This window comes from Filicampus tigris, chromosome 12 (genome assembly GCF_054856515.1).
Source record: "Filicampus tigris isolate MCC_2025a chromosome 12, RoL_Ftig_1.0, whole genome shotgun sequence".
Lineage (NCBI taxonomy): Eukaryota > Metazoa > Chordata > Actinopteri > Syngnathiformes > Syngnathidae > Filicampus > Filicampus tigris.
Genome location: NC_141228.1, coordinates 1,651,374 through 1,939,731, shown reverse-complemented (window position 1 = coordinate 1,939,731; position 288,358 = coordinate 1,651,374). Strand labels below are relative to the sequence as shown.

General features: G+C 41.4%; 3 protein-coding genes, 2 long non-coding RNA genes and 1 pseudogene across 32 annotated transcripts in view; 2 read left to right on the top strand and 4 right to left on the bottom strand.

Annotated features, from left to right (window-relative positions):
- Window positions 1-30,201, bottom strand: part of LOC147138033 (discs large homolog 1-like protein) — a 184,438-nt gene extending 154,237 nt beyond the window's left edge. The window contains exons 1-4 of one of the 3 annotated variants that reach the window (XM_086048009.1): window positions 29,861-30,201; window positions 18,293-18,457; window positions 13,899-14,742; window positions 13,226-13,307 (exon numbers count right to left, since the gene is read on the bottom strand). In XM_086048009.1, the coding sequence (XP_085904135.1) occupies window positions 13,226-13,307; window positions 13,899-14,742; window positions 18,293-18,457; window positions 29,861-29,879 (1,110 nt within the window). In that variant the 5' untranslated portion in view covers window positions 29,880-30,201. Of the gene's footprint in view, window positions 1-7,346; window positions 7,626-13,225; window positions 13,308-13,898; window positions 14,743-18,292; window positions 18,458-29,860 lie in introns of those variants that run through there. The other 2 variants (XM_086048014.1, XM_086048017.1) reach the window with 2 other exon arrangements.
- Window positions 30,202-47,963: 17,762 nt separating this feature from the next.
- On the bottom strand, window positions 47,964-265,895 carry lrrc7 (leucine rich repeat containing 7). Of its 24 annotated transcripts, none has more exons than XM_086047837.1 (38): window positions 265,507-265,895; window positions 249,902-250,168; window positions 176,047-176,098; window positions 175,897-175,947; window positions 175,762-175,820; window positions 175,347-175,412; window positions 171,151-171,296; window positions 166,854-167,056; window positions 134,884-135,001; window positions 131,580-131,658; window positions 131,263-131,352; window positions 129,500-129,556; window positions 127,890-127,953; window positions 125,461-125,535; window positions 125,225-125,369; window positions 124,894-124,966; window positions 115,892-116,021; window positions 115,664-115,779; window positions 115,397-115,466; window positions 113,043-113,142; window positions 112,493-112,617; window positions 105,886-106,104; window positions 105,683-105,805; window positions 102,780-102,891; window positions 93,437-93,650; window positions 91,047-91,553; window positions 89,964-90,188; window positions 89,643-89,871; window positions 88,919-89,269; window positions 88,581-88,826; window positions 87,220-87,432; window positions 78,240-78,407; window positions 77,054-77,173; window positions 76,792-76,978; window positions 66,852-67,120; window positions 65,197-65,289; window positions 57,550-57,624; window positions 47,964-50,847 (listed from the first exon to the last, which is right to left on the bottom strand). In XM_086047837.1, the coding sequence occupies exons 8-38, from the start codon at window positions 167,040-167,042 to the stop codon at window positions 50,737-50,739; spliced, it is 4,893 nt and encodes a 1,630-aa protein (XP_085903963.1). In that variant the 5' UTR covers window positions 167,043-167,056; window positions 171,151-171,296; window positions 175,347-175,412; window positions 175,762-175,820; window positions 175,897-175,947; window positions 176,047-176,098; window positions 249,902-250,168; window positions 265,507-265,895; the 3' UTR covers window positions 47,964-50,736. The 24 variants fall into 24 exon arrangements, with proteins under 24 accessions (XP_085903963.1, XP_085903966.1, XP_085903964.1 ...); XM_086047840.1 differs by lacking the exon at window positions 265,507-265,895 and adding an exon at window positions 264,504-264,520; XM_086047838.1 differs by having other exon boundaries at window positions 175,762-175,947.
- LOC147138032 (uncharacterized) lies at window positions 94,282-100,507 on the bottom strand (annotated as a pseudogene).
- LOC147138031 (uncharacterized) lies at window positions 210,716-212,039 on the top strand. The gene is made up of 2 exons (XR_015089050.1): window positions 210,716-211,033; window positions 211,801-212,039. It is a non-coding gene; the product is annotated as an uncharacterized LOC147138031 (long non-coding RNA).
- Window positions 265,896-275,623: 9,728 nt separating the features above from the next.
- Window positions 275,624-280,113, bottom strand: LOC147138029 (uncharacterized). Of its 3 annotated transcripts, XR_015088985.1 has the most exons (8): window positions 279,288-280,113; window positions 276,846-276,888; window positions 276,732-276,761; window positions 276,590-276,638; window positions 276,471-276,500; window positions 276,134-276,176; window positions 276,017-276,046; window positions 275,624-275,927 (listed from the first exon to the last, which is right to left on the bottom strand). It is a non-coding gene; the product is annotated as an uncharacterized LOC147138029 (long non-coding RNA). The 3 variants fall into 3 exon arrangements; XR_015088984.1 differs by having other exon boundaries at window positions 276,590-276,888; XR_015088983.1 differs by having other exon boundaries at window positions 276,590-280,113.
- Window positions 280,114-287,421: 7,308 nt separating this feature from the next.
- gpx7 (glutathione peroxidase 7) overlaps window positions 287,422-288,358 on the top strand; it is an 11,474-nt gene continuing 10,537 nt past the window's right edge. The window contains exon 1 of the mRNA XM_086047413.1: window positions 287,422-287,634. Within this exon, the coding sequence (XP_085903539.1) occupies window positions 287,503-287,634 (132 nt within the window). The 5' untranslated portion in view covers window positions 287,422-287,502. The remainder of the gene's footprint in view (window positions 287,635-288,358) is intronic.

Here is a 288,358-nt window from a genome sequence, read left to right as displayed (position 1 = left end):
CGGTCAGTCATGATAGCCTCTACTTCGCATAAGGCTGTCTGTAGGGTCTCATCGTCTTTTAAGACTGCGTACAGGATTTTTTTGACAAGCCTGATCAGCCTTTCTGAAACCCCACCATGATGTGCTGCAAATGGGGGATTGAATGTCCATTTAACCTCATCCTTCAGAAGTTCGTTTTGGATCCTTGTATGGTCCAAGTCTTTCAGAGCCTCACTGAGCTCCTTCTGTTATGGGACAAAGTTTGTCCCATTATCCGTCCGGATGCTCTTCACCGGTCCCTGCCGACACATGAAGTGACGCAGGGCATTGATGCAGGAGTTTGTGTCCAAATGGTTTGCCACTTCCAGGTGGATGGCTCTGCTCACCAAGCAGGTGAAAATCACTCCCCATCGTTTCACGTGAGAACGCCCTCGTTTCACATCAATTGGGCCGAAATAATCAATACCCACATGCGTGAAGGTTGGGAGATCAGGTGAGAGACGGTCTTCTGCAAGGTCAGACACTTTCTGCTCCTCTACTTTTGCTTGCATGCGCCTGCAGAAAACGCAGCTCCTGATTATCCTTCTGGCAAGACAGCCAGAATCTCTCTTGTAATTTTGAAATCATGTGACCTCAGGAAATTCCTGAGTGTCCAACCTGTTGGTGGATCTTTTGCAGGATCAGTTAAGAGATGCAAGAACCTTTGGGCAGGATAATTGGATTATTTTGCTCCGCTGGCATTGCCATATTACTGATTCGCCTTCCCACTCTCAGGAGGCCATGATCCACAATAGGATCCAGTTTACAAATAGGGCTGTTTTGTTTGACGGCCTTTCCCATCATCAAGAGGTCCAATTCGGGTCCAAAGTGTTGTCTCTGTTCGAATTGGATGATGGCCTTTTCTGCCTCTTTCATGTCTTCTACTAACAGACATTTTTCTTCCTGTGTCAATCCTGAAGCAGGTTTGGATCCTGGATCAGCCTTTGCGAGATCTTTTCTCTTCTCACCGAGCACAAGAAGTCGTGCCTTTGCGAGATCTTTCCTCTTCTAACCGAGCACAAGAAGTCGTGCTTTCAGCTTCAAAAGCCAGGCCACAGCTCTCCTCAGCCCATCCCAAGAGGAATAGTACTCCATTAATCTGATGATTGGATTATTTTCTTTCACATGTGTGATGTTCACGGTAATGTCATTTTTCACCTCTAGGTCATCAGAGGGGATCGATCCCAGGTCATCTGGGATTTTTGGCCCTGTATCCCTTCTCTTCAGGAAATCCGACCTCTTTACCCACCGTGAAGATTTCAGGAATGCATCCATATGCAGCTCACGTAAAGCATCATCTGCCAGGTTGACTTGTGAGCTTACATGTCGCCACTGCTTCTCTTGGGTAAGGTCAAGAATCACTGCCACTCTGTTGGCTACATACGTGTGCTATCTCTTGGTTTGGTCACAAATGTATTTCAGTGCAGACGTACTATCTGTCCAGAAAGTAGAGTCCGTAGTGCAAGCTGGAGCATTCTGTCCACCCTCGCGGCAAGTGTTGCTGCTGCCAACTCGAGCCTGGGAATAGTCATCTGTTTTAGTGGAGCTACTCTAGACTTTCCCAGGACAAATGCCACATGAACTTTTCCCATGCTGTCGGTATATCTTAGGTACCTCACGGTGCCGTAACCCAGCTCACTTGCATCACTAAAGTGTAGTTCCACAGCTACTACCTCCCCAAAGTCTTTTGGCTTCATACACCGGTCAACTTGGAATGAACCCAGTTGCTCCAACTCAGTAACTCATCTCTGCCATACCTTGGAGAACTCCCCTGGGATAGCTTCATTCCAGCCCAGCCTTGCTCTACAGAGTTCTTGTAGGATTCGTTTGGCTTGCAGGATGAACAGGCAAAGGAATCCAAATGGGTCGTAGACTGAGCTGACTGCTGAGAGAATACCTCTCCGAGTTGGTGGTCTGGTCCTGGTGGTGGCCTTAAAGGTGAATACGTCACTTTCGACGTTCCACTGTATCCCAAGCGCCCTCTCGAGGGGCAGCTTCTCCCTGTCCAGGTCTAGGTCTTTGATTAGCTTTGCTCTGTGCTCCTCAGGGATGGACGCCAGTACCTTGCAGCTCTTACTAACAAGTTTGGTCAGTGTGCAGCCTACATGTGAGCAAGCATCCTGGAGGTCCATGGTAAGCTTGATAGCTTATTCCACTGTTGGGACAGACTTAAGGCAATCATCAACATAAAAGTTGGATTTGATGGTCTCAGTCACGTCCTCCTCATATCTCTTGATGTTATCCTCAGCAGTTCGCTTTAAAGCAAAGTTTGCAATACTGGGTGATGACACCGCACCGAAGAGATGGACTGTCATGCGGTACACCTCCAAGGGCTGGCTGGTGTCACCGCCTGGCCACCAGAGGAATCTCAGCAGGTATTTGTGTTCCTTGTGAACTCGTACCTGATAGAACATTGCCTCTATGTCTCCCATAACCGCAATTGGTTCTTGAGGGAACCTGAGCAAAACACCCCTCAACGTCTTTGTCAGATCGGGGCCTTGGAGGAGTTCCTTGTTGAGAGATGTGCCTTTTTATGTTGATGTACAATCAAACCCCCCTCGAAGTTTGCTTTCCTGCTTATGATGGACCCCATGATGAGGTATATACCAAACTTTGCCATCTTCTCGGTGAAACTGTTCCTGTGGCACTTTCTCTGCATACTCCTTCCTGATTACATCATGCATGAAGTTTGTGTACTCCAATGCGTAGTTTGGATCTCTTTTGAACTTCCTTTTTAGGTTCTTGACTCGCTGCTCTACCATTTGGTAGTTGTCTGGCATGACAATATCCTTACTGCGCAAAGGCAGAGGTAAGGAGTAGTGACCATCTTGGAGGTTAACCGAATTTGAAGCGATATCCATGAACCTCCTGTCCTCCACTGACAACTCACTTTTGTCTTCATACTCCTTTTCAGAGAAGTCCTGATTATATTTTCTGATGAGGGGTTCCTCCAAAGTAGCAAGAAAGAAAGTAGCAGATATACGGTTGGCTTTTACTGCAGGAGGTCCAAATCCTTCCATAGCGGTGCAAGATTTGAGTGGACTGTTAACCACCCATCCTAACAATGTCTTAACCGCATATGGTCCATTGGCTATTGATGATGTCCCAGGGTTCCAGTGCTTTGGGAACATTGATGCCAATGAGAAGTTCGATATCTGCATCAATTTTCTTCCACTTTAGATTCTTGAGATTCGGCCATCTTCTCAAATCCTTTTGAGTGGGCAGGTGCTGCTTTGAGACTGGTATCTTGTCCTGGGTGTAGAACCTAGGTAGTTCAAGGTAAGTGCCACCTTCCAGATTGCCTACTTCCAACCCTATGAGCGCATGACTTGGGACCAGGTTTTCCTGTCCCATTGTTTGCAGGAGGATTTCAGTCTTCCGTCCTATAGCTTTCAGTCGCTTCATTAGGTTCTCCGTGCAGAATGTTGCGGAGTGGCCTGGATCAAGGAATGCATAGGTGGAGATGGATTCATTCCCTTTTGCCATTTTAACTTGAACTGGCACTATTGCCAGAGTGCAATCCTTTCCGGCCCCAATTGCACCTCCAGTTGAGACAAGATTGGCACTGATCACCGATGTTCCCTCTGTCGATTTTGCTTCCTTATCATTTTTATCCACGGCTGTGGTCTTTTGTCGAGGTTCCTCTGTTTCCACATTTGTGTTCTCGTCAGTCACTATGTGAAGCAGTGTTGGGTGCCTCCTTTGACATTTCCCACATGTCAGCTTCCGTTTGCAGTCGCGGCTTATTTGTCCTTTGACTAGGCATCCAAAGCAGTGACCATTTACCTTCAGAACTTTTGACTTGTGTGACAGAGATTTAAACTTTCTGCAGTCATTAAGTCCATGCTTGCCTTTACAAAATCCACATGAAGCAGTGCTTGCTGGCATGGCTGAGTGACCTGTAACTTTGCCCTCTACTACTACTACTGTTGTTACAAAGCTGTTTCCTTTACGCTTTTGTAGTCTGTGATCAGTTGTCTTGGTCTTTGGCGAAACCTTATGGCTAGGGAGAGAATCATGTAAGTCCCCAAACAATTCAGATTGTTGACAAGATTTTAGCTTGTTTCTCTATGAATTCCACAAGGTGTTGAAATCGAGTTCGCCTGTTTGTTCTTTGATAGATGTCATAGGCTACTCCTCTCCATTTTTCCCGTAGCTTGTATGGAAGTTTAGATGAAATGAGCTTGAGATTGGAGGGAACGTCGAGCTCATCCATATCCAAATCCTCCATGGTGTTATGACATCCTCTAAGATAAAGTCCATAAGCCTGCTGTCCTTTTCCATCATCCACTTTGATAGATGCCCATTTCAGTGCTTTATTGAGGTATGCACTACTGACTTTAATTTCACTTTCAAATTGTTTCTCCAAAAGCCTCTTGGCTTCGATATAACCTCGCTGTGCATTCATGTGCAGGCAACTGCGTACAAGATCCCTGGCTTGGCCAGAGGTGTACTGTTCAAGAAAGTAGAGCCTGTCTGCGCTGCTACTAGTCTTGTCCTCAATTAAATACTCAAATGCATGGATGAAAGAATGATATGCCAGTGGATCACCATGATACACAGTGACCTCCCTCGCAGGTAGTAAAGCCAGCTTCTGCTGCATTAAGATGAGTTCAGCGATATCACCACGCGTGCCAGTGGTGACACCACCACTGCTGCTTGAAAGAGCAGGGCCGTGACTTTCAGAAGGTGTGCGAGCTCTGGATTGACCACGCCCTCTGGCCTCTCTCAAGAAGTAATTGAGAGTTGTCATTCTGGGTTTATACCATTCACTTAAATCAGACTCCTGTTCTCCCTTTGTTAGGAGATCATGCACAGATTGATGCACCTCATTGAATTCATGTATGGCAACCTTATAGGATTCCTGTTCCTGTTCAAATCTCTCCATATCAAAGGCTTCACTAGCAACATTCATCCATTTATTTAAGCAATTCGTTTTTCTGTCTCTGAGGCACTCATGGTCAGTTATTGCTTATCACTTTGAAACAATCTGTTTTTCTTGCACACTACAATTCGTTTTTAAATGTCAATTCAGTTATTTTGGTGGTTCCTGGTTGGTGTATGTCCTTCCTTTATTTAAGGTGCTATTTTTATATCCATTAATCCATCCATTAGTTTTTTATTTTTTGTTTTATTCATGTGATCCTTGTTTTTAATCCAGAAATCGTCCATTCGCAGATAGTGCAACGCAGCCTTTCTTAACACAGTTCAGAAAGTCACACGCTGGCTTTGTCACATTTGCAAGGTTCCTCCAATCGTTTTATATGTATCACATTTCGTTCACAGATCAATTATCATAGTGCTTTCAGGGAAACATTTCGAAGCATCTCCGAATGCAATCAACACAGCATCAGCAGTCCATTAATGAATGCGGGTTACTCACGACCGACCCATCAATCCACCTCAGTTCTGCTGTCCTTTCATGGAAATCCGTTGTTCAGACGAAGTGTTTGACTTTGGCGGAAAAAAGAGTTTGACTTGTGTAGTGGCATTCTATCAATTAAAAAAAATAAGCCACTTGAGCAGGGTGTTGACGCAGTAATCACAGTGGAACAAATGGCGATCCAAAACATTAACAAAAACTCAAAACCTTCCCCATCGTCCTACGAACCAAACAATAAAGATATAAAGCCGAAACTTCAATCTGTTGTCACAATTTACTATGGTTCGGTCATTTGTGTTTGTATGTGTGGTCAAACACTTTTTCCGCCTGGCTTCCTGTCTCAAACACCCTTAGGTGCTGGTAATTATCTAATTTATAGATCCCAGGCCGCACTACCACTTCCGGTCTATAGAGGGAAGGATCTATACAAATATGCTGCTCAGGAAGGCGTACTGTGACGAATGAGAATATTGGACACCACCAACCATAGTAAACCATGCAGCACAGACAATTCAAAAACAACAACAATAATAATGCAGCACAATTGTACAACAAAAAAACATAACCAGAATCAAATTAACATGTTCACATTATTTTCTATGTCCAGAACAACATGTTTATTTTTGTTTTTTTTATGTAATGACCACAAATGTAAATCTAGGTTTTCACAGTCCTGACTGATGCAAGTTTCAAAATGCAGAAGCAGACTTACTCTTCGTAAAGTTAAGATGAAAAAATGGCCAGGTAAGATATGAATCTTATGCTTATGTTGGCGTCAGCTTTGAATAATAGATAGCACTGTACAAGTTTAGATTTTCACAAAGTGGATGTTGTTAATGCATTCATTTTGTAGTATACAGTAATTAGTAATCAGTAATTAATAGTCTGATGGTGACTTGAACTACATAATTTTGATCTACCTGCTCCGTCAATTAGACTGTGTTCAGCATTGTTGCTAGGTTTTCAGTAAAACCATGTCATAACTAATTTAAGTTTAGATGGAAGTGATAGCAGAGAGACAACATTTAATCCTCTTGCTTTCTGATTCGGGGGGGGTAAAGAGAGAGGGGAAAGGAGGGTTGGGGGGCCTGGGGGGCGCGTAGGGCAAGGACAGAGACAGATATTAAGAGTGATTCTACAGCATGTCGGCATGGCAAACTATTTTACAGAAACAAACTCCAAGCCAAAAGAACCAAGCTCACCAGTGGCCCCCTCATAAAGTTTGACAATTCATTTACATGCAATGCTAAGATAGCCCTGAAAACTACAGTCTCCAAATCAAATTTGATCGCAGCTCAGGGTGATAGCCTCAAAAGGAGGGATCCTGCACATGACAAATATCCAGAACTAAATTGTCTTGCATGCATCATCTTTGGGGATTTTTGGGGTATAGTATGTTCCAAGTTTCATGTTAGACAGTTGTCATCATTCAAAATTAAACCTGCAACGTGCCTCTTGCCTTGTAGCTCATAATTACAGAGCTCTTCTAGACCAGGGAATCGCATGACTCCAGGCATCACTAATTACAATCGGGGATCAGGAATTGGATGCTGCTTAACTGACATACATCTTGCTCCATGGTAATTTAGGAGGCATGTAGGACAAAGTCCATGTAAAAGTCAGTACTGTAGCTAAGCAATAATGGCTAAAATAAATCTGAATAAAATATGACAATAAGAATCTTCCTGTTTGCTATACTGTATTTAAAAAAATGTTTCTACAGTGTATGATTGCATATTTTAGAAGGACTGAAGACATCCCTTTGTGCATCTGCACATAGGGTACATGTAACGATACTGTAACATGTCAGGCCTTAAAATGCTAATTTGGTATTGTTGTTTTTGACAGTGAAATGACAAGGGTGTTACTGATCGAATCAAGCTAAATAGCCCACGAATATCTTCTATCTTACTGTATCTACTTTAAATACATGAAGGTACATTACATTGACTGAAGATGTCGACTTTGGTTGGTCCAACTTGACATGGAGCACTTGTGGCTTCTGAAGCCCAATAGCTGTCAGCCTTACAACAGGAAGGGTCATCCCAACACCTAGTGACTCGGTCCTGTTCTTCACAACTTCTGCAGAGCCTGCAGAGTCATACGTATTTGGACGAAGATACTGTAGCCCCGCTGCAGATGTAATCTACAATCTTAAAGCTTATTGGGAAGTTCTCTCATGCCGTCTCCTTGTCAGTGCGCCTCCTCTTCCCAGTGACAACATAAGATTGTACCAGCAGTTTAGAAGTGTGTCGAAGGATCAGCCTTAGTGAATCCCACTCTCGTTTTTTTTCTCTCTTTGTCTGTCCTAAAATAGCTCCAACTCACTAAAGTCTATAAGCAGCCTATACTAAGCTTCTTATGAGAGATTCTTGCTCTCTTGGGACACGGGAGGCCAGCGACAACAACACATAGATGACATACAATTACAATAGGATAAAAAGAAGGACAATAGAATCAAAATATTGGATTAGTAAAAGAAAGATGATAATCTTCGATGTTAAATAACATTCGCAAATGAATGTCAATTTCAACAATTTACAGAAGATTTGACAGAGTACATTTGAAATAAATGTGTAGTTACAGTATATGAATTTTGAAATGTGGTGGTCAAAACCACAGTATACGGTGAGAGGTTAGACAAGGTGATGAGTCGGGGAAAGGAATCAAGCAGATGAAGAGCCGATGTAGTTAAATATTCCCAATCAGTAACCTACCTGTCTTCAGCAGGAAACACTATGTGTTTTGAATCCATTATATTATATAGTGCAGAGAGGAGGTGGAGAAAAAGTAATCTTACAGTACACTACGAAATATTATGTGAACAACTAAAATCCTACAATAAAACAGTCAAACGGGCAAGAACTTCCTATTTCTCAAACCTCATTACTGTTAATAAAAACAACCCCAGAGTTCTCTTCTCCACCTTTGAACTTTTAACTAGCTCTGATTTTAACAAAGTCCTCACAGAGACCAACAGACACTCTCTGTGAGGACTTCGCAGACCACTTCAGAAGTAAAATTGATGACATAAGGTCGAGTCTTTTAGCCCATCAAAATGCAAGTTTTAATAAACCTGGACAATCATATTTACATGAGGAAACACTGGAAAGTTTTGCCCTGGTTGATACAAGGACACTTGGTCAAGTTTTCTCCCAGGTAAATCCTCCAACCTGCCTTCTGGATCCAATTCCCACATTTCTTTTTAAGACATTTTATGGATTCTTTGAGGAACAGACATTAAATATAGTCAATTGCTCTCTTCAGACGGGCGTCTTCCCCACTGCCTTTAAAACGGCGGTGGTGGGGCCCCTTCTGAAGAAGAGCAATTTTGACCCCAGAGGTTTTAATAATTACAGACCTGTATCCAACTTACCGTTTTTAAGTAAGATTTTAGAAAAACGGGTTTTCCTCCAGTTAAATCATTTTTTAAAAACAAATAATATTTTAGAGAAATATCAATCTGGTTTAAGGATGAACCACAGTACACAGACTGCTCTTTTAAATGATATTAGGTGCACTGCAGATGTGAGGAAACTCACAGTCTTGGTGCTACTGGATCTAAGCGCTGCTTTTGATACAGTAGATCACCAAATTTTATTTAATAGACTTAAAAATCTAGTGGGCATCTCCGGTACTGTTTTTAACTGGTTTTATTCCTATCTCACAGACCGATCTTTCTTTGTAAGTCAAACTTGTTCCTCCAGAACCCATGAAATTAAATGTGGGGTTCCCCAAGGTTCGATTTTTGACCCCCTACTTTTTAATCTTTAGATGTTTCCCCTTGGGGATGTCATCAGGGGACACGGCATCAGCTTTCACAGCTATGCTGATGATACAGCTGCATATTGCCGTGTCCACTGATGACTCAGGACCAATTGATACCCTTTTAAATTGAATTTTGGATATTAAGTCATGGATGGCAGATAATTTCCTCCAGCTCAATCAGGACAAAACTGAGGTTTTAGTTATCGGTCCTGAAGGTCAAAGTTTTTAATCCCTCACATTGTGTGAAGAACATTTTTGACTCTGAGCTCAGTTTTATTCCTCGTATCGTATGTAACTAAGATTGTTTTTTATCACCTTAAGAATATCGCCAGAGTCTGCCCATTTCTCTCTCAGGCTAACACGGAAGTGCTGATGCATGCTTTTATTTCCTGTCGTTTGGATTACTGTAATGCCCTGCTCTCTGGCCTCCCCAAAAAGAGCATTTCACCATTACAACTACTGCAGAATTCAGATGCTCGGGTGCTGACGAGATTCAGAGGGCGGGAGCACATTACACCAGTTTTACAATTGCTGCATTGGTTTCAGGATCGATTTTAAGGTACTTTTATTAGTTTATAAATGTGTTAATGGTCTTGGGCCATCTTATTGATCTGATTTGCTTTTATCATACCAACCCTCACGGATCCTGAGGCCCTCTGGCGCCGGCCTTTTAATTATTCCAAGAATGAGGACCAGAACGCATTGCGAGGCTGCATTCAGCCATTTTGTTCCTCAACTTTGGAATAGCCTGCCAGAGGACGTCAGGAGACTGTTGATATTTTTAAGAGGAAGCTCAAGACACACGTTTTTAGTTTGGATTTTAACTCATTTTAAGTAATTTATCTTTTCTTTTGACTGAGGATTATTATTTTCTTATCTTACTGATAGCTCCAGTGTTTCCTCGGGAGGGGGTAGGGGGGCGCCGCATGGGGGGCGTGGCTGCCCTTCCCGCAGGGGCTGTCATTGCAGGGGATCCTTGGGTCCCGGTGGCCGGGGGCCTCTACACTTTGTGTGGGGTCCACCCGGCTGATCTGGGCTGGGGGTCTCTGTGGCGGTGGCACCCCTGTGGCCGTGGGCTGTCATTCCCCTCAGCGTGAAATGAGCTTCCCTTGGGTAGCCTTTCCTCATATGGTTTCTCTGTGCCTTGTCATGTCTTTCTAACACATCTTATCAGGTTGTGTGCTTTGTGTGTGTGTGTGGGGGGGGGGGGGGTATGTAGGTGTGTGTGTGTGTGTGAGTGCTGATGTACTGGTGGAAATATGGCTTCGGGTTTGTTGGGAGGGCGGGCGCTAACAGGTCTTCTTTTTATATCGTGTTTTGGATGTTTTACAGCACTTTGAGTTGCATTTTTATGTATGAAAAGTGCTATATAACTAAAATGTGATTGATTGATTGATTGATTGATTGATTGATTGATTGATTGATTGATTGATTGATTGATTGATTGATTGATTGATTGATTGATTGATTGATTGATATTCATGTGAAGACAAATGTGATTAACTAGATGGATGTAGGGCTTAAACCTTATAGTCTATTTTTATGATTGCATGATTGCCAACAGTATGTGTGTATGTGTGTGAGTGAGTGCGTGTGCCCACATGCATGCGTGTGTGTGCGTAAGTGGATTGACGAGGTCGTTAATACTGTACAACTGAACTGTAAGATAATGCTCTATGACATCAGTCAGTAAGTTAAGCTTAAGTCTAGAAAACACGAACCCATGATATTGGCTCCTGTCAATATCATCGATTACTCATGATACAGTAATTCCTGTGAACCCATTGCTGAAGGGTTGATAAAATTAACTGAAGCACTTTTAAGATGACACTTTTGAGAGAAAATGTCAATATTTTTCAGTATCAGCTAAGGTAATAAAGAATTAGAGACAGGAATTTGCTACAAAACGTTTCATAATACCAGACAGAGCAGATAATAGATGAGGACAACAAATAGATGAAGAATTCATGTACAGGAATTTCAAGTACGTATTCAACAACGCTTCGTAAAGTGCACTGAGTATCGTTGGAGAGAAAAAAATAATAATTCAACTGTAACAAAATCAGCATTAACAATAATAATAATAATAATAATAATAATAATAATAATAATAATAATAATAATAATAATAATAATAATAATGTTTGTCTATGTGTGCCCTGTGATTGGCTGGCAACCAATTTAGGGTTTATCCCGCCTATTGCCCAAAGACAGCTGGGATTGGCGCCGACATGCCTGCGAACCTCGTGAGGACAAGCGGGCTCGGATAATGGATGTAGGTAAGTTAGCAATAACAATAATAACAATAATAATAATTATTATTTTGTGCAAAAGGTGGAGTTCTCCCTGAATAGCCGGGTTTACATTGAGCCATGTATTCCGATTACAAAGGATCCAAATGACCAATCAGAATGAAAACGCTCCATATAAACACCCCAATCGTAATAAAAATGGAAGAATCCAAATGTAATTTCATTGGGATTCACAGGGGTGGTATATTCCTTTTGCCAATCCGAAAAAGCGTCATGTAAACAGTTCAATCGGACTGGTCAGGCTGCATCTGGTCTGCGCACGCTCTGTCTTGACGTAAATGTATAGTAGCGTCGTTGTATACGCACTTTAAAATGGCAGCGTAGGGCTGCTTGATTAAGCGATTTTGAACCGTAACCGAAGTTTCTGGATAAAATGATGTTAAAAACGTTCAAATCGGCACGTTCGATTTGGTTATTTTTGGTGTAGCCCAGTTGTACTTTCTGTATTGTGATCTGTTTGTACATTCTCTTCATATTTGTACTTTCTGTTACTCTTCTCTTCGTAAGATCTCTGTTTTCTGGTGGTTACTTCTGTGTTTGTCATGCACTCATGTGAGTAGCGTGTTCAGTCCAATTGCTTAAATGCGGAAGCGATTGTCCGCTGTCCGAGGAGAAAGTGACACATGTGGGGAATTGTTTGCTGCAGGAGCCGACTATTTGAGCCGCCTGCCGAGTGAGTGAGGAAGTCAAGTGGAGCGTATGCTCAACTGACGGAATTGGCCAGGTCGATGGTGAGCTCGGAGCCCAGGATTGAAACTTGGAAATTGCCTGGAATAGAACTGAACCAAGTAAAATGCTGTTAATCCCAATGGATTGTTCCGTGTGTATTAAGTTAAATTGACTAGCATTTTGAGTTCAAAGAAAGAAAAATTAAGTTTAAATAAAAGACATTCAAAATACTTTATTTTTCATTTTACAAAGAAATCGTAATCGTAAAATCGTGTTTGAGAGAAAATAATCGGGATTTTCTCATTAGGCAAAATCGAACAGCCCTATGGCAGCGTCTTACCATAGCTCGTCTGCAATGCAAGAACTTGTTTTAAAGTACTGGTAACTTGTTTTTAATCAAGATGCTGCTTTAATAAAAGTGTTAAAACAATTTTTGTGCGAAATAGATGAATTAACTCCATCTTGATAGATCACGATCTCCGCGTGTCACACGGCTGTAACACGACTGATCTGATTAACAGTGTGGAGCAAGTAAACGGACGATCGGAATAGATTACGTCACATGTAAACAGGTGACTAGAGATCTTGAATGATTTCATTCCGAATTACTTAAACGTCTCCATGTAAACCCGGCTACTGTTTGCCAGGCAATCGCAGAGTTGCCAACAAGTGAGTCACAAAACCATTGTCAATAGACAGACAGATACCAATAGGTAGGTAGGTAGGTAGGTAGATACTTCATTCTTCCTGTGAATGTGTTGCTTTGTGCAGCAAGCCTTTAAAAATTCAGTTGAGTAAAATACAAGCCCAGCACATAGAGATGCAAACCACGCACACAGGCATGCAAGGAGTCATCGAGTGCACAAATAGTGACTGCACCACTGAGCTACGTTTCAAGGGGGTTATCCGCCTCACTCAACGGCACCTCAACAGTAGTCAGGGTGCAGACCAGCATCTTTTGAACAACTAGCTACAATTTATATTGTCCGCAGCGGGACCTAAACCAAAGACCAAGATCTTATGAATGAGCTAGTGGCTCTCCATGAACAGCCAAATTGCAACAGAGATGTCTTACCTTGACCCCTGGGCTTGCAGCAGCTTTGGGGCTGGCTGGACCAGGGCTAGTGGGAGAGGGGATGACTTTCAGTGGCCCAGGGCTGGTTACATTATGTAGAAAGTTCAGAGGAAGAGAGTGGGTGTAGGAAGGTGGAATTGGAAAAATCCCAGCTATTAATTTATAAAATGTTCAGCATATAAATTAAGATTTTAGATTGCGATTAGGGATGGACCGATTATCGGCTGTGCCGATTATTGGCACCGATATATGGCTTTTTGACGAATATCGGCATAAATCAATTTAAAACTGTGGAAATCAAAACAAAGATATGTTTCATATAACCTTTTTAAGACATGGTGACAACCCCGGGTGCTCCCTGAACTGTTTGTTAGAATTTTATACCAGAGATGTTATTGTCAGAAAATTCTTGAAATAATAATTTAAAAAATCAACATTATGCAAACCTGAAAGATTGTTCAATAAACATTCTTAAAGACGTTGCAACAAAGTTAAGAGTCATTTTCCTTTAGAGTTTGATGCCAATATTTTCCTTTTTACTGAAAATGAATATCGGCTCCAAATATTGGTTATCGCCCTCCTTGACTACTAATAATCGGCATCGGTATCGGCCCTGAAAAAAGCATATCGGTCTATCTCTAATTACGATATGTAAGTTCAACTGTTTCATTACCTCTTATGGGATCCTTTGCTTTGTGGGTCTGAAGGACTGATGGGACTCTGGGGACCAAATGCAATTTTTAGGTGGCTATGAGTTGCAGGACTTGATATTGGCGTATTTTTGCCTGATCCTTGATCCTCATTGGCTGTAACAGTCGAAGCACAGATGGTAGAATCCGTGACTGCGTTAGTAGCTGGGCTGATGTGAGGAGTGGTGCTGGGTTGGGAGAGTTTGTCTGGTGCAGAGTGAGACTTTAAGCCTTGGATGGTTCCCAAGACGAGGCTTGAAACAGTCACTTGATCAGTCGGACTGGTAGGACTTCTTTGTTGTTCAGGAGTAGTGGAGGAGCATTCTGAAGGTAAATTGTTGGTGGCATGAAAAAGTGTGTTTGTACCATTTTGTGGTAAGGGATTCGGTGTTATTGATGGAGGCTCTGTGCAGGATGCCGCACCTTTCTTCGTAACTACAGTGGTTGCTGAGGGGGACGATGGCTTCGAAATGTCTGCTACAGTAGACGTCAAGGCCACATCCTGGATTGGAGGAGGCGGGGCAGGGTACTTGACCTTGGATGGTTGTGACTGAGAAATACAAGGCTGTGATGCTGGTTGTTTTGTGGGTATCACAGATGGGATTGGAGGAGCAAGGGACTTGGTTGACTTAGGTTTTGGAGACATGTATTTTGGCTGGCATGGTCCTCCTGAAGCTGGGCTGCAGAGCTGACGAGAGGTGGGTTCCGGCGGCGCCGTAAATTCTGCTGGTATGTTGACGGAGGAGGGAGGTGTCACTGTGTCCGCTATCAGTTTGGTTGAAGTTTGGCTGTCAGTGAGGATAGTTAACTCATAGTACTCCTGAATGTCTGCAGGAAAAGAAGAAACATTTAAACCAAGTTCAATACCGAACAACTGTCTGATTTGACAATTACAGCAGTTCATATGTTTATGGTGCAGAAAAATATTCTGTGAGGAAACAAACGGGAAAACGAAAATCATGGTCCTGCATAAGACATGTCCAATGTCCAAACTGCAACATACCAAGTACTGAAAATAAAATTTAACAGACCCACATTAATTACTGATCTATGCTAGACTAAAAGCAGTGGTATGGTGTCACTGGTGAAAAATTTGCAGTAAAGTAAAAAGCAATAATGTTTTTTCTCAACAAAAGTTCATGCAAGTGTGTTATTGCAGAAGATTTAAAAAATGCAAAGTGCACAAGTGAAGCACACTGTATGTTCATTATTTAGTAATGTTTTTCCAACAGTATTAGTTTTTTTTTCTTCTATTTTTGATTTGATATTATTTGTCATTAAGTCATCACCAGATGATAAGTGATGCTGAAATTGGTTAATATATCAGAATGGTCAAATTCACTCGTTCCTGCTCAGCTGAAGAAATGTTAGGTCAATTTTGAGCTCACTGGATGGATGGATGGATGGATGGATGGATCGATGGATGGATGATACGTATATATTTTTTTATTCCTCACTTATAATCAGAGCTGAGCATTCCGCCTATGTGACGGACCAGTCCGTCTATCTGCCTATGACGGACACCCATTTTGTAGGCGATAAACAATAAAATTGAATCTTAAAAAAATAGTCGGACTAAGCAGAGTCGTAAGACCATTTTTTTCCCATCTGTAATCGTCTATTTTCGCGGTGAGACGAGGTTTATGTAATAGTATTGTTGTTTGCAGAGGAAGTGACGTTTTCCCTATGTTTCGAGGCTGAGGGCCGGTGTGGGTGCCAGATGAGATCGGGTCCAAAATTGTAACTGTGGCCTCCCTGCGTGCTGATGACGTCACGCTCTATAACGTATTTCTACAATATATAATTCTTTGCCACAATGTTTGTTACCCATAGCTGTTGTATTTTTATATTCTGTGTTACTAAAATAAAAAAATTAAAAAATTACAAAATTGCTTCGTGCCACATTAGCGAGGCAGCTCCTACGTCACTTCCGCTTATGCCCCGGGAAGAAGCCGCTGCCTGTTTAATGAAATGTTTGCATTTCTCCTGCCAAACTGGCAACGATTTTGTGGTTGACTCAGGCTGCAAGATTCTACGTATGTAATGTGAATTATTTCTTAACAAAATGTGTTTTCCCTCCGAATAACCGTGAACCACAATCTGATTCCCAAGGCCACAAATTGACGTGATGTCATCAGTAGGCCACCGTAGGACGATCCTCGCAAAAGTGGCAGTAAAGTACTTTATTTTATTTTATTTTTTATTTAGTAACCCAGAACATACAAACACAACAACTAGAGGAGTGACAAACATAGAGGCAAATGAATATATTACGGAAATACATTACAAACTGTGACCTCATCAGCACGCGCACAAGCCACCAAAGGACCGCGGGACAATTTTGCAGCCCGATCACATATGGTACCGACAGCGGAATAAATATGTCTTCTTTAAATGCTGCAAGACACAAGGTCCTTAAAGGTATATAAAGTTCATATAAGGTCCTCAATGTTGCTAAAAGGAGAAGTATTTAGTCTGGCCGTGGCGTGGTGGGTTTGCAAATCCACAGTTTTTTTTTTTGTCATCAATATCGAATTACTTTTTAGCCTTAGCGAAGCGGTTAGCCACCAAGTATGATGCTGTCGAGACACATTTGTTGACAAATCAGTTGTGATTTGAGTCTGCATTGACAGCACATATTGTTATGCAGAGCGGGTTCCTGCATGAGAATCACTTGTCGCCGTGAATCCATATTTCAAGTAGGTCTTCTGGTATTGTCTATGGAATGTGCCCTTCTTTTTCTTCTTGGGCATAAGTTCTTGAGTTGAATTCTCACTGGTCCTTTTCCCCATTGCAAAGAAACTTTTCAAATACGTCTATTTATTTTAATTATTTGCTAGCTTGGGCATTTAATATTCGGAGCTGGGCATCGCCTATTTCCCATCTACATATTTAATCAACCCATGTGGTCCCAGTCGGTCCGCGTCAGCCAAACGACGTTGAGAACGGAAATAATCAGTGCCGCACTCCTGACACGTGGCCGAGCAAGGAAAAAAATAAAAATAAAAGTGTTATTATTATTATTTTATTATTATATATTATTTTTTATATATAAAAAGTGGCGGTTAGGCGATGCAAGCTCAGTTAATATTAGTGTTACGTGATGGAGACAACTTGACACGTGTTAAGAGTCAGTCATAGATGGTGGTAACAGAGAGAATCCAGTCACTTTTCAAAATAAAATATTTTTCACCTTGGGATAATAAATAAAACAGAAGTACTGTATGTTTTTTAAAAAAATTATTTCATCTTTGCAGCCTGCCGCGGCCTGGTCCGAAGTGGCCAGCGGCCCGGTGGTTGGCAAACACTGCATTATTGCACACACTTTCACTTTATGCTCACCGAGTATGTTTGTATTTGACGCATGCATTACACCCGAAGTGCCCAACCACTGGTCCGCAGTCATACAGATGTAATTTTATTTTATTTTGGAGGGCAACATGTCAGCCACCCTACAACTCAGCCCTCCCCAACTATATAAAAATAGCTCCGCTTCATATTGAACAGTCACACAGAGAAATACATTAATTCCATTTTATTTATATTTACAGTGTTTTGTGGTTAAACAAAGAGGTAAAGTGACCGGCTGGCATGCGGGTGCGCACGCACACACGGACGGATGGACGCAGAAGTAATAGAATATATATTTTGTACGCTGATCAAAAGTAAAAGACTGGTCTGATAACATTGGGATATATAAATTCTGATGGTTTGGTTTGCTTTCGTACTGTATTTGAAACTAAACTCCGCTATGCAGGTCATTATTCTCAGTGCACTTAAAATGGTTGCATATGCTACATTCATATTTGACTTACCGGTGTCTTTGTTTACAAATATCATAAAACCACACTGGGCAATAAACTGAGCTGGTAAAGCAGATAAATGTGTCCATAAGAGCTACAGGAAGCATTCAAAGCCGTGACATGTCTTGTGTTTTTGCTAATGGGCAACAGTTTAACTCAGGTAGTGCCTGACTTATTACAGATTTTTACATGACAACAAAAAAAAGTTCACATTTTGATGCCATCTTTGGGGCTATATTTCAGTGAACAGTCACGTAACAAACTCAATTGATCTTCTTCTCTCCTCACTTCACTTGTTTTTGTGCAAAACACACAATTACCATGCCTTCATCTAGAGCTCCAAAAACACCTTGCCAACCCCAATAGAGTATTATTAAGATGAAAGAACCTTAAACAGTACCTACCTCATAACCTACCTCATAAACAATAGCTTAACAATTACTGGTACAGCCACACCTAGATCCAATACTGACTCAGTTCTACTAGCTACATATTAACTGCTATTTGAAGTACTGTATATTGCACTGTGGTTGCAGTGACTTGCAGAGTTGCTAAACAGATGAAGAAATACTTACCAAGCAGGGCACTGAAGAGCTGACTTTGGAACACATTAATGACTCTGTCCAGGGACTGTTGTAGTTGGTGATCTTCCTCAATAGAACCGTGTTTTATCTGGCTCTGCTGCCTCTGATCTAATTTGGCCCGGTACTGCTGGAGAAGCTCGAGGGCTCGTTGAGCATCTGAATAAAACACAGACAAATTAAATAAACAACCTATTTTTTTCCTGGTACTATTCATCGAAGGAAGTAATAATATGTATGGTTCAGACTGGCTAAACATGGGGACGTTTACATAGAACACAACGTAACCCACATCAAAATCATAACTTTTTTCATCAACTCACTGCATTAACCTTTCCAAAGACATTGAAGTGACAATCTAAATTGCAGGGGCAAGAAAGAAATACCAACATCAATTAGCAATGAATTCATTCTTTGTGAATATGTGACAGAAGCGTAATCTGGACAGCTGTGGATAATTGACTCAAGCCCCGTCAGAGATATCAAGCCAAATGTTGGATCTAAATTTAAAAAAAATAAAATCCTTTACAAAGGCAATAATGCTCCATGATTATAGTCTGCTATATGACCACGATGACAAAATTTCAGTTAAAATGTGTTTTCACCATACCATAATCATCAGTAAAAAGCAGTGAAGTAATAGCTGAAAGCTAAACAACTTTAAATTTGTATATTTTGTATTGATTCATAGAAATAATATATGGATACTAATTAGAATATTTTTCATGAAATAAAACATTTTTAAACACTTTAGAAAAATTACGAGATATTGAACATTTTTGCACATGACCAATATATTTACATTTATCCAATACACGAAAGGATTTGTTGTTTATTATTTAAGCCTTCAGGCAGTATAAACTCTCATTGAATATTTCATGTTTGACACCCCAACCACGAATACTAGGAAAACTTGCAGAATGCAAGATCAAAGCCCATTGATTTGATTATGAATTTTAACACAAGTGACTAGATCAGGCATCCAAACTCCGGCCCGGGGGCCAAATGCGGCCCATTGTCAAATTTTATCCGGCCCGCAGCCTCTGTTATAAAATTAATCAAGTCTGGCCCGTTGCCCCGTTGACAAGGGTATTAAATACACTCTAAATGCAATTTCACATTTACACACAAGAAGGCAGCAGAACTCTGTCCAACTACATAATCCTGTGTGACCCTTTCCTGACAGTTTCTATGCTGCATTCACACCAAATCCATTGAGAGAGTTTCTGGTGGCGTGATTCAATTGAAGTCAATATAGTTCGCGTGGGTGGGCACGGTTGCTGCAGTGCGCCGCAGATCATGCATTTGGAGTGGTGGGACGCGGAGCGAAGCATCAAAAACCCGTCCATTCATCCATTCGCCGCATATAAAACAACTGAACTTTTTTCCCTCTTTGCCTCGCGGCAGCCAATCAGCGTCAGGACATACTACGTCACACCGTGCGTCATGTACATTCAGCGGAGAGCGCAAAATGGAGGAAAAGATTGTTTGTGGACACCTCGAGCTATATAAGACGGACAGTTAAAAAAAAAAAAAAAAAAAAGGAACCAGGTTTGGAGAACCGTGAGTGAGCTTTGTATACCTGGTATGTTTTTACTTTCTTTCTCTTGTTTTTTACAGCTGTTGAACTTTATCAAGACAGCAGTATTGTTTGCATTTGCACAGTGTCGGCCACTTGATTGTGATGTCGAAATGCTGTCGTCGTACACTACCGAGCTAAACACCTCCCCTCTCCGCTGTGCGTGAATGAGCGCCTGCGGGTAGAATGGCGACAATGAATACAAAAGGAATGTTGACAGCGAGGGCCCACAATTTACGAAAAGGGGGATATTGGACTGTTTTTTCCCCCACTGAAATACGCAACAACTGTGTCTCCCTCATTTGCAAGGAGACTGTTACTTATGTCCCTGTTTTTAAATCTAAAAGTTCAGTGAACATTTATTTTCAACAACATGCCATTTTTCAAATTAACTATTACCTGTACTGGTGAATATAATATATATGATATGTATATTTTATTTGTTATTTAATTAAAAAGTTCAGAGAACATTTAATTACCAGTTGTTATTCATGTTTGAAATGTAATTTGCACTGGTGAATACTGTTACTTATTTCCATGTTTTTAAATCTAAAGGTTCAGTGAACATTTAATTTCCAGTGATGTTTCAAATGGACCAAAAGACATGTTTAAGAATCTTGAAATTTAAATTAAAAAGTCAAAAACGAAAGGCAACACTGGTTTGCTAAAATGTGACTGGATTTATTGGTGTTCCATGTAAAAAAAGAATGTCAGGCTAAATGGTTGGCCCCCGACATTTTCACCTCAGCAAATCTGGCCCTCTTTGCAAAAGGTTTGGACACCCCTGGACTAGATGGACCATTTAACGTATTGGCCTGAATATAAGATGTTGTTTTTTGCATTGAAATAAGACTGAAAAAGTGGGGGTAGTCTTATATTTGGGGTCTAGACATTATACCCAATCACGACGCTTGATGGCGCCAGATATCATTGAAGCGAATGCTGAACTTGCATTCAACTTGCAAAGCAACCCCTGTCACGTGAGGATGACATGTTATGGGAGGAGCCAGAGGATGGGATTAAGGACAGCAACACTGAGCACAGCGAGGCAGTTAATTGTTTGTGAGGAGTAATGTTCTGTCATGATAGAGCTCAGCTACTCTCAAGTTAAACCAGTTTGCATTATTTTAGTGCAATGTTTTTCCTTATTCAGATTTGTTTCAAGACTACAGTTACAGTTAGACTTCACTTTGATGGTTAATGCAGTTATTGCAATTTTGTTGTTTGATCACAATAGATTGGTTCTTTACATTTCAAAAACCAGAAGCCCTTCATTTACGAATGTGATTGCACTTTAGTTAACATAAGATAATAAGAGAAGATAAGAATGCCTTTATTGATCCCACAGTGGGGAAATTTTCATTGTTACAGTAGCAAAGATATAGGTCACACAGGGGCGGCGGCATAATGTGGCCATTAATGTATAACATTGATGGCAAACATTTAGGATCAAACCTATGTAGATATACGCAGTAATATGTTTAAATGTTGAGATATTAAGATTTGAATGAGGCAAAATAACATGCCTTTTCTCTCAAATATATTGTTATAATCATTTGTTTCAGATGTACTGTAATTATTTTCTGTATAAAAATTAATTTGGTGTTCAAAAAAACTTTTTTCAAACTTAAGTCTTGAAAAAGAGGGGGTCGTCTTATAATCAGGGCCGTCTTATATTCGGACCAATACAGCATTGTAATAAAGTAAAGTGATTCTACTGACCCTGGGCACACTCTGCACTTTTTGTTTTTGTTTGTAATCATACAAAGATAAGTGAAATTTTAAAATTTCTGTCATTTTGAAATTTTGGAGGACTTTATTTACAGTAGAGAACTGTATGGACCTATTGTTTAAGGTTTCGTTTAACTTTTGAAGGCATGCTGATGACGCTCGTAACTCCCTTTTTGTTAGACTTTTACAACAAACATGTATATTGGCAAACATTAACAATAATAATAATGAAAAAAATCAACATTATGCAAATCTAAAAAATGTTTCAATAAACATATGCTCAAAGATGTTTCAACAAAATTAAGAGTTTTATTTATTTTTTATGCCAATATTTTAGTTTTTTCTGAAAATGAATATCGACTCCTTGACTACTACCGTATTTTCGGATTATAAATCGCAGTTTTTAGTTTGGCCGGGGCGGTTTATACTCCGGAGCGATTTATGTGTGAAATTATTAACATATTATTAACTGTATATCATTTCACATAAAGATAAATCCTTAAAGCTATTAAAATGCATGGATAATTTAAACATTTAAATCCTAATATTTTGTTAAATGAGTAATTAAAAGTATGATAAAAAGGCAATTTGACTGTCTATCAATAAATCCACTTGCCGTGCCTGTGGTCTTACACACACATACGGAGCGGAGAAAACAACAGAGAGATAATTACGACCGAATACATAAATACTTTTGGAGACTTGGAAATATTCTACATGGTCGGCGATAAAAAAAAAGACTTATTTAATCGATCTACGATCGTTTAGGTGAATTTAAAGTTATCTTACCTTGTAATGTTGTCCACATTAATTGGACAACACTACCCGGCTACCCGTGTGTTTCAGGATCGATTTTAAGGTACTTTTATTAGTTTATAAATGTCTTAATGGTCTTGGGCCATCTTATTTATCCGATTTGCTTTTATCATACCAACCCTCGCGGATCCTGACGTCCTCTGGCGCCGGCCTTTTAATTATTCCAAGGGTGAGGACCAAAATGCATGGCGAGGCAGCATTCAGCCATTTTGGTTCTCAACTTTGGAATAGCCTGCCAGAGGACGTCAGGTCCGCGGAGACTGTTGATATTTTTAAGAGGAAGCTCAAGACACACGTTTTTAGTTTGGATTTTAACTCATTTTAAGTAATTTATCTTTTCTTTTGACTGAGGATTATTCTTTTATTTTACTGATTTTAGTTCTTAAATTACATTACTGTTTTGATTTTTAGTTTTTTTTTGTTCTCTGTTGTTGTTAGCTTTTAGCTCCAGTGTTTCCTCATGGGGGGGCCTCCGCGTTGGGGGGGTGGCTGTCCTTCCCGCAGGGGCCGTCATCGCAGGGGCTCCTTGGGTCCGGGTGGCCGGGGGCCTCTACACTTTGTGTGGAGTCCACCCGGCTGATCCGGGCCGGGGGTCTCTGTGATGGCGGCACTCCCTGTGGCCCATGGGCTGTCATTCCCCTCAACGTGAACGAGCCCCCTTTGAGTACCCTTTCCTCATATGCGAGAGGTTCCTCTGTGCCTTGTCATGTCTTTTTTAACAATGTTTATCAGGTTGTGTGCTTTGTGTTTATATGTGGTGTGTGTGTGTGTGTGTGTGTGTGTGCGTGCGTGTGTGTGGGGGTGTGTGCGTGTGTGTGTGTGTGTATGTGTAGGTTCGAGTGCTGATGTACTGGCGAATATATATCTTTGGGTTTGTTGGGGGTGAGGGCGGGTGCGGGTCTTCCTTTTCATGTTGTGTTTTGGACATTTTTACTGGACAGCACTTTGAGTTGCATTCTTTTTGTATGAAAAGTGCTATAAAAATAAATTTGATTTAATTTAGAGAATTTTTCACTGGCTGAAGCGGGTAGTATAGACCATTGATTCCGGTCAGAGAATCAGGAGGAGACACGGAAGAAACGCACCAAGGCGGAACTAAACTTTGGTTCCCCCCAGTCTTTCTGACATACCTGTTGTAAATTCCTCATTAGTGCTTCCTTTATACAGGCATTGGTTTACTGTTTAACTTGTGTGTTTTACACCAGACATGCAGCTAATGCGTCCTTTCTGTATGTTGATTTATGTCGGGCATATTGTTGGACAGGTAAGGGGTCCTACCAAGAGACGTTTGGAGTCTGTTAGCAGTTAGCGGTAGCCACGTTGTTCGCTATCACTGTGTCCCGTCACGCTCTTTGAATAGAGTGACTGTTTGGATGAGGCGCCCTGGTGAATCCCCCCCAAATTAACATACAGGCCTAACTCTGCGTCTGTTAGCCGTTAGCGGCTAGTGGCAGATGCGTGCCGCCTTCGTGGTCGGGTACGCGCCGGGATTGAGCGAGTTGTTGAGCTCTGTGGAATGGATTGAAGTGCTACTGAAGCCACGTTGTTCCCTATCACTGTGTCAGGCCACGCTCTTTGAATCGAGTGACTGTTTGGATGAGGCGGTCCGGTGAATCCCCCTAAAATTCCCCTACAGTCCTAACATTAGTCCTAACGTAACTTTCTTGTAATTCTACATGTGTGAATGTAAGCTAATTGTTACCATCGTAGCTCGGTGGAAATTATGTGTACTAAGCGCACAATTGTATTATTTTGATTTATATGGACACATTTATCAGCGTTACGCGACGGAGGCAACTTGGCTTCCGGGTGGTGGAGGGGGGCGTTGTGTAATGTAACGTAAGAATACCGTTCAGCCTGTTCTTGTCTGTATTCTATTTTTATTTTAAATTGTTCGTCATTTAAATTTCAAATGACATGTCTGTTCTTGGTGTTGGATTTTATCGAATGAATTTCCTTAAAAAATGTGACGTATACTCCAGTACGACTTATATATGTTTTTTTCTACTTTATTACGCATTTTATGGCTGGTGCGACTTATAGTCCAGAAAATCCAGCAATAATCGGTAGCGGTAAAAACATATCGGTTTATCTCTACTTAAAAGGCACATTAATTAATCCACCAGGATTGTACCTTTAGCTAAAATGCGATGCGGGACAACAATTGGAACGTATCAACCGCGAGAAGTGATGGAAAACAGTACTCTTCTTTACTTTCTTACTAGGGCTGCACAATATCGAAGCAATATGCATATCGCAAAGACATGCAATAATTTTCTTATGGAATTGTAAGCTTTTATCTGAATTTTACCAGTCAGATGCAAAGCCAAATGTGCATTGCCACCCAATGGTTGGACATTATCTAGTGGAATTACAATTAGTTAGTTAAGAACACATTGAGCTAGCTTATTTTGTCGCATGAAAAAAAAGTACCGTATTTTTCAGATTTTGAACCATGAGGCTATTATAAAGGTCCGACTATTCTGTGGATTTTTCTTGCACCGCTAGGGGCGCTCTAACCGGAATTAGAATCAAAAATAAGAAAAAAAATCCATGCAAAGAAGAATACGCTACTTTTTCTTTAGCAGATAGAACACGGACGACAAATTACAAACAGTTGATTATTGTATTTTCAAATTCTGGCCCTTCATCATGGAACCTGTTATGTACTGATAAAATTAACAAGATTTGATTGCAGGTGGCGGCACGGTGGTCGACTGGTTAGCACGTCCGCCTCACAGTTCAGAGGTCGTGGGTTCGATCCGGCTCCGGCCACCCTGTGTGGAGTTTGCATGTTCTCCCTGTGCCTGCGTGGGTGTCCTCCGGGTACTCCGGTCTCCTCCCACATTCCAAAAACATGCATGGTAAGTTGATTGGACTGTCTAAATTGCCCCTAGGTGTGATTGTGAGTGCGGATGTTTGTCTCTGTGTGCCCTCCGATTGGCTGGCAACCAATTCAGGGTGTCCCCCGCCCACTGCCCAAAGACAGCTGGGATAGGCTCCAGCACGCCCGCGACCCTTGTGAGGATAAGCGGTATGGATAATGAATGAATGAATGAATGAATGATTGCAGGTGGGGGAGTTAAACAGGCGAGGGCGCTATGCATGAGGTTAAGCACTAGGCGTTGCATTGGGTGGTATGTGGAAGGTAAAGCAATAAAAGGTGGATGTTAACTGACAAACTGGAGTGTGTTCAGTCATTACCGGTACAGGTGGGTCAAAATCCAACAGAGCCCACATGAAGACGTTTGTATGATTTAAGTTTTAGGTTGAAGGCCATCTTGCTATCCAGGAAGAAAACTGCGCTGTTGCACACAAGATTAGCATCAATGAATCTATGGTGAGACGTTGGAGGCAGCAGCGGGAATTGAAATGAACATAAGTTTCAATCGTCAAAGTTGTTGCTGTGTTAAAAGACACTGTTAGGAAATAATCTGTTCAGGTACATACATTTATCGGTCAAAATTGTTCTGTAAATGCAGAAAATATCTAACTTTTCAACATAGGTAGGTGCGCCTTATAACCCTGTGCTGCTTATGTATTGTTTATTTCTTTTTTAAATAGAGTGGGTGCGGCTTTTATAATGGTGCTTTTATAATATAGTCCAGATAATATGGTACTACTTTCAATAGAATAATAAAAATCTTATTTCCTTAGGTACATATCACTTTAGTCATCGATATTGCTTTAGTCAACATCCATATCGCATGTTTTTCCAATATCGTGCAGCCCTAGTTCTTACTCATTTATTTTCTCATTGTCCTTTCAAGTTGTATTTAAAACTGAGTGCTCAAGGCTTCAATGAATTTTCCTTTCCTCAGAATTCAAGAGTACAAAGAACCGAGGAATTTATTTGTCATACCAACTAGGGCTGTCATGATTAGTCGACTAATCACGACGAAATCACCAATCAAAATCGTCAACAATTAATTTTAATCGTCGACGCGTCATTTATTTATATATTTATTTATTTGGCACATTATTTTTCTCGCGAGACTGCCGCAGCTCGCTCTTCTCCCGCTGCAACGCACATGCGCAGTGGTGGTAATCCGGGTGATGTAAACAGAGGCATTGTGGGTAAAGTAGTGTAAGCCTTACACTGTAAGGGCTAATTCGTGTTGGCAACAGAGTCCTGAAAGTTACGGCGCATTTCACCAAATATACTCAATACATGCAAACCTGCCTTTCATGGCAGCACGATGAGGATGCCCCATCATTTAAAAAAAGGACGCAAGTTTGTGCTTATGCCTGATTTCATGTATGCACAGTTGTTTCTAGAAGCTTGCTGCAGTTAGCATACGTACGTTAAGGTATGTGTTTGATGTAACGCTGTAACACAATGTCCTATTTGGTACGCTAACACGTCTTAGCATCTTCTATGGGTTAAGCAGCCATTATTCAGTAAACTTGCGTTTATTAACAACCAAAACTCTGTGTGTTTATGCCCGTGGTGGACATCGAAGCAGGAAGCGCATGCTTGCTTGCTTGCTCGCTCTCTCTCTCTTTCTTTCTCACTCGCGAACGGAGTGATGTGTTCATGAACTGGGAAATATCAGCACTCAACACAAAAACGACATATGTTCCACTCGTTGGCATCACATAACAATGAAACCCATAATTAAGTTTGTTGTAATATAGTACGTTATAGTGAGAAAAAAAAAGTCTTACTTTTTTTTGTTACAGGTGCATACCACATTTTGATTGTGTGGATCAATTTACTACTTTTAAATTATCCATCCTAGTGAAGAAAAACAAAACCTTTTTGATAAAGTTTAAATTAACACAAAATTAAAAACCAATGAATGATATCAAGATCCATCAGGTGTCCATATTAAGCAACAGAGTGTCAGTACCCGCAAAGCATCAATAGCTGGCCAATGGGCCGCAACGCTCGAGTCATACTCATTTTGATTAGTACTCACAGGGAAACAATTAAAACACACAAATTATTACTATTACGGATATGACCAGTTTTTTTTCTTTTTTTTCCTGAAATTTAAAATTTAATTAAAAAAAAAAAAAAACAATACTACCAAAAGGAGAAACACAAGACGGTACTCAAAGGGGGCAGGTAGAAGTTCATGACCTTGTAACAGTCCTACCCCTTGTTTTACACCACATATGTCAAAGTCAAGGCCAGCGGGTCACATCCATCCCGCTAGAAGGTTTCTACGGCCCCTGGGATGATATTGCTTTATTATTAGATCTGCCCGCAGCAAGCCGGTGTGGGTAGCAGATCTGATCGGGTCCTTCGCGCCTGCCGCTTTAAAATATATTGTAGCGACTTCAAAGAACACGCCGTCAGACGTAGTTTAATCATCATGTTTTTATTAGTCCGACTGGCTAATAAGGGCCGCAGCCGACGCCAATACAGTACGACAACCGTTCAGTCAAAAAAGAGCAACGGCTCTCCTGTTCGTCCTCCGCTACTGTCGCTCGCATGCCCCCCCATCCAGCGAGCCGTACGATGCATTTATTAACCTCGGAAACAAAACAACTTGGCAAGACACAAATTCGACCACAACACAGATAACCCGATTCGTTACACTATTTCTGTAATATATTTCTTTGCATCAATGTTTGCCACCCCATGGCTGTTGTACATGCTGACTGAAGACTTCACCACGTTTGTTGTTGTGTGTACATGTTAAAAGGTGAGTTTAATCATTTAAGTTCGTGTCAGGTAACTGCTGTACATAATAGCCTAGATATGTTCTTGTGAGTGATGTCACGTTGATGAACACTAGTTAGTTATTTTGGCTCATATGCTAACTATTCTAGTGATGAAACTTGTGAATGCGTATTGTATGTATTGTTTGGCTGATTAATTTCTTAATAGAGTGAATTGTAATGTTTAGGCATATTGTTAACAAATGGATATGCATTGGATAATGTTGCTAGGTTATTCTTTGTCTCTGTTGTTGTAGACCACAATAAATAGACGTGTCAAGTGGAATACGGGCCTGTGTTTTCTGACATGATCACCCACATTCATACCTTGCCACTCTAAAATAGGGTCCGCTGGAGACATCATACCAATCATATGATCCTCTCCGTTTTACTTCACATTATGTACAGTTCATACAATCTTGCAGGCCGAGTCAATCAGAAAATTGTTTCAAGATTAGCAACAGAAAGGCAAACGGAAGTGACGTACAAGCTGCCTCGCAAAAGTAGCAGTAATGTACTTTTTTTTATTTTTTTTATTTAGTAACTCCGAAGATAAAAACACAACAGCCATGGGGGTGACAAACATAGATGCAAAGAAATATATTACAGATATATAAAGCGTGGCATTATCTGCAGGCGCGAAGGACCCGATCCAATCTGGACATTTAAAAAAATTCAATGAACATTCTATCAGTACGGCCCTCGGCTTGTCGCAAAATTTTGTATTTGGTCCATTTGACTTTGGCACCCCTGAACAATATCTCATTTTGTGTACTAGTTTATGGTTGTACAGTTTAAGAATAACTGAAACAAAGTCATAACGTACTCTTGTATTAACTGAGAACAATATCACACTTATAGTCATATAATTTAAGGATATTGAAAACAAAAGTCATGATGGCATGTCATGAGAAAAATGGCGAAAATAGTGTACTCGTTTAAAAATGAGCAGCACAGTTTGAGTTGTTTCTAATTGTATAAAATAAATACAATTGAACGAAGTAGCGAACACTGTTTTGATTGTTGATGCACGCTTTTGATGCAAATTCTACATGACGTGAAGTTAATCAAGTCTAGGTCTTTTGACAGTTATCTTACGCCATAGATGCGTAACTTTGCACATCACTGCAAACGTCAACCACAATAACACATATTTTTGTAAACCTCCTTGATTGTCTATTCTTCTGTTTCCTATACCACTTGTCCCCAAGCTCTATACAGCTCTTGTAATGGATCTAACAATGCACATAAACTTATGTTATGTCCTAGCCTGTACTGTAGCCTATAACTATGTAGCCTAAAGTTGGATGATGACCAGTGTGATACATTGTGGTAATCTTCGACCATGCATTTCTGCTAATTTTTGATAGAGCTTTTGGATTGTGGCATATATACAAAATAAAAAACAAATTCAAATGGGGCTCTTAGGGTAGATCGCATACATGACGGTAGGTGCAACAAATTGAATTTGAAGCCTGAAAAATGCGATGATATCGCCACCATCACTGCTATTCAACTACAATAGTATCCCGTAGTCGTAGGGACAAATTAAGTTTCATGTGTGAGCAAAACAAAAACAATCCACGAAGGCTTGTTATTTGCGTGTGAGTAAATAATCAGGGTCGCCAAACGAAGTGGAACTTCACAAAATCAGCCGGCACATTTACAGAGTTTAAAACTAACTTGTTGTAAAATGCAGTCGATTACTCTGGCAGGCGGAGTGAAACAAATAAACTATTTATAAATCATGACAACATTTTCTTTACCTTTCTGTCGCACAGGCATGGTGCTGTTCCCTGAGGCTGGAGTGAGTCGATGAGCGTCTGTGTTCGTCTAAATGTCAACGTCCGTACTGGCTGCCGCCTCCAAACCGGGACACCACACAGACACACGCGAATGTCTCAGTGGGGTGCTTGGCTGTTCAGCAACGCGAAAATTAGTCAAAAGTTCACATATAGGGTAAAACACAGACATACACACGCACACGCGCAAGCTCGAATCGAAAGGGTTGACGTCAAACGTCTAGCATGGGGACTTTGAGCTCGTGCAGTGCACTTCTTCACATTAATGTCCACATCTGTTGTAAATAAATTCAGCTAGCTGTAGAGTACTTCTGTTTTTCCTCTCAGGTGAATCGACACTGTTAGACCGGTTTCAAGGTGGTGTGGAGGCAATTTTTTTTTTTTACTCGCTCTCACACACGCACACGCACACACACACACACACATGCCTCCCCGCACACACCTTGATCACTCAGCTCCAAATGCTGTTAAAGCTGGTTTTATTTGACAGTATTGTTGTGTTGCACCAGGGGATAAAAGGCTTTGGATCCACACCCAGTCAATCCCCAGAGATTTATTTATGTAATTATTTATAACTATATACTGTATACATATACAATACATATATTAAGGGTGTAACAGCCGGTACGCTAAATCACATTTCGGTTCGGTTCGGTTACTTGGAAATTTCGGTTGGGTATATTTTAGGTATGTTTATTTTGAAAAGGTGACAAGTAAACGGTGCATTTTTTAGAAAAAATGAATAAAAATGAACCATTTGGGTGATATTCTAAAAAATTACACCAGAATAAAAAAATACACTAACAATAAAGAACACTTAATTTTGTAACTGGCAGCACTGAAATCTTTAAACACTCAGCAGCAACAGCCTCTGACTATGACACATTATTCAAGTTAAAGACAAGTTGTCATTACAGAACATGTATACACTTTTTGTGATGAAAAAAAATACATAGAATAACAGTTACAATTATTGCTAACTATATTAAAACTCTTTTTATAATGAAATACAGTAACTTTAAAGTCTTTATGAAATTATTTACACGTTTTAGGCATTAAAATCTTTGAATGTTCAACAGCATATTGTAACGGATTGGGTTATCTGTGGTGTGGTCGGATTTGTGTTTTGCTGAATTGGGATGTTTCCGAGGTTCATGAATGCATCGTATGGCTAGTGAGAAGAGCAGCGGAGAACGAAGAACAGAGCTGTTGTACTTTGTTTTTGGCTAAAAAAGACTGCTTGCTATTTTGGCAAAGTGCCAATGGCAGCATTTGTTGTAACAAATGTCTGTAACATCTCCTATAACAAAAAAATAACAAAACATATTTAAACTTAATCTGATTTAGCGTAACCTGTATTTTAATACTTTAAGTGCAATATGCATCGTCTGATTGACATTACTGTGCAACTTAGCAATGGACGCTGCTTTTATTTAACCTAATGTAGCACCCGGTGTAGTATATTTTCTTTTAAATTATATTGCAATTCGCCCTGCGATTGGCTGGCAACCAGTTCAGGTTGTACCCCGCTTTTTTTCCATGTTGTAGAAAAATTGACTTTTTAACCGTGTAAAAATTGTTGGATCTCAAGAGTTCCTTCAAGCCCAACAAGTGTGAAATTAATTGCCAACTGTATCTTTTGTTATATGCCTATTTCTGAACTTGTGTCTGTGAGCAAGCCGTTCTGCATTCCTGCCCGACTGGTACATACCAGTGGGACTGTGAGCAAGCCATTCTGCATTTCTGCCCCACTGGTACATGCCAGTGGAACTGATTTACATAATAACTGACCCCACACGGAGTTACACCGCCCCTACAGGGCACGAGACTGCAATCACAATGATCACATACTGTATGCAACCTTTTCTCACAATGTATGAGTAATTATTTCATCTAGCTGTGTTTGCCTCCCCCACCAGATATTGAGTGTTTGGCACCCATGTGACAAGTGGATATTAAGTGCCATGTGATTGTTTACTCTTTGTTTTTTTTTGTTTTTGTTTTTTTGCTATTGTACAGGGGTGTGGTGGACATCAGGAATTTCACGAGATTTTCAAACAGCCTGTCCTTTGAAGGCCGCAATTGGCGTGCGTCAGGGACGGTCCAGCCCCCCAACTCCCACCTTCGCTGAATTGGTGTTGGTTTATGTTGGCCGCTGACAAAAGATTAACAACAAGATTTCAACTTTTAATCAAAGATATCTAAAAAGATATTTACATCTGGATCTGATATGCTATTTAGAACATTGCATAATTTTTAACAATATCGTCAGACACACGGCACATTAATAAAAACTACCATTCACACTCTGAGAAGATAGAAAGTCTATTCTGTATTTAATTCATCTAACATGCATATTTTTGGAACGTGTGAGGAAGCCGGTCAGCACAAGTAGAATGCCCATGCAAGCACACGGAGAACCCTACTACTACTAATATTCGAATACAGACCCTCTTGACTTCGAGGACATGCTTACCACCAGAATATTAAGTCGCAATTTTTTTTGTGAGCCACTGACATCACCAAACTTGAATTCTTCTTTTGTGATGCTTTTCCACGCTTTTATTGCATCCTCTTTTCGTTGTTTGTTTTGGAGAGTTATTCCCCTCAGTCTCTTCTGTCGCAGGTGAAAATGTGCTCTATCGGGTTTAAGTCTGGAGAATGACCTGGCCAGTCTCAAGCTTCCAAATGTATTCCCACGATGACATTTTGACAGTTTTTTGGGGTCATTATCTTGCTCCCTGATGAAGAATCGCCCAATCAGTCAGATTCAGGGCCAAGGGCCATTCGGGGAAATGTCGTGATTTTCCCGAGCAGCCAGTGTATTTTCGGGATGATTGAACCGTCTGACGGCCACCCCTGTTGTCGATTAACTTTCATAGTGTGACGTCCGCCGCACGAACCCCACTTCGCTATTAACTTTAGGCATGTGACACCTGACATTCGCACCTCCCAAAACGATGCCATACACACCCCTACCGGTCATCTATTATGATTAGGTGTGTGACAGACACCGTAAGGCCTGCGCTCTCCCCCCAACACCCAACCAAATCACACCCCCCAACCGCCCCCGTCGACGATTACGTGTCATTGCATGACAGCCGTATATATTAGTCTGGGGCCTCAGTAAACCAGTCAGTATCTGGTGTGACCACCATTTGCCTCATGCAGTGCAACACATCTCCTTCACATAGAGTTGATCGTGTTATCGATTGTGGCCTGTGTAATGTTGGTCCACTCCTTTTCAATGGCTGTGCGAAGTTGCTGGATACACGCTGTCGTATACGTCGATCCAGAGCACCCCAAACATGCTCAATGGGTGACATGTCCGGTGAGTATGCTGGCCATGCAAGAACTGGGACGTTTTCAGCTTCTAATAATTGTCTACAGATCCTTGCAATATTAAGTCGTGCATTATCCTGCTGCAACCTGAGGTGATGTTCTTGGATGTATGGCATAACAATGGGCCTCAGGATCTTGCCACGCTATCTCTGTGCATTCAAAATGCCATCATTGAAATGCACGTGTGTTCTTCGTCCATAACAGACGCTCGCTCAAACCATAACCCCACCACCACCATGTGCCACTCGATCCACAACATTGACATCAGAAAACAAGCTCACCCAAACGACGCCACACACTGTCTGCCATCTGCCCTGAACAGTGTAAACTGGGATTCATTCGTGAAGAGAACACCTCTCCAACGTGCCAGACACCATTGAATGTGAGCATTTGCCCACTCAAGTTGGTTATGACGATGAACTGGAGTCAGGTCGAGACCCTGATGAGAACGCAAGCATGCAGATGAGCTTCCCTGAGATGGTTTCTGACAGTCTGTGCAGAAATACTTTGGTTATGCAAACCTATTCTTTCAGCAGCTGTCCAAGTGGCTGGTCTCAGACGATCTTGGAGGTGAACATGCTGGATGTGGAGGTCTTGGGTTGGTGTGGTTACAAGTGGTCTGTGGTTGTGACGCTGGTTGGATGTACTGCCAAATTCTCAGAAACGCCTTTGGAGATGGCTTATGGTACGGAAATGAACATTCAATACACGAGCAATAGCTCTGGTTGGCATTCCTGCTGTCAGTGTGCCAATCGAATGTTCCCTCAAATTTGGCAACATCTGTGGCATTGTGCTGTGTGATAAAACTGCACCTTTCAGAGTGGCCTTTTATTGTGGGCAGTCTAAGGCACATCTGTGCACTAATCATGGTGTCTAAGTCAGCATCTTGATATGGCACACCTGTGAGGTGGGAGGGATCATCTCGGCAAAGGAGAAGTGCTCACTATCACAGATTTAGACTGGTTTGTGAACAATATTTGAGAGAAATTGACATATTGTGTATGTGTAAAAAGTTTGTGACCTTTGAGTTAATCTCATAAAAATGGGAGCAAAAACAAGAATGTTGTGTTTACATTTTTGTTGAGTGTGCATATGTATATACCCAACGTTGGGTAAAAGTAACCCAATCCACTCCCAGAGAGTGGGTTAGGAAAACAAACCAACATTTTTAAGTTTGCATTATTATTATCTATCCATCCATTATCCTTATGCATTATTCTTATCCATTTATCCTCACGAGGGTCGCAGTTGTGCTGAAGCCTATCCCAACGGTCTGTCTTCGGGCAGTTGAGAGGGTACATCCTGAACTGGTTGCCAGCCAATTGCAGGGCACACAACGACAAACAACCATTCACAGTCACAGTCACACCTAGGGACAATTTAGAATGTTCCATTAAACCTCTTCTAAAGCCTTTGGAATGGAGGAAGAAATCAGAGTACCCAGAGAAAACCCACGCAGGCATGGGGAGAACATGCAAACTTCGACACAGGAAGGCCAGAGACAGGATTTAAACCCTGAACCTCTGCACTGTGAGAAGGATGTGCTAACCAGTCCACCACTGTGCCGCCATAACTATTATTATTATTATTATAATTATTATTATTACGACTACTGTTGCTGTTATTGATACTTCTTTAAGACAAAAGGTTGTTGTTTGTTTATTGTTGTTTTGCATTATTGTTCTCAAAACAAAAATGGTAGTTGTGCTGGCTATTACCAATGTTTGCGCAATAGCTCTGATTGATCGTTTCCATGTTGATTACATCCCTTACTGTAATTAAGCTTCACAGGCAAAACCCAAACTCAACATAGACATTGAGAATTATCTATTGTGTGAATAATTAATGTTAGACGCCATGGGCAATAAAACACGTAAGTCACATGTTCTGAAATTTTTGCTGATATGAAAAATAGATGTGTTCAAACAAAGGTGCAATCATCTAAAATGTGCATTAGATACAGCTGTAAGTACCTGGAATTGAATGAAATGTTCATCTAAATGTTTTCAGTAGAATGCGGTTGAGGTGAGTTCATATAGTAAAATGGCACCACTACACTACTAATCTAACTAATCTAAAATACACTAATCGCTTCTCGGCTTTCATTTGTGTCTCTCTATTATGACATGTAAACCTCACCTGTTGTAACCTACATTTTTTTGATAGACCCCAAGTAATTACTGTATATAGTTCGAAGAGATGAAATGTTAGGCCCAGGTAGGGCTGATCGATTGCGAAAAAAATATGAATCACGATTATTTTGGTAAGGATTGAAATCACGATTATTTAAACGATTATTTATTTTTTGCAACAAAGCAAAAACAGGTTTTAACATGTAAAAAGTATTAAGACAAAATTCTTTGAAACGCTATAATAATTAATTTATTTTGGACCCAACAACATTTATTAAATTATTTATTTATTTATTTTTAATTGAAGTGCAAATGTATAAATTAAAGTATGGCTTCCTTGTATAAACAAACTAGTTAACTTGCTATGCACTTATAAATTGCCAAAGTAGTAAACTGCTTGGAGTAAAATGCCAATTTTGACAAAATAACATACATGCTATTCATCTATACATTTAGACCTTTGTCTGGAGCCTTTTTTGTTTTGTTTTTAAAGTAATATTTACATACAGTAAACAAAGTTAAAGTAATTTACTTCTGATAAATTATAAATTTAATATATTGATTGGGTTCAAACTAATTTAAATGTTGACTGTTACATACTAGTACGTAATCTATACAATACTTATAATTTACAGTAGGCCATATGTAAACTGTATTACAATACAATGACCAATAATATGTTTGCAAATTGCATTTGAAGCAATTTGAAACAAAATGAACACAAAAAAATTTGACTTCATATTTTAGAAGAAATTTAACTTAAGTCACAGTAATAATGTTTAGCATGGTTTCTATTTTTGTGCTAATAAAAGTAGTGTATATTTGCACAAAATATGTTATTTAAAATATGTGCCGATTGCGATGTGGAGTCTGCGCCCTAAACATTTGGAAGCCTTGTATAGATTCTGTTATCTTTTTGTGTCTCTCCGATGTTGATGGGTGGGAGTTGATGCGTACAGTGATTCAACGACTAAGATTTGCGTTGCGGACGACGCCAAATCTAACTCGGTGTTTTCTTGCTTTGGTGTATCATAACATCATCGTAAACCAAACGATGGTTGACTAGATTCGTTGTGTTGCCGGTGGATGCAGAGACAAGTTGCACTTATTAGGTCTTTGCTCGCCATCTTCCACGGCAAACCCAAAATGTAACCAAATAAGCGATTTTGACTTTCCTTGCTTGTTTACAAGTCGTTCCTGTGGCGGGTCTTGTGACATTTTTAGGTTGGGTAGGAGCGTGTGCAGTGTGACTTGCGGAGTGCGGCATGCGGGCTGGCTGGCTGGCTAACTAGCTAGCTTGGAGAGGGCAGCGTGGCGGAGTAACTCGTGTGCGCATGCCTCAACTCAAAATTAGTATTAACAATTGTTTTTTTTTTACAATTATGCCAATTTCGTAATTGTGGAGTGTAATCGTAATTGAATTTAAATTAATTGCACAGCCCTAGGCCCAGGATTATTTTGTTTTACTTAATTGATCTCATAAAGACAGAAAAAAGACAACAACAAAAAAAGTTTAAAGTTTGATGGAAATTTGAATCCCCCCTCCAGTCACAAGTGTGCTTTTATAACCTTTTCCCTCAATTTCCAGTCATTGTGCCAAAGACAGCTGTCAATCTACATTGTCGGTGCAATGGATGCACACAGTGGATGTTTTTATGAGAGAATGATTACACCTATTTACTGGCAACTTAGTTGCAGGCATATTTGATATTGCAGACAGTTAATGTCTACCGAGTCACTGTAGGTCACAGATTAGTGCAGTGGGCTGTAAGCAATATAGGCTATCATGTCTGGTTGTGCACTAGAGGAGTGACCACGGGAACCTAACAGAGAGAAGTAGACATGCACACACGCAAACACACCCCCACACACCACCACATGCACACGCACACTCACACACAGCAGTTGAATGCAGGTCATGGGCATAGGCTTTGGTATTGTTATTGATTAGGTCACAGTAGCATATTGACCACCTCTGTGGGATTTGTATGGAGTAAGATCGCTGTCAAAAGGGCATATCCGTGATTTAAAGATTTGTATCCGTAATAGTAAAAGGAATGTCTGTAATTAAAGATTTGTATCCGTAATACTAATAATTTGTGAGTACAAATCAAAATTTTGAGGGTTTGACTTCTTTTCTTGAGAGTACGAATCAAAATTGTGAGTGTTTTACTTCTTGTGAGTACGAAAAAAAAACTGTGAAAACTGCCATTGTTTTGTGAATACAACTCTCGCTTCTATGACTACGAATCTTCACTACGCACAAATTGCCAGTTTAGGACAAACAAATCACTTTTGTGAGGACGAATCTATACAACATGCAAATTAGGATGACGTCACAGAACACAGGCAGGTCTGAAGGGGAGTTAATTGATCCGCGATTCCTCTCCCCGCGCATGCGTAGAGAAGAAAAAAAAGATGGTGAACGCGAGCGAATCGGACGGAATTTTTGAATTTTTTAAAATTTTCATGTTAATGCGATGTCTGTAAAGCGGAAACACTATTCACGTAAAAATAATACAATTTTAAAAAATGGAGATACGTGTTTTTCACATGGCAGCGACGATATGCAGCTGACAATATCCATCCATCCATTATCTCCCGCTTATCCGAAGTCGGGTCGCGGAGGCAGCAGCTTCAGCAGGGAAGCCCAGACTTCCCTCTCCCCAACAACATCTTCCAGCTCTTCCGGAAGGATCCCAAGGCGTTCCCAGGCAAGCCGGGAGACATAGTCTCTCCAGCGTGCTCTGGGTCGTCCTCAGGGTATCCTGCCAGTGGGACACCTCACCAGGGAGGCGTCCAGGGGGCATCCTTATCAGATGCCTGAGCCACCTCAACTGGCTCCTCTCAATGTGGAGGAGCAGCGGCTCGACTCTGAGTCCCTCCCGGATGGCCGAACTTCTCACCCTATCTCTAAGGGAGAGCCCGGACACCCTGCGAAGGAAACCCATTTCGGCCGCTTGTATCCGAGATCTTGTTCTTTCGGTCATGACCCATAGCTCATGACCATAGGTGAGAGTAGGAACGTAGATCGACCGGTAAATTGAGAGCTTCGCTTTTCGGCTGAGCTCCTTCTTCACCACGACAGGCCGATACAGGGTCCGCATCACAGCAGACGCTGCACCGATCCGCCTGTCGATCTCCCGTTCCATCTTACCCTCACTCGTGAACAAGACCCCAAGATACTTGAACTCCTCCACTTGGGGCAGAATCCCATCCCCGACCCGGAGAGGGCACGCCACCCTTTTCCGACTGAAGACCATGGTCTCAGATTTGGAGGTGCTGATTTTCATTCCGACCGTTTCACACTCGGTTGCGAACCGCTCCAGCGAGGGTTGGAGATCGCGGCTTGAAGAAGCCAACAGTACCACATCATCTGCAAAAAGCAGAGATGCAATACTGAGGCCACCAAACCGGACCCCCTCGACACCTCGGCCGCATCTAGAAATTCTGTCCATAAAAGTTATGAACAGAATCGGTGACAAAGGGCAGCCTTGGCGGAGTCCAACCCTCACTGGAAACGAATCCGACTGACTGCCGGCAATGCGGACCAAACTCTGACTACGGTGGTACAGGGACCGGACAGCCCTTATCAGGGGGCTCGGCACCCCGTACTCCCGAAGCACCCCCCACAGAACTCCCCGAGGGACACGGTCGAACGCCTTCTCCAAGTCCACAAAACACATGTAGACTGGTTGGGCGAACTCCCATGCACCCTGACTGTTGTTTGGGCTTATGCACCAAACAGCAGTGCAGAGTACCCACCCTTTTTGGAGTCCTTGGAGGGTGTGGTGGAGGGCACTCCACCTGGGGACTCCATCGTTCTGCAGGGGAACTTCAATGCTCACGTGGGCAATGACAGTGAGACCTGGAGAGGTGTGATTAGGAGGAACAGCCCCCCGAAATGAACCCGAGCGGTGTTCGGTTACTGGACTTCTGTGCCTATCACGGATTGTCCATAATGAACACCATGTTCAAACAAAAGAGTGTCCATATGTGCACTTGGCACCAGGATACCCTAGGCCGAAGTAAGATGATCGACTTTGTAGTCGTATCATCGGACTTGCAGCCGCATGTTTTGGACACTCGGGTGAAGAGAGGGGCGGAGCTGTCAACTGATCACCATCTGGTGGTGAGTTGGCTCCGATGGTGGGGGAAGATGCCGGTCCGACCTGGCAGACCCGAACGTATTGTGAGGGTTTGCTGGGAACGTCTGGCAGAATCCCCTGTCAGAAGGAGTTTCAACTCCCACCTCCGGCAGAACTTTTCCCACGTCCCGGCGGAGGCGGGCGACATCGAGTGCGAGTGGACCATGTTTCGTGCCTCCATTGTTGAGGCGGCCGATCGGAGCTGTGGCCGCAAGGTGGTCGGTGCCTGTCGTGGCGGCAATCCCCGAACCCGCTGGTGGACACCAGCGGTAAGGGATGCTGTCCAGCTGAAGAAGGAGTCCTATCGGGCCTTTTTGGCCTGCGGGACCCCGGACGCAGCTGACAGGTACTGGCTGGCCAAGCGGAATGTAGCTCTGGCGGTTTCTGAGGCAAAAACTCAGGTGTGGGAGGAATTCGGGGAGGCCATGGAAAATGACTTCCGGACGGCTTCGAGGAAATTCTGGTCCACCATCCGACGTCTCAGGAGAGGGAAGCAGTGCACCATTAACACTGTTTATAGTGGAAATGGGGTGCTGCTGACCTCAACTCTGGACATTGTGGGTCGGTGGGGAGAATACTTCGAAGACCTCCTCAATTCCACCGACACGCCTTCCACTGAGGAAGCAGAGCCTGGAGACTCTGAGGTGGGCTCTCCTATCTCTGGGGTTGAAGTAACCGAGGTAGTCAAAAAGCTCCTCGGTGGCAAAGCCCTGGGGGTGGATGAGATCCGCCCGGAGTTCATAAAGGCTCTGGATGTTGAGGGGCTGTCATGGTTGACACGTCTCTACAACATCGCGTGGACATCGGGGACAGTGCCTCTGGATTGGCAGACCGGGGTGGTGGTCCCCCTTTTTAAGAAGGGGGACCGGAGGGTGTGCTCCAATTACAGAGGGATCACACTCCTCAGCCTCCCCAGTAAGGTCTATTCAGGGGTGCTGGAGGGGAGGGTCCGTCGGAAGGTCGAATCTCGGATTCAGAAGGAGCAGCTAACAATATATATTTCTAATTCAGAGACACATTTATCGATGTTATCATTTAGTTGATTAATTTATTTTGATTACATATCGAAGTTCCCATCATCTCAAACAGTATACTTCGTCTGATAAATATTTGTATGTAATTACCCATCCATTATATATACCGCTTATCCTCACAAGGGTCGCGGGGCGTGCCGGAGCCTATCCCAGCTGTCTTCGGGCAGTAAGCGGGTGACACCCTGAATTGGTTGCCAGCCATTCGCAGGGCACACAGAGACAAACTATCACACACACTCACAATCACAACATTTCATATATTTATCTAGGAATACACAATCACAAGTTTGCTCCATGGGGCAGATTCGTAATTTGCTCTTATTATGCATACTAGATGTTGTATAGAGACTCAACTGTTCTACAACTAGGTACCAATAAAGGCTGCCGGTGGATATGCCAGAGATACCGAGGAGACGTAGCGTGAACTCCCAGTCAGCCCTGTTTTAATGTTAAGTCACCTGCATTAAAGCCAACTCCGACGAAGCTGATGTGTGTGCATATATTTATTAATATCCAAAGACACTACACGACCAACACATAAAAAAAGAATGACAACACACACTATCTCAGTGTCTACAAACACGGTATACTGTACTTATGAATATGTAATATTTTTACCAAAAAACATGTAAGGACGACAACAACACTCAGTAAGATGTTAAAGCAGATAAACCTCACTTGTGTCACTACATTTCAGTTTAAACTAGTTCGCAGAATAACAAAATAGCCCTTTGTGATATGTCTTCACTATACAAGAAAATGATGCGCAACATTTTTTCTTTTGCATTAAATACTACTTGTTTTTTTTTTTTAGTTCATAAAAACGGAGCAACCAAATTAGCAAGAGCTATTAACAATATCCATACAATACATTTTTGTAGACGTGATAAATTGTTGGGTACAGAGACACGTTGAAAACAGAGCTCCATTAGCCAAGTACTAATGCTAACAGTGAAACGCATCATTAGATTGCAATCTATCGCCGTAAGCCTGAGTCCAAAGCTATTATTTGAGACAGAACAACGTTATGAAATACATACAGTATTAATAAATTGGATATACACGTTGCTGACTTTACCTGCTGTGAAGATGGGTCTCCTGAGCCGCTGGAAGCGCCGTCCGATCCGCTCGCCATCTTTTTTTTCTTCTCTACGCATGCGCGGGGAGAGGAATCGCGGATCAATTAACTCCCCTTCAGACCTGCCTGTGTTCTGTGACGTCATCCTAATTTGCATGTTGTACAGATTCGTCCTCACAAAAGTGATTTGTTTGTCCTAAACTGGCAATTTGTGCGTAGTGAAGATTCGTAGTCATAGAAGCGAGAGTTGTATTCACAAAACAATGGCAGTTTTCACAGTTTTTTTTTCGTACTCACAAGAAGTCAAACACTCACAATTTTGATTCGTACTCTCAAGAAAAGAAGTCAAACCCTCACAATTTTGATTTGTACTCACAAATGATTACTATTATGGATACGAATCTTTAATCACGGATATGCCTTTTACTATTACGGATACAAATCTTTAAATCACGGATATGCCTTTTTGACAGCGATCTTACTCCATAGATTTGGGGGTTTACATGGTCAGTGTGGAGAGAAATGTATGCAGGATTACTTAAGTGAGTTTAATCAAGGAACAAAAGTAACATTGAGTCCAGAGTTCACACAAGCATGTGCAAGATGGGGAACAAAGGACGCTACTTTCATCAACGTTTGTGCGCGTGTGTCCATTGTTGATTGTTGGACTCCACAAAGGGACGTCAGTAAAATACCAGAGAATAGTACAACATATACAGAACTACACTTTAGTAAAGAATAAATTCACCAAAGGTTTTTGTACTCCATGTTTGTAAGCAAAATGTAACCAAATTTAAATGCTCCTAAATCCACAATTTTGGGGAAAATGTGCCTCAAGAATCAAAATTTCAAAGGACATACACTTCGTCTCATGAGACCCGGCATGCCACATTCGTGTTCGGTTCAAATTTTCTTTGTTCTGCTTTTTGCTTATTCCTAAAGAGGGACCAGTTGCAACAAGGCATCTTACAAGGAGAATAATAGACAGGAAGTTCTTAATTTACTGTACGGAGGGGCACTCACATTTAAAGTAGATAACACACATTTGTTTTATTTAGATTAGAGCCCTGCACACCACATACTGCTGCATCACATAGCAATATAGTTTCTACTGAGGTGGTGCCATATGATAATAATAGTACTGTACTCAAGAGCCGATAACTAACTACCACATTCCTACAGTCATACCCTCCCGCCGCGCTTATAGTTGTCATAGTACAATACAGGACACAGACAACACAATCTTAATAATATTATGATTAAGAATCCTGTTATGGGCAATAATTCGAATAAGCCTATTTTATTGAAACTCGGTCTGTTTAATATTAGATCACGCTCTTCGAAAGCCCTGCTAGTTAATGACCTCATAAGAGATCATAATCTTAACATGATTGGCCTTTGCGAGACCTGGTTAAAACGTGATCATTTTATACCGCTAAATGAGGCCTCGCTTCCAAATTTCATTAGTTCACATGTTGCACTCCCTCATAAGAGAGGTGGGGCTGTAGCCCTTATTTATTAATCTGATCTCAAACTTAGTCCGCATTCGAGCGACGCCTTTAAAACATTTGAAGTTTCATTATGCAATCTACAGCCTCATTGCTGGTTTTTTTTTTCAGTTATTTACCGTCCCCCCGGCTCGTATGATGGATTTTTAGATGAGTTCTCTGAATTTGTTGGCTGATTATGGGTGACTTTAACATTCATATAAATCTCCCGTCGGAACCACTTGGCGTTTCAGACAATAACTGATAGTTTTGTTTTCACGCAGATAATTGACGAAGCGACGCATTAAAATGGTAATACTTTAGATTTGTTTCTAACCTGAGGTTTAGCATTCTCATATGTAATGGTATTCCCATATACTAGTGTTATCCATCCATCCATCCATTATCTCCCGCTTATCCGAAGTTGGGTCGCGGTGGCAGCAGCTTCAGCAGGGAAGCCCAGACTTCCCTCTCCCCAGCAACATCCTCCAGCTCTTCCGGAAGGATCCCAAGGCGTTCCCAGGCAAGCCGGGAGACATAGTCTCTCCAGCGTGTTCTGGGTCGTCCTCGGGGTCTCCTGCCGGTGGGACATGCCCGGAACACCTCACCAGGGAGGCGTCCAGGAGTGTTATGTCTGACCATTACTTTATAAAATTTGAAGTCTGGACTCATTACCATTGTCCTGACCACAATCAAACCTATAGCACCCTAAATATTAGTTCTCCAACCACCGCTGCGCTTTCTGAGCTACTGCCTCTGGCAACTGCTTCCTTTCCGAGCTATATTGGTTCGATTGACAGTCTCACAAATGATTTTAATGCTGCTCTGTTAAATGCGCTTGACTCCATAGCACCATTAAGACCTAAAACCCGTCCTACGCGGCCTACTCCGTGACTGAGGAAACCCACTCACTTAAACAATCATGTAGGAAGATAGAGCGCAAATGGCGTGCGACTAAACTTGAGGTCTTCCATCAGGCATGGTGTGATAGCTTACTATTATACAATGAAGCACTCGCTTTAGCCAAAACTAATTATTTCTCCAGATTAATTTTTCTAAATAAAAAAATCCTAAATATCTATTTGATACAGTTGGCAATGCTAACGCAACAGCTGCCGACCTCCAATAACTCCTCCCATTCATCTCATGACTTCAAGCAATTCTTTACGCAGAAGATTGAGCGCATTCAGGACGAGATTAAGGGCACCGTTCCTAAAACGCTGTTGAATTTCGCGGATACTGATGTTAGCAGGGCTATCTCTTTTTAAAATAGTATCTCTTGAAAGCCTAACAAAATTAATTGGTGCGGCAAAACAGACGACTGTGTGCTCGACCTGTTTCCTGGTAAACTCTTCAAAGAATTGTTTACAACCCTAGGATCCTCCGTTTTAAATATCATTCATCACTCACCTCGGGCACTGTACCAGCAGGTTTTAAGACCGCTGTTATTTGACCCGTGCTTAAGCGGCCAAAGCTCGATCCGGAGAACCTCAGTAATTATAGGCCGTTTTCAAATCTCACATTTATTGAGAAAATTCTCGAAAAAGACAGCTTAGTGACCATATGGCCTCTAATAATCAATTTGAAATTATTCAGTCAGGTTTTAAAGCCCATCACTCTGCTGAGACGACTCTCGCTAAAGTGACTAATGATCTTCTCCTTGCTATGGACTCCGACATCTCATCAATACTACTCTTACTCGATCTTAGTGCTGCTTTTGACACCGTCGATCATAACATACTATTAGAACGCCTTGAAGTATGTGTTGGTATCTCAGGCTCAGCACTTTCTTGGTTTAATTCTTACCTCTCAGTGGACGCACGGTTTAATTCAATGGCAATGCGACTTCTGAGTTTTGTAGAGTTACATGTGGAGACCTGCAGGGATCCGTACTAGGTCCTCTATTGTTTAGCATCTACATGCTTCCGCTTGGTGATATTATACGTAAATATAACATTTTATAACTTTTCACTGTTATGCTGATGATAACCAATTATATATGCCGCTCGAGATAACAAACCCGGCTAATTGCTGTAATTTAGAGGCGTGCCTTGCCGAGATTAAACAATGGATGTCTCTCAATTTTTTTGCTTTTAAACTCAGATAAAACCGAGATGTTGATTATTGGCCCTGCTCATCATCGGCACCTATTTAAGAACACCACTCTGAGGCTCTATAAATGTAGTATTACCCAAAATGATTCAACAAAATATCTTGGTGTTATATTCGACTCAACTCTGTCATTTTAAATGCACATTAAGAATTGTAGAAACTTGTCCATTTCGATGTGCAAGTCAAGGATGATACTCTTGATGAACAGAACACAAATTTATTGTAAACGACATAAAACTGAGAGAGAGCAATGATGCTGCATACGTGCTTCTGTAATAACAATAATTTCGGCCAGTCCCCGCCCCAAATACAGTATTAGTGATTCACTTGACCATCGAACACGTCAAGACAACGGTGGCTTATGTGTGACAAACAACAATTAACCAAATAATCTACAAGAATATTACTAGAACTGCATTTTTTCATCTCCGTAATATTGCTAAAATTCGTCCAATTCTATCGAATAGTGACGCAGAAATTTTAATCCGTTACGTCGTTACATTATTGTACCATTTTTTTCTCTGGTCTTCTCATGTCTAGTATCAAAAGTCTGCAGTTAGTCCAAAATGCGGTCTTGACAAGGACAAGAAAGTTCGATGATATTACTCCGATATTAGCCAATTTGCATTGGCTCCCAGTCCACTTGAGATGCGATTTCAAGGTTTTGCTACTTACCTACAAAATATTGCACGGCTTAGCACCTTCCTATCTCGTCGACTTAGTGATACCATATGTTCCGATCCGAAACCCTCGGTCACAAAATGCCGGCCTTTTAGTGATCCCGAGAGCCAAAAAGAAGTCCGCAGGTTCTAGAGCATTTTCTATTCGGGCACCAGTGCTTTGGAATGCCTTACCCGCGGATATTAGAGGCGCTACCTCAGTTGAAATGTTTAAAACACGACTAAAGACTTATTTGTACACTTCTGCAGTTAGTTGAACTGTTTGTTTTGGCCTCTTTACTGACGCTTCTATTCTTGGCTCTGCCCCCTTTTCCCAAGCTTGGGAATTAGGTGATGACAACCGAATTGGAGGTTGCTGTTTCGATAGCACAGCAACTGACCGCTACAAGATTGGAGGCTGACCACATCCTCGGTGGCGCTGCTATGGAGATCTCTCCATTGACCATTGGGCCCCTGCTCACTTCACCGATGTCATCTTCCTGCAGCACTTCATTTGATTAACTTTCACATTATTTTAACAAACACTGTATAGTACCATAATGTGTTGAATGTTGCCCACTCTGCATCCATTGCAGCCTGATAATCCTCCATAATTCCTCCATCTGTGGTACCATCTCAAGGTTTCTCATTTTTCCCCAGATGTTTTTTTTTTTAGTTTTTCCTTGCCCTTCTGGGGGTTAAGGTCAGGGGATGTCGTGTATATGATCTGGTGCATATGTGAAGCCCTTTGAGGCTTTCCTGTGATTAAGGGCTACATAAATAAATTTGACTTGACTTGACTAGACTAGATAAGTATTTACTCACACCTTGTCAATGAGACCTTTTTGTAGGCCATCTATTAGGTACTGAATCAACTGATATTCATTTGCACAGACAAGGGAATCTATTGCTGTTTGATTGTTGATAAATTCTAGGTGTTGTCTTGGCTTTCCATTACTTTTTGCCCCTCCCTTTCTTCATGTGTTCAATACTTTTTCCCTGTGTCATTTCACCATATTACACACAACTTCTAAGGCAAGTTGCTCTGCTTTCTTTGCATGTATGGATTATTTGGGTTGTTCCTAACATCTGGGGAAAATTTCATGTCAATTGCACCCTTGGAAAGATATTTAGTGTAATAACAAATGTGACATGTTAAATACGTATTTCAGGCGGTGTATTATAGCTAATATGATATAACAATATGAAACGTACTTCAGTGCAATTTTCTATGTTTCAGTAATTTTATGCTGTAATATTCTGACATTTGTGTATATTGATGGTCGTGTGTAAGACCTTCCTTTAGAATTTATAGGGCAATAACATGAGGAGCCACACAATCTGTTTTGTGACACAAAGCTCAGCCAAACATCAATACATCCAATAATCGTGGATGGATACAGACAGATGAAGGCTGTTACACTAATGGAAAGCTAGACAAGGGAGCATCTGTTGAAATGATGAAAGCCACTCCACTAATTTAAATCCACCACGAAAAAGTCAACATAATCTTTTTCTTTTTCACGCAATTATATTTTCTTCTTCCTAACTCGTCATTGTCCTGAATTCTTGCACCTAATGTATGCATTCTTAATAGCGTCACCCACTGACCTGCTCTATTTCTTAAGCATCTTTTAATTTTTATTTCAAGATGGTGAAAAAAAACCCCACAAAAGTAAATGAGCAGAGCAGAAAGAAAACATCTGACTGCATTACAATGTAAAGAGCCCAGATTACCAATAGTGACATTTTTTATTTGTACAATAGAGACTTTAATACATTATTCAAAACACTTCTTATATATTGAAAAAAACTTTACGTTCCAAAGCCCAAAATAGCTTCAGAATAATTGCTGCACAGCATGTTTTCAATATTATACATATAATATTTTTGGGGTAGAAACTGTATCTTAAATAGTATGTACAGGTAGCATCTGCAAAATGCACTCTAAACACATGATACATTATATATATATATATATATATATATATATATATATATATATATATATATATATATATATATATACATATATATATACACACGTATATATATATATATATATATATATATATATACACACACATATATATATATATATATATATATATACACACACACACACTTCGGCTGTTACAATTCGCTTTATAAATATTCAAAATTAAAAGTGGAAGGATTTCAACTTGCATTTGCAAATAAACAACTAAATAAATAAATAAATAGATAACCCAAAAAAACAAACAAACACATAGTGCTGTAAACTGTCACTAAAACTGTCCAACTTTAAGAGCATATTTCTCTCGCCAGAGGTCAAAGTACTTTTTGTCACACAACAGAAGAAGCAGCATTCAAGTCGAGTAAGTGTATACTGCAGAAAGCATGAGTACATTCACAATTAGTAGGAGTCATTTCAAATTTGATATCTTTCACAGCTATTGTATGTACAGTGAAACCGTCTCAGCTCTTATGTATGCTTATCACATAAAAAAAAGACTTTTTATAGCCATATACATATATATATATACATATTTGTATGACATAAATGACAATTCCAGTAGAAATACATTTGGTACACTTTTGGATAGTTCATGTTTAAGTTTCCAAGTCATACTATGCATACCTTCATCTGCAACATTGTTATAAGAGTCATTAGAAAATATCACAACTTTTGAGACAATGCTAAGGTATAGCAGTATATTTAGAAATAATTACCTGAAACATGTAGTAAAAATAATTTAATTATCAAACCTTTTCTGTCTTTGCATCATAATACCGCTCATATTTTTAGACTTTTTTAGAATTACCGGTAGGTGGTGTTGGCGGCTGTCACTACAGCCATATAACTAAACTGTGCCATTTCGTGCCACAAACTCCATTAAATGGCTGGAAACATATTGAAACATAATGGTCACTGCATGACACTCATAATAAAAGAAATGTGGTTGTCAGAGTTTATAAAGTACATAGACGACCTGTGACCATACATGAAATGTCTTCTTTTTTTTTTTTTTCCATTTCTGAAATCTGAAGTGCACTCAGTCATGTTAGTTTGTCCTCTGTGTGGACGTGTGTGTTGTATTACTAATACAGTATTTCTTAAAAGACCGGTGTGGAGCATCTACTTGCAGCTGACATTTAAATCTTCCCCCAAGTTCAGTGGTCCTTAGCCATTATCACAGTGTAATGGAAGTCATTGCCTGGGCAATGACGTGATCTGAAGCTGTCTAGGACCACAAGGGTTGCTATGTTGTTGGCTGGGCAGCCATCAGAGCTTGGTGATGGCCTATTTCGAGTTGGTAAAGCATTTGTTTATGTATGTCTCGTCGGAGGGATTTGTGGAGGACCACTTTATATGTGAAATGACCATTTCAGTTAGTCTTCATATCACTAAATGATCACAAATAACTAACAATGCATATTATAACAGTTATTCCAATAGATCACATTGGAATACTGCACACTGGTCTTGGAAGCAGAGAGGGGCCATCATTCTGTAGAATACTGCATGCAGAGAGTAGCCCCACCCACAGAAGCCATGCAGCCTCTGGTGCTGTGGGTAGACCAGATGTGGGCCGCAAAAATGTAAGTTCTGGTATTTTGGGCCTGTGTAAATATCAGTGGGGAGGATGTAAGGGACCAAATATAGAAGATAACTCTTTTCAGTACACTACAGAGCTGAGATGCCGCAATGCAAATGTATCCAGTTAACAATAAAAAGTGATTTGAGCGCATGCTGTGTTCATCATATAACTTAAAACAAAAGGCTGTGATGTTGGGAAAACTATAGCAAACATTAAAAATGTTCAAAACGTGACACAAACATTATGCATAATACGCAGCTGTATATGAGCATCTAGCTTATTTTAAATGCATCTAAATTCAGAAATGTATAGTACGGATGCAGCATTGCATATACTTTGTTATGCATTTTTTTTGTGTGTAAACATTCGCTGAAGTTGCTCATTAGATGGCACTGTAGGACAAGTTGGATTCTGCTGGAAAACTCAATGGACAACAGCTCAAAAAACATGACTATTGCTTTAGCTATCTTCTAGCACAGCAGGCAGTTCTTTAAACAGAAAAAAATGTTGCAGTGAAAGCTCAAATGGGAAAACACAATCCTTTTCATAAAGAAAATGATCATCGTACAGTCCAAGACATAACTGAACTTGTGGTTTCAAAAACAATGCAAAAAAAATTACTTCAGGCTCAGAGGGAATACTCCAGAAAGCTGCCGCTCAATGTATGTACACAAGCCAGACCTTTTCTCTTTTTAAATGTTAATTTCAGTATACTAGAGCCACAACTCTAAAATGGACAACAGCAGTACAGAATAAATGAGGAAAAAGATTTGAAACAAAAGGACAGGGTGCATGTTTGAAAGAATTAAAACATCAAAATGAAAAGCAATAAAGTGTATCGATTTTTTTTTTCAAATTTAAGTCACAGATCTCTAGTTACCAACCAAACAAAGGAGACTGACCAATTAGTTGCCTAATTAATAATCCAAACACAAAATCCAAATTGCAGCAGCCCTGTGGTGACTCAAGGAGTATCATCCTTTGGGGATCCTTCAGGGCTTAACCAGGTCCCCTCGTCTCTGGAGAGATAGCCGATATGCTTGTACGATTTGGCACACGTAATTGCCTATAGTCCAGCAATAGGCAAAAAAAAAAAAAAGTCTGCTGTCCTCTAAAAATATTTGTTTTCTTCTTCCTCTTTTTTTTTTCCAAAATCGGCTCTTTTTTCCAGTTCCACCAGCCTCCAGAAGAGGGCAGGTGGGGTGGTGAAGAGTGATGACGAGCACACAAGTGATGGTGTGTTTGCTCATTTGTTTTTAAGGTATTTTTAGGGGGTGCTGCTGTCTCTCAGAACCACCAAGTCCACCGTCCTTTGGAAACTCTTCAGAAGAGAGACGGCTGTCTCATGTTCCATGTGTAAAAAATTATGTCCATTAGCCTGCAAGGCAAACACGCAGCACAGTAAGCAGCATGTGTGTGCGCATGCATGGTAAGATATGTGCATTGCAGTTTTCCTTATGTCAATTTGTGAGTTTGTGGAACGATGGAGGGCCACTGCCATCATTAGCTCAGTAAACATCACTGTTGGGGAAAAGAGAGAAAAGTGGAGGATCTACACACATGCTGTTGAAAGAGAAGGGGTAAAGACAAAAAAAGGACATTTAAGATGAATTCAACAATTGAGAAGGAGGGTGGGGAGGAAAGGGATTGAACACAGATAGCGGTCGTTTTTTTTTCTTACTCTGTAACAGAAACACTATCGTTAAAAAAATAATAAAAAAAACTCTTAGACCCGTATTCAATATTTGCATTTTTAAACTCCAAATATGTTTTTTTTAATCTGCATTCTATTGAAAATGGCATCATGTAAGTCATCTAAAATTCTCCTAACCTTGTTTTACTGTGACTGCCGCCCACCCCCCCCCACCCCCCGCAAACAGTTCACACTGCTTTCACATGTTCAAAATGATCTATGACAGCCCTTGTTAAATGCAATGCCAACTTTTCACACTGTTGTCCGAAATGGGTTATCTGTTTTTCTGACACCTTCAACAACACATGGCTTTACCGGAGCGGATGTACTGTATAAACTTGCCTAATCAGAGCCCACACCAAAAATCCATTTGAAGATCTGTGCTGATCTGAAGAGGGTTGTGTGCAGGAGATGCCAAGAACAGTGGGCAAATATTCCGAGTCAAGATGTGTCATGCTGATAAGATTCCTTCTCGAAGTACAAGCAAATGTCTTCAAGATCTAAAGATTTAGGCTGTGCACATTTACAGTATGTAGCCACAATATTGTATGAATTCATGTTTTTCATTCACTTGAACTGTGAAGATCATAGATTTTTAATAGCTTAATAAATTACATTATACAAACTGCAATTCCAATGACGTTGGAACATTGCGAAAAACTTAAATTAAAAACAGAATGTTTTACAAATCCTTTTCAACCTATAAATGCGCTTTTTGGGCTCCGGATGACATCAATGTCGGATATGTCTGTTCAGACCGCGGCCGCATTGAAAAAAATGGATATTATCCGATTTAGGACCACATATGAAAGCGACCCATGTCGGACTTGAAAAAAATCGGAATTGAGACGTTCAGACTGTCATTAAAAAATCAGATTCAGGTCACATATGGGCAAAAAAATCCAATCTGCGTCACATTTGCCTGCGGTGTGAACCTAGCCTTATATCCAGCAATGTCTGGATTTTGCATGCAAGCAAAACAACCACGCGAGTGATGTAGCTAACGAAGATGTCGGCTGTGTAAGGAATCCTTTACAGGGCTCTATAATGCGCCCAATTTTCACTATGTGGGAACTGAAAAGAATTATAAATTGTACAAGTACAACCAGCCGAAGTCTGAAAAATCTTGAAGCTTGCGGTAAAAAAATAAAACAACAACAAAAAACACACTAATGGCATTAACTTGGGTGGCAGCTGGGAGTGTGATGATGACTGAGCCGTTTCTTTTTCTTTATTAATTGTACTTTTACATTCGCTACTGGATACTATAATTGTGTGGATAAATTGATGAGTTCTAGGGATTTTCACCGCACTTTCACATCCCGGACAAGATAGCACGACCAACGGGAGCGAGGTATTGGTGCATCAATCCTTTGATATCGATATATCGATACTCCCAAGCTACTCATTTGGCAACGATTTCCTTAAACAAGTATCGATAGCAACTTTAAAAAAAAAATGAGAGCGCACACATCATTTTCAACAGTTTTTGGTAGTTTACTACGCAATTGCGCAGAAACCCACGTATGCATGGGAGGATTGGACCAGTCCGTGTCACATGACCAGGAAACGAGACGTGACGTGAGAGTCAAACACGCGGTGTCATATACGGGGAAGAGATGTGTAAGGCATGACAAAGGGAAATCTAAGTGTGGTGTGATTTTTCACCCGTCTATAAAGATAGTGCAAGCTGCCAACATGTGATAAACATGTTGTTTCCTGCGGCAAGCATTTGCATTTTGCAAGCATCTAAAGACAGCACATACCGAGACCCAGAGTGAGCTTGAAGAAAGACCAGTCTCCTGCACCATCCGCTGTGCGGCAAAAGACCCTGTTTGAGAGTTTGTAAAAGTCTAGGTACAAACTGTTACCTTATCTTTGCCAGTGTAGTGATATGGACAATGCCTGTATTGTGTCAGTTCCTGAGTGCTTAAATACTATGACCACAATCTAATTTTAACATGTCACACAAACACACAGGTATAAAGGATAATAGTTGATGCAAAATTTACAGTGTTGAGTATGCATATCTTTTCAAGCATCTTAAAGCCTGATTAAATCAGCTTAAACAAAAAAACAAAACATGTTATTATGTGGATAAGTAAGCAGCAAAGCTACAGAAGCAATTTGTGTCTAAAATATGTCATGTCATGTCATCTTCCAAACCGCTTATCCAATATAGGGTCGCGGGGAGTTGCTGGAGCCTATCCCAGCCGTCAATGGGCGAAGGCAGACTACACCCCGAACTGGGCGCCAGCCAGTCGCAGGGCACACATAGACACTGTCACTGAGCGGGAATCGATCCCACGCTGCCCGCACACAACTCAGGCGTGTGTACCACTACACTATCAGCGGACGTGTCTAAAATATGAGATATAGAATTATGTGGATTTTGCATGACATTTTATTTTTCCACTGAAAAGAGAATATTTAAATTGTGTTGTTTTGATTGGTATTCATCTGCAACATGTTTTCTTACATTTACATGATGATTTTCACATTTGCTTAATTACAAGCTAAAACTAGGAACATGCAAATGTGCATTATTTTGTTCACATGTATTTATTATTAAATTAGTTTGTTTATTTGTTTATTTTATATATATATACTTTAGTTTTATTATATATTGTACATCATCTGCACAAAATAATATTTATTATAGTATTTGCCATGCGAATTGCCTGTGTAAAATTAATTTCATTGAATAACATACCAAGAAAATGGTTATCGGTATTGATTATATTGCAAGAAAAAGTATTGAATCTGTAAAGTTTGGTATCGTCCATCCCTAGCAGTATCTCTGTGGATTGTCGCCGGGTCTGGCAGGCTCTCTAAGTGGCGCAAGTAATGTAAACAAAAGTGGGGCTACAGAGCTGGGATAATTGGCTCAGCTAAAGACTAGCTATGCAAGCCTCCACTGTCGAGCCTCTGTAACTCTCTAATGCCAGACCCATAACACAGAAAAGCGAAAATCTTGAACTACAACAGGTTCAACAACAAGTTGAAAACAACCAAAAAGCATGAATAACTAATTGAGATGAGCAATATGATTGACAATATGCCAATTGCAGACACGGCATCGTTCCACTGGTAGGTAGGGCCACCCTTACCAACGGGCTTACCTGGGTTTCAACCAAGAGGTAATAGAAAAGTATGACAAAGGGATGTTAATCTCGCCAAAGAATATGACCGTAATGTATCAACAGCTGCCATGTTATTAAATCAGTTATTTACAAAACGCCAGGCAAGAACCACTTCTGAGAGAGAACATGAACCAAAGAGGGCAAAAAACGATGAGGACAGCAATTAAAAGGTAAGCGACCATCATTTTTATTCTTTACTCTATTCTGAGTTTTTTACATTATGCACAACTCTCATTTATTGTGAAATAATCTAATTGTAACATGAATTTGTTACATTTTTTTATGCATTTTTATGCTTTATAAAACATTTATCTCTGAATATTGGGGGCTTGGAACAGATTAGAGCATTTACATGGAAAACACGTTTCTACTTACAACATTTTCTACTTAAGAAATTTCTTCCAGAACCAATTAATTTCGTAAGTAGAGGTACCACACTGTATTATAATGCATCTCTGGTATTGTTCAGGGGGCTGGCCCAAATGTGAAGAAGGTGGGCCGTATCCATATGGTTTTTTAAGAATGAATGAGTTGAATATGTAGGAAGTAGGAATTTTGGGGGTGTTTAAAAGCTGAATGTGAGTTGAATGAGTTGAATGACTTGAATTTGTGGAAATTGGAATGGTGTTACTGTGAAAAGTTGAATGTGCCAATGGAAACTAATGGTGAATTGGTAATTTTGGGTTTTTTTTTTTAAGGATGAATTAGTTGAATGTGTGGGAATTAGGAATTTGGGGGGGTGTTTAAAAGCTGAATGTGAGTTGAATGACTTGAATTAGTGGAAATCGGGAAGGCGTAAATGTGATAAGTTGAATGTTCTAATGGAAATGAATGGTTAATAGTGGAATTTTTGTGGGGGTTTTTAAGGGTGAATGAGTTGAATGTGTGGGAAGTAGGAATTTTGGGGGTGTTGAAAAGCTGAATGTGAGCTTAATGTGGTGAATGACTTGAATTTGTGGAAATTGGAATGGTGTAAATGTGAAAAGTTAAATGTGTCAATGGAAATGAGTGATGAATAATTGTTTTTTTGTGTTTTTTTTGAGGGTGAATGACTTGAATGTGTGGGAAGTCGGAATTTTGGGGGTGTTGAAAAGCTGAATGTGGGTTGAATGAGTTCAATGACTTGAATTTGTGGAAATTGAGAACGTGTAAATGTGAAAAGTTGAATGTTCCAATGGAAATGAATGGTTAGTGATGGAATTTTTGTGGGTTTTTAAGTGTGAATGAGTAGAAAATGTAGTAAGCAGGAATTTGGGGGGTGTTGAAACGTTGAATGTGACCTGAATGAGTTGAATGACTTGAATTTGTGGAAATTGGAATGGTGTAAATGTGAAAAGTTGAATGTGTCAATGGAAATGAATGGTGAATAGTTGAATTTTGGTGTTTTTTTTCAGGGTGAATGACTTCAATGTGTGGGAAAAAGGAATTTGGGGTGTGTTGAAAAGCTTGACCAATACGAGTTGAATGAGATGAATGCGAATTTCAAATTGGAATGATGTAAATGTGAATTGTTGAATATGGCAATGGGAATGAATGGTGGAATTTTGTGGTTTTTTTACGGGTGATTAAGTTGAATTTTTGGGAAGTAGGAATTGTGGGTGTGTTGAAAAGCTTTACCAATGTGAGTTGAATCTTGTGAATTTTAAATTGTAATGGTGGAAATGGGAAATGTTGAAAGTGCCATTGGAAATGAATGGGTTTTTTTGGGGGGTAAAAAATGGGAAATATTGGGGAGACTGTAAATTTGGGGAATGAAAAAAAATAATACCCCGGAAGGCATGAATTTTCTGAATGTTTTGAAACTTGAATGAAGTGAATCGGGTCAAAAATGTGGAAGGATTCGCACACCAAAAGAAGTGTTAAAAAGCGGAATAATAATAATAATAAACTATAGGAATAACATATGTGTGAAGGCCTTCGCCTTCACACAATAAAGAATAGGAGTAACATATGTGTGAAGGCGAAGGCCTTCACACAATTAGTAAAATGTCAATGCCTTGATGCATAAGTACAGTCAGAGCCATAAACATAATTGTATTAATAATTTAGTTTCATTTATTTGGTCATGCAGTTGTTCACAAAGTGCTGAATCTTGCCCCATCCTTGCTAGTGAACAGCTGAGCTATTCGGGGATGCTCCTTTTACACCCAACCATGACACTCACTTGTTTTCCAATAAACCTGTTCACCTGTGAAATGTTCCAAACAGGGTTTTTTTTTAGCATTCCTCAACTTTCTCAGTCTTGTGTAGCCACTCTCCCAGCTTTTTGGAGAACAAGTTGCGGGCATCAAATTAAAAATGAGAGAATATTTGCCAAAAAATAAAATAAATAAAAATACTGTTCACCATGCAGTTTGAACATTAAATAGGTTGCCTTTGTTGTGTATTCAACTGAATATAGGTTGAAAAGGATTTGCAAATCGTTGAATTCTGTTTTGATTTACATTTTACAAAACATCGCTAGTAGGTGGAATAGGTTTGTATACTATTACATTTTGTTTGAATTTTTATGATTTATTGTGATCTTTTTTTTTGATATCATAAAAACATGTAAAATATTTTACCAACTATGTTTTTACTTTTTAGAGCAATTGTATGTTTGCAATAATAATAATAATAATAATTATAATAATGCACTACCTAATGTCCACATTTTCCTGTCTTTACATGTGTTTCTTAGTTTTGTACTGAAATGCTAAGTGCGTGAATATTGTTTGTTTTCAATGTTATATTTTATTTCTATGCATGTGTCAGGTTGCAATCTGTTGAGTTTGAATAAATATCAAACATTCTAAAATACATTGTGTTTTATTCTTCATTGAGCAACTGAGTTACTAACTCAATTACTTTTTGGAAGAAGTCATTTGTAACTATAACTAATTACCCTTTAACAACACGCCCAACACTGATGATAATTACTTGCCAGCGGTCGTCGCAAAGGGCACCACTCAAGAGTTTTGACCAGGACCGGCGGTGCTGGGTGAATATATCCAAATATATGGAGGAAAGTAAGTGCGGTCTTTCGGGTATTTATCATAATTTATCCACCCAACCTTAAGGCTGGGCTCTGGTGATGGGTCTGCATGTCAGTTACATGAAACCTAAACATGACCTGTCGCCCGTGTGAAGGAAAAGGAAAGAGTTGGAGGAGAGAGGCGGGGTGGGGGGGTGGGGGGGGGCAGTATGAGAGGGAAGAAGAACATGGTTGTTACTGGTCCATCTATTGATGAGTGAGAGGTGTTACCTGTAGTATCTTGTCTCCAGGCTGCAGAGAAGATGCAGCGGGCCCGTCATGCTGTACCCTAGTAACAAAGATACCCTATAAGTCAAAATGATACAAGGTTAGGACAACACAGGGACACGATGGTTTAGAATCTTTGCCTTTCTTATTTTCATCTTAATATCCACTCCCTCCCCTATAAAATATTGTGTCTGCCAAAAATGAAAGGGCATTCTCTTCATTCAGATTCTAGCGATGCATACAACTTCATCCATTGTTTGAAATTGAGACAATTAATCCCAGTTATTTGAGTCGTTAAGTTTCTTACAATTTACTGCAAAAAGCAACTCAGCACCAAAATGTTTTTCTGATTAAACAGACAAAGACTTAAGAGGAGATGTCAAAATAATTAAGAGATGCATCAAATATACAGTAGAATGAGGAGAGAACAATAGGTGTGAAATGGGTACTATATTGGGCAAATAAGGTAGTGGGAGGGCAGAAGATACACAGTCCCATATTTTCTTTAAACAACCCAAGGCAGAGATTATAAAAACACCAACATCTTTTCACATCTTGGTGAAAGATGTTTATGAACACAGTGCGAGACAATGTGGCAGTATCAGCTCAATGAGTTTCAACAGGTTGTGCACCTGTTGAACATATGACATATGAGAGATGGGCCACATAGGGGGGATGCCAGATGATAAAGAACTATACTCCGTAATAACGACAGTACTGTAGCACCAACAAAGAAAGTAAACATGTACAGATACACTGCACAAAGGTGCACATTTCGGAAGTATTAGTTCACTTATATCACTGGCATTTAAACAGTGAGCCTCATAAATGTTTTTCTCTAAAGTGTTCTAAATTTGATATTGATGTCATTTGCGATAAACTGTGAAAACAGAAGAAAAGGGTATTATGTGATCAATTTTAGTTCACATTTAAGCCTAAAGAGAGGGAACTGAAAGACCTTTCCTCATAGTGTCATATGGAGCTCACTGTACCTTACAAATTTACAAATGCGCTTATTAACAGGTGAAGCTGTGAAGCGTTAGTCACACATGTTGGCATAGAAGGCACAAAGCTTGCCAAAGCGTTAACATTAACATCAATAGTCTGTTTTAAAACAAAGAACATGATAGATGGTCAGCTCCTGAAAAAGGATGTAGTTTAGGAATAACATAATCACAGGAGACAGCTTGAAACCCGCTCAATCTATCAAGGCAGCAAAGTAAAAAAAATAATAAAATAAATAAGAGAAAAAAAGTGTTGCTGTAGAAAAATCCATGACCCAGAGTTGACTGGGAAATGTAGCACATTAACAATTACACTCACACCTTGATTTTAATGTAATGTAGGAAAAGTTATTAAAATAGTGCGTCAAAAATGTCTCTTCAGTTGTCAATATCATAATAAACAGCAACAAAATCTGTCAAATGTGTAGTCCACAGACTGTCAACAAGCAACCACACTTTGCCTGCCTGAATGGAGCCCACTTGTCGACTCTCAAAGCAGAAAAGTAGAAAAAATTGATTATGTTTAAATGACACGGCATAAAGTGTGCTTTGAAAATATAGATACAATAAAAATAAGCAACTTTAAATGACAATAATCAGTTAATCAATCAATCACATTTTATTTATATTGCACTTTTCATATATAAAAATGCAACTCAAAGTGCTGTAAAACATCCAAAACACAACATAAAAAGAAGACCCGTTCCCGGTGCAGTGCTTAACATATTTATCAGACCACCACTCATGAAAAGCTTATGCCACCGCTTCCCTAGTTTTTTGATAGCAAAAGCACATTTTGCTGTAACTATATACTACTGACTTCCAGTCCCGTCTCGGTGGCGCCCTCCATTCCCGTTCCGACGGCGGCCAGCCTGCGGCCGTCCTCCATTCCCCTTCCGGCGGCACCCGCCCTCCATTCTTGTCCCGGCAGCGCCAGCGCTGTTAGTTCTCCGCTTTCTTTCAGTCTTTGTTGGTTCGTTTTTGTTTGTCTTGTCTTGTCAAAGTCAAGTCCAGGGGTCTCACTTATCAAAAAGTGCGTTAGCACAAAAGTTGGAATTGGCGTAAGGAAAAATCAGACCGATTAAACTGTTCGTATGCACACCTGTATGACGTTTTCCCTTAATCAGACTCCCATTTGCAAATGAGCACATAGGTGGAACACGTCCTATCAACCATATATGGTCAATAGGAAGCAGGAAAATTAGTAAAAATTAGCGTTGTAGGCAGATGTTTCATTGAGCGAGGAGCATGGCAACTGCAGGAAAGGTGACGAGGAAACGTAATTTCACAAAGTGTGAAATGGACAAACTAGTCGGAGAAGTGCAGGAGGCAAGGAAGGGTGTGCTGTTTGGTGGCTTTGAAAGCGACACTCCCTAAAAACTCTCTCCTTCCTGATACTTGCTTGATCAACATCGTGTAGCAGTGCCAGCAGTGCCATTTTTCAATATGCACAGATGTCACTGGCTCACCGCAGCATTTATATGCTTGTATGGCAATCACGCTGATGATTCACAGCTTGACACCACGTCAGTCATCCAACCATCCATTATCGATACCGCTTATCCTCACAAGGGTCGCGGGCGTGCTGGAGCCTATCCCAGCTGTGTTCGGGCAGTAGGCGGGGGACACCCTGAATTGGTTGCCAGCCAATCGCAGGGCACACAGAGACAAACATCCGCACTCACAATCACACCTAGGGGCAATTTAGAGAGTCCAATCAACTTACCATGCATGTTTTTGGAATGTGGGAGGAAACCGGAGTACCGAGAGAAAACCCACGCAGGCACGGGGAGAACATGCAAACTCCACACAGGGAGGCCGGGGCCGGGATCGAGCCCACGACCTCTGAACTGTGAGGCGGACGTGCTAACCAGTCGACCAACGCGCCGCCCACGTCAGTCATATTCATCCAAATTTAAAAATCCATTGGAATTGACTGAGTCCAAAAAATAAAACACATACACGTGTTATTTTGTATGTTGTTTTTTCCCAGCGTAAGCATCGTATATTGTAGACGAATTTGAATACATCTCCTCCGTGTCGTGTATCGCACAGGATGCTAAGGCTTACATTTAATTTAGTGACGTGTATGACGAAGAGGAGGACAAAGGTGTCAATACTGTATAGGATAATGATCACTTGGCAACCATGGAATTAAACTTCAGCGAGCTGCGCAACACCCGGGGCACTCTCATGCTTGTTTTTTTATTTTTCGAATTTAATGGCATGATAATAATAAAAGTATACTTCTGTTTCATATATATAAATTTATATATATATATATAGAGAGAGAGAGAGAGAGAGAGAGAGAGAGAGAGAGAGAGAGAGAGAGAGAGAGAGAGAGAGAGAGAGAGAGAGAGAGAGAGAGAGAGATACTTTCTTATTATCATTATTGTTGATCCTAATACTGTTATTACCTGATAACAAGACAACTGTGAAAACCTTTTTAACCCCTCCTGTCATGTTGTATCAAATTAACCCGTTTAGAAAATCTAAGGAGACAAAAATGATAACTATTTGTGCTAGCCGTTTTTAAATATTTTACTAATATAAAAATATTATGTGATATTTTTGATGATTAAACATAAGTGAACACATTTGTTTGAATATATGAAGTGAAACGGTATGTGTGGGAGGAATGATCCTATGATATGATTTCAAATTCTCACCAACTGTGTCTGCCAAAACTGCGTACGGATGGTTAAGAGCTGCCGTAAATGTGCGCATTTCCTTCCGTCAAGTTGTTTTCGGGGTGGCTGACTTATGAAGCAGGTATCTGCATGCGCAGCTTTCAGGCCCTGTTTTTGGCACATGCAGTGTTGATAAGTCCAGTCGCAGTACACTTGCGCAAATTTCCCGTTTTTTTGAAAGGTCACATACTTTGCGTAGAAAGTTGCGTACGCATCTTTCTGGCCCCGTTTTGTGGTACGTAGCGTTGATAAGTGAGGCCACTGTCCAGTCATAGTCATAGTCATAGTTCTAGTCCTAGTCCTAGTGTTTGTTTGTTTGTTTTTGGTCCTTCTTGGTTTTTTTGGACTTCAACATTTTTTGGTTTGGTATTATCCCAGCACCTTGTTTGCTTTTTGTTTTAAATTACAGACTTTATATTGCACACCATTTTTCCTCCTGCGTTTGCGTCCTCCTCCACGAAAACCTGACAAATATGAATAGTTTTAGAAATAGTGCTACAAGAATCAATGTTAGAGTTTAAGCCACATATGTCAAAGTCAAGGCCCGCGGGCCACATCCGGCCCGCGAGAAGGTTTTCTACGGCCCCTGGGATGATATTGCTTTATTATTAGATCTGGCCCACAGCAAGCCGGTGTGGGTAGCAGAAGTGATCGGGTCCTTCGCGCCCGCTGTTGACGTCACGCTTTAACATATATTGTAGTGTCTTCCAAGAACACAGGCGTAGTTTAATATATATTTTATTAGTCCAACCGGCTACTGCGGGCCGCAGCCGACGCCAATACAGTACGACAACCGTTTAGTCAACCTCTCCCCTTTGTCCTCCGCTACTCTCGCTCGCATGCCCTCCCATCAAGCGAGCCGCACGATGCATTCATTAACCTCGGAAACAACACAACTTGGCAAGGCACAAATTCGACCACAACACAGTTAACCCAATTCGTTACACTATTTCTGTAACATATTTCTTTGCATCTATGTTTGCCACCCCCTGACTGTTGTTATAACGAACATTACCGCTACTTTTGCGAGGATCGTCCTTCGGTCGTCTACCTGACGATTCAAGACTTCACGTCACTTTTCGTGGATTTCAGAATCGGATTGTGGTGAAGGTATTCTGAGTAAAACACGCTTTATTAAGAAATACTTCATGTTAGAAAAGCTCACGTTGTTTTACTATTAGTAATTGTTGGCATTTGATAGATTCATGGAGTTTTTGCGTAGTACTGAGATGTCCCACACATGGGGGCAGGCATTGAACGCTACTCGAGCGCAAAGTGTTGATAGCGAGTGACCTTTTTTCTTTACATTTTTCCTCCTACGACACAGCTCGTAGTTTGTTCGTGCCAGCAAACTCAGTAGTTGAGAGTTTGTGTTGTGAGTTTAATCATTTAGGTTCGTGTCAGGTAACTGCTGTACATAATAACCTAGATATATGTTCTCGTGAGTGATGTCACGTTGATGAACACTAGTTAGTTATTTCGGCTAGTATGCTTACTATTTTAGTGATGAAGCGTGTGAATGTGTATTGTCTGTACAGTATTGTTTGGCTGTTTGAGATGCTTAATACAGTGAATGGTAATGTTTAGGCATATCGTTAACTAATGGATATGCATTGGATGATGTTGCTAGGTTATTCGTTGTCTGTGTTGTTGCAGACCACAGTAAATAGACGTAGAATACGGGCCTGTGTTCTCTGACAGGAGAATCCACATCTATACCTTGCCCCGTAAATAGAATCAGCTGGAGACATCATATCAATCGTATGATCCTCTCTGTTTTACTTCACATTATGTACAGTTCATACAATCTTGCAGCCCGAGTCAACCAGAAAATTGTTTCCAGTTTGGCAGGAGAAATGCAAATGTTCCACTGATCTTGTTTCACAAGACGGGCAGCGGCTTCTTCTCGGGTCATAAGCGGAAGTGACGCACGAGCTGCCTCGCAGAAGTAGCAGTAATGTACTTTATTTTATTTTTTATTTAGTAACTCCGAACATAAAAACACAACCAAGGGGGTGACAAACATAGAGGCAAAGAAATATAGAACAGAAATATAAAGTGTGACATCATCAGCGGACATTTAAAATAAAAATCAATTAACATTCTATTAGTCCGGCCCTCGGCTTGTCGAAATTTTTTTTATTTGGCCCTCCGTCCATTTGACTTTGACACCCCTGGTTTAAACATTCAGAAAAAAAACTAACAACATTGGTCACTACTATGGTCATTTTACTTCAAGTGGAAGTCAACCCAAACATGTTTTTTTCAAGAATAGGCATTCTGATAAATACAGGAAACCCTCAATTTACGAACGCTCCTACACTGGCGATATAACCTAAATTTCAGCGTATGTCGGATTTCACCGTTAAAGTTGAAATTGACAGCAAAATGCTTGGTATAAAAAAACAAAAATACATTGAAATAAAAACATAAGATGTTGTACTTAGCATTACTACTGAGAGGTGGATGGAGAAGGAGAGGAGGGCAAAAAAGGCAAAGATACTGCCGCCGTGTACAGACACGATCGAGACACTGCGCATGCACAACCGCAAGGAATGTTGGTTTTTGTAGTACAGGAAGTGCTTGTATGCGGAAGTGTGGTGTTTGTGCGCAACCACCGTAAATACACAAGCAGAGGTGAACAAGCTCAGAGACACAGCACAAAAGCACACTTTTGAAGCAAGGAGGAAACCGGCTGCTTCATTCCTGTGGTGAGTGACATGAATATCAAGTGTTTTATTGACAGTTGAAAGTAACACGTGGAAATTACGTCCATTTGAGTCACAACGCCGTGCGTCGCCGTCACAGTGGCTTATTCAAATGACAGAGCAACTCTGTCCACTCATTCATCCATCCATCCATTATCGATACCGCTTATCCTCACAAGGGTCGCGGGGCGTGCTGGAACCTATCCCAGCTGTCTTTGGGCAGTAGGCGGGGGACACCCTGAATTGGCTGCCAGCCAATTGCAGGGCACACAGAGACAAACATCCGCACTCACAATCACACCTAGGGGCAATTTAGAGAGTCCAATCAACTTACCCTGCATGTTTTTTTTTGGAATGTGGGAGGAAACCGGAGTACCCGGAGAAAACCCACGCAGGCACGGGGAGAACATGCAAACTCCACACAGGGAGGCCGGGGCCGTGATCGATCCTCTGAACTGTGAGGCGGACGTGCTAACCAGTTGGCCACCGTGCCGCAACCACTCATTCATGTAAACGGTATATTAAGAATGTTTCAGGAATCAGAATTTTGACCTTAACTCGAATATTGAATGCATGTAAACGTAGTCGCTATGGTGCTGTTGACAAAAGAGAAGAGGAGGAGTCATGGGCGTCGTAAAGTCGAAATTCATGGCCGTGATTGGTCGTTACCTGAGCCCTGATGTCATTTTCAGTCGACAGAAGTGACAAAATGGCCGCCCCCTGAGATGACTAAAAAGGGGTGCATTTTGCTGCTTAACTCATATTCCACAAACGCAATATTAATCAAAATGCCGTGTTTCAACTAGTGGGCCTGCTGGGAACATATTCTTGAAAAAAATGTTTGGGTTGATTCCCCACTTTAATCTTTAAAACACCACTATATGTAGAAGCTTTTTAACTGAAATATTTCTAATGCTAAAATGTTATTAATTTTGTTAACCATGAATTTTCAAGTCAATTGTTGTTAGTTGTCTAAAATAAATAAATAAAATGTAAAACAGTTCTTTATCAAGATATGAATAAATGATACTGTAGACGAGTGCAACCGAAACTTACCCTAACACTGGAAAGTTCTAAGTAACAACATGACACCTTGAGATTTTACATGAGCATGATCAACATCAGCTGCCCAAACACAGACAGAACAAGCAAAAGGTGCTATAAAACATATTCGGCATCGTTTCTATTGCAACTCTTGGGCAAATCTGGGGAGATTGTGGTTGCCTGGCAGGCTGGGTTGAGTCGTACCATGTCGGAGGGTTTGAAGGGATTCCCCTGTCCGCTGATGCCACCAGAGATACTAAAACCAAGACCAGGGTTCTTCTCTATTCTCATACACAACTAGAAAGAAAGAAGAAACACAGACTATTGGAAGTAAACTGCAAGCAACAAAGTTGGAATTCAATGGACACTGACAGATTATATGTTCTCGTAGCACTATTACAGGATCTTGAGCTTCAGCAAAATCATTGCCAAAAATATTCAAATGACAGATTGGCAAAATGAAATGTATTATACGGTATAATTGGGATACAAAACTCGGACATTCAGGAATAATAAATACTGTGTGGTTTACTGGGCATGGGCTGATATAAATTGTGAATTGTGACGGTATGATAACCAAGAGAAAGAATATCACAGTATCATGGTCTTAAAATTATAACCCTAAAAGGACCTTTTTTGAAATATTTGGAAAATATTTAAAAAAAAAAAAAAAATTCCCCCCATTGAACACAATCATTTTATTTTTTTAAACAAAATATAGAACATTTGGTACATTAGAAACATGTGCCATGTTCAATTTGAATAAATAAACACATGTTAACCTTCTTCTGATTTAATTCTTCTTAGTAAATCACAATGTCCAAGCGCTGGTGAGCTATTTTCAGGACAAACCCGTGGGCTACTCATGTTGTCCTTGGGGCTAAGTGGTACCCGATGCCACAATTTTTTTAAGACAATGCACATTAAAAGAGCAAAAAGGCATCCTTTGCAGTGTCTCTTTCATCTTGTTCCCGCCATCCTCCTCCGTGTTTAACTCACCCCTCTCCTCCCCCTCTCTACTCTCTGAGAAACAGGGAAAAAAAGTTAATTGGAGGCAATTAACTGCAAAGAGGCGGCTTGTTTACTCAACACTGCAAGCAGCCAATCATAATGAACCCTTTATAGACATCCCCTCAAAATGAAAAGAAGAGCTCATTAGCAGCGACAGTGAGTACTAGCGGTTATTGAAACCTTGACTTTTTCAAACCACTCTACACGGTCAAACCGTGGCTCAGAGGTATGAGGGGGTCATCCAGTAACTGGAGGGTCCACTGTTCGGTTCCCGCTTTGCCCGAGTAATGTGTCATTGTGTCCTTGGACAAGGCACTTCAGCCACCTTGCCTCCAGTGCCATTCACACTGGTGTACGGTTGGGTGTGAATGTCTGGTGATAGTCGGAGCCGTTGGTGCACAATGATAACCATGATTTCGTCAGCCTGCCCCTGAGCAGCTGTTGCTACATCGGTAGTTTACTGCCACAAGAGGGTGAATGCGAGAGTGCATAAATAATGTATCCATTGTGAACGCTTTGAGTTGTCCAGAAAAGCGCCACATACAGTAATTCTGATACATTATATTATTATTGTCAAACCCTAACCCTAACCCTAAACAGGCCAATGCCTAATGCTTACTTCAACTGTTTGAGAAAAGAAAGTAAACTAATCTTTTAGACTTGCGTTACTGTCAAAAAATTGCATTTCCGGATAGACGTCCTTTACTAAGAGAAAACAAACATTCTTTCTAACCTAATAACAATAATAACAACAGCATTCTCACCCATCGACCTTCAAAATTGACCTTTGAAACTGTAGCAGATGAGTCTGCTTTAGACAGACTGATGAGAAGAAAAGGGAAATATACCTGTTCCTGGAAACCATCAGTGCTCTTTTGGCCTTTAGTTTGGAGCAGACAGCGGGCACTCTGAGGCCGCGGGTTCGTGTGGGTCGTCACGACAACCTGGTTGGTATGGACCATTCCCTGGTTGCTGTGGTACTGGGGGTTGTTGGGAGGGTGTGAAGGCTGATGTGATGTGTGGGATGTATGCAGGTTGTATTGGGGTTGGTTTCCGGATGAGGATAGGGCCATGGGCAGGCCAGCACTTGAGTAGACTTGGCCAGAAGTGTTAAGCGCTAGATGGGAAAAACAAAGGATGATTGCACAACAATTCAACTTTCTTAGGAAAGGTTAACAAATACGGTCATTCCATGTCAATTCACACAAATCCCCAGAACTTCCCCAGTGACACCTCTTCAATTTGCCTGATGTTTATTAGTTATTTATTATATTGGTGCCTTAATGTGGCAAATTAAAGAATCCGAAATTTTCGAGTTACGGCACGTCCAAGTTTGAGTGCCACACCCACTTTTGATATCCAGGAATTGCACACTAAATTTCAGAGCTGGGCATTTTACAAAAAATTGAGCATCCATTATTCATCATCCGTATGAAGCATGGGTAGTAGTGTTGTTTTTGGCAGGCATTTCAGATTTGTTCTTCTTCTTAGTCTTTTGGATGAAAATGCTTATTAGTTTTCGTCACATTTAGTCATTCCTATTAGTGTCAGTTTAAGTCAAGTTTTAGTCAACGAAAACCCAAAAAGGTTTTAGTCTAGTTTTCGTAAATTTAGTTGACGAAAATTCAAAAAGGCTTTAGTCCGTTTTAGTTAAAAATGGGCATACAAGGTTTCGTACATACATTCCGTACATACAGGCATACATTTTTTAACTGATTCGGCAAAAAATGTAAGTACTTTGGCGGCTAACCGCATTGCTAAGTCAGACAATATTGGTGAAATAAAAAAACCAGTGGATTTGCGTTTATTATTGTACACACACACACACACACACCCCAACGCGGACCAGCCGGTCCGTGGTAAAAAATGGTTGGGGACCACTGCTTTAATCTACTTTTAATATTTGATTTTACACACAACAAGCGAATGAATTGATGTTAGCCTTGACGTTATCCATCCATCCATCCATTATCCTCACAAGGGTCGCGGGCGTGCAGGAGCCTATGGTAGTAGGCGGGGGACACCCTGAATTGGTTGCCAGCCAATCGCAGGGCACACAGAGACAAACAAATAACCACACTCACAATCACACCTAGGGGCAATTTAGAGTGTCCAATCAACTTATCATGCATGTTTTTGGAATATGGGAGGAAACCAGAGTACCTGGAGAAAACCCACGCAGGCACGGGGAGAACATGCAAACTCCACTCAGGGAGGCCGGAGCCGGGATCGAACCCACGACCTCTGAACTGTGAGGCAGACGTGCTAACCAGTCGACCACCGTGGCGCCCCGCCTTGACGTTAGCTCAACCAAAATAACTTATGCCTTAACTCAGTCTATTTGCGCCACGAGTTACGTGGAAAACTTTAAGCACAATGAAATTGATCACAAGCCGATTTCTGAATAACAGAGTGCAAGTAAATATACAGTATATGTTAACAGGACGAGTTGGGACAAAATATCAGCGTGGTGAGCCCTCAGATGTCGCTTGAGATTTGTCATTCTTTCCACCTAATTTGTGGCCACATGCACCGTTACCGCAGTCTACAAAGCATCGTGTTGTTCTTTCTGCTGGGTTGTACATAAAGTATGTCCATATCTTTCCATCGTTTCCGACCACCAAGCCCATTTGGTGTCACTGTCGCCATGGTCCATCAAAGGAAAGCGTGTCAGAATGACCGCAGACCTGTTTGTGTTTTGTTGTGCTGGTGTGGGCAGCGGTGTTTGTGACGGTGTGTGCGATGCGTGCGCCCTGCGTGCGCCCTGCGTGCTGTCCCGGCGGTGGTCGTTTCCAAACGAGGACAGGTTGCACCAGCATTGCAATTTTTTGAAAGACAGATTAGGTGTACAATTGGAAGGGATGTCATAAATGTTGAACGTCTGACGGACCACACGCTATATATAGCGCATTTCATAACAGCTATAGCCACGTTTAGCTCGTCATCGTCTCGTTATCGTCATTAAAAAAAGGGGCGTTAACGAAATATTTTCGTCATCGTCATTGTTGATGAAAACAACACTGATGGGTAGCCTTCTGTTGTCCGTCACTCGCCTTTTTTTCCGGGGGCAAAAACAAATAGTTGCTGTCTATAGGCCGGTCTGCCTCTACTTTTAAACGGGCATCCGTCGGCGAGTCCGATTAAAATTTCACTAGCGTGTGCTCAAAAACTATACAGTGGCTGACATAAGTATCCAGCACGTCACCGTTTTTTATCACTAAATATATTTCCAAAGGTGCTTATTGACATGAGATTTTCAACAGACGTTGGAAACAACCCAAGTAATCCATACATACTGTAAATCCAAAGAAAGCAGAACAAATATGATCAGAAATTAAGTTGTATGTAATAAGGTGAAATGACACAGGGACAAAGTATTGAATACGCTAATTGATATGTATTGAATACTTTGTACAAAAGCCTTTGTTTTCAACAACAGCTTCAAGACGCCTCTTGTATGAAGAAACTAGACGCATGATTGCTTTGATGTTATTTTGGCCCATCCCACCAAACAAGCAGTCTTCAAATCTTGAAGGTTCCGTTGGGTTCTTATATGGACTTTGAGTTTCAGTTCTTTCCATAGATTTTCAATTGGATTCAAATCAGGTGATTGGCTGGGCCATTCGAGCAGCTTTATTTTTTTCTTTGCAACCAATTGAGAGTTTCCTTGGCAATATGTTTTGGATCATTATCCCGCTGGAATGTCCACCGTTGTTCCATTTTCATAGTGTGTCTTTACTCATACCTTGGCAATAACTTATATAAGAACTTTTTGTAGGCCATCAATTAGGACTGAACGTGCTGATATTCATTTGCACAAGGATAAATTCTAGGTGTTGTCTTGGTTTTCCATGCCTTTTTGCACATCCCTTCATGTGTTCAATACTTTTTTCCTGTGTCATTGCACATTATTACACACAACTTCATTTCTGAGTAGATTTGTTTTGCTTTCTTTGGATGAATGGGTTACTTGGGTTGTTACCAACATCTGATGAAAATTTCATTTCAATAGCACCTTTGGAAATATATGTAGTGATAAAAATGGTGATGTGTTAAATACTTATTTCCAGAGCTGGGCAATGTGACGGAGCGGTATATTATATATATATACATATTTGGAACCCTTCTGTACCCCAACCAAAGGCCTGAATGCCTTGAAAAGGCCGAGATAGACCAAACCGACGTCGGAGGTCGTGAAGCGTCGTGGTGTCTGAATGCGGCGTCTGATTGGTGTAGTGACCACCGTCGTAGTGTCGTAACTCATCAGTAAGCGTCTGAGGGGCGTTCACGCATGTTGAATCGGCGTCTGCAGTCGTGACATTTGTTCACTCTGATTGGCTATTAGCTAGCAAATCAGTGCTCGGAGCACCAACGGGAACTGACAAATGCTTTTGCTGCCTTAATCTTCTTACAAGTACAAGAGCGAGGGTTGACAATTTCAGTATTTCACAATACCGTGTCAAGAACGTGATGTTTTACTTCGCGTGGGAGTTCATCATGAGCAAAGAATATAGCTGAATGCATTGTTTATGTTTTTATAATCTGCCCCCAGCCAACAGCTTTCCGGTTGGATTTTTCTAACAATGAGAAATAGTGACTACCAATGTAGCCACAAGAGGACACAAGCCAGTGTCTTATTGTGCCGGTCCCAAGCCCGGATAAATACAGAGGGTTGCGTCAGGAAGGGCATCTGGCGTAAAACTTTTGGTAAATCAAAGATGCAAATCAAACATATGACTTCTATACCAGATCAGTCGAGGCCCGGGTTAACAACGACTGCCATCGGCGTTGTTGACCTACAGGGCGACGGTGGGAATTGGACTACTGTTGGTCGAAGAAGGAGAGGAGGAAAGTGTGTTTGTAGGAAGAGAGAGAAGAGGAGCGCTAAGAGTATGGGACTGAGCGTAGGGACATTGAATGTTGGAACTATGACAGGAAAAGGTAGAGAATTGGTGGACATGATGCAGAGGAGGAAGGTAGACATACTGTGTGTCCAGGAGACCAGGTGGAAAGGTAGCAAGGCTCGAAGTTTAGGAGCAGGGTTTAAGTTGTTCTATCATGGTGTAGATGGAAAGAGAAATGGAGTAGGAGTTATCTTGAAGGAGGAGTTTGTTAGGAATGTCCTGGAGGTAAAAAGAGTGTCAGATAGAGTGATGAGTCTGAAGCTAGAAATCGAAGGTGTGATGTTCAATGTTGTTAGTGGATATGCTCCCCAGGTAGGATGTGAGCTGGAGGAGAAGGAGAAATTGTGGCTGGACTTTGATGAATGATGCAGAGCATACCTAGAAGTGAGAGAGTTGTCATTGGTGCGGACTTCAATGAACATGTTGGTGCAGGAAACAGAGGGGATGAGGAGGTGATGGGCAGGTTTGATATCCAGGAGAGGCACACAGAAGGACAGATGGTAGTTGACTTTGCAAAAGGGATGGAAATGGCTATAGTGAATACTTTCTACCAGAAGAGGCAGAAACATAGGGTGACCTATAAGAGTGGTGGTAGGAGCACACAGGTAGACTACATCTTGTGTAGACGCTGTAAGCTGAAGGAGATCAGTGACTACAAAGTAGTGGTAGGCGAGAGTGTAGCCAAACAGCATAGGATGGTGGGATGTAGGGTGAGTCTGGTAGTGAGGATGATGAAGAGGGCAAAGGCAGAGGAGAAGACGAAATGGTGGAAGCTGAAAAAGGTAGAGTGTTGCATGACTTTTAGAAAGGAGTTAAAACAGGCTCTGGGTGGACAGGAGGCGCTTCCAGATGACTGGAAAACTACAGCTAAAGTGATCAGGGAGACAGGTAGGAGAGTACTTGGTGTGTCATCTGGAAGGAAAGTCGATAAGGAGACTTGGTGATGAAATGAGGAGGTACAGGAGTGTATACAGAGAATGAAGTTAGCTAAGAAGAAGTGGGACACTGAGAGGAATGAGGAGAGTAGACAGGAGTACATGGAGCGTAAGGTGAAGGTAGAGGTAGCAAAGGCCAAAGAGTACTTTGAAGAGCTGATGAACGTGGAAAATGAGAGAGAACAAAGACTAGAAGAGGTGACTGCTGTGGACCAGGAACAAGCAAAGATTAGTCAGGATGAAGTGAGGAGGGCACTGAAGAGGATGAAGAGAGGAAAAGCAGTCGGTCCTGATGATATACCTGTAGAGGTTTGGAAGTGTCTAGGAGAGGTGGCAGTAGTTTCTGACTGGGTTATTCAACAGGATCTTAGATAGTGAGAAGATGCCTGAGGAGTGGAGGACAAATGTGCTGGTTCCCACTTTTAAGAACAAGGGAGACGTACAGAGTTGTGGCAACTACAGAGGAATAAAGCTGATGAGCCATACAATGAAGTTATGGGAAAGAGTAGTGGAAGCTAGACTAAGGGCAGAAGTGAGCATTTGTGAGCAGCAGTATGGTTTCATGCCAAAAACGAGTACTACAGATGCAGTATTTGCTATGAGGATGTTGATAGAGAAGTACAGAGAAGGCCAAACGGAGCTGCATTGTGTTTTTGTAGATCTGGAGAAAGCTTATGACAGGGTGCCCAGAGTGGTATTGTATGAGGAAGTCTCGAATGGCAGAGAAGTATGTGAGAGCGGTGCAGGACATGTATGAGGACTGTAAGACAGTGGTGAGGTGTGCTGTAGGTGTGACAGAGGAGTTCAAGATGGAGGTGGGACTGCATCAGTGATGAGCTCTGAGCCCCTTCTTGTTTGCTACGGTGATGGACAGGCTGACAGACGAGGTCAGGCAGGAATCTCCATGGACTATATGTTTGCAGATGACATTGTGATCTGCAGTGAGAGCAGGGAACAGGTAGAGGAGAAGCTAGAGAGGTGGAGGTTTGTCCTGGAAAGGAGAGGAATGAAGGTTGGCTGCAGTAAGACAGAATACATGTGTGTGAATGAGAGGGACCCAAGTGGAAGAGTGAGGTTACAGGGTGAAGAGATCAAGAAGGTGGATGATTTTGAGTACTTAGGGTCAACAGTCCAGAGCAATGGAAAGTTTGGAAAAGAGGTGAAGAAGCGTGTACAGGCAGGTTGGAACGGGTGGAGAAAAGTGTCAGGTGTGATGTGTGATAGAAGAGTTTCAGCTAAAATGAAAGGAAAGGTGTACAAAACTGTGGTGAAACCAGTGATGTTGTTTGGTCTTGAGACAGTGTCAATGAGGAAAAGACAGGAGGCAGAGCTGGAGGTGGCAGAGATGAAGATGCTGAGGTTCTCTCTGGGAGTGACCAGGAAGGATAGGATCAGGAATGAGTACATCAGAGGGAAAGCACATGTTAGAGGTTTTGGAGATAAGGTCAGAGAGGCCAGACTGAGATGGTTTGGACATGTCCAGAGGAGAGATAGTGAATATATTGGTAGAAGGATGCTGAGTTTTGAATTGCCAGGCAGGAGGCCTAGGGGAAGACCAAGGAGGAGGTTTATGGATGTAATGAGGGAGGACATGAAGGTAGTTGGTGTGAAAGAAGAGGATGCAGAGGACAGGATTAGATGGAGGCAATTGATTTGCAGTGGCGACCCCTGAAGGGAAAAGCCGAAAGGAAAAGAAGAAGAAATAGTAACTACTGCCGCCGATGGTATGGAAGGGTATTACATCTTATGCATGCGCAGAAAGTACTTTAATGGTCAGCGTTGCTGTCTGTCATTGCGGTGTATTTTTCCAGCGTGATGTGCCGACAGCCGGCAGGGCGCCACAGGGGGTAAGCGTCTGTCACTGTTGGCCAACGTTGTTTTGGTCTATGTCGGCCTAAACTCTCTATAGTGGAGTTCCCAAATATCAGAGCTGGGCAGTCCGTCCCGGGGGCGGAATGGTCCGGGCTGGACGGATGCCCATTTTTGAAGGGGAGGGTGACATGTTTTAAAAAACGGGTGGATTAAGCAAGGGCGGAGGTGGATTGTAGTCTGGCCCACTAATCGGCCCGCATGCGTGTGAAGTGGTCGAGAGGTGACCAAAGTTCATATCAACCTACTCAGCGATATGGGCAAACAACAAAACTTACTTTCGAACACTTCAAAGGCACCACTAGATATCGAACTTCGCAGGAAATGATAAAGGACATAGAGTCTAGGCGTCATTTGTCGTGCTAACATTCAGACTTGAAGATAACATTCAAGCTTCTTCACAACATGACAACGGCTTTGCCTTTACACCATAATGTGTATGTAAACATGGCAGGGAGATCATTGTCTGTTGTGCGGTCCTCAGTCATGATTTCATAAAGTAGAATGCGTGTCCAGCATTATGCTCAGCACATTCATAGTGGAAGTGGTAACAAATCTAAATTAAAAAGTAGTGAATTACAATTGTGGCAAATCATACATTTTTTTTTGTCATTGTGCTCTTTGGATATGAATTGAATGAATAAGCCACCAACGTCAGTCTGCAAAATGGTGTCAGTGACAATCACTCTGATTGGCTGCCAGAAATGCAAATCAGTGCATGAGATAGATGAATTTGTAAAATGGTATACAATTTATTTACGTTCTTTTAACCAAGCTTGGTCTCTGTTTTTCTTGTCCCGGTACTTGTAGCTGGCCGTATCATATGTAGCCCAGTAAATATTTTGCTTTATATTTTGCTATTTAAATTTTGTGAACAGTCTCAAAACTCAACATATTCTGTTTAAACATCCAAGGGTTATTTCTGTGCATTATTAATCAACATTGACCATTTGTAAATATGCTTGTTGGTTCTCATTGTCTGTTGTAGGAAGGGGGGCATTTATTAATGAGACACACAGGGGCACTTGTGTGACGTAGCTGCGCTTTCCCTGCAAAGCAGAGACAGCTTCTGTACAGGGGAGATTGCTCCGTTACCTGTGTGAATGTGACATGCTTTCTCTTACTCCATCACAGAATAAAAAGTTGTTTGTCCTGACTCCTGGGCAACTACATCACCCATAATGCATAGTGCTATTGGCTCATGCACACAAAAAAGAATAGCAAACAAATGAAGTGTAAAGGTGGGAGACTTAAAGAAACCATTGATCGCGTTTATGATACATCAAATTATTGGCCAACAGCTACATAAATTTGTCCATTAATTCAGAAGTGTAACACTGACCTATTTCACATCCGCTGCATTGACATATAAATAATGGCCGCTGTTAAATGAAGCAAGCAGTTACATTACAACTCTCGACTCGCTCACTTCCTCTCCTTACACACATACAATAATCTCTCCCGCGGCATCATGAGCAACCACCCCCCCATGTGGCTTTCTGTTAAGGTGGATAACCTGCGGAATTTGAGGAGTGTGGGAGAGGGGGAGGTGGGGGTGGACAATTACAATGCAAAGCATGGGGGTGGCTTCTAGTGCTAATATACCAGAGCTGCGCAGTCCTTCCCTGGGCCGGACCGGTCGGACCCTCCAGCCCGGGAGGATGCCCATTTTTGGGGCGGAGGGGTGGGGGGTGACAAATTAAAAAAAATGGCTGGACTAAGCATGGCCGGAAGTGGATTTTAGTCCGGCCCACTAATCGGCCCTCATGCATGTGACGTGCTTGCGAGGCGGCCAAATTTCATCTCAGCCTACTCGGTGAAAGGCTTCTTTTTAGGCTTCTTTCAAAACCAATTGTGTCCGGGGGGAAAATCAAGCGGTGCGCAGCACTCAAGTATGACACTGGTACATCATAAACTTGCTGTGTAGTGGTTTGCTGGCTTGCTTTTATTTTGAAGGCAAAGAAGTGTGAAGGAGGGGAGTGTGGAAAATAGGTAACTTGTTGCTTGCAGACTTGTCGTCTGTTGGACAAATAAATTATACAATACGACAAAACCAACCCCATGGCTCGCAATGGAAGTAAGTACACACAGCTGGGTTGCTGTGTCTTTCACAACTTTATAACTTGGAGAAGTCTTGGAGCTCAGCTTCTTTTTATTGCCTAAACGGCATTCATTCACAGACGAGTTGAATCACTGATAACAACTTGAAATTATATCACTCCGCGCACGTCGCGATGCACTGAGGAAATCACAGGGCGAATAACTACGCCTGGAAAAGTAGATTCATACACTACATGGGTAAGTACGTCAGTAAGTGCCGCGTTAGAAGCGCGTCCGCAGCGGCTTCGAATCGTAAGTTAGCCAGCTAATTGTCTTTAAATAAACCTCTTCCGTTAGCATCTCTCCTGTGGGGCATCGTGCATGTTTTTTTTTGGGGGGGGCGGGAGTCTTTGGTCGGAACGGGGCGGGGGCCGACAATGTTTACGAATATTACGGCCGGAAGCGTCCTGAGGGTGGAGGGTTGCGGCCGGTCGGGCAAAAAAGGGTCAAGTGCCCAGCTCTGTAAAATTACTTTAACATAACAATAGCTCGGCTTATCCCCCAACACACCCCTCCCTTCCTGGTGAAATGACCAGGCCATAGGAGTTCTAGGTAGGCTGTTCAAATGACCAGGCCATGGGAGTTCTAATAGGGTTAACATCTCTAAAAATAGTACACTCGGGCCAATTTTAAATAGCGATTCTGATAGATAGGGTCAGAATACATACATATAGAAATTCACAGGTCTGTACCTACCTTAAAACAAAAGATGAGGGCCTCCAAATATGGTACAAAATTTTGCGTACAATTCCTGGATCCCAAAAGCTCTCAAAGTTAGACGGGCCATAACTTGAAAACAGTTTGAGCTAGGAGGCTCAAATTTCAGATTCGTTCATTTTAGATCATAAGGCACTAATAGAATAAACATCAGGCAAATTGAAGAGGTGTCACTGGGGAGGGTGTGTGACTAATGTGGAACGATCTAATAGTTTAATTCTCCACGTACTCCAAACCAATTTCCCATAATGTATACCATTTACCTTGAGGCATGTTTCCTTGATACTGCCCCCCAGAAGGAACGACTGATAAAGGCATTCCTGGCTGATACTGGACCCCCTTATTCATCATTCCACCATCATAACCCTGTTGGCCACCCATACGATGAGGTGTTGTGGCTGAGGAAGAGGATGACGAAGTGACGATCATGGTGTTGTGAGAGTGGCCTCCCTATGCAAATAGGAAAGAGACTTTAGGGAAACATATTATTTTTACTTCCTTCCATACATTTATACCAGCTCTGACCTTATTCATGAGGTTGTCAGGTGGGACGTCTCTCCTGCCGAGTGAGTAGGGAGTCCATTGATTGCTTCCTGACACACCTTCTTGGTCATTATCCAACATGGCGGCCTGCTGGGAGGGGGTCTAGAAGACAGGAAAAGGGACAGAATAACATTTGGCAAGACTTTAATTATGGCAACAATGTGCCTAAACACAGAAATAACAGCATCCTCTTGATTTTGCCTGTATGTCTTAATATGGAATTTTTGCTTCCCCCTGCTTAAATGTTCGAGAAACTCACACTGGAAGGTTTCCCCATATACTGTAAGTTTTTGTTATTATCATTGATAAACCTGCAGTCACCTTTTCACCCGTGCTTGTGTTTCTCGCAGGTCTCTGTTTTAGAATCATCATCTGCTTCACAATGACTATGAATGTTCATGTTTAAACAAGTTGTTGTGATAATTACATGACTATTATCCACACCCTGGCCAAACTTATAGTTAATCAGTACCAGACATTTTCAGACCCTCTTTTAACCTCACGTTTGAAAAAAAATGAAAAAAGTATAAATCAATTCCTGGGATTGAATGGCTGGACTGTGAAAAGACTGGTTTTGGGATTGAACGAGTTAAAGTAAATTTTTATTTGTTGATGTTGTCTGGAGATGTGCAAAATATTGCAAGAAGTTGTGCTGCAGATGAAAACATTTTCATGATTATGAATATTATTCATACTGCTGATCACAGTTGTTCACAACTAAAATATATACATAATGACAAATCAAAAATGCATTTTAGCTTAAAGTTTAGGTTTAAATGTTGTAGTATTAGTCATAATGTTGTCGCGCCTAGGTTAGGGTCCCATCAGTGAGTCACTTGCATGAAAGTGGGATGTGATACAGCATTTAAAGAGTAAATTCTTTTACAACATTGAGTCAAGACTCCACATAGACTGAATGAAATACTGAATGAAATACAGATCCACAACTCACAAACATAGCTGACTATGACATGCCAGTGCTTTTAGTGTCTGCTTGTATGTTTACCTCTTTCTACTTCCTTTCTTGTAGTAGTAAAAGTGTATTCAAACCTTATTTGGAGTTTGTCTGTACAATATTATGCGGCATCAGGCATTCCTTAATGCAGCAATTCTTAAAGATTTAACATATATCCGTAAAATACAGTGGGCTCACTCATTGGGTACTCACAGCAACAGCAGAAGGACGAGGAGGTAGTGGCAGCCAGTGGCCAGCAGGGGGCTCATGCTTAGTGTTATTGTAAACGTTAAAGTTCAAAGTGCTGCTGCGCCCCTGGCCGTGACCCCCGCCCTGACAGAGCATGCCCAGCGTGAGCGTATTGTGCTTTTGGACACCACTCTGATTGGAGAAGACAACATCACATGACATGGGTGAATGGAGAGAGATGGGAGGTGTAGCCAACACAAGAGGGGGCTGCAGCATCGGGAAAACAAACTGAACTCCACACACGTATCAATAACACTGATAAGAAACACAAAAATAGTGCAGAGTTGCTGAAAGCACAGAAAAATGTTAGCTAGTGTTTGATCATATACACAGTGAATATTGTGCCATACAAGCAACAATTGGTGGACAATGTCATTACAAGAAGCACGTTTGTTCGTGAGACTTAAAAGTTGTTAGCATGAAATACTCATCCTCCTATCAAGTACCTTACTGCAAATGTCTCCCATTCTCTTGTTGTCCAATGAGTTGTGTTGAAGAAAGTACTAATATTTGGAAATGCCTGGTCCAATCAACAGCATTTTAGAGCATCAGCTAAGCAAGGTACACACATACATCCTGTATAATCGGGCTGAACTTGAGCATCCCCCTTTTAGATCAAAGTCAGCAAAGGCCCTATTGTCGGGTATATCCAGGAGATTATCCTGAGCGATTACCCTGTGGTGTGGGGTATGTTATGAATTATTTTTCCGCCCTGATTTGAAAAAAAAAAGACCAAAAATCAGATATGTTTTACCAGGTGAATATTAGGGGTGTAACTGTACGCTAAATCACGTTTCTGTTCGGTTTTTTGGAAACTCTGGTTCGGCATATTTTCGGTACAAAAAAACGTTTTTTTTAAAAAATATGTTAATTTTGAAAAGATGACAAGTACACTTTACTTTTTTCGAAAAAAATAAATAAAAGCGAACCATTCAGGTGATATTCTAAGAAATTACACCAGAATAAAAAATACACTAACAATAAAGATCTCTTAATTTTGTAAATTATTAAGACACTGAAATCTTTAAACACTCAGCAGCAACAGCCTATGACACATCTAAGTATTCAAGTTAAAGCCAAGTTGTCATTACAGTACAAATATACACTTTTTGTGATGAAAAAAATACATACAATAATAGTTTCAATTATTGCTAACTATATTAAAACTATTTTTATTCATTCATTATCCATACCGCTTATCCTCACAAGGGTCGCGGGCGTGCTGGAGCCTATCCCAGCTGTCTTTGGGCAGTAGGCAGGGGACACCCTGAATTGGTTGCCAGCCAATCGCAGGGCACACAGAGACAAACATCCGCACTCACAATCGCACCTTGGGGCAATTTAGAGAGTCCAATCAACTTACCATGCATGTTTTTTGGAATGTGGGAGGAAACCGGAGTGCCCGGAGGAAACCCACGCAGGCAAGGGGAGAACATGCAAACTCCACACAGGGAGGCCGGGGCCGGGATCGAACCCACGACCTCTGAACTGTGAGGCAGACGTGCTAACCAGTTGGCCACCGTGCCGCCCAACTATTTTTATAATGAAAAAAATACAGTAACTTTAAAACTTCTTTATGAAATTGTATACACTTTTTAAGCATTGAAATGTTTGAATGTTCAACAGCATATTGTAATGAATTGGGTTATCTGTGTTGTGATCGGATTTGTGTGTTGCTGAGTTGTGATGTTCCCGAGGTTCATGACTGCATTGTACGGCAAATGAGTTGAGCATCGGAGAAAGAAAAGCGCGAGCAGTTGTACTTGGATTAATAAAAACGTGATAATTAAACTACGTCTGATGGCGTGTTAATGGAAGACGCTACCTGCCGCCCATCTCATGTAGCAATGTCGGCACACAACTTTCGGACTTAACCACGTACCTTTCCCCATCGGCGATTTTAACAGGACAGCCAGAATGTTCCCAAACAGGAGACCGCAGTGTATGGGGGGACCTTCGAGCTCTGGCTCTTTTCTGGCTCTCACTGTTGTGCCGCCACTCTCCTGTCCCGCGTGCAACAATCAATAGCGTCCGTGCATAAGCTCGCGTTAATAAGTCGACTGAACCAAACATGCCACGCCAAAATGTATTAATACACCCACGTGTACCGTTACACCCCTAGTGAATATTAACGATTGCTAATTTTTGTGTGAGTTGTTGGGACAGTTCAGCCAATTCACAGACTGTGATTATGACGTGAAATGAAACAATAGCCAATTGGGAGGTGATGACCGAGATTTAGCAAGTTTTGGGCACAAATAGAGGAGCAACTGGTTGTGTTGACTCTTTGTATAACATGTTTCACAAGTCATTCACCACAATGAAAATGTCAAGAAAACTTTCCAAATGCCATTCAGTTATCAGATTATTAGCTGCTTTTATTTCTTCTTTTAATACTTTTCTTTGCATTTGCTGGCAGTCTGCCTGCCCTGTGGCACCATGCTGCCTCTCAATCAGTCTTGGGGGAGGAGACTCATGATTGTGGTTAAAATACGGTTGTGTGTGTGGTGCACTGCGTTGATCATATCCAGTATACCGCACACTATTGGAGCTAAAAGTAAACAATTGACTTTTTTTTGTCTGGTCATGTGTGCAGTCTCTCACAGTTTAAAAATCAGTTAGGATGTTAAAAAGCAGTATCTGTGTACCCTGCTTAAAACCTTTCAAATGCAGATACCTGTGTCCCAATAATAAAAAAATATAGCAATCTTAACCCTTATAACATGTTAGATGTTAAAGTACGTAGGTATCAAGGTATTGTTGTTATAAGGCTTCATGATACTGTATGTTTCAATACTGCCATTTAATTATATATATATATATATATATATATATATATATATATATATATATATATATATATATATATATATATATATATATATATATATATATATATATATATATATATATATATATATATATATATATATATATATATATATATATATATATATACTGTATACGAGCCATTCTACCGAATTGGTTGAAATTGCTGTCCCAAAATGAAAATCAAATTTTAAAAAACAATGAAGTGTTCAGACCTTGCATATTTAGTCATATCTTTTTATGATCTATTTTACCACAAGGCATTTATTGAGATACTATAAGACTGAATGTATAAAAAGTCTTCTTTTCTGTGTCACTTCCTATTGGGAGGGGGCTGTCCCAATCTCTAACTCCTGAATTTCATCCATGCATCCATTATCTATACCGCTTCTTCTCACAAGGGTCACGGGGCGTGCTGGAGCCTATCCCAGCTGTCTTCGGGCAGTTGCCAGCCAATCGCTGGGCACACAGAGACAAACAACCACACTCACAATCACACCTAGGGGCAATTTAGAGAGTCCAATCAACTTACCATGCATGTTTTTGGAATGTGGGAGGAAACCGGAGTAGCCGGAGAAAACCCACGCAGGCACGGGGAGAACATGCAAACTCCACACAGGGAGGCCGGGGCCGGGATCGAAACCACGACCTCTGAACTGTGAGGTGGACATGCTAACCCTCCTGAATTTCAATTCATGGAAAAAAAGGCAGAAGATTTTTTGCCAATTACAAAATAATTTACTTAAATAGAACATTTTGTTTGCTTTTAAATGTATTGTGAAAGATTTACATTGATTTTGTAGATTTTTTTCAAATTAGAAGTTTTTATGTAAAAAAAACCTGCCCCAACTTTTCATGTCACTACCGAAACGCAAAGAATATTTGTCTGTAGGCGGGGCTTGGTTTTAGCCACATCCCCAGAAATGTCATCAGTAAGAGATGTTCATCACTGGCCACATGGGGAGTAATTAGTTGACAGCATTATTAATTTATGTGCCCTCCAAAGTCTGAAAATCAGCATGTGGTTTTTAGGACCGTCACTACCGAACACGTCATTTCGGCAATACAATGAGCACTTTTGATTTTAATGCTAAATGTACTGTTTTCTATCTCAGTACACATGCTCAAAACTGTCTGTGGCGTCCACATTGTGCCTAGCATTGTTGAGTATTGTTAACAACTAGCATAAAAAGTCACTTCCGAACCGGTCACTTCCGAAACGGTCACTACCGTAACGTTTTGGTAGTAACATAATTTCGGTAATGTTTCTTTTTGAAAAAATAAGTTTTGAATAATATAATACATAGATACATATGTCGGTGGCACGGTGGTCGACTGGTTAGCACGTCCGCCTCACAGTTCAGAGGTCATGGGTTCGATCCCGGCTACGGGTTAGTGTGGAGTTTGCATGTTCTTCCCGTGCCTGCGTGGGTTTTCTCCGGGTACTCCGGTTTCCTCCCACATTCCAAAAATATGCATGGTAAGTTGATTGGACTGTATAAATTGCCCCTAGGTGTGATTGTGAGTGCGGATGTTTGTCTTTGTGTGCCCTGCGATTGGCTGGCAACCAATTCAGGGTGTCCCCGCCTACTGCCCGAAGACTGGTGGGATAGGTTCCAGCACGCCCCGCGACCCTTGTGAGGATAAGCGGTATCGATAATGGATGGATAGATACATATGTCATATATAGTCTTTCTGACTTTAACAATATTTTATTACATATTTTATATTAATTTGAAGGAAAAAATAAAACCGAGACAGTCACTACCGAAACATAAAGAATGGTTTCGGTTGTGACATAATGGTTTCTTTAATGCATATAAGATGTTTATTTTTGAATAAAGTAAGTTTTACATATATAATACATAGATACACATGTCTTTCTGATTTTAACAATCTACTATTTCATATTTTATCTTAATTGGAAGGGAAAAATCAAACCGAAACAGGTTTCAGTAGTGACATAAGGGTTTCGGTAGTGACAATATGATGTTTCTTTTTGAATAAAGTAAGTTTTAAATAATATAATACATAGATAAATATGTCATACATAGATCTTTCTGATTTTAACAATATTCAATTTCATATTTTATCTTAATTTGAAGGGAAAAACACCAAAATGCCAAAAAGCCTAGCAGAGACAGAGCACAGGTGAAGGGTTAGAATGACCCAGTGAAATCCAAAGAATATTTAATAAAGGAAAGAGAAAGAAATAAGAGATGGAAGGAAGAATGAAAGCTGAAGTCTCCAGCAGAGAGCAAAGGAAAGTCAGAAGAGCATGGAGGAAAAGACAAGACCACCGGATGTCTCTCAAAAAACAGAGAGAGAGGGAACATACATGCAGGGTATGTATGTTTCAAAAATGTTTGTCATTCCAACAAAATTTTCATTTGGAAGGTGAAACCACAGTTTTTCAATGATGAAGAGCCCTGAGATGGACAGGTGACCGGTCCAGCATGTACCCTGCTTTTGCCCTAAGTCAGCTGCGATCAACTCCAACCCCCCGCAACCCTGAGTACAGCGCAAAGCACTAGAAAATGGGAAAAAATAATGTTTCATTAGTTATAATACACGTTAAAAGTTAAATTATAGCAAAAGTAGTTAAGTGATTACAATGCTACCCTCACACAAAGTATTACTGCAACAGCAGCAACAATATGGTCACATCTGAAATTTTGCAGTCACTACCGAAAAAAATCAGGTTTTAATAAAAATAAAAAGTATTCAATTATCAACCGACATTTTTTTGATAATAATTGTTTAAGGGTATGTTTGTTTTAATTAATGATGACTTTTGAAGTCAATATAATCAACTTTCTACATTTTACAAGGAAAAATAGCATATACATTTTGATTTGTTTCGGAATAACTAATATTAAATTCTGTTAAAAATGCATTTAGATTGATTTTGATGTCAAAACCATGTATATTTATAAAAATACTCTGTAGAGGGGGAATGGAAAAAAATATGAATCGGCTAGTAGAATTATTTTTATTCTTCTGTAATTGTGTGTTTCGGTAGTGACACATTTTAGGGACAGGCAAGATATTTGGGAAAAGCAAGAAAATAATACTTGAAAATTGACTGTACTTTTACTATATTTGTCCCCCTTAGATATGGTGCAACATGAATACAATAAAAGTTTTTCTGGAATAAAATACAAATTTCACACATTTTCCAACTCTGAATTTGAACCAATTAAGTAGAATGGCCCATATACAGTGCTCAGCTCAGCATAAATGAGTACACCCCCTTCAAAAAAGAACACAACAGATCATATACAAATGTAGTCTTGTCAACATTTTGGAAATATTTTTGTTTATTGACATATTGTTTAAATTTATAACATGAAAGTAAGGTTAATAATATGACTTACAGAACAACCTTTTCAGCTTTATTCAAATTACGGTGACGCAAAAAGGAGTACACCCAATCAAAGACTCTGGAGCGAAGCTAGATTTTTGACTACAAATGTCCACAGATGAGTCTAATTATTCATTACACAGGTGTCAAGCAGACGGTTGACTATAAAAGGGTGCTCCTTAAAGCGGAAGTCAACACATACTTATTTTTTTCAAGAATATGTTCCCAACAAGTCCACTAGTTGAAACACAGCAGTCTGATTAATTTTGCGTTTGTGGAATAAAAAATTTAGCAGCAAAATGTACTCGTTTTAGCCATCTCGGGGGGGCGGCCATTTTGTCTTCTGTCGATTGAAAATGACATCACAACTGCTCACAACGACCAATCACGGTTGACCTGTTTTCTGAATCTGAGCCGCGATTGGTCATTGTGACCAGTTGTGATGTCATTTTCAGTCGACAGAAGACAAAATGGCCGCCCCCAAAGATGGCTAAAAACAAGTGGATTAACACTTATTCCACAAACACAATATTTATTAGAATGCCTTGTTTCAACTAGTGGGCTTGCATAGAACTTAGTCTTGAAAAAAATATGTTTGCGTTGACTTCCGCTTTAAAGAAAACCTTTTCCCATTTCATGTTAGCAATGGCACCACATGGAAGGGAAATGTCAATGTCAAGGCCTGTGAAAGAAAATAATTTCTTTTGTCCGAAAAGTTGGAGGCTAAAAGATCAACAAAGATTTACCTATTAGTCAGAATACTGTAGTAAAAGTTATAGAAACATTTTAAAAAGATAAAACTGCTAACATCTCAGAGAGACATCAAGGTCATCAACGGAAGTTAACACCACGACAGTAATGTCTTCTGATGAAAAGGGTTGAAGAAAATTGACATGCAAGTTCACTGCAGTCAAGTAGAAAGCCAAACCGGGATGACTGTTTCCCGTGAGACAATATGGCATACACTAGAGAGGAACGGCATGCATGGGTACAATGAACCAAGGAAGTCTCTTCTAAAGCCCAGGCATAAAAAAGTGCGCCAAGAGTTTGCCAGGGAACATGTTGACAAAGATGAAGACCGTTGGGACTCTATACTCTGGAGTCATGAGACCAAGATAATTGTTTTCGGAACCGATGGCTTCAAAACTGTATGGCGTCGCAAAGGTAAGGAATACAAGGAAAAATGCATGGTGCCTACAGTGAAACATGGTGGTGGCAGTGTCTTGAACTGGGTTTGAAAGAGTACTGCGAGTGTTGGGGAGCTGCATTTCATTGATGGCATCAGGAATTCACAGATGCATTGCTCCGTACTGAAAGAGAAGATGCTGCCATCACTCTGTGCCCTTGGTCGTCGCGCACTTTTCCAACCTGACAATGATCCTAAGCACAAATCTAAGGCCACTGAAGAAGAACGGGTTGAATGTGACTCAGTGGCCAAGTATGTCTCCTGATGTGCACCCAATTAAACACCTAGTGGGACTTCTGAGGAGACAAGTTGAGCATCACTCTCCATCTAGCATCAAGTCTCTAAAAGAGGTCATTCTTGAATAACGGAAAACAACTGATGGAACAAAATGTTGCCAGTATGTTCATTCCATGCCGAGAAGACTTGGTGCTGTCATTAAAAATCATGGAGGCTATACAAAGTACTTGATGTAGAGGTTTTTGTTGTGGGTGTACTCATTTCTGCATCACCCTTATTTGAGTAAACCTGAAAAAATGTGTCATCTAATGTACAATAATAACTTTACTTTTTTAAGTATATAAACAGATGTATTAAACATGGTCTTGGCAAAATTTTGCAAATTGTTTTTGTGTTGAGATATTGTTTAAAATGTTACTTATCAAAGGGGGTGTACTCATTTACACTGAGCACTATATACAGTATACATATATATATATATATATATATATATATATATATATATATATATATATATATACATATATATACACACATATATATAAACACATACATATATATATATATATATATATATATATATATATATATATATATATATATATATATATATATATATAGCAGCAGAGTACTATATGTACGATTCATTATTTAATTTTACAGCTTTCAAAAGTAGGTGTCAGACGAGCAACAACTTTCATCAGTTACTGGATGGCGTTGGCCTCACTGCACAAACTCTGAAGCCACCTAACTCTAGTTGTGTGTAGCTTTGTAAACACACTTGTACAGTGATGTACAGTATGAGCATCATAATGGTGATATATTGACATACAGTAGCTCTGGGTTGTCTCTCTGCTTTTGTGAAACCAAACTGGTGTTTGGAGGTGCATACGTTGAACCAAATTGAACACTAGCTGGTTTAATTTGAAATTTGCACTTACTAGTCCAAGTAACATAAATTTGGTTTTATGAAAAACAAAGGACATTCTACCACAGATGTCACTCTATAATGAAATATTCTTAAAATACCCTAAAAAAACCACAAGCAATTTATTCTGGAGCTGTAGTTGTAGTGTTGTCTCATAAATGTTAGCTTGTGCCATTTCACGACGTGATTTCTTCTGCACTTGCCCACAGTAGTAGTGTGCAGTAAGTTGACTGACAATAAGTGACAGTGTGGAGTGGACACGCACATGCAGCCAGATGCATATCTGGTCAACTATATAACACAAACTTACATAGATACAGACAGGGAGGGCCTCCATACGTTGTATATAATGCATGTATGTGTGAGCGTGACCTCTCCCGTGCCTATCCTTTCAACATACCCTATCCAAGCGTTTGGCCTCGATATGCCTCAGCAGCTGTTGCCTCCAATCGGCGGGCATTTTGGAGGTGATGTCTTCAGGCTTCTGCGGTACCACAGGTCGGACCTTGATGGTGTCATCGGAAGTTTTCTCTGGGCAGGTTGCCAGAGTGTAGTCGGGAGGCATCTTCTCCAGGAGAGCCGCCATGGTGGGACGAGCTGACACTGGACGTGCCTGATGGGCAAATAACAGTCAATTGGACTGACATTATAATACTGCACATTTTAAATATTACTCTTGCAGACAAAGACAAGGAAAAAGCTGACATATACAGGGAATAGACGGATGATGTAACAGAACATGAGTTTTGTTTGCACAAAGACTTGAGTGGGGCAGACCCCTAAGCCGCGTAAAACTGTGATCTGACCAGGTGCAATTTGGGGTGTTTGTGGTGATCCAGCCTGTAACTTTAAGCTTTACATACATATACTTTCAAACACTGAAAGAAGAAGACATCTGTTACAAGGGTTCTGTTAGTTTTCCAGCACAGTTGCTTTACTTTGTCTTGCATGTTTGTTTCATCATAAATTTGTGTAGCCCTAGGTAAGACCCTCCAGCATTTTATTTTATGTTCAAAAATATATTTATATATTATTTTCTCAGACCCCCAATATGTATCGGTCAAGCACCCCTTAGCCCCAGGACAGAAAAAATCCTGCAGTCGTTCCTGCTGCTCAGCAAGACAAAACTGACAAAATTATTGAAAATCATGAGACATTGTGATTGTAGCACAATATACATTTAGATTTACCTGGAATTGACTGAAGATTGAATTAATATCAACAGAGGTGAGAATTCTGTCAGAATGACAGAATCAGTCTGTCACTGACAGACGCCCGTTTTGCTGACAATTGACGGGACGACTTATAAAAAGACGGACCGACGAATGACGGAAGATCTTTTTTAGCCGTCAGTGTAATCGTCATTCGTCACAGAAGGACCGTTAGCCTGTCACTGGTGGGCACCGTTTTTTTGGGGAGACCGACGAATGGACCAACGGACTTCTGACGGACTAACTGACGGTCTGAACTGACGGACTACAATTCAGCTCGTCACGAAAAATGACGGACGGGTACCCTGGCCGCTGACGGATGGCGAATGATGGACCAGCACAATTTAGTAAAATGCCCACCTCTGCATATCAATGACATGACACTCTCGAGAGATTAATATGCAGGCAAATATACTGAGCTAATTTGATTTCACCACCAAAACTGTTAGGGCCTTACATGTTCTTGCAATGTATAAGATGAATACATATCAAAGAAACACCAGCATATTCAGTGGCGCTAACATTTATGTTATTTACTGAGGTTAAACACCTGTGATGCTCCATAGGTTTCTGTGCTGTAGCTTCTAGCAGACAGGGGGCGACGTTGAGTCAAGCTCTTGGTTGGATAACCAATCATGGGCTTCTTTTGTTCCTGGTAGCTGGGATAATCGTCATCGTAGCGTCCATTTCTCTTGTTGTGCATCATTTGACTCTGGTTGTCTACCATGTTGGCAGAATGGTCCATGGGGGTGGAATAAGCCAGTGCCCGACTATAGAGAGGAGGGTCCCCCTGATGCTGCACAAGATAAATGAATATATTAGTTTCAGTAAGAAATGACATTGCTTTTGTATAAGCATAATAAAGAATAATCAGTTCTTATTACATACTTGCTGTCTGTACTGAGCTTCTTGCAGGGCCTCCTGCTGGGCCTCGTGGACTCGACGGAACAAAGCGAGTTCGGTAGAGCTTACTAGTGAGTCTGCTCTCCTCAAAAACCCTGGTCTAGAACGCTGCGATGTGATTGGTTGCTGCTGCTGACTGGTGGAACCATCCTGACTGATTGGTGATTGGGGGAAAGAAAACATCTCCAGTGGCGGGTAAGCACGGTATCGAGGGCTCACCAACTCCTTAGGTAATGTTTTTCCAGGTTGATTCATGTACTCCAACGCTTTTGATGAGTGGTTGACATAATCTGGTGTATTGGGGAAAGGGGCAGGGGCCCGTCTGTCCATGCTCACCTAATTGGTTACAATTGTTGACAGTGAGAAAAATTACATAGAATATTTAAGTTATTGGACAAAAATGTAATGCATCTTAAAAATTAGTTACAATATTCCTAAAGGTGGTATCTGAGTGGTGAAGGTTTGCGAGTGTTCGGGAACCTAGCAAATGTTTTGTCAGGATTCATTAAAGGTTGCAAAAGGTTACAAAGCCGTTTGCCAGATTTCGTAAACAGCTTTAATGGTGTCAAACTATTTTTCTTGTCGTCAAATTTTGAACATGTACAACATGTCTATGTGCCAAGAAGAAGTGTAAACACTTGCAAGTATTCCCCGCTCAGTCAGATATGGGTTTTTAAACATCCATCTACAGTAAATGCAAATTGCTGACCTGGGGATTATAGTTTTGGTCAAAGTGGTAGGCTTTATGTGGGACTGCAGGTTTTTGGTTGTGCCCCTGCTGGTTCTGGTTGCCATGCGCTGGGAATCCAAGTTCCTCATCTAACATAGGTGCAGACTGAGACCGAGCCATGTTGGTTTGCTCCATGGAACCTGGAAGCTCTTGACGGTCCAAACTACTCTGCTGCTCAATGGACGAGCTGTAGCTGTCCATGGGAATACTGTTGATAAAGAAGTAGTGTAGAAAAAAGTGCTGTACATGTATGACATCCCTATGGGCGTAATGCAAGTACTGTAATACATAAAAATATACCTGTATACTTTATAGGAACCAATATCGATCTCATCGATGCTCTGGGATTTCTTAAACTTGGACCTTGTTTCTTTCATCATCGGAGACAGTCGGTCAGAAGTTTTACTCATTACCACGGTTACCTTGTTGCCCCCAGTGACAGTGAGGTGGTCCTTTCTGTTATGCTCCCCCTGATTGTTGTGATATGACCAGCTACCAGGAAGAGGCCCTGATGATTGCTCCCGCCTTGGGGCAATAAGGAAAAAGAGGTAAGAACTATGCAGACCCAATTGTCAGGATTACAACAGAAGCAGAGTAATACAAGTCTGAATGTGTGCCATGATTAATGAATAGAGAATGGCGTACTTCGACTATTTCCCACATTCCAAAAACTAGCATTAAGCGTTAAAGATTCTACATTGCACATACTGTAGGTATGAATATGAGTGTGGATGGTTGTTTGTCTAAATGTGCCCTGGGGTTGACTAGTGGCCAGTCCAGAGTGTATCCCGCCTCCTGCCCAAGTTTGTCTGGGATTTGAAGGGGGAAGAAAAGTGAGTGATAGAATACAGATTTATGGAGGAACTGAAATTAAACATTTGAATTTCCTTTCCTTTTCTGTGAGTGTATTGAAAAATTCTGTACAAAATACAAAAGAAGAAAATTGATTGATATCTGTAAAACTGGTTGATACATGTCATTGAAAGCCCCAGACACAGTACCAACCAAATATGTTGCCCAGGAACTATGAGCCATTGCAGTGATTAATACTGTAGTGTTTGGATCTTTAGCATGTGCCTTAAGTGCCATCACAATCACATCATCACTTTTCTGCCCTTGATCTTGGATCTTCTTACAGAAAATATTGAGTCCTTTTGGACGGGTTTGTATTAAAGCAAGAAGAGCACAGTGTTACTTTTTTTTGCTCTTTCACAAAATCAGAATCTATAGAGCAATGCTGTGTGAATGCTTGTCTCAAAACATTTTTGTTTTCTTGCACAGTAACATTAGGTTGAGTTCAACAATAATCCAATGCCAAAACACATACAACAGTAAGTGACAAACTACTGAGGGGTAAAAATGATGATCCCCTGCTTCAGTTACCTTTGGTCTGCCACCTTGCGGTCTGGGTTGGGACTTGACGTTGGTGTAAGGTCCAATTTGGAGGGAAAAGCTGTCCTGTCTTCTAAGGGGCTTGGGGTGCGAGTCCAATTTTGCCAAGGATTCTGGGAAGCTTGTGCAGAAGCCTGGTGTTCATTGTCATGTGTTGAGCGTTGATTGCTGTGAAAGGGGAGTGTCTGTGTGTCCAGCTCTAACGGGACGCCTACAATTCGTTCTTGTCTTAAGAGAGGACGGCGGCCATGTGATGACTGGCTCCGAGGTTTGGAACCCAGTGGCGGGTTACCCTGACTCGTATTAGATGATGAAGGGTCTAGGGGAGACTCCTCGGCATCAAATCCGGTGTTGTCATAGTGAGGGGCCTCGGCCCAGTCGAAAGGCTCACTCAGTGGACGTCTATCTCCACGCTGCTGCATGGTCCCTGATGGAGGAGTTTCTCTTTGCGACAGTAGGGGCTTGGAGTCAATAGGTTTAGGAAAAGACTGGGCCAGCCTAAATTAAGACCAAGGATGACAGTGAAACAAACTCTGTGCAACAAAAATGTATGTTGTTGTTTCTCATTTACACACACATATATATATATATATATATATATATATATATATATATATATATATATATATATATATATATATATATATATATATATATATATATATATATATATATATATATATATATATATATATATATAACAAAGGATAGCATTCCTTCCTTCTAGTTGTCTCTCAAAGAGCCCTGCAATATATGACAATATATGTCTGGCGCAAAGAACAATAATGGATGGATGGATGGCAAATGGTGACAGGCCTGAGCTAGAACACTCTTTCTGGCAACAAGTGGTCAGCCATACAGTACATGTTATGTGACCTGGAAAAGGAAATCTGTTGCTGTACCTGCATATAGTTTTATTTTATTTATGGAATATCAATTAAAGTTTGAATTAGGCTGGCCACGATGTACGAATTAGAAACTGTGGCACTGGAGAAGTGGCAGGAAGAGAGCTGGATGTGGTGGAAATGAAGATGTTGAGGTTTCCTTTAGGAGTCACCAGGATGGCTAGGATTAGACATGAACTCGTTAGAGGGACGGCCAAGTTTAGATGTTTTGGGGGAAAAGTGAGAGAGATTTAGATGGTTTGTACATGGTTTGTAGTTAGGGAAGACAGCTAGTGTTAGAGAGGAGGATGCAGAAGATATAATTTGATTTTAAAAGGATGACAAGCCCTGATTGGACAAGCCAAAGGAAAAGAAATAGAATTAACGTTTTCAATTGTAAACTATGTGTGTTGTCTGTTTCATATAATGTTGTCGAAAGATAATTAAAAGCATAAATAATATTGTTTTTCTCATTTGTAGCCTACCTAAGTGATTGTGGCCACCTGCATTTCAGTTATTGTGTCCTTCCTTGCAAGGTTCTCTCATGAGAATTTATAACAAATTGGGCTGAAAAGTTTTGTCGTATAATATTTTGAAAAGAGATGCATTTTCCAGAAAAACGAGTGCCACAGCAACTGCGGGTGTCCTACTACAACAAACATAACGACCATGGTGGTGGTGCTATTGTCACGCTGCATGGAAAATATTATTTGTTTCCCTAATTTCATAGCAGTTTGTTTTTGTGTTAAGAGGAATGCATAGTAGTACATCTAGAAGCTACCTACTTACCTACATAAATTTTTTAAACAGCACTGCATTCCTGGATGCACCTGCTGATTTTGATTTTGACTGGTTTAACCCATTTTGTGCAGTAAAGGCCTACTTATAAACATGTGACCTGTTTACTGGCTTTTCAGGCACTCTCAATGCTAAACAAATTTGTTATATATAGGTTATAGTTTAGTTTATAAAGCAAATGGTCCAGTTTCAACACTATGCCAATAATTTACCTTTATTATGGTATGGAATTCACACATTTTACTGTCTTGAGCACTTAAAACGGTGGGTTTATGCTACAGTGCATGCGGAATCTTCACCTAATTGTGGAGCCACTACAAACCTTGTGTTAAGTGGTAATCCTAAAGACCTCAACACACTTACAGTATGCTGATGTTTGGACTGGTAAACTTTAAGGCAGTGGAGGAAGGAGATGAGAGAGAAACAGAGTGAATTGTGACCCGTCTGCAGCATCCTAATGAGCTTCTCTGACTTTGACAGAGCAAGCAGAGAGTGGGAAAGACAGAGAGGCATGCAGGTTTGGAGAGGTGTTAGACAGAATGGATAAAGCAAAGTGACAAGATGGAAGATATATGAGGGTGATAGATGAAGGAGATTGAAGTTGAGAAGATGGAGTTGAATGAAAAGAGGATAGTTGGCTGTGAAGAAGCAACAGAGATGGCACTGAACATGAGTCATTTATTGTACATTTATGGGTACCTGTTGGCCCAGTGTGTTTGAGGAGCCTGGTCCTTGTTGGGTGCCGGCAGGGCAGGGTTGTGTCGGTGCGCGTGAGAGTGAGGGTGTGAGTGAGTGTTAGCGGGTGGGTTTGAGGAACCAGAGGAGCCGACCGAGGGAGAGTAATCAGAGTAGGTGGCCGAGGACCCACTGTGGTTCAGACAGTGGAGCTTATCCACCTCCTCGTCTGTAGACTCTAGAGAGGGAGGGAGAGAGAGAGAGAGAGAGAGAGGGAGAAAGAGAGAGTGAGAGAAGGAAAGAGAGAGGAGAGAAGAGAGAGAGAGAGAGACAGACACACACACACACACATCACAAGAAATTATCTCAAATACAAATTTACAAACAGTGGTGAATGTAATGAAGTACAAGTACTTTGTTACTGCACTAATGTTGTTTTTTTTCAGGTATCTTTACTGGAGTATTTATTTTTCTGCTGACTTTTTCTCCCTTGGGAATTTTCTACTCCTTTGTCAAAAACGTCTTGATACCTTTTTCAACCTCCACAGATGACGACACTTAAAGAAGGTTTAAGTCGAGGAAGGACAGCAGTCAACTAGAGGAATGTGCAGAGGTGGGCATTTTACAAAATTTTATGTTTAAATTTTACGTCATTCTTCATCCGGCAGCTTCGTGGGTACTTGTCCGTCATTCGCCAGTCCGTCAATTTTTCAAGCCGAACCGACCTGTAATCATCAGTTGGTCAGTCACTCCGCCAGTTAGTCCGTCAGAAGAAAACATGTCAACTTCCAAAACATCCATCCACATTCAAATTGAACAAGAAATAACTACAGGTTCAGTTTTCAAACATCAGCAATAGGAAGTTACCATCACAGCTGGAGCTGGATGAGGTACAATGGTCTTCTTCTGCTGTACAAAGATGCTACGGCAAGGGAGAGCCAAGACACAAGGTCATTAGGGCGATGGTTTTACCATCACCTTCAAACATCGAGAGTGGGTTCCTATCCCCACAAGCAGAACAGCTCAACACAAGAGCGATTGACCTGAGATTGAATATCATTAAGTCCTGGGTGAATTCAAGTACTTTCTGCTAGCCAAAGCTAAAGAAAGAAGTGCCACCAGAATCATTACAGAATGATGTCAACACAGCACTGATAAGTATTCCTATCGAGCACATCATTGAGACCAATCGGCTTATCTATGCAGCTGTATAAGTTATCTTAGGGATGCTTGGCTATGAGACGAACAACCCGAAGGAACATGGGCCACCTCCATGGAAGAGAAGGCTAGAGGCAAAAGCAAGGGCAACTTGGAGAGAAGTTAGCCTCCTAACAGAGCAAAACAAAGATATGAAGCTTAAGAACTGCCCAAGAAATACAGCAAGATGTCCACAGATGAGGCACTTGAGACTGCCAATCAAAGACTCACAGCCTTGTCTACTCGGCTGAAGAGATACCCAAGAGGGGTAAGAGCCAACACAACAATGTTCCCCAACAACCCAGCTATGATCTACTCTCAGTGGCAAGGTAGCAAGACCAAAACAGACCCACCCAAGGCTGACACAGAGCAATACAGGAAGAGTATCTGGGAGCAGGAAGCGTCACACAATACCAATGCCCAATGGCCACCAGATTTACAAACAGAGCACAGCAATGTCCAGAACAATAACCAGTCATCATAACAGTGGCAGATATCCAAGCAAGAGTGTTGAAGATGAAGAGCTGGACAGCACCATGGCCCAACATGATTCATGGCTACTGGCAAAACAAGCTAACTGCTCTCCATGAACGCCTGGTAGCACAAATGAACCAGCTACTGACACTAGGCGGCCACTGCCAAATACCTAAGGAGAGTGGGGCAGATTCTGAATAGTCAGCTGGATGGCAGGAATAAGATCCAGGCCGAAACCCCTATGGCGTGCCAGTTATCTGATACCCATCCATCCATCCATTATCTCCCGCTTATCCGAAGTCGGGTCGCGGAGGCAGCAGCTTCAGCAGGGAAGCCCAGACTTCCCTCTCCCCAGCAACATCCTCCAGCTCTTCCGGAAGGATCCCAAGGCGTTCCCAGGCAAGCCGGGAGACATAGTCTCTCCAGCGTGTTCTGGGTCGTCCTCGGGGTCTCCTGCCAGTGGGACATGCCCGGAACACCTCACCAGGGAGGCGTCCAGGAGGCATCCTAATCAGGTGCCCGAGCCACCTCAACTGGCTCCTCTCGACGCGGAGGAGCAGCGGCTCGACTCTGAGTCCCTCCCGGATGGCCGAACTTCTCACCCTATCTCTAAGGGAGAGCCCGGACACCCTGCGAAGGAAACCCATTTCGGCCGCTTGTATCCGAGATCTTGTTCTTTCGGTCATGACCCACAGCTCATGACCATAGGTGAGAGTAGGAACGTAGATCGACCGTTTCACACTCGGCTGCGAACCACTCCAGCGAGAGTTGGAGATCGCGGCTTGAAGAAGCCAACAGTACCACATCATCTGCAAAAAGCAGAGATGCAATACTGAGGCCACCAAACCGGACCCCCTCGACACCTCGGCTGCGCCTAGAAATTCTGTCCATAAAGGTTATGAACAGAATCGGTGACAAAGGGCAGCCTTGGCGGAGTCCAACCCCCACAGGAAACGAATCCGAGTTACTGCCGGCAATTCGGACCACACTCTGGCATCGGTGGTACAGGGACCGGACAGCCCTTATCAGGGGGCTCGGTACACCGTACTCCCGAAGCACCCCCCACAGAACTCCCCGAGGGACACGGTCGAATGCCTTCTCCAAGTCCACAAAACACATGTAGACCGGTTGGGCAAACTCCCATGCACCCTCGAGGACCCTGCTGAGGGTGTAGAGCTGGTCCACTGTTCCACGGCCAGGACGAAAACCACATTGCTCCTCCTGAATCCGGGATTCGACCTTCCGACGGACCCTCCTCTCCAGCACCCCTGAATAGACCTTGCCGGGGAGGCTGAGGAGTGTGATCCCTCTGTAATTGGAGCACACCCTCCGGTCCCCCTTCTTAAAAAGGGGGACCACCACCCCGGTCTGCCAATCCAGAGGCACTGTCCCCGATGTCCACGCGATGCTGAAGAGACGTGTCAACCATGACAGCCCCTCAACATCCAGAGCCTTTATGAACTCCGGGCGGATCTCATCCACCCCCGGGGCTCTGCCACCGAGGAGCTTTTTGACTACCTCGGTGACTTCAACCCCAGAGATAGGAGAGCCCACCTCAGAGTCTCCAGGCTCTCCTTCCTCAGCGGAAGGCGTGTCGGTGGAATTGAGGAGGTCTTCGAAGTACTCTCCCCACCGACCCACAACGTCCCGAGTTGAGGTCAGCAGCACCCCATCTCCACTATCAACAGTGTTAATGGTGCACTGCTTCCCCCTCCTGAGACGCCGGATGGTGGACCAGAATTTCCTCGAAGCCGTCCGGAAGTCATTTTCCATGGCCTCCCCGAACTCCTCCCACACCCGGGTTTTTGCCTCAGCAACCGCCAGGGCTGCATTCCGCTTGGCCAGCCGGTACCCGTCAGCTGCCTCCGGGGTCCCGCAGGCCAAAAAGGCCCGATAGGACTCCTTCTTCAGCTGGACAGCATCCCTTACCGCTGGTTATCTGATACCCTGCTGGCATAATTCCCTGGCCACTGAAAGATGCAAGCCACTGATAAAGACAGCAAGAAAGCTTCTCACAATGCACGGTTGGTTCCACCCCAAGTTCAGCAGACACAAAGCGGTGGGGCCGTGGACTACTGACACTATTGGGCACTATCCAGGAGGAAACAACAGGCCTCCAAGAATACATTAAGATGATGGCCCCCAGGGACAACCTGGTTAGTGAATGCCTCAGGCAACAGAAGCCGATTAAGGAGAAGGGGCCAAATGGACTGCCATGGAAAGACAAGACCCTGCATGGCATGTACCGTCAAACTGAAAAAGCGGCTGACATAGAGAAAACATATCAGTGGCTGGAAAAGGCTGGACTGAAAGTCAGCATGAACGTGCTAATCATGGCAGCACAAGAACAGGCCCGAAACACAAGATCAAGAGAGGCCGGGGTCTACCACATCAGACAGGATCCCAGTTGTAGGCTCTGCAAAGAAGCTTGAGAGACGGTGCAGCATACCACAGCAGGATGTAAGATGCCGGTTGACTGGCAAGGCATACATGGAGTGGCAAAACGAGGTAGCAGGAATAGTGTACCAAAATATCTGTAAATATGGATTAGAGATACCAGCATCAAGATGGCAGACACCTGTAAAGGTGGTTGAGGACAACCAGGCCAAGATCCTGTGAGACTTTAAGATCCAGACTGACAAACTGGTGATAGCCAACCAGCCTGACATAGTGGAGGTGGATAAACATCAGAAGACAGCAGTCATGATAGATGTAGTGGGATTGCTACAATGATAGCAACAGTCGGAAAAAGGAACATGAGAAGCTGGTGAAATACCAAGGTTTGAAGGATGAACTAGAGAAAATGTGGAGGGGAAAGGTAACAGTGGTGCCTCTACTGATCGGGGCACTGGTGGTAGTTACCCCCAAGCTGGATGGATGGTTCCAGCAGATAGAAGGAACAACATCTGACATCTCAGTGCAGAAGAGTGCAATAAGGGGAACAGCTAAAATCCTGCGGAGAACCTTCAACCTCCCAGGCCTCTGGTAAAGGACCAAGGGCTTGAAGTATATACCACCCAGGTGGGCAAGGAAATGATGAAACCTTGTTCTGACCGTATTTTCCAAGAAATATCCATCATAATACAAATAAACACAAGAGTGTCGTGATCATGTGATTCTGTTTAGTTGCTGTGTTGTTGTTTTTTTCGCACACCGGTTCTGCATGATAATCACTCAGGTTCAGTTAAATCTGGTTCACACGGCAGGATAATCGGCACAACACGACCTGAAACCCTTCTGCCTTTTCATCTGTCATATTTTTTCACTCAGAAATCTCGTTTAATCTTGAGGGGTTTTATGAGATTTTCCGTCTAATGCGAGAATATCTGTGAATGAATGTGGTTGTAGTGTGATGTGTTGAGCTTGCTGTGTGGTTGCACACCACACAGCAAAACTGTAATACGCATGATTTTTTTCTAGTCACGTGTGGGGTCTCTCAGAGTTTGGAAGTCGGCCGACAATTTTAATATCCTGCTGTACCAGGCTTTGCGTGCACAAACAGGAGTTAGTAGGGGCATTTCTTTTGATCATTTTTATATTTTTTTATTGCATCACTCACGCTATCACCAACAAGTGCATTCTCATTTTTCTGTCTAGTAAAAATCCCAACAACAACACAAACATAGCCTGGTTACAAAACGTGACAGGAAGAGTACAAATCTTTCTGCTCCTTTATAACAAACACCTTTTAATAAGTTGTATGGGGGAATTCGGGAACCAGTCTTCTGTTATTCACTGAAAAACTCAACAACTGGCAGTTTTTGTGCAGAGGCCATTGAGATATCCAAGAGAAAAAAAAGAGTTTTGCACTTGACCCTTTTATATATATATATATATATACATACATATATATGCATATATATTCTTCTTTCTTCTTTTCCTTTCGGCTTTTCCCTTCAGGGGTCGCCACAGCGAATCAATTGCCTCCATCTAACCCTGTCCTCTGCATCCTCTTCTCTCACACCAACTACCTTCATGTCCTCCCTCATTACATCCATAAACCTCCTCCTTGGTCTTCTCTTAGGCCTCCTGCCTGGCAATTCAAAACTCAGCATCCTTCTACCAATATATTCACTATCTCTCCTCTGGACATGTCCAAACCATCTCAGTCTGGCCTCTCTGACCTTACCTCCAAAACCTCTAACATGTGCTTTCCCTCTGATGTACTCATTCCTGATCCTATCCTTCCTGGTCACTCCCAGAGAGAACCTCAGCATCTTCATATCCGCCACCTCCAGCTCTGCCTCCTGTGTTTTCCTTAGTGACACTGTCTCAAGACCAAACATCGCTAGTCTCACCAGAGTTTTGTACTCCTTTCCTTTCATTTTAGCTGAAACTCTTCTGTCACACATCACACCTGACACTTTTCATCATCCATTCCAACCTGCCTGTACACGCTTCTTCACCTCTTTTCCACACTCTATCAACATCCCCAAAGCAAATACTGCATCTGTAGTACTCTTTTTTGGCATGAAACCATACTGCTGCTCACAAATGCTCACTTCTGGCCTTAGTCTAGCTTCCACTACGCTTTCCCATAACTTCATTGTATGGCTCATCAGCTTTATTCCTCTGTAGTTGCCACAACTCTGTATATCTCCCTTGTTCTTAAAAATGGGAACCAGCATACCTCTCCTCCATTCCTCAGGCATCTTCTCACTATCTAAGATCCTGTTGAACAATCCAGTCAGAAACTCTACCGCCACCTCTCCTCGACACTTCCAAACCTCTGCTGGTATATCATCAGGACCTACTGCCTTTCCACTCTTCATCCTCTTCAGTGCCCTCCTCACTTCATCCTGACTAATCTTTGCTAGTTCCTGGTCCACAGCATTCACCTCTTCTAGTCTTTGTTCTCTCTCATTTTCCACGTTCATCAGCTCTTCAAAGTACTCTTTCCATCTTCCCATCGCACTACTGGCACCTGTCAATAGACTTCCGTCCCTATCCTTAATCACCCTAACCTGCTGCACGTCCTTCCCATCTCTGTCTTGCCAACTGGTATAGATCAGTCTCCCCCTCCTTACTGTCCAACCTAGCATACAAGTCATCATAAGGTCCCTGTTTGGACTTTGCTACCTCTACCTTCACCTTACGATGCATCTCCCTTTACTCCTGCCTACTCTCCTCGGTCCTCTCAGTGTCCCACTTCTTCTTAGCTAACCTCTTTCTCTGTATTCAATTCTGTATCTCCTCATCCCACCACCAAGTCTCCTTATCTACTTTCCTTCCAGATGACAGACCAACTACTCTCCTACCTGTCTCCTTGATCACTTTAGCTGTAGTGTTCCAGTCATTTGGAAGCAACTCCTGACCACCCAGAGCATGTTTCAACTCCTTCCTAAAAGTCATGCAACAGACTTCCTTTTTCAGCTTCCACCATTTTGTCTTCTCTGCATTTGCCCTCTTCATCTTCCTCACCATGTCCGCTGATAGTGTAGTGGTACACACGCCTGAGTTGTGTGCGGGCAGCGTGGGATCGATTCCCGCTCAGTGACAGTGTCTATGTGTGCCCTGCGACTGGCTGGCGACCAGTTCGGGGTGTAGTCTGCCTTCGCCCATTGACGGCTGGGATAGGCTCCAGCAACTCCCCGCGACCCTATATAGGATAAGCGGTTTGGAAGATGCACGCCTGAGTTGTGTGCGGGCAGCGTGGGATCGATTCCCGCTCAGTGACAGTGTCTATGTGTGCCCTGCGACTGACTGGCGACCAGTTCGGGGTGTAGTCTGCCTTCGCCCATTGACGGCTGGGATAGGCTCCAGCAACTCCCCGCGACCCTATATAGGATAAGCGGTTTGGAAGATGACATGATGACATGACATGACATGACATGACATGACATCTTCCTCACCACCAGAGTCACCCTACACACCACCATCCTATGCTGTTTGGCTACACTCTCGCCTACCAGTACATTGCACTCTCTGATCTCCTTCAGGTTACAGTGTCTACACAAGATGTAGTCTACCTGTGTGCTCCTACCACCACTCTTATAGGTCACCCTATGTCCCTGCCTCTTAGATTTTATATATATATATATATATATATATATATATATGTATATATATATATATATATATATATATATATATATATATATATATATATATACATTATACATTATACATTACATATTATATATATTATATATATATATTACATATATATAATATATATTATATATTACATTGGTCAATAATGTGTAAAAATAACACCCACACTGACCTGACTTGAAAAAATATGAAATTCACCAAAATGTGACTAATGAGGTTTTGGCCCGATGCCAGCGATATGTTGGTTTACCAATGCAGACACTAGTGGTAGATCAGGGTTGCTCAAGTCCGGTCCTCAAGAGCCCCTATCCAGCCTGTTTTCCATTGCTCCGTACCTGAACACACTTGATACAAATTATCACAATCATTATCAGGCTTGTGTAAAGCTTGGTGATGAGTGGATCATTTGAATCAGGTGTGTTGCAGGCAGGGAGAGATGGAAAACAGGCTGGATAAGGGCTCTTGAGGACCGGACTTGAGCACCCCTGGCCTAGATAGACCAATCCAACGTCGTTTCAGCATATTGAATCGGCGTCATAAATCGTGACATTTGGTCACTCTGATTGGCTGCTAGCTAACAAATCAGCACACGGGGCAAGAACAGAAAGTGGCGATGGCAGATATACAGTACGCGATGGAAAGCCTTGAGAATTTCCATCATTTTGCACATCATCACCCTCCGCATTTCGACGTACAATGTCTGTCAGGACAGAAGAACTAGAAGATAATTTCATCACTGTGGTGCAAGAGAAACATTTTGTGTGGTTTCTCTTGCAAGAGAAACATTTTGTGTGGTTTCTCTTGCACCTTTGCTGCCTTAATCTTCGTACAAGTCAGTCCCTCCAGGATTTTGCAAAGTTTCGATCGTAACTATTTATGCAAAATCAAGAAATCCAGCAAAATCGCACTTTCCCACGACTTTGGTTAAACACTGCAACTTTTCTGCATCAACTACGTTTTAAAAATGAACATTTCACGTAACTTTGGGTTTATTTTGCCTAAAATGGCTCCGCGGGCGCACTACTGGAAATACCAGCGGTCGCTGAAGTCACAGCGAAGAAAATCAGTACATCACATCCTGTTTCAGACGATGGAGCCCATTGATGGCAGAGAGACGTGGAGCAAAGAAACGCAAAGCATTTACCAACTAAAGAAATAGCATCGGACCATGCAAATCAATATCCGGACCTCCTGCACAAAAGCAGGGGTATACAATTTTGTTCTGAATGCGTTTCCGGTTATCTTTTTCTAACCATGAGGAATAGTGACTACCGCTGTCAATGGTATGGAGGGGTATTACATCTCACCATGCGCACAAGGTACTTTAATGGTCAGCGTCGCTGTCTGTCGTTACGGTGTATTTTATATATAATGCCACATGGGGTAAGCGACGGAGGCCTTTAAAAAACAAATTTACAAATGTCAAAATAACAACTGGTCATATCTGACTAGAGTTCACTCAATTACAGAAGCATTATAGTATTCCCTCACTCTCAATGTTCAACTCTGAAATTAATCTGTGTGGCATTATTACAGTACTAATTAATGGACAATATTACAAGCAAGCCCCAAGCGTTTCATCATAGACCAGATTAAATGTGTTTAAGCCTGTATGCCTTTGTGTTTCAGTGTAAAATGTCACCTTTCTTCTCCTTGCCAAGCAGCACCACTTTTGGTTTGTACATCGGTGGCTCCACTAGGGTGGGCCTCATGTCTGAGATGCGGATGTCATTTGGTGAGCCGCCCATTGAGTCCTGTTGGAAGGCAATCATTAGTCATTCTGTTACATTGGGGAAAAGCATCTTTGGAGAGTTGGTCTTAGAATAGAATGAGTTAGACCCTCATTGAGTTAGTGCCTTTTTTAAAAAAAAATGTCAAAGAACCTGTCTTCTCGATCTACATCTTAAAATTGGATCTCCAGCAGCACCAAAAATGTGGGCTGAGGGGCTCTCATCCAACTCATACAATACATATCGTGTCATACATTGAAAAACAGACCAACAGAAGCAATTAATGGTTGCCATTCTAACACTGTGGGGAGGGTTAGGCTTAAACTGATAGGGTATATCTTTTGTATCTTAAAAAAGAGGTCCCCAACCACCGGGCTGTGGACCGGTACCGGGCCGCGGTGGGCTGCACAAATGAAAGAAAAACAGAAGTACAGTACTTCCAGTTTATTTATCATCCATCCATTATCGATACCGCTTATCTTCACAAGGTTCGCGGGCGTGCTGGAGCCTATCCCATCTGTCTTAGGGCAGTAGGCGGGGGACACCCTGAATTGGTTGCCAGCCAATCGTAGGGCACACAGAGACAAACAATCATCCGCACTCCTAATCACACCTACGGGCAATTTAGAGCATCCAATCAACTTACCATCCATGTTATTGGAATGTGGGAGGAAACCGGAGTTCCCGGAGAGAACCCACGCAGGCACGGGGAGAACATGCAAACTCCACACAGGGAGGCCGGGGCCGGGATCGAACCCACGACCTCTGAACTGTGAGGCGGACGTGCTAACCAGTCGACCACCGCCCTTTATTTATTATCCGAGGCTGAAAAATATTTTTTATTGAAAGGTGACCGGATTCTCTCCGTTACATCTATCTATGACTGACTCTTAATGCATGTCAAGTTGTCTCCGTCATGTAATGCACAAGCTAGTAAAATGAGTAAAATAAAAAAACATATTTGGAAAGTTTCTTTACAATGGGGAAAAGGCCCAGTGAGAATTCAACACAAGTCTAAAGAAGAAAAAGAACGGTACATTCACATACAATAACAGAAGACCTACCGTATTTTCCGGACTATAAGCCGCTACTTTTTTTCTAGGTTTTGAACCATGCAGCTAATACAGGTTTTCTTCCACCTGTAACCGGAATTACAATACAATATAATACAATTGCCATTAACAGGTTGTGACCGCAGGTGGAGGAGTTCAACGGGCAAGGGCGCGGAAGTAGATCTGACAAACTGGAGTGGCAGCGGAACGTTAAAGGCTGTGTATTTGTTTGATTGAAAAACATGTTAAAATGCAATAAATTGGCATGGCTCTACAAGAATGAATTAGACATTGAAGCCACAGAACTATAAACATTATAACTCATTATAAGAATAGACATTATAAATGGTTTGGATCACTACAGAATTCCCAATACTGAGTGGAGCTACAAACCGGACCTACTTCCTTCTTTGTGTGCACCGGATGTTTTTGCGTACATTGTGTGTAGTGTGAGTGCGTACACTTCAGAGCATTTTAAACATAAATCTTTAGCCACTCATGTGCAATTTACAAACAGGTAGGTGCAGGACCTGCAGATGATGAAGGCTCAAACAATAACAACACCGTCATTTGGACTAAGGAATGTGTTGTGTGTTTGCTTGTGAACCGTCCACTTAAGCTACACAAAAGAACGTACTTATTTCCTTTTTAACAGTGTATGTGATCCTTGATCATTCTTTCTTTCCTTTTACCTCACTTACTGATTGCATGCACGCATTTGAATAAAAGAGAGAAAGCAAAAGGATTCTAAACTTTATTTTTAACTTACCGCTATGAAAATGTACGTAGCATACTCTTGCCCAAGACAGAAAATTGTTTATGGTGAAATACTTTCATCTTACAGCCAATAACCAAGCCATCTGACTTTGTTTTGACATGTCCGAAACGAGGGTTTCCTCTGTCTTCCGCCATGCAGGAAACCTATCAAAACTCAATCCGTTGTTAAATGTTCTTCCTTTGCGATCGTGGGTGGCATTGCTGTACCCCCTAACACAGCAACGGTTCACCGTGTTTATATATTTCAGCCGTCCAAGCCAAGAGAGAAACACAGCGAGTTCGTCTCGCGTGTAACAACAGTAGTCATGTCGCCTCCCGTGCGCTCTCAATATACTACCCCGGTAGCGACATCAGCGATGACGCGCTGTGCATGGGACCTATTTTTCAACATAGATAGATAGATAGATTATATAAAGGTGCTGCTTGTATATGGATTTTTCATTTTTATTATTATTTTTTTAATAGAGTGGGTGCGGCTCATATAAGGGTTTGTCTTATAGTCCGGAAAATACGATACTTGAAATATAGATTTACGACGACAAGTGATTCCCACGCACAAAGTATGTCGGCTCTGCACAAAATGAGCAGAGTCAATGGAGACTTCAGAACTCATTCATCAACGAATGTAAGTGCCTTGAGAGCGTCATACTTGGTGGTTAACCACATTGCTAAGGCTAAAATGTCATTCAATATTGGTGGGAAAAAAACCCTGTGAATTCGCCTTGATTATTGTCGCGTTACACTCGTCAAGCCCCCACCCCACGCCCACGAGCCACAAACTGTATGGACTAGTATGAACCGGTCTGCGGCAGAAAAAAGAATGGGGACCACTGTTTTAAAATATTTCAAGACAGTACCAATAAATATAGAGAAGTGGCATAAGTGTGCAATATGGTTATTTGTTGGTTACTTGTGTTAGTGGTCTAAAAACTCACCATCCAATTTGGTTAAATTCAAGCGTTTTACCAAAAGTTTTCAATACAGACCTCTGAGCTCTCTGTCAGGTCCTCTTTGTCCTTCCTCTTTGGAATGTCAATGGCAGAGTTATGCATTGATCCCTGATCCATTAGCTGAGTCTGAGAGAAGTCCTGCATCTCTCTGTCTGTTACCTTGTAAGCACAGATGAAAGCGAACAATAAATTAATTCATGTTTGATGATGCAGTGTGTGTCGAAGTGTGTGTTTTTTACCTCTTTGGGGGGCAGGGGCCATGGTGGTTCATACGCCTCTTTACTATGGTGTGTAAGTTCCATGTTGGTTCCTGCTGAGGTGGCAGTGCCTGTGCTGAGATGGTGCTGGTGCCCATGGCCTGTGTGAACATTTTTACCCACGAGGCTTTGTACTGACTTGACCATGTTCTTCAGGTCTTCGGGGTATGGTGTTGGATAGCGTTTTAGGTTTATCTCCACCTGTTGAAAAAGATCAGGGCGATTTTCAACTTGCAAAATGTTAAATCAACCTTGAGCTTCTTTCATTTGTACTGTTCAGATTATTTAGTAGTATGCCATTGAAAAATTTAAACAAGAAAGTAACACTAAACCACAGTTTGGTTAAAAAAAAAAAAACTGCACTATGGCGTTTGTAGCATTGAAGAATAAAAGCCAATGTAGTCAATACATAATGTAATAATGTGAAAGAAATCATGGCTTTTCACGAGTTAATTCAAGTCAAATGTATTTAATAAGCCCTTAATCACAAAATCGTCTCAAAGGGCTTCACATGCCCACAGTGGAGAAATATTAACGACATCCCCTGATCTTAACCCAGAGGAAGGCAAGGGAAAAACTTAAAAAATAAATAAATAAGGGGAACAATAAGAAGGGGCCTTAAGGGGCCGCAGATAGGTGAATCCCCCTTTCAGGTTGAGCGGGCTGCAATGGATAGAGAATGGGCAACATTTAACACAATATGGTCCTATACAATATGACAATACATGAGAATTTCTCAAGTAGTATTAGCAACACGGTTGTCGACTGGTTATCATGTCCGCCTCACAGTTCAGAGGTCGTGGGTTTGATTTTGGCCTTCCTGTGTGGAGTTTGCATGTTCTCCCCGTGCCTGCATGGGTTTTCTCCAGGTACTCTGGTTTCCTCCCACATTCCAAAAAACATGCATGGTAGGTTAATTGTTCCCTCTAAATTGCCTCAAGGTGTGATTGTGAGTGCGGTTGTTTGTTAGTCTCTGTGCGCCCTGCGATTGGCTGGCATCTAGTTCAGGGTGTCCCCTGCCTACTGCCCGATGACAGCTGGGAAAGGCTCCAGCACGCCTGCGACCCTTTTGAGGATAAGTGGTATTGATAATGGATGGTTGAATGAATGGATGGTAATAGTATTGGGTTGGCAATATTAAAGTGTTCAGGGGAGTTGGAAAAAACAAAAATGGTTCCAACTCTCGCTGGAGTGGTTCAAAGCCAAGTGTGAAGCGATTGTGATGAAAATAGCACCTCCAAATCTGAGACTATGGTTCCCAGTCAGAAAAGGGTAGAGTGCCCTCTCGGGTCGGGGATGAGATCCTACCCCAAGTGGAGGAATTCAAGTATCTTGGGGTTTTGCTTGGGATGGAGCAGGAGATCGACAGGTGGATCGGTGCAGTGTCTGCTGTAATGTGGATTCTGTATCGGTCTGTTGTGGTGAAAAATGTTTACCGGTCAATCTACGTTCCTATCCTCACCTATGGGTCGAGACTGAAAGAACAAGATCCTGTATATAAACTAAGAGAAAGGGTGAGGAGCTTGGTCAGATAAGGTGGCTCACGCCTCTCTGGTGTGGTGTTTCGGGCATGTCCCACCAGCAGGAGGCCCCCGGGGTGACCAAGGACACAATGAAGAGACTATGTCTTAGCAGAAATGTGTAATTTCCCTGAGGGAGTCACCCCGACGGGTCAATAAAGTGAAGTCTAAGTCCCGACTAGCCTGGGGATGCCTTGGGATCCGTGGAGGAGTTGAAAGAAGTGGCTGGGCAGAGGGAAGTCTGGGCTTCTCTCCTGAAGCTGCTACCCCCGTGACCCGACCATGGATAAGCGGAAGAAAATGGATGGGTGGATGGATGGGTTCCAAAGACAAGTTGATGTCAATTCTAAATGAATATCTAAAAGTGTACAATGTTATACTCTTGAAATTGGGAGTGTGCAATACTAACTGAGAGTTTGGTGCATTTGAATGTGGACCTATTTGAAACTGAGAGCTTCTTCTTGGGCACTTATTAATGCAAAGGGCTACTGGTTTGATACATACATCTGAAATAACAATAATAAAATAAAATTTGCTTACATTACCTTTAATAATGTTATTGTTTGTTATTACTGACTAATGATATTCATTTATGTGAAAACACTGATCGTGTTAAGGATTTTGCACAATATTTAGGAAACAGGTACATTTCAATATGCAATACTTGATTTCTATAAATCTTCACCAATTTTTACATTTTCAAATGATCACTTTTACAACAGTCCTAGAAAATCATAATGTCCCATCACTGGTCATCAATTTTTAAAAGTATCCCAAAGGCTACTCTTTCGGTCTTTCTTTCGGGCTACCTGGTGATAGTTTAGCCTAGTTCACGGGTGTGGTGTCACTTCCGGTTCATTTCCGGGTCATTTGGGTCACTTCCGGTTCATTTTCGGATCATTCTGGTCACTTCCGGGTCATTTGGGTCACTTGCGGATAATTTCCGGGTCATTTGGGTCACTTGCGAATAATTTCCGGGTCATTTGGGTCACTTCCGGTCCATTTCCGGGTCATTTGGGTCACTTCCGGTTCATTTCTGGGTCATTTGGGTCACTTCCGGTTTATTTCCGGGTAATTTGGGTCACTTTCGGTTAATTTCCGGGTCATTTAGCTCACTCTGGTCCATTTCCGGGTCATTTGGGTCATTTCCTGTTGATTTTGGGTCCTCCCCCATGATGGCCGCCGCATTGGGGAGACCTCTGGGTGAGTATCCCCAGTCTAGCTAATGTCCCTGACCAAGATGGCCGCCGCACTGGGGAGACAATGGCGTGAGTATCCCCAGTCTAGCTAATGTCCCTGCCCAAGATGGCAGAATGACATGAATTTGTGGAAATTGGGAAGGTGTAAATGTGAAAAGTTAAATGTGTCATCTTCCAAAACCGTTTATCCTATACAGGGTAGTGGGGAGGTGCCGGAGCCTTTCCCAGCCGTCAATGGGCGAAGGAAGACTACACCCCGAACTGGTCGCCAGCCACTCGCAGGGCACACACAGACACCGTCACTGAGCGGGAATCGATCCCATGCTGCCCGCACACAACCCAGGCGTGTGTACCACTACACTATCAGTGACCTGCTGAAAAGGTAAATGTTCCAATGGAAATGAATGGTCATATCATGTCATCTTCCAAACCGCTTATCCTATATAGGGTCGCGGGGAGTTGCTGGAGCCTATCCCAGCCGTCAATGGGCGAAGGCAGACTACACCCCGAACTGGTCGCCAGCCAGTCGCAGGGCACACACAGACACCGTCACTGAGCGGGAATCGATCCCACGCTGCCCGCACACAACTCAGGCGTGTGTACCACTACACTATCAGGGACCCTGAAATGAATGGTGAATACTTGAATTTTTGTGGGTTTTTCTTAAGTATGAATGAATGTGTGGGAAGTAGGAATTTTGAGGGTGTTGAAAAGCTGAATGTGATCTGAATGAGTTGAATGACTTGAATTTGTGGAAGTTGGAATGGTGTGAATGCTAAAAGTTACATCTGCCAATGGAAATGAATGGTGAGTGGTGAAATTGTAAGGCTTTTTTAAGGGTGAATGAGTTGAATGTGTGGGAAATAGGAATTTGGGGTGTGTTGAAAAGCTTGACCAATATGAGTCGAATGAGATGAATGTTGTGAATTTCAAATTGGAATGATGTAAATGTGAATTGTTAAATATGGCAATGGGAATGAATGGTGGAGTTTTGTGGGGTTTTTAAGGGTGAATAAGTTGAATTTTTGGGAAGTAGGAATTATGGGTGTGTTGAAAAGCTTTCCCAATGTGAGTTGAATGAGTTAAATCTTGTGAAATTGAAATTGGAATGGTGGAAATTGGCAAATGTTGAAAAGTGCCATTGGAAATGAATGTTTTTTTGGGGGGCGAAAAATGGGAAATATTGGGGAAACGGTAAATTTGGGGAACGTAAAAAAATACTACCCCGGAAGGCATGAATTTTCTGAATGTTTTTAAACTTGAATGAAGTGAATCGGGTGAAAACTGTCGAAGGAGTCGCACGCCAAAAAAGTGGAGTGGAATACTAATAATAAACTGTAGGAATAACATATGTGTGAAGGCCTTCGCCTTCACACAATGAGAATATAACTAGACAGTATTTCCCATAATATAACCAGTATTTCTACAACTCATTATCAAGCCCCTCTTCATCTTTGTATTTTTCTAAAATACATATTTGGTATATATTTTTTGAACTGGTGTATGTTTGGGCATTGTTGTAGGTCAGTATTCAGTCTGTTATGTTTTATTCCACATAGAGAAATACAAAAACTTTTCATTGTTGTCCGTAAGTACTTTATATTTAAATTATATATTCCCCTTAGATTATAGCCAGCTTCACTTTCTGAAAACATATTTCGAATATTACCCAGCAGTAGATTGTTTTGTTTTATAGATTAGTTGTATAGTTTCATATTCTACAAGAACAAACCATTTTAAACTTTGAGAACGTAGAAACAGTGCATTTTTGTGGTAGAGATAACTGACATTGTAGAATGCGCTCATTGTTCTTTTTTGCAGGACAAACAGAGGCTATAAGGAGTTCTTGTAGGTGTTTCCCCAGACCTCTGAACCAGGCCTTTAAATATGTTAACACAAGTGAGCAGTATAGAATGTGCAAAGATCTCTGGTTGAGAAAATATTTTACTTTAGACAGGATAGAAATACATTTTGAAAGTTTCGATTTTATATATCCAATGTGAGGTTTCCCCACATATGTTTACAGTCAATAATTAACCCAATGAATTTATCTCCCCCAATGTCTCCATGTTTACACCTTCAATTTCTACTTTTGGTTTTTTGCTTTAACTTTTCCAAATACCATTAGTTTCGTCTTATTTAAGTTTATTGATAACTTGTTTTTATCAAAACATATTTTTTAACTCTGAGGTAATCATATCCAAAATATGTTGGATTTTTTTCCACCAGAAACCAACATATTTGTGTCATCAGCAAACAAAACTAATTTCAATAATTGGGAAACTTTACATACATCATTAATATATAATGGAAACAATTTTGGTCCTAACACTCCCTTTGGGCACCAACACTGCAATGCCACAAATTGAAAATAGTATTTTCTAGGACCCCTATCATTTATGGACCCTTAGCTTCTCCCCCTTAATGGCGCACACGCTTATGGCTGTTATTGGAACAGGCTCGTTGGTGTTTATTGACTTGTCTGAAGTATGAAGATGAAGGTGTGCTCTGCTTACATTCTGCCAAATGCTATAAAACTGGTTGGAAGATTTCAGATTAATATTGACCCTAGGGCTGCTCGATTATAAAAAAAAATATTAATCACCATTATTTTAGTAATAATTGAAATCACGATTATCCAAACAATTATTTATTTTTTGCTACAAAACAAGAACAGGTTTTAACATGTAAAAAATATTGAGACAAAATACTTTGAAACTTTGAATGCCTCAAAACAACTCAAAATTAGTATTAATAATCTTTTTTTACGATTATGCCAATTTTGTATTCGTGGAGTGTAATAATCGAAATCGTAATTGAATTTCGATTAATTGCACAGCACTAATTGACCCTAAATACACTGAGTGAAAAAAATAGAATATTTTCAATGGGCAAGTCGGTGACCTAATATCAGCAACAACAGAAAAAATAGTTTTTACTAACACTGAAGACAAAAGTTAAGGCAATAAGGCCCACAAACAAACAACAAGTAAAGGGGGTGGTACAGTGAAGGACTGTCAAAGCATCTTTCAGGGACAAATCTCAGAATGTGATGACCATGCTCTCCAGCCTTCAGGCAATTAATTCAGGTATTAAAAATTATGTTTATACAGTATTTACAATTATTCCAAATATTCAAATGTCTTGAATCTTGAATCCCTAAAATTGCTATATTCTATATAAAATGGCTGTAATTAAGAAAATGCGGTAAATGCAATATTTTTATAAAGCCTCATCACGTATGCAAAGTTTAATTTAAAATCCATTGTGGTAGTAAATCAAGAAAAGCATATAAATCATTCTACTTCTGGACGACCAATTATGGCTTAGCTTCAGAAAACAGGTTAGCCGTGATTGGTCGTTACCTGAGCCCTGAGCAGTTGTGATGTCATTTTCAGTCAATGGAAGTGACAAAATGGCAGCCCCCTGAACCGTGATTGGTCATTACCTGAGCCCTGAGTAGTTGTGATGTCATTTTCAGTCGACGGAAGTGACAAAAGGGCCGTCCCAGAGATGGCTAAAAACGGGTGGATTAACTCTTATTCCACAAACGCAATAGTTATCAGAATGTCTCGTTTCAACTAGTGGGCTTGCATAGAACATATTCTTGAAAAAATTATGTTTGGGTTGACTTCCACTTTAACTTTCGGATGCACATGATTAAAATATGGTCAAGTGACGTAATATTCTACTCTTTTCCAACAAAATATTAAAATTATATGCAGTATGTTAAACACATTTTAATCATGCACAATGTGTGTACATGACTGAATTAAGTAAATCCAGTGGAACTAAAAGATTTCCTTCAGTTTGCATAGACAAATAGGTAAATACTGTACATACAGACATAGAGACAGATAAAGGGCAGACCTTGACCTTCCCGGCGTTGTCTTCCTCTTCTTTCTTGTCTTCAAAATCAAAGGCCACAGTCATCCTCTGCTGTCTCTGCTCCTCCCACAGAGTAGGATTAAAGCTGTCACTGTCCGACTGATAATCTGTACACCAACCGTAAAATAAAACATGGCGTTATAAAACTGCCAATGAACTCCCAAGAGAATTTCATAGGCAGATATGCTGTGTTTAAAATACTATATTAAGCCATCAGAGATGGTGAGAGGGGGAGTAAATCATTATATTGAAGTTTTCATTTCATTACTATCATTCATTAAAACATCTTCTTTTTAAAAGTAATCCCAGAGATAAAGATTATTTGTATTAATTCAATTTTGCATTACTCCTTGTATGAAATTGGTAAGAAAGTTCCCACACGACACGTGGCTCAGACTCCACATTCCTGCCATCATATTTTCATTCATACACACATGCACATCTGCGCACACACACACCCATGCACACCCGCACCCCCCCCACCCCCCATCACACACACGCACACACCCACACACACACACACAGCTTGTACCCTCATCATGACGAGGTTGTTGAGGAAACATGTAGTTGGTCAAAACCTTCTGTTTGGTGTCGGGGTGAGCTTCTGTCTGCAAGGGTATCAGAGCCTTGGACTGCAATGATAGACATATTCATATCAGCTTTCAAGCAATGGCATGTGTAAATTAAGAAAAAAAATACTTATGCCATCGTCACTTTAGGTCAGAGGTAGGGAACTCCGGTTCCTCGAGAGCCATACCCTGCCTGTTTTGGATCTCTCCCTACTACAACACACCTGATTCAAATGATCAGCTCATCAGCATGCTCGGTAGGAGTCTGAAATGATCCTGATCATTTGAGTCTGGTGTGTTGTAGTAGGGAGAAATCCAAAACAGGCAGGATATGGCTTTCGAGGTACCGGAGTTCCCTACCCCTGCTTTAGGTGCTCATTAACACTCAGCTGCCAGCATTCATGCTGCATTGCCTTTCCATGTGGAGAATTCTTCGAATCATTAATATACTTAAATATACAGACTCAAAATGTACACATTGACTGATAAATAACGGTTAAGTAAATGATTAAATGAACCTATTTTTCCTAACCACACTCATATGTGTATTGAGACTATTACAGATCTTACAGTATATGATAAAGTTAGATATTGTCACGGTCCTGTGAAAAACATTTATGTCCATTTTTTTAAATTTCCTTATTTTTACGTAAATGGTGTTTCTGCGTTACATTGCATTAATGGGAAAATTTTTAAAAAATGCCCAAAATTGGACATAGGTGTTTTTCACAGGACAGTGACAATATGATAAAATACACCAACGCATTCAACCTGTGAACAGAAAAGAAGATTAACATGGTAAATGTTGAAACAGATGTGATTTTATTTTTCAAAGAAAGAAAGTATTTAAAACTTACAAGATATCCATCTATACCGCTTCTCCTCACCAGGGTTGCGGGCGTGCTGGAGCCTATCCCAGCTGTCTTCGGGCAGTGGGCGGGGGACACCCTGAATTGGTTGCCAGCCAATCGCAGGGCACACAGAAACAAACAAACATCCGCACTCACAATCACAACTAGGGGCAATTTAGAGTGTCCAATCAATCTACCAAGCATGTTTTTGGAATGTGGGAGGAAACTGACGCAGGCACGGGGAGAACATGCAAACTCCACACAGGGAGGCCGGAGCCGGGATCAAACCCACGACCTCTGAACTGTGAGGCGGACGTGCTAACCAGTCTCCCACCCTGCCGGCCCACTTACAAGGTATCAACGGCCAAAATGCAAATCTCCCGATCTGACAGAGATGTCAATCCCTGTCCAGAAAATAAACCTTGCCACAGTTTGTCTTGAGCCACAGGTGCTTCTACTCAACCGGCAGGTAAACAAGCTCTTGAGTAGAAGGTCAGAGGATTTGGATTTTGGCTGTATGTATTATTGCTCTCCAGCACTGTAATTCAAACATGGATGCCAAAATAGCATAATAAAACTTATTAAAACACATACTTGAGCCACTGCCCAAACTTTTGCTTGTAGGCCAGACGTTCTAATATTTTTGTCCGTATAGTGGAGAAGTACAGTATTTCGGAAAAGGTTGGCGTATTTCTAGTATTGCAAACTAAAGTCAAAGGCACACTCTGCTGATAGCTGACTAAAGGTTTTGTGCAATTCTTCCGTTCAAAAGGCGTAAGAGGGAAGTTAACCCTGTTAATGTTGCTGCTTAATTCAACAAATGTCTCTTCATGACAATTCAGTTGCATTTCTGGTTTGCGTAGGTTAATATAAAAGGAATGCAGGTCTGAGTGTAATAACGACTGCATCTATTTTTATGATGATGATTGTAATAGCGTCTGACTTCACAGAAGTGTGATTACAATTCTGCAATCAAACTGACCCAACAATTAAGAGGAGGTCAGAATCCCCACTTGTGTACCGTCACCTGGTTAATGGTACTGCATTCATTTACCATCCATCCATCCATTATCTATACCGCCTATCCTCACAAGGGTCGCGGGCATGCTGGAGCCTATCCCAGCTGTCTTCAGGCTACAGTAGGTGGGGGACACCCTGATTTAGTTGCTAGCCAATCGCAGGGCACACAGAGACAAACATCCGCACTCAGAATCACACCTAGGGGAAATTTAGAGTGTCCAATCAATTTACCAGGCGTGTTTTGGGAATTTGGGAGGAAACTGGAATACCCGGAGAAAACGCACGCAGGCATGTGGAGAACATGCAAACTCCACACAGGGAGGCCGGAGCTGGGATCGAACTCACGACCTCTGAACTGTGAGGCGGACGTGCTAACCAGTTAACCACCGTGCTTGCCTTCTACCAGTTAAAGGAAAAATATTTTGCGTGAGACAAGAGAGAGCTACCTGATTATCAGAGAGCCAGAGAGCTGCCAGGTCCTTCAGCTTAGTAAAGGTGAATGGTAAATTCTTTAACCTGACAATGAGAGACAAGGGAGGGGAGCCAGAATAAGACAAAGATGTTTTCTCTGCCCACATACTGTACAGCCCGCAGAGCATGTAGCCATAGCAACACACTTGCCAGTTGGGAACTGTGGGCAGAAAGGGCAACTACAAAATCATTGATGAAGAGTTTTATTTACAGTATAGGTGTGTGTGCGTGTGCGTGTGTACCTATTATCACTAAGGTTTAGGACCCGTAGTTTGGTCATCTGTCCTATCTCATCAGGCAGGAACTCAAGTTTGTTGGAGCGCAGTGACATCACCGTCACATTCTTACAGTTACCGATCTGAACACATTAACATACATTTAAGGGTCAGGCCAGGCATCAAATTGCATGGACGATGTATTTTCTCAGTAGGTCAGGAAGAAAAGTGTAAATGGTGCAATTGGATTGTCACCTCTCGGGGAAGTTCTATGAGGAAGTTCTCATCAGCAGCAAAGGTCCTAAGACTGTGCAGGTAGCCTATGGTTGGAGGCAGTGACTCCAACTCATTACAGCTACAGTCCAATTCCTCCAACAGACAAAGACTGAGTGGAAGACATATTGAGAAACGGGGAGACGAAGAGTAAATAACAAGAAGAAATCATTTAAAAAGAGATATAATATATGATAACTCAAGATGATTAGATATTATATGTTAAATGTTATATGTTAAATGCTGTAACACACCTGATTCAAATGATCAGATCATCAGCAAGCTCATGAGAAGCCTGATAGCGATCCTGATCATTTTAACAGGTGTGTTACAGCAGGGAGTGATTGAAAACCTGCAGGACAGGTGCCGGAGTTGGTGACCCCTGTGCTAGTGCAACGAAACCTTTTGTAAGCTTATTTAAGTAACCAGGCCCATATACAACATCCATCCATCCATTATCTATACCGCTTATCCTCACAAGGGTCGCGGGCATGTTGGAGCCTATTCCAGATGTCTTCGGGCAGTAGACGGGGTACACCCTGAATTGGTTGCCAGCCAATTGCTGGGCACACAGAGACAAACATCCACACTCACAATCACCCCAAGGGGCAATTTTGAGTGTCCAATCAACTTATCATGCATGTTTTTGGAATGTGGGAGGAAACCGGAGTACCCGGAGAAAACCCACGCAGGCACCATATACAACATGAAACTACTAAAATATTGATTTATGTACTGGAACCGACTCTATCCTTAAACTTATTGTTATATGAAGACAATGAGGAGAGTTAATTTGCAAAGACATGGAAAAGCCATTCTTTAGATGTATAACACTGATAATAAACTGCATTTTGAGTCCAAATACAGGATAGTCTCTCGAAAACCTTTTTTTTTCATTCTTTATGCATTTATTTCCAGTATCTGTTTTGGAAAATGAGCTCTTCATTTGCCTTCAGAGCAGCAGCTAGGATCGTCAAGAAAAGTAAAAGATCAGCACATTTAAGAATCAATAAATCATCCCATTAATATACTCATTAACAATCATTACAGAGATCTTCTATGACTTTATTACAATATGGTTCAATTTTGATCCTCCATCATACATTTGAAATGTGTGTGTCAATGTGAAGCTGAACGTGTTCACAGTAATATCCATGGGCCTTAACAAGGCCCTCTGACCTGCATGTCTTTGACCATCACTGGCCTGGCGAACAGCAGACTAATGCTAATGAGCCAACAATTTTACATTCAACTACAGTTATTGTTAACTTTGCAAGAGTCTGCCATTATTATTCCCACCAGCCTGGACCATCTGGGCCACCATACGGCTGGAGGAGAGGAAAGAGGAGAGGGGGGAGGGGGTTTCTTATCCTTTATTTAGATATTTTAGCAGCCTAGAAATCCTCTAAGCAGTGCCAGGTGTCACACTGAAGCAAAGAAGGCCATGCAATGTTTTCCCCTGCTGCAGAATAGTTCTATAGGTGCTACAATAGCTCATTAACAAGAGTCGTGCTTAGTCAATAATGTATATCTCCTCAGGCTAAGAGGAATGAGCATACAGTACATGATGTTCTTTTTGAAAAAACAATACAAAATTAGTCGGGTTAAGTAAATTGGACATTTTTGTTGGAATCAAAGCTGACAAACTCAGCAATTTGTCATACATGTGCATGCAGAATACAATATATTTTGGAGGCACAAGTAGATGGCTCCTTATATCTATGCTGTTAGTCTGTTAATCTATGTAAAGTACTTATTATTTATTAAAGGTGAAGTCAACCCAAACATATTTTTTCAAGAATATGTTTATGCAGACCCAATTGAAACACGGCATTCTGATAAAAAATGCGTTTGTGGAATAAGAGTTAATTCACCCGTTTTTAACCATTGCTACGATGGCAACGATGAGAAAACAGCTCATCTGTTTTCTGAAGCTGAGCCATGATTGGTCGTTATCTGAGCCATGAGCAGCTGTGATGTCATTTTCAGTCAACAGAAGTGACAAAATGGCCGCCCCCTAAAATGGCTTAACTCATATTCCACAAACTCAATATTAATCACAATGCCTTGTTTCAACTAGTGGGCCTGCACAGAACATCCATCCATCCATCCATCCATCCATCCATCCATCCATCCATCCATCCATCCAATCCGCTTATCCTCACAAGGGTCGCGGGCGTGGTGGAGCCTATCCCAGCTATCTTCAGGCAGTAGGTACGGTACACCCTGAACTGGTTGCCAGCCAATCGCAGGGCACACAGAGACAAACACACATACTCACAATCTATAGGGGAAATTTTGAGTGTCCAATCAACCTACCATGCATGTTTTTGGAATGCGGGAGGAATACCCGGAGAAAACCCGTGCAGGCTCGGAGAGAACATGTGGGAGGAATACCCGGAGAAAACCCATGCAGGCACGGAGAGAACATGCAAACTCTACACAGGAAGGCTGGGGCTGGATTCGAACCCACGACGTCTGCACTGAGGCGGACGTGCTAACCTGCTGCCCACTGTGCCGCCCTGCATAGAACATGTACTTGAAAAAAATATATGTTTGGGTTGACTTAGCCTTGAACACAGTTTTCCCAGTTTGGTCAAGCCACTGTCAAGTGGATCTGCTAAAGTTTATGTCCCTGAATTGGAACAATTCAGAATTGAACTGAAATGTTTCAGAAGCAATGCCCTTCTCTGAAGTGGCATGCAATTTCAGAGTGTGAACCAGCATGACATCAGGACAAGACTTATTTCATTTAATTTCGCAAGTGTCAGAGTACAAACTAAATGTCCCTGTTTTGTCTATGTTTTGCTTTTCCTTTGGCTTTGCGTGGTGTGTCTTCAACATTCATTTCCGGTTCCGGCACTGCGCGAGTGGCAGCCCGCTGCAGCAGCTACGGCTCACCGGTGAGCCTTGTCGTGTGCTTTTGTTCCTTACTATTACTCTACCTCATGCCTTTTTCATATAGTTGATAGTCATAAACTTGCGTAGCAATGGACACCCAAACTGCGGTATTCTTACTGCTGCTGGTGGCTATTTTTTGCGCGATCGTGTCCGGCGACTTGTCTCGGAGCTGCGCCCCCATTGTTTACAGCCGGAATTAGCTGTTAGCACTCCGTTCTAACCCTGCGCCGGCTCCCGGGGCGAGACCCGATATCCCCCGTGAGCTGAGGAGGAAGAGACGGGGATCTCGTGCGGGGGTTAAACGCCGGGAAAGGAGGAGACAATACCATCCCGTCCTCCTGTCTGTTATCATGGGGAATGTTAGATCTCTCCCCAACAAGATGGACGAGCTTGCGGCGCTTACCCGGCATAAGAGGGACTTCCGGGAGGCTAGCCTGATGCTATTCACGGAGTCGTGGCTAACAGCGCTAACGCCGAACGCGGTCGTAGAATTGGACGGCTTCCAAATCATATGCGCAGACAGGACGCTGGAGAGTGGAAAGAAGAAAGGAGGAGGGCTGGCTGTGTTTGTGAACAATAAATGGTGTAATCCTGGGCACATCACGATTAAGGAGCAGTTTTGCAGCAGGGATATTGAGCTGCTAGCTGTTGGCATGAGGCCATTCTGCATCCCGCGAGAGTTTAGTCATGTGATCGCGGTGACCGTCTACGTCCCCCCTGCTGCCAGCGGCGACACAGCCTGAGATGTCTTGACTGCAGCAGTGAGCAGGCTACAAACACAGCACCCAAATGCCCTGATACTCATCTCTGGTGACTTCAATCATGCCTCCCCGTCCTCCTCCCTGCCTTCATTCACACAGTATGTCACCTGCCACACCAGAGACAATAAAACACGAGACCTTTTCCATGCCAACACCAAGGAGGCATACACATCACTGCCCCTCCCTCCGCTGGGCAAAGCTGATCACAACCTGGTAGCTCTCCAGTCTGTGTACAAACCTGTGGTCCGCAGGCAGCCAGCTGTGACCCGCACAGTTCAGAGATGGTCTGGAGAGGCCGAGGAGGCCTTAAAGGACTGCCTCAGCACAACTGTGTGGGAAGTATTCAGCGATGCTCACGGGGAAGACATTAGTAGTCTAACGGACACTGTTACAGACTATATAAATTTCTGCATGGAGAACACCATACCCACCAGGACAGTAAGGTGTTTCTCCAACAACAAAGCCTGGATCACACCAGACATAAAAGCACTCCTGAAGGAGAAGAGGAGGGCTTTTGCGTCAGGCAACATAGAGGAGCGGAAGACTGTGCAGCGCCAGCTGAGGAGGAGGATCAGAGAGGGGAAAAGGACCTACAGGAAAAGGATGGAGGAGCAGCTGCTGCAGAATAATGCCAGGGGAGTCTGGAGGGGCCTGAAGACCATCTCAGGCCACGGACAACCCAAGACCCGGACTGGGGGGGACCTGCAGTGGGCAAATGAACTGAATCTCTTTTTCAATAGGTTCGATCAGATGCCTGCCCCCACTCAGTCTCTCGTGCTGCAGCCTCCACCTACGCCTCCTGCTGGGTGTGTCACCCCCTACCCCCTTTTCTTCACAGTCTCCAGCTCCCAGCTACACCAGATAGCCACCACTACCTCCTGCCCAGCCTTGGCCTACACAACATCTCAGGTGAAGAACCAGCTGAAGAAGATGAAGGCAGCGGGTCCAGATGGCATCAGCCCCCAGCTCCTCAAATCCTGCGCAGACCAGCTGTGTGGAATTGTCCAGCACATGTTCAACCTGAGCCTGAAGCTGGGCAGAGTCCCCCAGCTATGGAAAACATCCTGCCTGGTCCCGGTGCCAAAGACCCCCCACCCGGAGCTCAACAGCTTCAGACCAGTGGCGCTGACATCTCACCTGATGAAGACCCTAGAGAGACTGGTCCTTGTCCACCTGCACCCCCTGGTGAGCTCCTCAATGGACCCACTCCAGTTCGCATATCAGCCTGGCAGCAGTGTGGATGATGCCATCATCTACCTCCTCCACACTTCACTCTCCCACCTGGAGAAGGCGGGGAGCACTGTGAGGATCATGTTCTTTGATTTCTCCAGTGCTTTCAACACCATCCAGCCCACCCTATTGGGAGACAAGCTGGAGCGGGCGGGGGTGGCCCACCACCTCACCACATGGATCCAGGACTACCTCATAAACCAGCCACAGTATGTGAGGACACAGGGCTGTGTGTCTGACGTGCTCCTCTGTGGCACGGGGGACCCACAGGGAACTGTCTTGGCTCCCTTCCTGTTCACCCTCTACACCTCGGACTTCAACTACAACACCCCTACCTGTCACCTGCAGAAGTTCTCTGACGATTCTGCGATTGTCGGCCTCATCACAAGTGGAGATGATCGGGAGTACAGAGAACTTACTCAGGGTTTTGTGGACTGGTGCCAGCAGAACCGCCTCCTGATCAATGCGGGGAAATTCAAAGAAATGGTGGTGGATTTCGGTAGGCGCCAGCACTCTTCACCTTCACCAGTGAATATCCGGGGAACAGATGTTGAGAGAGTCTCAACTTACAAGTACCTGGCTGTTCATCTGAACAATAACCTGGACTGGAGCGACAACACAGACGCCCTCTATAGGAAGAGTCAGAGCAGACTCTTCCTACTCAGGAGACTGAGGTCTTTTGGGGTTCAGGGGGCACTCCTCTGGAACTTTTATGACTCTGTGGTTGCATCGGTCATCTTTCAGGGAGTGGTCACCTGGGCAGGCGGCGTCTCAGCCCGGGACAAGAAGCGGCTGGACAAACTGGTCAGGAGGGCCGGGCTCTGTCCTGGGCTGCTCCCTGGACTCTGTGGACTCAGTGGGGGACAGGAGGATGATGGCCAAGCTGTCATCAATGCTGGACAACCCGGGCCACCCCCTCCAGGGCAACCTAACAGCACTCCACAGCTCCTTCAGTGACAGACTGTTACACCCTCACTGTGCAAAGGAGAGATTCCGCCGTTCCTTCTTGCCTGCTGCTGTCAGACTCTTTAACAAGAACATTGTGTAGTCTCTACAAACTGGACATTAGTGCAATTGTGCAGTCCTGCACCTGAGCTCATATCGTGCAATACCCAACATTCCCCACTACTGTAATACCGTGCAATACTCAACATTCCCCACTACTGTTAGTCTACTTTTATTTTTATCCAATGCTGTTCCTTACATTTCACTGCAATACTGCAGCACTGTCACTTGTATTTTTCCTCTGTACTATGTACAGGCGAAAATGAGTGTTCCTCATACTTTTTATGTAGATGTATGTTGGTGTGTATATACATGTGTATATACACATGTTACTGTGTATATTTACATAGGTTTGATCCTGAATGTTTGCCGTTAATGTTATACATTAATGGCTACATTATGCCGCCATCCCCGTGTGACCTATATCTTTGCTGCTGTAACGCTGAAAATTTCCCCACTGTGGGATCAATAAAGTCCTTCTTATCTTATCTAACCTAAATGCCAAAACAGGGAATCACATGCAGGATGTCATGTGAAATATTAACTTTATCAGAAATACCTTAGTTCAGAGAATAACAAAGGATTAACTCTGCACATGTGTGTGTTTTTCTTTGGACTTCTCGGGCTTTTTTGTAATACATCCAAAAGAAGAACCAGCCTCAACAAGTGGTGATGATACACCAGATGCTAATGCAAAACATGGTGCAACTGTGCACATAGGTGAAGTCTCCTTCCTTCTGGTAGTTTTGCAGTTGCACGCAGTTAGAAACAGGCTTTTTGCGCCGTTGTGGACGTGAACACAGATGACTACATTTGTGGCGCTCCTCTCATTCCTTTTAAATGCAGCGCTAGAGAGGTCTACGTGGTGGAAGCAGAAACTGACTCGCCGAAGCTGCCGCCCCCAGACTAGAACACTCTCTGGAACAATGAAATATCCATGCATTCATATATCTGGGTGGTTTAGCGAGCACAAAATGAACTGGATGAGAATTGCGGTAAGGCTGCAAGCTTCGGCTATTTCAATCGCTGTCTTCTGATATTTATACCAGGAGGTCTATGGGATTGGTAGTGAGGAACGAGGGGCACCGGCTTGGGGTAAAGCTTTTTCTTTGTTGGTAAAATGTTATGTCGATTATTACTGGTGCAACAACTGTGTGATAACAAGAAACAGATTCATATCACAACACACACCAACATTGTGATATTTGTGTTGCTTTACAACACTGTTGTCATACTTTTTACAGTATTATGCCAAACGCAAGTGGGAATATTTGTACAAAAATCAGACTAACAGTTTGGTCACTTGCAAAGTATGAAAGCATCAATCTTTCCATTTTCTATAGCAGCCAGGCTGTGATGTCCTGTTTAAAACAAATTGAACAGAAAAAAAAACATGCACATGGCTCCCCTAATTACATTAAACTACATTCAGCATAATGGTGAGTTGTAGTGGCTAAGCTGTTTAGAAAATGGATCAATGGATTTTTCATTTTCGTCAATGCCGGGCTGCTCCGTCAAAATATGTCTTTCCGTGAAATGTGTCTGTTGTACAAAAAAGGTTGGGGGCAGCTTTACTGTGTTGAAAAAGTATCAGTGATGTCAATGATGACATTGATTAATCGACTTTGACTTAACTTCCATCATTATAGTTGACTGCAAAAAATCTTTAGTCATTCAGCCTCTTGCTGACAGTTCGACCTTGGAATGGATTATTTAGAGATTGAATAGAATCCCGTACAACGCTGTGTTCAACCTTAGAGGTTCCACTGTATTTATCTTTGGTTTAAAAGCAAGTATAGATCTTAAAGACAGTTGGTTGGTACTGCTGCTGCCGTAAGGGTGGAGGTAATACACATTCCATGTATTGTACAACAATCATATGATTTTGCCTGTTAGAATATTATAGAGAAATAATTTAAATCTTGTTTCATTTGTTCGATGTTAGATTTTTTATGTTGGGAGCTAGGAAGGAAAGTAAGACAGTCGTTTTCAAGACTAATGTTGCATTCATAAAGGTGGAACTAATATAAAATTTTGATTTTTCATGATCTAAATATGAGTTGATTAATACGAAGAAGTACATAGAGATAGCATGAGCATAATTATGGGGACACACTGATTTCAAGGAAGTCATTACTGATGGAGGGCTATGTTATAGGTATCTAAGGTAGTATCAGAGGGGAAATAATGGTGTACTTATTGAAGTTAATCCCAGGGATGCATTCAGAAAGGCACATTGTTTTCAAAGCATTCAGATACAAAGCACTGTAAAATGTAACAATTAGTATATGGGAACATGTAAATAATCCATTATAACTGATCTCCATCACACTGCGATTAAATCATTGTTACGATGAAAAGTTATCTAACTGCAAAAATTACAGCAATATCAGTGCTGCAATGCACTTTTCTATTCTCTTAGTTGTCTACAGTATTGTGTATCCATCACATGCAAAGAAACTTTATTTTTTGTCAGATTGGATTTAATTTAAAATGTCTCCACATTATTCCTCATAATGAAAACCTCAACTAATCTCACAACTGTAATGTAATATGTGTTGTGTAATAGGAATTTGGTAAATATACTGAATTACTGAAATAGTTCTACATGCCATCTTTGAGGTGGGCTGGCTTCAGGTCATCATCTTCAGTTGGCGTCTGTGAGGACTTTAATACAAATTTCACGTTCTAGGAGGAAGTCATGAGGAACCATTTGTGCACTAAAACCACAATAAAGTTTAGTTTGCATGAAATTTTGAAGCAATCTTGTTTTGCCTCACAGTGTGTTTGTATCTGTGACACAGCTGAACAGCTCTCAATTGTTTCTGAACACACCCCTGGAGCAATAAATTATGTGCTAAAGTTACTCACCCTTGCTTGGGCTTCGCACTTATGCCATGGCAACGCAGCAAGCAACACACAGAATCCCCCCCAATCATCAGCCAGCACAATAAAACCGAGTAGTAAACAACGAAAACACATAACCCTCCAGAGAATAACACCTAGTGATGAACTAGCAGGAAACAAAACAGATCCACATGGCTTTAATTGGCATTTATGACTTGAATGCTCATGGAGGTTTCTTACCTCCCGATGGTTCCCGGGAGTAAGGTCAACTGGTTGTCATCCACTTTTAGTGTTGTCAGCTTCTTTAACATTCCTGTTGGACATGCAAATGCAAAGCTGTTAGTGAATGCAAAGTGATCTTGTTTACTGGATCACTTTACAATATTTTGTGCAGTAATACATTCAACACTACTGAATCTGATTTGATGAAAGTGAGACCTCGATAGTGTTGTACAACAGCATATAAAAAATAAAAAACATTTTGCTTGAATTGCCATAGATGGAGGTCTGTGGTCTGTAAGGGCTCTTGTTATGCAGTATAGTAAAATAATGTGTGCGTTTGAAGACTTACCTATAGAGTCAGGGAGGTGCTGAAGCATGTTGGAGGAAAGCAAAAGATCCTCTAAGGCCTCACAACCTGAAACATCCGTGTCCAAATTCTCAATACGATTCTTAGCTAAGTCTAAGTAGCGCAGCTGGCGAAGTTTTCCTAGTGACTGCAGAGTCAGAGAGATAAGGAAGGCAAATCATAGATAAAGCAGACCTATAAAACGGCAAAAGACCATATTTTGTACTTAGTGTTCTTACCCCTGGTATGGACTGTAGAGAGTTGTTATCCATCCACAGCTCCTTGAGATTGTGGATCTGCTCCAACACCTCCGGCTATTATGCATATAGACCACACGTCAACAAAAGATAAACCACCAAAATATTCATGTTCAGAAACCTACAGAGACAATTTTCAGTACTGCGACAATTTACATTTACTAGACAATTAATTAGGTACACTACATCTGAAATACCTTTAAATACATGTACATCTATCTACACCAGGGGTGTCCAAACCTTTTGCAAAGAGGGCCAGATTTGGTCAGGTGAAAATGCGGGGGGGGGGGCTAACCATTTAGCCTGACATTCATTTTTACATGGAACACCAATAAATCCAAGCACATTTTAGCAGACTGATTGTCTGCCTTTTGTTTGATACATTTCAAGATTCTTAAACATGTCTTTTGGTCCATTTGAAACATGACGTATCACAGGCAAATAAATGTTCACTGAACTTTTAGATTTAAAACAGGGAAATAAGTAAAAGTATTCACCAGTGCAAATTACATTTCAAACATGAATAACAACTGGCAATTAAATGTTCGTGTAACGTTTCAATTCAATCACAGGGAAATATGTAAAAAAAATATATATATAAAATATAGTACAGGCCAGGGTTAATTTGAAACATGGCATATTGATGAAAATAAATGTTCACAAAACTTTTACTTTTAAAAACAGGGAAATAAGTAACAGTCTCCTTGCAAATGAGGCAGACACAGTTTGCGTATTTCAGTGAGAATAGTCTAATTTCCACCTTTCCTTAAATTGTCGGCTCTCGCTGTCTACGTTCACTTTTTTATTCATTGTTGCCATGTTAGAAAACTGTCCGTAAAGGGTCACACAGGGTTATGGAGTTGGACAGAGTGCTGCTGCCCTCTTATGTGTAAATACAAAATTGCATTAGGGTGTATTTTATACAATTGTTTACGGGATTATGGGCCAGACTAGGGCTGTTTGATTTTGCCTAATAAGAAAATCCCAATTATTTTCTCTCAAACCCGATTTTACGATTTCAATTTCTTTAAAATGAAAAATAATGAAAAATGAAGTATTTTGAATGTATTTTATTTAAACTTATTTTTTCTTTCTTTGAACTCAAAATGCCAGTCAATTTAACTTAATACACACAGAACAATCCATTGGGATTAACAGTATTTTACTTACACAATACATTTCAGATCTGTTCTCAATCAAACCAATAATGAAAGAAGAAAGTGCATATACCATCTGAAACGAAATCATCAACATGAGAGAAGGTAGACAGTCAAGTCTGCAAACCAAACAGTCTATCAGCAAGTCATTTTGCCAACCAGCTAGTGACTAGCCTTTCACCTTTCTCCCTGGTCTTACTTAAACATAAAATCAATGATTAGTGCATAACTGTCACTCAATAATACAACGCACTGTCAAGCTTAAGTACGGATGTATAGTCCAGCTAGATCAGAGGTCCGTTGTAGAGGAGAAAAAAAAGGGACGACTTCCAGACATTGAGTTACTTGCTCACGGGTTGTATTGTACATGCGGGGCATACACTACACTACAGATCTATTTTTGCTCGATTTATTAACCAAACGCTCACTTGCCTGAGCAAATAGCAGAATCGCCTGTAGCCATGGATGCTGTGGTTGTTTCGGATTGCGCGCTCGTGGGAGGAAGCGGAAATGCAGAGGAAACTACAGTGGCTTGAATACGTGCCGATTTGAACGTTTTTAACATTGTTTTATCCAGAAAATTCGGTTACGGTTCAAAATCGCATAATCGAGCAGCCCTAGGCCAGACATGATTAATTTTATGACAGAGAGTGCGAGTTGTATAAAAATTGACTGTGGGCTGCATTTGGCCCCCGGGCCGGACTTTGGACATGCCTATCTAAACTATCTAAATCTCAATTTACAGAGATAATAATATTTTTTTTTAAATGACACAATCATAATGAAGAGAATAGATTTGTTATGGTGGAGGGGAACAGGACACATCATAAAGAGAGTTGTGGCCGTTGGGTGTGCTGAACATGAATTAGTGGGCGAGACTTGGCGGGATGCAAACCATGCGGTGAACTTCCTGTGTGACCCAGATGTTAAATCCTGTCAACTCCCATCCAGTCGTCTTTCCCTCAGCCCCCTCATGGCACTGTGTCCCATTTCATGGTCCATCTGAACCCATGCCTCACCCCCTTAATAAAACGATGTCTCTGGAAGATTCATCATATGCTGCAATGGCTTTTGACATGGGAAAGTTGAAGGAGGCTGGCCCTGAAATGGGACTTGCCAACTGTGCTTGTGATTCTCTTTCCCATCCTGTCTATATTATTATTTTTAAAATACAATTTAATTGTCCAAAAAGAACCACTACTTTGATATTCATATTTTGGATAATCACAACCTACTAAATAAAACACCACTCACCACTTCAGAGAATTCATTGCTACCCAGATCCAATCTCTCCAACTGTGTCAGTCGATGAATAGACCTGTAATAAGGGAGGGCAGACACCTAGTATCACAAGAAAGCTTGGCTCTTTTAGTGGAAGTAAATTCTATGTTTCCACCGGTTACAATCAAACAGTCCTCCTTCATACAAGTGTAAAACAAGAATGATACTATTCAGGGTTTAGGGCGTGCCTCCGATTTAGAGCTTAAATAATTGAGTTTTCCACACCAACGCAGGCTAGTACAGTCCTAACCAAATTTTGTTGCATTCACTGATGAAGCCAACTTGGATGAGAGACGAAAGATCTTTTAGAACAATCTGAACAGTCAAGTTGCGTCACCTGAACCAACACACCACCTGTTAGTGTTCACTTGAGAGCTCTGCTCTTCTCTTCTAAACCAAAGCTGATCATGGCTTTGGGTGTCCTGATGCTAAGTGGCATATGGACACTTAACACTTGAAAATGGGGGTTCACTATATAGATCATACCCATGACGGCATAACACAGGTCTCACTCTCATTGCCTACATGAGCAATGAATTCCACAGCAGAATAACAGAGTCACCAGCAAGAGCAATCTCCAAGAGCTCCAAAAAAGAAAAGGACATTCTGAGCTGCTCTTTGGTACATAGGCACAAATAATAGTCAGAACCCATTGTCAGAACCCCCAAGCTAAGGGAGAATAAGTACTGTATGCCTACATCTGCTCTGCACCTCTCACTGGGGACTACTCCAGAGTGGAAGAGTAAGCGACCCATCTCAAGAGGACGGACTCGAGGCATGCCTGAGTATATCGTGTCGGAATCTCTCAACCTCGCACATCAGCTCAGGCTCCTTCCCTGTCATAGAGGGAATGTTCCCCATCCCTCAGACCAGCTTCTGTTACTGGGCATCGGATGGCTCAAGCCCACCTTGGGCTGCCACCCAGCTCACATTACACCCAACTTTTGGCCCTTTCCACCAGCGGTGAGCCCATGGGATTGGGGACCCTAACTGGCTCTTCACATTGTGGGTGCAGACTCAGCCACCAGGTGTTCCCCATTGAGTCCAACCTCCCAGCCTGGTTTCAGACGGGAGTACCACTGACCTAAAAATGTGGCCTAATTGTGTAGGGGGTTCTGAGTGGTGCTTTGGATTGCGTTGGGTGACACAAAGCCCCTAAAAGCTAGCCCTAGGATGAATGGGACATACAAACCCCCATCATGGCAAGGTGACATCTCATGTAGGACTGAGTGAGTCAATACACTTTGGTACTAAGCATTATTTCTTTAAACTAAATCAGAATGGACTAACAGATTGGAACACAAGTTTCAGTACATCCAGGGATTTTTTTCTCCATCAGTGGCCATTGTGATAATATGGCCACAAAGAAGACTTCTGCACAAGTTTATACATGTCCGGCTTTTAAACACGTTACTTTCACACAGTAAATGGCTTCACAAGTATTCAAGAACACCTGGCAGGCATGGAGGTAACTTTATTCCACAGCAAACTCAGCCCTAGTGTGTAACATTAAGTAAATTGGTGTAGACTAAATAATCTAAAGTAAAACAAAACCACTGGCACAAACACACATTGAGTCTTACTTTGGCAGGGTTTTCAGGTGGTTCTCTCTCAGCTCCAGAATCCGAAGTTTGGAGAGTCTATCAAAAACAAACATTAAAGCCAAATCTTGATTCCCTTCACTTTCTTTGTCAGGTAGACCAAACTGGCCACATTTAATTTAGTGCAATGAAAATATAAGACCATTTTCTTCAATTGAACAAATACTATTCATTATATGCCTAGAACTTAGGGTTGTCACGATACCAAATTTCTGTTTCCATACCGATACCAATGTGTATTTCGATATGTTTCGATACTTTTTGCAAACAGATTGAATACTCAAATGTCAATATTTTTTCTTTATTTTGAAACAGCCTTTGGGAACAATAACTTTAATAGCTTTCTCTACTGAATATATTGGCACTTGATCCATACATATAAACTCTGAAACTGCCCTCTTGAGCCTTTTAGCATTTTTGCAGTCCTTTGGGTACTTCATATGCTGTTGAAAGACATCTTGGAAGAGTAGGTTGCTTCCGAGTGGGTGGTGTCACCCTCTCTGAGCCAGTAGCACTACACTTCTGTTGTTGGTGGAGGGAGAAGGTACAGTATTTTAATGAACATGATAATTTTGATTTGAATGTCATTGCTTTATTTTACTTGTTCTTATTATTCAAAGGGTTTGTGTTTTGAAACTATACATTTAATGGACATAACTAGAAAAATACATTGAGGCTCATTATATCATCTAGGATAGGATTAAATATTGTGGGCTAATAAAATGTTTTACAAAAACGTATATCAATATAATATTTAATTTATATAATGTTTAGGCCTTAATTGGTTATTTAAATATTTTAAGAATGTAATTACATTTTTGAAAATATATTTTATGTATTTATTAACCATGGACATGTTCAGGGGTTAAAAGTGTCTTTTTGGCATACCCAATAACTGGCAAGTAGACTAGACAGATTTTTTTAGACATTTCTACTAGACAAACAGATCTTTTACCAGACAATACAGTAATACAAAATTGTCATTTGTTAGAATTACTTTTTCATATGTTGGTGTGCCCTGCGATTGGCTGGAAACCAGTTCAGGGTGTCCACAACCTATTGCACCAAAGACAGCTGGGATAGGCTCTAGCGCGACCGTGACCCTTGTGAGGATTGGATAATGGATGGATGTATATGTTGGTCTGTCTAAATTGATTTTCAATCAAAGCAATCACATTGTGTCTCTTCACAATATTTTATTAAAAGCTTCTACACAAGAAAGATATGATGGACTTTCCTTTTTTTTTCTTTTAAGACCATTGTTCTTCATAAATTACTAAACAAATACAAAAATCACTGACATTTGGCGAAAAAAACAGCTTAATTTCACCCCCTGGACATGTTTTGTATGTCTGTATGTCAGCTACTGAAAGTTTACGAGTGTGCTGGGAGGAGCTTTATATTAATTTCCAGAGCTGTGCACTTTTGACCTGGGTACTCTTCCGGCCACAGAATTAAATTGAATTTAGAAACGAAGGAAGCGTGTTAAAAATAATGATGACGGAATGACGGACTGGACCGGCCTGAAATAAAGACTACTGACATTGACGGACTTTGGTGTCCGCCGCTGGTGAATGACGGAAGTTCAATGACACGTCCATCACTGGCATTTAGTCTAAGAAACATGTTCATTTCAAACCGATGCATCATTCCAATGACACAGAAAAAAGACTTTGGTACTGTAAATACCTTCCAATAAGGCCATCACTCAAGACACACCATGCTGATACCATGCACGGAATTACCTGCCAAAGTTAGCTGGCAAGTACTCCAGGAAGGCATCGTTTAAGAAGAGCTGAGTCAGATTCAGGAGCTGTGTAAAACCATCTGGGAGCCTGGAAGGCAAAACACGAGTGAGTACTAAATATACAGCATACCATACAAAGGAAGGAATAACTGTCATTTTTATTTGAATTCCAACAAATTCTGTAATAGATTTCCTATTATATCCAACACATTTTCAATACAAAGATACAAGGCTGTACATTGTTGTTTACTGCTTTCAAACAAATACAAATATTACAGTACAAACGTTTGTTCCAGATGTCTGATGATGTCTTACTTGGTGATGGGGTTGACACTGGCCTCAACCACTGACAGGCCTTTACAGCATTTAATATTATCTGGAAACTCTTGGATACCTGTTAGAAATGGTAAGAGAGAGGAAATGGAGATGACAAGAGAATGCTGTGGTTATGCATGATTCAGATAGTCCCATGTTTTGTTTTGTAAGAGAGTAAGATAACTATCAACTTTTATCAACAATGTGATTGTTTGTAAAATGACTGTGATGACGAGGCTTAATTGCAATTTTTAATTACTGTAGGAAAAAAATCTAAATGCTGATGTTATTACTCTAGCCCTTCCTTTCCAATTCCTCTGTCTTCCTAATGAGATTGTTATGGCAGTAGAGATGATCAAGATCTTTAAAGCTGAAGCAAAAAATAATTGTCTTTTTTGCTCTTGGGCTGGCGGCATGGTGGGCGACTGGTTAGCACGTCCGCCTCACAGTTCAGAGGTCGTGGGTTCGATCCCGGCCCCGGCCTCCCTGTGTGGAGTTTGCATGTTCTCCCCGTGCCTGCGTGGATTTTCTCCGGGTACTCCGGTTTCCTCCCACATTCCAAAAACATGCATGGTAAGTTGATTGGACACTCTAAATTGCCCCTAGGTGTGATTGTGAGTGCGGATGTTTGTCTCTGTGTGCCCTGCGATTGGCTGGCAACCAATTCAGGGTGTCCCCCGCCTACTGCCCGAAGACAGCTGGGATAGGCTCCAGCACGCCCCGTGACCCTTGTGAGGATAAGCGGTACAGATAATGGATGGATGGATGCTCTTGGGCTGTTCCAACAGTGGAGAAGTGGAATTAGTTTTTAAGCCAGTAGTAAAATAAAATGAATAAAAAGTAAAATGAAATAAAAATAAAAGCTAGTTTCCTCTAATCAGGATAGTTCAGTTCAGTATGGTATGCATTTTTGTGTTTTAAATTCTAAAGGGTTCCAAAACCTAACCAGACTGGCCAATTTATTGGCACCCTTTCATTGGGGGCACTGACTGTAGTCTGGAACTAAAAATACTTATGTTGATCCATTCATCAACAGAGGACTGTCAATAGGGTTGCCAACCGTCCCTTGAAAAACGGAATCGCCCCGTATTTAGAAATATAAGTACGCGTCCCGTATTGAGTTGTAAAGGGACGCACTTTGTCCCGTAATAATGTGAGAGTCAAAAATAGTCTGTAAAATGTCAATGGAATTAATGAGCAGCAGTTGCCTTTATACCATTACTTACGGTAATGGTCTTAGGACCGTCTCTGCTCTATGACCAATGAGGTGACAGCATATTCATGACGGGACCGGATCCGCTTAACTTATTGGTCGAGGTAATGTCGCCAAACTCGATAGCGGAAGACAAACAAATCAGCATGAATCACACGGTGATACACCTTCGAGCAGCACTACTCCTCCGCAGAAATGATTGCAAAAATACAAAGGACTCGAAAGCAGAAATTCATGGGTCGAAAAAATGAGAGAAAATATCTATCAAGTGCACTGCACTGTTTGCCGGCACAATTTTTCCTTAGTCCATGGTGGACTGACTGACCTCAAACAAACATGCTTTCAGTGGTGGAGACATACTTTTGTATGTCAACAAAACTAGGGGAACCCTGGACAAATTTGTTGTCCACCAGGTAACGCCAGAGCTAGACACGTTATGTAAAGATTTTTTTTTTTTTTACCCCTCTGATCAAGGTTAATATGGGAATGTGCAATGAATGTCAATATTGTGTAAACAATCAAACAATCATTTTGGGGTGGAATAAACAAGTACAAATGATTGACAAGTACGTTAAACAGACAGGTACCGGTAATTGATTGATTGATCGACATTGATGAATAATAGCTAAAGAATACACACACAGCCTTACATTAATTACAAGTTCAAACAGATATGCATAATTTTTACTGTACAGGCAGTCGATATACTACACTTAAATTATAAATAGTAGAAATTATAATAGTAGAAAATTATAGTAGAAAAAGAGTTTAAAAAAAAAGTTTATTATTTTTCTCTTTTATGAAGATTGAAGTGGATAAATGTGCGAAAGAAATGTTCTCCCTAACTGATTAAAGGTGTGAGCCTCAACTAAGACATGTCTTGCTCAACGTTCAACTCTGCAGTTGTCAAAGACAACGCTGCCTCACTGCAGCAAGATCTCAGAGGAATAATAAATGGAAAAATAGGCTCCACATAATGTGGCATTGAACTGTTCATAAGTTACAGGATGAATGTTCATAAGCAGGAAAGGTTTCTGTTTGAGAGATATTTATTTTGATAAGTTAATTTTGTTAGTTTGTGTTCAAGTAAATTTCTGTATAATAACTTTCTAATGTGGTCATATCATTAGAAAAATATGCATCTTATTCAACTTGGGTTTGAATAGTTAAAAATTGTTTTATCTTCTATTTTTTCCTAGACTACATCATAAATGTGTTTATCTATTTATATGCAAATTCTACCCTCCATTCGTTTTCAAGAAAATGATCCAGCCGACAGTATTATTTGACACCATGTGCAGCTGAAGCTGGTTGAGTTTAGTTGAATTTAGCGTAGTTTGGTTGAGTTTAGTTCAGTTTATTTGTGTATGCGTTATTTCAGACAATTCATTTACATACAATATTCAGTACATAGTAAAACGAGCCCAAAAGGAGTAAGGTGAAGCAGAAGCTTATAGAGGCCTACCCCACCACACATTTTGCAGTACAGCAGGGATGTGCAAACTTTTTCGATCAAAAAACGCATATTAGCACAAAAAACAAAAATATCACATGCAGTAGAAATAAAAATAAAAATAAGACTTCATCATCCCTACAGTACAGCTGTCAGCTGCACAATCTAACAAGCCATAACACAAATTACTAAGACCCCTGGAGCTATATATTATGTTTCTTTAGGTACTGTATTTACAAAATATTCTTATTTTACATAGTTTTTTAAAAATTGGTGTATATCAGCAGCACTTTTTTAAGTCACCATCTAGTCTGCTAGCAGGTGGAGCTACGGTACAAGGCTACTGTGTGACTGGCTGTGAGTGTGCATGATCGTGACAGGGGAGAATATGAAGGACTGCACATGATTCATATAGGGCAGGATTGTTAACTATGTGCCAAATTTACAAGACATTTATTTTTTAAGGACATTCATACAAACCAGTGTGTCTTCACCATGATTATGAAGCTGTTATTTGGTAAATGGTAAAGGGTTTAAATAAAATTGTTAATTTACAAATTGTCACTTGAGTGTCATCATACATTCCAGTGGTTTTAGAGTTGTTGTTTTTTTTAATAATGTTTTGTTTAGTTTTTTACCATTTTTACTGATGTCAAGCTCTTTGAGGTTAACCAGGCTGGCAATTGTGGTTGGAAGGTTGGAGAGGTCGTTATCAGGCATGCTCAGCTTCTTTAACGCCTGGCAGCTGAAGAGTTGCTAGAGAAACAGGGAGAATAACAAGGAAAATTATGACATTTACTAAAACATACCAAGATGGGTTTTTACTAAAAAGATACCCCCCCAAAAAACAAAACAATTAAAAATAAACATTTCGGCATACACTTCCTGATGTTATTGAATATCACTGCCATTATACATTTTATGTTTTCTCTGGATTAAGTGGAAACTATTGCAATGTGTACATGAATGAACAACATTTAGAAATATGAAGCATGAATAGGACAATGCTAATTAGCCCCTTAAGATGAGTGCAACTTTTGCCAAAAACGCCTAAAAAAGGTGCACCCAAAGTAAATTTATTTATTCTTGAACCATTTGGAGTATCAGCATAGTTTTGGTCTCTTTTTGAAGATAACATTTTGAATTTTTCTCCCAAACAGTCAGAATCTGTGTAAGTGCTCCTGTCACTGAACTATGGATGTTTGAAAACAAAACAAAAAGGCGAATCTTATATTCGTCTAATTTCTTTTCACAAAATCTGCCTTGAAAATGAATTTAGAATGTTGATTAGGACTTGAAAACACTACAAGATCAAAGCTTGAGGTCTCCCCAAGATCAGTTCAAATTTGACAATAATTCGACAAAAAATTAGCATTTTACACATGTTTTCCTAAAGAAAAGGTGCAGGCGAAGCCCAAATGTTACATTTGGGTAACCTGTGTGAATACTGTGGAAAATAGGCTGCTATTCTGGAATGCTTCAACATACAATAATGATCCTGGGCTCTAATGAAAGCTTAGACTTGGGGCTACCTCTTCTGGGCTGTTTGCCCAGTGAGGGGACTGATGGTGCCCAGTCAGCATCAAAGTTAGATGCGTCAGATCAAAGTTAGATGCGTCGGAGCCTTCCACCTCTGACGAAACAACATCAGAGTCGTCGCTTGCACGACACAAACACAGTTCCCTGGCATCTTCTACGGTGTAGTTCTTTTTTTACTGTTGGTTTGCCATGTTTGCACGCCAAAAAAAACCCAACAACAACAGCAAAGGAGGATTTGCGATGGCAGAGTCTTTTTACGCACGTTCTGCAGGAGAACGAAGCACGGAAAAAAGGCGTTTACGCAGCGAGTTTTTTTTTTTTCCAAGAGGATTTGTATGACACACCCCATATCGTTGTCTGGGTAATTTTATTGGCTATCCAATGCATCAGTCACCATTCAGTTCCGCTGTGCTTAGCCAAAGCTACGTAAGTATATATAATGGGAGTGACTTTTTTACACACTGCCGTTCATTGGCTTCTGTAGGTTCTGCAGATGGGCTGGTGTCAGTCAAAGGCCAAGGATTATGCCTTTCGCTTGATATTTGTACGTTGCTAATCCGGTTATGCTAAGTGAAGCTACGATCGCAAATGCATAAAAAAATAGTGATATGTGATGGAAATTGGTAACGTTTGCAGTTGCAGATAACGTGGCTTTATGGATGTAAAGCCTGGCATGGACTCATTATTTTACCGGAATACTTTGACTGGACCCTTGTCGACGTAATGGGACCATGTTTGGACATGTTCGTTTGTATTTATGACGCAGAGGCGGACCCTGCCTATAGTACATAGTACTGTATATTTATTTACCTCAGGAAAAAAAGGCGAATGACGGACAAGGGAAGGGTACCCACACTGCAGACGGGTGACGAATAACGAATGCTCAATTTGTAGTAAAATGCCCACCTCTGTGTATGTATGTACATATACATATACATATACATACATACATATATTAGGGGTGTAACGGTACACTCGGGTGTATTAATACGTTTCGGTGTGGCATGTTCGGTTCGGTCCAGTCCACTTATTAGCGCGAGCTTATGCACGGACGCTGACTGTTGCGTGCGGGAGACGAGAGTGGCGGCACAACAATGAGAGCCAGTAAAGAGCCAGAGCTCAAAGGTCCCCGCGTACACTGCGGTCTCCTGTTTGGGAACATTCTGGCTTTCCTGTTACCCATCACCGATGAGGAAAGGTGCGTGGATAAGTCAGAAAGTTGTGTGCCGACATTGCTACATGAGATGGGCGGCTATGTTGCGGCTAGCACGTCTAACATGCACGGCATCATCCGACTGTGAATGTTTCTCAAACGAGGGAGCAAAAACGCCAAACTTTAATAGTGAGATTTATCATATTGTAGCTTCTTCCAGGAACACGCCGTCAGACGTAGTTTAATTATCACGTTTTTATTAATCCAAGTACAACTGCTCACGCTCTTCTTTCTCCGCTGCTCAACTCGTTTGCCGTACGATGCATTCATGAACCTCGGTAACATCACAACTCAGCAACACACAAATCCGACCACAACACAGATAACCCAATTTGTTATGCTCTTGAACATTCAAAGATTTCAATGCCTAAAACGTGTATACAATTCCAGAAAGACTTTTAAAATTTTTTTCATCATAAAAAGAGTTTTAATATAGTTAGCAATAATTTCAACTGTTATTGTATGTATTTTTTTTTTTATCACAAAAAGTGTATAGAGTACATGTACTGTAATGACAACTTGTCTTTAACTTGAATACTTAGATGTGTCATAGGCTTTTGCTGCTGAGTGTTTAAAGATTTCATTGTCTTAATAATTTACTAAATTAATCTATTATCAGTTTATTTTTTATTCTGGTGTAATTTCTTAGAATATCACCCGAATGGTTCGCTTTTATTTATTTTTTCTAAAAAATGTACCATTTATTTGTCATCTACATGTACCATTTATTTGTCCTATATATATATATATATATATATATATATATATATATATATATATATTTTTTTTTTTTTTATTTATTAATTACAGTCACAGTTATAAAAAGCGTTATTTTTTCAATTACACAATAATCTAATTGTAATCTATAACTTTATTGTTTCTATACAGTGATGTGATCGATTTTGATGAGTGGGGCTTGTGCTTGAGTTGTTGGGGTCGTAAAAAACAATGGTTAGTGTCTTTGTCACACCCTGAAGTGGTGGACACTGATTGGCTTTCATTGTGTTTTGCATAACCTGATAGGCTCCTATTGTAGGACGGAGGGCAAGTTCAGGAGCAGAGAGAAGAAGTGAAAGTGGAGGAGCATGTTGTTGGTTCGATGAATGGTAAATTTTTAAAAACGCCTTGACGGCACTATTGATAAAGGCAGAGTGATATGCCTTCTTTGTAAGAAGGCCTTTTCTTGACAAAGAAGCAGTACAAGCCAAATACCATAAATGCAAGCCAATCACATAAATGCAAATCAACTAGTCGCGACTAAAGCTACAGCAAATGATAGCAAATGACTGAGTAATTGAAAAAAAAAGATAGATATAATAAAATATAAATAAAAATATCCACCATAAATACAGCAACAGTACATGCAGACAATGGGGGGCTTTGGGGGTTTTCTCAACAATTTTTAAATGAGATTAAAAATAGATTAATCAGATCAATTATTACAAGTCATAATTAATTAATCTCAAATTGTTTAATCTCTCTTTCTCTCTCCCTCTATATATATATATATATATATATGTATATATATACATATATATATATGTGTGTATATACATATATATATATATATATATATATATATATATATATATAAATATATATATTTTGTTGTTGTTGTTTTAAAGGGGAAGTCAAGTAAAAAAAAATATTTACAATATGTTCTATGCACCCGCACTAGTTTAAACGCGGCATTCTAATTAATATTGTTTTTGTGGAATATGAACTATGCAGAAAAATCCACCCGTTTTTAACAAACACCAGAATATCAAAATACTGTGTTAGACTAGTGGGGCTGCATAGAACGTATTGTAAAGAAAATGTTTTCAAACATGTTTTAATATATTTACGATCCAGAATTAAGAGTTTCACACCTTCATTGTACTACCACGAGGGTTGCACTGTTTATCCTTACTATAAAAGTACCACAATGCCTTGCCATCAAAAAGGAAATTATCATCGATACTTTCCCACCTGCCCCCAAACACATTTTATAAAGGGCATATTGATTGTTATATTCAAATGTTATAGTAAAGGCTACCTGTTTCACCTGCACATATGCCCATCAAATATAATCACACTTAGTAAGCCTACAAGGCTAATACATTAAGGTGCCATGTGTACTACTGAACATTAACGTGTGTTTCATGGAGCAAAAGATATGATGACTACATTGTAGTTCAGAACTGTAATGGTGCAAAAAGTCCAACTTTTGGACATGTTATCACTAACCTTTATTGGTAATGTGCACCCAAACTTGGGATATGTTATGGCCGCAGAAGATTACACAACTGGCCAAAAGTAATTACCGTATTTTCCGGACTATAGGTTTTTTTCATAGTTTGGCGGGGGTGCGACTTATACTCTGGAGCGACTTATGTGTGAAATTATTAACACAGTATTACTGTCATGGATTGTTAGTACTGACTTGTATTTATGTTTTGCCTCCCTCTGCAGGCGCTTTACCACTCAAGCGCCTGCAGAGGGAGACAAAACATCATAAATACAAGTCAGCACTAACAAGCCATGACAATTACTTCTATTTCACATGTTATTGTAACCCACATAAAGAAACATAAGATACACCCTAAAAGCTATTAAAATGCATGAATAATTTAAACGGTTAAAGTCTAATGTTTTGTTCAACCAACAGGCCTTAGTAGTCAGGGAAGCCAGCTTATCCAACAGCTAAACATTCACAAACAAACTCCACAGACTCTAGGTGTGCAGCGAAGTTGCCTGTTTATATTGTGAAACTGCACAAGAAACAGAAAATACTATCGATCTATGCATTACATACACATGTACTTTTATAGACATGAACAAGATGAGCCTATGCTAACGATTAGCAATCACGATTAGCATTAGCGATAGCGATTAGTATGTTCAGTCAACAACCTACAATTATGCACAATTCAGCTCGTATATAAATGTAACTTACACACAACTGTCTAAGTTAGTTTCATACGATGGTTGAACAAAAATTAACCACAAACAGGCAGACATGCTAACGATTAGCGATGGCGATTAGCGAGCGCGATTAGCGATCGCGATTAGCATTGACGATAGCAATTAGTATTTTCAGTCAACAACATGCACACAATCATCCACAATTCAGATCGTATATAAATGTTGCATGCTCATTACACACAATTGTCTAAGTTACTTACAGACGATAGCTGACAAGAATGAACCATAGGCAGTTGCCTGCCTCTGGCTGGGGTATTGCATCATGCAGCCACACACGTAAGAAGCCGACCACAGAGGAGACGAAGACATAATTACGACCCAATACATAAATACGTTTGGAGACTTGGAAACATTCTATATGGTCGGGGATAAATAAAATACTTATTTAATCGATCTACAACTGTTTCGGTGAGTTTAAAGTTATCTTAAAGTAATTTTCTTGTATGCTACATGTGTGAATGTTAGCTAAATGTTACCATCGTAGCTCAGTGGAAATCATGTGTACTAAGTGCACAATTTCCTCCCAAAATGCGACTTATACTCCAGTGCGACTTATATATGCTTTCTGCTTTATTATGCATTTTATGGCTAGTGCGACTTGTACTCCGGAGCGACTTATAGTCCGGAAAATACGTTAGTATTACTTACAAATATTGGATCTACAAATAATATGACTTCAGATAAGTATAATATCTATACTGTAAATTCAATTTGACGAAAGTCAAATTTTCAAATATCACACACACAGCCCACCAAACAAGCTTGCAACATTGAATCACAGCCTGTTGCTTGCCAGCACACCGTGGCATTTCTCATGTACTATTAGCTAGCGCTGGTACATTACTAGGTATAGCAATAAATTAAACTCACATTAAAACATTTGTCTGAAGTCAAATTAAGTATCACAACCTCGACACCATTTGATAAATAACTTTCAGAATACCTCAATATGCTTTTTCAGGTTTGACGGCAAGTTTTTGAAAACTATTAGCCGGTGGCACTTTGGTTCGGTTCACAATGTTTGCATCGCATTCAAATGAGTTTTACAAAAAACTCCTCCAAGTACGACCAGGGATGTGCGATGGGCGACTGTCTTTTCTGGCTATGAACCTCCTTGCTGCTGCTATTCGGTTGGGAACTTACCGGCAAAGCTATACACCTGTACACTAGTTTCAGTGTGGCGAGTTGTTATTGATTTGATGATTTGTGTCACGTGCCGGTGCAATGCATCAAGTACAAACCATTGTTTGTATCTGAATGTTATAAGTTGATATTCAGGGGGTTCTGAATGTTATATGTGTATACATCTTATCCGACCAAAATCAAAATCACTCGATTTATCATTGCATGATTTGTCCAGATTGGTGTTTTGAACAATGATAAATTGTAATGAACACAATCCAAAATTAAATAGTAGCAAGGCTTTTTTGTGTGTTAGGAGTAGAAAGTACAAATTCTTGTTTTTCTTTTCCTACACTATTTCCCACTAAACTACGGGGTCGGCAGCCTTTGTCTTTACTCTACAAGAACGGTTTTGAGCATCCTCTACCTTCACTTTGAATGGAGTAAGACCTCATGTGCATTATCTTTCCCATTTCTTCTTTGGCCTTACTCTTGGTCTTCTTCCTTCTAACTACAGACTAACAGCCTCCCTAACAGGGTAATCTTCCTCCATTCTCATCACATGTCCGTACCACCTCATTCTAATCTCCTTTACCTTCTTATTGGTATTGCTTATCCTTAACTCCCTCCTGATGTGCTCACTTCCCTCCTTATCCTTCAATGTCACTCCCTTAATTCTTCTCAGCAACCTAATTTCTGTTGCCTCTAAAACATTTTCCTCCTTTTCCCCCATTTTCCTCACCTCAGCTCCATACAACAATAACGGTCATATGACTGTTACTGTACACCGTAATTTGACTTTTTCTCTTCTCTGCATTTTCCTGACTCGCATATCACTTGACAGTTCTGTCCATTTTGCCCATGCTGCGGTCACTCTTGCTCTTATCGCTGTTTCAGAGCCTCCTTTTCATTAATCCCAGGTACACAAACACCTCCACCTGTTTTAGACTGGAGTTACTGTTATCCTTGTTATTAATCATCTTTTCATTTCTACTACTGACCATTATGTCTGCCTTGGATGTGTTGACATTAAGTCCCTTTGACTATACCGTTTTGCCAGGACAGACACTTTTGTTGGAGCTCTTCCTCACAACCAGACATCAGTACCAAATCACCTGCATACAACTGTTCCCATGGTGCCCCATCCCTGTAATTGTTACTGATAATATCCAGTACAACGGTGAATAGAAAAGGACTCAGACCTGACTGACGCCTGGTGTAAAGCCATCATTGATGCAGAACTGTCTGTCTTCCCATGTTTGGTCCTTACTGTTCTAACCCCATGGTATGACACTTTGACCAATCAGATGAATTTTTCTGTGACATTTTTCTTTCTTAGGGTACCATCATAAGCTTTTTCTTCAAGGTTTACAAATGTGAAAAATAAGGCTTTATTTACCTGTAGGTGTTTCTCCTGTAGCTGCTTGATAATTAACACAGCATTTGTCACATCTCATCTCTTTTGCCATACCCATTTCCTCCATGCACCTGATGAAATCTGTGTTTTCCTCTACCGACATGTCCATTTAAGTCTGCTCCCACTAAAATGTTCTCAATCTGGTCTATGTTGAGAATTAACTCTTCAAAGCTTTCCAAGTAACTTTCTTTAACCTTATCAGAAACTCCAATCTGCAGGGCATAGAATGAAATCCCCATTCACATAGTCTCTTACACACATGATCTCTATGTTTTGTTTTCTTACCTTTTTACATGCCTCCACTAACACTGATGTTTCTTTCCCTGTCATGGAGCCTATGTTCCAACAACCAAACTTAATTTCCACTGATATCCTTAGCCTCGGCCGTGCTGACTTCCAAGGTAACCTTTGCTCACTTTTCGCACCAGCCAGTGGTTGCTAACACATGTTGCTTACAGGAAACGCCCTAGCAGATCTCTTCAAGCTATTGGACTTGGCCCTCGTAATTTAAAATTGTAGCTTGAGTTTTCTGGTCAGATACCCTTCCTGACAGCAACCACAGTTTCAGCGGTGGGCCTAGCCTTTAACACTAGAACACCCAGGGCTTTTTTGAAAACTTTTTTATAACAACTATTGAACTACAAATCTGGGTTAGCCTATATTTGACAAACAACTCTGCTGGCTACAATTAGCCAACTTGTCATCTTCCAAACCGCTTATCCTGTGCAGGGTCGCGGGGAGGTGCTGGAGCCTATCCCAGCTGACAATGGGCGAAAGGCAGACTACACCCTGAACTGGTCGCCAGCCAGTCGCAGGGCACACACACACAGACACCGTCACTGAGCAGGAACCAATCCCACGCTGCCCGCACACAACTCACGCGTGTGTACCACTACACCATCAGTGACCCACAATTAGCCAACTTTCACTTGTAAATTGGCCATTACCTGCCAAAGCAGCAGGGAGTATGGCGATGTGACATGGTCAAATGTAAAGCAGAAAAGTCAAATGACAGTCTTCTGGGCATTATCATCCAAGGCCTACTCACAAGGCAGCAAGTTTGTTGCCAACACCTGTATAACCTAGGAACATGCTCAGTTTTATGGCAATGACCACCCGCTAATCACAAAATGGGTAATAAGGGTCTTTTGTGTGCATTTTGTTAGAAGTTAGTTGGGACTTACTAACTTCACATGTGACCTCCCCACTCTGCCCGGATGCAGTTTATTGTCAAATCCAGGACATTAGAAAGTGTTGATACTGTATTTGTGTAAAATGCAAGGAGTAGAAGTACAAAGTAGGCTGAAAAAAATCATAAAAAATACTCCACTAAAGTATATAGATAGATTTTTAGACATATATACGACCATATACAGTGCCATGTATCATGGTAGCCCACCTTCCAAGATGACACGTTTTTTGGTACTATTTTGGTACCTTTTTTTTTTATTTTAGAGTGGCTGTATGCAGTTTGACAAATCGCGAACAATTTTCAAAATAAGAGGCAATATGTGCTTGCTGTAAACTACTTTTGTTGATGTACCAGTAGTTGTAGTTTACTGTAAAACTGACAGGTAGAACAAAGAATTAAATGACAAAGTTTACTACCTTCATATTCACATACAGTAATACAAAAAGCCATGGCTATATTAATAGGAATCAGCACCGATGTTACGGTAATTATAACCCTTCAAATAACACAAACAGAGCAGCTCAGAGTGTTATGTACAGTACTTATGATAACTACTTCGTATTATTGAGGAAACAACTGTATGCCTGCATGGCATGTAATGCTCCTCAGCATGCAACAAATTCATATCGCAACAGACTACGTGTTGGGTTGCTTGCTGAGGGGTGGGGGTTGGGTAGGCTCTGGCTACTTTCAAGGGACAAACCAAGCTGTACACATGTACTATACTTACGACAACAAAAGTGTGCTTGAAAATAAATGATTTTAACTTGAAGTTTGGCAGGAAGTACTATTAACCTGCTCCAATACTACAGTGCATTTTAAAACAGATAGACTTCACACAAATGACAAAATAATATAAGTTTAGGTGCTGTGCTCTACTGAGCATAGTTTCCTTTCTACTGAAGCTGTTATATATTTTCCAAATAATAAATCATCCATCCATCTATTCCAGCGCAGATGCAGACGGCATCTGGGTTGGCAAGAATTCAGAAATTCCTACAGTGTTTGACACAACGTAGGGAGATGAGGTACAGTGTGAAGCACTTTGAGTACCAAAGGCAGAAAAGCGCTATACAAGTGACAGCCCATTACGATTACTATTCTCGTAGCCTACCCACATTGCAGGGTGTTGTTTTGAAGCGTGGCTAGCGGTGCAAACAGGAGTACAGTAGTGGCAAGATCCTGGGGAAAAAACATGTCCGTTTCAACTTTGAAACGTAAAATTGACAATGAAAACAGACGATTTAACTGTGCCTGGACTGACAAATACTTGTTTATTTTACCATCAAGTTCAAACGCCAAACCCATGTGTTTAATGTGCCACGATTGCATGGCAGTACTAAAAGATGTCAGAGGCACCATATCAAGAAACATCCGACTTTACGGACAAACTTCCCAGAGGGATCTCAGGCGAGAATGGAAAAAGTGCAGTTTGATTGCCACTTACAACCAGAGCTGTACCACAATGGCGAGGACATGCACAGCTCAAGAGAAAGCTACAGCTGCTTCCCTCCGTGGATTTTGGCCAAGAAGAAAAGGCCATTTACTGACTCTGAAACTGTCAAAGATTGTATGCTTGGCCATCGTGTAAATATATTATTACTATATTATCAGAATTTTATTTTATTTTTTTATTCAATTTATTTTATTTGTCATGTCATGTCATGTCATGTCATCTTCCAAACCGCTTATCCTATATAGGGTCGCGGGGAGTTGCTGGAGCCTATCCCAGCCGTCAATGGGCGAAGGCAGACTACACCCCGAACTGGTCGCCAGCCAGTCGCGGGGCACACATAGACACTGTCACTGAGCGGGAATCGATCCCACGCTGCCCGCACACAACTCAGGCGTGTGTACCACTACACTATCAGCGGACTATTTTATTTTTAAGTGGAAAAAAAAATCTAGTACCTGTTCAATAACAGCTCCGTTATTGTGTTTTTATGCACTTTTTGATTTGCCTTTGTCATATTTCCAAATCTAAAAGGGAGACTAATGAGTGCATATTTTTTCATCTGTATTGGTTTGAAATTGGTCGTTATCAGCTGTTTAGTGGGCGCCTAATGTGTCCGGCCCGGCTACATTTCTTGATTTGAAAATTTGGCCCGACTAATTTGTAATTGAATAGCAATGGTCTAATCATTCTTTGGACCAACTATTCTCACTGGGGTCATGGGTGCACTGGAGCCTATCTCAGCTGACTTTGTGTCAGATGCGGATACATTCTGAGTTGGTTGCCAACCAATCGCGGAACAATAAATAAGAGAGGGAGATAAATGTGTGCTGATTTTCACACACGTGTTTTATGGTTTCCTGTATTTTTCATATTGCAATATAGACAGCAGGCTGGAAAAAAATGTGCAATGTGATCTGATATTGAAACAACAGTGTGGCAAAAACCTAAAACATCAGTAAAAGCAATGGAATGATAGATGAAAAACCTAAAGCTGCAAAGATAGTATTGGTTGATTTATTCATTCATTTTAAATTCTCAATTAAGTCTCAGATTCTTACAGATAACTTGGGAGTTATAATTTATAGTGGATTCGCCTACTGTCTTCCATAGCTGCTTCAGGTGGTCGCCCTCTTCTCTTGCTGTCCTATCGGTGTCTGGAGGCCGCAGAGACTGAATAAAATGTGCTAGTGTACCGCATTGCACTCGTCTGGATTTTGTACTTTCCACATAATATACTGAACATATTTTACAGGAGTAACTAATTAACAGCTTGAACCAAGTACACTTGGTTTCTTTTTTTTTTCGTTTTTTTTTGTTTGCTATTTGCTGAACGTCACAAAAATACCATAGCTGGGCATCGCCTATTTCTATTTCTCAACGACGTTGAGAACAGACTTAACTTGTACCACATCACAATGCAGGCGCCGCACTCCTGACACGCGGCCGTGTCAAGATATCACTTGGTTGAAGCAAGTCAAACCATAAAATCTTGCTCAGTAAAACATATGTTGGAGTAATAATAAAATAGTTTTTTCACTGATCCTACTGTAATATATGTATATATATATTAGGCGTGTAACGGTACACTCGGGTGTATTAATACATTTTGGTGTGGCATGTTCGGTTCAGTCCACTTATTAGCGCGAGCTTATGCACGGACGCTGACTGTTGCGTGCGGGAGACGAGAGTGGCGGCACAACAGTGAGAGCCAGTAAAAAGCCAGAGCTTGAAGGTCCCCGCGTACACTGCGGTCTCCTGTTTGGGAACATTCTGGCTTTCTTGTTCCCCATCGCCGATATGGAAAGGTGCATGGATAAGTCAGAAAGTTGTGTGCCGACATTGCTACATGAGATAGGTGGCTATGTTGCGGCTAGCACGTCTAGCATGCACGGCATCATCCGACTATGAATGTTTCTCAATTGAAGGAGCAAAAACGCCAAACTTAAATAGCGAGATTTATCATATTATAGCTTCTTCCAGTAACACGCCGTCAGACGTAGTTTAATTATCACGTTTTTATGAATCCAAGTATAACTGCTCGCGCTCTTCCTTCTCCGCTGCTCAGCTCGCTTGCCGTATGATGCATTCATGAATCTCGGAAACGTCACAACTCAGCAACACACAAATCCGACCACAACACAGATAACCCAATTCATTATGCTGTTGAACATTCAAATATTTCAATGCCTAAAAAGTGTATACAATTCCATAAAGACTTTTTAATTTTTTTTCAAGTCCGCTGATAGTGTAGTGGTACACACGCCTGAGTTGTGTGCGGGCAGCGTGGGATCGATTCCCGCTCAGTGACAGTGTCTATGTGTGCCCTGCTACTGGCTGGCGACCAGTTCGGGGTGTAGTCTGCCTTCGCCCATTGACGGCTGGGATAGGCTCCAGCAACTCCCCGCGACCCTATATAGGATAAGCGGTTTGGAAGATGACATGACATGACAATTTTTTTTCATTATAAAAAGAGTTTTAATATGGTTAGCAATAATTGTAACTGTTATTGTATGGGGTTTTTTATCACAAAAAGTGGATGCAGTAGATGTACTGTAATGACAACTTGTCTTTAACTTGAATACTTTGGTGTGTCATAGACTTTTGCTGCTGAGTCTTTAAAGATTTCATAGTCTTAATCATTTACTAAATTAAGAGATCTTTATTGTTAGTGTATTTTTTATTCTGGTGTAATTTCTTAGAATATCACCCGAATGGTTCGTTTTTATTTATTTTTTCTAAAAAATGTACCATTTACTTGTGATCTTTTCAAAAAAACCTAACATTTTTTTTTTTAAATCTGTTTTTTTGTATCGAAAATATACCGAACCGAAGTTTCCAAAAGACCGAACCGTGATTCAGCAAACCATTACACCCTTTTTAATATATATATATATATATATATATATATATATATATATATATATATATATATATATAAATAAATGTAGCCACAAGAGGACACAAGCCAGTGTCTTATTGTGCCGGTCCCAAGCCTAAATACAGAGGGTTGCGTCAGGGAGGGCATCCGGTGTAAAACCTTTGCCAAACAAAGATGCGAATCAAACATATGACTTCCATACCGGGTCGGTCGAGGCCCGGTTTAACAACGACCGCCATCGGCGCTGTTGACCTACAAGGTGCCGGTGGACATTGGACTACTGTTGGTCGAAGAAGGAGAGGAGGAAAGTGTGTTTGTGGGAAGAGAGAGAAGAGGAGCGCTAAGAGTATAGGACTGAGAGTAGCAACATTAAATGTTGGAACTATGACAGGAAAAGGTAGAGAATTGGTGGATGATGCAGAGGAGGAAGGTAGACATACTGTGTGTCCAGGAGACCAGGTGGAAAGGGAGCAAGGCTACAAGTTTAGGAGCAGGGTTCAAGTTGTTCTATCATGGTGTAGATGGGAAGAGAAATGGAGTAGGAGTTATCTTGAAGGAGGAGTTTGTTAGGAATGTCCTGGAGGTAAAAAGAGTGTCAGATAGAGTGATGAGTCTGAAGCTAGAAATCGAAGGTGTGATGTTCAATGTTGTTAGTGGATATGCTCCCCAGGTAGGATGTGAGCTGGAGGAGAAGGAGAAATTCTGGCTGGACTTTGATGAATGATGCAGAGCATACCTAGAAGAGAGAGAGTTGTCATTGGTGCGGACTTCAATGAACATGTTGGTGCAGGAAACAGAGGGGATGAGGAGGTGATGGGCAGGTTTGATATCCAGGAGAGGAACACAGAAGGTAGTTGACTTTGCAAAAGGGATGGAAATGGCTATAGTGAATACTTTCTACCAGAAGAGGCAGGAACATAGGGTGACCTATAAGAGTGGTGGTAGGAGCACACAGGTAGACTACATCTTGTGTAGACGGTGTAAGCTGAAGGAGATCAGTGACTACAAAGTAGTGGTAGGCGAGAGAGTAGCCAAACAGCATAGGATGGTGGGGTGTAGGGTGAGTCTGGTAGTGAGGAAGATGAAGAGGGCAAAGGCAGAGGAGAAGACGAAAGGGTGGAAGCTGAAAAAGGTAGAGTGTTGCATGACTTTTAGAAAGGAATTAAAACAGGCTCTGGGTGGACAGGAGGTGCTTCCAGATGACTGGAAAACTACAGCTAAAGTGATCAGGGAGACAGGTAGGACAGTACTTGGTGTCTCATCTGGAAGGAAAGTCGATAAGGAGACTTGGTGATGAAATGAGGAGGTACAGGAGTGTATACAGAGAATGAAGTTAGCTAAGAAGAAGTGGGACACTGAGAGGAATGAGGAGAGTAGACAGGAGTACATGGAGCGTAAGGTAAAGGTAGAGTTAGCAAAGGCCAAAGAGTACTTTGAAGAGCTGATGAACGTGGAAAATGAGAGAGAACAAAGACTAGAAGAGGTGACTGCTGTGGACCAGGAACAAGCAAAGATTAGTCAGGATGAAGTGAGGAGGGCACTGAAGAGGATGTGGAAAGTGGAAAGGCAGTCGGTCCTGATGATATACCTGTTGAGGTTTGGAAGTGTCTAGGAGAGGTGGCAGTAGTTTCTGACTGGGTTATTCAACAAGATCTTAGATAGTGAGAAGATGCCTGAGGAGTGGAGGACAAATGTGCTGGTTCTCACTTTTAAGAACAAGGGAGACGTACAGAGTTGTGGCAACTACAGAGGAATAAAGCTGATGAGCCATACAATGAAGTTATGGGAAAGGGTAGTGGAAGCTAGACTAAGGGCAGAAGTGAGCATTTGTGAGCAGCAGTATGGTTTCATGCCCAAAAAAAAAAGAGTACTACAGATGCAGTATTTGCGTTGAGGATGTTGATAGAGAAGTACAGAGAAGGCCAAACGGAGTTGCATTGTGTTTTTGTAGATCTGGAGAAAGCATATGACAGGGTGCCCAGAGAGGAACTGTGGTATTGTATGAAGAGGTCTGGAGAGAAGTATGTGAGAGCAGTGCAGGACATGTGTGAGGACTGTAAGACAGTGGTGAGGTGTGCTGTAGGTGTGACAGAGATGTTCAAGGTGGAGGTGGGACTGCATCAGGGACCAGCTCTGAGCCCCTTCTTGTTTGCTATGGTGATGGACAGGCTGATAGACAAGGTAAGACAGGAATCTCCATGGACTATGATGTTTGCAGATGACATTATGATCTGCAGGTCCGCTGATAGTGTAGTGGTACACACGCCTGAGTTGTGTGCGGGCAGCGTGGGATCGATTCCCGCTCAGTGACAGTGTCTATGTGTGCCCTGCGACTGGCTGGCGACCAGTTCGGGGTGTAGTCTGCCTTCGCCCATTGACGGCTGGGATAGGCTCCAGCAACTCCCCGCGACCCTATATAGGATAAGCGGTTTGGAAAATGACATGACATGACATGACATTGTGATCTGCAGTGAGAGCAGGGAACAGGTAGAGGAAAAGCTAGAGAGGTGGAGGTTTGTCCTGGAAAGGAGAGGAATGAAGGTTAGCCGCAGTAAGACAGAATACATGTGTGTGAATGAGAGGGACCCAAGTGGAAGAGTGAGGTTACAGGGAGGAGAGATCAAGAAGGTGGAGGATTTTAAGTACTTAGGGTCAACAGTCCAGAGCAATAGAGAGTGTGGAAAAAGAGGTGAAGCGTGTACAGGCAGGTTTGTAACGGGTGGAGAAAAGTGTCAGGTGTGATGTGTGATAGAAGAGTTTCAGCTAAAATGAAAGGAAAGGTGTACAAAACTGTGGTGAGACCAGTGATGTTGTTTGGTCTTGAGACAGTGTCACTGAGGAAAAGACAGGAGGCAGAGCTGGAGGTGGCAGAGATGAAGATGCTGAGGTTCTCTCTGGGAGTGACCAGGAAGGGTAGGATCAGGAATAAGATAAGATAAGATAAGAATGCCTTTATTGATCCCACAGTGGGGAAATTTTCATTGTTACAGCAGAAAAGATATAGGTCACACAGGGGCGGCGGCATAATGTGGCCATTAATGTATAACATTGACGGCAAACATTTAGGATCAAACCTATGTAAATATACGCAGTAACATGTGTATATGCACATGTAAATACACACCAACCTACATAAAAAATATGAGGAACACTCATTTCGGCCTGTACATAGTACAGAGGAAAAAATACTCTAAGTAAGTGACAGTGCTGCAGTGCTGTAGTGAAATGTAAGGAAAAGCTTTGGATAAAAATAAAACTAGACTAACAGTAGTGGGGAATGTTGAGTATTGCACGGTATTACAGTAGTGGGGAATATTGGGTATTGCACGATATGAGCTCAGGTGCAGGACTGCACAATTGCACTAATGTCCGCCAGTTTGTAGAGACTACACAATGTTCTTGTTAAAGAGTCTGACAGCAGCAGGCAAGAAGGAACGGCGGAATCTCTCCTTTGCACAGTGAGGGTGTAACAGTCTGTCACTGAAGGTGCTGTGGAGTGCTGTTAGGGTGCCCTGGAGGGGGTGGTCCGGGTTGCCCAGCATTGATGACAGCTTGGCCAACATCCTCCTGTCCCCCACCGAGTCCACAGAGTCCAGGGAGCAGCCCAGGACAGAGCCGGCCCTCCTGACCAGTTTGTCCAGCCGCTTCTTGTCCCGGGCCGAGACGCCACCTGCCCAGGTGACAACTCCCTGGAAGATGACCGATGCAACCACCGAGTCATAAAAGTTCCTGAGGAGTGTCCCCTGAACCCCAAAAGACCTCAGTCTCCTGAGTAGGAAGAGTCTGCTCTGACTCTTCCTATAGAGGGCGTCTGTGTTGTCGCACCAGTCCAGTTTATTGTTCAGATGAACACCCAGGTACTTGTAAGTTGAGACTCTCTCAACATCTGTTCCCCGGATATTCACGGGTGCAGGTGAAGAGTGCTGGCGCCTACCGAAATCCACCACCATTTCTTTGGATTTCCCCGCATTGATCAGGAGGCGGTTCTGCTGGCACCAGTCCACAAAACCCTGAGTAAGTTCTCTGTACTCCCGATCATCTCCGCCTGTGATGAGGCCGACAATCGCAGAGTCGTCAGAGAACTTCTGCAGGTGACAGGTAGGGGTGTTGTAGTTGAAGTCCGAGGTGTTAAGGGTGAACAAGAAGGGAGCCAAGAGAGTTCCCTGTGGGGCCCCCGTGCTGCAGAGGAGCACGTCAGACACACAGTCCTGTGTCCTCACATACTGTGGCCGGTTTGTAAGGTAGTCCTGGATCCATGTGGTGAGGTGGTGGGCCACCCCCGCCCGCTCCAGCTTGTCTCCCAGTAGGGTGGGCTGGATGGTGTTGAAAGCACTGGAGAAATCAAAGAACATGATCCTCACAGTGCTCCCCGCCTTCTCCAGGTGGGAGAGTGAAGTGTGGAGGAGGTAGATGATGGCATCATCCACACTGATGCCAGGCTGATATGCGAACTGGAGTCGGTCTATTGAGGAGCTCACCAGGGGGCGCAGGTGGACAAGGACAAGTCTCTCCAGGGTCTTCATCAGGTGAGACGTCAGCACTACTGGTCTGAAGCTGTTGAGCTCCTTCGGGTGGGGGGTCTTTGGCACCGGGACCAGGCAGGATGTTTTCCATAGCTGGGGGACCCTGCCCAGCTTCAGGCTCAGGTTGAACATGTGCTGGACAATTCCACACAGCTGGTCTGCGCAGGATTTGAGGAGCTTGGGGCTGATGCCATCTGGACCCGCTGCCTTCCTTGCCTTCATCTTCTTCAGCTGGTTCCTCACCTGAGATGTTGTGAAGGCCAAGGCTGGGCAGGAGGGAGTGGTGGCTATCTGGTGAAGCTGGGAGCTGGAGGCTGTGGAGAAAAGGGGGGAGGGGGTGACACGCCCAGCAGGAGGAGTAGGTGGAGGCTGCAGCAGGAGAGACTGAGTGGAGGCAGGCATCTGATCGAACCTATTGAAAAAGAGATTCAGCTCATTTGCCCACTGCAGGTCCCCCCCAGTCCGGGTCTTGGGTTGTCCGTGGCCTGAGATGGTCTTCAGGCCCCTCCAGACTCCCCTGGCGTTATTCTGCAGCAGCTGCTCCTCCATCCTCTTCCTGTAGGACCTTTTCCCCTCTCTGATCCTCCTCCTCAGCTGGCGCTGCACAGTCCTCCACACCTCTATCTTCCCTGACGCAAAAGCCCTCCTCTTCTCCTTCAGGAGAGCTTTTATGTCTGTTGTGATCCAGGGTTTGTTGCTGGAGAAATACCTTACTGTCCTGGTGGGTATGGTGTTCTCCATGCAAAAATTTATATAGTCTGTAACAGTGTCCGTTAGACTACTAATGTCTTCCCCGTGAGCATCGCTGAATACTTCCCACACAGTTGTGCTGAAGCAGTCCTTTAAGGCCTCCTCGGCCTCTCCAGACCATCTCTGCACCGTGCGGGTCACAGCTGGCTGCCTGCAGACCAGAGGTTTGTACACAGACTGGAGAGCCACCAGGTTGTGATCAGCTTTGCCCAGCGGGGGGAGGGGCAGTGATGTGTATGCCTCCTTGGTGTTGGCATAGAAAAGATCCAGTGTTTTATTGTCTCTGGTGTGGCAGGTGACATACTGTGTGAATGAAGGCAGAGAGGAGGAAGGGGAGGCATGATTGAAGTCACCAGAGATGAGTACCAGGGCATTTGGGTGCTGTGTTTGTAGCCTGCTCACTGCTGCAGTCAAGACATCACAGGCTGTGTCACTGCTGGCAGCTGGTGGGACGTAGAGGGTCACCGCGATCACATGACTAAACTCTCACGGGATGTAGAATGGCCTCATGCCAACAGCTAGCAGCTCAATATCCCTGCCGCAAAGCTGCTCCATAATCGTGATGTGCCCAGGATTACACCATCTATCGTTCACAAACACAGCCAGCCCTCCTCCTTTCCTCTTTCCACTCTCCATCGTCCTGTCCGCGCGTATGATTTGGAAGCCGTCCAATTCTACGACCGCGTTCGGCGTTAGCACTGTTAGCCACGACTCCGTGAATAGCATCAGGCTAGCCTCCCGGAAGTCCCTCTCGTGCCGGGTAAGCGCCGCTAGCTCGTCCATCTTGTTGGGAAGCGATCAAACATTCCCCATGATAACAGACAGGAGGACGGGATGGTATCGTTTCTGGATGTAATGAGGGAGGACATGAAGGTAGTTGGTGTGAGAGAAAAGGATGCAGAGGACAGGGTTAGATGGAGGCAATTGATTCGCTGTGGCGACCCCTGAAGGGAAAAGCCGAAAGGAAAAAAAGAAGATATGTATGTGAACCATTCTACCGAATTGGTTGAAATGGCTGTCCCACAATGAAAATCAAATTTTAAAAAACAATTAAGTGTTCAGACTTTGCATGTATAGTAATATCTTTTTATGATCTATTTTACCACAAGGCATTAATTGAGATACTATTAAATTGAATGTATAAAAAGTCAACTTTTATATGTCACTTCCTATTGGGAGGTGGCTGTCCCAATCTCTAACTCCTAAATTTCAATTCACTAACGAAATGGTCACTACCGAAACGTTTCGGTAGTGACATAATGGTTTCGGTGGTGACAATATGATGTTTATTTTTGAATAAAGTAAGTTTTAAATAATATAATACATAGATACATATCTCATACCAAGATCTCTCCGGTTTTAACAATATTCTATTTCATATTTTATCTTAATTTGAAGGGGAAAACACCAAAATGCCAAAAAGCCTAGCAGAGACAAGAGTACAGGCGAAGGGTTAATGACCCAGTGAAATCCAAAGAATATTTACCGTATTTTCATGACCAAAAGGTGCTCCGTATTAAAAGGCACAGTTACAGTTAGTTCTGTATTTAACACACACATAAGGCGCACTGAATTATTGGGCGCAGGCATGGTAAAACATACAATAGCTTAAAACACACGGTAGCATGCATGCAAGCTAAATCATATGCTAACAAGCATGCTAATGTATGTTTTTAAGAAAGCAGCGGGAGCAAAACTGAGTTCGGTTGTTTTTTATTGAAACATTTAACAATGTACTCACGTAATTTTCAGTTATTAACTATCATCCACAAATCCATCAAAGTCCTCATCTTCGGTGTCCGAAACGAACAGCTGGGCAAGCTCTCCATTAAATGGTAAATGGGCTGTCACTTATACAGCGCTTTTCTACCTTGGGTACTCAAAGCACTTTACACAGTACCTCATCTACCTACTGATGACGCAGCATCGGGAGCAACTGGGGGTTCGGTATCTTACTCAAGGATACTTTGACATGGTCACAATGGCCGGGGATCGATCCGACAACCTCAGGGTTGGGAAACGACCACTCTACCACTGAGCCATGCCGCCCCTGCCGCCATTAAACACGCCAGGTTCGCTTTCGTCATTGTCCGAGTCAGTCTCGTTGCCGTGCGGCTCCTCAGAAATGATGCTGGCTTTTGCGAAAGCTCGCACAACAGTGCAAGCATCCACAATCCATTCACAAATTGTGGCTTAACTTGCCCGGTGCTGCCTTTCAGTCTTTGTGAAGCTGTGTTCCCTGTTCACCATCCATCGCTCCCACGCCGCTCGCAATTTAACTTTGAACGCCCTATTTACACCTATGTCCAGTGGTTGGAGTTCCTTTGTTAAGCCTCCGGGAATAATGGCAAGCTCGGAGTTCATTTGCTTCACTTGGTTTTTCACAGCGGCCGTGAGATTGGCGCGCATGCAGTCACAGATTAACAGCAACGGTGACGTGTGGCAAAAAACATCCGGTCTCTTTGGCTAGGTTCACACCACCGTTCATATTACATTTTAAATGCGACCTCGGTCTTGCGAAAGACCGGAAAGTGACCTGCATGCGAGACGACGTCACTCCCGTGTTTGCGGAAGTAAATGTGGTGCAGCGTGTCGGGGCATTTATACAGTGAAGCGATTAGGTATGAGGTAGAAATAAATACAGTATTTGGGGAAAATCACCCGCAGTCAGCCACTCCTCGTCCACCCAGCCCTTTTGATTGGCCTTGATGATGACTCCGGCCGTAAACTTTTCTTTATGCAGCGTCTTCCGCTTAAAAATCACCATAGGTGGCAGTCTCTGTCCATTACCATGGCAACCAAGCACAACAGTCAAAGCCGACTTCCCGTGCCCCGTTGTGGTATCGTTACCGTGCTGGTCCCCTTCTTCTCCACAGTGTGGTTCAACGTGACATCGTAAGTGAGCGGCACCTCATCCATGTTGATGATGTGGTTGGCCATGGCTTTTTGCTACAGTAGCAGCGGAAGATGGCCAGCTTTTCTTTGTAATCTGACGAAAAATGCTGCACCACGGTGGTCCTTGTCGGGATGTGTAACAATGTGATATGTTGTTGTTATCAGTTATACCAATGTGGGGCAATCACACACTGTTGAGAGTGGAAGCCAAATGTGTAACAGGTTGTTGACGCTGATAAGATGCATGTTCAAATAAATGCCAACCGAGTTGGGCCAAAGCAATGTTCAATTTTCATTTCTTCTGCAAGCGCTTTTGCTCTCACTCTCTCTCTCTAGCCTATAGCTTGCAGTTTGAACTGTGCTTTGTAGGCGTGTCTCTTCGTGGGTGCCATTTTCAATGTATTTGTGCACAATGAATGCGTATACCGGCACTTGATACCTACTGGGGCGTGCTTTAGCGTCCTCTGTCACGCCCACCCTTCTCCCTATAACGTCCACATGGTGTCCTCATTCATGTCCACCTTTTCTCTATGTAACCAGCGTGTTGGCAGCAAATGCTCCCAGTCAAACGCAGCGCTCAACAAAGTCACATAACAATCACAGATATTGGAACTCGGTGCACACATAAGCCGCACTGAATTATAAGGCGCACCGTCCATTTTGGAGAAAAATTTTGACTTTTAAATGCGCCTTATACTCGTGAAAATACTAGGAATAAAGAAAAGAGAAAAAAATAAGAGATGGAAGGAAGAAGGGAAGCTGAAGTTTACCAATGAATAATCCAGCAGAGAGCAAAGGAAAGTCAAAAGAGCATGGAGGAAAAGACAAGACCACCGGATGTCTCTCAAAAAACAGCGCGAGAGGGAACATACATACAGAGAAATGTATGCTACAAAAATGTTTGGCATTCCAATGCTACAAAAATTTTTGGCATTCCAATTAAATTATTCTGTAGCAGCTGCTCCTCCATCCTCTTCCTGTAGGACCTTTTCCCCTCTTTGATCCTCCTCCCCAGCTGGCGCTGCACAATCTTCCGTTCCTCTTTGTTGCCTGACGTAAAAGCCCTCTTCTTCTCCTTCAGGAGAAACACCTTACTGTCCTGGTGAGTATGGTGTTCTCCGTGCAGAAATGTATATAGTCTGTAACAGTGTCCGTTATACTACTGATGTCTTCCCCGTGAGATCCCCATCTCTTCCTCTTCAGCACACGGGGGATATTGGGTCCCGCCGCGGGAGCCGCCGCGGGGTTAGCACGGAGTGCTAACAGCTGATTCCGGCAGAAAACAATGGGGGCGCGGCTCCGAGCCAAGTTGCCGGACACGATCGCGCAAAAAATAGCCACTAGCAGCAGCAAGAATACCGCAGTTTGGGTGTCCATTGCTACGCAAGTTTACGACTATCAACTATGTGAAAAAGGTATGAGGTAGCGTAATAGTAAGGTCCAAAAACACACGAAAAGGCTCACCGGTGAGCCGGAGCTGCTGTAGCGGGCTGCCACTCGCGCGGCGCCGGAAACGAGGGAACATATATACAGGGAAATGTATGTTACAAAAATGTTTGTCATCCCAATTAAATTTTCATATGGAAGGTTAAACCACAGTTTTTCAATGATGAAGAGCCCTGTGATGGACAGGTGACCGGTCCAGCGTCATCATCATCATCTTCCAAACCGCTTATCCGATACAGGGTCGCGGGGAGTTGCTGGAGCCTATCCCAGCCGTCAATGGGCGAAGGCAGACTACACCCTGAACTGGTCGCCAGCCAGTCGCAGGGCACACATAGACACTGTCACTGAGCGGGAATCGATCCCACGCTGCCCGCACACAACTCAGGCGTGTGTACCACTACACTATCAGGGACTCCGGTCCAGCGTGTACCCTGCTTATGCCCTAAGTCAGCTGCGATCAACTCCAATCCCCTGCGACACAGAGTACAGCACAAAGCAGTAGAAAATGGAAAAAATAATGTTTCATTAGTTATAATACATGTTAAAAGTTAAAATATAGCAGTGATTACAATGCTACCCTCACACAAAGTATTACTGCAACAGCAGCAAAAATATGGTCATTACTGAAATGTTGCAGTCACGACCAAAAAAACTGATGTTTTAACAAAACTAAAAAGTATTGAATTATCAACCAACAATTTTTGATAATGATTGTTTAAGGATATGTTTGTTTTAATTAATGATGACTTTTGAAGTCAATATGATCAACTTTCTACATTTTACAATGAAAAATAGCACAGAAATTTTGATTTATTTAGGAAAAAGTCATATTAAATTCTGTTAAAAATTCATTTTGATTGGTTTTGATGTCAAAACCATAGATATTGATTTATAAAAATACTCTGTAGAGGGGGAATGGAAAAAAATAGAATCAGCTAGTAGAATTATTTTTATTCTTCCGTAATTGTGTGTTTCGGTAGTGACACACTTTAGGGACAGGCAAGATATTAGGGAAAAGCTAGAAAATACTATTTGAAAATTGACTGTACTTTTACTATATTTGTGCCCCTCAGATATGGTGCAGCATGAATACAATAAAAGTTTTTCATATATACATACACATGTGTATATATATATATACACATGTGTATATATATATATATATATATATATATATATATATATATATATATATATATATATATATATATATATATATATGTACATACATACACATACATATATATACATACATACATACATATATAGACACATATATACATATATATTTATATATTATCTATATATTTATATATATATATATATATAAATATATATATACACATACATATATATATATATATACACACATATACGTATCTACACACAAATATACATATATACACACACATATACACGTATATATATATATATATATATATATATACACACACATATACGTATATATATACACATTTACATATATATACACATATACATACATACATATATACACACATACATACATATATATACACGCATACATACATATATAGACACATATATACATAAATATATATATATATATATATATATATATACATTAGGGGTATACATAAATATACATACACACATACATACATACATATATTAGGGGTCTAACGGTACATTCCGGTGTATTAATACTTTTCAGTATGGCATGTTCGGTTCGGTCCACTTGCGTTCGGTTCAGTCCACTTATTAGCGCGACCTTACGCACGGACGCTGACTGTTGTGTGCGGGAGACGAGAGTGGCGGCACAAAAGAGATAGCCAGAAAAGAGCCAGAGCTTGAAGGTCCCCGCTTACACTGTGGTCTCCTGTTTGGCAACATTCTGGCTTTTCTGTTAAAATCGGCGATGGGGAAAGGTATGTGAAGGAGTCCCAAAGTTGAGTGCCGACATTGCTACATGAGATGGGCGGCAGGTAGCACGTCTAACATGCTCTCATGGAATCAGAGTTAAGCAGCAAAATCCAACGACAGAAGTGGCAAAATGGCTGCCCCCAGAGATGGCTAAAAACAAGTGGATTAACTCTTATTCCACAAACGCAAAATTTATCAGAATGCCTTGTTTCAACTAGTGGGCTAGCAAAGAACATATTCTTGAAAAAAATATGTTTGGGTTGACTTCCCTTTAAAGTCAAGTAAAAAATTTGGGGTAGTTAATTTAACAAGTTCTAAATCGAAAAAAGCTAAACAAAAAGTGATATTGTTGGAGGCAAAAATTAAAACATTGCAGGACACATTTCAACAATCCATGCCCCAAGGTTCATCAGAATCTGCTACTTTTGAGAGCACGATACATTGAAATCACAGCATCGAAAGCAGCTGCTAATTTTTTGAGGCTCAAGCAAAGTATTTTTGATCAAAGGGAAAAGCCGGGGAAAATTCTGGCGTGGAGAATAAAACAACTAGAAACTGAGAGATCTATCACCAGACTTAAAATTAATAATGGGGATTCCATTATCGATCCTTAATTGATAAATGATGAATTTAGAATCTTCTCCAAAAAACTATACACGTCTGAAATAGAACCATTGGCAATCGCGATAAGAGATCATGACATGATTACAGGTATTAGGATAGGACAAACTGACCATCGGATAGCTCTTTATGCAGATGATATTTTATTTCTTAGGAAATTGTACAAATCTATTCCCTCCCGTTTGAATTTAATCAAGTCATTCGGAAAAGTTTCAGGCTATAAAATTAATAATTCGAAGTCATCACTAATGTTCCTCAATTCAGAACAGGGGATTAATCCACCGAGTCCGGCTCGGCACTTTGCAATAGTGGATTCCTTTACTTACTTAGGTATTCAAGTTACCTCTAAATTAGATAACATTGTGAATGTTAATTACAACCCAGCATTTACACAAATTTCCAAGACTCTTGAAAGGTGGTCAAGCCTCCATATCTCTCTAATAGGTAGAATCAACATACTTAAAATGAACATACTTCCTAAGGTCCTATACTTCAAAATATCCCCTTGCCACCTCCCAAAGCCTTTTTCCCCCAAATTGAAAAGTTATTCAATGATTTTATATGGAACAATAAAAGACCCAGGCTTTGTCTATCCCTTTTATACTTGCCCTATGACAGAGGTAGTTTGCAGTGCCCCAATGTTCTATGGTATTACTGGTCTGTACAGCTGAGGACACTCATGTTTTATTTTACTGCAGAGGGATCCCTGCCATGGAGGGACATTGAGTCAAATTCCTTGAAGCTTCCCCTCTGTGCTTATTTGTACTCAGATAAGCCTGAAAAAGTGAAAAGATCTTGCTCCAATCCTATTGTACAGAACATGAATAATGTCTGGCAGGTAGTCAGGAGGTACCTTAAAGATGGCTCTTTCTTTTCGTACCTCAGCCCAATCTGGGGAAATAATTTTTTTAGCCCAGGGAAAACGGATGCAGGGTTTAAAGTATGGGCAGATAAGGAGCAAAACAAGTAAAGGGCATATATAGCCGCGATGGGACTATTTTGACATTCGAGGAGGATGGATGGATGGGTGCTAATGAGATTGTGAGTGTGTGAATGGTTGTTGTTTGTCTATGTGTGCCCTGTACAGTCAACCATAAACGGTAATATAAATAATATAAGCATGAGCCTGTTGGCTCAGTAGCAGCTGTTTACGGCATGTCAGATTACTATCGTAAAGTCCAGTGCATATAGTCCTTATGTGACATCTCCCCCTTTTTTTCGGTTTTGTTTCTTACACATATCACAACAAACATTTATTTTCTCAGTGTTAAAAAAAAATACTTGTCATTAACAAAAATTCTGAATACATGAACAGCTATATAAATCAGCGCAAGTGATCACCTTCACTTCAACTTTTTTTTTCACAATTGTTTTTTTGGTTCTTATAAACAACATATTTAAATTGATTCTATTTCGGGCAGCGTTCTTCGTAAACCCTTACAGATCTACTGGCCTGCTCAGCCTACCGGACCGCGTGAATAGCTGTCCATCTTATGCTCGAGGTAAACACGTCTGGGTAAACACCAACAGAGTGTCTGGTGGGGTTTCAGCCTGTTGAACTGGAGCTTCTGGCTGAGGATGTTGAAGCGGTGGGGCTGGAGTATTTGCAGAAGAAACATGCATGCACAGCAGGTGACGACTGCTGCTGCAGATTGCGTCTCAGAGTCGCCCCCTTGTGCGTCTCGATGACATAGGATCTTGGGGTAGTGCTGTCAACAGTAACGGCAGCGGGCCCCAAACATTCTGATGAACAGAATCTCCAGTTTTCAAGAGAGGGAAAGGTATTGTGCCGTGACATTGATTGAAGTAGAAGGCTTGTTTTTGTTTCTCCCTTGCATCCTTACTCCTTACGGCATGCAGATCTGGCCATTGGGGTAGGAGGTTCGACTCAAGCGTTGGGAGTGCTGTTTTGATCCTTCTCCTCATAAGCAGTTCTGATGGGCTTACACCTGTAGTGACGCATGGGGTGGCACGGTAGCACATGAGAGCGAATTAGGGTCTTTCTGTTTCAGAATCCTCTTTGCAATTCGTACTCCCCTTTCAGCATGCCTGTTGGCTTGTGGACAATGCGGGCTCAAGGTAATGTGTTGGAAGTCAAACTCACAAGAAAACTCCAGGATCTCCTCGCATGCGAACTGTCCGAAACAACCTGGTCTGGGCAGCCATAGCAAGCAAAGAGTGATTTCAGCTTCAGCACGACCTGTGAGGCAGTAGTTGTTGGCATGTGGAGTATCTCAATGAACGTGGAGAAGTAATCTGACACTACCAGGTAGGTGTCCTTATTATAATTGCAAAGGTTGATTGCAAGTCTTTGCTAAGGTCTGTCAGGCAGAGGAGTTGAGATGAGGGGCTCCTCACGGCAGGTTTGACAGGACTCCACTTTCAGTTCGATGTCAGTGGAGATTCCGGCCCACCACACTGATGCATTGGCCCGCTCTCTGCATTTAGTTAAGGCCTAGATACACTAATCCGACGTCGGAGGTCATGAAGCGTCGTGGCGTCTGACTGCGCCATCTGCTTGGTGTAGTGACCCGCCAGGAAGCGTCTGGTGGGCATTTCAACATGTTGAATCGGCGTTGTGAGTCCTGACATTTGGTCACTCTGATTGGCTGTTAGCTAGCAAATCAGCGCTCGGAGCACCAACAGGAAGTGACAAATGTGGATAAACAGTGAGCACGCCTTTGCTGCCTTAATCTTCTTACAAGTACAAAAGCAAGAGCAAGAGCAACAATTTAAGTATTTCACGATAACTTGTCAAGAACGTGAGGGTTTACTTCGCGTGGGAGTTCATTGTGAGCAAAGAATATAGCTGAATGCATTGTTTACATTTTTATAATCCGCCCCCGGCCAATAGCTTTCCGGTTGGGATTTTTCTAACCATGAGAAATAATACCGCCGCCGACGGTATGGAAGGGTATTACATCTAATGCATGCGCAGAAGGTACTTTAATGGGCAGCGCTGTCTGTCGTTGTCGTGTATTTTTCCAAAGTGACATGCTTGACAGCCGGCCCGACACAGTTGGCCAACGTCGGATTGGTCTATCTAGACCTTTAGGACCTGATATCCATCATTGATCCAATCCAAGATGTCGCCTCTCAACGGGGCTTGAATTAGTATACGACACCCTCTTGCGTCAATCCCTTTGTATTCTGACAGTTCATTTTTAATTGGGTAGTAGTCTCTGATGGCAATAGGGACATTTCCTACATAAGCCAACCTGGCTTGATATATTACAGTAGCATGTTCAAGTTACTGTAAGCTGCAGTGGCTCGCTTTATGGCCTCAAGATTTTGTGGTGTGACTGGTATGCTGGTGATGAGGGCTGCAATGTAACGCTCTACATTTGAATGAGTGTCACTTACCTCTGTTGTGCACTGTAATGGGCTACGAGAGAGTGCATCAGCTACACTTAGAGTCTTTCCTGGTGCATATTTAGCTGTAGGCCTAAACCTCATAAGTCTCATCAAGGGTCTTCGGCAACATATAGGAACATCCTCCAGATCCTTTTTGGTTATCAGCGGGACCAGAGGTTTATGGTGACCAACTTGAAGTTCTCCAGGTACTTCTCAAACCTTTCGTACTCCCAAACACTCGCCAGACATTCTTTTTCTATTTGGGCATATCTGGTTCTGGCATCTCACAAGCGGCGATAACAGTAAGCAACCGGTTTCCAGTCTCTATCATGTTGGTTTAGCAACACGCCTCCAATGCCATAGCTACTTGCATCCGCTGATACAGCAGTAGGTCGGTTCACGTTATAGAACTTGAGTACAGGAGATGTAGACAGAATGTCTTTGATATGCTCGAATGCCTCCTTCAGCGGGTGGCCCTACATCCATGTGGTCTTGGATCTCAACAGTTCGTGTAAGGGCTGGCCAACTGTTGACAAATGAGGAATATACTTCCAAGTATTTGAACATACCTAGGACGCGTTTCAGATCGTGGACATTCTGCGGCTATTTGATGGCTTTCACTTTGTCGGGGTCAGGTTTTACTCCAGACCTGTCAATCACCTGACCCAGGAAGTGGAGTTGTTTTTTTCTGAACACGCACTTGTCTCTGTTCAACTTCATGCCTGTCGACTTGATTCTCTCCATTACTTTGCATAGGAGCTCATCATGCTGCTCTGGTGTGTCGCCGTACACAAGTACGTCATCCATGTAGATGGCCACTCCGTCAAGATCACTCAGAGTCTCTGTCATTTTCCTCTGGAAGATTTCCGGAGCGCTAATGATGCCGAAAGGCAGACACTTGAATGCGTCTCTACCGAAAGGCGTAATGAATGTGGTTAATTTGCTGATTTGTGGATGGAGAGGTATCTGCCATAAACATGAGGCCGCATCCAGTGACGTACACATGGTGGCGCCACACAGTTTTGCAGTGATTTCCTCAGCGGTTGGGAGGACATACCTCTCTCTCTTCACAGCCTCATTTAACTTTTTCTAATCTGTACAGATGCACATTTGGCCGGTTCGTCTCAGGACAGGCACCATAGGTGCACACCAGTCTGTTGGTTAAGTTACATTTTCAATGACCCCATTTTTCTCCATGTGCTGATATTCCTCTTTTACTTTCTCCAAAAGAGGCAGGGGAATTCGTCGAGCCATATGTACTGCATACGGTTCTGCGTTATCGTTAAGTTTTATTTTGACTGGCTCTGTCTTTCGAGTTCCATGATCGCCAAATGCATTGTTCGCTTCTTCAATGCGTTTCACCAGCCCCATTGCACATGCTGTCTCTTTGCCTAGCAGGTTATTAGACGTCTGGCTGTGGATCACATACACAGGAAATGAGTATTCCTTTTCCTTGTACTTTGCATTTACTTGGAATTTTCCAACACAGTTTAACTGACCACCAGGGCTGTTCATTGGCGGAATATTGTACTGCACAAGTTTCTGCTCAGGGACTAACATGTTGAATGTCTCTTTCTCCATGACGTTTAAATCTGCCCCAGTATCAATTTTAAATGTAACTTGTGCCAATGACAATTTCTACAGTCTATTGATCACTCTCTCTGCTAGTGTCTGTGACAGCCCCAAGGAAGGATGGTGTCTTTGTAACAGTCTCTGCATCTGTCACTTCTCTGATGGATTTACTGTGGTATATTATTTCCCAGTGACCCACCTTTTTGCACTTGTTGCATGTAGATTCCATATCTCGACATTTACTTTGGTCCCTGTGCTTTATTTTGCCACATCTTCCACATTTTGGCTCCATGTGATCCACACTTGCTTGCTTTTTATTTTTCCACTGCTGTTCTCCTTTGTATGTGGATTTAGCGTGTGAGACCTCCTGCACCGCTGTGCACGCTTCTCCCTGCTGGTGCACTGGTTTTATCACCTTCTCGGACTGGCGTACAGCCTGAATAGTTTGGGTGAGTGTGAGCTGTGTCTCTACCTGCAGTTTGTCACTGATTCCCACCACTAAGCGATCTCTGATGTGTTCCTCTGTGTGTCACAATGTCACAATGTTCTGATAGTTCATATAGAGCTCTAATAAACATTTTGACTTTCTCACTGGGTCGATGTACTCTCTGTTGGAAACACACTCGCTCGTGGATAACATTCCTATTCGCGCATTTGTCGTATTTTCCAAACACGACGTCGAATTTCATCTTCTCCGCCTCGTCTGCAAAAGTAAATGCTTTGAAAATATTTTCTGCCTCCAGGTTCATGACGTATATCAGAGAGCTTACTTGTACCTCGCTGTCCTCTTTATTCAGTTTCGTAGCCACTCAAAAACGCTGGAACCGTTTCTTCCAGTCAGCCCAATCCGTCGGGCGGTCGAAGGCAAAGTTTCCTGGGGGGTTAAACTTTGCCATTTTCGCGAAGCTGCACATCTGTTGCCAACTTCTGACACCATGTAAAGTAATCCAATGTCCGCAAAAGTATTTAAAGCTGTCAACAAAGCTTTACTTGTCTCTCGGGAAACACAGTACAGTCAAGCATATAGCGTAACATCAATAATATGAGCCATGAGCTTGTTCGTGGGTGTGACACAGTAACCTATTAGCAGCTGTTTACGGCACGTCGGATTACTGTTGTAAAGTCCAGTGCATATAGACCTTATATGACATGCCCTATGATTGTCTGGCAACCAGTTCAGGGTGTTACCCGCCTACTGCCCGAAGACAGCTGGGTAGGCTCATGCTTATACAGTATTATTGATGTTGTGAGGATAAACAGTTTTCATAATGGATGGATGGATAAAAAGATGGAGTTGATACTTCAACTTCTACTGAAGTCTTTTTAAATATCTACTCTATATATCTATATCCAATATCTATACTTCGACTTGGGTAATGAACTTGAATATTTTTTACATTTCTTGTAGTCACATCTATGTCGTCTCAATCAATTGGGCATTAGATCGGAATGAAGTCGGTTTACTTTCTTACCATAATTATTATGTAGCACTGTACAAACAAAACACCAGACTAAACAAACCACACCAATGGAAAAATATATATGTATGGTTTGCCAACAGACTAAAGGGTGCTAGAGTGAAATGCCCCGAAGAGTTGAAGAGCTGAACACGAGGTTAAGTAACTATTATAGCATAGACATACATACATATAACAGTGTAAGCAGAAAACAGATGTTGTCTGCAAATTAAAATGTAGAGCTGAAAATCAAATTTGAAGGTCAGAAATCTGATGTATCATACATTTTCACATTCAGATTTACCTTGGGTAGTTCCTCAATCTGGTTGGCATCAAGGTAGAGCTCTTCCAGAGTTCTTTCAAAGCTAAAGATTTCTTTGGGGACCTGCTGCAGGCTGCAGTGAGAGTAGTCCAACACTGAGATCACTTCCTCTTCCCCACGAAAACAACGGCATGGCACCAGCCGGCCAATCAGCTTCCTTTTTGTTGTCATTTCCAGACACTGTACTATAGAGACAAAAAGAGAAAAAAAAGAGTATTGAGTGAATTTCATTATTTTATACCACATATACTGTTCAGCATCATAGAGCCTAGACAATCATACTTGGGAAACAAGTGGAGCTCACCCTGGACTGATCCCTTAACAACAGACTGAGTTTATGGCTTCAGATCAAATGATTTCTGGAATGAATCCTTATTAGAAAACAAAACTCATGCTTGAAATATAAATGGACCATGATACAGTATACAGTATCTTTGTACATGGACACCAGTCTCATTATTATGACATTCTCAATTTTATCCTAAATTACTATAACTGATCAGCATGGAACTTTAAAGTGAAACATCCCGAAATGCCAAGTTAAGAGTACCATAATTTTTGTCCATGCAGGCTAGTTTAGTTAATTTGATTTTCAAGAACAATTTGATTGGACCACACAAATAAAGCAATTTAAAAGTAATTTCATTCCATATTTTTCAGGGAGTCCTGAAAACAGAATTTGTTTTTAAAATTTCACACAATTTTTGTGGTTTGGCCTATTATTAATACACATCATCTGTACAACCCTGTTAGAATCTTGCCTCCATCATATTCAAATTTAATAGCCTGTCGTCTCGTCTGCTTTCCACTCTTGCATTTATTACAAACTCCATCAGAAAGGCCACACAATACCTTCCTGTTGCAACTTGACCTTCTCCACAACACAAACAACTCCATGGTTAATGCATGCAATAAAACATATTTTAGAACTTGACTGAAAAATGAAGGAGCTGAATGGTATTTTAATTTAAACGTACTTTTTGTGAATTTCAGACGAAAAATGGCAATCGGAGGCTAATCATGTATCCTACAGTCATCAAATGAAAGTGTAAGACCAGCCTTTTTTATAGAAAGAAGAAAGAACTATGACCACTGCGACCTCTTTCTTGTTTAATGTAAAACTGTGCATGATGAGGGTCGAAGAGAGGAGATGAGTTCATAGCATTGGGAATAAAAAAATAGACACCAAAGAGGAGCTGAATCGAAGAGGGAATGAAGTGTGAGACGAGCATTCAGAGACCCGCAGCTTAATCTTTTTATTTAACACACTCATTTCCAATTACAAATGAGTTAGCATGATAGACAGATGAACTTGAACAGTGTGAGGATGGTTATTTGTCATAGGCCTGGCTACATTAAATCAAATAAAAAAGACCAGATCCAGCAAGACTGTTTATCTTAAAAGGATGGACCATTAATAATGATCCTCTTCCACAGGCATGCTCAAAGCTCATAATTAGATGAACAATAATTTACACTGTCCACAAATGTCTGTATAAAAAAAAAGAAACTGTTGGTTTAGTAATTCTCACACTATGCATGTCTGTGGTCTTTTTCACTTATTTGGTTTTAGTAGTGCAATAAAAGTGTATGAAAAAAATGGGGGCTTAACAAACCATTCTTGTCTTCCAACATTTTTAACTTTTGCAAACACAATTATTGCTAGGTAGTATTCATTGTGGCACAGTCATGTGGCTGCTGCCTTGTGAACATTTTTTGTCCGTTTGTTTGTTCTTTCTACTATGCGATATAATTCAAATGTGATAGTAGTCCTAGTTTCACAAAGCAGCTTCAACAAACTCTGAGTCTAATTCTGAAGTCTGAGTTGATCTACTCTGACATAGGAAACTCTGAGTTTCCGGTTCCAGAACAGCTGATTCCTCAGAGAGTTCCTCAACTCTGAGTATCTTCACCTGGAGTTAAGCGCATGCACCACAACTATGAAAAGACAGCATCAATGGAGCCCCGATTGGACAAGTCACCAAGGTAACAGGGAAGAAGCGTGGAAGAACCTTGCTGCTCGGGTCAATGCGTACACTGACAAAAATTTAATGTTGAATTTACTCAATGACTAAATAAAATTGAGTAAATTCAACATTCGATTTTTCCATTCCAAGTTTCAATGTATCCTTTGCAATCACAATAATATAACAGGGGAAAACTGCTTGAATGGAAGGCTATTCATTTATTTCATTTTGGTGTAATCTCGCGGAGAAGAAGTGCACTTGGCAACAACTGAAGGTGAAATATAAAAACATTGTTCAAACAGTTGAGACCTCGGCATAATCATGTAAGGGTACAATGAAAAAAATTATGGTTGAATTTAATTAATTACCGTACATTGCGTCAGGCGGTTGCACAAAATAAAACAATCTGGATCCAGATACATTTTTGAAGTAGTTGTATCGTCTACTTCAACAATGTATCTGGATTCAGATGATTATATTTCGTGCAACCACCTGATGAAATAAAATTCAGCTCAAACTTTTTTCAATGTATGTAGATGATGGACTGTAACATTGAACGGTACCGATCAAAAACATCTACCAACGAATATCAAATTCTCTGCATAGTAATTCAGCACCTTCATCCACGGGATCATTATCAAAAGGACATGCCACGTTTGTCTCCACTTACACTGAAAAAAACGGTGTGTTGAATTTATTCACTTTTACTGCGTCAAGTGGTTGCATAAAATAAAATCATCTGGATCCAGACATTTATTTAGTCGATGTATAGTCTACTTAAAAAATGTATCCGGATCCAGATGATTACATCTTGTGCAACCCTTGAAGAAATAAAATTGAGTAACTTCGACAGAACCTTTTTTCAGTGATACTGTGCCCAATGGACTCTCAAATGCTGACTCCGATTTTTTAAAATGACGCCAAAACTCGACTGCGAACTGAATGAATGAGGAAATGAAAAGGAGTGTGTGGCTCTGAAAGACGGCGGAGACAGAGAGAAACTCGAAGTTCATTGAGATAAACCTGGTCCCGACCAGGTTAGGTCCAGAGAGTCTGTTACTGCGGTGACTGACCGGGAGTTAAGTTACCTCTCTCTCTGAAACCGGCTAGAGTTAAACCCTCTTTCTCTGGTTTGAGTTACCCCCTTTTTGAAAAGGGAAACTCAGAGTTTCCCATTTCAGGGTTAGCAGACCGAGTTTTCACTAAACCTGCTTTGTGAAACGGACCCCTGGTCCACAAGATTAACTCAAGGTTCTTTCTGTTGCAGTTTTCCTCAGGTTATGACAGTCACACCTGCTGCAACCATCATCAGCAGGAAATTTAGGACACACAGGTGGAACATGGCAAGTTATTGTTAGTTGCTTGCTTTTTGCCAGTGCTTATGCAGTTTGTATACACTCGTGCTTGGTCCCATATTTGTCTTGTTCTGCCAGTGCATAGTAGTTTCTTTGCCTTGTGTAGGTATTTTTTGTTCTACGTTTTGGTCTGATTCTTCCTGCCATGGCACTCAGTCCACTGTCCTTGGTTGTTAGTGTTTTTGTTTTGACCTTTTTTCACAGCGCTTTTTGTTGTATTGTCTTTATTCACTATATTGTGCTCCTTCTTTTTGATAAATTCTGTAAAACTTGCTCTAATTGTTTGGGTCTGCTTTTTGATTCCACAATCGGTGCTTTGCACACACCACAGATAGCAAAATATGGATGAATCAATGTTGAAATACAGTTCGGCTTAAGTGTTGAATCTATAATATAAAAATACAGAAAGCGCAAGGTTGATAAAATGTTGTGTCAATGTATTCTTTTCCACCATATATCACACAACATCAGTGTTAATTCAACCATCATCTAAACCAGAACCTACATGCACTTTTTGTTGATTTTTGGAAACAACATTAATTCAGCCATCATCTAAATTGGAATTAAATGTTACAATAAAGCTTAAAAAAAGACAAACAAAAATTTTGGGTTAGTCCACTACAAAATGTTAGCTTTTTCATTACTTACCCAAATGTATGAAAAACCTATGACAGAAAACATGTTTAATATTGAAAAAAATGTATTAGAAGAGATCAAAATACTTTCAGTAAACCCCAGCCTCTCTATTTGGCCATACATTAAATTATAGTCAGTGTTTCAAATATCATTTATTTTAAGTCATATTTTAGTAATCTGAAATGTTTGTCAACCACGTACTATAAGATTTAAATCGACTAAATCTAAAGTGATTGACTGTAAGAACAACAGTTCATATTGCTGTAAAGAAAATTTTTTTTGAACATAACACATAACAATCCATCCAAAAAAGAACAATACCACAGTAAACTAAGCTTGACTTGGGTCCGAGGCAGTAGCATGTGTTGGGATGCCCCCTTTATGCTCATGAGCGAAATGAAGCCAATGCTTCCCAGCTGTACAAAACTCTTCCTGGGTCAGCGCGCAGTCAAACTGTTGAGCAGCAACTGAAAGACAAGATTAAAATAAATAAATAAACAGCAGTCAGCAAGTTAAAACACTTGACTGGAAAGTGCAAACGACAAGCCTGGCTCCATCCAAGCACCTCTAAAAATACTTATATCTTATAGGTTGCAATTTTACCATCACCTGATTCTAGTCTCATCTTTTTGGTAAGATTTGCAAGATTTGAAATATGCATTCAACTCATCCCCCGAGAAACGCCTCCTACTCCATCCAGTGATTCGACTAATCCCACACGCCCACAAACATGAATGTGCTTGCCTGTCACACGTCACAGCGCAGAAAACGAGACCGGCTCATTAACTTCTGAAGTACCGTACTCACCCGAATATAAGACGGCCATGATAAGACGACCCCCTCTTTTTCAAGACTCAAGCTTGAAAAACATTTTTTTGAACACCAAATTAATTTTTATACAGAAAATAATTACAGTACATCTGAGACAAATGATTATAACAATATATTTGAGAGAAAAAGCATGTTATTTTGCCTCATTCAAATCTTAATATCTGAACATGTAAATATGTAAACTAAAGTGCAATCACATTTGTAAATGAATGGCTTCTGGTTTTTGAAATGTAAATAAACTAATCTATTGTGATCAAACAACAAAATTGCAATAACTGCATTAACCATCAAAGTGAAGTCTAACTGTAACTGTAGTCTTGAAACAAATCTGAAGGAAAAACATTGCAATAAAATAATGCAAACTGGTTTAACTTGAGAGTAGCTGAGATCTGTCAGAACATTACTCCTCACATACATACTCTGCCTCACTGTGCTCAGTGTCACTGTCCTCAATCCCATCCACTGGCTCCGCTGGTTCTTCCCATAGCACGTCATTCTCCCTGCCGTCCAGGGCATATACAACAGATATACAACATTTTTTTAAACCTGTGGATGATGCTCTATGGGGAAAACTGCATCCCATGCGTGGAGGATCCAACCACAGAGCAAATGTACCGAAGGCTTCTGAATCCTTCCTGTCGGTGTGACTGCGTGATCACCAGACAGGCGCCACTCTGTGTATTTCTTTCGCAGATTGTCTTTGAATGGTTTGTTGACCACAACATCCAACACCTGCAGCTGACTTGTCATTCCCCCCGGAATGATCACTAAGTCGCCGTTCATCACCTTTACTTGTTTTTTGACTGGATCAGACAAGTGTCCACGAAATGCATCCAAAATCAGCATGTTCCTTTTTTTTCGGAGTCCCCCACGCCATCTGCCCCACACAACCTTGAGCCAGTCCACTACAAGCTCGGTCTCCATCCAGCCCTTTTCCTTGGCACGTACAATAATGCCAGCTGGCATCGCCTCCTTAGGTACTGTCTTACGTTTTAAAACCACATACGGAGGGAGTTTGGTTCCGTCTGTGAGGCAGGCTAACATGACGATAACGCTTCTCTTTTCCAGTGGATTTTATAATAACTGATTCCTCACCTTTCTTGTGCACAGTGACAGGTGTTGGCATGTCAAAAAACACAGGTGTCTGATCTCTGATCAGCATTGCCAATCTGATCCAGTGGGTAGGAGTGCTTTTTCCTTAAGTTGATTACATAGCGCTGAAAAGACAACAGCTTCTCTCCGAAGTCAGAGGGCAGGCGCTGGGCTAGATTTGTTCGTCGTCGCAGCGTTAGTCTGTTACGCCGCATCATTCTTTTACACCAGCCGAGGCTTGCTTTGAAGTCAGCGACGGGGATGTTTAGCTCTTTGGCTATATTCACGGTCTTGAGCTAAATGACAGCTCTGCTGATGGGCATCCCGTCTTTTCGTTTCTCGTCCACGTACGCACTCACCCTTCTGTCAAGCTCTTGGAAGCGGCCGCTCTGAGGACCACGGAAAGCTGTTCTCTGACTGTGAGCATTTTTTAGGTGACCTTTTTGAGCTCTCCATCGCCGTACATTACACTCTGTGACAGCATATTTCACAGCCGCTTTGCAATTGTTTGAAGACTCTGCATCGTTTCTCACCATCATCTTGACGTTTACATCATAACTTCTCATCTGCCGGTTAACCTGGCCGATCTTCGACCCACTGCTCTCCAGATTGTCGCTACGTTTCTTCATTTTCTGTTATCTCTTCTATCATTTCCTTCTCTTTTCTTTCTTACCGCTATTTTTTATTTTTCTTCTTTGTAACAGGGGTTCGCTTTGGCCTGGGGAGTCAAGTTCAGCATTAGTTTCAATGATATCTGGCTCCATCAAGCGTCGTGAATGGGTATAATGTCTAGGCCCCAGAATATAAAACGACCCCCACTTTTTCAGTCTTATTTCAATGCCAAAAACACCGTCTTATATTCGGGCCAATACGGTATATTTATATATTGAGGTAATAAAAAATAAAAAAAATTGGTGAATGTGAACACTTCATTTTAATATATTGTAAATCCCACAAACACTGGCCATCGCCTCATGCTTTTGCATCGGTGGCCGTGGAGATTTTTAAGATAAATGGACTGCCGGGAGGCACGAGGAGGAATCATTTTACGCCACAAAATAAACTACTTCAGAGCATTGTGCTTAAAAACAACTGTGTTGTCATATTAAGTAGTTTGCTTGTGAGATAACTCACCAAACATACAGTGTTGAATCTTTGTCTCTTTGAACGCCTTCTTGCCGCTGCAACGATGCTGTCTCTTTCGGATCAAACTTTTGGTAGTTTCCTTTAGGGATGGGAATTTTGACTAATTTGCCCGCCGACTGGTCTCAAATTTTATTTGCGACTAGTTGACTAGTCTATAAGCAAGAAAACTTGAAATTTAATACATATTGAATTCAAAGTTTAAAATGCAAATGTTTTTTGTATTTACAGCCGGGGCTATTTTAGCCCAAACATTCAGGACAGTTTGTTAATTTAAATTCTATTGATGTAACAACAACTGACTGAACAATGAAGAGAAATACATTTCTGATACATTTGCCAATGCAATGCAAGGCATTTATTATGAATAATGTAATGAGTAATGGTACCGACTCCCAGTCCAGCAGGGTCTCATTCGCCATGTTAGGTGCATTATCATGCACACAGGCGACGGCTTTATTTTCTAGTGCCCACGAACCCATCACACTCCCAGGAGAGCAGCCAAGTTTTCAGTTGTGTGTCTTTCCTCCAAGGCGCATGAAGCACACAGCTGCGGAGATGTCCTTCGTCCACATACGTTATACACGTTATAGTCATGTAAGATTCGGTGGCTTTGGACGTTCATCCGTCTTTAGTTAAGGCATTGGCCACATAGCTGACCCGCTCAAACGCTCGTAGTATCTACTCTTTCATTTGGTTATAGCTACTCTCGAGTTTGGGCGTTATTGTTTTGCGACTTGGCACCACGTAGCCTACTCAGGCTCGATACACAGCATTAATTTTTTTGAACCGTTTGCCCTCAACAAAAGAAAGCAGCAGCATATCGCGTCATTTTACAAATTAGTTGGGTAATCTTTGCTGTGCGGTGAGCATCGCAGCACCTAGCTGGAACAAACGCTCTCATGCTCGTGTGACTGGCCCCGCCACCATCGACCTGCAGGTTCACATTGAGATTTACTTTGGATGTGGTTTCTCATCGCTCAGAGAGAGTGGTTGTGAGCGAGTTTATGCTTACAAAGCCTACAGACGACCTTGTTGTCATCTGCTGCATCAAAATACTGCCAAATGGTGCCGTTGTTTTTCGTGGTGGCGTCAACAGAATTTACTTTTCTTCTTACTTAGTGTCACCGCCCCCTACTATGTGTGCGTGTGGGCTGGGTGGAGGGGAGCAATTCTCTCTCGGTGCTCAGCTTGTTCACAGAGGCCGAGGCGTGAGGAACAAGATTGATTGTTGATTGAGTGATTCTTGATGCAGCGTTTAACCGATTAGTAAAATACTAAACGTTTAATAAATCGTAGACGGTTAAACGACTAGTCGCGCACATCACTGGTTTCCGTCTAGAGAGAAAAACAAAGGCTGTAACATTTATAAAAATGGCAACTAGTGCGATTTAAATTTGTCTAGAAAGACATTTCATTGTCGAAGCAAATTAGAGAAATACATGACATACCATTTGGTGTATGTTGTGGGGCACCATATGGGTTGTAATACTGCATGGCACCGTATTCCGATATCCCTATGGAAACAAAATCCTCAAAAGTTGGGGAGTAGCAACACATTCTGATATTGTTGTCGTGTATCTCGGGATCCTGAAAACAAAATCTGGATTGTAAGCCATACTGTGCCAAAAAATACTACTCCTGTGTCCCTGTCACCAACTTTATGTAGTGAAAGAGTACAAGAAGACTATGGTATAATACCAGGGAATACAATTGCTCGTTGTTGGGTCTCTCACTGCGGATTATACAAATTTTCACTTTCAAAATGGCAAAGATAACGTGACAAAACACACATACAGTAATACAACAAAGATGTATAAACATGCTAGAATATTATGTTCTGTGACTGCTGCCTGACTGACTCACCGACTTTCTTGGATGGAGAGTGCCGGTAGGCACCAGAAACCAGAACTACAAAGGGGCAACTGGAAAACAAGTTGTGACTCAAACATGATACAGACTGCTCCATCTAAAAGCATGACACACTCATGTTTAATATACCATTCCTTCCATGATGTGGAGTTTTGGGAGTTTTCCAGTGTGGTGTTATACCTGAAATTCATGCACACATAATTTAGACAATGTGTCTTCTGCAGTATGCATGATGCCATCTACCTCCTCAGAACAAACATCTGAATTTGGTTCACTTACCATTATTTTGATCAGTTTTCAATTCTGCTAGGCTTGATACTGGTATGAGATCCTGAAAGAAAGGTGGAAAAAAAGTCAAAATGAGTGTGCTGCAATATATCTCTTCAAATTAGTTTCGCAATAAAAAAAAATTATATCAAACCACAACTTGTATAGTGTTAAAATTGATAGGTTAAGTGTCAGGTATTTACTATTTAGGGGTACAATATCCTTGAAATCGGTACAGTCTATCACAATGGTTAAACAGAAAATATAAAGGCTTGGAAGATTACAAGTTTGTACAATCCAGATTTGTTTCCACTTTATGCGATCATGTTATAATGTTATCAAAGCTAGCACCTTCACGCAAGTCTTGCACTGTGTGACAGTCCATGGCGAAGTGATTAGAATGGTCTTATTTATTTATGCATGCATGCATGCTATGATCCATTGACTACGCCTTGGTTTCTCTTTTGGTAGCCTGTACAATGTTCACCCCTTGTTTTGCCTCTTGTTGTGGCACCCTGGTGCACAACAGCTGTCTACCATGATTGTAAAAATGTTTACTACGATTAGCGGACGCGTTTTCTATCATGCCAAAATGGCTGTGTGATTTTTTATTTTATTTTTATTTATTTATTCATGGCTGTGTGAACGTTTGGCGCATTATATTGCATGCGTAACTTCATCGTCTGGGACTCTATTGGTAAGAGCGTTCTGATTGGCTGAGTATCAGCACGTCATTCAGTTACAATGCATTCAATTGGTCAATTCGTTTCATATTACGAACATAACACCGACGGTTAAAAAACAAAAAACATTTTAAACACATCGTGATATTAAATCAAGTCTCTTCAAACTCGGTCCTCAAGGGCCAGTGTCCTGCCCGTTTCTATCACAGCTGTAACACACATTATTCAAAAGTTATCAAGCTTCTTCAGAGCTTGCTAATGAGCTGATCATTTGAAACAGGTGTGTTGAAGCAGGCACAGATGGAAAACAGGCAGAAATGTGGCCATTGAGGACGGGAGCTCGACATGTCTGTATTAAATAATACATTGGTCATACTATAACCGTTAGAGGTTTGGGAACAGACCCATACTCAAAACAAACGAACAGAATCTTTACACATACTTAGCTCAATGTAGGTAAAGTTAAATCAAACACAAGCACAGCACCCAAGACAGATAATTTCCTCAAACTTACTGAAAAAGCAGGCAGCGAGATACTCGGAGCTGGTTTTCTGTACGGAAAAGGGCGCGATGAAGTCAAGTGCAAATCAGTGCGCAATTGTGCATGCGCTGCTGGGTCTTCTTCTTCTTCTGTTGCATTTCCGACAGAGGAGACGGTTACTGTCCCCCGCAGGTTGCTGGTGTTACTTCATGTCACACCGGTCAATACGTCACACAATCTAGTTTTATGCGGGAAGTCCAACACACCTCTAAAGGCTCATTTATGCTCAACCTTAAATACGGATCTGGTTACGTACAGTAAGAGCCTTCCAAATGACAATCTGAAAGTAGAGGATTTCGCATTGAAGTGTCGCGCAGAAATTATACAAATATTCACATGTTTATCTTGGTGAGCCTTACATCTTTTACTAAATGATGGTCATTTTTGGTGGGATGGACCATTTTTGAGTTAGAGCCCGGCCGGGAATGGCTAAGAAATGAAAATGTTTTCATGAAACAGGACCAACACCAATGTGCTCAGGGCAACAAAAAAAATCTGTTAGAAAAATGTGGTTAAAAAAATAAAATGTATATATAGTGGGTGAGTGAGTGAGTGAGTGAGTGAGTGAGTGAGTGAAGTGTGACACTTTTTGTGAAAAAGGCCTGTGCCCCTCAGAATATGCCTTCCCACCTCCCTCCGATGAAGTAGAAAAATTGAGAAGGTAAAACATGGATATGTTTTAATTCAACCAAAATACAATGTTGATTCAACTGCATCTTTTCATCACAAACTTCAATGCTGAACCATGTTGAACCAACGTTTTTACCATCAGTCTTCAACTAAAACCCAAATCAACGCAAAAATCAACCATTTTAACCCTGATTCAACATTTATTTAACATATTTTGCTATCTGGAACCTGACACCATTCCTACTTGTGATATACACAAAAAAGTTTTTAAAAAATCCCAATTTAATTTAATGAAATTTGTATCTGTCTAAACACTTTTTTATTAGCTACTGATCTGAAGCTGTTTGATTACAAACCTTTTTCACACACTAAATTGATGCAATAGCTTTGCTGTGAAAGCGCAGTGTTGATTAAAAATAACAGCCTCTTTCAAAGCAAAGAGAATTACAATTCTGCTACTATGCCAGCGTCAGGCACAATGATAAACATTGGGTGAGAATGGCAGAGACAACACTGAGGAGGACTGGGAATAGTCACCTTCACAGCACGAACGCATCCAGAAAATAATACATGTATGCCAGGAAAAATCCAAAGCACAGTCAAATTGGAAGGAATTATTAAAAAAGGTGTAATATAACCACTCTTCAATATTGTATTTAAAGATCGCTGGTGTCAGGCGGAATCCTCATACCTCCAAAATCACTTTTCAGGAGACCCCAAAACGGCATGTTTGTTCAACCATTTACTGTACATAGCATCGTAAAAGAGAGAAAGCCATCTTTAGGTTGGTCAATAATTTGTAGAAATGAGACCCACATGTGCGGACCGACACATGGTATCGATTTGTGAAAAATTATTAAATTTGCCAAATTGTGACAGGAGGTTCCGGCTTGACACCCAGTGACATATTATATGTCAAGACAAATACTGTACTTCCTATTTCAATATAGAGTGAACTGATGAGTCCTGCCTAGCACAATAATGACAAAAAATCTGAAGAGATTGAGAACAAGTTAGCAGCAATAGGGTGAAACCTGCAACTGGCAAGCGTGTGGTTGGCTGTGTTGCCTCTTGCTGCTGCTATGGCAACAGGATGACTGAGCAGACACTGACACTGCAGAAGCAGTATTATATGTGGCTGTGCAAACACATCTTGTTCATTTCAAAGCAATGACTAAAACACAAATGTACTGAGACGTTTATCAAGAATGGATAGCATGCATGCATGCAAACATAAACCCTGCCCACGCACACTCGCTACACACGCATAGCCAACAAAGCCAAATACCCACACAAGCAAACCAACATCACGTCATCACTCCTCTGGATTTCACCTCAAGTAGTCTTTTGCAGCTGTTCTGTGGTTGAATGTGCATGTGTGCTATCTTGAGCAGCACGAGAGGGTGAAACCCTCAGGGTCCCATGACAGCCATCACTTCACGTGCAGCCTTGCTATCTCCATGGTAACCGCTGCCATAGTGACGGTCTCCCAGGAGCTGGGTGTATTTTTACTCATCCTCTCTGTCATAAAACAGAACATGCTGCTCTCAGTGGGTGATTGCTCCACATTTGGTGACGCTTTACATAAACATATCAGACACTTTTAAAATACAACTGCAGGTCATAATTCTGCCGGTCCTGTCTTTTGTTTTTGGCCAAGGAATTTGTGGCACAACCACTTCTGCTCTTACGTTTCAACCGAAGTCACAAATTTGACTACGCTTGCACATCCCCAATTTTCAATGAAGTTGGCAAATTGTGCAAAATATAAATACAGAACATACTGAGTTCCAAATCCTGTTCAACCTATGTTTAATGAAAGCGCTACAAAGACAACTCGCTCTATATTTGTTGACTGCGCATTGTATCCTGACTTTTATGCCAACACGAGCTTTGATGCGTTTGTATAGAGATATCTCCAAACAGACTTTCGCCTGAGAAGGGGCTCATTTGGAGTGTTGCTGAACTAGGAACGATGTCATGGATGGGCAGCAGAGATCGACATCCGGTGGCCTCAATTAGCAAAGACTGCGTAGAACAGGTCCTAAATTCATTCGTATGACTGAAATTTAGAGTGTTCGTAAGTACCAAAAAATTCATATTCATCAATGCTTCTGTTAACATCATGGATGACCCGGATGTTCACTACAGCGCATGTGCGGGAGAAGCGGGAGATGAGGCTATTTCACGAGAAAATCAAAGCACCAATTAAATAAATATATAAATAAACGATTAATCGTCTATTAAATTAATTGACGATTGTTTTGATCATCGACGTCATCGTGACTGATCGACTAACCGTGGCAGCCCTAATAACTATTTATCAAAAAAAGCCCGTCATGGCGTACTGGGTACTCCTTCAAACCACAAATTGAATTTTGAGCCACAGCAAAATACAAAGAATAACAAAATTGAGAATGACAGATTTTTAAGTTTTTCCGATAAGTGAACGCGGAGAACGCCGGAGACTGCCCCAAAAAGTTTTGCTGAGCTTCATATGGCACCTGCAGCCGGGTAGTCAGGCAGTTGAGGCGAGACGCCGCAGCAACTGCCTGCTAAACATTCTGCTGTTTCGCTACTAAGTCAGTAATCACAGCCTTAATGGCGGTGAATAAGCTTCAATTCTCACAAGAATCGTTCTCAGGAAGGGATTAAAAAGAATAGTTAACAGAGGGAAAGACAGAGAAGCCATGCTAATTGCTAAGCTAACCTAATGTTATCGTGAAAGACCGGAATTAAGTGCTTGGGTGACTGAGTACACTTCACAGAGGTCTTTCAGGAACCATGCTTACCCATTTAGGCCAGGAGTGCATAGCCACGTTTATATCACTTAGAGCCAGGAGCACTGTTGCGTCTTTCTACCTTTACAGCGCGGGTTAGCGTATATGTAATCTTTTTTTTAACCAATTCTCAATCTCTCAGCCAATGAAATGCATCAGAATACACACGTGACGATGTCGTGAGTCCTCGGAGGATGTCCCGGCATTTTTGGGAGCCGTAATGGCGGACGTAGATGATTGCAGAAGCTCTGAAATAAGTGACATAGCGATGCAGATGACACGCTTATGGATTTTGAACCAGTAGAACCAGTCGAACGTGTAGATATATATTTGCAGACAATTACAATATTGTCTAGCATGTCCGCCTCACAGTTCACAGGTCGTGGGTTCGATCCCGGCTCCGGCCTCCCTGTGTGGAGTTTGCATGTTCTCCCCGTGCCTGCGTGGGTTTTCTCCGGGTACTCCGGTTTCCTCCCACATTCGAAAAACATGCATGGTAAGTTGATTGGACAATGTAAATTGCCCCTAGGTGTGATTGTGAGTGTGGATGTTTGTTTGTCTGTGTGCCCTGCGATTGGCTGGCAACCAATTCAGGGTGTCCCCCGCCTACTGCCCGAAGACAGCTGGGATAGGCTCCATCACGCCTGCAACCCTTGTGTGGATAAGCGGTATGGATAATGGATGGATGGATGGAAAATATTGACGGCTTTGTAAGAGAATAGAGGATGGTAATTACCACTCGATTTTTTTAAGATAAAAAAATAGTGCTTCTCTTTCACTGACACTTTTTTTTTACATCTTATTTTGCATCTTCGATTGTACAGTAAAGATTAATAAACTCTGGGCTGTGTGAAAGCCACATGTCTAAGTGCTCAAATTCTTTTGGATTGATGTTCCTATCTGCTACAGGTGCTGAGATATCAATTATTTTGTAGGTCTTGAATTTTCAGGAAAATTTCAGGGTGATTCTCAAGTCGTCCTTAGCTTTTGAGAGATGTTTCGCCAGGCGCTTTAGGCCTCAATGTGTTAAAGCGGAGCTTATCCAAATTTGAACAGAAACATATCAGGCAATTTAATAAATGTCTGGAGAGAAAATTATACAAAATAATACTACACACACACAGCTAAATAGGAAATGTTACAGCATCCCATACGTCAGCCGGGAGGAGTGACGTTAACGATTAAAATTATATTAATATTGAGGCGCGCGATCCAGAAAATAGATTCATATAGTATATGGAATGCACATATTACTGAGTACTGATTTTGACTTTTGAGATCTGCAAAATAAATGTTCTCAAAATTACATTGCAATAGAGCTCAACTTTTTTATTTAATTTTTTAAAATCAATTTCTGTCAGAAACCTTAATTTTATGCTTCTAATTTATATTGATATTTACATTAGTAAAAAAATGTGTAGTCTACTTTGCTTCTGTTTACATTTGATGATTTGATATAGCAGCACTACTGGATGCATTTTCTCATGTGACACAAATCTGTTTACTGTTGTTAACATTTGTCAACTGGTGGTATGTGAAGACCGTTGAGACCTTTATAGGATAAAGGGCTATATAAATAAAGTTTATTTCAATATAAAGTGAGTCACAGTGTGTTGTATATTTTGTTGTAGAAAATAGTGAATTTCGTAGTTGAAAATATATTGTTGTATATCGTTCTTGTGATACTGTATAAAATGACCTATATTGCGATAGAAGATTTTTCCATATTGCCCAGCACTATGTGTGTGTGCTTCCAGTATTGCTGCAGATTGAAGGAGTGGGAAGGTTCAGCCAGTCAATACTTAAGAACCAGAGCTGGACAGTCTGTCCCTGGGCCGAACCGGTCAGACCCTCCGGCCCGGCCGGATGCCCATTTTTGGGGCGGAGGGGTGGGGGTGACAAATAAAAAAAAAATGGCTGGACTAAGCATGGCCGGAAGTGGATTTTAGTCCGGCCCACTAATCGGCCCTCATGCGTGACGTGCTCGCCAGGCGGCCAAATTTCATCTCAGCCCACTCGGTGAAAGGCTTCTTTTTAGGCTTCTTTCAAATAAAATTGTGTCCGGGAGGAAAATCAAGCCGCGCGCAGCACTCAAGTATGACACTGGCACATCATGCACTTCCCTACTTCCGGAAATATGCCGTAGCAAACCTGCTGTGTAGTGGTTTGCTGGCATGCTTTTATTTTGAAGACAGGGAAGTGTGAGTGTGGAAAATAGGTAACTTGTTGATTGTAGACTTGTCATCTGTTGGACCCAAATAATTATACAATACGACAAAACCAACCCCATGGCTCGCTATGGAAGTAAGTACACACAGCTGGGTTGTCGTGTCTTTCACAACTTAATAACTTGGAGAAGTCTCGGAGCTCAGCTTCTTTTTATTGCGTAAACGGCATTCATTCACAGACAAGTTGAATCACTGATAACACTTGAAATTATATGACTCCACGCACGTCGCGGAGCACTGAGGAAATCACAGGGCGAATAACTACGCCTGGAAAAGTACGTCCATACACTACATGGGTAAGTACGTGAGTAAGTGGCGCGTTTGAAGCGTGTCCGCAGCGGGTTTGAATAGTAAATTAGCCAGCTAATTGTCTTTAAAATAAACCTCTTCCGTTAGCACCCCTCCCGCGGGGGCATCAAGCACTTTTTTTTTTTTTTGTGGAGGTCGGAATTGGGCGGAGGCCGACAATGTTTACGAATATGGCCAGGGGGTCGCGGCCAGAAGGGTACCTAGGTCAAGGGTGGAGGGTCGCGGCTGGACGGGCAAAAAAGGGTCAAGTGCCCAGCTCTACTTAAGACCCTACAACACATACTGAATTAAACCTGTTGGCATCGCTGACGCCCCTAAAGGAAGCCTATTCTAAAGATGATTCACAAGAAAGTCTGGCAACAGTTAGGTGAAGACAAGTAGACTAAGGGCATGGATTACTCACATAATTTATTGTTGTCTGATAAGACAAAAATAAACTTATTTGGATCGCATGTTATGTTCTGGGACTGCGTTCACCTTTTCAGCAGTGATACTTTTCCAATCCACATTCATTTCATAAAATCAAAACAAAACTGAAATGTTTTCAAAGTGACTACATACAGGAAGTGTGTCTTATTAACTTACAGGGGGAAATGCCATGAGAAAATACAGTTTCTCCACAAACACAGACCCCACTGAAAAAATACATATGTATAGTCAAGAAAGTCTGAAACCATAACACTCTGCAGGGGCTCCTTTACACAATACGACTTCAAGTGCTACTTAATTTTACACTTGCCATCACCGATAAAAATGTTCCTTCTGGGTAATTTTCATTGTCAGATGAGACAAAGACTGTTCTTCCACAGCAAATAATAAGAGCTGTTGTACAGGTTGGTGGTTTCATCATTCTCTGTGTACCAGTGCTTTGCAAATCATGAACATGAATAAAATGGCAACCTCTCCCATTCATTTTCTATACCACTTACTAACACTCACAGTGAGCCGTAACCTATCCCAGCTGATTTTGTGCAAAAGGCAGACTACACACTGTACATATCACAGGGAACATCGAGGGAGACAACCAGTCACACTCACATTCACACCATCACTGCAGTAGAACTGAACCCATGCTCCCTGCACCAATGTCAAGCGAGTGTACTACATCACAAGCAGACCCAATGGTATAAGTGGGCACATGGACCTGACTGTCTAAGAATTTAAGATGATCTACTGCAATATGTCACCTGGACAGAAAAAAACAACTGAGGGTCAGTGACAGTAAGTACTGTAGTTGATATGTTCAAAGCAAAGCAGACAAACAGTCAACAATTTTGCAAACATTTACAGATTGAAATATTTGTTTTTTGGATAGGGTTTGAGTCAGCCAACTGTCTCTCTGTTTCCATGTGGCTCACAATAAAATTACTTTATTTGAGCCTCTCCTTCTGTCGTATCTCACTTTCTTGCTCAATCCTGTTTCCAAGCCAGTCATGTATTTTTTTCCCTGTCTGTTTTTTTCCGGGGTTGTGCTCAGTGGCCCAGTTCTGCCTGAGACGCCCCAGCGCATCACTATTTCCTATCTTCTACACTGGCGGTCTGCCTCCCTTTAACTCACCTTTTTTGTTTTTGTGTCATGTCATGTCATGTCATCTTCCAAACCGCTTATCCTATATAGGGTCGCGGGGAGTTGCTGGAGCCTATCCCAGCCGTCAATGGGCGAAGGCAGACTACACCCCGAACTGGTCGCCAGCCAGTCGCAGGGCACATTTTTTGTTTTTGTTTTCAGTTTTACTCTTCCTCTGTCCCATAGACCATCTACAAGAAGCCATTTGAAATCAACCACAAAATATTCAACTCATTTGTTGTGCATTCAGGAGCAAACTACAAACACTTTCATATCATATAACATTTACATATCAACACTACCTGATTAAACACATCTAATATACTGTATACTAGTGGTGCAACAGATCACACAAGTCACGGTTCGGATCGGTCCAGATTTTGGGTCACGGAGCAGATAAAAAAAAAAAGCTAAGTGGCACTTTGTCTTCATTTATTTTATAAACAGCTTTTGCCCACAAAAAAAAAAAAAAAAAGAAAATGCAACTCCTAATGTCTAATATGGCCATTTAGGATCCAAGAACACAACTTAATGCAATATAAGGCAGGACACATTCTTATTTTATACGTGGTACAGAGTTTGAAATAACAAGGTATCCTGCCAGACATTTTGAGCTCAATGTTTTCTTAAAATGTTTTAATGAGCAAACGTGTTTTATAAAAATAAATGAAGACAGTTTTATTGAGCTTTTTTTTTTATTTTTATTTGAATGTATAGTGAAAAAGACCTCAAAGTGCAATTCAAAGCAATTTTAAATGGGCGTCCGTCGGCAATTCCGACTGTGTGTGTGTGTGTGTGTATGTGTACATATATATATATATATATATATATATATATATATATATATATATATATATATATATATATATATATGAGCCATTCTACTGAATTGGTTGAAATTGCTGTCCCACAATGAAAATCAAATTCTACAAAACAATAGAGTGTTCAGACCTTGCATATTTAGTCATATCTTATGATCTATTTTACCACAAGGCATTAATTGAGATACTATTAAACTGAATGTATGAAAAGTCATCTTTTGTCACTTCCTATTGGGAGGTGGCTGTCCCAATCTCAAACTCCTAAATTTCAATTCATGAAAAAAAATGTAGCCTCATGTTCATCGCTGGGCACATGGCGAGTAATTAGTTTACAGCATTATTAACTATATGCCCTCCAAAGTCTGAAAATCAGCATGTGGTTTTAAGGACCGTCACTACCGAACATCTCATTTCTGCAAATGAGCACATTTGATTTTAATGCTAAATGTTGCGTTTTCTATCTCTGTACACATGCTCAAAACTGTGTGTAGTAGCCACATTGTGCAGATTAATGTATAACATTAACGGCAAACAAATGGTCCGCTGATAGTGTAGTGGTACACACGCCCGAGTTGTGTGCGGGCAGCGTGGGATCGATTCCCGCTCAGTGACGGTGTCTGTGTGTGCCCTGCGACTGGCTGGCGACCAGTTCGGGGTGTAGTCTGCCTTCACCCGTTGACGGCTGGGATAGGCTCCAGCAACTCCCCGCGACCCTGTATAGGATAAGCGGTTTGGAAGATGACATGACATGACATTAACGGCAAACATCCAGGATCAAACCTATGTAAATATACGCAGTAACTATGTGTATATACACATGTGTATACACACCAACATACATCTACATAAAAAGTATGAGGAACACTCATTTTAGCCTGTACATAGTACAGAGGAAAAATACTCTAAGTAAGTGACAGTGCTGCAGTATTGCAGTGAAATGTAAGGAACAGCATTGGATAAAAATAAAACTATAGACTAACAGTAGTGGGGAATGTTGAGTATTGCACGGTATTACAGTAGTGGGGAATGTTGGGTATTGCACCATATAACCGTAGTGGGGAATGTTGGGTATTTCACGATAAAAAACTCAGGTGCAGGACTGCACCATTGCACTAATGTCCGCTGGTTTGTAGAGACTACACAATGTTCTTGTTAAAGAGTCTGACAGCAGCAGGCAAGAAGGAGCGGCGGAATCTCTCCTTTGCACAGCGAGGGTGTAACAGTCTGTCACTGAAGGAGCTGTGGAGTGCTGTTAGGGTGCCCTGGAGGGGTTGGGCCGGGTTGTCCAGCATTGATGACAGCTTGGCCATCATCTTCCTGTCCCCCACTGAGTCCACAGAGTCCAGGGAGCAGCCCAGGACAGAGCCGGCCCTCCTGACCAGTTTGTCCAGCCCTTTTTTGTCTCGGGCCAAGACGCCGCCTGCCCAGGTGACCACTCCCTGGAAAATTACCGATGCAACCACAGAGTCATAAAGTTCCAGAGGAGTGTCCCCTGAACTCCAAAAGTCTGCTCTGACTCTTCCTATAGAGGGCGTCTGTGTTGTCGCTCCAGTCCAATTTATTGTTCAGATGAACACCCAGGTACTTGTAAGTTAAGAGTCTCTCAACATCTGTTCCCCGGATATTCACTGGTGCAGGTGCAGAGTGATGGCGCCTACCGAAATCCACCACCATTTCTTTGGATTTCCCCGCATTGATCAGGAGGCGGTTCTGCTGGCACCAGTCCACAAAATCCTGAGTAAATTCTCTGTACTCCCGATCATCTCCGCCTGTGATGAGGCCGACAATCGCAGAGTCGTCAGAGAACTTCTGCAGGTGACAGGTAGGGGTGCTGTAGTTGAAGTTCGAGGTGAAGAGGGTGAACAGGAAGGGAGCCAAGACAGTTCCCTACGGGGCCCCCGTGCTACAGAGGAGCACGTCAGACACACAGTCCTGTGTCCTCACATACTGTGGCCGGTTTGTGAGGTAGTCCTGCATCCATGTGGTGAGGTGGTGGGCCACTCCCGCCCGCTCCAGCTTGTCTCCCAATAGGGTGGGCTGAATGGTGTTGAAAGCACTGGAGAAATCAAAGAACATGATCCTCACAGTGCTCCCCACCTTCTCCAGGTGGAAGAGTGAAGTGTGGAGGAGGTAGATGGCATCATCCACACTGATGCCAGGCTGGTATGGGAACTGGAGTGGGTCCATTGAGGAGATCACCAGGGGGCGCAGGTGGACGAGAACTAGTCTCTCCAGGGTCTTCATCAGGTGAGACGTCAGCGCCACTGGTCTGAAGCTGTAAAGCTCCTTCGGGTGGGGGGTCTTTGGCACCGGGACCAGGCACGATGTTTTCCACAGCTGGGGGACTCTGCCCAGTTTCAGGCTCAGGTTGAACATGTGCTGGACAATTCCACACAGCTGGTCTGCACAGGATTTGTGGAGCTGGGGGCTGATGCCATCTGGACCCGCTGCCTTCCTCGCCTTCATCTTCTTCAGCTGGTTCTTCACCTGAGATGTTGTGAAGGCCAAGGCTGGGCAGAAGGGAGTGGTGGCTGTTTGGTGTAGCTAGAAGCTGGAGACTTTGGAGTAAAGAGGGGAGGGGGTGACACACCCAGCAGGAGAAGTAGGTGGAGGCTGCAGCAGGAGAGACTGAGTGGGGGCAGGCATCTGATCGAACCTATTGAAAAAGAGGTTCAGCTCATTTGCCCAGTGCAGTTCCCCCCCCCAGTCCGGGTCTTGTGTTGTCCGTGGCCTGAGATGGTCTTCAGGCCCCTCCAGACTCCCCTGGCATTATTCTGCTGCAGCTACTCCTCCATCCTCTTCCTGTAGGACCTTTTCCCCTCTCTGATCCTCCTCCTCAGCTGGCGCTGCACAATCTTCCGCTGCTCTTTGTTGCCTAACGCAAAAGTCCTCTTCTCCTCCTTCAGGAGAGCTTTTATGTCTGGTGTGATCCATGGTTTGTTGTTGGAGAAACACCTTACTGTCCTAGTGGGTATGGTGTTCTCCATGCAGAAATTTATATAGTCTGTAACAGTGTCCGTTAGACTACTAATGTCTTCCCCGTGAGCATTGCTGAATACTTCCCACACAGTTGTACTGAAGCAGTACTTTAAGGCCTCCTCGGCCTCTCCAGACCATCTCTGAACCGTGCGGGTCACAGCTGGCTGCCTGCGGACCAGAGGTTGGTACACAGGCTGGAGAGCCACCAGGTTGTGATCAGCTTTGCCCAATGGGGTAAGGGGCAGTGATGTGTATGCCTCCTTGGTGTTCGCATAGAAAAGGTCCAGCGTTTTATTATCTGGTGTCGCAGGTCACATACTGTGTGAATGAAGGCAGGGAGGAGGACGGGGAGGCATGATTGAAGTCACCAGAGATGAGTATCAGGGCATTTGGGTGCTGTTTTTGTAGCCTGCTCACAGCTGCAGTCAAGACATCACAGGCTGTGTAGTTGTTGGCATCGGGGGGGGGACGTAGACGGTCAGCGTGATCACATGACTAAACTCTCGGGGGATGTAGAATGGCCTCATGCCAACAGTTAGCAGCTCAATATCTCTGCTGCAAAGATGCTCCTTACTTGTGATGTGCCCAGGATTACACCATCTATCGTTCACAAACACAGCCAGACCTCCTCCTTTCCTCTTACCGCTCTCCAGCGTCCTGTCCGCGCGTATGATTTGGAAGCCGTCCAATTCTATGACCGCGTTCGGCGTTAGCGCTGCTAGCCACGACTCCGTGAAGAGCATCAGGCTAGCCTCCCGGAAGTCCCTCTCATGCCGGGTAAGCGCCGCTAGCTTGTCCATCTTGTTGGGGAGGGATCTAACATTCCCTGTGATAACAGACGGGAGGACGGGATGGTATCGTCTCCTCCTTTCTCGGCGTTTAAACCCCGCACGAGATCCCCGTCTCTTCCTCCTCAGCTCACGGGGGCTATTGGGTCTCGCCGCGGGAGCCAGCGCGGGATTAGCACGGAGTGCTAACAGCTGATTCCGGCAGTAAACAATGGGGGCGCGGCTCCGAGCCAAGTTGCCGAACACGATCGCGCAAAAAATAGCCACCAGCAGCAGCAAGAATACCGCAGTTTGGGTGTCCATTGCTACGCAAGTTTACGACTATCAACTATGTGAAAAAGGTATGAGATAGCGTAATAGTAAGGTACAAAAACATACGAAAAGGCTCACCGGTGAGCCGGAGCTGCTGGAGCGGGCTGCCACTCGCGCGGCGCCGGAACCGGAAACGAGGGAACATATATACAGGGAAATGTATGTTACAAAAATGTTTGTCATCCCAATTAAATTTTCATTTGGAAGGTGAAACCACAGTTTTTCAATGATAAAGAGCCCTGTGGTGGACAGGTGACTGGTCCAGCGTGTACCCTGCTTTTGTGATCAAGCTGCGATCAAATCCAACCCCCCTGACCCTGAGTACAGCACAAAGCACTAGAAAATGGAAAAAATAATGTTTCATTAGTTATAATACACATTAAAAGTTACAATATAGCAAAACTAGTTAAGTGATTACAATGCTACCCTCACACAAAGTATTACTGCAACAGCAGCAACAATATGGTCACTACCAAAATTTTGCAGTCACTACCAAAAAAACTGATGTTTTAACAAAAATAAAAAGTATTGATTTATCAACCAACAATTTTTGATAATGATTGTTTAAGGGTATGTTTGTTTTCATTAATGATGACTTTTGAAATCAATATGATCAACTTTCTACATTTTACAATGAAAAATAGCATATCAATTTTGATTTATTTCGGAAAAACTAATATTAAATTCTGTTAAAAATTCATTTAGATTGATTTTGACGTTAAAACCATGTATATTAATTTATAAAAATACTCTGTAGAGGGGGGAATGGAAAAAAATATGAATCGGCTAGTAGAATTATTTTTATTCTTCTGTAATTGTGTTTTTTGGTAGTGACACATTAGGTAGGGACAGGCAAGATATTAGGGAAAAGCTAGAAAATACAATTTGAAAATTGACTGTACTTTTACTGTATATGTGCCCCTTAGATATGGTGCAACATGAATACAATAAAGATTTTTCTGAAATAAAATACAAATTTCACACATTTTCCAACTCTGAATTTGAACCAATTCAGTAGAATGGCCCATATTTTGGGTCCCGACCCACCAGTTGAGAATCGCTGCTCAATGTGACAGTAAAAGTGTCCTTCAGCAATGAGGAAATAACCGTCTTGACACTTTGCCATGCTGGTGTCCCGGCAGCTTGTCCACTGCTCGGAGCCAGATGGAGCTGAGACACACGTGCACACGCACACACACACTGCTAATACTTTAGTATCAGGTCTTACAGTTTCATGCTGTTGACCTAGAAATGTTGAACTATTCATAGACCACACTAGGAACAGGACAGTACAAAGGTAATGGTTAATTTAGAATCACATTCATCTTGAGCTTGGCCAAGTATGTAAAAACACACAAGGAATTTGTCTCCAGTAGTTAGTTAATCGTTTTTAAATCCCTATCTTTGAAGAATGAAATGAACTGCACCATTATGTCAAAAATCTGGTCTGAATAACAATTGTGAGAATTAACAAGTCAAAAATAAGTAATCATTTGCTAAATACTAGGTACGCTAACGGTACGCTAAATCATGTTTCGTTTTTTTGGAAACTCCGATTCGGTATATTTTCGGAACAAAAAAACCCTGTTTTTTAAAAAAAAAAATGTTTATATTGAAAAGATGACAAGTAAACTGTCCTTTTTTTTCGAAAAAATAAAGGAAAGCGAACCATCCCGGTTATTCTAAAAGTAATTACACTAGAATAAAAAATACATTAACAATAAAGTTCTCTTAATTTTGTAAAATTATTAAGACACTGAAATCTTTAAACACTCAGCAGCAACAGCCTATGACACATCTAAGTATTCAAGTTGAAGCCAAGTTGTCATTACAGTACATATATACACTTTTTGTGATATATACAAATAAAAATACATACAATAACAGTTAAAATTATTGCTAACTATATTAAAACTATTTTTACCAGAAAAAAATACAGTAACTTTAAAAAGTCTTTATGAAATTGGATACACTTTTTAGGCATTGAAATCTTTGAATGTTAGCGTTACAGCATATTGCAACGAAATGGGTTATCTGTGTTGTGGTTCGGATTTGTGTGTTGCTGAGTTGTGATGTTTCCGAGGTTCATGAATGCATCGTATACGGCAAGCGAATGGAGCAGAGGAGAAAGAAGAGCGCGCGCAGTTGTACTTGGATTAATAAAAACGTGGTAATTAAACTACGTCTGACGGTGTGTTCCTGGAAGACGCTACAATATGAGAAATCTCGCTATTTAAGTTTGACGTTTTTGCTCCCTCGTCTCAGAAACATTCACAGTCGGATGATGCCCTGCATGTTTGACGTGATACCTGCCGCTCATCTCATGTAGCAATGTCGGACTTAACCACGTACCTTTCCCCATCTGTGATTTTAACAGGACAGCCAAGAATGTTCCCAAACATGAGACCGCAGTGTACGGGGGGGACCTTCGAGCTCTGGCTCTTTTCTGGCTCTCACTTTTGTGCCACCACTCTTGTCTCAAGCATGCAACAGTCAATAGCGCCCGTGCGTAAGCTCGCGCTAATAAGTGGACCGAACCAAACATGCCATACCGAAACGTATTAATACACCCACGTGTACCGTTACACCCCTACTAAATACAGTACATTATTGCCAGTTGACTAATCAGATATCCTAGCAAATGGTATTATCTTTCTACAATCTTTAAAGACAGTTACCGGTACCTAAATCATAATCGCAACCACCGTATAAGATGGAACTCAGTACAGGAGTCATGCTTTTGATTACTCCAAGGTTTACTCTGACAAAATTGTAGACCATAAGTGATGAGCTTAAATTCCTGAAAACCTACATTACTAGTTTAGCTTCCCTACAATGTGACGAATAACAACTACAGAGCGTCATGTTTGTCAGAGAAAAGCTCACCTTCACTCCCTCTGTCACACTGTGAAACCTGCTGCAATCTGGAACAAATATTCCAACTTTCTGTCATCCCACTCTATTTCTTTCTCTGGGCCTCGCTCTGGCTGGGAGTCAATCTCTCTTTTTTACTGTCAGCTGATAGTGGTGCATGAGTGTCAGGATCTCCATTCATGCGTTCACTTCATCTATCACCTGCTTCTGCTACCTCCGTCATTGCACCTCTTCGTCTTTCCTTGCCTCTTATATTTCAGAGTAAACTGATATATGTACTTATGAAATATGTACAAAATGTACTTATGCATTAAAACTTTACGCCATCGCTGACTCCATAATTTCACCCATCTGGTGGAAGCAGGACCAAGTCAGGATCTCACTACTTTCAATACAATGCTAGCTCACATCGGCTGTTGCAGGAGATCAACCCGAACTTAACAGCATGTGTTTACATGTTTTTCCTTAAACTGCATGGCAGTAGCATTTGCATGAACCACTTTTGGTAAGTTTTATCCCTAAAGCTTTATTTAACAGGCCATTGGAAATGAAAAGAGAGTGGTTCCCATAGTAACAGAAACTAAATTTCCCCAAATTACCATAAACACTAATTAAAAAGCTGTCTGAAAATACCATTTGACAAGCACTGTATACACGATACTGTTTAAGCAGTCCCTCGAGTAAGGAAAATTGATTGGCAATGGACATTATTTCTACACTCACCAAACAATGTGGATTGAATGCATTGTTAGTGGAGGTCAGCACTACGCTGAATATGAATTATCCATGTGTAATTACTAAAACAGTTTGACAAGTACTGTGGTGGCAGAATGAGTCATTCATGTACAGTAAGTGCAACTATTATTTATTGTTCTTTACATTAAAAATAATGGATTTTTGCACATAGAGGTGTAAAACAATTGTACTTTTTTTTCTGCGAGAGATGCAGATGTAAGACAATGGAAAGAAAAGCAATTGCGTTGTAGCAATGAGACCAAGGTGTCATCTTTAAACACTAAGGACCCTGTTTGTGTGTGTGTGTGTGTGTGTGTGTGGGGGGGGGGGGGGGGGGGGGCTTGTGTTGTGCCGTATTATGCAAGACCAGGGGTCGGCAACCTGCAGCTCTTTCCTCCTTATGTTGTGGCTGTGTGGCTTGAGAAAATAAATTATAAGTGTCCGATTGAAGTGTATGTTATTTATCTCAAAAACGTGTATCATGTCTTCTTATTAAGTCAAAGTTTTTGGCCACTTTCATATGTGGTCCGAGATCGGATACCGTATTTCCCGGACTATAAGGCGCACCCTTATATAAGCCGCACCTATCTATGCTGAAAAATAGGGCCCATGCACAGCGTGTTATCGCCCTCATCGCTACCGGGATAGTATATTGGAGTGCAATGGAGGCAACATGACTATTGTTGTTACACGCAAGACGAACTCGCTGTGTTTCTTGTTTGATTTAGAAATATATAACCATGGTGAACTGTTGATGTGTTAGGGAGTGCAGCAATGCCACCTACGATCGCAAAGGAAGAGAATTTAACAACGGACTGCGTTTTTATAGATTTCTTACTTGGCGCAAGACCACGGGAACCCTCGCTTCGAACATGTCAAAACAAAGTCGTATGGCTTAGTTTTCGGCTGTAAGACGAAAACATTTCACCATAAACAACCTTCCGTCTTGGGCGAGAGTATGTTCCATACATTTTCATAGCAGTAAGTTGAAAGTTTAGAATCCTCTTGCTTTCTGCCTTTAAGTCACACACGTGCCTGCACTTAGTGAGTGAGGTAAAAGGAAGGAAGGAATGATCAACGATCAGATAAACTATTAAAAAGGATATTAGTGCGTTCGTTTGTGTTGCTTAAGTGGACAGTTCACAAGCAAACACACAGCATGTACCTTAGTCCGAATGACGGTGTTATTGTTCGCCGCTTTCATCATCTGCCGGTCCTGCACCTCCCCGTTTGTAAATTGCACATAAGAGGCTAAAGATTTATAATGTTTAATTTGCTGCAAAGTGTAGGCACTCACACTACACACAAGGTACACGAAAATATCCGGTGCACACAAAGGAGGAAGTCCAGCTCATAGCTCCACTCAGTATTGGGAATTCTGTAGAGATTCAAACCATTTATAATGTTTATTTTTGCATGATATCGGTCTCTGGCTTCACTGTGTAATTTATCCTTGTAAAGCCCCGCCAATTCCTTGCATTTTAACATGATTTTGAATCGACAAATACACAGCCTTTAACGTGCTGCTGCCATTCTAGTTTGTTACGTAATTGTGTTATTCTACACCATTAAACTTTATTATTATTATTCTATTTTATTCCTCCCACTTTTTTGGCGTTCTTCTACTTCCAGATTTTTCAACCGATTCTCGCCATTACAACTTCAATATATTACAAAAATTCACGCCAGCATGGATTCCTTTTTTTTCGCCGATAAAATTAACATGATTCTAGCCAGACCTCTGTGAAAAGTCTACTGTACACGTAAGCACTTATGTCGGTCTTTCCCGACTCTGCAATTAGAATGCTTAGCGACTCCTCGTTCGCCTCCTTGGTGAAAGCACACATTTTTAGTAGGGTAGTTTATTTGTCACCACGGAGGAAAGGATCAGCATCACACAGCTCCTTGCAGCTGCTGCGCACGGACTTACATAACATATAAAGTCCGCACTACTGCGGAGCAAACAAGGTAGCTTAGTGGCTAGCACTGCCATGCAGCCGCAAAAGACATGACTTTCGGGAGTATGGGTGACAGCGGGAGCATGATGTGGACGCAACACTTTTTTTCTTTTTACGCCAGCGCCACTCCGGTGCCGAGTAGTGCGGCCGGTCCACAGTAGCATGCCGCTGATTGATGAGCGTGAGGGATAACAGCTCTTTGGAAAAATACGCAGGTTTGACAATCGCGTTGTCTGTGATCACAATTTCGGTCCCAAAAGGATAAATCGTCCAACCATACTCTGCAATATCCGAAGCCGGTCGGCCACTGCCCAAAGCCACCATCTCCGAGGCGGGAGCCACAACCGTCGGGCTGGGCAAGTAGCAATGCTGGATGGCTGGAGACCTCTCAAGTGAATCGGACCCAGTGTGTGAAAGGAACCACTTCTCTCCAACTCCGGTACAAAACTGAATGTCACTGGTGGCTGTTCTGAGAAAGAGGGTGTTTGTTAAGTCTGCAAGTGTGGTACGGGGGTGGCTTCTCACTTTGTGATGTAGAAAAGAAAGGACCCGTTGTTTTCTTTGGATTGGGCGGAGTTGTTTCAGAGAGGAAAAATAAGCAGGAATGCCCAGAATTGCGTGAGTAGAGGAAAACATTACTTTGGGGGTGTTTTTGGTGACGAATTAGCATTTTAACATGGCGAAAAGCTATTATAAAAAGTTCATTTCGCATGATATGGCCCCTTTAAATAAACAACAAATCTTTTAGAGCCCTAAGACTTTTGTCCAGTACTGAACATACTGTATATAAAATTAGTATTGGTAATTAAAAATGTTAAATGCTTTGTGTTCAATTGTTTTAAAAAGTGTTCAAAATGTAGTTTTTATTTTATGAAATGTAATCTAATCCATCCATCCATTGTCTGAACCACTCTATCTTACGAGGGTCGCGCCGTGCTGGAGCCTATCCCAGCTGTCCTTGGGCAATAGGCGGGGTACATCCTGAACTGGTTCCCAGCCAATTGCAGGTGTAATCTAATCAGTATCCTTAAAGTAAGGTAAAAAAAAATAATTAAATTGTTTAGCTGTCAGCTATTATACCGATGCAACTGCTTTTCAGAACCATCTCAGAGGTGGTTCAAAAGCACCGGCTGGCAGGGGTATAGTTTTGGGCACAACACCTGCTGTCTGGGGCAGAGCGGGGCCATGTTGTCACTGTCATCTGATTGGCCGACAGCGATGCAGCATGGAAGTTCGCCGCACAAGCCCATTTCCTGGTTTTAGACGAGCCACTCGCCAGCCCTTGCAAAGTCATAAAAATACAGTAAATACAGTAGTGTTTGACAACAACGCTGAACCATATTTACAATTTCAGATGTATATGTGCATATTGATGTATTTTTGATGATCAATGGTAAAAATGCTCGCAATGGAGCACAGACAGCTTACTCACTGGGTCTCATTCACTTGAATGAGAGGCCTACAGGAGCAGAGGAGAGGCTCGTTGTTCTGCCGGCCTGACTGATCGTGGCCGCCGCATCGAGGTTAGCAGATTTGGGAGGCCGCGAAACAAATTAGAGTGACCACTCCACTCAGAATGAATGAGCGCTGGCGGCTAGCTTTCCATGCGAAATCACAATCACACTATATCCATGGACCATGCTACATATGAAATTGTAAATATGGTTCAATATTGTTATAGGACACAAAATACACTGTCTTTTTCACTTGACGGTGGATTGTTAAACCCGGAAATAGTTGTGCTTCGCCACATCATGCAACAGGCTATTCATATTTCAAATTGCCCCAAAAACAGTGTCTGAGGCTTGCCAATTGTAAAATGTTATGACACGCTGTGAATGGGAATAGTGCAGCGTAAGCTTGCACAGTACATTTGATCCCATCTCCATCCTGCTGCACACTGTGGTGTATTAGCCTGGAAATCCAGACTCAATCGCTGGTGGGTAGTCGTATGAAGTGCATTTCTGAGGCCAAGCAATCCTGACCATACAGAAAGCAAAATTAACCAATCAGCGAAGAGCGGACGTGATGTTGGAAAAAAAAAGTCTAATTTTAATCACTCTGGTCATTTAAAAGTGAGTTTAATGCTGAATGAAACAAACTATCATCTCTTCCGCGCCCCATTTTGATTGTTTTGAAGATGGACTACCACCGCCGAAGAGTGACGTTGCTCACAAAGGATACATCATTTGATTGGACGGTTCAAAGCCACAGTGAAGGGCTTGGTCTCCAGTCCCACTTTCCTAGTGGATGTGGCTTGCCAGACTAGTGGTGTGGGGGAAAAGCTGTGTAACTTACCTTATCAAAGCATTTTAAAGCATCAATGTAAACAAACCCTTTTGATGAAGTGCATCATATAGCTGAACATTATTGAACATTCACCTTTGTGCAACAAAAAAATATACATTATCCATCTTTTATATATTCACATTAAATGAACCCACTTCTGTAATAGTTCTGTATAAAGTACAACTGTATGTAACAGTAAATAATTTTGCCAAAGGCCAGCAAGTCAGCTCATCAGGAAGCTCTACGGAAGCCCGTTAACTATCCTGATCATCTGAATCAGGTGTGTTGGAGGAGGGAAAAATCTAAAACATGCAGGACAGTGGCCCTCAAGGGCCAGAGTTGCATTAGACATTTACGACTCAATTAATGCCATGCGGAGCTGGCTGGATGTGATTGCCATCATATAGTAGCACATATGGGGATGGACAGACACGGGAGGACTGTAGTCGCAGTGAGGAGGAAGCTCAGTGTGAACACACTGCTGTGAAGCCCACTAGTCACGACACAATGCTGCTTAGGAAAATATTTCAACACGATGCCATCGCCACAACAACGTGGGCACCACAAAGCAAAAAACAAGACACTCAGTCAAGGGTTAGACACTTCACTCCCACAAACTTGGGCACCGTCAAACTTCATCATCACGATACAGACAGCTTACATGTCGAATTTGTATAAATATCTATGTAGAGCATTCTGAGATGAGCTAAGAATACATTGACGGCAACTTTTCCCTCGACTTTGAATTTTTACACTTGCAAATTACAAATTCTTGCACTTGCCGAAAACAGGAATTATATTTCACTTCCAATAAAAATGTACCATCGTACTTCCGACAGGCTTTACTTGTTATTTTTTGCACCCCTGACTTCCACAGCACCTCTGACTCACTCTGGAGGACACAGGCCAGGTCTAAATGAGATGATTAAAGATGCAATGCAACAGACCATCTGACACCAACATCCAGTCCATGCACAAATATTATTAGTCTGAATTACCCCGGTTCTGTTTTTATTTTATTTTATTTTTTATTTTTTTTAGGATGTTCAAAATCTTATAAGGTCATATACCAATTTGCTTCCCATTCCCATTTAAATATTTTTTATTTAAATAAATTTGCATTACCAGTGCAACAGTCACCAAATAAACAGAACATTAAATGGTAAATGGCTGTCACTTTTCCACCTATCAAGGCCCTCAAAGCGCTTCACACTGAGTTCACATTCACCGACTGATGACGCAGCATCAGAAGCAACCGGGGGTTCAGTATCTTGCTCAAGGATACTTCGACATGGTCACAATGGCCGAGGATCGATCCCACAACCTCTGGGTTGAGAAACGGCTAGGATTGCCAACTTTCTCACTCCTAAATAAGGGACAGGTGCACGGTGCCACGGTGGTGTGAGCATGATGTATGAATTTTGAATTTTTTTTCTAATTTTCACGTTAATGCTGAAACCACATTCACGCAAAAATAAGAAAAAATGGACAGTCTTTTTCACAGGACAGTGACAATATGTCATCTAATATGAAACCTCATATATGAAACAATTTGTCTCTTTTCATCAAAAAACGGGGGTAAAATATCTGAAATTGAAATTGAATTTTTCCATGGATATTTCTGGCTGCTTTTGACTGAGTCAGTCTTCTGTCATTTTGCGCAGCCAGAGAGAAGTCCTTACATGACAGGTGGAGTGATTGCCTTGTTCTGAGATTGACGCTTTATCTGATCTAGGATCTGTCATGTGTAGTACCGAGAGTCTCCATTACGAGCGCTGTATCACTGTTTAAGAACCAGCAATGCATGTTCGAGCAAGTATACAAGTAAAAGACATTGAGCTGCCAACCCGTCTGTGTCCGTCGTTTTTGACAGTCGATCGCCATCCAAAGCTTTACTAAAAGCATCTTATATTACAGGATCGGTAGATTGCAGTTTTCTGTAATTGCAAGCGTTGATAGTCAACATACGGGACATTTAAGGTCAAGTATGGGACAAACCAAATCAGCCCAAAATACGGGATGTCCCGGCTAATACGGGAAAGTTGGCAACCCTAGAAATGGCCACTCTACCAATGAGCCATGTCGCCCCCATTAAGACCCTTAACAACATCAATTATATGTAAATATTTTCATAAATGTCACGTGAGGAACATAATTTGTACCCAGAAGCTGACAGGACACAGTAGTGAAAAGACAGAAAGTCTTTATATACAAAAACACAAGCAGAGAACAGGGCTGGATGCAGAAGGCATGGAGGAAATTCTTGACGTGCTCACATGTCCCTGAGAAATCCAAGCTTATCTGAGTGACATCAGGCCATGCCCAATCCTATATGACAAAATAAAGCACCACACAACACTCAACTTTTCATATTCTTAAGTTCCAGTCCGTTGACGCCATTGCAAGCACAATATTTCAAACTGGAATTTTAAAAAGTTTAACTTGGCTTCATAAGTCCTTTGTCATCACTGAATGAGGGCCATGGATGAGATGGAGTGACTTTAAACAAGTGCTGGGCTATACCCTTGATTGGTCATCACTCAACCAAAAGAATAAAATAATATACGTAGACAAACAACAAACAACATCAGTGAGTAATTGAGAGTCTCAATGAAACTGCCATGCATATTTTTGGCCTGTAGAAGGAAGCCAGAGTCTCTAAAGAAAGCTGATGTCAACACACGGAGGACATGCACACTTCACACTGGAGGGTGAAACCCAAGAATCAAAGCCAAAATCTCTGACTGTGACGCTCTAGCCATATGTTCAATAGTGCTGGATTAGATTTGACAGAAATATATATATATTTTGATTTTCCAGATTGATATATCAAACATGATAGACAGAGCACTGCACAAAGAAACTTGTAAGACAAAGTAACAAATCATTTCCAAGTGGGATTTATTTTGCTCCAGGGTTCCCCACATTTGGAAAAGTGTAATTTGATTTCCAGCCTCTATAGTAAATATAAAGTAAATTGAAAGTGATAAACTATATTAAAAAAACATGTATGAACCAACGCTCATGCTAACACAACACGAGAGGTGTCCAGGCTGGTCTCCTAACAATAAAGACCACTAAAGGAGATGATCCGGCATTGCCATGCTAACACAAGTTCATATTCTCTTTACACATGCATGCAAATGATTGCATGTTGCAATCTGCTATACCGTAACTTCTGTATATACTGTCACTATAAAGAGATGCAAGGCAAAATGTGCCACATGGACACCTACAGACCTTTGGGAACTGTCCTATATTTACTGTGTGCCCCACAGCAAGCCAGTCAAAAAGAGAAGGATGAAAATGGAGGAGTGGGCGAAAGAGCAAGTCCATGATGTAGTAGGCATCAGAACACACAAATATATACATTTTTGTCTTGTCGAACTCTTATCGGACACTCTATATACATATAATATACATTTTACCCCTTAGGCAAACATGTTAAGGGGTCTTGGGGAATACAACAAAACTGGGGGGGGAACCGATTCCGATTCAGATTTTAACACTGATTTTGGTTTTCCCGCCCTTTCCCAGTCATTATTCAAACCCTTGTCAGTTTTTGTCACGACTTTTGGATGAGGATCCCTTATTTCCACTCCAGAATCCTTCCCATCAGACCCTTGGTTGTGCGCCCAGTTGGCCATTTACCCTCGCATGGTGGCCCACGTAGGTGCGAGTAGAGGTTCTGGTTCCTCCCGTAAGTCCGCTTTTTTCAAGTTGCGTCATCCCGAACCTGTACTCTTAGTGTCCGCCGCTGAACCCTTCCCTTCAGACTCTTATTTGGGTGCTCGGTTGGCCATTTACACGGGAACCCTGCGTGGTGGCCAACGTAGGTGCCCGAATAGAAATTCTGGTTCCTCCTGTAATTCAGCCTTTTCCAAGTCACGTAATTCCGAACTTATATCCAAGCCACTTCACTCCCTGCCTTTTTCAACACCTTGTTCACAACATTTAAAGGAAGGTCATTTCAGAGGGAAGTACCGGCAACAGAATTGTATTATTTGCATTTTTATTATATTGACTTAAACCTGTAGTACTTAACTCAATAGTTTACGTGGTTGAACAATAAATTTCATTTATTTCTGACTCATCGGTGAAGCCCATTTAGTATTGAGCAACTTGAGAATAAAAATATTTAGTCAGTTTGAAATTATTTATTCCTTTTTCCAAATGATATACTGTAACACTTATAGTCCACTGATTTAATGTGGACTCCCCATTAAAGAACTTCAAGATACTCTATGGTATTTTTATGACAGGTAGGCTACAAAATATACTAAGCACTATTAATGTCCAATTAATGTTATGTATTTTTACCAGGCGGAAGAAATAACTAATTCACAGCTCAGTATAGTTATATTGAACGCAACACAAATTATTATCCTTTCCTTCTGAATATTTCCATTCAGTGCATCTAATTGAATACTATAATAGCCAATTCAGCTGCCCAAATTTGACCTGTCATCAATCAGGCTTAGTTCAATGAAATTACAGAACACATTTACTGTCACTCATCAACTCAAACTCCAGCCTTGACTGTTTGTCATGACTTATTTATCTACTAGAACAAAATGAACAAAACGTAATGGAAAACCCAACGTGCTGCTGTTTGCCTTCGAGCAATACCTGAGATTCATGTGTTTCGTTTATTGCAGAGGGTAAGTGTTATAATTCCCCATGCCCATTAGAATGAGATCAGACAGTGCTGGATGAAGAACGACCCCAAAAGGTCGGCATGGGAATTGCTGCATTGAACTTCCTGTGCTTTTGATCAATCAAAGTGACCTTGAAATGAAACAAAGTTGAATGTATGTTTGTGTATTGCTTACTTTGTGTATCCTGTTAACTTTGCATTGATGAATCTGCTTCGCTATGGTAATGATCATTTTCCTGGTCTGGTTTATGAGTGTAGATATAGGCTTGAATTCATATCTTTGACTCCTAAACTTTAGACGTATTCAGAATAAGATGTTTCCCAGCTGAAGTATGACAGTTGATGCCAGTTACAAATTGTGAAATGCAGAAAGGTTTTAAAAAGGGCAATTTAATAGACTCAAATCTAACTTTATTGTCATGAATTTAAGCTCACCTGAAACCTGAGCTGGAATGGACACCTCACCCCCTCCCCTTTTTCTTAAGGAGATAAAAAGGTCTGGCCTTTGTCTCTCTCTCTCTCTCTCTGAACTTCAAGCTCTCTCAACTTGACGCCCTCTCAAGAAAAATATTTTCAAGAATTTGTTCTTCAAAAATCTTTCTCTCTCTCCAAAGCTCTCCCCCAAAGAAGCTTCGCAAACTCCCTTTTTCATTTCTCAACTTATTGATCTTTTGGCTGCATTTTTGCTGGCAGATCCATGCGGCCGAAAACCACCCGCGGTCGACCTGAAAAGCTAAATTGGACCACTAAGAACCTCGTCACCACACACGTGGCAGACGCGCCGGACTCCGGCCATTGGGCAGCAACCGCTGGAGCATCACGCCGGTTCTGTCCCATTCGGCCCCCCGACCCCCGCGTCGCGGCCGAACAGGACCGGCGTTCTCATCTGAGAACCCAACAAAGCTTGGTTCCGCTCCAAGCAGCCTCCTTCTATTTTTCTTTTTTTGGTTGTTCTTCCATCTGCAAATGAGTAAAGGTCCTCTCCCCCTCTTCGCTCATCACGTGAGCTTCAGCAAATGTAAGTAACTACGATGTGACTCGCCAAGGCATTTCACAGCAGTGCACACAAATTTATAGTTAACGCTAGCTTACATTTCATAAAGTCCGCCGACTCGACTCTAGTCATCCTTACACTCAACTAGTCAGACGTCCCATTTTTCCCTTTACCCCCCTATTATTTTTATATTTGTTTTCTTGTTGTTCTTCGTTTATTTAGGCCTGCTATATCATAGTGTTTTCTTGTTATATTTCACTAGAATATTCATATACAGGGCGGCACGGTGGCTGACTGGTTAGCACGTCCGCCTCACAGTTCAGAGGTCGTGGGTTCAATCCCTGTCGTGGGTTCAATCCCTCTGGTCTCCCTGTGTGGAGTTTGCATGTTCTCCCCGTGCCTGCGTGGGTTTTCTCCGGGTACTCCGGTTTCCTCCGACATTCCAAAAACATGCATGGTAAGTTGATTGGACTCTCTAAATTTCCCCTAGGTGTGATTGTGAGTGCGGATGTTTGTCTTTGTGTGCTGTGCGATTGGCTGGCAACCAATTCAGGGTGTCCCCCGCCTACTGCCCGAAGACAGCTGGGATAGGCTCCAGCACGCCCCACGACCCTTGTGAGGATAAGCGGTATAGATAATGGATGGATGGATGTCCATATACAGAAATCAAGCGTGAATTGGTGTGTTTGGGTCAAGGTATTAACCTCTATTTTATTCCAAGAGCTCACAACTTATTTTATTGTAGCACCTTCACATTTTATGACTGATTTAATGAGGTTTTTCGTCAAATTCCCCTCTAAACAACATAAAACCTTGACTTGGTGCCCGTAGAGGCGGGCAGGAGTAATGCAGGCATTGCTCCCGGCAGCTACAAACTATTGACACTCTTACGAGTGACCCCCATTTTCGCTACACAGCGTAGGCGCTTGGTGCTTTGCTGTCACGCCTTGCTTGCATTTTCCTTGCATTTAAAAAAATATATATTGATAAGCTTTTTTTCTTCTAAAGAAATCGCAAGAAACAACTCTTGGATTCTCTTATATCTGTGGGACTGTATTTGGATAGATACAGACTGTGACAATTTTTTAACATTTTTTTTGTTACATTCTCATGTTAAACGTGACAATGACCTTCTAATTAGCTCAAGACAGCTATGAGCAAACTGACTAGGAGCAGGATGCCTCCCTTTTCCACTGACAATTGTAGGCGTCGATAAACCAATCTGACATTGGCCAACTGTGACTGACGCTTACCCCCGGTGGCATCGGGCCGACTGTCACCATGTCACGCTGTGCATACATGAGATGCAATACCCCTCCATACCACCGCCGGCGGTAGTCACTATTCCTCATGGTTAGAATAAGCTAACCGGAAAGCTATTGGCGGGGGCGGAATATAAAAACGTAAACAATGCATTCTGCTATATTTTTTATTCACGCTGAACTTACATGCGATGCACGCCCTCACAACGCTCTAGACACAGTATCGTGCAATATTTACTTCGTCAGCCCACGCTCTTGTACTTGTATGAAGATTAAGGCAGCAAAGGCAAAATTCTCAAGGCTTTCCATCGCTTACTGTTCATCTGCATTCGTCACTTCCTGTCTTGCCCCGTACACTGATTCGCTAGCTAACAGACAATCAGAGTGACCAAATCTCACGACTTACGACGCTGATTTAACATGCTGAAAAGCCCAGCAGAGGCTTCCTGACGGGATGCGATGTTACAACGGTGTTCGCTACATCAATCAGATGGTGCAATCCAATGCCTCGACGCTTCCTGACATCCGACGTCGGATTAGTCTATCCAGGCCTTATCACAAACTTCTTCAGAAGATGGCAGTGCTGAAGGCGAAAATGCACTGCCTCGAAGTGTAAATGGACAATTGGGGAATTAAACCACATTACCGCTGTCTCAAAACAGTGGACAGGAGCAAGCTAAAAGACACTAGTTCTATAAGAATGAATGGGGACTGTGGACACAGTACTAAATCACCCAGGAGCCCTCCCTGGAATTTGCCGGGAGCAAAGCCCAAAGATATGAGACAGTAGTCAACAGCCAGACCTGATCATCAACAAATTAATGAGGAATCCGGTCGGCCCAAGCTGAATGTCTCAACCCCAAGGTAAAAAAGAGCCATGGACTGTGGCTGCATCTAAAAACAGAAAGAAACAAAAATCTACTCAGAACACGGACATTCAACTGAAAAACAGATTTGCTCCACTTTCACTTGACCATCATGGTACGGTGGAACCGGTGGCGGCTGCTGGTCATTCAAAGAGGGAAAGCTCTTTTTTTTCCCAGCCTACATTATAAATGCTTATTTACATAAGTGCATATTTATATAAGTGCTTATTTATTTAGTTGTTTTTTTTGTTCAGTTCTTTATAACTACGTATGTATGTAAGTAAGTAAGTAAGTAGTCAGTGTGGCTCCATCTGGTCTTCTCGCAGTTAGTTATGCAAAGCATCATTTTAACAGCAAATGTATGATTACTATATTTATACAATACAATACAATTTTATTTGTATAGCGCATTTCACAACAGCAAGAGCTGTAACAAAGCACTTTACATACAAACAACAAAATAGCCATTATACAACAAGTGAAATCAATACATTAATATAAACTTTACAATTATTCTTACAGTAAGTAAGTAAGTAAATAAGTAAGAAAGTAAGAAAGTCCGCTCTGATCGTGAATGGGGGGGAGAGGCTCCACAACTCTTTAGGGAAAGAAACAGCAAAGTGACAGAAGAGAGTTGCCAGACAAAGCTCAATTTGTTTTTTTTTAACAAAGACAAAGTCGCTGGGGACCAGTGAAGTGTCGGCAATAAGTAGGAATAAAAAACTTGGAAATGCTACGGTGGAGGATTATACTTCAAGGTTGCTGATTTGTTTATTTCACTGTCAATCAAAGTGGGATTCTTCCTCATCCAATCCTCATGCAGAAGCCGAGTGTCCAGGCGAACTCACTACCCCAGAGAGACCCCCAGAGATGCTGAGGATCCGTTGCGCGAGATGAAGCCATCTTTAATCCATTGACCGTACAGTTTCACACTGTGCGACAACCCACTCTACGCTTCTTCATCAAGGCAGGAGATGCTCAGCATGTGACTGGTTATAAAGCGCCGTGGCGCTTAAGGACAGATTTGAAGGACGGAACCAAATAAACCACTTTATGGTCAGACACATCAAGCAGCGCTCTCAGGAGAGATTTAGAAGCCCCCTTTATAGAACCAAAACAAAGATCAAAGATCAGATCAAAGATCAACGTGAAATGTCTTGTAGCCATTCTACTACACTGTAAAAACAAAAATTCTAATTAATAGAAAATTATTAGTGAACCTAACTCAAAAATCATTAACTTGTTATGAACACTAATCTTAAATAAGTAAGTAGAACTTTTGGGTTGGGGAACATGGTTAACTTAAAATAACCGAGTCGAGTTAAATTAGATAGAACAAGTTATTGTCCCAGGGTCTTTTGCGGGTACTTCCAGACATGCGCAGACCTGCACCATTTCGTACAGACGTACGCACGCCTCTCTCAACTCATTGGAAAATCCTCGGTGGAATTTAATAGAACTAGTAAACTGGAAGCGGACCCTTTCATCTGAACCAGTGTTACTTGGAAAGTAAACTATTTTATGAACCGCCAAGGTGTTGTGGTTGCTCTTGTTGTTGTGGTTTCACGTTAGTGTGTCACCACCAAGGGCTTAAGTGACATAAATACATGATGTACTCAGCAATAATGACGCCGGACTCCACAATAGACACTTCGTCGCATACACTGTATGGACAGGCACACAAAAACTACCGTTAATGTTTTCTCATTGTGAAAATAATTGCAAAATTCCAATTAACCATCTGAGTATTCATTTAACTTGATAGCTTGGCTTCTCCGAACTAAGACTGCTCAATACTTGTCCATCCCTTTAACCGCCAAAAGTCACACTATTTTGCGACGAGTACATCGCTGAATTAAACGCTGTTTTAGTTGGAAATATTTTTGCTTTTCCCTTTTAAGGGCAGCGTCAGTTACTCTGGTTGGTTTTGTGTGGGAGATGGGACAGATTGAGTCTGACGCTTAAACTTGTCGGCTATTAACAGGCACCTAACATTGTCTGAGCTCGCTGATTTCCTGTATTTCTTGCACAGTAGGGTGAATTGTGGAGCCTCGTCACAAATCAACCAAATGTGCCCACAAGATCTTAGAAAGTGACCAATCAATATCCATCTCCAGATTTATGGAATAGTTTTATCTGTCACTACTTTAAAGTTTCAAAAGTTGCAGCCTTTTGAATTCATGATATCAAAAATGTTTTTTTTTTTTTTTAATCATGGCGCTTGAAGGATTGACAAACAAACACACTACATTGTAATTTGGGATCTAAAATTCATTCATTGCAGTTTTTTGGGGGGCGGGGGGGGCTGTTGAAAAAATGATTGCACATCATGTCATTTGTGTCATCTTCCACACCGCTTATCCTGTACAGGGTCGCGGGGAGGAGCTGGAGCCTATCCCAGCTGACACTGGGCGAAAGGTAGAGTACACCCTAAACTGGTCGCCATCCAGTCACACACAACTTTCAACTTTGCAGCAGTCAATCTCATTTGAGCTCGGGCCTAGAGAACTGGCAGCGTTTGTTGGTATTGTTGATATATGGCTTTGACGTTACATGGTAGAGTTTTGGTGTTCCATGTCGAGCTCACAAAGCTGCGAGATGCGCGACACTGATTCGCTGGAGAGACGAACGACGAACGAGCGGTCTACCGCCCGCCCCCACATCCTACGATTTTCTTCTTCTTTTTGAGACTACTCTGAGAATTTTTGGAAGCAGTGTATCACCGATTTCCATCAGTCTATTTCCACACAACAACTCGGCTTCCTCGACTGCTCTTTAGCTAATCATCTGCCTTCATCCACCGGGCGACTACACGCAACTATTGCTTCGTGCACCACTTGCACTCGTCTTCTTGAGTATAATAAACAGTGGCAATGCTAACGCAACATTCCGCTTCCTGGTAAACTCATCAGAGAATTGTTTACAACCCTAGGACCCTCCGTCTTAAATATCATTAATTTCTCACTCACCTTGGGCACTGTACCAGCAGCTTTTAAAACCGCTATTATTCCACCTCTGCTTAAGCGGCCAAACCTCGATCCAGAGAACCTCAGTAATTATAGGCCGGTTTCAAATCTCCCGTTTATTGCAAAAAGTCTGGAAAAAGTCGTAGCGCAACAGCTTAATGACTATATGGCCGGTAATGATCGATTTAAAATTCTTCAGTCAGGATTTAAAGCCGATCACTCTTTTGTGACGACTCTTGTTAAAGTGACTAATGATCTTCTCCTAGCTATGGACTTCGACACCTCATCAATACTACTCTTACTCGATCTTAGTGCTGCTTTTGAGACCATCAATCATAACATAATATTAGAACGCCTTGAAGTGTGTGTTGGTATCAGGCTTAGCACTTTCTTGGTTTAGTGCTTACCTCTCAGAGAGGACGCACCGTGTAATTCATGGCAATGCAACTTCTGAGTTTTGTAATGTTACATGTGGAGTCCCACAGGGATCCGTACTAAGACCCCTATTGTTTAGCATCTACATGCTTTATCTTGGTAAAACTATACGTAATTGTAATATATAATAATGATAGCCAATTATATATGCCGCTCGAGATAAACCCGGCTAATTGCTGTAATTTAGAGGTGTGCCTTGCTGAGATTAAACAATGGATGTTTCTCCATATTTAGCTTTTTAACTCAGATAAAACCAAGATGATGATAATTGGCCCTGCTCGCGTCATTGGCACCTATTTAAGAACACCACTCTGAGTCTCAATAAATGTACTATTACCCAAAGTGATTAAACAAAAAATCTCGATGTTATATTTGATGCAACGCTGTCTTTTCAACTAATCTACAAGAATATTACTAGAACTGCATTTTTCCATCTCGGTAATATTGCTAAACTTCGTCCAATTCTATCGAATAGTGATGCAGAAATTTAAATCCATGCGTTTGTTAAGTCCCGCCTCGATTATTATCACATTTTGCTCTCTGGTCTTCGCATGTCTGGTATTAAAAGTCTGCAGCTAGTCCAAAATGCTGCAGCCAGACTCCTGACAAGAACGAGACAGTTCGATAATATTACTCCGATACTAGCCAATTTGCATTGGCTCCCAGTCCTCTTGAGATGCGATTTCAAGGTGTGGCTACTTACCGACAAAATATTGCACGGCGTAGCACCTTCCTATCTTGTCGACTTAGTGATGTCATATCTTTCGATTCGAAACCTTCGGTCACAAAATGCCGGCCTTTTAGTGATCCCGAGAGCCAAAAAGAAGTCCGCAGGTTCTAGAGCGTATTATATTCGGGCTACCTCAGTAGAAATGTTTAAAACACGACTAAAGACTTATTTGGACACTTCTGCATTTAGTTGAACTGTTTGTTTTGGCCTTTTTACTGCCACTTCTATTCGTTTCTCTGCCATCTTTTCCCAGGCCTGGGAATTAGGTGATGACGACCGAATTGGAGGTTGCTGTTTCTATTCCACAGCAACTGACTGCTACAAGATCGGAGGTTGACCACATCCTCGGAGGTGCTGCTATGGAGATTTCTACATTGGCCATTGGGCCCCTGCTCACTTCACCGATGTCATCTTCCTGCAGCACTTCATTTGATTAACTTTCACATTATTTTAACAAATACGGCCGTGTGTTATGTCCTCCAAAATAACAAATGTTTATATATGAAGGCATAGTGTCTACTGCGATTATTGTTGTTGTTAGTATTTATCACCGTTATTATAACCACGATTATAATGGTTATGATAATGGTTTTAAATTTTTGAGTGTTCTTTGTTTTTTTTGGAAAGTCCGGTGCATTATCACCAAACACGAATACGACTATTGCCTGACGTGATTACAGTACATCAATGCAAACACATAGGTTTTTGTTAGCAACAATAATCCAAACGCACCAATTATAATAAGTCAATTATAATAAGTCAGGTCTGGACAATATGGTAATGGAATGTCACTTAAATAGCGCTTTTCTACGTTGGCTACTCAAAGCGCTTTACGCTGTACCTCATCTACCTACTGATGACGAAGCATCAGGAGCAACTGGGGGTTCAGTATCTCGCTCAAGGATAATTCGACATGGTCACAATGGCCGGGGATCGATCCCACAACCTCCGGGTTGGGAAGCAACCACTGAGCCATGCCATATGTGTGTGTGTGTGTGTGGGGGGGGGGGGGGGCGGGGGGGGGGGTTGGGTGTGTGTGTGTGCATTTTCTTTTTAACTGGTTCGACGCTGGACCTGCCCACTAGGGTTGCAAAGTATACCGGTACAAGTATAGTACCACAATACTAGGGTTTTTAAAATGGTACTATTCCAGCATTTAAAAACAAACGATAGTTTTATTTCCATTTATTGAATGAGATTGTATTGGTAAATTGGAGCCTGTCTCTTTAAGCACAGCGAGGCCAGCGAGTGTGACGTAGTTGCCCAACCGTCTCCTTACATGCTCACAGGCTGAGAGAGAAAACAAAGTCGCGCAGACAAAGCGGGTGGAAGGCACCGAGGAACAGAGATAGCAGCTGCAGAAAAGCCCGTACTCGTTGGTAAAATGGGGACCCGAAGTACGGTGTGAAAGTACTTCGGGTTCAAACCGAATGACAAAGGCGAACCACTGAACACAGAAGCATCGCAGTGCAAGCGGTGCTACAAACTGCCTCGTGAAAGTCTGCATCGCGAAGGGAGGCAACATGTCAAATGTGTCCAAACATTTGAAGGACAACCATGCGAATTTGCTCCGCGACTTCTATCAAGAATGACAGGTGATAATGTTGTTCACCAGTTCACTACACTATAATGCCAATGAAATTAGCATAAAGCACCTCCCAGCCCAGTCGTAAACTTTCAGTAGCCGACATACAGAGAGCTAAACATGTCCAGGGGGTGAAATTAAGCTTTTATTCACCAAATGTGAGTGATTTTTGTATTTGTTTAGTAATTTATAAAGACCAATGGTCTAAAAAATAAAAGTCCATCATATCTTTCTTATGTAGAAGCTTTTAATAAAATATTGTGAACAGACACAATGTGATTGCTTCCATTGAAAATCAATTTAGACAGACCAACATACGAAAAAGTAATTCAAACAAATGACAATTTTATATTACTGTATTGTCTGGTTAAAAAAATCTGTCTAGTCTACTCACCAGTTATTGGGTATGCCAAAAAGACACTTTCAACTCCTGAACATGTCCATGGTTAATAAATACATCAAATATATTCTTAAAAATGTAATTACATTCTTGAAATATTTAAATAACCGATTAAGGCATAAACATTATATAAATTAAATATTATATTGAAACACGTTTTTGTAAAACATTTTATTAGCCCACAATATCTAATCCTATCCTAGATGATACAATTAGCCTCAATTTATTTTTCTAGTTATGTCCATTAAATGTTTTATGTTTAGTTTCAAAACACAGAACCTTTGAATATTAAGAACAAGTAAAATAAAGCAATGACATTCAAATCAAAATGATCATGTTTATTAAAATACTGTACCTTCTCCCTCCACCAACAATAGAAGTGTAGTGCTACTGGCTCAGAGAGGGTGACACCACCCAACTCAGAAGCAACCTACTCTTCCAAGATGTCTTTCAACAGTATATGAAGTACCCAAAGGAGTGCAAAGATCCTAAAAGGCTCAACAGGGCAGTTGCACAGTTTATATGTATGGATCAAGTGCCAATATATGCAGTAGAGGAAGCTATTAAAGTTATTGTTACCAAAGTTTGTTTTAAAATAAAGGAAAACATATTGACATTTGAGTGTTTAACCTGTTTGCAAAAACTATTAAAAAGTATCGAAATACATTTTGGTATCGGTATTGAAACAGAAATTTGGCATTGTGACAACCTCCTGGCCACTTTAGCATGCCACTAATGGTGAGCGAGGGGGATAAGGGCCCTTTAAAGCGGAAGTCAACCCAAACATATTTTTTTCAAGAATATGTTCCCAGCAGGCCCAGAGTCACTGATAGTGTTGTGGTACACACGCCCGAGTTGTGTGCGGGCAGCGTGGGTTCGATTCCCGCTCAGAGATGATGTCTGTGTGTGTGCCCTGCTAATAGGGTTGCGTCAGGAAAGGCAACCGGCGTAAAGATGCTTTGCCAAATCAATGATGCAAATCGAGCGTGCACTTGATTCGCTGTGGCGACCCCTGAGGGGAAAAGCCGAAAGGACAACAACATGTTCCCAGCAGGCCCACTAGTTGAAACGCGGCATTCTGATTACTTTTGCGCGTATGTGGAATATAAGTTAAGCAGCAAAATGCACTAGTTTTTATCCATCTCTGGGACGGCCATTTTGTCTTCTTTCGACTGAAAATGACATCACAACTGCTCACAACGACCAATCACGGCTGACCTGTTTTCTGAATCTGAGCCGTGATTGGTCGTTGTGAGCAGTTGTGACATCATTTTCAGTCGACAGAAGACAAAATGGCTGCCACCAGAGATGGCTAAAAACGAGTGGATTAACACTTATTCCACAATACAATATTTATCAGAATGCCCTTTTTCAACTAGTGGGCTTGCATAGAACATATTCTTGAAAAAAAAATGTTTGCGTTGACTTCCACTTTAAACAAACCGCATCTATGGCGATCTCGAAATCGCGTTGTCTGAGATCGCAATAAATCGTTCAGCCCTAGTAGATACAAAAAATAACGCATAATAGTGCTTATTTGTTTGAATATGACATGTTTTTTGGGGGGCGGGGGGAGAGGGGGGGGATGATTAGACGGATAGACGGATCAAAATTTTGCGGTAGTTGGTCGCAGTTTGTAGTTGGAAACTCTAACAGAAGCCCGTTAAAAATCATAGGCGGACCGGCCCATAGGCGGGTACTATTTTTTCTGGCCGGACAAAATGGCGGATAAACTGACAGCGGAAGGGTAGGGTTAGGGTTAGGGTTCTTCCCTCACAGCTGTGATTCTGTAGGTGGAAGGCAATAAACGGAGGACAATTTGTAATATGTAATATGCCCAACTCTGGTCGCTGCCATTTTTAAACCATTATTTCAATGAAAATACATTTTACTGGGTGACTAACTCCTTTGACTATCTTAATTTTGTAGTAAATGATGAGCCAAAGGTTATTTTTATAATCATTTATTGACAAAATGGCTATAAAAATCTGACAAAATGGAAAATGTATGGAGGAGTTTGAAGAAATGCTGCCAGTTTTCTGTAGTGACTATGACTTTTTGGTCATAGCAGGAAACTTTTACATTCCTGAATTACTGCTTTTCCCCACATATGTCAACTTTATACTTATTTTTTTCAAGTGGTCAGATGACATATAGACATATAGGTCAGATGTGTACGGATGAGCGTTCATTCTGCAGAGCTGCATACATATCCGATTCATATCCACCTACGAAAGAGGTCCATGTTGGATTTGAAAAAAAATCATAATCGTCCTGTTCAGAATGCATGAGAAAAGACAGACACGTGTCACAGATGGGAAAAAGAATCGGAATCAAGCTGCAGATGTGAACATAGCCTCAAGCCAGGTCCACGCATAAGCGGGTTTTTTTGTCCCAATTTCACCCATTTCCGACCAAGGACGTTAAACACCTGACAGTCTTATGCCTTAAGATTGTTTTATAAGATTATCCTAATGTGTTAAGTTTGTTGAGAGTAGGGTTGAGCATCATTAGAATTTGGATGATTCTGCTTCCGATTCTGGTTCTTTTAGTCGATTCCAGTTCCTAACGATTCTCAATTTTGATTCTTAACAAAAAAAAACGAGGAGTTATTTTTGGACAAATTGTATCAACGTCTCTGTTCTTTAATGTCATGAAATTTTTACTGTTCATGAACTTTACTATGAATCACTCAATTTTAAACAGTATATACTTTTTTTTATATTTTTGGTATTATTTTTCCACAAGAGCTTTCAAGCTGAACACCAGCTTGATGGCCAATTTAGTGTTATTTTGTCATGTCATGTCATCTTCCAAACCGCTTATCCTATATAGGGTCGCGGGGAGTTGCTGGAGCCTATCCCAGCCGTCAATGGGCGAAGGCAGACTACACCCCGAACTGGTCGCCAGCCAGTCGCAGGGCACACATAGACACTGTCACTGAGTGGGAATCGATCCCACGCTGCCTGCACACAACTCAGGCGTGTGTACCACTACACTATCAGCGGACGTTAGTGTTATTTTTCTTTAGAAATAAAAACATATATATACTGGTATATAACAAACACAATGCTGCATTTTAGGGAAAGCAAGGAAAATGTATCAAATTCAAGCAGTAACCAAATGCTGTATGTGTCAATGTACAGTGGGTACGGAAAGTATTCAGACCCCTCGGAATTTTTCACGTTTTGTGTTATTGCAGCCATTTGCCAAAATCAAACAAGTTCATTTTAATTCTCACTAATGTATTCTCAGCACCCCATCTTGAAAAAAACAATCCAACTGAGCAATCGTGGCAGAAGAGCCCTGGTAAGAGAGGTAAAGAAGAACTCAATGATCAATGTGGCTGAGCTCCAGAGATGCACTCGGGAGATGGGAGAACGTTACACAAAGTCAACTATCACTGCAGCTCTCCACCGGTCAGGCTTTATGGCAGAGTGGCCCGATGAAAGCCTCACCCGCATAGAGTTTGCCGAAAAACATATGAAGGACTTCCAGACTATGACAAATAAGATTCTCTGGTCTAATGAAACCAAGATTGAAATTTCTGGTGTTAATTCTAAGTGGTTTGTGTGGAGAAATGCAGGCACTGCTCATCACCTACCCAATACAATCCCTACAGTGAAATGTGGTGGTGGAGCATCATGTTGTGGGGGTGTTTTTCAGCCGCAGGGACAGGACGACCGGAAAGATGAATACTCTGGAGGGAAACCTCTTCCAGAGTGCTCAGGACCTCAGACTGAAGGACACAGCTAAAATAACAAAGAAGTGGCTTCAGAACAACTCTGTGACCGTTCTTGCCTGGCCCAGCCAGAGCCCTGACCTAAACCTGATTGAGCTTCTCCGGAGAGACCTGAAAATGGCTGCCCACCACTGTTCACCATCCAACCTGACAGAACTGGAGAGGATCTGCAAGGAAGAATGGCAGACTGCAAGGAAGAATGGCAGAGGATCCCCAAATCCAGGTGCGAAAAACTTGTTGCTTGATCTGAAAACTTGATCATTCCTAAGAAGACTCATGGCTGTACTAGCACAAAAGGGTGCTTCTACTCAATAACATGCGTCAGGGTCTGAATACTAAACTATTTATATTAACTATCATATAATAACTATTTCAGGTTTTCTTTTTTAATACATTTGAAAAAAAATCTACATTTCAGTTTTTTTCTGTCAAGATGGGATGCTGAATGTACTTGGAGAAATAAAATGAACTTTTTTAGTTTGGCAAATGGCTGCAACGACACAAAGTGAAAAAATTCCAAGGGGTCTGAATACTTCTCTGTACCCACTATATGTATGTATGTATTGTATATGCTGCAGCTGTGTATGCTATAAGATAAGTATTAGCTGGATGTGTGCATTACTGAGTCACTGTTTTAGTTCCAGTTTAACTTGTTGGCTCAATGTTGGCATCGGGTCCGGAGCCGTACCAGTTCTATGGCTAGGTGCTGGCGCAGCAGAATCATCAACCAGCGAAGAGCGACTGCAGCTTGGGAGATCAGCGGGAAGGGCCTGGCAAACGTCAAGAGTCGCCACCACTGTCCGTGCTTGCCGGTATGGAGTAGGCGAAGGGGGCTGACCGAGAGGAGCAGCCAATGGGGACGGGGTGCCGTGCACTAGCGCCACAGATTTTTTCAGTTTATTTTAAAAGGGAGGATTGATAACAAAAAATCTTGCAATATCTCATGTCAGTGTTGTTAAACAATCTGCAAGAAACATGAGGTCGACATATATGATTTGCCTTCACGGACCACATAAAATGATGTCACTGGCCGGATCTGGCCCCCGAGCCTTGAATGAAGGTGCCTTGCCTTGCTTTGCCGAAAGTGTTCAGGGAGTGTAAGAGTATTTTTTTTTTACACTACTATAATGCACTAGTCTCAGCACTCATTAAACCTATCACCTTAACATTCAATCTCAGGTCTGCTAATTGATACAGGTCATTGATCGAGTACTATTATAAACAGGCAATTGCCTGTTTGTCTTGAGACATTTTGGAGCAACAATGCTTTTTCTATGTGTGCTGCATTTGACTGCCGACCAGTCCACCCAGTGGAAAACATCTCTTGCCCAAAGTCAGCTGGGATATGCTCCAGCTTCCCTACGAACCTAATGAGGACGCGTGCTATTGAAAATGGTTGGATTGGCATATCATCTTTAGCGTAAAGGTACAGGTAACTCAGTTGTCACTCAAGATAACGCTGCAAAGTAGATTTTGGAATGGATAAGTAATTGAGAAATATAGAGAAAAGCCAACAAATGTATGTACATTAAATTGTAAAAATAAAACCGTAATAAATATTAGTAAAACAATAACAATATTGCTCAGCTGATTGAGAAATCAAGTTTTATTGGCCTTTGCGTATTACTGCGCATATAAACTGATGGAGTGCTAGTGGGAAATTCAGAGCTGAGTCACATGACATTCATATCATATATCATATCATATCATATATCATATCATATATCATATCATATATCATATCATATCATATATCATATCATATCATATCATATCAGTCTCTTCCTGTCAATAATCAATGACAGATGAACTAAAACAGACAAAACAGGATACCGGGCAGATGTTTTGTAGTATTACGATACACTTCTGTTCTCCACTTCTCATTTACAGTATCTTCCCTTTCTCGCTTACTTAATGGTGCTTCTCTGCTTTACCCTATAATGTATGGTGGCAGGCTGGCAGCATATTACAGAGGCAAGTGTGCAGCCATTTGGAAATTTTCCTGCATTTACCAGCCATGGAGAGTGTAGTTAAATTCACTACACTGTTGATTAATACAGTCGACTCAAAAGATTAAAATTAGTGAATCGGGAATGGATGGAAGGTTTGTCAAGACGTCCTGCAGCACTCACATTCAAACACTGTGATGTCTTCACAGAGCTCAGACCAGAGGTCTTTGTCGCATCAGAGAGCAGCTTGGGTGCCCGCGGCAACACGTGGACCACTATAGGATGCACACACTCTCTTTTGACATTGCCTGAGATACTGTCACGTATTGTACCACCTCTTAAGGAATTGCTGGATCAATCTTGAGTCAGTAGTCGGGTTTATATGGAGACGTTTTTGTTGAAGCTCTCTGGACACCTGTTCCCTTTACTTGGGCAACCCTGTTAATCAGATCAGCCGTGTTACAGCAGTGTGACACGTGGAGATCGATGATCTTCACGTGATGTATCAAGATGGAGTTCATTCATCTATTTAGCACAGTATTCGCTATTGTTTTAACGCTTTTATTAAAGCAGCATCTTGATAAAGACAAGTTAAGAGTACTTTAAAACAAGCATCGCGTCACAGACGAGCTCTGGTAAGACGCTGCCATTTTAAAGTGCGTATTTACGTCAAGACAGAGCATGCGCAGACCGGACGCAGCCTGGCCATTCCGATTGAACTGTTTACATGACGCTCATTTGGATTGGGCCTTATTCCGATTGGGGAGTTTATATGAATCATTTTTATTCTGATTGGTTATTCGTATTGTTTCTAATCAGAATACATCACTCCATGTAAACAATCATCACAGAAGAAGAAATGTGTGTATCAGTGACCATATTTATATTCGCACAACAGCAATACTACAAGTCACAATGATTTCTTACACACGTTTTGCTTTGCTAAGGAAATGTACACCTCCAAAGTTTAATTTGCAAAAATATTCATTTGTATTGCAATTATCCATACATTAGCAGTAATTTCCATGGGCGGTCCCCTGACTTTCCTCGCTATCTGCATTTCCTTTGGCTCTTATATCCATTCATCAACCCATTTCCTTTCCTACCTATCCCAGCTGACTTTGGGTGGCTGGTCACCAGCCAATCAATATATATATATATATATATATAAAAACAAAAAAAACATGGATGTTTTCAAGTTTTCACTCGACACATTAAATACCAAGACCACATTAAGTCGTCTATTAGAAGCATGACATTCACTGCCAAGGTCGATTTATGCCGTTTTATATGTTTTATCATTGGGAGAGGTTGATACGCTTGCTCTTTTAAATTGCAAACAGTTGAAGAGTGGTAATGAGTCAAACTGCCAGCAGAGGGTAGCATTGCACGATTTTAGATCCCTCTTTAGATTTGCCAACTGTTACAGTGCGGGCAGGGCAACATCACTACCATGAGTGCCGAGCCGACAGCCAACAGACTTTATATTTCGGACAATCTGAAGCATACATTCAACCCGGTTACAATACACATATACATGTTTGAATGCTAGCAGAAGCATGTGTGTGCCATGACAAAAGTGCAACAAGGATCTTAGAAAGAAAACGACGATAACAAGGTCATCATGTGAACAGCCGCTAACGGCTTGGAGAGCAGCCCTGGTGAATTGGAGTCACTCCAATGCTTGTATTTTACTAAATAGATTATTAAAAGCAATCAAAACCCATTCCTAAATGTTGAATTACGTAATTTTATAGAATATCTCTAAAGCAAAAATATTCGCACTCAATGTTTTGATTGATGTTTGTTTACACAAAATGCATTTTTTCCCCAGATATTGGACAAAGTGCCTGAATATCTTAAAACTGGCCTATGTTCTATTGCTAATTACTAGACAACGGAAAGACGTAGAATACAAATATTTTCTGTTGAAAGAAGAGAGTTTTTTCTTTCAAATGGTAGATTCCATGTTAAAAAAAATCACAGTTACAATATTCTGTGGGTCTTGAAACACCAGCACCAACACCATTGAATGAGTTAACCTAACATGCATGTTTTTGGAAAGTGGTAGTAAGTCAGAGTAACCGGGGGAAAGCAACGCAAGGACAAGGACAACATTCAAACCCGAGATTGACACTGTGAACCTAAAAGCTGTGAGGCAGACGTGCTAACCACTAAGACACGTTCTGTAATCTCATACGCTAACATCCAAATATTTAAGACCCTATAAAAGTGTGATGCAGCCACTAGGTGAGTTCCAACATCTCACTCAGGCGACCATTCTACATTTTGTCAGGTTGTCCAATATTGTGGCCATGCGAACTACATTACACAAACTGGAATGTGCTGCAGTTTTTTTGTTGGTAACACTGGATGACAGCCATGTGAAAGACACGCAAACATACACTATTGCTTCCGGAGCCTACTGCTGAGTGTGAAACACCTTGCTAGTTTCCTGCCGGGTTGTTTCATGATTCCATGGGTCACCCATGTTCGTGACATTCAAACAACTACACTGCAATCAGATTTAAAAACAGGTAAACAAAACGATTTTTTTATGGTCCAACCAGCAGCAGTTGGGCTCAGATGTGACCCTATACTGTCCTTCTGCTTTGAAGAGCCACTTTATACGTAGGATACATGCTGGCAGCAAGGACCGTGCTTGACTGCCTGCCACGTCAGGAAAAGAAAAGAAAAAATGTTTATTGTTTGTGGAGCAGTCAGAATAGATGCATAAAAACTACAGTATTTGCTGAATAACAGAAATACCTACAGTGTCGACAAATACACAACTATGGAGACTTCTTCCATTATTTACTTTGTGCAGGGTAATTGCAACTGACATTGAGAAGAGACCAGTTTTGAGCAGTTTCACAGTTTGTGTGCCTCCAGTACATTGCGTGCTGTACCGGAAAACATTGTCCTTGCCTCTTCCCTCTTTACGCCTCCTCAAGAACTAGGACAGATCTTCCGAGATATATGGATTTGTTTATGTGTATGTATATACCGAAGCATGATCACTTTCATGTAAAATGTACTTTCACCCGTGCCCAAAGATATTGCATCGTTTGCCTGAGGTAGATGCTACAATTCAAATATTTGATTAATTCCACACAGAAGGCAGTCATTGCAGTATTATGCTTGAGTATAATTCACTCTCTGAGCTTTTTTTGCAACATTACCCCACCACTTTGACACACAACACCAACACAATCTAATCCATCATCATCAACATGATCATCATCCACCTCCTTCATAACATCTTCAATCCAGCATCACTGTACAGCAGATGTACTGCTTTATGTGTCCCCCTTCATTCTCTGGGTCTCCTTTCTCCTTTGCTCCATCACCATGACGATGGGAGCCGGTTTCATGGATGCAGTCACTAGGCAACCAGCAGCAGCAGGACCATGCTATCATGTAAAAGGAAGAGCAGAGAGTCTAATCCAGCGTTGTTCTGCACTCTGCGTGCAAGTCTTGGAGGAGGCTCTATTAATATGTTTAATATATGTATTCAACGGAATCTTCTTATACTTGCTTAAATTAAACTGACAGAGAGACCTCTACAGTGAAATGAATATGGTTACAGCAAGCAAAATGGGATAGCAATGATGCTATCACACTCGGCTGTATATTTACATTAAGATTTATCTAGATTTCCAGTGATTCAATTATCACCTTTAGCACAAGCACTGGAAGCATGTTAGTACAATGACTGTAAGTCAGCCTAAAGCTGAAGGCACCTCTACTTCATTCACTACTTCAAGTCTTATTTCAAGGCAGCAAACAAAGACAAAGCACTGTGTATACAAACGGTTCATTCTTAAACAAATTCCCAAAGATGAAGCACATCGACCTCCAAAATAGATGACAAATTGGGCAGGCTGGTGATCACTCATGGTAGCCTAAAAAGTGAGAGTTGAATGTCAAAAATGCTGGAAGGTTGTTGTTGATTTTTTTAACAATAAAATGATCGGGCAGATTAATCTGACAAGCGAGCTAATCATTTTACTCTGTGTGGGAAAATAGATAAGATGTTGAGAGGAGACCACAGAAATAAATCATCCCAAAATAGAATAATGGGCAGTTTTAAAAAATGCTACTAAATGTGGCTGATAGAAGCAAGTACAAGGTCCAGCTAGAAATATTTATTAATAGGCTCCCTGTATGAGGCGGTGCAGACAGGACCTTTGAAATGTGTTGCAATGAAGATGGTAATGAAATATTCCCTTTGATTAGAAGAAGCCTTTTGTGCACGTTGCTTTAGTGGTCTGCGAGTCAGAGAGATGTACAGCACTGGAGCTAATCCAACAGAAGTGTTACTAGACTACAAACTGCAGCACCAAAGGAGACAAGCCATTTTCTGGACACAAGAGGGATGCTTTCAACTCGAACAAGTGCTCTAAACTATTAAGCTCAAATGCAATTTAGCTCAATATCAAGTGAAAGAGAAAAATATATTAGCCAATAAAATTCCAAAGTTCAAAATGTGGACTGATTTACCATTTAACAGGTGTGCATGGAAAAAAAAGGCAGTAGAAACCTTGGTTACATGGTTTAAAACGGGGTTAAATGACTTTGCATCACACCCCCTCACTAATACCAAAAAAGCACACACACTTCTACGTGCACACTCACGCACACAAAACGCTTCCTGCAGTCATGATCTTTTCTTTGGATGCTTCAAAGGACATGTGATGTGAACCTTTTAATGTGTTCAAGAGATATGTTCACAGATTTACATTGTTTATCTGCACAATGCCAATTCAATCTGTTTCAAAGCCATATAAAGACTGAATAACCCAGAGATGAATTTGGGCCGTAAACACGCATGTGCATGTATTGTCAATGCCCACAATGGGTGCTGGACAAGAAAATATAGAATTTTGTATTTGATTGTCATTGTTATTATTGTTACAGTAATGCATCATACATTATGCACCAGTTGATGTAAGTTATCCATAATTCTTGTACGTCACATATCCTACACATGCTCAATTTAAAGAAAAAAATGGTGCAGTACACTATGCATAGGAAAGTCGATGCAGTCCTTTACCATGTAGCCTATCATCAACTCATTGACACAATAAATGTATTTGCCTTACGTTGCAAAGTAGAATAGTTATCCATCCTCAGGCTGCAGGTGGCGGTTCCAATTTGCGGAAAAAGAAGGGAGAAACAAGGTGGGGGAGACTACCCTGTAGTGCTCCGTATAGACACGCGTTGTTGGATCAGTCAGATGAACCGAACTGGGGTGATTCGAAGACAGGTACCTTGACCCAGTCCACCAGCCGCATCTTTAACGCCCCCGTAGCCAGAAAGCGGAGATGAGCTCATCAGTCCGGCTCGTCTCCAGCACCGCTAGGCGGTTTAAATCCAGTCGGTGTCACCAGTCAGTTGCCTCCGCTCAGTAAATGAAATGTAGATAAATGATTACACGGTGGCCACCGCTTTTCCATGAAAGGCAATTCAAGATGCACCAAATAGGAGGAGACAGATCATGGAACCCAGCGCGGGAAAAAGCTATGTCCTTCTGCGTGAGCCCGCTGCATGCAGCGGGAGCGTCTCCTCCCATCTATCTCCCTGAGTGGAAGGGGTGGAGGGAGCGGGGAGATGGATGAAGATGGAACGAGGACATGGAAGGTATGTTAGCGCGTGAGCGTGCGTGGCGTGTGCGCCAGAGAGACAGCGAGACAGGCTAGGAGTGGGGTGGGGTGGGCTTGGTTAGGAGGTGTACAGAAAAAAATGAATCCATCTTTTTCCATCTTGACTGCTCTCACTGAAGCACACACACGCACACACACCCCCACACACACACCCCGATGCTCACACACTCACACACACACACCACCCCCACACATCCACACACACACACACACGCACACCCACGCACACACACACACACACACACTATCACTACACTGTTTGTGATGAGGACAAAAGAACCCAGTTTGCAAATGCATATCTAATTTGCCCCAAATCACGGCACTGCAAATTGGCCAGTGTTAAAAGTTCAGGGACAATGTTAAAAACAGAATGTAGGTGTTACATTAACACCACTCAGTAATAAAAAAAGCCTGGTGGTCTGGGATGTTAACTACTATGTTGTTCAAAAGGTGTGTCATCTGGATTCAACCCAGATTGGTGTCTATTTGAAATTGAAAACATGCCCTTACGTAATGATTGAAGTTGACTGGTTAGAGTCGAGACAATTTTATTCAGCATCGTTTTCCTCCTCAGTTGCAAGATCAAATCATACTTCACTAAGATTAACAAAACTTTCTTTTTTTAAACAAACAAAACAGAAACAAACACAAAATAAAGCGACACAAAAAATCAAAAGCAAAGTAAATAGGGAATTAATAGAGATGGGCAATTTACCCTTTTTTTCCGGTCCGTCCTCGTCCCTCCGTCCTTATTCATAAAAACGATCGTCCTCCGACCCCGTCCGTCCTCATCCGTGCACTCATAACATTATTTGAAGCTCATTAGCTGGCTAAATTCCTGTACACATCCACTTACTGGCTGGGAGTATCGTGAGTGGATTGAATTGTTTACAACTGTTTAACCAAGATAGCATTTAGCTGCCAACAAAAGACCGTTGTTGTGAAATTTCTTCCTACCCGTCGAAACGCCCTACCTATGCTTCTTAGTGTGCTTGCGCACACATGCTCACAACGCCGATAGTGAGGTGGGTTTAGGTTGAGCTCAGAGTTAGGTTAAGGGATAGGCTAGGCAGCCTAATCAGCCTCTGGCAGGAAGTTTCGGTGGAGTAGGACAATTTGGCAGAACACCGTCGTGATGTGATGATGATGACGATGCGGACAAGAGCAAACCAGGGGACGTCACGAGAAGATTTAAGATTGTATAATAACACAATACCTTTGTGTTTTATTGCAAAACTTTTGTGTTTTAATGCAATACATTTTATTGTCTTATTTCGCAAATAATTATTGCAGAATAACGCAAAAGGAAACAAAGACTTCCACTTCCTAGTTGTCTAAATGTACGTTGGTGCTGGTAGAGATTTTTACGGTCTAAAGATATCCCACACAAGGACATACTTCACACGGATTACATACACAAGACAGGCTGGACTTGTTTCTGTCAGTCAGTGAAATGGCGTCCTGACTCCTGTGGGATAATCCATGGTTTTAAATGTGTTGAACCACTTGAGGGCAGACTATGCCTGTGCAATGTTACTTCTGGGAAGCGTATGAAAAGCATTGTTGTGCAGACAAATAATGAAGGGGGCTCCATGGTATCGCTGAAGAGAACGATGGTCTTGCTTTTTAAAAGAAACAAACACCACATGTTCAATCGGTACTTGACCCGGTTAGGGATGACAAGAGGGATGGACAAAAACCCACTTCCATCCTTGCTTAGTCCATCCTTTTTAATAGACTTCTCATCCTGCGTCTGTCCAGGGCGGGCAGACGGACCGTTCCATCACTGGGACGGAATGCCCATCTCTGCTAATGAACATTATTTTGTCAACTGCTTGACAAACAATATGCCTACTATCCAAAATGTAACGATGTAACGAATTGTCACACTCTTCCACAATCTGTAAAACAAGGCCTACGGCTGAATGATTTATCGTGTTGGGACCATAATCGCAATCTCAGATGACGTCATCAAACGTTTTTTCCAAAGGGCTGTCATAACCCCAAGCTCATCAATCAGCGGCATGCTACTGTGGACCGGTCGTACTAATCAGCGCTGAAGTGGCGTTGGCGTAAGAATAAAAAATAAAAAGCGTTGCGTCCACGTCACATTCCCGCTGTCACCCATACTCTTGAAAATTAATGTCTTTCATGTCTGCTTGGCAGTGCTAGCCACTAAGCTACCTTTCTTGCGGCACAGCAGCACAGACTTTATTTATATTTTTTTATTTATATCTTATGTAAGCCAGTGCGCAGCAGCAGTAAGGAGCTGCACTTTTAGTATCCGTAATGTTATTTGCTTATATTTTGTATTGTTTTAAGTTCTCTGTGGTACAAAACAATACAAGAGGAACACAGTAACACAGTAATAGGTCTCAAAATTATTTTTATTTAATTCAGCTTTGCAAAGGGACTTTTTCTATTTTTTATATAGAGCAGAATGTTTACATAATAATGCAAATTTTGAATGAAAAGAAGCAGAGAGAAAAACAAATATGATACTTTCTGACCCATTATAACAGGAAATATTTACCTTTTCACATTTAAATAACTCAATCAGAAATATTCCCATTATGATTTTTACAATTTTACACTCACCATTACTGTTAGTACCAAAACATTCAATGAATACCATGATATGAATTTCAGGCCATATTGCTAAGCCCTCGGTCTCTGTTTGAAGTAGTTAAGTGTCTCGCAAAAATCTGGGAAAATATTACTTACATTTATGTTCAAAGAACATGTACATTAGTACAAAATACTTACTACATTTATATACTATGCCACATAATTGCATATTTATACATGATGGCAAGTGGTACAGTAGGTCTTGCCTTACTTGAACCCTTTCAAAAACCTTAAAAAAGGACAGCCTACCTCACAAAACCGCTTTAGTGTCCTTGCATTGTTAAAGTAACAGTTTTAATGTATTTAATGGTATGATGTCATTTTCTGTCATATTTGTAAATGTTTTATGTGGTAAATGCACTGAAGCTTCATTTAAAGAAAATCGCAAACGAGCAAAATACAACCAATTAATGTGAACAATGCGTTCTCATTTGACCATGTAGGCCTACAGGAAATAGACTTGAGTATGTAATGGGAATTATTTCATACCCATATACTTTCTCTTTTGCTGCCATGTTAATTTGAAGGTGGCCCAAAGACTCTTTAAGAACACTCAACATCCGAACAGCCATAAGGCGATGATTGCATGTCCGTGATGAAAGGTTTGGTGAGCCAGCCAGTCATCAAAGTGTCATAATGAAGGCAACGTCAAATACATAGTGTCTAGTGTTGCCACTACCTCCTGAGTAAAAAACTATAGAACTGAAATCCAGAATGGAATGTTTGTACACTATGCATGGGTTCTGAAAATGAATTCCCTACCTGCTTTCAGGAAAATTATTAACATCTTCATGAAGCTAAGGGATTCATTTTAACCACAAATGTTATTACAATGGGTTTTTATCATTACCTGAATGCATTTAGAATTGGGGAGGATTTATGGAGCACAGATTTATATATGAGTCTGTGGTGTGGAGTAGGTGTGCTTTATTATTACATTATTACACTGAAAAATAGTATGAAATATTAAAGCTGGATATTCTACAGAAGTGGTATTACAAGTATTTAGAATACTGTCTGATTATGCAAGACTTCAAAGAGAGCTACTGCTTTTTGTTTTGTTTCGTTTTTGTTTCATTTTCTACCCATACAGAGGAGACATCATTTAAATCAGGGCTGCACAATATATTTTAAAAAATACTGTCAGTGTGATAATGACACATGCAGTGCAGAATGCAAAAGACGTGCAATAAATTCATATCGTCACTCTCCTGTGAAAAACACGTATCTCCAATCCTGGAAACTTTTTTAATTTTCACATTATTGCGATGTCTGTAACGCGGAAACACCATTCAGGTAAAAATAAGAAAAATGGAGATAATTGTTTTTCACAGGCAACCAATCCAGGGTGTCCCCCGCCTACTACCGAAGACAGCTGGGATAGGCTCCAGCACACCCCGCGACCCTTGTGATGATAAGCGGTATCGATAATGGATGGATGGATGTTTTTCACAGGACAGCGAGATATGGAATTGTATGCTTCAATCTAAATTAAAAAAATTAGATGCAACCTTCAATGCGCATTGCCATCCAATGAGAGAACACTATCTCGGGGCATAACTAATAGTAAATAACTTAAAGGGACACTTGGGTGAGCTTAACATTGGCACTTATATAATAGGTTTGCATGTAAAAATGACAGTACTAAAATGTCCACCTCAAAAGACTCTGTAGTGATATAAGGTATTTTTTGGTGATTAGGTTTACAACAAATTTGGGGCGTGGCTTATGTTATGTTTTTGATTTCAGCGGTCTACGTCACGCGAGGAAGGCATGCGTGGTGGTAATGCTGGCTTTGACAGTTCTGTTGTCTAAAACGGTGTCCGATCGCCACCAAAATGCAAATGCACATTAATACTCTTGTCCACTTCAACCTGTGAAAGTATAAAAGTGTTCTGCACAATAGTTTGGATTTATTGACATAAAACGTGATCTCATCATGATCACCTCCACAAAATCAAAAATACCGTGGCGATTGCTACTCCACTTTCACAAGCTGAAGCAAACAAGAGCATGAATGCGCACAATTTAAATTTCGGACATTTAGAGACACTGAACTCGTGTCTCAGGAGGGAGAGAGCTTGCAGCAGCAGCAGGCAGATTGGAGCCCCCCGCTTCCCTCCCCGGTTAGAGGTAGGATTGGGACAGCAGAAGTTTAGCAACAACTAGCTTCAGGCCGCTAAAACAAAAGGCAGTAGCACAACAACATTAGCTCCTTACTGTCCGCCCAGCATGTGGAGGTGATCATGAGCCTGCGTCTTCATGTCGCCTCGCAAGCAGTCGCGCGCGATGTCTCTGCTTTTTGCTTGCAGCCCCCTTCTGCCCGAGTGAAGTGGCTTGAGAGTGACAAAAGCCCTCATCGAACAGCGAACGAAAAGTTCCAGCGAGGCTGACTGCACAGCCGAGCGTGTGGCCGCATTGGAACGTGCCATTTCGGCTGTTACCTTCCAAATTGGACGGTGCGTTGTAAGCCAAAACTCTGGGGCATTCCTCATCCAAATAAATGTGCACGTCTCATTTCCACATCAGTCTATGTAAATATCCTGACTGCTGTTTATGCCTCACCCGTCCTGACCGTGATCAGCAAAGAAGCAGTGTTTTTGTTGTTGTTTTTTTTCAAGCAAAGAAGCAGTGTGCGCTGGTTCCAGCCTATGTACCTCTGCTGACTTCCACATTTCCTCATTCTTATATAAATCAGCCATGGAGAGGTTAATCCTTTTTCGTATGTTGAAGTGGGCATTAGTAGAGATGTCCACATAAATTTTGGACGTTATAAGCAATGAAAGTACAATGATTTCCAATGGAGATTTTGGATTCGGTTCATCCCGTGACTCGGGCCGAACAAGGATAGAAGGGTAGGGGGCGCGGCCATTCTGCTCATTAACAAGGGGCGTTATTCATAGAGTCACTTATTTCCTAATTTCTCCCAAATTTATTGATAAAATAGAAAATGACAACTCTTTTCATTTTCCTGATCAAAAAATATATAAAATTAACTTGAAACTAGTGAAAACGTGGCCATCTCGGCCCCACCGTTGCTTTAATTAGATAAGAATACATTCATATTTTTTATAGTTATAGTTATATAACTATTTAGTTATATAATAACAGTTCTTTCATTAGATAATAAGGATGTCATTTCATTAGGTACATGTTAAATATCGCGGTAATGCAATAATAATGTAAAGGTAACAATAATGCAATATGCAACATCCATATCGTATATTGCATGTTTTTCCAATATTGTGCAGCAATACTTTAAATATATAAGAGTTATATTGTATGGCATCTTTGAGTATAATTTCAGTATCTCAAGCCGGGTCGAGTGTCCCCTTTTTTGGGAAATCAAAATATGGTCACCCTAGTATATTACAATAGTATTTGAACAATTCTTAAATCTCCATACTGTGATGCTTTATTGCCTTAGAAAAAAATCTTGCCTTAAGTAAGCAGCATAGTGCATGTGTTGTTGCAGTTAACAGTTTACAGACAATGTTGGTTATCACTTGTTATCCAGCTCCCTCACCCTCTATTGATACTTTGAACTTGATTGTGGTTTTGTGCGTTTTGTGTGTTAGATTTTTATTTAAACCTTTCTACCCCTTCTCTCCATTACTCTCTACCAAGCATAAGAATCTGTAATAAACTGGAAATGACATTGAGTGCAACCACAATGGTCGACCTTTTTCATACTCAGAAATGCTTACATTGAGACAACACCACTTGAGTTTCTTCCTTTTTTGTCACATACTGTTGCATTTGATCAAATATTAACTTTTTGCTTATTTTGTTTTCCCCTGTCATACCAATAACTGCTTAAAAAATTTAAAACAACAAAGCTCCGGACAACAAATAATAAATAACACATGAAGTTTTTAATCTGTAAATGTGATGTACGATAAATCAAAAATAAACAAAATGTCATGTCATGTCATCTTCCAAACCGCTTATCCTATATAGGGTCGCAGGGAGTTGCTGGAGCCTATCCCAGCTGTCAATGGGCGAAGGCAGACTACACCCCGAACTGGTCGCCAGCCAGTCGCAGGGCACACATAGACACTGTCACTGAGCGGGAATCGACCCCACGCTGCCCGCACACAACTCAGGCGTGTGTACCACTACACTAATAAACAAAATGAAAGGCTTTAATTAGAAAACGCATTTGCTGGAAAGGAGACATATAATCGCTACCAGTGTTAATGTTTTGCTAATAAATGCTTATGAAATCAAATGGAACCTAACAAAGCTCTGCCTACAGCAGTATTACTGTTTACTTGCTTGGGATGGACAGCAGGATGTGCCAGTATCCACATTACTAATATGCAAGTTTATTAAAAACGTATTTTTTAATAACTGAACTGGAAAGCTGTGATTTTCTGGTGACCAATCGAGGGTGTACCCTGTCTCACACCCAAAGTCAGCTGGAATAGGCACCAGATCACCCGCCCACGAATAATGAGCTCAAGCTTTATAAAAAAAATTTTTAAAATGAATGGATGGATGAAACGGAAAGTATAACAACTTTAAATTAATCTAGAGTTTACAATATAGCATTACAAATGTCTGTTCTGCAGATTTGAAAAGTATTTTTTTTCGTTTTTCTTTCTTTTAATACAGTCTGGAGTAATTCCAAGTGTACGTCTGTTAAGGCCTAGATTGACCAAACCGACGTCGGAGGCCGTGAAGCGTTGTGGCGTTTGATTGCACCATATGATTGGTGTAGTGACCACCGTCGTAACCCATCAGGAAGCGTCTGCGGGCGTTTGAGCATGTTGAATCGGCGTCGTGACATTTGGTCACTCTAATTGGCTGTTAGGTAGCAAATCAGCGCTCAGCGACAAATGTGGATAAACAGTGCACGCCTTCGCTGCCTTAATCTTACAAGCACAAGAGCGAGAGTTGACAATTTAAGTATTTCACAAATCCGTGTCAAGAACATGAGGGTTTACTTCGCGTGGGAGTTCATCGTGAGCGAAGAATATAGCTGCATGCATTGTTTAAATTTTTATAATCCGCCCCCCGGCCAATAGCTTTCTGGTTGGATTTTTCTAACAATGACAAATAGTGACTACCGCCGCTGATTGTATGGAAAGGTATTACATCGCACGCATGCGCATAAGGTACTTTAATGGTCAGTGTTGCTGTCTGTCGTTGCGGTGTATTTTTCCAGCGTGACGTGCCGACAGCCGGCCCGACGCCGCAGGGGGTAAGCTACTGTCACTGTTGGCCAACGTCGGATTGGTCTATCTAGGCCTTTACACAGATATCTTGGTTCACTGGTCGATCATTCCTGCATAAGACATCTAGAAACAAGCCAGTGAGAGTTTTGAGCTCATTGATCCTGATAATGATTCTGAAATCCGACCGAAAGTTCTACTCACCTGGAAAGAACAATACTCAACTCTGCTTTTCCACCTTCACATCCTTGATAAGGGGAGTAGCGTTCCTCATTCACATGGCTATAGACTAGGCCTCTTTGGCATAAATCATTTGATAGGTGACTTCAGCTAGGCCATTGTGTCGCTGTGACCTTTAATCCTGGCTCGGCATCGTCCTACGTGCACTCTGGCACACATACAGTATATCTGCTTGGAACCAGTTAAGACCATGGAGTCATGCATAGTCCCATGGGCCAGGAATCTCCCCCCTTGTGGGTGGGCGGTCAAGGGAGAATAAATAATTTTGGACTGGTTAGACCAGAGGTGGGCAACTCGGGTCGGCAAGGGCCGGTATCTGGAATGTTTTATATGTCTCTCTCCTCCAACACACCTGATTGGTTACATCTTCTTCTGTAATCTATCAGAAAAAGGCTCCATGGACATGTCTCAATATATCTGGCATAAATTAAATAGTTCAACTGAGAATATGTAATATTCTGGGAGTTACAACTAGCATAGTGAGGATCAAAGATCAAACCGAGCAAAGTTTCCCTCAGAACCTTTCACTGTTATAAATAGTGATATCTGTCACTCAACCAGTCTGGTACCACGATGATACAACTAAACACTAAGAGTTGGGAAGCCAAATAGCGGCACTGAATAACAGGCAGTCTAGTTCGAAATATGTATTGTTTCCTTGGAAACATAGTTCTTTTGCATTTATCCTTATGTTCTCGTGCTCCATTGGTTTGATAAAGTTTTGTATTTACTTAAAGAGCTGTATGTCACTCAGTGAACCAGGTGACAGCTACATTCATTATGTTAACGTAAGTGCAATAAAAACAATCTATCTATTCAAGAAGAATACTTTAATCCACAAAAATCAGTGGCTATTTGAATTGATTTGAAATTTAAAGTATGCTGGGGGCCGTACAAAAGTCTAATGTATGTGGGCGCAAAATTTGATGCTATGCCCCTGATTGAATACAGTGAAACCTCAATTTAACGGACCCAGAACCAACTGACTCTGGATTTAATAGACAGACAATAATGTCCAGACCGGGATGTTGGCAGTGGTGACAGTCCCACAAAAGAACAAATTATTTTACGTGTTCCCCTACTTCAATAATTAATGTGGAACTGCCTCTTTTAAGTTGTGGTCACGCCTTTGGCCCAATCCCAATACCCACACTTGCACCCTACGGTCTTTGCTGAAGTGCATATGTACTCGAAGTGCACAAAGGGTTTGAGGGCGCAGGTTACAAGTGTACAAAAATTGCAGAATTGGGACACTTCGTCATCGACGTATGGACCTGCGTCAAGCGAGTATGACGGCACGGTTGTTGTTTTGGCAATGTTGCTGTTTAAATTATATTAAAACTTCAGCAAAGTAGTAATAAAGTAAAACGCCGGCTCAGTCTTCCCGTCGACAGGAGCTATGTGGACAACAAACGCCTGGAGGCCCAGCAAGCCCCGAAGTACCTGGGTGTGCGACTGGACCGGACACTGACCTTCAGACAACATCTAGAAGAAGTCAGGGCCAAAGTGACATCCAGGGTAGCGCTGATCCGCCGCCTTGCGGGGACAACCTGGGGAGCGTCTGCAAAGACACTGCGCATATCGACCCAAGCTCTGGTCTTTTTTTGCAGCAGAATACTGCGCGCCAGTCTGGTGCAGAAGCCGTCATGCAAACAAAGTTAACGTGGCCATCAACAGCACCCTCCGAATAATAACAGGATGCCTAAAACCTACACCAGTGTCCTTTCTGCCAGTCCTAGCAGGGATAGCCCTTTCTCACCTCCGACGGGAGGCTGCTACAGTGCGGCATGCGAGTGCGGCGACCCTGAACAGACAGCCGACCATATTATCACCACTTGCCCCATATACAGACCACCCTCGGAAGCCAGCCTCTTTGACTTAGGACCCCAGATGCTGGCATGGCGGCACGACACCGAGTTGGACCTCTGACGTTACACGAATGATGATGATGATGATGGAGCTATGGCTCCATTATTTGGACTATTTGCGGCTCCTGCACGATATGCGGCGCATGTGCAGAGGTTTGCTTAGTATGGCAGCTACACTAGGACAAAATACATAGGTAAACTGTAACGGGTAAATGGTGACTTTAAAACATTGATTAAATTACACATATACATATGATAAACTTTGTAATAATTCGATATTTACACTTGAAGAGACATTTTTTTGGCATAGGTACAGGAATTCCACCGAATCTCGTCAGTTTCCCGCTATTTTGGTCAAAACCGTAGTGAATTGTGGGTAATATGGTTCGGCTTAGGGGTCATGGATGCGGGCTCAGCCGAAGTGCGGAACAAGCGTGCAAAGGGGGCGGGGCGACAGAGCATTTTGCAGAATATGGGACACCCTAAACACTCGTATCCTTGTGAAGGGCACAAGGGTGCACGTGTGGTTATTGGGATTGGGCCTTTGACTCTCCTGTTTTTCTTTTGATGTCCATGGGGTGGTAAGGATCTTTAGATCAAGAGAAACTTTTGTTTTCATTTACAGGTTTAAGTATTTTAATATATTACTGTACCATATAATTTGTGTATGTACGCGCTGTATGACAATAATTGACAGGAGGACATTGTTTTTTACTGTTATCGTCAGGTTTTGTGATTGAGACGATTAAACGCAACCAACACGAAGAATCATGCTGTGCATCATCAATATTGTTCAACACAACGCAGTTGGGCACCAGCAGTTACACAGGGACATTAGCTTAGCATCGCTGTAGTCACGCAAAACGTGTAGTATCTACCTATTAACAGTGGTGGAAGCGTCAGTACACATTCGTCATTCGCCAGTGGCCTGCCCATCATTCCATCATCATCAGTCCATCTTTATTTCCAGAGGTGGGCATTCCGTCTAACTGACAGACCGGTCCGTCTGTCCATCATTGACGGGCGCCCTTTTTGACGTTTAGTTGATAGACGGGAAACTAAACGGGAAAACAAAACAGACTAAGCACATCCATCAGTGTAATCATGACTAACTTCGTCAAGTCCTGATGGACCTCACAGTTCATCATTGACGGACCCCCGTTTTGCTGACAAGAGACGCATGTTTATTATGAGGCAGCCAAATTGTTGAGTAGACTGCATTGCCTGAATATGTACAATAGGTGGGGGTATGCACCAAAGAGCGAAGCATGGGTTAGTCAGGCTCTAGTGCAACAACTAATTAATGAGCTAGGAGGTAATAAAGAAGCTTTGAATACAGAGACAGTTTTACAGAGAGGTTCTTGAGTTAAGTTTTACATTTCTATTTTTATTTTTGGATAGAGTAGGGTTAGGAGGTATGAAACGGTACTTTGCAGGCCCACACTCCATTTCAGAAGGTGGCAACAATACACCAAAAGTTGTTTGCCAACCGCTAAAAGACAAGAAGAAGAAGAAGTCCCCTTCTCCACAGAGTGGTTCACCAGTATGTCGAAAGTGAGCGGCACCTCGTCCATGTTGGTGATGTGGTTGAGCTGGATGTGTTTCTTGGCAATCTTTTGACTGAAGTAGGAACGGAAGATGGCCAGCTTTTCCTTGTAATCCGCTAGAAGTTGCTGCGCCGCGGTAGTCCTTTCCTAGATGGATAGATGGAGCCGTTTCATTAAACAAAAGCACCAAGATGGACCTCCTCAGTCGAATGGTTATTGTGGAGACGCTTCTCCTGGATTTTCTTTGATCATGAATCCATTGCTTGAGTTTGTCTTCCAACTCGGGCCACCTCGCCTTGTTTCCGTGGAAACTCATCTTCGTCCTCTTGACTTGGTGAAGCTCGTTTTCCTGCTTCCTCCACTTGCGAACCATGGATCCGTTGATCTTGAACTCTCTCACGGCTGCTCGATTCCCATGTTTCTCGTAATCGATAGCTTGGAGTTTAAACTGTGCCTCGTAAGCGTGTTTCTTTGTAGATGCCATTTTCAATGTTGCTTTGCAGAATGCACATACCGGCCGGCCCGATATACCTACTGGGTGAGTGCCTCTTTCACGCCCAGCCTTCCCCCTTTTACGTCCGCATTCTGTCCCCACTCACGTCCGCCTTTTCATTATAGAAGCAGTTTGTTGGAAGGAAATGCTCCCAGTCAGTCAAGCTCATAGATGTCACACAACAACATTTACAGATTTGGGAACTCGGTACACACAAAAGGGGCGTATTATAAGGCACCCCATCCATTTTGAAGAACATTTTAGACTTTTAAGTGTGCCTTATGGTCGTGAAAATACGGTAATTACAGTAGGCTACTGGTTTTAGAAGACCAGTGACTCTGTATGATAGCGGGATGTGAAAGAGTAATGTGTTTTACAGAATTTACATGAGTAACTCTTACTGGGCAGACTGATGTAGTACATTAACTGCTTTATTATTTCCTCTCTGAGAAGCCATATTTATTTATTACTTCTTATTCTGATAGTATATCTGAGGGTATATCGAGCCTCCATACTGTTATTGTCTTTTCCAGCATTTTGTGAATGAGAGTTGCTAGGTAACTGGAGAGCAGTACATCACACAGAGTTGCCACTTGTCTATCTATCTATCTATCTATCTATCTATCTATCTATCTATCTATCTATCTATCTATCTATCTATCTATCTATTTATCTATCGTGAAAAAGTACTGGTATTTGTCCACTTCTCAAAATCTTAGTTGTTTGTATTGTTTCCCCGCATTGATGTTGAAAATCATCATAAATAAATAAACAAACATAACCCAGATAAACAAAAAATGCAATTTTTAAATGGTGATTTTATTTATTGAGGGGGAATAATGATTCAAAGATACCTGGGTCTGTTTGAAAAAGTACTTGTCCCCTTATTTAATCATGAATTATCTATGCTTCATCATAATATTTGGAAAGCTGAGTTCATTTTCACTGACCACAACCAAACATGATTACCTCAAGGGCGATATTCACGGGGAAGACATTAGACTCTAACGGACACTGTTGCAGACTATATAAATTTCTGCATGGAGAACACCATACCCACTAGGATAGTAAGGTGTTTCTCCAACAACAAACCCTGGATCACACCAGACATAAAAGCTCTCCTGAAGGAGAAGAAGAGGGCTTTTGTGTCAGGCAACAAAGAGGAGCGGAGGATTGTGCAACGCTCTCTGAGGAGGAGGATCGGAGAGGGGAAAAGGTCCTACAGGAAGAGGATGGAAGGGCCTGAAGACCATCTCAGGCCACGGACAACCCAAGACCCAGACTGGGGGGGACCTGCAGTGGGCAAATGAGCTGAACCTCTTTTTCAATAGGTTCGATCAGATGCCTGCCCCCACTCAGTCTCTCCTGCTGCAGCCTCCACCTACTCCTCCTGCTGGGTGTGTCATCCCATCCCCTCTTTTCTCCACAGTCTCCAGCTCCCAACTACACCAGACAGCCACCACTCCCTCCTGCCCAGCCTTGGCCTTCACAACATCTCAGGTGAAGAACAAGCTGAAGAAGATGAAAGCGAGGAAGGCAGAGGGTCCAGATGGCATCAGCCCCGAGCTCCTCAAATCCTGCGCAGACCAGCTGTGTGGAATTGTCCAGCACATGTTCAACCTGAGCCTGAAGCTGGGCAGAGTCCCCCAGCTGTGGAAAACATCCTGCCTGGTCCCCGTGCCAAAGACCCCCCACCCGAAGGAGCTCAACAGCTTCAGACCTGTGGCGCTGACGTCTCACCTGATGAAGACCCTGGAGAGACTGGTCCTCGTCCACCTGCGCCCCCTGGTGAGCTCCTCAATGGACCCACTCCAGTTCACATACCAGCCTGGCATCAGTGTAGATGATGCTATCATCTACCTCCTCCACACTTCACTGTCACACCTGGAGAAGGCGGGGAGCACTGTGAGGATCATGTTCTTTGATTTCTCCAGTGCTTTCAACACCATCCAGCCCACCCTATTGGGAGACAAGCTGGAGCGGGCGGGAGTGGCCCACCACCTCACCACATGGATCCAGGACTACCTCACAAACCCGCCACAGTATGTGAGCACACAGGACTGTGTGTCTGACGTGCTCCTCTGCAGCACAGGGTCCCCGCAGGGAACTGTCTTGGCTCCCTTCCTGTTCACCCTCTACACCTCGGACTTCAACTACAGCACCCCTACCTGTCACCTGCAGAGGGGTCTCTGGCGACTCTGCGATTGTCGGCCTCATCACAAGCGGAGATGATCGGGAGTACAGAAAACTTACTCAGGGTTTTGTGGACTGGTGCCAGCAGAACCGCCTCCAGATCAATGCGGGGAAATCCAAAGAGATGGTGGTGGATTTCTGTAGGCGCCATCACTCTGCACCTGCACCAGTGAATATTATCCGGGGAACAGATGTTGAGAGGGTCTCAACTTACAAGTACCTGGGTGTTCATCTGAACAATAAACTGGACTGGAGCGACAACACAGACGCTCTCTATAGGAAGGGTCAGAGCAGACTTTTCCTACTCAGGAGACTGAGGTCTTTTGGGGTTCAGGGGACACTCTTCAGGAACTTTTATGACTCTGTGGTTGCATCGGTCATTTTCCAGGGAGTGGTCACCTGGGCAGGCGGCGTCTCGGCCCGGGACAAGAAGCAGCTGGACAAATTGGTCAGGAGGGCCGGCTCTGTCCTAGGCTGCTCCCTGGACTTTGTGAACTCAGTGGGGGGCAGGAGGATGATGGCCAAGCTGTCATCAATGCTGGACAACCCGGCCCACCCCCTCCAGGGCACCCTAACAGCACTCCACAGCTCCTTCAGTGACAGACTATTACACCCTCGCTGTGCAAAGGAGAGATTCCGCCGCTCCTTCTGGCCTGCTGCTGTCAGACTCTTTAACAAGAACATTGTGTAGTCTCTACAAACTGGCGGACATTATTGCAATCGTGCAGTCCTGCACCGGAGCTTGCCGACTGTCCCTTGAAAAACGGAATCCTCCCGTATTTAGAAATATAAGTACCCCTATTGAGTTGTAAAGGGATGCACTTTGCCCCGTAATGTCAAAAATAAAATGTTGAAATTCATGAACAACAGTTCTCTTAATATGGCAACATACAACAACGGTCCTCGGACATCCCCTGCTCTGTGACCAATGAGCTGACAGCACATTCATACACGGAGTATGACAATATAGAAATCCACTTATCTTATTGGTCGAGGTAATGTTGCTTGCCAAAGTAGATATTGGAAGTCAACAATGCAACATGGATGACAGTGACATAACTGCGAGTATTAATGTGACCAGCAGCAGCACTACACCTCCGAAAAAAAGCAGAAATAGTTGCAAAAATACAGAGGACTGGAAAGCAGAAAACACATGGATCGAAAAATTGCAAAAAAAATAACTATTAAGCTCACTGCACTGTTTCCCGGCGCACTTTTTCCATAGCCCATGGTGAACTGACCGAGCTCGGGCAACATGCTTTCAGTGGTGGACACATAAGACACAAGACACGACAAAACTAAGGGAAATGGAGACAAATGTGTTGTCCACCAGGCAACGCTAGTTAGATAGATATGGTATGTAAATATGGTATGATTTTTTTTTTTTTTTTTTAACCCTCTGATCAAAGTTAATGTGGGAATGTGCAATGAATGTCAGCATTGTATGGACAAACAACATGTAATCATTTTTGGGTGGAATAAGTACAATTGATTGACAAGTACGTTAAATAGATAGATAAAACATAAAATTAATACATTGATGGATAATAGATGAAGAATACACACACAGGCTTGCATTTATTACAAGGTCAAACATTCATTCTCCATACCGCTTATCCTCACAAGGGTCGCAGGCGTGCTGGAGCCTATCCCAGCTGTTTTAAGGCAGTAGGCGGGGGACACCCTGAATTGGTTGCCAGCCAATCGCAGGGCACACAGAGACAAACATCCGCACTCACAATCACACCTAGGGGCAATTTAGACAGTCCGATCAACTTACCATGCATGTTTTTGGAATGTGAGGGGAAACCGACGCAGGCACGGGGAGAACATGCAAACTCCACACAGGGAGGCCGGAGCCGGGATCGAACCCACGACCTCTGAACTGTGAGGCGGACGTGCTAACCAGTCGTCCACCGTGCCGCCACAAGGTCAAACAGATATACATAATTTTTACTGTACAGGCAGTCAATATACTACACTTTAAATATAGTAAAATCATGTTTTTCTTTTATGAAAAGTAAGTGGACAAATGTGTGAATTAAATGTCCCGCTGAACTGATTAAAGGTGAGCTCATTTAGAGCCTCAACTATGACATGTCTTGCTCAGCATTTTACTCTGCAGGAGTCAAAGACGTTTCTGCCAAGGCCGAAAGCTTGTTGCCCTTGGCAAAACATAATGAAAATTCTGATTGGATGACAATACAACCTTTTAAATATCAATACTTCATATGAGGATTGATACTTAGAATTGAGCACTCTGGATAGCAATATCGATATTTTGGTATCGATACGCCCATCCCTAGATGAAGGCAGTCAGGTCGGCCGTCCCGGCCGATGAGGTGCTCCTTATTTATTTTTCGGGGAGTTGGCAACCGTACTTGGAGCCATACAAAAAGTTCACCATTTTGAATTTTCTTTGAAATTTGGCCCCATTTTTGGCCTTTTACGAAGGTCACACTTTAAAGAACTCCTCTTCGAGGTTTTATCCACTTGTCTTGAAACAATTAATGTTTCATTTAAAGGTCATCAAGATGAAAAGTAAAGGCCCTTATACTTCCCGTCCTTTTGACTTGGGCCCCCTGGCTCCTTATCTAAAGCCATCAGTCTCGAACTTGGGACTTAAACTGGACAGTGATTTTAAATTGGACCGGAAATTGGTGCTGTTGTTAGAATCAGATTTTGTCAATTTAGGCAGCTGGCTAAGATAAAGTATCTCCTCTCAACAGCACTTTGAAACAGTAATTCATGCCTTTGTCACATCTCGGCTGAAGTACTGTTGTGCATTTTATTTTGGAGTTAGCCAATCCTCTCTCAAGCGTCTCCAGTTGGTCCAAAATGCTGCTGCTCACCCTTTGACTGGTACTCATGAGATGGAGCACATAACTCCTACTCCTACCCTTCACTGGCTCCCTGTACATTTTAGAGTTCTTATTAAGATTCTATTATTTGTTTTCAAATCTTTAAATGTCCTTGCCTATTTTAGCGATGACCAAGGATTGGAGAAATAATTGAGCCCCCTATCCTGTTTTCAGCAGTTGAAATCCTTGATAATTCCAAACTTGTCTTTGCCAGACTCACCATTCAATATTCATCAAGAAAATCTTCTATGTTTAATGTATGCTGAATAGCACATCAGTACTCTGGCAGGAGAGAAGGATACAATTATGCCTTTCTCTGCTTGCACTAGAACTTACACATTCTGCCTCTCACTTCCATGTCTCCTCTCCCTCTCACTTGCGTCAGCATCTTCTGTCTGCTGATGAGTTTACAACAGAGATACACATACAGACTTTTTTTTCACTCACACATAGTTTATACATAACCGCATGACCAAACATTGTTTAACTTACACACTGTGATATTGTCTTACTGTAATGTTAAATAGGGGCATTGACATGTGCATGCATTTTGAAATTATTATTTGAGGACAGACTACACCCTGCAAGGTAGCAAGTAGCTGGGTTAGCAAATAATTTCTACTAAATTACCGAAAGAATTAACGCATATAGATACTCCACAGCACATTCATTAGGTACACCTGCACAATCTAAAAGGAGCCAACACAAAAGCTGTATCACTGTTTTCACAACTGTTACAACAACGGTCTGTTTTGATTGACACCATCAGAGTGGTACCAAGTTAACCAAATGCTTATAATTGTGGTTGGTGCAGTGGTTTAGTACTGCACTGCATCATCGTTCATTAACCAAAACTGATAAAATGTATACAGTAGTAAATTAATATCTGCATCTGAAAGTGTCAATCAACACTGAACATTATTAGCTTTGAAAATATATGCCTGATCCACCAGTTGTATTTGATGCCTTAAGATGGTGCAGGTGGACTAAAAAAGTGTCCAGTGAGTGTGGTTAACATGTTTTGTTTTGTTTTGTTTTGTTTTGGTTTGTTTTTCAGTTTATAACAGGGGAAGCATTCCTGCACATAGCACACGCTAGGTCTTGATAGAGCAGATCAAGGTATCCTAAGGCACGTTTCTCAATGCCAGAAGATATAATTGGCCTTCCAATCGAGGACACACACAGGGACAAATGAAGCAATGTGAAAAATTAGATGATGTAAGAGACCAGATAACTTCTCCAGGAGAAGCTTCAGGGGATCAAACCATTAGATAAAAAGAAATAGTGTTGCGTGTTTAAGTTTTACTTAATTTCTGCTCTTAATCTATTTCGCATCTTTTCTTTCATTAACTTCATTGTAAGCTCTCTGTTGCCATGGAGACTGTTATTGCTATAACCAAGGAAGAAAAGATACCCGAGGAGAGGACGAGAAGACAGCAGTACAAGCAAATACATGTGCACGTGCACATGCTTGCACATGAGAGTTTCAGTGTGTCATGTAGATGGGTTTTACAAGCAGACAGTGGTTTTTTTTGTTTTGTTTTTTCGGTCATTGGCTTGATTGAGTCACATATTTTGTGTTTTACTTTTTGGTCTTACATAAGAGTGTCATGTGTCATCTTCCACACCGCTTATCCTCAGGGTCGCGGGGAGGTGCTGGAGCCTATCCCAGCTGACTACGGGCGAAAGGCAGACTACACCCTGAACCAGCCAGTCGCAGGGCACACACAGACACCGTCACTGAGCAGGAACCGATCCCACGCTGCCCGCACACAACTCAGGTGTGTGTACCACTACACTATCAGCGACTACATAAAACTGTACACATAAAATATAATTTTCTTATTTTGCATTGTTGAACAATTCTATGACAGTACATACATTGCCACATTATGACTCGTAGTTATGTGTTATGTGACGTCCTCTACTTTTACAAATCTACAGTAGGTTCCCTAAATTTTAATCACAATAAAAAACAAATATAACTGTAGTAAGGATTACTGTAAAAACAACAAAAAAGGTGAGTGAACTCAAAATTTAAAGGCAAGAAACCAATACAATTTAAGTTAGGCAATTCAAAATATTTTAAATGTTGAGCTTGTGAAAATTGTCTTTTCGGCCTTTCACAACAAATAAGAGTCTACAGAACTTACTGTATTGTCCCCCAACCTAAATATAAGTAAAAAATACTCAGCTAATCGTTTTGGAGAGCAAACAATTTGCTTGCTGTGTTGTGCTAATTAACATTGTTGCCATAAAAGTTGTTACTGTTTAGCCCCAAAAAATACAATACAATGCAATACAAGCACGTGCAGTTCTTTACGGGATACCATCCACAAGGCAATGTTTTGCTAGCCTACTGTGACCTAACAACAATTCATTGTGATTGATCATTATGTTTTAACGGCGAACGTTATCTCTCGTTATCTACAATTAGCTCATAATCTAAAAGTAACATCAAATTAAGCCATTCGGACACAACTGCAATATGAGGAGTTCCATAGTAAAATGTACAAGTAGTAGTTGAGCTTTGATTGTGTTTTAGGCAAATTATAATTGGGATTAATCCATCCCACATATCCTGTGTAAGGTGTGTAGTGATGGCGGAGTCTATCCAAGATAGCAAAAGTGAAATATAGTCCATTCTGAACTGGGGCCTAACGATTTTGAAAAATAACCTAATTGCAATGTTTTTCCCCCTGTCAATATTGTTATTGCAATGTATTGTATTATGAGGTTATTTTTTCAAGGTCCTCTTCCCATGTATTTTTTTAACAAGCAATAAATTCATCTGTGTTATAATAAACAATATTTTAGTTACTACACACAATCCCATTAGACCACCTGCGCTGCAAAATAGACCACCTTTTAGCCTAAGGTTAGTCTAAAATTTAGTCTACTATTAGTCAGTGAGGCGTAGCGTGTCTACCAAATTCACATACACATTGAACTCGACTATTGTCCCTGCAAGAAAATGATGATGCGGCCATTTTTACGTCGAGCACGGACTACTTTCTATCACGAAATTATCAGGTGCGTCGGTGGTGAGGCTGCTTAGTGCACCGGCACGCCCAGACAGGCGAAACGCAGCCCCAAACACGGCAGACTAGACTTGTGCTTCCACAAATATGAAGTTATGCTCATTTTAACGTTGAGCACACAGGCACCAGTCTACCAAAATAGGGCAATTTGACTTTTTTAAGCATTCACTACGACAACTTAACACACTTATACCAAACAAGTGTTGTGTAAACATGAGTCAGTAAATCATAAATCAGATTACAATAATGCAACCAAATATGTGGCTTTATCACTTCAGATCTTCATGTTTCATGAAACAATGATATGTAAACATGTTGACTGCACTTCTTCAGAACTGAACTTCTCTAGACACTTTAGTGTTCTCGTGCAGTGTGTTCATAAACGCTGACTTAACACCAAGTTAAACCGTGGCCAATGAAGACAAAGTTGATGTAAGTTCAATCATTTACTTCCACAATTCTTCAAGGACATGCCGGTGAAAACTGAAAACAACACAATACGAAATAATCAATCTCTGTACACAATTCTGATGCATAAATTTACCTTATCGTATGCACAAAAAATAGTAATCTCTGACATTTTATCATTTAAACGTAATAGGCAGCAAGTAGCCAGCAGAAGGCGTCATTGGATCGTTTCATTCAACTACAGCCGCCAGTTGTAACAGTAACGGTAACGTATTCAAATGTCTTAATAAACTATGCATTTTACCAAGAACAAAATTGTGTATATTCGTCACATCATTCACCAGCTTTGAGAGCATTTTGTTTGAAGTTGATAGTGCTCTGCACTGTCATATACTGTCCTCACAAACACAAGGAGTTTCTGAATTACTTTTCGAATCTTCTTGCCGAAATCATGCTGCTATATGATCGCATCCTGTTTATGGGGGACTTTAATATTCATGTGTGCTGTCCTGAAAAAACACTGGCAAAGGACTTCTTAAAACTCATTGATTCTTTCAATTTGGTGCCGTGTGTGTCTGGCTCCCCTCACAGGCAAGGACAGACTTTGGACCTTATCCTTACTTTTGGTATATCGGTCTCAAATTTGAAAGTGTTGGACAATGTGCTTTTTGATCATACGACTGTGCTCTCTGATGTAATGTTTTGCTACTCCTACTGAATGCACGTGCCGGGTTTTTAATCCCCTCACTGCTAGTTGGTTCTCTGATGCCTTTGTATTCCCCCTCTTCAAACACAGAGGAACTCAGCTCTTGGTTCCATTCATCGTGCCTTAACATTTTGGACTCTGTGGCACCATTAAAATATGCAGCCAAACGTTAGACTGGAGCCATAGTTTAATGAGATTTCTCGTGCAGCTAAACAGGAATGCTGCAGAGCTGAACGCAGGTGGAAAAGAGACAGGCTGCGGGTCTCTTATCAAATCCTAAAAGACTGCTGGCATCGTTACCAAAGAAAGGTGAAGGAATCCAAGGGGGAACACTTGTCAAGTCTCATTCAGGCAAATCGCCATGATACACGTACTCTATTTAAAACAACTGATTCTGAACTTAAGCCCCGTCAGGCGATTTGCACTCGTCCCCCGACATGTGCGATAGATTTTTGCAGTCTATGTATGTCTTGTTTTGTTGGATTTGACTGCAGCATTCGTAGACCACAGTATTCTTTTGGCTCGTTTGCAGCACCAAGTAGGCATTAGTGGAAGCGCTCTAGAGTGGTTTAGATCCTATTTGGCTGGCAGGACTTTTTCTGTTAGCCTAGGTTCCTCTGGGACTCGCTCTACCCCTCTATCACATGGTGTTTCACTCGGTTCTGTTTTGGGACCCCTGCTGTTGTAGCGAATGTTAGTATTAAATATTATTTTAATAATTGGACGGCGATTCTAGTTAATGCCTGCACTTACTGCATAGCTCAGTGGTAGAGTAGCGGTTTCCCAGCCAGGAGGTGGCGGGGTCAATCCCCGGCCACTCAATATTTGTTTCAATTGTTTTTCATTCCACTTTATTCAACTTTATTCAGTATCATTCAACTTTATTCAACTTCATTCCAATCCATTCCGCAGTTTCTTTTCAGCTTCCTTCGCCTTCACACGCAATTTCTCCAGAAATCGCATTCTCTAGTATTACTACGATACTGCTCCTTTTTTGCCACTCCAAAACTTTGGCGTGCCGCTACTTCCACATACTTCATCCGATTCACCCCATTTGAACTTTAAACTATTCCAAAAATTCATGCCATGGCTGTTCCTTTTTGTTTTCACCCCTAACATTTACGGTTCCCCCAAAATTAAACCTTTTTCACTCCAAAAAAAAACATTCATTTCCAAAGGTAAATTCAAACTGTAACTACTTTCACATACTTCATCCGATTCACCCCGTTCGAATTTCAAATAATTAAAAAAATTCATGCCATCACAACTTGTATTTTTCTTCGCCCCTAACATTTATGGTTCCCCCAAAATTCAACTTTTTTCACCCCCAAAAACCCCATTCATTTCCAAAGGCACATTCAACACTTCCCCATTTGCTGCTTTGGTTTAATCCCCGCCCATTCCACAATATTTTCATACTTTTACAATTCATACTTCCCAATAATTCAAATTATTCAACCTTAAAACATTCCTCAAAGAGTTCATTCAACTTCATTCTTCTTTATTCAACTTCATTCAACTTCATTCCAATGCATTCCGCAGTTTCTTTTCAGCTTCCTTCACCTTCACACGCAATTTCTCCAGAAATTGCATTCTCTAGTTATTCTTCTTCTTCTTCTATTTTATTCCTCGCACTGCGTTCTTCTACTTCGACATTTTTCAACCGATTCTCACCGTTCCAACTTCAATGTTATCCAAAAATTCACAGCAACATGGGGTCCTTTTTCTTCGTTCAAAAAAATTACGTTTTCCCCCAAATTCCCGGTTTTTCACCCCAAAAAAACCCATTCATTTCCAATGGCATATTCAACATTTCCCATTTCCACCATACCAATTTAAAGTTCACAAAATTCAACTCATTCAACTCACATTGGTAAAGCTGTTCAACACACCCACAATTCCTGTTTCCCCAAAATTCAACTTTTACACCCAAAAAACCCCCAAAAACTTCCACCATTCATTACCTTTGCCATATTCAACAATTCACATTTACATCATTCCAATTTGAAATTCACAACATTCCTCTTATTCAACTCATATTGGTCAACCTATTCAACACATCCCAAATTCCTATTTCCCACACATTCAACTCAATCACTCTTAAAAACCCCACAAAAAATCACCATTCATTTCCATTGGCACATTAAACTTTTCACATTTACACCATTCCAATTTCCACAAATTCAAGTCATTCAACTCATTCAACTTACATTCAGATTTTCAACACCCCCAAAATTACTTCTTCCCACACATTTAACTCATTCACACTTAAAAAACCCTCAAAAATTCAACTATTCACCATTCACTTCCATGGGAACGTTCGACTTTTCACATTTACACCTTCCCAATTTCTACAAATTCAAGTCATTCAACTCATTCAACTCACATTCAGCTTTTCAACAGCCCCCAAATTCCTACTTTCCACACATTCAACTCATTCACACTTAAAAAAAAAAAAAAAAAATTCAAAAATTCACCATTCATTTCCAGTGGACCAGTGTTGTTGCCCCTTGGTCTCCCCGGTGCGGCGGCCATCTTGGACAGGGACATTAGCTAGACTGGGGATACCCACCCCGAGGTCTCCACAGTGCGGCGCCCATCTTTGTATTATTGTGATGCAAGCACAAAAGGATACTTGTGATGGCATAAATGAAGACTACAGAACCCTGCGATTGACTGACAACCACTTCAGGGTGTACCCCGCCTGCTGTCCTTGTGGGCCTAAACGGTTCGGATAATGGATGGATGAACTACAGAACCAGGAATGGAATCACTACTTAGAAATCGCTACACATTTGTCTCTGTCTTGACAATATCGGGATGTCATTAATAAAAGATCAACCAAGCGTATACTGGATATAGGTCGGCTTTAAGAGGGCTAACATGTTAACGGGAAGGTACTCATCTTCCGTGCACATGCCAGTCCTCGATCATGATTGCACAGCATAGGTTTTTACCAATTCATGGTGCTGCCATAATAGTACACCAGTTAACTTATTTGTATTCTTACGACTGCTAAAAAGCGAGATGCGTCAAGTTGGCTTGTCTTCCACAGTTGCCCCTCTACTCATTTCCATGTCCACTCCGTCAAGATTGCATTAAAGGGTGAGTAACTTCAATTGAGTTTCATTCAGACTACTGTGTATTTAATTTTAACATTTTAATAGTTACCACTGTTCATCTGCAGTTTCAAGCTAAAAACAATGGTACAGTTCCAGGGGCGGAGCCATAGGTGGGCCTGGGCGTGCACAGGCCCACCCAGATTGACAGACAGTGAGAAAGTGAGATTCATGAAAAAATATATAACTTTACATTTTTCGTAAATTATTATTAAATTATTTTTGAATTTGTGTTTCGTTGTGTTTTTTATTTTATTAGATAGTAAGAATGGCATAATTGTGGTTGTCTAAGGAATATCTGAACTTCATGTCATGTCATCTTCCAAACCGCTTATCTTATACAGGGTTGTGGGGAGTTGCTGGAGCCTATCCCAGCCATCAATGGGCGAAGGCAGACTACACCCTGAACTGGTCGCCAGCCAGTCACAGGGCACACATAAACACTGTCACTGAGCGGGAATTGATCCCACGCTGCCCGCACACAACTCAGGTGTGTGTACCACTGCACTATCAGGGACCCTATCTGAACTTCATGTCATTCAGTTTTCATTTTATTTGAATATGCAATGTGTCGGGACAGGAGGATTGTGCTCAGTGAGAGAAATATTCAGACCCATTCTGATTTTTCCAGGCCCACCCATTAGCCACGTTCTGGGTTCGATCCCGGGTCCTCTGGTTTCCTCCCATATTCCAAACACATGCATGGTAAGTTGATTGGACTCTCTAAAAAAGCCCCTAGGTGTGATTGTGAGTGCGGATGTTTGTCTTTGTGTGCCCTGCGATTGGCTGGCAACCAATTCAGGGTGTCCCCTGCCTACTGCCCGAAGACAGCTGGGATAGGCTCCAGCATGCCCCGCGACCCTTGTGAGGATAAGCGGTATAGATAATGGCTTGATGGATATAAAGAAACTTATTACTTTCACATGCAAGTAATATGTAATATATTACATTTTGGAAGTAATTTGCCCAACACTGGTTAGAAACCCAGGCAGAGTCAATCATGAATCACATTATCACATTCAACCATTTCAAATGCATTGGCAGTGTACCAAGGGTAGTTTGCAGATATTGCAGTTATTTTCCGGCACAATTGACAACACTGATTGCATTCACCAACATTACTCAGGTCTGGGACAATTCTAAATTGCTTGCTTTAAGTGGGATTAAAACAGGATTTTCTCATTTGGATGTTCTTGTAATGTAGTCCCAGGAGTGACTCACTCATGTCTTTTTTTTTCTCCCGTACGTAAGCCATTAAGCAGCAAGGACTGAGAATGCAGTCACAAAGAATAATTTGCGAGTGGTTCATCTACCATGAACTATTCTCTGCAGTTTCGGTCTTCTCGTGAGGAAAAAAAAAGTCATTACAGAAAACTCCACTCACAAAAGAAGTTATTTTTAAAGAAGCGTGATGTTGGAAATAAAAGCTTCTCATAGAAACTTTCACAATGAGGACAGAATAAACAGTAAGCTCTATGCTCTTTGGAAAATGGCTCTGAGATGCCACCTAGTGATACAGATTGCATTTTTTCACTTGGGAAGGGTCTTTCTTTTCCTGACTCAGCAAACATGCCTGATTAGGGACAGTTACCATAGCAACAGCAGATAATGAAAGGGAGAGAGAAGGAGAGAGGAAGGACATGGGGAGAATAAATCTACACAATGAGAATGTTACACTCAACTGGGTGCATGTAGGGCCAAACACACACTTATACACTAAGATCATGTCCATACCATACCATGCTCGTACCAGAATATTAGTAAAAATGGGAAGCCAACCCCAGTATTCGCATCAACATTATTTTTTGTTGAGCAAAGTAAACCACAAGACACAATTTTATAATTTATAATTGTACAATGAGCGAAGCTATCCAGACTGCATAGATAAACATATCGTTGCTGTCATGTGAAAACACTTATCTCCATTTTTTTTTCCATTTTCTTATTTTTACATGAACAGTGTTTCCTCGTTACAGACATCGCATTAATGTGAAAAATAAAAAGTGTCAAAAATTGGAGATAAGTGGTTTCCACAGGACAGCGATGATATAAAATAAATATTAGCCAGCAGTTACACTACACTCACACAAAAGCAAATTTATAAGAACACTGTCTTTCTCGTTATGTATCAAAAGCTTTAGCTATCATCACTTCTAAAACCTTGTGCTTGGTAATGTATAGGGCTCATCGGAGTAATATATAGGGCTCTCTATCTCCTCGCATACGTTAAGTTTGAGACCCCTGTCTTACAAAGTACATCAAACTGAACAGACCTATCGATCAGGAAAAGTTTCAAACAGTAAGAGAAAGTATTGGTTTTTATTGCATGATTCCTCCCTAAAAACAAAATAATTAAAATTTAAAAAAAAACATGAGTTAATTAATCGGGTTAAGTGCAACTTTTGCAGCTACTGTGGATGAATCACCATCAAACAAAATACCAAAGCCCACAGGTCGTTGGATTTTGGTGCAATTTAGTCAATATGTCACTGTTGTCTTTGGACAACCATAAAATCTAAATACTGTATATCAGTAAAATTATTGCTGAGCTTCCGTTGCCTTCTATGCAATTTCTAATCTTTGAATTCAACTACACCACAAATTGTTATCCCATCTTCATGTACAGTGTACGAAAGCATAAAATCAAGTAGAACTCTTTCTTCCTTCAATTTGGTCCATCCTATACCTTTAATTTCCACCACTCCACCCTTGTTAAATATAATCTTCCTCGTCATCCCACACCTCACTTCATCTTCCCTCTCAGCTCAATGTGTGAACTAAAAAGGTGTTGTTTAAAAAAAACATTCTGAAAGAACAAAAGCCTTTTTGTTATCACCTACCTGTACTGTTGGCTAATGAGGTTCTTGTGCAGGCGTTGTGCTTATAGTAGCTGTCACCCTGGAGATCAGTGATGGTTGGAGCCTCTATCTCCCGGTGACGGCCTGTGGTTGGTAAAATTCATCCCTAACTCCACCCACTGGACCCTAGCAAGGATTTAAGGGTACAACCTCTTGTGGACATGTCGAATACAACTTGGGCTCTTAGTGAGTTTTCTATCAGCAGCAGTCCTTCTAGCAGATTCTTCCTGCTGAGGTCAAATAGGTGTCCTGTGGAAAAAGAAGAACACACATTTTGAGGTAATTTTCTTCATGAGTGAAGTGCTGGGAAAGTGAGGGGATCAGATAACACAGGGATGGGCAGTTTATATAAATGCTGGAGGGTGCCACAATTTTTCATCAGTGCTATTGGGGCAGCCACCTAGCACCACACACTTCCGAACCAGATATATAACAAAAATGCTATTTTAAATATGGGCAAAATATATGCATACGTGCAAAATACCTACTCTTGATATATTTCATTTTCGGTAATACAATTTTCAATGCATGTGTAAACGATCTACAATCCTAACCCAATGACAAAAGGTTTGAAGCAAAAAACAAAATAACCAAATACTATATATTTTTTTCCAGTGCAATTTTTTTTCACATTTTGTTATTACCAGGATTCTTCCCAATTTACCCCCATTTTTCAGAGAGGATGTATATCAAATATTTATCAACGCTTTTGAAGAATTTTTGGGGGGTTTATGAAGAAAATTCAATAATTGGTCAATGCAAAAGGCGTCAGCTTCAGGGCTCCAAAAACTCACAATTGCCGACAAGGCTATTACGGCTGTGAAACATTTTTTGTACCAGGAAAAACACCAAGGTTCTGTGTTTTAGCAATGACATGGTGCATATCTCGTAGAAAATCGAGAAGATCGCTACAGAGGTCCAAACTGTCAAGTCGATAATTATACACGCAAGAGCGTTCCTATACATGTTTTGAAAAAGCAGTCTGAGATACTAAAACAGGATTGTGTTGTTCTCCTTGGGGAAGTGCAATCTCTAAATTGTTAGGTGTTTTTGAGTGGACCGCAGCCAACAGTACGATAAGGAGATGAGCATTTCAGCCAATTAATGGCGTTGACTAAATGGCTGAAAAACAAGAGTGCTTCTCACTCAGTGAAATTTATTGACAATTTTTCCATCTTCTGGTAGCGTTGACACCTTTTCAAATATAACAGTACAGCTGAATAAACATGGGGTGAAACTACTGGCTTTAAATTATAGTCTGTCATTTTTGGGGGAATCCCGTGGGATATAATATAATATAATGAAAGAATGTAATTTGTTTAAAATTTATGTTATGATCCATTCTCGCGAGGTATGTACACAGGAAGTGAGTAAATGTTAGCGTGAACACATCCGGTCAAATGTGTGTGACTGAAGGAGCAGACCATTACATCCGTCAGAAAGATAGCGACGCAGTCGAAGGTGCACAGAAGTTTTGTGGTGATTTTTTGGTGTACAAGCTGTCAGAAATTGGACCTCACACTCTTCCTTGTTCGTATATGTGAGCGAGCGAGGTATTTTTTTGTCTTTATTGTACATTTCTGTTAATTTTTTATGTATGTAAATTTTACAGCGTTTTATTTTACTGTATTTTTAAACAGTTCTACGGTGGAATTGATGACGTCTGTAAAGAAGATAGACATTAAAATCATCAGTGACAAAAGAGCTACGGTGTCGTGTAATATATCCTGGGAAGGAGTGGTACTCTGCCTATTAAAAAAAGATATCTAGATGAAAACACAAGCAAAATGTTTATGTAAATCATGACTGTGTTACCAACTGTGAATGCAGAGACTTAACTTCTGGATAATTTCACCTGGAAAATCTCAAATGTGCTGGATGCTGTTACTCTTATTAAAACTGAGACGTACATACAGACGTAAAACACCGTGCTCTAAGAATTCGATGACTTTGAAATCAAAGTGCAGGAAAGCAGAGCTTAAGTGGAGAAAAACTTAACTCCAAGTTCATTTTGACCTGTACAGACAATGTCTTTGTATCATTAACAAAGAGTAAGTTAGTAAAAGCTAGACAACACTTTTCTGAAATCAATCGTAAAAACCTCAACAATTGGTGATGGTCGACAAACTCACAACTGCACCAAATCAATTAGTGACAGAACTCCAATCCTCTCAACACACTCCTCTCAACAGATAAATGCACCGAATTTGCCTGCTACTTTGGTAGCAACACAATGCAGTGACCCAGTCTGATGTAGCACTCCGTGCTAGCTGCCGCTACGAGGGTCAACCGCGGCAACATTACATTAAAAAAATGTTTGACCACAAACGGGCCCATGGGTTTACAAAACCCACCAACCCTATGGCCCATGGGTTTACAAAACCCACCAACCCTATGTCATCTACACCACTGGCTGTATGTATTCTTGTTAGCAAATTACAGACCCATCTCAAACCCTCCCCTCTTAACCCAGATTGTCGAGAAAGTGGTGTTTAATCAACTAAACCTTTTGAACTCCAACAAACTTTTTTAAAAATTCCAATCACATTTCCAACCTCATCGCAGTACAGAAACCGCTCTTATTAAAGTATTAAATTATAAAAAGATTGAACAATGATGCAGAGATGTTGATGCTATTGGATCTCAGTGCAGCATTTGATACTATTGATTGTAACATACTGTTGAACAGGCTGGAAATTTGGGTGGGATTAAATGGTACAATTCTGAAATGGTCTAGATCCTACTTAGAGGAAAGGAGTTACTTTGTGATCATTGGAAATTTTTAATCTGATTGAATAGTCATGACATGTGGGGTCCCTCAAGGGTCAGTTCTTGGACCCCTTTTGTTCAGTCTGTATATGTCAACTTTGGGTCACATATTTCCGAATGACAATGTAGGCTATCATGGTTATGCAGATGACTCACAGCTCTATTTATCAATGAAGCCAAATGACAGCAGTTCAATTAATGTATTCTGTCACTGTCTTGAGCAAATACAGGATGGACCAAAATTTCCTTCCGCTAAACCAAAACAAGATTGAGGTGATTGTTTTCGACAATAAAGAAAAGAGGATTGCTGTTCAGAAACACTAGAAACCAAAGACAAAGTCTGAAGTTTTGGGGTGCTGAAAGTCTTAGACAAACTTTCAGCAATCACATCGAATTAATCACTAAAACAGCCTTTTACCAGCTGAAAAACATATCCAGACTGAAGGTTTGCATGTTACATGCGGACCAGGTGAAACGTATTCATGCTTTTATCTCAAGTAGACTTGATTACTGTAATGATCTTACTACTGGACTCCCTCCCTCAAAATAGCATCAAACAGCTGCAGCTCATTCAGAACAGTTCTGACCATAACAAAGAGATCAGAGCATATAACTCCAGTCCAAAAGGCTTTACACTGGCTCCCTGCTACTGCTCTGTAAATCACTGAATGGTGAATACATAAAAAAAAAATCTTGAATGAATATCAATCCAGTAGGGCTCTGAGATCTGCAGAATTGAGTAAATGCTGTTCGCATTTGATATGCTATCTGTTTTGTTCTATTGCTGAAACATCTATTTCTTACAACAGCTGCTGTCTGGACTACATCGGTCCATAACGTCTTTGGTAAACCACTTGGTTAGCGTGCACTTCACTAAAACTTTAATACAAAGTAACAAAGAGTCAAAGGAACACTGTTATGTAACAAACATACATGCAATACAGTAGCAACGTGGTATAACTGTCTGAGAGCACTAATCTTAACCCCCATTTGCTCTCATAGTGTGTTACTTCTATACTGCAGGTATATTTGTTACACGACAGTGTTCCTATCATTCTTTGTAAAAATGTTCTTACTTCTTCCACCCTGTCAGAGAGGCAGATTATGTGTAGTTATTCCCAGAGCTGGGCACTTGACCCTTTTTTGCTGGTCCGTCATCCATCCTCCGTCCACGACCTGGGTACCCTTCCGGCCTCCTCCCTCCGTCCTTATTCCTAAAAATGATCGTAATCCGACCCCGTCCGTCCTCTTTTAAAGTGGTTTCGTCCTCACATCCACCCCCACCCAGCAAAAAAAAAAAAAAAAGCGTCCGTGCATGAAGCCGCGGGAGAGATGCTAACAGCAGAGGTTTATTTAAAGATCATTAGCTGGCTAAGAAGTGAGCGAGTCAAGCGTTGTAATGTAACTGCTTTATTTAACAGCGGTCATTGTTTATACTGTATGTCAATGCAGCGGGCGTGAAAGAGGTAAGTCTCTGGACGGATGGGCGGGGACACCCTTACCACGCAGCGCTTCCATTGTTCAGCCCTTCGGGTTGCTGATTGACTCACAGGTTTGCCCTCCGCTTCGAGAGCGCTGACTGGAACACCCTCAGTCCGTGTGTAGAGAAACAAATCGCGCAGGAGCAGTTTCGGTGCTGCTAAGTTCAATTGAATCTGGTGGCGCAATTCAATTGAAGTCAATGTAGTTAGTGCGGGCGGGTGTGGATGCATTTCAAGCGGTGGGACGCTGAGCACTGAAAATCTGCCCTTTCGTCCATTCAGCGCGGCTAAACAAATGGACTTTTTTCCCTCTTCGCCTAACCAATCAGCATCGGGGAATACTGCGTCACACGCAGCTTCCTGTACACTCGGTGAGTCTTGTGTAGAGCGCAAAATGGAGTAAAAGATTATGGTTTGTGGCTATCCCAAGCTATATGACACGGCCAGTTACAACTTCCAGGACAAGAAAAAAAGAGACCAGGCTTGGAGATCCATGAGTGAGGAACTTATTATAGCTGGTATGTTTTGACTTTCCTTCTTTAGTTTTTGACAGCGGTTGAATTTTACCAAGACTGCAACATTGTTTGCATTAGCTTTAGCACAGCTGATGTTGAAGCTTTTTTTGTTTGTTTTTCCAGTCGTTGTCTACTACAAAGCAAAGCCCCTCCCCTCTCCGATGTGCGGCTGCAGCATTCGGGTTTCAAATTTCCCACAGTCAAACGCTGGCACTCCTTCTTTTTCTTCATCTCATTCTTTTTCTCAGTCTTCCTTTTCTTCTCCCGTGCGTGCAGACTAAACTGTGGAGTGCACAGCGTTCCCGTCTGGGAGTTCCCAATGCAAGTACGTACACGCAGTTGGCTAAGTAGTGGCACGTTTGAAGCGTTCGGAGGCAATTTTTATCGTTTGCCCATTTCGCCGAGTAGGTTGACATGAACATTGGCTGCCTCACAACCAAGTCACACGCATGAGGACCGATTAGTGGGCCGAACTAAGATCCACCTCCGCCCTTGCTTCGTCCGTCCCTGTTTTAAAAACTTATCGTCCTCCATCCTCCATCCCCAAAATGGCCATCCATCCGGGACAGAGGGACGGAATGCCCAGCTCTGCACTTCAACATGTCCTTGTCACGAGGATTCCACAAGACGGCACAAAAGTGATACGTGATACTTTTATTGCTTTGGCCTGTGTACAGAAACAGCAAATAGGTTAGTTTTTCAGAAAAGAACAGAGTATATGTTTTTAAATAAATCAGCAAATAGGTGCAGGCCATCAATGTATTTGTTTTTGGGAAGTTGTCTTAGTGAACCATATTTTTCTTGTATTTATTGCATTTGGCAATGCAGCTTGTATGTTTCCATAGCGCTACATATTCATCCCACACAGTTTCTCTTCCTTATTACAGATTATTGTTCTCTTTGATTGTAGTCAGCCACGACTTTCCTCTTCCTCGTTTTTTCTTTCATACCCATTGGGGTGTCCGTTGTTGTGCTTCAGCACAACTGTGTGGGAAGTATTTAGCGATGCTCACGGGGAAGATATTAGACCAGTGGCGCTGGTGACGTCTCACCTGATGAAGACCCTGGAGAGACTGGTCCTCGTCCACCTGCGCTCCCCGGTGAGATCCTCAATGGACCCACTCCAGTTCGCATACCAGTCTGGCATCAGTGTGGATGATGCCATCATCTACCTCCTCCACACTTCACTCTCCCACCTGGAGAAGGCGGGGAGCACTGTGAGGATCATGTTCTTTGATTTCTCCAGTGCTTTCAACACCATCCAGCCCACCCTATTGGGAGACAAGCGTTAGCGGGCAGGAGTGGCCCACCACCTCACCACATGGATCCAGGACTACCTCACAAACCGGCCACAGTATGTGAGGACACAGGACTGTGTGTCTGACGTGCTCCTCTGTAGCACGGGGGCCTCGCAGGGAACTGTCTTGGCTGCCTTCCTGTTCACCCTCTACACCTCGGACTTCAACTACAGCACCCTTACCTGTCACCTGCAGAAGTTCTCTGACGACTCAAGTAACTTATTTGGGGTTTTGTGGACTGGTGCCAGCAGAACCGCCTCCTGATCAATGCGGGGAAATCCAAAGAGATGGTGGTGGATTTCTGTAGGCGCCATCACTTGGCACCTGCACCAGTGAATATTATCCGGGGAACAGATGTTGAGAGGGTCTCAACTTACAAGTACCTGGGTGTTCATCTGAACAATAAACTGGACTGGAGCGACAACACGGACGCTCTCTATAGGAAGGGTCAGAGCAGACTCTTCCTACTCAGGAGACTGAGGTCTTTTGGGGTTCAGGGGACACTCCTCAGGAACTTTTATGACTCGGTGGTTGCATCTGTCATTTTCCAGGGTGTGGTCACCTGGGCCGGGACAAGAAGCGGCTGGACAAACTGGTCAGGAGGGCCAGCTCTGTCCTGGGTTGCTCCCTGGACTCTGTGGACTCAGTGGGGGACAGGAAGATGATGGCCAAGCTGTCATCAATGCTGGACAATCCGGCCCACCCCCTCCAGGGCACCCTAACAGCACTCCACAGCTCCTTCAGTGACAGACTGTTACACCCTAGCTGTGCAAAGGAGAGATTCCGCCGCTCCTTCTTGCCTGCTGCTGTCAGACTCTTTAACAAGAACATTGTGTAGTCTCTACAAACTGGCGGACATTAGTGCAATTGTGCAGTCCTGCACCTGATCTTATATCGTGCAATACTCAACATTCTCCACTACTGTTGGTCTAGTTTTATTTTTATACAATGCTGTTCCTTACATTTCACTGCAGCACTGCAGCACTGTCACTTACTTAGAGTATTTTTCCTCTGCACTATGTACAGGCTAAAATGAGTATTCCTCCTACTTTTTATGTAGATGTATGTTGGTGTGTGTATATACACATAGTTACTGCGTATATTTACATAGGTTTGATCCTGAATGTTTGCCGTTAATGTTATACATTAATGGCTACATTATGCCGCCGTCCCTGTGTGACCTATATCTTTGCTGCTGTAACACTGAAAATTTCCCCACTGTGGGATCAATAAAGGCCTTCTTATTCTTATTATTCTTATTTTAGTGGTGTTCATAGTAGGACCAGACCGATTAATCGGCCACCCGATTTTACAAACAATGCTTAGGTGAGCAATGCTGTTGTGCAAGGAATTGACCTGGGTGTTACTGTTTTACACACAAACTAATGTCACTGTTTTATTTTTAGTTTTTTACTAACAAGTGTCTCGATTCTGGAGAGAAAGTCATACAAGTTAAATTCAACTGGAACCGCTATTTTTGTCATTATGGTGTATGCCAGCAATGAGGAATGGCATTGGGCCAAAGTATATTAAAAGTATATTAAAATGTATTAAATATTATAATTTATCAGTTATGTTATTTCTTTGTTTCCACAATAGAGTCCTGAGTTTTGACTTTGACTTTTGAGATCTTCACAATAAGTTCTCAAAATTACATGACAGCAGAACCTTTTTTAAATCAATTTAGCTTAGCTTCTAGACAAGAAACTAAAGTTTGCTGCTATACACAATGTGAATTTAAGAAATAAAAACTGTTGATTCTATAACAAAGACGACCGATTGTTTATTGTCATAATTATATTGTTCAACAAAACCCTTGCTTCAGGTCCCTGTGATTAACCTGCAGTAGCGCGTTTAAAATGTTCAGAGGCAATTTTTGTCATTTGCCCATTTTGCCGAGCAGATTGAGATGAACTTTGGCCGCCTCACAACCACGTCACACGCATGAGGGACGATTAGTGGGCCGGACTAAAATCTACCTCCACCCTTGCTTAGTCTGTCCCATTTTTAAAACTTGTCGCCCCTTGTCCTCCGTCCCAAAAATGGGCGTCCGTCCGGGACAGACCGTTCCGCCACCAGGAAGGGACTGCCCATGTCTGGTTATTCCTTCGTCGTTATGGCAAATATTATCAATTTGCTTATCCTGTAAATTAGCAGATGTGATACTACTACTGTTTAGTACCACTCTAGGAAATATTTCACTTCACTGATAAATTTAAATTTGTGGTCATCAATATAAATTTATATTATATTAATAAAATTATCCATTTTAATCTCCTGAAGTTAGTCCTCAGCATATGACCTTTTATATTGTTCTGTTCATTATTGTCCAAATCCGCCCCCAAAAAAGAAAAACGCACAGAGCTACTCAGAACTTTTTTTTTGTCTTTTCAAAAAGACAACATAGTAATACATTATTGTCATATAAACATGCTTCTGTAGACTAGTTTCAAAACCTGTCCACTTCAGTCTTTTTATACTGTCATCTGTCTCACTCCTGCTCCCTTCATCCAATCCATCATAGTATCGTGGCAGTGATGGGTGAATTAATAAAGGAATTAAAATGGAACGTAAGTCCCTAAGGTCTGCCTTTCTGGGACGGTCACACAGAGAAAAGACCCAGCGCAAATACATACACGTGTGTGTGTGCGCACGGACACACTCACACACCTACACACACACTTATACGCAAATGAATGGCCTACATGCCCTTTTCTTCACATGCATTACAGGGGTGGTGAGAGGTAGAGCAAGAGAAAACAATGTATACAGCCCATCATCAGCATGCCCTATAGAGTAGAAGGGACAGGATGAGAGTAGCGGGGCAAAGAGAAGAGGACACTGTGAGTAGGGAGGGAGGAGAAGGAGGAGGAAGGGTAATATAGCCACGTGAGGAGTCCTCGCCTGCAGTACTGAAATTTTCAATGGTGTGACCAAAAGAGAAAGACAGTATTATACAAACAGATACCAAAATGGTGACGTTTGGGGCAGTGTATTGTAATACACACAAATAGAATAGTTGGAGCAAGAGAAAGAACTTTTGCTGTGGTTTTGATGTGAGGATGATGTGACTTTGTGCTGTAATACACTGTGAATACTCATGACCATAAAAACAATATCTTAACTCACATTTGGTGACACAGATCAAACCCATCCGTTTTTTTAAATACTGTACAGAATCTCTTTTGGGGGGTCTTGAGCTTTCTCCAGGATAACTTTCAAATTCCTATCAAAGAAATTGAATAGTATTGTGTCACTATTATATTTGCAATGGCAGAGGTGATTTGATGTAACTTGAAGTGGATGCAATTCAACAGTGGGTGAAGGTGAATCTTAGGTCGTAGCCTATTCAGTAGATACTGATGCCTCATAGTGGCACAAAGTGGAACCACATGCGCATGCAGTCGTGAGAACATCTCTGTGCCAGGTGAAGGAAGAAAGCATGCCATCAAGTTGTAGTAGAACATCAGATGATGACAATGTGGAAGACGAATTACTTGATTTTCTTATTTTCTCCCAGAGCATGCTTGCGTGACGCCACACAAGATACTGATCAAGTCAGAAAATTGTGCGATGTAGGGGAACTGTAGGGGAGGATGGTGAAGAGTGAAATCGTGAAGCAATGTAAAGAACAAAGAAGAGTGTGTCTTGCAGAGGCCCAGAGGGTATCGTGTGTTCCCAGAATGCTTTGCTCTAACCTACTTTGGTATTTCTGTTTCTGTCTTTGTCTTTGCACTGCCCTGAGTGGGCTGGTGAATGAGTTTTTGTGTAGTGTATGCATTTCTGGAGTTTCGCTGTCGTATAACCAGTTCAAAGGATATACATATATATACATATATAATATATACATATATTGAGTGTATCCAGAGCGAGATCTTAATTTACACAAAAGCAGGATCGTCAGCCTCTGCAAGTGAGACCAAACCCTGCTTTAAGTTTTTTTTACTTAGAATTTTTGTATATTAAGATTTTTACTGTGCCACTTTCATCTCCTGTCTTCTTCTGTCCTCCAAGTACTTCTGGGTTATCTCGCTCAGTTAGGATGGGAAAGAAAATGTCCTAGGCAAAAAGGAGAATTCGACAGCCGAGGGTGAGGGTGGTGCTTCCGGAGGCCGACACATGCCGACATGTAGGCCCTGTCCAAATACCCACACTCCACCCTACGGTCCTTACTGAAGTGTACACATTGTCGAAGTGCACGTAGTGTTTGAGAGCGTAGGCTACAAGCGTGCAAAACTGCAGAATTGGGACAGTGCTATTATGTCATCGACTTGCGCCATTGTGTTGGATTTAACACCGCAATTAAGTGCTTGGGTGATCGATTACACTTATTATTTCAGTGGTTGAACATTATTTCATGCATTGCGATTTTTTTTTAATTAATTGACGTATTAATTTGTAATCCGTTTTTCTTTCTTCCAATTGGCATCGGACCCCAAAATTTCTTATCGGAACCCTAGCTCATGGTCATGGTGAATGTTCAAATGTAGGATTCTTGCATTGGTTGGTACTTGATTCTGAATATACAGATATGTTCCATTCTACAAGACAACTCTGATCACACATTGTCCACCCACACACAGAATGCCTGTGGACATGCACACATGCACACACACACACACACACACACACACACACACACCCTCCACCCCCCACCCCCTCACACACACACATGCACGCACACATAAAGAAGCACAGACACACACTAGATCCACAGGAGCGAGCACCCTCTGACTGGCTCTTCAGACCTTTTGAAGTTGTTGATGATTTTCACACAGTGTGTGATGTCCTTCTTTGATTCTATGAAGTGTTGATAATGCCTACAGGATGCTGTCTAAACGAGTGTCTGTGTTGACGCAAATTGGCACTTATATATATATATATATATATATATATATATATATATATATATATATATATATATATATATATATATATACACACACACACACACACCGCCTTTATTAACTGCCTGCACCACACTTTTAATGCGGGTTTCCTGCAGTAACATTGCACAGGCATAGTCTGCCCTCTCGTGGTTCAATACATGCAATACCATGGATTACGCCACAGGACTTTCACGCACAGACGACTGACAGAAACACGCCCTGCCTGCCTTGTGTGTGTAATCCATGAGGTATGGTTTGGGTGTAGGAAAAGAGTAGATAGTGTTTTGTTTTGTTAGACTGGTGAATATAAAGATTAAATAAACTCAGTTTTAGACATAATGTGCTTAGTAGGGCTGGGTGATATGTCTGTAAAATTGTCACAATCTAAGTATTTCATATCAGTCAATATTGATTATTATTGTATTATTGTATTATTTCACTCTTTCATAGTTGAGCTCTTATTAAAGGTTAAGTATTATGTTAAAATAAAATAACCTAAATTCATATTTCTCTGGGTCATTATCTTCAACATTTAAAAAAAAAGAAAGAAAATTCAATATACATCAATATCAACCGATATGAAACACTTATATCGTGATATACTTTTCAGTCATATCGCCAAGCCCAAGTTTGTATTACTTATACTTTTAAATTGTTATACCTTTATTTTTCTACATCCTCTCTGGCTCTCATTTATTTTAAATTCATGATGTCATATTTGTCATATTTTATATATTGAAAAAAAAATTGTTAAGTTGAATTTTTTTACCATATTTATTACCACAAAAATAAAATAAAAATTTCTACCATTGAGTACTGGTATTGATTCAGGTACTAATAATCAGAACCAAACCGGTTCAAATGCGAAAGATAAGTACAATGTATATCAGTGTACCTTGCATAACTGCATGAACTCATGTATGTGTGCAGTGAAGCAAGGAACAGGCAGATGAAAAGTGACAAATTTCATAATGGATGATAGGCAGGAGTCTACTTTTTCCTTTTAACTCATTCACTTTTGTGATTTGACTTAATGCCATGAGAGTTACCGACACTTCCTTCATGGTCTTCTGGTAGCTCACAATCTATGTAAAGGGCACGCCTGACTTAGACCACGAGAACCACGTAATGCTGCAGTCAGTCAGGAAGGAATGTCTGCCAGGCAGTGTGGATAAAGCGTTTTAAGCGATTTTGGTTCTTTGCCTATTTCGCTGGGGTTTGCAGATGTGAATTCGAAGCGACATCGCATCACCAACAGCCAACCGGGGTCGAGAATGTTATTACTACATCACAGGCAGCAGAAGTACAAGGACAAACAGACGCACACAGCGTGGTGAAATAAAAACAAGGTAGGACAATATAATTGCGGTCTGTGTGACTGAGAGGTATACAACACAACCAGCTTCCAGTAGCAACCGGTACCAAGCCAAAAACGGTCGTACCCACGCTGCAGACGGATGACGAATAACGGATGCTCAATTTTTTGTAAAATGCCCAGCTCTGGTGTTTGGTCTAAACCAGGGGTCCTCAATCCTGTTCCTTGAGGGCCGGTTGGATGTTTTCCTTTGCTGCTACAAACCCCCACAATATTTGCGCGCACTTTGCAAACACTCTGCAAATAAGAGGCAAAACATTCTTACTTCAAGTTGTTTGTCACTCCCAGCTGTAGTTTGCAAGAAAATGGACATGTGAAACAATTGATTCAATGGCGAATAGCCACAACCCAAATGCTGTCATACAGTAAAAGCCAGACATGCTTATCAAAACAGCACCAAATGTTACGGTAAATTATAAACATTCACACAACACACGCAGAGTAGTCCTTGGTGTTGTATACTTCATGCAGTATCCCGCTTGTGCACTTTTCTGCACTATCAATTTGAATTAATGCCCACTTTTTTTAATAAAGGTTTGGAAATGTATTTTTTTAATCTGATTCATCGATTAACTGAAAAAATAATCAACAGATTAACTGATTATTGAAATCGGCGTTAGTTGCAGCCTTACTATACAGTACTATACGGATTTTGGTATAGTATATTGTTGTTGTTTTATTTCAAGCCCTTCTCTATGGTATTATCGTAAAGGAGGTGAAAAATGGATGCGCGCTAACTTGAAAGTGACCAGCGGCAGGCTATTATCACCTCCCCATTCCAAGCACCAGTGATAAACTTTAAAACTTTTCAAAGAGTCACAAACTTTTTTATATTTAATTACAATAATTTTGTACTGTATTGGGTGTTTATCGGCCACGAAAAAACGACAAATGAATAATTTTGTACTATATTTGGTTTTTAGGCCACGAAAACAAATGCTTCAATTTAACGGACAATCGGCTTTAACGGACGACCTCTCCCCACTATTAGTCCATTAAATTAAGGTTTCACTGTCACAAATGTGTTGAAAAAAGTTAATTCATGCTTATTTTGATTTTTGTTTCGCCCATGCTTAACATTTGTGAAGTGCAATTTACAGTAAATACAAATCAGAAAGAGGAAATGTACATTTGTTAGCCAAAAAGTTGTGGTCATTATACAAAGAAGCTTAATGAATGAACGTACAGTCTGTACTGAACACTAGCAAAGATCTTCACTCTCAAAATCGAAACGAACGCTGTCTGATTATTTTCATTTTTGTGTAGTGCGAAAGCGCTGCCATCGAGGATCCATCATTATAATAGACCTTGAAAATACAGTAGGTGATCACAGGTTAGTTACCATGGTAATATCAAGGCAGTGTATCATGAATGTATTTTGAGGTGGGTATTTAAAGGCCTTATGAGTACACATTGTTATAAATTGGTATAGTTAGTTGTTGTAATTGCTCTTAAGATATATTTTTCCATTCTTCCAAAACTGCCCTCTTACAGAGCTGTAGACCTCCCACCACATGAATAAGAACTGAGAAGAAACTTTGAAAAACTTATTCCATAACTGATTTGCTTTATATGTATTTTAGAATGTCTTTAATAATATCCTTCAACCACCTTCAAATGTATCTATCATTTGATGTGAACTAGTACTGATAAAAAATAGTTAAATATCACAAATGGCACAATGTAGTTTTATACGCAACTTTGTGTGGGACAAAGCAGAACACATTGACTTTTGGTGACAATCTAGATAATAATGCTGTTGTGTTCATCACTCCGCCCATGAGTAAGGAAGTATCCTTCTAACAAACAGAAACTCTTTCACAAATGTTGACAGTTCAACCTTGCAGAAGGTTTGGGATATAGCATTGTCAAGACTGGAAATGAGAGCAGTTTGTGTTTATGTTTGAATGAGGTCAGTCCATCATCATCATCTATAATACATAGTAGAGGAAAGCATAACACATGCCTTATTGAAGAAAATGCATTTAGTTATTTCCACTGCAAAGCAGATTGCTCTGGTATTTATTCTTTCCTGATTTGTGACTTCTGTGACCATGGCATACAGTTTTGCTATTCTTATCATTTATTTTTACAATTATTTGGCCTAGTTTTTGTGAAACACTTGTGATGGTTTAAACTGGCGCTATCGTAAAAAATAATAATCAAATAATTTTTTTTTTAAAAACGGATCCGCAAACACACCTCCTGAAGGTGAATACCATACATGTGTAATGCTGTGGGCTCAAATATGACTCACTGTTTGATCCCTTTAACGCTCTTCTATGCCACTGCTCTGCATACTGTTTACTGAAGCAGAAAAAAAAAGCCCAGATATCTGCAGTAGACAGATCTGTGAGGATGTGTTGATCCCTCCTCTGCTGGCAGGCCGCTCCACAGAGACTAAAACACACAACTCTAAGAGTAACTGAAAAGCTGGGAAGTATCTGGTGAAGTCACTTAACTAATGCAGCACGATGAGCCATCCTGCACAATAAAAAGAGTAAAAGACATTACTTTGTACCTCAAACACAGCTGATCCCAAAGTCTAGTGTCCTCAGATGGTAAAGAATAGGACCCCCACTGGGGGAAGCAATTAAGCAGAAAGTCCCTGATGGTGCAAAACTGATTCCTTAGGGCATGGAGCAAACAGCTGTCGTCTTACCCGAGGTCACTTGCAGTTTTAGGGAAGACGGCTAGCATGCTACGTGCGCTAAAAATTAGATTAATAACTAATTCAATGCATTACAGTGCAGGAATACAAAATCTGATGACACCAACTGAGTACTGATGCAGACTTTAGTTTATGAGCACCTCCTATATGTTATGTAGTCCCTCCTAATGTATCATGCACAGTTATAAAAAAAAACACATAGCAGAGCATGCAGCCGTGAATCAAAAGAGAAACAAGTTGTTCATATTTATGTTCAGCTCACTGATGGAGATGAAGCATTATGTAATTGATACTCCTCCTCCTCTTATGCAGATAGTTGACAAGCTTTGACATTAAACCCTAAATATGGATCAAATGTAGTTCTTGCAAGAACAGTTGTAGGCTACAGTATTTTTTCTGGCTCATATTTTATTTTAGCCTTTACCAGAGCGATACTGTTGAAAGGTTTCAACACCCACGCAGCACAGGATCTTCACTTCATTTCCACGCATACAGAAAATGAAAAACAGTAAAAGCCTGTCCCAATAAGTCATAGCATTAACGTCAACAGCTCAACGATAAAGGCAAGGCAGACAGAACCAACTCTCACCAACAAATCACCCTTCTTCGTTCTCCCCTTTTTTCCTCAGCCGGCTTTTTCCAGGGCACCCGTCTTCATCTTTTCCAATCAGGAAAGCAAGAAAACAGGGGAAATTTTGAAATCACAAGCATCCTTCTTTCTCCGGTCTTTTTTTCCCTTGGTTCCAGATTTCTTCACAGTCTCCGGAGGAAAGCGGGAGCAACAGTGATACAGTGCTGCGCGCTCCGCTGCAGGAGACTGAACGTCAATCACGCGGGTAACCTTGGGAACCACCTGGCCGGCCCCCAGCTTGTCCTGATTGGTTGCCCAATGGCGGACCAAGAGTCACACAAGTCCAAATGGATCCACAGATGGATACTGAAAGCTGTGATGGGATCATGTGGAGAGCCAAACAAACAGTGGCGAATTTCAGTACTTGTGAATTCTCAGTCTCTCCCTCTCTCTCTTCAGAGATTTTATTTTATAGTTGCCTAGCAACAGATGGGAATGTGAACCTATACCACCAAAGCAGAGGAGATGTGGGAGCGAGAGGAAGGAGTTCAAGTCCTTAACTCTCTCTCTCTCTGTAGAGGTGTGTTGAATATTTTAGCTCTCTGCAGCAGCTTGTGTTGAGAACATTCTCTACAGTTCACGTAATAGCAGAACTGCAAGTGACAGTATAGAAGGGACATCAAGTTGACAATGCAGTATAATACAACAACTACTCAAAAACAAAAAGATACTGAACTGATCAGACCTGAATTTTTTGGCTCTTTTCCGGTATTAATTGTATATAGTGTTTTATATCAATTTATTGGCTTTATTTATTTATATTTTATGTATATTTTCTATATTATTTATGTCTATATTTATTAATACATGTACTGTGGTATCCTTTTATTGTAAACCTTTTATTGTTTTTGTTTTATTTATTGTATTGTAAAGTGCTTTGTTACAGCCATAGCTGTTATGAAATGCGCTCTATAAATAAAATTGTATTGTATTGTATAACTGCAAATCAACCATGCCTGACTATAACATCAACCTAAGCACTTAATAGGGATTTCATGTCAGGATATCCAAATGTCACAATACAATAATATCACGATATGTACCTCACGGTACGATAATTATCACGATATTGTGGTGATGTTGGTGACATATAAAAAGCTCATAATACTGTATAAAAGCTCACGATATTTTAAAGAAAAAGAGCTCATATTGAAAAAAAAAACCATCATAATATTCTGTTTTTGTACATAACAGCATTCACAAAGAAATTGGCTTCGCCAGTCATGCGCTCCTATTGGCTCAGCAGCGCAAAGTGTCTATGTAGTTCACAATGTTATGTTCGGCTGAAGTGGCCCAACGGAGATGTTGAAAAATATTTGATGATTTATGGGACCTTTTATTGGTTACAACATAGTTTTGTTCATGTGAGCAATATGTAATCTGTTTAATATCGGTTTAATTTGGTTGAATGGGTGTGTGTATGGTTTCTGTAGAATACGAAATACAAATACAAATAAAATAAACATGAGCAGTTGCTTCTAAATGTCTGCACAAAACATGCATCAAATTACACTGCATTAATAAACTAACCACCAGAGGGTGCTGGAAATGCACAAAGGGAAAACAACTTGGGCTTTTAAACTGATTCGATGCTATTAATATCATGACATGACGACAACAATATCGTGGCAAATTTAATATCGCAATATCACGATATTGCTGATATTGTGACATCCCTAGAACTTAAGGAGCCACTGTTAGGTAAATTAATAGACATTCGGTTTTCAGGTAATGGTCACAGAGTATTTCTCTCTCCTCATCCTTCAAGGATGACAGATCCTGAAGTACCATGGCCACAGGTTGGCTGTCTCTCCCAGTACAGTTTTTAGAGCATGGAAGAGACACTGGGACTGGCTGGGACTGTACAGCCTGATTAACAATTGCCAGAGAACACCAAAACTGTCAGATACACCTTTAGCAGTGCACACTATTCTCTTCACAGATGAGCGATAGTTCACACAAAGCTCATGGTGACAAACATGAGGGAGTAAGGAGACACAATGGAGAACTTGCTGCTGCCTGCAAAATCCTTCCAGAATAACCTGTTTGGTGGTGGGTTGCTGATGGCATGAAAAGGAGTAACCACATTTCTGTACCTTAATTGCTGGGCTGAGATCCTCATTCCTCAAACAATTGTCAAATCAAGATGCAGTTGACCTCAGTTATTTGGCTGGATTGTGTGGTTCTGATGTTTTTGACAGGTATGCCCATTCTAAAGAATCTGAATCCAATCAACCACCTCTGTGATATGTATCATTGTAAGCATCACCACATCATCTAGGAGATGACTGACAACATAATTATGGTCTGTCTATGAATATCGTCCAGATTCAGACAATGCCCACATGTAGGTTGTGCATACAAGCACAAACAGGTCATACACACTTATGAAACATATCTAGTGGGCATCTCTGGTACTGTTTTTGACTGGTTTTATTCCTATCTCACAGACCGATATTTCTTTGTAAGTATGGATACTTGTTCCTCTAAAACTCATGAAATTAAATGTGGGGTTCCTCAAGGTTCGATTTTAGGCCCCTTACTTTTTAATCTTTATATGCTTCCCCTCGGGGATGTCATCAGGGGACACGGCATCAGCTTTCACAGCTATGCTGATGACACGCAGCTGTATATTGCCGTGTCTCCTGATGACACAGGACCCATTGATACCCTTTTAAATTCCATTTTAGATATCAAGTCATGGATGGCAGATAATTTCCTACAGCTCAATGAGGACAAGACTGAGGTTTTAGTTATCGGTCCCGAAGGTCAGAGAGAGAAGCTTTTACCAAAACTACACATTTTTAATCCCTCACACTGTGTGAAGAACCTTGGCGTCATTTTTGACTCTGAGCTCAGTTTTATTCCTCATATTAAAAATGTAACCAAGATTGGTTTTTATCACCTTAAGAATATCGCCAGAGTCCGCCCGTTTCTCTCTCAGGCTAACACGGAAGTGCTGATGCATGCCTTTATTTCCTGTCGTTTAGATTACTGTAATGCCCTGCTCTCTGGCCTCCCGAAAAAGAGCATTTCACCACTGCAACTACTGCAGAATTCAGCCGCTCGGGTGCTGACGAGAACCAGAGGGCGGGAGCACATTACGCCAGTTTTGAAATTGCTGCATTGGCTCCCTGTGTGTTTCAGGATCGATTTTAAAGTACTTTTATTAGTTTATAAATGTGTTAATGGTCTTGGGCCATCTTATTTATCTGATTTGCTTTTATCATACCAGCCCTCGCGGATCCTGAGGTCCTCTGGCGCCGGCCTTTTATTTATTCCAAGGGTGAGGACCAAAATGCATGGCGAGGCTGCATTCAGCCATTTTGGTCCTCACCTTTGGAATAGCCTGCCAGAGGATGTCAGGTCTGCAGAGACTGTTGATATTTTTAAGAGGAAGCTCAAGACACACCTTTTTAGTTTGGCTTTCAACAACTTTTAAATAATTTATCTTTTCTTTTGATTGAAGATAATTCTATGTTTTGCTTTGAATGTTTTAAAGCACTTTGAGTTGCATTTTTATGTATGAAAAGTGCTATATAAATAAAATGTGATTGATTGATTGATTGATATTAAAGACGAAGTCAAGCCAAACTTATTTTTTTCAAGAATATGTTGGATGCAGGCCCACTAGTTGAAAAAAGGCAATATGATTAATATGAAATATGACTTAATCCACCTGTTTTTAGCCATCACTGGGGGCGTCCATTTTGTCACTTCTGTCAACTGAAAATGACATCACAATTGCTCAGGGCTCAGGTAATGACCAATCACGGCTGACCTGTTTTCTGAAGCTGAGCTGCTTAACTCATATTCCACAAACGCAATATTAACCAGAATGCCGTGTTTCAACTAATGGACCTGCATACAACATATTAGGGTTGCTCGATTAAGCGATTTTGAGCCGTAACCGAATTTTCTGGATAAAACGATTTTAAAAACGTCCAAATCGGCACGTTCGATTTTGTTATTTATGATATATCTAAGCCACCGTAGTTTCCTCTGCATTTCCGCTTCCTCCCAAGAGCGCGCAGTCCGATAACAACAAGAACAACATCCATGGCTACCGGCGATTCTCCTATTTGCTCAGGCAAGTGAGCGTTTAGTTAATAAATCCGCCAAATATAGATCTGTAGTGTTGTGTGTGCCCTGCATGTACAATACAACCCGTGAGCAAGTAACTCAGCATCTGAAAGGCGTTCCTTTTTTTCCTCCTCTACAAAAGACCTCTGGTCCAGCCGGACTATATGCATCCGTACTTAAACTTGACAATGCATTGTATTATTGAGTAAAAGTTTAGCACTAATCATTGATTTATGTTTAAGTAAGACCAGGGAGAAAGGTGAAAGGCTAGTCACTAGCTGGTTGGCAAAATGACTTGCTGACAGACTGTTTGGTTTCCAGACTTGACTGTCTACCTTCTCTCATGTTGATGATTTCGTTTCAGATGGTATATGCACTTTCTTCTTTCATTATTGGTTTGATTAAGAACAGATCTGAAATCTATTGTGAAGTAAAATGCTATTAATTGGCTGGCATTTTGAGTTCAAAGAAAGAAAAATTAAGTTTAAATAAAAGGCATTCAAAATACTTCATTTTTCATTATTTTGTATTTTACAAAGAAATCGTAATCGCAAAATCGGGTTTGAGAGAAAATAATCGGGATTTTCTTGATAGGCAAAATCGAACAGCCCTACAACATATTATTGGATAAAATATGTTTGGTATGACTTCTTGGGTTGTTTTGAGGAAATTCATAGGATTTTGATCTGCCTGTGAAACAATGTTGACACTTTGTGTGTAGTCAAACATCTGATAGAAGCCTAAAGTGTCATTTGAGGCCATTTCTGACATTTTCTTTTTTTATTCATTGAGCTATCCATTTCCTATGGTGCTTCTTCTCATTATGATCACAGGTGAGCTGGAGCCAGCCAGTGAACTTTGGGCTACACGTGGGTACACCTTGGACTGCTTGCCTCAAGGGTAAAAACCTGTACATACATATAGACCAACAGCCATTCACACACACATTCATAAACACGACATCCCAACAAGGCAGTAATCATCGATAGCCACACATTCAGGAGATGTTCCATGAGTTGCGAGGGGCACAGATGTTTTCATCCATCAAACTGCAGAATGCATATTACCAGGTACCACTTCACAATCAGAGCAGAGACCTTATCAGTTTTATTACGCACGATGGACTTTTCTGTTTTACAAAGACCCCGTACGGTCTTGGCTTGAGGCATTTCAGCGCATGATGTCACAGATCCAGTCAGGTCTGGATGGCATACAGTGTTACTTGGACGACATTGTTTGCCAACACCCCGTCGCTGCACGAAAGTAGGCTAAAGGCCGTGGTGCACCGTTAACACAGCGGCAGCCTGAAGCTGACTATGAACAAGTGCCTTTTCAGGCAGACTTAACTGTTCTACCTGGGCCACGTTGTTTCTGCCTCAGGTATCCGCCCCAACAGCAGACCAATAGCAGACCAAGTTGCTGCTATCGAGAAGGCCCTTGCTCCTGAGGATGCCGCAGCTCTCCAATCCTTCCTGAGCCTCACGGGATGGTATTCAAAGTTCATCCCCGGCTACACGTGTGTGGTGGAGCCCCTACGTGCTCTCCTGAGAGGGGACGCACAGTATCGGTGGACTGATGCTGCATAACGAGCTTTCACCCATCTGAAAGAACATGCCCAGAGCTCACGCTGTTCGACCCTACTCTACCGACGATGATGTGTGTAACTACGGCATGGGAAGCCATGCTCACCCAAATGCGAGGTGGTCTGCTCGCCTCATTTGGTTCAACTACAGTGTGGAATACAAACCTGGCCGTGAAAATGTGGACTGTCTGTCGCGCCTGCCCATGCCTGTTCTTGAACAACTGGAACTGGAGGAGGACACAATAGCGCAAGTCACTTGACCTCACCTCTCTCATATCGGACAATGTTACGCAGTTACGCCTATACAGACAGCCCTGTTTTGCAGCAGGTCATTGAGCACGTTCACTAGTGGTGGCCACGCGCTCCTGAGCAGGATGGCTACCTGATACGAGGCACTCACCATGTTGTGATTCCATCGTCTCTTCAGTCGCAACTCATACACCTGGCTCCCAATACCCACCAAGGCATCGTCAAGACCAAACAGAGGCTGCGAGAACTCTACTGGTGGCCTGGAATGGACTCTGACATCAAAAATGCTGTCAAGTCGCGTGTTACCTGCTCCCAGCATGACAAAACACAGAACATGAGGTGTTCCCCTGCAACTGTTGCCTTTCTCAATGCTGCTTAGGTAAAACTCGCCATAGATATAGTGGGTCCGTTCCACTCTGCTCCACCTGACTGCCGTTTTGCTATCACGCTGGTGAACTATTACAGCAAATCCCCAGAAGTGGCCTTCACATCAGATGTGATGTCTGCCACTGTCATTGCCATCCTGTCAACCGTCTTCAGCTGAGGGAAACACCCCTCTAACTAGTTACAGACAACAGCTCTTCCTTTGTAGCTGCTGAGTTTGAGGATTACTTGACAGCCCAGGGCATTACACACATCCGCAGTTCCATTTATTATTCTTGTAGCAATGGGGAAGTTGAGCGATGGAATAGAGTCCTGAATGACTGTCCCCAGACGGCTGACATGGAGGGCAGGTCCTGGAAGCCCTTTGTCTTCTGCCATACCGAGCTTCTCCCCATGCAGTGACTCAAATGTCTCCTGCTGAGCTGTTGTATGGTCATCCTTTCCGCACCAGTTGGAACATCAAAGGTCCTCCGCCCCCTCCTGCTTCTACTCGATGTGACACTTTGAGACGCACTGTGGCGCTGAAGCAAGCCAAAGTGAAAAAATACACTAAGATACACCAGTCTCCTGCGTTTCGGCTTGGATCGTATGTCTGAGTTAGGAAGCCTGGCATTACTAAGAAAAGACACTTCAAGCCCCTCCAGGTGATGGCGCAGAAAGGCCCTGCAACCTATAAACTGTCTGACGGCAGGGTTTGGGATGCTGTACATCTGTCACCTGCATTTGCCCCAGCCCTTGCTGCATGCTCACAGCCCGCGGCCCAGTCAAAGGACGTTTACATGCCCCCTCCTGCTGCCCTGCCCCCTCGAGCCTCTCCTGTTCCCCAGGCAGATTCACCCTCCTGCTTGGTTGGAGAACTATGTTCCCTGAGTTTTTCAGAGGGACGGGTTCAGTGTTATGGACTGTTTACACTTCACACATTTCTGTTACACTTCACAGCGTTATGGACTGTTTACACTTATGGATGGTTTACATTTGTGGACTGTTTACATTTCACACATTTCTTCGCCTTTAAAATGGAATGTTGCATTCACACAATTGTTTTAGCAACAAAAGAAAAGAATGAATTGTTATTGGAAAAGAACTGTGAAATTATACTGTTTTGATATAAGGTGACTATGGGGAAGGGATGGAAATCTGCCTTGTTTGGTTAATGTGTTGTTCATTTGTTCCCAATCATTTATAGCAAAATCACTGACATTCACAGATGTTTTCATTAAAGACATAACTGTATCTTGAGTTTAGAATTGCTGAAATATTTCTGACATATTTCTGGTCTACTTGATATGCTGTCACTTAATTGATTGTTGACTGCGTGGTTTAGTTTGAGTGTTGATTCCAAAAATGCTTTATTGCTGGAAGGATATTCCTAAAAGGGAGGGATATGTGGCGTTGTCTTGTATTTTTCACGATTCCATTCGGTGGCAGTAGCATACACTGTCTAAGTATGTGCGCATGCCGATCAAGAGTGAGTGAGAGACTAAAGTTGAAGCTAGCAACATCGTACGTTGTCCCTCTGCTCTATTCCCGTTTACATTACTGCACAACACTAGCACTAAGAAGCACTAATGCTCAAGTGCTCCATATACTGTACTGTAGGCTGGCGAGAGACGTTTCAAAGGCAACTCAATGTGCTTCACACAAGCAAACACACAACACCTACAAGCATTATAAACACAACAGTTAACAACATTCAAAAGCAAAGCAGAGAAAACAAAAGTAGGTTACAAAAATTACTAGAATGAATGTTGACAACACTTAAACACATTAACAGAAAACTTTAAAAATATTTAAAAGTAAAGAAATAAGTTGGGTTCTAAAATATATAAAAGAAAAAATGATTTAAAATTGTTTAGCGGATATTAATCAAAGGTATAAGAAAAAAGCAAAGTTTTTAAGACTTCTGAATTAATGGACACATTTATGTTGCTGTTGAACAATAATTTGATGTATCGTAAGCGTGATCAAACGTCTCACAGGTTTACACTTCATTTGCTATTCTTTTTTTATGTCTCTGTGAATGTCCGTAGTGTCGGTGCAAAGGTTACAAATGCCAGCTGATTGTCATCTGTCATTTTACCTGAACCGTCAATCAGGACGTTGGTATACGTTGGTATGTAGCCATCTACTAACCCAGATTGTCATGCCATTTTGCTATTTGTATGCCTTCATTAGCATCTACAATTGTCTGTCCCTGTGTCTGCGTCTGTAACGGCAACTAATGAATATTAAATGGGGATTTTATATATTTGCGATTCGCGAACGCTCGAGCATACACTGTAAAAAAAAAAATGAGGTCGTTCAACATAATTCTTTGTTGAAAATTCACCATGATGCGCCAAGTCCTCCATACATAACAGCGTATGTTTAATCAAATGAAGCAACAATGTTGTACGTTGTAAATTACTTATAAATACAAATTGTTACAACATAACAGTATGAAGGCGGCACGGTGGTCGACTGGTTAGCATGTCCGCCTCACAGTTCAGAGGTCGTGGGTTCGCTCCGGCCTCCCTGTGTGGAGTTTGCGTGTTCTCCTCGTGCCTGCGTGGGTTTTTTCCGGGTACCCCGGTTTCCTCCCACATTTCAAAAACATGCATGGTAAGTTGATTGGACTCTCTAAATTGCCCCTAGGTGTGATTGTGAGTGCGGATGTTTGTCTCTGTGTGCCCTGTGATTGGCTGGCAACCAATTCAAGGTGTCCCCCGCCTACTGTCCGAAGACAGCTGGGATAGGCTCCAGCATGCCCCGCTACCCTTGTGAGGATAAGCGGTATTGATAATGGATGGATGGATAACAGTAAGACTTATTGGCACTGAACACGTGTTGTGCAAGCTGGTGTTACTTCTTCATATTAATGCCAGTGTGTATGTTTTTCAAACACATCTGACTAAGTTTAAATGCTTTTTAACAAACAACCTTCTGTTAGGAGAACACAGCATTTTGGCCTCTGACGACATAGTGACTTATGTTGGATAATTGTTGAACTAACGCCCTTGAGTTAAGTAAAATGACAGAGGTTTGTCAGTAGGACACAAAATTCTACTTTTTCTATTTGCACTACTTACAGCTTTATGTTAGGAGAACATACGTGTTTATGTCGAAAACTAAACATAACCGCTTAAGTTAAAACAAAGTGTGCTTTATATTCCAGGTGACAATACCTCTACATGTACAAACAGGATATACCGTATTTTCTGGACTATAAGTCGCAGGTTTTTTTTTTTCATAGTTTGGCCGGGGGTGCGCCTTATACTCCGGAGCGACTTTTATGTGACATTTTTAACACATTACTGCTTTAGCACTAATGCAGAGGGAGGCAAAACATCATAAATACAAGTCAGCACTAACAAGCCATAACAATTATTTCTATATCATTTCACCTGTTATTGTAACCCACATAAAGAAACATAAGATACATCCTAAAAGCTATTAAAAGGCATGAATAATTCAAACGGTTAAAGTCTAATGTTTTGTTAAATAAGTAATTAAAATAGTACTGTATGATCAAAAGACAATTTGACTGTTAAGGCCTTGCTAGTTGAGCCAGCTTATCCAAACAGCTAAACATTCATAAACAAACTCCACAGACTCTAGGTGCGCAGCGAAGTTGCCTGTTTGTATTGTGAAACTGCACAAGAAACAGAAAATACTATCAATCTATGCATTACATACACGTGTATTTTCATAGACATGACCAAGATGATCCAATAATGTTCATCCTGTCTTCTTATTCGTTAAATGAGTTTCAAGTTTCTTTTGTTTCGACAATGTCAGTGATCTTTGAACATTTTTATTTAAAACAAAACTTTTTTTCAAATACAAATTGTTCCAGTAACATAAATACACAATATTAAGAATGGCAAAAATACAAAATATTAGATTAAAATACACAGAAATTAAGTACCTCAAATCCTAAAATAGTACATAACATAAATAACATAATATGAAAATTAAATCGAAACAACAATAAAATCACGGTCACCATCAGATCAGCTTATTGGCTTTTCTCAGGAATATACTCACAAAGCCTTTAACACTTCTGCTACATCTTCACTTTAAACTGTAGCTCTAAAATAACCTGTATAAAGAGAACATAAGGAAAACAATCACTTTTCAACATCATTTCAGCCCCCTGACTTTTCTCATAAATATATTCACAGTACTTACATTGTGTCTTCACACTTCACGAGCACTTCACTGTAACATAAAAACAACAATGAATTACTTTGTCAACAATAGTTATGCCGACTGGCTTTTGTCAAAAATATATTCACAAATACTTACACTTATGTTGGATCTTCAAACTAAACAGCAGCTTTAAAATAACCTGTATATAAAGAAAACATAAGAAAAACGATCAATGTCAACATCAGTTCAGCCCACTAAAATATATTCACAGTACTTACATTGTCATCACAAATCACTGTGATTTCACTGTCACATAAAAAAGTCACTATAATCAACAGTTACGCCCACTGGCTTTTGTCAACAATATATTAATCGATACTTACACCGAATCGTTACACTTCACTGTATCTTTAAAATAACCTGTGTATAATGACAACATAAAGGAAACAATCACCCACAGGGTTTTTCTCAGAAATATGTTCATAGTACTTACTTTGTGTCTCCACACTTCACTGTCACTTCACTGTGACATAAAAAAAAAACAATTAGTCACTTAATCAACAATAGTTAGGCTTTTTGTTTTTTGTTAGAAATACATTCACAAATACTTACACTTTATACTGCAGCTTCAAACTAAACTGTATCTTTAAAACAACCTGTACTGTGTATAAAGACAACAAAAGGAAAACAATCACTTTGTCAATATCAGTTCACCACACTGGGCTTTTCTCAGAAATATATTCACAGTACTTACATTGTGTATTCACACTTCACTGTCATTTCACTGTACCATTAAAAAAAACAATCACTTTATCAACAATAGTTAGTCTTATTGGCTTTTGTTAAAAATATATTCACCAATACTTACACTTATGCTGAATGTTCACACTTAACTGTAACTTTAAAATAACCTGTATGTGAGCAGAAGACAAGAAAGAAGAATGAATCACTTTGTCAACATCAGTTCAGCTTGCTGGCACAAGACTGAGAATCACCGAATTTTGTGAGCACCAAAAAGTTGGTGGATAATGGCTCTGAGTACTCTAGTGTTGTGAAATTTTGACCCATATACTAATTAGAATATATTTCATAAAATTAAAAAAAAAAATTGTCACAGCTGCTGCTGTAACAACGCAGTTTTCCCAACACGACTGAAAAGATTAACCTAGAAGGATTCCCATTGATTCTAATTAGGTAAAACATTATAGTTCTTTCACCCCCATCATTTTTCTTATTTGTCAGCTTTTATAGATTGTTACAAAGCCCACACTGTTTAGATATTTGTGGTTATTAACTTATTAACATTGAATGGATTGATTACGTTCTTTTTTTCCGTCCAGGTTTGACCTATTGCACAAATGTCAAAGTCAAGGCCCGCGGGCCACATACGACCCGCAAGAAGGTTTTCTATGGCCCCTGGGATGATATTACTTTATTATTAGATCCGGCGCGCAGCAAGCCGGTGTGGGTAGCAGATGTGATCGGGTCCTTCGCGCCTGCCAATGACGTCACGCTTTAAAACATATTGTAGCGTCTCCCAAGAACACAGACGTAGTTTAATTATCACGTTTTTATTAGTCCAACCGGCTACTGTGGGCCGCAGCCAACGCCAATACAGTACGACAACCGTTCAGTCAAAAAAGAGCAACGGCTCTCCTTTTCGTTTTCCGCTACTCTCGCTCATATGCCCTCCCATCCAGCCGCACGATGCATTCAATAACCTCGGAAACAAAACAACTTGGCAAGACACAAATACGACCACAACCCAGATAACCCAATTCGTTCCACTATTTCTGTAATATATTTCATTGCATCTATGTTTGCCCCTGGCTATTTTTATAACAAACATTACCGCTACTTCGGTCGTCTACGTGCCGACTGAAGACTTCACGTCACTTTTCGTGGCTTTGAGAATCGGATTGTGGTGAAAATGTATTTGGAGTAAAACACACTTTATTAAGAAATACATCATGTTAGAAATCTCACGTTGTTTTATTAGTAATTGTTGGCATTTGATAAATTCATTGAGTTTCGATGTAGTGCTGAGATGACCCACACTCTGAGCAGGCATTGAACGCTCCACAAGCGCTTAGTGTTGATAGCGAGAGACGTGGTTTCTTTTCTTTTTTCTTCTTTGACACATAGCTAGTAATTTGTTCGTGCCAGCAAACTCAGTCGTTGCAGATTTCCCGTGTTTAACGACGTTTGTTGTGAGTAAATGTTAAAAGATGAGTTTAATAACTTAACTGCTGTACATAATAGCCTGGATATGTTCTCGTGAGTGATGTCACGTTGATGAACACAAGTTAGTTATTTCGTCTCGTAGGCTTACTATTCTAGTGATGAAACATGTGAATGTGTATTGTATGTATTGTTTGGCTGTTTAATTTCTTAATACAGTGAATTGTAATATTTAGGCATATTGTTAACTAATGGATATGCATTGGATGATGTTGCTAGGTTATTCTTTGTGTTGTTGCAGACCACAATAAATAGACGTGTCAAGTGTAATACGGGCCTGTGTTTTCTGACATGAGCACCCACAGTCATACCTTGCCACTCTAAAATAGTCAGATGGAGACATCGTACCAATCATATGATCCTCTCCGTTTTACTTCACATTATGTACAGTTCATACAATCGTGCAGCCCGAGTCAACCAGAAAATTGTTTTCAGTTTGACAGGAGAAATGCAAACGGAAATGATGTACAAGCTGCCTCGCAAAAGTAGCAGTAATGTACTTTATTTTATTTTTTATGTAGTAACTATGAAGATAAAAACACAACATCCAGGGGGTGACAAACATAGAGGCAAAGAAATATATTACAGATATATAAAGTGTGACATCATCAGCAGGCGCGAAGGACCCAATCCAATCTGGACATTTTAGAAAATTTCAATGAACATTGTATCAGTCCGGCCCTCGGCTTGTCACAAATTTTTTTATTTGGCCCGCCGTCCATTTGACTTTGACACCCCTGGCCTATTGTATAAACTGGCTTTCAATGCCCCCATCACACACGGTGGGATGAAATAACGAGCAGCATTGTCCCTTTTACCAAACAACAAAAACAGACATTTATTCGCATGTAACTCACAGTACCACGACAGAAATACTCTGTTTTAAACGAAAAAATAGTTGTTCTTGTTAGCGAGTCAGAGGCTAATATAGATAGCCACAACACTAACAGAGGTTTTTCACCCCCAAAATGATGGCAGCGTTGCCTGTAGCCTCACTTTGTTATATTGCCACATTAGAAACAGATTATGAAGAAATACAAAATAGGAAGAAATAATTATTTTTACACACCTGTTCCTGCTTCGGTCGCTGACCGTCGGGGGAACACAGGGCAGACGTCACTCGAGGGCCGGCAGCGTCGCTTCCGGATAGCGATATATTCGCGGGTAGAGCCAAAATGTGCCACAGAGAAACATGGACGCACTGGAGTGATTATTTTGCCATTCTTCTTCCACTCGACTAATATTCGCGTAGTTGTTGTCATCTTCTACCAGAGTTCTGTACTTATTTTTCTTTTAAACAGCTCGCTTCGACACCACCATAGTATGTCACAAAGCTCTATGTTCAGTGTTCTTCCGCCAAGTCGTTCAAGATTAAAGGTTCCTCACTAGTGTTTCTTAAATTGTAGGATGACAAAAGTTTTATGAAAGTATTTTGTGTGTTAACAAGATCCGGCTTCTACTGTTAAACTTAGTACATTAGGTTAAGTTGACGTTTTCTAATTTTACCCTTTGTTCGGGCAACTCAAGAGTTTTTTACCTTTGAACATATGAATGTGTGTGTTAACAATTGAAAACATTTATTGATGTGTTGAATCACATTACTACAGAGCTCCTAAGGTGACATGGAGGTAAAAAAAAAAAACTTTGCGTTCCCTTGTAAAAATTGGGAGATTTTGGAGACGCATTTTTTTTTGGTTTATGTACTTACGGGTCATTTTCCGGGTAAACAAAAGCAACAAAGGGAGCGTTTTCAGCCGTGGGTGGGTTTAATGGAATTGCTTTGAAATTCGCTCGTAATACAAAGACCTAAAATCAGTTTTTGATACTAAGCATGGTTTCTCCGTCTCTGACGTACTGTCGTCTCTCTAACAGCCGCGCATTAGAAGCTAGGCTAGGCTAGCTGTTAAACTGACCCGGAAGTACATAAAGACACATTTTTAAAAGATGCGTTCCCTCGCAAAAAACTTTGCGTTATCTCGCAATTTTTGCGAGGGAACGCAAATCTTTGAGAGGGAACGGAACGTTTTTGCGAGGGAACACAAAGTTGTTTTTTTTTTTTTTTACTTCCATGTCACTTTAGGGGCTCCGTACATTACACACTTAAGTTACAATAACATAATTGATGACATTTTTTTACAGTGCACTGTAAGTACTCTAGTTGAACATAAAATATCAGTTCCTTATTTTTGTTCTGATTAATCGCATGAGCACGTCTGCGCTCCTCTTTTGCAAATAATGCATGTGTGACCAGTTGGTTGGCGCTAGGCCAACACCCTGGTACCCATCTACCCCGAGGAATGACACACACGTCAATAGGATACAGAGGATCCGCAACTTGTTCAATTTTAGCCCAGTGTAAAGATGGTTTAATAAAACTTGTCTTTTGGGCGCCTTCGTCCACATTCCCCCACTCAATGAGTACTGCTGCCCTTTAGGGTCCTGTCAGTAAAGCTGGCAACCATGCCCAGCGCCACTTGTGTCCAGAGCCTGCGGTTAGGGCTTCACAGCAATGTGGGCGCTGGAACGCGTCACAACATGCACTAAAAAAAGTTTTTAAAAAAGGGTTCAAGTGAGGAACAACTGGCAATCTGAATCCACAACAATGGCAGGCAATTAATTCAAGGGACGGCGAATGGGCAGTAATGCAGGAGGGGGGTTGAACAAGCAGGTTGGCAAGAAATCAGTACTAAAAATGGGCGCTTTTAAGACGCTTTTAAAGATCTTCCAAAAGTCCACTTTCTATTCAGTCGGATATGATAGGGGAGAAGAAGCAGAATGAGTCCACTAGTCAGTCCAGCAGGGGGGTTTCCACCCTTCATTCTTCCCTCTTCATCTACTTAGCTCATAAATCACTTGGTTCGCAGTCCACAATCCAGCTCCTCCGTTGGCAGTGCAGCCCAGTAGTCCGTCCAGAGCTCTCCCACAACGTGTTACAACTGTGGTCAATCGACGCTGTCCGACAGAGAGGGGTTTAAGAACACAACTCCTATACCCTGTCCTCCAATCACAGTCCCTCGGCCCAGGCTGTGCACCTGTGTTTAGTTGGGTTTATCATTGCCAATCAATCTGTCAGTTATAGATCAGGGTTAGGACTGAGTCACCTGGTGACACATGAACTGCAAAGTATTTAGTGAAGTCTGTGTGTAAGCCATCTTGTAAGCAGCGCATTTCTTTGATTACTGACAGGCGGCACTAATACACTATGCACTATATGCGCTATATGGGTGATATAGTTAATTATAGTTGGAAATTATTTTGAATGAGTTTTATTAAAATAATGTGTTGTTAAAATAAACACAATATGTGCAATACATTTTCAACAGTGGCAATGACTTGACAATAGTTATAAATATATATCTTATATAATAATTGTTTATAATGTAATTGATTAGTACTGTATAACATATGTAATACCGAAAAGCATTTTCCCACTCATTCATCACTGTCATATGTAGACTTGTGACTTTATTCATGTTTGGGTGGCGTCACACTAATAAGCTTTCGTAATTTGTCCAACATGCATCGAATACAGGCTAGTTCTGAATGATGTGGACTACAAGCGTGTAAACTGAATGTTAACCGATCATCCAGGATGTCACGTTTGACTTGCTTGCTGAAATACTGAGTGTGTGTGTGTGCGTGAGTGCGTGCGTTTATATTTGTTGATTCAACTCGGCAACTGTTTTCTGAGTGTGTGTGTTTAAGCTTTTGTTTTGTTGTTTTTTTTTTACAATATGCACAACTCTCATTTATTGTGCAATAATCTAATTGTAACATGTATTTGTTACATGTTTTGATGCATTTTTATGCTTTATAAAACATTTATGTCTGAATATTGGGGGGCTTGGAACGTATTGGGGCATTTACATGGAAAACGCATCTTTACTTACAAAATTTTCTACTGAAGAATTTTCTTCCAGAACCAATTAATTTCATAAGTAGAGGGACCACTGTATCTTAAATTCAGGTTCCGTTTGTGGTCCCTGATAGTGTAGTGGTACACACGCCTGAGTTGTGTGCGGGCAGCGTGGGATCGATTCCCGCTCAGTGACAGTGTCTATGTGTGCCCTGCGACTGGCTGGCGACCAGTTTGGGGTGTAGTCTGCCTTCGCCCATTGACGGCTGGGATAGGCTCCAGCAACTCCCCGCGACCCTGTATAGGATAAGCGGTTTGGAAGATGACATGACAGGTTTCGTTTGTGTTGTGTATTTTGGGGCCCTTGCTGTTTGCGTTGTATTTGCTGCCCCTGGGTTCCATCCTTCAAAAACACGATATTTCCTTCCACTGCTTTGCGGATGACTGTCAAATATATGTCCCGCTGAGCAAAAAAGACGCTTTTTCCTTAAGACCACGTTTGTCCTGTCTAGAGGACATCAAAGCCTGGATGTCACAAAATTTCTTAAATTTCAACGAAAAGAAAACAGAAGTTGTGGCGTTCGGTTCCAGTGACACTCCCTCCTGTTGAGCTGGGCCCCCTGGCTTCATACCAAAGCCAACAGTCTCAAACTTGGGTTTTAAATTGGACAGTGATCTAAAATTGGACCGTCAAATCAGGGCTGTTGTTTGGTCCGGCTTCTTTTATTTTAGACAGCTAGCTAAGGTAAAGCCCCTCCTCTCTCATCAACACTTAGCAACAGTAATCCATGCCTTTGTTACATCTCGGCTAGATTACCGTAATGCACTTTTTTTTGGAGTCGGACAGTCGTCTCTCAAGCGTCTCCAGTTGGTCCAAAATGCTGCTGTTCGCCTCCTAACTGGAGCTCAAGATGGAGCACATAGCACCAATTCTGGCCTCCCTTCACTGGCTCCCAGTGCATTTAGGGTTCATTTTAAGATGCATCTATTTGTTTATAAGTCTTAAATGGCTCCGCCCCGGCGTACCTCTCCGAGCTCCTCCACTCCTACGCACCTTCCCGCAGCCTCAGGTCTGCGGACCAGGCGCTGCTCGAGGTGCCGAGGACTAAGCGGAGCCAAAGAGGGGATGGAGCCTTCTCTGTTGCTGGTCCTTCCCTTTAAAGACGTTCCAACAAAATTAAGATTTAAATTTTTTTTTCAAGATTTTGATGCCAAAATGTTCCTTTTTGCTGAAAATCAATATCGGCTCCAAATATTGGTTATCTGCCTCCTTGACGACGAATAAAAGTTATTGGTATCAGCCCGGAAAACAACAGATCGGTCTATCTCTAGCAATAACACACTACATTTATTCCATTTCATTTACTTTAGTAACTTTTTGGAATGCGTGTAGTTGTCCGAGTTCTGTCAATGCAGGGAACTGCAACTAAAGGTGACCTCATGTTATTGATGGGTGTCACAATTCAACAGTAGGGGTGGGCGATATGGGCAAAAAAAAAATCTCGATATTTTTTTAAAAAACTCGATAACGATAATTTGACGATATTCTACAAAAAATATTTTAAATCTGCACTTGCTTCACAGACCAATTGTGGATAGACAGCGTATGTGAACATCTCTTTTAAAGTTTTAAATACAGCTTCTGCAAAAAATAATGATGTTCTATGACAATATTAAACAAAAAAGAACAAAAAAATATGTCCAGAGTTACATTGATTTTTGGGAATATTTATGTCATTTAAATGTCTCTGCTGTTATTCCATAATGATGTAACATTTTGAGCTGCAGTAAGAACTGGTGTACCTCTTGTAGTTGACAAGAGCAATCAGAATGAGAAAAAGGTGTTAACTACAGCAATCAGAATGGAAAAAAAATTATTTGATATGTGACGTGTGACGAAGTGTCACCCAGCGAGGGGAAAAAAAAGACGTTATCATGACAACGCCCATTCTCAAACATTGACCACCATATTCAGAATGAAGTTAAATAACAAAGCTGCAACTTACAGAAAAGTGCATTTTCCCACTCATTCATTGCTGTGAGATGTAGACTTGTGACTTTATTCATGTTTGGGTGGCGTCACACTAATAAACTGTCGTAATTTGTCCAACATGCATCGAATACAGGCTAGTTCTGAATGATGCGGACTACAAGCGTGTAAACTGAAAGTTAACCGATCATCCAGGATGTCACGTTTGACTTGCTTGCTAAAATACTGAGTGTGTGAGTGCGTGCGTTTATATTTGTTGGTTCAACTTGGCAACTGTTTTCTGAGTGTATGTGTTTAAGCTTTTGTTTGGCGTGCTTGCGCGGTTGCCAAGTTTTCCTCGTAATCCATATGGCTTGTGGTGCAACAGAATTGCTCTTCACGGTGACCGTTTTGGTACATAAAACAATGTTATTCCCACCGATGTCAGTCTTGTCAATCCCAAACCATTTGCAGACTGGACGGACGGTGTGGACTCACGCCTTGCTATTATTCCCCGGTGGACACTCTTCCATACTTGAAGCTCGGCTGCAGTGCGGACAAAGTCACGTGACCGGGTCCTGTCCGCTGATTTGGCGAATGATTATCGCTTCCTCCTCCTCTGCCGTCAATGCACATTGATTTTCAGCATTTCCTCATATTTTGCGGCCGTCGACTGACTCGAGTCGTTATGCTTTTAAAGGCAGTATTAATACTCGATTATGTATAATTACACATTGTGAAAGCAAGATTGACGATGATATCGATAACGATATATATCGCCCACCTCTATTCAGCAGCTGTTACGTTGTCTGTGTTCGAGTCGTGTTGTGGTTTTAGTAGGAATGTCCATAGAACGCGAAGCCTCCTTTTGAGTTGCACGTTATTTGTGAGTCTCGCATTGTTTGTGGCGTTTAACATTGTGTTCACCTCCGCTTTTAACAGAGGAGAGGAGACACTCTGATAAAGTTCACAAAAAGCTTTTGTCTGACTCGTCTTTCACTGGCTTCACCCACGGATAAAGAGTTCCCAGACCTTGTTGTAACTGCATTTAATTTTGTTTGCAGTATTCTTACTTTCCTTAGAGTCCTCCATTTTCATTCATTCAGCACAAATTTCTGGAACGCGTCGCTAAAATGCTTGCTATCGCTGTGTGGTTCGCTGTTTGTTTTTGGTGGGCGTACCTTTAAACAACATTGATTTGCCTACATGTGCTCTCGGCTGTTTGATTGACAGCATACCCCTGCCTCTCACAGTCCCGCACACAGACAGTCACACCTGCCCGAACACCATGGCTACACCTAACTAGAGGACCCATTACATTTTTTACAATGGCATTCTGATTAAGATTGTGTTTGTGGAATATTAGTTATGCAGCAAAATCAACCCCTTTTTCTCATCCAATCTCAGGGGACGGCCATTTTGTCACTTCTGTCGCCTGAAAATGACATCACAACTGCTCAGTGCTCAGGTAATGACCAATCACGGCTCAGCTTCAGAAAACAGGTCAGCCGTGATTGGTCGTTGCCTGGACGTGTCCAGAATTTTGCTCATCACATTCATGGGGGAAGTGGTAACAAACCTAAATTAAAAAGCGGTGTTTAAAATTGTGGCATATTAATAGATTTTTGTGTTGTGGTGCTTTTTAGATATGAAGTGAATGAACAAGCCACCAATGACAGTATGCAAAGCGGTGTCAGTGACAATCACTCTGATTGGCTGTCAGGCAGGAAATGCAAATCAGTGCATGAGATACAAGTCAAGTTAATGGCAAAGAAATGAAATTATTTAGTAAATTAAGACCAGCATAGCCTTGCATTTTTACATTGACTTGCTCCTGCGTGTGTTGTGAATGTGTTGTGTGTTGGTTCTGTATATCTGTGCCTTTACCAGCTACAGTAAGCCCATGTATGAACGCATGTGATCGAGCGCTCGTATGTGCTCTAACGCAGTTGTCACCAACCTTTTTTCTGCCACAGACCGGTTCATACAAGTCTATACCCTTCCTGTAACTATTCACCGTGAATTCACTGAGAAACTTTCCAAAATAGGTCTGTTATTTTACTCATTTGCTAGCCCGCACATTTAATATAAGCGTTACGCGACAGAGATAATTTGTCATGCGTTAAGAGTCACTCATAGATGGATGTAACGGAGAGAATCCGGTCACTTTTCAAAATAAAATATTTTTCAGCCATGGATGATAAGTAAACTGGAAGTGCTGTACATTATTTATTTTTTTCTTTCATCTGTGCAGGCCGCTGCGGCCCGGTCCCAAGTGGCCTGCGGCCCGATACCGGGCTGGGGACCACTGCTCTAAGGTGTGCACATGTGCTTACATCATGGTCTCACCTTCGTGCAGGTAACAATAGACTTGAATGCGTGCATTCTTCCGATTAAGCATTGAACGGACTCTGCATAGCAGTAAAGAATATAGATTCATATGTTTGTTATTGAATGTTTAAGTATAAGACAAAGAGCTCAATTTTATTGTGCAAAAAATATACAAATAGCACTACCTAACAAAGAGCACTATCTAATGGCCAGATTGTCCTTTGTCTTTTTACATTGAAGTTTACGTTTGTGAGTTTTAGTTTTACACTTAAATACGGTGTGTGATTATTAGTTATTTTCAATGTCTAATTTTAAACCTCTTATTTCTTTGCATGTGGTAGGTTGAAAACTGTTGAGTTAAAAAAAAGTGCCAAATGTTCAAAAATATACTGTTTTAATTCTTCATTCATCTTTTACACTATAGATAGAACATAATTAAAAAATCATCATAATTACTTTGCTGAGTAATTCATTACTTCTTCAAGGCAATAACTGAGTTTGTAACTCAATTACTTTTTGGAAGAAGTGACATGTAACTATAACTAATTATTTTTTTAAAGTAACATGCCCAACACTGTCTGTCATAAACTAGGAATGTGCAAATGTGCATTATTTTGTTCACATGTATTTATTATTTAATTAATTTACTTATTTATTTGGTTTATATATTGTTTATTTTACTTTAATTTTATTATATATTGCACATCATATGCGCAAAATAAATGTGTTATAAATGGCCAGTATATATCGTGTAAATTGCATGTGCAAAAATAATTTCACTGAAAAAAAAAATGAAATGAAAAAAGGAGAATGTATCAGTACCGGTATCGTTGTCGATTATACTGCAAGAAAAAGTATCGGTATCGTACAGAATCTGTAAAGTGTGGTGTCGCCCATCGTTAACGTATGGATGGGTATTTAAAAGGCAGAAATGACACATTCAATATGGCGGACACGCAACCATATCTCAGCAAAAGGTTAACCCACTCAAGATTAATCTATTTCTGTGGGATGTCTGTGGCTCCTCCTCCAAAGGCGTGGCCTTCATGGTCCTGTATCTTTGAGGCTGTGGAGCGCCGACCCTGAATTTACACAATCGTTGCCACTGCATGGTCCTAAACTAGAAAGATGCTTTCCGCGACTCTAACCGTGCTGATAGCTTTATTCACCCTGGGAGCGAGCAAACACAAAGACTTTTATACTTTCAAAGTTGTGAACAGTCGAGGGAAATTAGTGTCTCTTGAAAAATACAGGGGCTCGGTAAGTTTTGGATTTTTGCAGCTGATATCTGCCGTGTCTCATTCATGTTGTCTCTAAAAGCTTCCGCATGAAACGTCACGCATGCAGATTTTTAAAATGTATTTATATATTTTTTTACATGTTTACACTTGGCTCGTGTACATTACTGATGCGGACCTGAGGCTGCTATAACGCTAGCCTCGTTGGCTTACGTGGCAATATGGCCTGCAAGAGTTTCTGAACTTTCTTCATAGGTCGATGCGCCAGTAGTTGACCAAATATGTTACAATTTATCAAAAACAATCTTTGACTTGGGGAGTCACTTTGCTTGTCAGATGGAACATACGGTGGTTACATATAGCTTCTACAATTAGATACTGTATGGCAAAAAGATTCGGATGAATTCGTATTTTCGCCTGGTTAAACTTGATTCAAGATATCCAAGATAGGGAAAATGTAGAGATTATCATGACTCTATGCATTCTGACAGAGTTGTAGATATCTGTAACTCCTGTTTAACATATTTACAATGCTGTCATAGTGATCCGCAATTCACATTGTAGATGTCCGCAAATAAGTTGTAGATAGCTTCAATGACAAACCCAATTAACACGAATGCAAAAGTGATGTGCTTTGTCCCAAAATAATGTAGCAGATATATGAAATGTTCTTTCTTACTTGGCAGAACTGGATTATGTTACTGAATCACACATAACTATCCTAGCTGTTAAATGTTAAAAGGGCT

Bases quoted from the DNA above. Each gene is read 5' to 3' on its own strand.
- lrrc7 (XM_086047834.1), bottom strand. From the start codon at position 222,244: ATGGATAACTATTCTACTTTGCAAC. The intron at 88,827-88,918 runs GTATGTAATAAG...TATCTTGTGCAG, and splicing joins AAGCTCAGTACAGACAGCAA to CATCAGGGGGACCCTCCTCT. The intron at 87,433-88,580 runs GTGTTTAACCTC...TTTGCCCATCAG, and splicing joins AAACCTATGGAGCATCACAG to GCACGTCCAGTGTCAGCTCG.